The 288,358-nt window shown below is 44.4% G+C and overlaps 2 protein-coding genes across 2 annotated transcripts; one reads left to right on the top strand and one right to left on the bottom strand.

Moving 5' to 3' along the window:
- The first annotated feature begins 59,664 nt into the window (after positions 1-59,664).
- On the top strand, positions 59,665-202,155 carry drosha (drosha ribonuclease III). The gene is made up of 32 exons (XM_084152254.1): positions 59,665-59,843; positions 60,501-61,455; positions 61,783-61,851; positions 62,312-62,618; positions 62,950-63,091; positions 63,648-63,820; positions 64,602-64,682; positions 64,815-64,901; positions 65,142-65,228; positions 66,587-66,658; positions 67,538-67,619; positions 71,786-71,860; positions 72,215-72,384; positions 72,725-72,849; positions 76,711-76,810; positions 80,828-80,935; positions 82,358-82,465; positions 87,592-87,730; positions 87,850-87,910; positions 88,420-88,479; positions 102,513-102,612; positions 106,878-106,980; positions 125,415-125,485; positions 145,026-145,070; positions 153,150-153,307; positions 159,380-159,485; positions 160,701-160,842; positions 164,128-164,210; positions 167,562-167,665; positions 171,331-171,423; positions 172,683-172,729; positions 201,419-202,155. Exons 2-32 carry the CDS (start codon positions 60,503-60,505, stop codon positions 201,547-201,549), a joined length of 4,182 nt encoding a protein of 1,393 aa, XP_084008380.1. The 5' UTR covers positions 59,665-59,843; positions 60,501-60,502; the 3' UTR covers positions 201,550-202,155.
- Positions 202,156-205,552: 3,397 nt separating this feature from the next.
- On the bottom strand, positions 205,553-256,202 carry LOC311109396 (cadherin-6-like; the record flags this gene model as incomplete). Its single annotated transcript, XM_084152255.1, has 11 exons — positions 205,553-206,170; positions 206,714-206,965; positions 209,506-209,623; positions 209,887-210,008; positions 210,226-210,362; positions 211,845-212,098; positions 217,622-217,809; positions 219,644-219,811; positions 224,394-224,513; positions 229,473-229,767; positions 255,957-256,202. The coding sequence occupies 11 exons, from the start codon at positions 256,200-256,202 to the stop codon at positions 205,656-205,658; spliced, it is 2,415 nt and encodes an 804-aa protein (XP_084008381.1). The 3' UTR covers positions 205,553-205,655.
- Between the last annotated feature and the right edge of the window lie 32,156 nt (positions 256,203-288,358).

The following is a 288,358-nucleotide window of genomic DNA, read 5'->3' as shown; positions in this document are numbered from 1 at the left end:
ATATATATATATATATATATATATATATATATATATATATAGTGTATATGTATATATATATATATAGTGTATATGTATATATACACACGTGTATATATGTATGTGTGTATGTGTGTATGTATGTATGTATGTATGTATGTATGTATATATTTATATATACTGAACAAAAATATAATCGCAGCACGTAAAGTGTTGGTCCCATTTTTCATGAACTGAAATAAATGATCCCAGCTTATTTCTCTCAAATTCTGTGCAGAAATTTGTTTACATCCCTGTTATTGAGCTTTTCTCCTTTGCCAAGATAATCCATCCAATTGACAGGTGTGGCATATCAAGAAGCTGATTAAACAGCATGATCATTACACAGGTGCACCTTGTGCTGGGGACAATAAAAGGTCACTCTAAAATGTTTTTTGTCACACAACACAATGCCACAGATGTCTCAAGTTTTGAGTGAGTGCACAATTGGCATCAGAGATGTTGCCAGAGAATGTAATGTTCAGGAGTATTTCTGTCTGTAAAAGTGCCCTTTTGTGGGGAAAAACTATTCTGATTGGCTGGGCCTGGCTCCGCAGTGGGTGGACCAGGCCCACCCATGGCTGCGCCCCTGCCCAGTCATGTGAAATCCATAGATTACGACCTAATAAATGTATTTAAATTGACTGATTTCTTTCTATGAAGTGTAATTCAGTAAAATCTTTGAAATTGTTGCGTTTACATTTTTGTTCAGTATACATTATTTTAAACATACTATCTATATATATATATATATATATATATATATATATATATATATATATATTTTTTTTATATATATTTTCCTTTATTATTTTCCCCTAACCCTACACTAATTGGAGTAAACTAATGGACAACAACACTTAGGCTTCTACTTCCAGCTTATACATACTACATACATTTTACGGACACAGTATATTTTACATTAGTTATCTTTGTTTGTTTTTAGTCCTATCCTTCAGCTACCCTGTTTCTCTCCATCTCTATTCCACTGTGTAGCTAGCTGGCTGGATGGCTCTATTCCTCTCTAACCTTCCCTGAATGTGTATTTCCCACATCGTCAGTTCCAGCTGCAGACAGATCCACTGGGCTGTGCTAACACACTGATGGGATTAGGGCTACGTCCCAAATGGCGCTCTATTCCCAATGTAGTGCGCTACTTTAGACCAGGACCCTACATATGGAATAGGGCGCCATTTGGTTCAAAGACACTTAGGCGGTCTTCTCCCCCTCCCCCTCTCTAGACGTCTCGGTGGGGGAGTGGACACTCCCGGTGGGATAAATGCAGTCATTGAGGTCTGGAGCACGGAGGTTCCATTACAGCCTAACCTCCACGCTCCGTCTCGCTCATCTCTCCTATGTAAGACTCACCAGGCTGAGAGAACACACACTGGGTGCCTGTCCCAAATGACACCCTTTTCCCTATATAGTGCACTACTTTTGAGCAGGGCCCATATGAGAATAGGGTGCTATTTGGGACACACCCCGGCTCAATGAGGAGACAAGCTTTGGTGGTGATGATCACACCGTGTCTGGACTTCTGATGGGATAAATGGAGAAAATTAGTTAGAGAATGGACAGTCCACAGCGTACCACAGAGCACACTAATTCAATTTTTGTTCTAGCCCATGGATCATGAAACTGCTGCTAATGGTTTAAACAAATGGATTTAACCTCAGGTCTATTTCTAGCTCTAAATGTCAAATTTATAAACGCTATATTGATATTCTGAAACTGAATTCTTATGATTTCACAGAGACTGTTGGACGGATGGTGGTGGTGACGATAAGGCTGATGATGGTGATGATGATGTTGTTGATTATGATGATGGTGACTAGGGATTAATATTTTCCCGGAAATCTATGAAGTTTCAATACTGGGAATAATTCATATTTATCCAGAGCGTCCCATAAGTGCGCATTTAAAGCATTTAAAACAGAGATATGGTCACTATGCCAAGGTTCTCCCCAAATAAGAGAGGCACTGCTCCACTATGTAAAGATTTCATAGCAAATGAAACTGATATTTCGTAATGATAGAGTAACTACAGTATCTTTGATTGCCAATGATGTTGTGGGTTGCGAAAAAAGCCATTCATAAATTCAGAGTGTTATCATGCTCCTCAATTAATTCAGCACATCTCAACACAGAGCGTGCTCAACAGAGCCGGCTCTACGGGGTGGCAAAGCCGGGCTCCCCCAGTTTTTTGTTTCCCATTAAACATAACAAATGGTATATGAATTACAATGGCCGGTTTTGCCAATGTAGCATTGTCGGGCCTGCCAGTAGGGCAGACTGGGACTGAGGCTATGCACTCATGATCTGACGAGGGGGGAGGGATGGGGGCTGTAATAATGTAATATTTAGTAGTTAAAATCCAAAAATGCATTCGGATTGGGCACCTAGCCATGCAATGTATTAAGGTACCGCCTTCATTACCTTGTTTAGGAAGCTCAACAAGGGCGGGGTCAAATTGACAGTTTCTTTCTCACAGAGAGGGATAAGAGTTGTTCACTTTTCCAGACAACTACAACTAATAATAGGCTAGCTAGTATATGCTAGCTTCGTTAAGTTTTGGTAGTGGCTAAATAATTATAGCTGGCTAAAAATCATGGATATCCGAAAATGGCTGGGAACTGCCAAGTGGAAGAAAACTGAGGACCGCAGTGGAGGCTCCTCAGAGGAGGAAGGGGAGGAGCATCCTCCTCAGTGAATTTAATTTTTTTATATGTAAAACATTAAAGTTATCCTTTTTTGATGAAACTATACTACATCGATTCACATGTCACCAAATAATTGATTGAAACACACTATTTTGCAAAGTTCTACAGTAGCCTCAACAGCACTCTGTAGGGTAGCACCATGGTGTAGCCGGAGGACAGCTTCCGTCCTTCTCTGGGTACATTGACTTCAATACAAAACCTAGGAGGCTCATGGTTCTCCCCACCTTCCATAGACTTACACAGTAATTATGACAACTTCTGGAGGACGTCCTCCAACCTATCAGAGCTCTTGCAGCATGAACTGACATGTTGTCCACCCAATCAAAGGATCAGAGAATGAATCTAGTACTGAAAGCATAAGCTACAGCTAGCTAGCACTGCAGTGCATAACATGTGGTGAGTAGTTGACTCAAAGAGAGAGAAAGACAATAGTTGTTTACATATATTTTACAATACATTTTCGATCTTGTCTCATCACTGCAACTCCCCAACGGGCTCGGGAGAGGCCAGGGTCGAGTCATGCGTCCTCCGAAACATGACCCGCCAAACCACACTTCTTAACCCCCCCTCCCGCTTAACCCGGAAGCCAGCTGCGCCACTTGGGAGGCCAGTTGAACAGTTTTAAACAAATTAATTTGTCCATGTGTCACTGTCTGTCACCTCAAATTTGTCTCTTGACCTGTGTGCACCTACGTTGTAAACTTTCATTCATAGGCTAGGTTGTAGCAACTTAATGAGTATAGGGAAAATTCTAGTATCATGTAGTAGCCTAAACCTATCGCTGTTACATTGAACTGGGTGAATGGAATATTTATGACAGTCATATTTATGACAGTCATCCAATATGATGTAATAGAAATAAGGCCATGCTCATGAAAAAAATGTATCTTCCTCCCTCATCTTAAAAGGCACTGACTATCACTGGAGAACAGCCATGTCGAGTGCGATGCCGAGCTCACAGAGTAGCCTGCTGTCCCGACCACCGAGGTTGAGGAGTCTAACAGCAAATGTCATACCCGCCCATCTCTCACGGTGCCTGCTGACCAACAAGATCGAGAAGAGCCAGGGCCTTTTAGCAACAGCACGAGGGTAACATCACAACAATCACCTGCACCTCCGTTACCCCAGCCACTAGCACCTGACGACCTGTTGGATCCAACCAAAACTGAACCAGTAGAAGCAGTGTTGATTGATTCTTGCAAAGTGAAATCGCAACCACAGCAAGCAACAACAAATGAAGCCGACTCAGTGTTCTTCAAAGAACTGGCATTTGAGAGGGTCCTGACAAGTACATTTCGCCAGGAAGGAGAATGGAATCAGAAACATCTCATGAGGTTCAACACAGCATGTAAGAGGCTGCAACTACTCTAAATGGTAAACTACAACCTTTATGGCCCTGGCCGCCGTGCCAGAATTATGAATTCATTGGTTTTCCCTCATGTAAGCCTACTGGTTGTTTGGCCAATTTTTGTATGTAACGTATAGTTTAGGCCATTGCTTTTTACTTCAATGCATCTTTTAGATTTATCTGTGATTCTAAATGTCATTGCTTCCTTCTGCGGATCTAATTGCTATTGATTGATATACAGCTTTGTGTTATTTTAGGGACAATGACCAATGTAGCCTATTGGTTGTGCTCTGAGGTGACACTAAAATTGGCAGTGCATCTAACGTTATCCTTTCATCGCACTGACTGGCGGTAGGAAGCCTTCTCTCCATAGTTCTGAATCAGTGGTTACAGTGTGTGCTGTTTTAATGAGTGCATCTTGGGCTACCAGTCTTCGTGGGGCTTCTCTTCAACATCGCATGCTTTCTTGTGTGAAAAATGACATTTGTTGTGTATATGGCTGTATTTCAGATATGCCTACATTTTTCTAAATGTTGCTTATAGGACCAATACCGTCTTTAACCTACTAAAACAAGTAGGCAAACTTTCACTCTGTTATCATTAACTTGCATTACACAGTCATTGTGTGATAGGCTACTGTAAAAGTGATGTAAATACTATGAAAACGACACAGCCTACTTTTTCGCCCCCTCCCTGCTCTCTTGCTATAGTGTGTGTGTGTGTGTGTGTGTGTGTGTGTGTGTGTGTGTGTGTGTGAGAGTTGTTCTTGGAATTGGCATTTACTCTTATTCGCAGCAGACACAAATTAGATACTGCCATGTAGGAATCAGCTATGACTATAGAATATGCGCTTAGTTTGATTTAGTTTGCTTTTCTGAAACTCCCACACAGAAATATTGCGCACCTGGAGAAGTGGCGGCTTGGTGTTACGCTCATTGCGTAGTGTCACAAATTCAACAGAAATGTAGCCTGTAGTTCTAATTATTGAAGTTCATCTATGAAGCCTGCAAGAATCTTTGACAGCCTAGTGGTGCTCATCCTGTCGAGCTGATCTGTGCGTGTTGGTAGGTGCAAATGATGTGTAGGCCTACTGCAGCTACGGCTGCATTTCAGATACATGTCATAGTGGGTGCAAATCTTTCTTGTGTTATTATATAAAGTGACGGTTGCTGATGTGTATGGCTACAATCCCCCCCCATCGATTTAAAATGCCCCCTCAGGCGTGTTATCCTGGAGACATGATGTACTGTATGTTTATTTATACAGTAATTACCATGGGATTTGAACTCACGACCTCTTGGTTCATTCCGATGTTCCTGCTGCACCACCACATCTGTGTCATTAGGCAGGTTTCCATTGACCCAGGTTTATTCGGCACAAGCAATGTCTCCAAAAAATTATAATTGTAATGGAAACTGCAGATTTTCGAAAGAGCGACAACATTTTTTATCCGTTCGACAGGGGTGGCTTTTTTATTTTGTCTAACTTTCTCTAATGCGACAAATGATGATTGGCAAATTATTTTGAAGGTACACGGTAGGCTCCACCTAACTATAAAGCTCCACATTTAATTCTAAATGCCTACTGCTTGCAAAATTGATTTTTTCAACTGTAAAAATAATGTTTATTTGCAGGACAATGCTTCTCTTGACTTTGAAGAATGCCTGAATTGGTTCGCCTTGCTTTTCTGGTAAATGGGTAATGGAAACACATTTTTGGGGGGAGGGTGACGTCATTACGTCCAACTGTTTCTATCGACACAACATATTTAAATGGAAACGCATCCTAGCAGGCAATTGTCACATCTATTTTCTATGCAAACTTTCTAAATGTCTAAAATGTATCACTGGACAAGTTAATGGAATCATAGCTATTGACTAATTTCACCTGTATTCCTACACAAAATGTTATGTTTTAAACACAGCCGTGTGTCTAGTTAGGGACGACATATGTTGTTACTTTTAACCCAATCACCGTGTTGGCACAACATGATTTGTATAAATGTTTCAACACATTTTGTGTCAATACCTGCAATTAATCTGTTAAAAGCTGAAAACCATACAAAACGTCCTAGATGTGTTAGATTATTGACCAACCATATTGCTGATCTGAAGTCATCATGCGTCTACACTCTTAGAACAGATGTGTTAAAAACAACACATATGTGTGTCTAGTTAGGGATTGCACATGTTGTGTTACTTTTAACACAATCTCCGTGTTGGCACTTTCAACACAGTGATTATTTTAAAAGTAACATGTTTCATACCTAAGTAGACACATTGATGTGTTAAAAAATGTGTTGTTTTTTTTACACAAAATGTGTTGTGTTCCACTTAAAATTTGACAAGGGAATATGTGTAGGAAATGTTTGCCATTTAATTAATACAATGCAAAATATACAATATACATACACAAAATCTTACATGAAACAATTTCCGTACATGCTAAAAATCCTTATTCAAAGACTTCAAACGTATTAATGCTAGTTAGCAATTCAGTCCAGGGAAACCAACTCAGAAGACGTTGTGCCTGAAATACTGAAGAACAGACTGTTGTAGGATATGGTAGCCATTTTTTCCTTGTCAGAGCCACATAGACCAGTTAACTGGTAAAACACTCAGACAAAAATAACTGAAAGAATTGCCCCTACCAAGACACAACTACAATACAATTTCCCTCTACTATAGACCAGTTAAACTGGTACAACACTTCCACTCATAGGGCGCCAAAAATAACGAACCGAAAGCCATGCCCCCACTAAGCCGTGCAATGTCATTTCCCAGTGTGCCTTGACTTTGAGTGAATTGTAGAGTTAGTATTTGTTAATGACAGAGACATGTTTGTTGAATTTGTTCATGTCTGTGGTTCCTGTATTTATAACCAAGTGAGTTTATACAGTGGGGAGATCAAGTATTTGATACACTGCCGATTTTGCAGGTTTTCCTACTTACAAAGCATGTAGAGATCTGTAATTTTTATCATGGGTACACTTCAACTGTGAGAGACGGAATCTAAAACAAAAATCCAGGAAAATCACATTGTATGATTTTTAAGTAATTAATTTGCATTTTATTGCATGACATAAGTATTTGATCACCTACCAACCAGTAAGAATTCCGGCTCTCACAGACCTGTTAGTTTTTCTTTAAGAAGCCCTCATGTTCTCCACTCATTACCTGTATTAACTGCACCTGTTTGAACTCGTTACCTGTATAAAAGACATCTGTCCACACACTCAATCAAACAGACTCCAACCTCTCCACAATGGCCAAGACCAGAGAGCTGTGTAAGGACATCAGGGATAAAATTGTAGACCTGCACAAGGCTGGGATGGGCTACAGGACAATAGGCAAGCAGCTTGGTGAGAAGGCAACAACTGTTGGCGCAATTATTAGAAAATGGAAGAAGTTCAAGATGACGGTCAATCACCCTCGGTCTGGGGCTCCATGCAAGATCTCACCTCGTGGGGCATCAATGATAATGAGGAAGGTGAGGGATCAGCCCAGAACTACACGGCAGGACCTGGTCAATGACCTGAAGAGAGCTGGGACCACAGTCTCAAAGAAAACCATTAGTAACACACTACGCCGTCATGGATTAAAATCCTGCAGCGCATGCAAGATCCCCCTGCTCAAGCCAGCGCATGTCCAGGCCCGTCTGAAGTTTGCCAATGACCATCTGGATTATCCAGAGGAGGTATGGGAGAAGGTAATGTGGTCTGATGAGACAAAAATATAGCTTTTTGGTCTAAACTCCACTCGCCGTGTTTGGAGGAAGAAGAAGGATGAGTACAACCCCAAGAACACCATCCCAACCGTGAAGCATGGAGTTGGAAACATCATTCTTTGGGGATGCTTTTCTGCAAAGGGGACAGGACGACTGCACCGTATTGAGGAGAGGATGGATGGGACCATGTATCGCGAGATCTTGGCCAACAACCTCCTTCCCTCAGTAAGAGCATTGAAGATGGGTCGTGGCTGGGTCTTCCAGCATGACAACGACCCGAAACACACAGCCAGGGCAACTAAGGAGTGGCTCCGTAAGAAGCATCTCAAGGTCCTGGAGTGGCCTAGCCAGTCTCCAGACCTGAACCTAATAGAAAATCTTTGGAGGGAGCTGAAAGTCCGTATTGCCCAGCGACAGCCCCGAAACCTGAAGGATCTGGAGAAGGTCTGTATGGAGGAGTGGGCCAAAATCCCTGCTGCAGTGTGTGCAAACCTGGTCAAGACCTACAGGAAACGTATGATCTCTGTAATTGCAAACAAAGGTTTCTGTACCAAATATTAAGTTCTGCTTTTCTAATGTATGAAATACTTATGTCATGCAATAAAATGCAAATTAATTACTTAAAAATCATACAATGTGATTTTCTGGATTTTTGTTTTAGAATCCGTCTCTCACAGTTGAAGTGTACATATGATAACAATTATAGACCTCTACATGCTTTGTAAGTAGAAAATCCTGCAAAATTGGCAGTGTATCAAATACTTTTTCTCCCCACTGTAGGTGAATGTTAATGTTTGCAAGTGTTGTAAAGACACACTCCTCTGCAACCTGTGTGGGAAAGGGGGCCATTTCTTCAGGACCTGCACCAGTTCCTATGCCGGCAGGGCAATGGCCAATGCCACCATCCCAAACTCACCCACCCTCTCCACCGAAACCACCACTAGGGCTATTGCGGTGACCGTATTACCGCCACACCTGCGGTCAAATTCCACATGCTCTGATGCTGCTGCTGGTCATTAGTAGCCTACCAAACTTGCTAACTGCCTGGTACTCAGCACTCTATTGTCCCTCTAATCAATCTGACATCAATGCAAATGTATTCGAATATCTAATCAAACATTTCATGAGAGCCTATGAGCTCATGTTGCACAACATTTCTATAGGATATGCAATTGCGTGAGAAAACAGAGTGATGGGCGCTAATAAAAAGAGGAGGATCCCATCAGCTTTCTATAGGCTAGGCCTACAATATTTATTTCTCAACTTTCCTAATATTAAGCACATTGCTTATATTTACAACAGGAGTATAGCCTACCTGGCTGGCATGAAAATAAACCACGGGGAAAGTGTCCTCCATTCGCTATTTAATTGCATAGGATGACATGTATTTTTTCCCGCTGCCCCTGTTTCGATACAGGTGCATGATAATGGTCCATTCTAAATCAAAACAAAATGTCACACATATATTATTCAGTACATGTAAAGACAAGATTAAATCAAGAATAGTCTGGTGGGTGACAATATTAGCCTATTATATATTATCACTTGTGAATGATGCCCAGCATAAGAAACAAAGCTTTTTTTTGCGACTTTTTCTAATTATAGTCGCACACCTCATGTAGCCTAGCCCATAGGCCTATATGTTTTAATAAGGTTTGTGTCACAACTAAAGTGGCCAAATAGGTTCTTAAAATGAGGCACATTAATCCGCTTTACAAGGGGTGTAGAGCCTAACTGGCATACATAAGCAGCGCCTGAGTTTCAAGTTTGGGGAAGATAATTTTCACCATAACAATGCTCCTTTACAATAAAAGCATTACATGCATAATTGCATTTGTATAATTGCATTTGTATTAATTTGGAAAGACCCAATCACGTGACGGAGAGCCATGTGAGTGAGAGGCACTTCGGATTGTGTAGGATACTCAGGGAGAAGGGCACAACTCAGCATTCCGGGCCGCAAAAGGCATGGATTTTTTTGGGGTGAATTACGGCCACAAAGGGGAAATTTGGAATTATCAAGTGATTGTCAAATTGTGAATGAGAGACTATTGGAGTGTGTACAGCCTGCGCAAAAAACAAAGCAGAGCTCATGCCTTTCAAGCGACTTAAAAAAAAAATCATCATTAGAGTCTCATCATGCAGCCTTACAATGTATTAACAATCAAAACATATAGCCCAACGTTTGTAGAACAACTAAAGTTACATTAATAACTCTAAATTAAGCATATAGGAGTACCTATTTCTTTGTTAACCGTTCAACACAGAATAACCTCATGTGCGCACTCCCTCGAAAGTTTGAGAAAATATTTATATTTTATTCAGCTTTGTTCAGTTGTATTCTTCATACCTTAAAATATTATATAAAATAATGCCACGGATATATAAGCAAATCTTGTCTGCTAAATTAACTAGTGTAGCCCACAGCCATTTGGCATAGCCACATCAGCACCTAACATAAGGACAACTCAGAGTATGCTATTATTTTATTCTGAAATAGACTACATTTTCTTCATATCATGCTTCTTTAGACCTGTCTAAAATAAATAATGGATTTATTGTGAAGGTGTAGGCTATATTACATGGATTTATTAGACTTTTACAAATGGCTTGTAGGCTGTGTGTGGAAGCCAGGAGATGCTACATGTGTTTATGTTAATTAACGGTCAATTACCGTGAGACCGACAGTTATTTGCTTCACAATCACCGGCTACACGAAAGTTTGTGACCGCCACAGCCCTACCCACCACCCAAGATGTTTCAGAAACGGCCCCCATCCCTGTCACCACCCAAGAAGTCCCAGAAACAGCCCCCACCGTTGCAACCACAACAAATACCTTCCTTACCACCTCCACCACTAACCACACAACTCCAGTTTTTAGATGACAACCCAAACTGCACAAAACGGAAAAGACCAGACAAAAAACACACCAAAAGACCACCCCAGAACCTAAACCCAGACGCCAGCAAACACGACCCGCCAAACCCCCTATCCCCTCCGAGAAACCGTCTCCCCCCCAGACCCCTCATCATACCAGCACCTCCCCACCCCTTACATTCCATTACTTCCTCTGATTGCTCCTCCCTACCTCCACTTCACTGTCCCTGATTCGCCACTCCCACCACCAACGGCCCCTGACCATACCCCCTACTGCCCCCCCCTCATCCTTAGCGACCCAGATCCACACCCCTTAGCCCTCCCGGCCCCTGATCCCACACAGCAGCAAACCAGCCAGCCTCAGTCCAGGACCCTCGGACCCTCCGAACCGCCTTCACCCCTCCCTGCACCCCCCATTCCATCACCAAGACAGTACAGGGTTTCATTAGGCAGTCAGAGGGAAGGCATGTCAAGACCAGTGATCAGCCAAGAACCACCCAACACAAACGACCCGCTAGAGGCCCTCATCCAAATCTGCAATGACATGGCCAACACCAGACCTGGACCTCCCCCCAATAACCCATCATCATGACCATGACAACACACTCTGAACAGAAGGATTTTCCCCAGACGGCTGATCATGTTTGCCTCCCCACTAGGGAATCCATCTATAGATGGAACAAGGTACATACAGAGAGCTGCCCCCACGGAGGCACTCGCATGGAATACACCTACCAACTGTTTGTGATTGCTCCATGGCCAGGTGGGTCTGGGCCTTGTTTGCTCCATCTGTTTTCCAGCATCCAGCCTTGCCGCCGCATCGCCCCTGCTACAACACCAGCCCAAGCCAATGGACATACCCTCCACCACCTCAACCCCCACCCCCACCCCCCTGCTCCCTCTCCACTTATCCCTCTTACAGAACCAGACCAGAACCAGGAACCATTCATCACAACACCAGAAGAGGCGTGGAGAAAGGACCAAAGTTCTAGACCTACGCTTGGAGCGAGCAGGCCACAGGGGAGTACCATCACTGACCTCCGGGTCCTGGGCTTCCAGGTGTGTCTGCTCTCTCCTCAGGTTGTCCTTCCTCCCCTCTGCAGATCCAACACCAGTCCCGGATCCAGACCCAGTTCCAGTTCCAGTACAAGACCCAGGCCCAGTTACAGCACCAGAAAACCGGAAGTGGCGCGGAGGAGGGACCAAATACCATATCTTCACTCAGAGCGAGCTGACCACAGGGGAGTGCAACATTTGACTTCTGGGTCTAGGGCTCCCTTGTGTGTCTGCCTGTGCCTCAGATTGTCCTTCCTCCCCTCTGCAGATCCAGCACCAGTCCCAGCACCAATCCAGATCCCATTGGCCAGTCCCAGCACCAGATGAGGTGCAGAGGAGGGACCAAAGATCACACCTTCACCCGAAGCAAGCAGGCCACAGGGAAGTACCACCATTAACCTCTGGGTCTAGGTCTCCATTATGTGGCTACTTGCTCCTCAGGTTGTCCTTCCTCCGCTCTACAGACATAGATCCCGACCCACACCTGCAGCAGCCCAGGTTCTCTGTTTTCTTCCCGGTCCCCCAGCAGCCGGAGTTCCTGGTTTCTGGTTCCATGTTCCTGTTTTTTCCCCCGGTTCCCAGCACCAGACCCAGCACCAACCCTTGGCCTCCATTCCCGGTCCCAGCACAACTTCCAGTTCTGGCCCCAACACAAGTACCTACCTAGGTTTTCCCGGTCCAAGCCACAACACCAGCACCAACCCTGGACACAGCACCAACCAACCACATTCTGCCAATTCCTTTCAGCAACTGCCAGCCCCAACCCCTTCCACTCCCCCAACACAAAGACACAGACATATTGCGGACTGACTGACTGATAGACTGACTGAATGGACTGACAGATATTTCTGATATTTTTTTGATTAATTGATTGCTTTTGTTTTTGTTTGATTGGATGACCATTTGTTTTTGCCTAATTTGAATTGATTACTTATTGTTTGAATAGTTTATTATTTGGAATTTTAAATTAATGATGGATTGAATTTTAACTTGTTGAACATTTTAAATTGTGGAATATTTTGGAATAACCAAATAAAATTACTGTTATCATTAATACCCAACTCTGTTTTATCTTCAGTACGGACAACCCTGTGTGGTGGAGATTTTCGAGGGTTGGGTCCCTTTCTCTACTCTCTCTACCCTCTCTCTTCTATCCTTTTCGTTGGACAGACCAGGAGGCAGCAATGGTAACAGTGGCTTGACAGCGGCTGGTGGTGCTTTTCTGGTCCAGTGGAAATGGCTGGGAATGCCTGAAGGACTGGGGAAGACGGATGGGTAACAGTGGCTTGACTGCGGCCCGACCTGACTCACCAGTCCACGGACCACCCCAGACCAGCTGCCTGAGGAGGAAATGACAGACTGCAGGCCTTGAGGCGAGAAGAGTGCTGCCGAGGCAAGCCTTACTCCCTCGACCTTTGGCCTATAGCCCTCCTCCCCTGCCTTTCTTTTTTTTCCCCCATTTACCCTCCTCAGGCCACCACCGACCAGACCAGGACCAGCAGCCTGCCAACCACCTGGAGCAGACCAGACAGCATTACCACCAGAACCAGAGGCGCGGAGGAAAGACCAAAGAAACCAACCTACACCTGGAGTGAGCAGACCACAGGGGAATGCCTCTATTTACAGGCTTCCGGGTGTGTCTGCTCGCTCTGAGGTTTGTCCTTCCTCCAACTGCAGGACCGGAGCAGACCCAAAAACCACCACCACCCACCTGAACAAGATGAGAGATATATGGGCTTTGTGCCATCTGACCTGAACTGCCTAGTGAAACTCCCAAGGCCACAGGAATAATTTGAAGCCAGTTTCACATGGGAGTACCATAACTGACCTCCAGGTCTTGGGCTTCCAGGTGTGTCTGCTTGCTCCTCAGGTTGTCCTTTCTCCCCTCTGCAGGTCCAGCACCAGTCCCAGCATCAATCCAGATCCCGTTTTCCAGCACAAGACCACCAGACGAGGCGCAGAGGAGGGACCAGAGCAGTCCTTCACCCAGAGCAAGCAGGCCACAGGGGAGTACTACCACTGACCTCTGGGTCTGGGGCTCCCTTCTGTGTCAGCTTGCTCCTCAGGTTGTCCTTCCTCCCCTCTACAGACCCAGATACCGACCCAGCACCTACAGCCACCCCAGTTCCCGGTTCCTGTTTTCCCAGTCCCCAGCACAAACACCTGACCTCCAGTTTCAGTCCCAGCACGACTTCCAGTCCCAGCCCCAACACCAGTACCAACCCAGGTTTTCCCTGTCCCAGCCACAACACCAGTGACAACCCTGGACACTGCATCGACCAACCACAACTGACACCTCCTTTCAGCAACTGAAACACAAAGACACAGACACATTGTGGTCTAATTGACTGACTGACTGATGGACTGATTCACTGATGGACTGAATTGACTGACAGATGTTTCTGATTCTTTTTGATTGATTGATTGATTGCTTTTGTTTGATTGGATGCCCATTCGGCTTGCCTAATTTGAATTGATTACTTATTGTTTATTATTTGGAATTTTAAAATAATGATGAATTTTTACTTGTTGAACATTTTTAATTGTAATGAATTTTGGAAAAACGAAAAAATTGACAGTTATCATTCAAATCAAACGCTATATGACAATACATTACATGTCTCGTAAGGCCTTATTTTGAGGACTAGTTTTGGCCTTATACCACATCAGGCCTGCTAGTAGAGTTGCAAAATTCCAGTAACTTTCCCAAAATTCCCAGAAATCCTGGTTGAAGGATTCCAGATTTCCTACTTATTTCCACCCGTTTCCAGGAAGTTTCCAACTGGGATTCCTGGAAAATATGGAAAAGTTACCAGACTTCGATCTGCAATGTGATTGGTCAATAATCTAACACATCTAGGGTGTGTTTTATGGTTATCAGCTTTTAACATATTAATTGCAGAAATGTACACAAAATGTGTTGAAAACAAAACACAATGTGTGGTCCCTAACTTGACATACGGATGTGTTAAAAATAAATCTGTCCTAAAAGTGTACACAGGCAGAAATTTAAAACAGGAAGTGCTCGTGGTAAGGACTTTTCAACATTGGTCTGACCATTCGGAATCTATGCTTCAAGATTGTTTTGATCACGCGGACTGGGAAATGTTCTGGGTTGCCTCTGAGAATAGTATTGATGTATACACTGACTTGGTAACTGAGTTCATCAGGAAGTGCATAGAGGATGTTGTTCCCACTGTGACGATTAGAACTTATCCAAACCAAAAAACGTGGCTAGATGGCAGCATTCCTGCAAAACTAAAAGCGCGAACCACCGCATTTAACCACAGCAAGGTGACTGGGAACATGGCTGTGTACAAACAAACCAGCTATGCCCTCCGTAAGGCAATCAAAGAGGCAAAACGATAGTACAGGGACTAAGTGGAGTTGCAACTCAACGGCTCAGATACAAGACGTATATGGCAGGAACTCCTGACAATCCTGGATTATAAAGGGAAAGCCAGCCACGTCACGGACACCGACACCTCGCTCCCGGACATCTTAAAGCAAGTGGGGACAACAGACTGGGATAGGGAGAGAATGAATATGTCTGTAAACACTCCAGCCAGCTGGTCTGCACATCTTCTGAGGACGCCGTTTGGGATGCCGTCTGGAACAGCAAGGACTGTGAGCTCTCGTTCTCCATGGCTGACATTTAAGACATTTAAGTGTGTTAACCCTCGCAAGGCTGCTGGCCCAGACGGCATCCCAAGCCGCGTCCTCAGAAGATCTGCAGACCAGCTGGCTGGAGTGTTTACAGACATATTAATTCTCTTCCTATCCCAGTCTGTTGTCCCCACTTGCTTTAAGATGTCCACCATTGTTCCTGTGCCCAAGAAAGCTAAGGTAACTTAAGTAAATTACTATAGCCCCGTAGCACTCACGTCTGTCATCATGAAGTGCTTTGAGAGGTTAGTTAAGGATCATATCACCTCCACCTTACCCGACACCCTAGACCCACTGCAAAACTTCTACAGATGCACCATTGAGAACATCCTGTCGGGTTGTTCACCGCCTGGTATGGCAATTGCACCGTCCGCAACCGCAGGGCTCTCCAGAGGGTGGTGTGGCCATCCCAACGCATCACTGGGGCTACACTGCCTGCCCCCCCCATGACATCTACAGCACCCGGTGTCACAGGAAGGACAAGAAGATCTTCGAGAACCTCAGCCACCCTTGCCACGGCCTGTTTACTCCGCTACCATCTAGAAGGTGGAGACAGTACAAGTGCATCAAGGCTGGAACAAAGAGACTAAAAAACGGTTTCTATCTCCAGGCCATCATGGAATGTGAAGCTAACTGAAGCTGGCTAGCTTTATAAAAGCCTGAGTAATCCATCTTGCTTCGTAGTATACCACTCTGGTGACAGACACAGTGAGACACACAATAACCACCAGTTCCTTGTATCTCGCTATGTTATTCCAATTGCTGGGATGCCAGTGATGTCCAACTATGAGACATACGAAGTCAACTCCACCTATGGCTTCCTCTCCATGTACATGTGATTATCCTCCCCTCAGCACCTCAATGTCTCAATGACACCTCAATGTCTCAATGACTCCTCAATGTATTTTTAGGTTTAGTAATGCATTATTTGCCTCGACAAGCAACCCATTTCCAACCAGAATACCTATATTTATACTGGTATACCTTACTGATAAGACCATGTCCATTTTCTCTCCTTCCCATTTATCCCTCTCTCCCTCCTCAGTGTTCCTCTGGAGAGGCATGCCTCGGATAAATGAAACCGAGGGCAACACCCCAATACCACCACCTGGTCAGTTGCTCGCTAGCTAGCCAACTTGTGCTACAGCTTGACTGCTCGGATGAGACGTGAACCCGGGAGCCTGGCTAGCTAGCTAGCTAGCTAGCAACTAACGTTACAACATCAATGAACGAAACAGATACAATTTCAATATACAATTTCGCTTAATTTACATTTTGAATATGGCATAGATATGGCTGAGAAAAAAAAATATATTGAGTGTCAATGTTGTTGGGCTATAAAGTTAGCTAGCTAGCTAAAAACTGTTGCTAAGATACAAGAGAGTGGCTAGGTTTCAGTTTGGCGTGAGGTGAGGACATGCTGCATTTCTCACTTTGAATGAGACTGTATGATCTTTCTCTTTTTCTGTTTTTCCTTCAATAAAAATATTAGCCTGTTAGCCACCATTGTATTAGTTAGCTTTCCTTCATTGTTTGCTTTAAAAGATAGCAGAGAAAATATTGTTTTCAATTAAATCAATTAAACTGCACCTTTCTATAATATTCAAATGGAAGGAAGTGGTCATAATGAATCTTTCTCTGTGATTCAAGTGTCACTGTTGACAACTTTTTTATTTTTTTTCTCTGGGGGGTAGATCAGCTTAATATTGCAGATAGATTGTAACTTCCATCAATGTAATTGTCTGCATCACTTCCAATCTCCCATGTTTGTTTTATTTATATATATATATACACAGTGAGGGAAAAAAGTATTTGATCCCCTGCTGATTCTGTACATTTGCCCACTGACAAAGAAATGATCAGTCTAAAATTTTAATGGTAAGTTTATTTGAACAGTGAGAGACAGAATAACAACAAAAAAATCCAGAGAAACGCATGTCAAAAATGTTATAAATTGATTTGCATTTTAATGAGGGAAATAAGTATTTGACCCCCTCTCAATCAGAAAGATTTCTGGCTCCCAGGTGTCTTTTATACAGGTAACGAGCTGAGATTAGGAGCACACTCTTAAAGGGCAATCAGAAGCAATCAATCAATCAGATTCCAAACTCTCCACCATGACCAAGACCAAAGAGCTCTCCAAGGATGTCAGGGACAAGATTGTAGACCTACACAAGGCTGGAATGGGCTACAAGACCATCGCCAAGCAGCTTGGTGAGAAGGTGACAACAAGAAACACAAAATAACTGTCAATCTCCCTCGGCCTGAGGCTCCATGCAAGATCTCACCACGTGGAGTTGCAATGATCATGAGAATGGTGAGGAATCAGCCCAGAACTACACGGGAGGATCTTGTCAATGATCTCAAGGCAGCTGGGACCATAGTCACCAAGAAAACAATTGGTAACACACTACGCCGCGAAGGACTGAAATCCTGCTGCGGCCGCAAGGTCCCACTGCTCAAGAAAGCACATATACAGGCCCATCTGAAGTTTGCCAATTAACATCTGAATGATTCAGAGGAGAACTGGGTGAAAGTGTTGTGGTCAGACGAGACCAAAATTGAGCTCTTTGGCATCAACTCAACTCGCCGTGTTTGGAGGAGGAGGAATGCTGCCTATGACCCCAAGAACACCATCCCCACCGTCAAACATGGAGGTGGAAACATTATGCTTTGGGGGTGTTTTTCTGGAAAGGGGACAGGGCAGCTTCACTGCATCAAAGGGACATTGGACGGGGCCATGTACCGTCAAATCTTGGGTGAGAACCTCCTTCCCTCAGCCAGGGCATTGAAAATGGGTCGTGGATGGGTATTCCAGCATGACAATGATCCAAAACACACGGCCAAGGCAACAAAGGACTGGCTCAAGAAGAAGCACATTAAAGTCATGGAGTGGCCTAGCCAGTCTCCAGACCTTAATCCCATAGAGAATCTGTGGAGGGAGCTGAAGGTTCGAGTTGCCAAACGTCAGCCTTGAAACCTTAATGACTTCGAGAAGATCTGCAAAGAGGAGTGGGACAAAACGTCTGACCTCTGTGATTGCCAACAAGGGTTTTGCCACCAAGTACTAAGTCATGTTTTGCAGAGGGGTCAAATACTTATTTCCCTCATTAAAATGCAAATCAATTTATAACATTTTTGGTATGCGTTTTTCTGGATTTGTTTGTTGTTATTCTGTCTCTCACTGTTCAAATAAACCTACCATTAAAAATATAGACTGATCATGTCTTTGTCAGTGGGCAAATGTACAAAATCAGCAGGGGATCAAATATTTTTTTTCCCCTCACTGTATATATATATATATATATATATATATATATATATATATATATATATATATATATATATATATATATATATATATATATATATATATATACACACACAGTGGGGGAAAAAAGTATTTAGTCAGCCACCAATTGTGCAAGTTCTCCCACTTAAAAAGATGAGAGAGGCCTGTAATTTTCATCATAGGTACAGGTCAACTATGACAGACAAAATGAGATTTTCTTTCTCTCCAGAAAATCACATTGTAGGATTTTTTATGAATTTATTTTCAAATTATGGTGGAAAATAAGTATTTGGTCAATAACAAAAGTTTCTCAATACTTTGTTATATACCCTTTGTTGGCAATGAAACAGGTCAAACGTTTTCTGTAAGTCTTCACAAGGTTTTCACACACTGTTGCTGGTATTTTGGCCCATTCCTCCATGCAGATCTCCTCTAGAGCAGTGATGTTTTGGGGCTGTCGCTGGGCAACACGGACTTTCAACTCCCTCCAAAGATTTTCTATGGGGTTGAGATCTGGAGACTGGCTAGGCCACTCCAGGACCTTGAAATGCTTATTACGAAGCCACTCCTTCGTTGCCCGGGCGGTGTGTTTGGGATCATTGTCATGCTGAAAGACCCAGCCACGTTTCATCTTCAATGCCCTTGCTGATGGAATGAGGTTTTCACTCAAAATCTCACAATACATGGCCCCATTCATTCTTTCCTTTACACGGATCAGTCGTCCTGGTCCCTTTGCAGAAAAACAGCCCCAAAGCATGATGTTTCCACCCCCATGCTTCACAGTAGGTATGGTGTTCTTTGGATGCAACTCAGCATTCTTTGTCAACCAAACACGACAAGTTGAGTTTTTACCAAAATGTTATATTTTGGTTGCATCTGACCATAGGACATTCTCCCAATCTTCTTCTGGATCATCCAAATGCACTCTAGCAAACATCAGACGGGCCTGGACATGTACTGGCTTAAGCAGGGGGACACGTCTGGCACTGCAGGATTTGAGTCCCTGGCGGCGTAGTGTGTTACTGATGGTAGGCTTTGTTACTTTGGTCCCAGCTCTCTGCAGGTCATTCACTAGGTCCCCCCGTGTGGTTCTGGGATTTTTGCTCACCGTTCTTGTGATCATTTTGACCCCACGGGGTGAGATATTGCGTGGAGCCCCAGATCGAGGGAGATTATCAGTGGTCTTGTATGTCTTCCATTTCCTAATAATTGCTCCCACAGTTGATTTCTTCAAACCAAGCCGCTTACCTATTGCAGATTCAGTCTTCACAGCCTGGTGCAGGTCTACAATTTTGTTTCTGGTGTCCTTTGACAGCTCTTTGGTCTTGGCCATAGTGGAGTTTGGAGTGTGACTGTTTGAGGTTGTGGACAGGTGTCTTTCATACTGATAACAAGTTCAAACAGGTGCCATTAATACAGGTAACGAGTGGAGGACAGAGGAGCCTCTTAAAGAAGAAGTTACAGGTCAGTGAGAGCCAGAAATCTTGCTTGTTTGTAGGTGACCAAATACTTATTTTCCACCATAATTTGCAAATAAATTCATTAATAATCCTAAAATGTGATTTTCTAGATTTTTTTTTCTCATTTTGTCTGTCATAGTTTACGTGTACCTATAAATGGGAGAACGTCTTTTTAAGTGGGAGAACTTGCACAATTGGTGGCTGACTAAATACTTTTTTCCCCCACTGTATATGTAATATATGTACAGATATAGTACATTTGTCATAATTTGGTTTTAATCCAGAGGTTAGAAAATGTATCTAGATCCTCTATGAGGCTGTGGAGTGATTCTAGTTGTGGATTTAAAAGAAAACATGAATCATCAGCGTACAATGACACCTTTGTTTTTAAGCCCTGGATTTCTAATACCCTGATATTATTGTTGGATCTGATTTTAATAGCTAACATCTCAATTGCCACAATAAATAGATATGCCGATACTGGACAACCTTGTTTCACTCCTCTTGACAGTTTAAAACTTTCTGAGAAATAGCCATTACTTTCCATTTTACACCTAGGGTTATTATACATGATTTTGACCCATTTTATTAGAGATTCACCAAAGTTCAAATGCTCCAGGCATTTTATATAAACCCCAGTCATACTTTATCAAATGCCTTTTCGAAGTCTGCTATGAATAGCAGGCCTGGTTTCTCTGATTTTCCATAGTGTTCTATTGTTTCCAATACTTGCCTTATGTTATCTCCCATGTATCTTCCATGTAAAAAAACATGTCTGATTAGAATGAATAATATCCGACAATACCTTTTTAATTCTATGCGCTATACATTTTGCTAGAATTTTTGCATCACAACACTGAAGTATAAGGGGCCTCCAATTTTTTTAAATGGACTGGATCTTTATATTTTCCACTTGTATCCTGTTTCAGTAATAATGAGATCAGACCTTCTTGAGTGTCAGATAATCTACCATTTACATAGGAGTGGTTAAAACATGCTAATAACGGTCCTCTTAGTATATCAAAAAAGGTTTGGTATACTTCGACTGGTATGCCATCCAACCCTGGAGATTTCCTGGACTTAAAGTCTTTAATTGCATCCAGAAGTTCCTCCTCTGTAATTTCACCTTCACATGAGTCTTTCTGTTTGGCTGTTAATTTTACACTATCAACAGAAAAAAAAATCTCTACAATTAGCTTCAGTTAGAGGAGATGGAGGTATCTGAAATGAAAACATATGCTTAAATACCTTGTTTGCTCCTTCAAAGTATCATTTGGTGAATCATGGGTTATCCCGTCAATTGTAACCAGTTTCATTAAATTATTTTTGGTAGCATTCCTAGGTTGAAGATTAAAAAATAATTTTGTGCATTTTTCCCCATATTCCATCCAGTTTGCTTTATTTTTATAATATATTACACTTGATCTTTCTTGAATAAGTTTCTCCATTTCTTTTTACTCTAATTTATTCGGAGCCTCTATGTTACAGTTTTTATTGCCATCTATCTGTTCTGTTAGACTTTCTAAGTCCTTTGTTAGTATAAACTCTTTTGACCTAAATTGCTTTTGTTTTCGAGATGAGTACTGAATTGCATGGCCTCTAAAGGCACATTTAAAGGTGTCGCATACAATAAGTGGATTTGCTGTACCTATGTTATGTCGGAAAAAGTCAGTTATAAATTCCTTTGTCCTAGTTAAAAATAAATTATCACGTTTGGTGAGTCCAAACTTCTTCCATTTATGAATGATGGAGGCCACTGTGTTCTTGGGTACCTTCAATGCTGCAGACATTTTTTGGTACCCTTCTCCAGATCTGTGCCTTGACACTATCCTGTCTCTAAGGTCTACGGACAATTCCTTCATCCTCATGGCTTGGTTTTTGCTCTGACATGCACTGTGGGACCTTATATAGACAGGTGTGTGCCTTTCCAAATCATGTCCAATCAATTGAATTTACCACAGGTGGACTCCAATCACATTGTAGAAACATCTCAATGATGATCAATGGAAACAGGATGCATCTGAGCTTAATTTCGAGTCTCTTAGCAAAGGGTCTGAATACGAGACGTCCAGAGGAGAGGGAGGGTGAGAGAGAAGAGGCTATGACTGTCTCCCTCACCTCCGTGACAGGTGCAGGCTCTCAGTTGAGTTCCAGATGAAAGCAGTGGATATTATGACCATGTCGTAGCCATGGATATACAGTACTATTTGGTGATCTCAATGACACTGTATTGCAATACTATCATACTGCAAGATAAAAGTTGAGATGAAAGTTTTTCATTAATAACTGTTTTTCCACACACACACACACACACATCACAGCTGTTTGAGTGTTTCAAAGTGTATAACTAATAAGACAGCTTTGTGCTTGTCTTTACAGAATATTTGACTCAAGAAATAAAAGGGATTTGCAACCTATAGTTCCTGAGTACCTTCTGGAATACCTTGAATAACCAGCTAAATAGTACAACAAAAGAAACTGAAAAGAAAATAAGATTATCATTGTGAAGATTGGAGCAGTGATATAATTGTTTCTTCAGTATTCTTTTTCACAAAAATAAAGACAGAAAGAAAGAGCTGTGAATAAATGTTTTGATGCCTACTATGCCATTCCCAAAGTTTCTAAATAGACGGCCTCAGGCTGTAGGCAAGGAGTGAGGGAGTGATAAAGGAAAGCGAGGGTAGGTTGTATTTGAGAGATGGGGAGATGGAGAGGGGGAGGGAGGGAGAGAGAGAGAGGAGAGAGAGAGAAAGCACACACACTCGTGGGAGAGCGCTACAGTGACCTTGTAGCCACAATGAGAATAACTGGTTAGCAATGCAGTTTCTGGAGCGAGACATCATGCCTTGAAGGGACCAAACCTTGTACCATCCAGCCAGTGCTTCCACTTCATCATAAATTAGGAAAGATACATGGCCACAGGGTTAGATAAGTCCATTCTTAAGCATTACCCATGAGTTATTATAGTGTGGACATTTTCCTAAAAAACTCTTATATGGACATTGACGGAAAATTGGTAGAATTGGAAAAGTGTCAAATAACAGCAGTCTAGTAAAAAAAAAAAAAAGTATGTTCCCTCTCCTCATTTACCGGTATTATAGTAGCAAAGGTGGTGGTGAATTATACCTTTAAAGGGGTTGTACCAAAATCTCCTGTTGCTATGCAACAGGTCATAAGAGAAGCTTGGCAAGGAGTATCTGGGGAAGTTAATGGTGTTTGCTTGAACAGCTTTCACAAACTTGTGAATAATGAACACATTCACATTTGAATTATAACCAGAATAAATAGTTTGTTTACATGCAGAGAAATACATGTTGGTCTAAACAGGAACTAATGAGAAAAGAAACAGAGTGTAGCCCAGAGGTAGGAATAATGTGAAAAAGAAAAGGAGAGCTGCACACTCTAGGAGCTCAGATGCAATAATTGAATAACCAACGTTTCGATAGACAAGCTTTCTTCATCAGGGTATAGCATGTGCTCTTGTTCATGTGATTCACACCATTTTAAACATGAGCCAAAAATCTCTCTCTCACACACACACACACACACACACACGGACGGATGGATTTGTTTTGTCATTTGGCCACGGGATAAAGATGATAAAGTGGTTCATAAACACTGTTGCTGTTTCATCTTTTAGAACAAATTGTTTTCACATTTTCTTCCAGTCTTATTTTCCTTTAAGTCAGGGTTAATGCATTTCCTTTCAAGTCATCATTCATTTACTGTAAATCAAAACTATTGAATACCTCAACAGCTCTTTCAATAACATCCTCATGCACTTCAAACAAGGTTATTGTCTCATACTGCGAAAACACGTTAATGGCGAATATTAAGGACATAACAATAACTGCTGTGGAGAATTTATATATTTATATAATATATTGTTGTTGCCTTGGTGTTCAAGTCCATCGGTTATCCTCTAGAATTTCATAAGCACGCCTTATATTTCGTCGGGGATAGATAAAGAAAGAAGAGGAAAAGCATAAAAAAGTCTGACGTGCCGTCTATTACTGAATCCAGCGTGTAATTACTAGTGATGGGAAACCGAAGATTACTGAAGGCTTCGGCACTTTTACCAAATTGTGCTGACAAACGGTTCATTACTCAGCGCTTCATTATCTGTTCACAATACACATTAGTGGCATCTGCTGGTCAGCAATAAATAGCAGCGTATGATTATCAGAGACGTTTATTTTTCTGTTTTCGTCAAAACTCCGTGGCGCAGCAGTAAATCCTTGCCTTTAGTAGACTATAATCAGTAGGAATATCATGCTTCCTTTTTTTGCCATGAAGTTGACAATTTTTCAAAAACGTAATCTGTGGAATTTTTTTGGATGTTTAAGACAGAAGCTTGTACTATACTAAATACAACAATTATTTGAACAATAGTGCAGAAAGTGTGGTTTCACATAAAACCATTTTCTAATTTGTGGGCCTTTAACAGGACTGAAACTTTTACTCCAAAATCCTAACAATATTTGTAAGTAGGGTGTCCAGTAGACGTCGTTGTTTGAAAGCAGCTTGGAATTGAAGAAAGCACCGGAACCACGGCAAAAATCGATGGGATATCGCATTTTGCAACACACGGTTTGAAAAAGCACGTGATTAAACGAAACTTCGGACGTCATTGATGGCGTAGTTCTGATAAAGTGATACACGCGTCGGCACACTGCTTCAAAGTTAGCTGCTTAGCTATTTCGACACATACTTTGGAGCTCCGGTATCAAATGTAACATGATTAGTAATTACAGACATTTCAAAGGATTAGTTTGGTACATAGAGAAACGTACAGTGTTTATATAACTAATAATAAGTATGTGGATTTACGCAAAGTGGACCTCACAGTAGCCAATTACTGTACACGCTTAAACGTTTTTATATTAACATTGCTGATTACATATATTCATAAAGTGGTAACTATTCTAACTTTGGGGTAAGCCTAACTCTATAAGCCTAATTGAAGCTATAAAACTATTAGCGTATGATATGATATTTTTATAGTGTTATGGGAAACCGGGTTAGAATTAGTAGATCAGTGACTTGGTGCCACAGAGTCTGCATTCCTTATGTCAAAGGAGATTACTGATGTTGATCTTAGAGTAATTGATGGACAGGATATACTGGGGTAAAGGGTAATAACATCAAATAAGGGAGTGCCCATTGAGGGTTACCAGATGTTTGTGAAGAAACTTGTAACAGAGGGTATATAAGGGAGATTGGCTCTTTGTTCAAATCAGTTCGAAATAGCAAGAGTCAAAGCTCTGTCTTTGGTATATCGAACCCGGTACCGACTAATAAAACATTTGCATTAACTTTCTACAAAGTGTCTAAATAGATCCTTAATTACTTGATACCCAAGAAACTCATCATAACAGCGTACATGTCACGGTTTCGGCCGAGGCTGCCTCTCTTCCTTGCTCGGGCAGGCTTCGGCGGTCGTCGTCCCCGGAGTACTAGCTGCCACCGTTGTATGTTTCGATGTTTGTTTGGTTTTGTCTTTATGTTGTACACCTGTTATCGTTTAGCGTTCATTAGTGTGTCCTGTAAGTTCTCGTGTTGTTAGTCATGTGGCATGTGTGATTGCGCTTACTGTCTACTATACTGTGTTTCGTTCCTCCTCTGTGTTGGAGAGGTTTTCACACTTGTTGTGCGCGTTATAATTTTTTCATGTGTGTCTTACGCCTGTGTGCGTAATCGCTTGCCTTAAGGCTCTTTTGAATCGTTTGGAGTGTTGGATCACTAAAGTCTGTTGGACTGAGCTTCTGCGTCCTGCACTTGATTTCCTGCACCACATCTACACACAGCACCTTCTGACAGTACAACCTTAACATGTAATGACAACACAAAACAGATGAACAGGAATGACATTTACTCTAACGGGTGGCCAAAAAGGATCTGAAAGCCACGCCCCTACTAAGCCACACATTCAGTCTAGGGTTCCTCCAGGAACCCTTTGCTACATTGAAACCTTTGCTCCAAGAACCCCTCAACTAACCAATAGAGCAAATATTAACCATTGACTAGCAATGTTTCCTTGAGTAACCACTAATTCTAAGACTACAGGTCCACTCATAGAATTACATATAGAATCATAGGACATTTTTATAATAGGATATCTATGGGTCCACTGTTCTTATGCAGGAAAAAATGTATGTTGAATATGAGGTACGTGCTTCCCACTATGTTTATGTTCTCCTGCGTGAATGAAGATGTCAAATAAATCAGTAATTACAATTCCATTAAGTGTGGGCCTCACAGTAGCAAATTAGTCTATTCTACAGGTCCACTGTCCTCCTATAGTTCATTTACAGTAGGGAAAAAAAAGATAGGTCGAGGATGAAGTACATGTGTGTGCATCCCAATATGTTTCTTGTCTAGGCTTATGGTGGAAATGAAAAGATATCAGATGAATCAGTTGTATTCTTGCAAAGACAATGACATAATCGACCACTAGACTACCACATAAAATCCTATAATGGCACAGATCAAAGAAAGACAGTATTGACTAAAGTGTGGATTAACAAACTTATGACGTAACAGTAGCAAATTAGTCTAGGCCTATATGTCCCCATGTGGAATTAAATACGCCCCCCAAAAAAGGTGCCAGTTAGTACCAAAAAAAGGTTCATTTTGTCCCTGTAGGGGAACCCTTTTTTTAGGCGTTTTGTCCCTGTGGGGGAACCCTTTTTTGGGCCTTTTTATATTGGTTCTTTGAATAACCCTTTGTATATACATTTGTATGGTTCTTCATTACACTCAGGGCTCTAAAGTGGCGACCAAATACGTTTTATTTTGGGAGCACTGTGCAACTAGGAAGATAATCTCCCAGATAATAATTGTTTTAATGATAAACATAGCCGCGAGAAGTAGGGGTGCTGAGAGGGCTTACTGGGGTCTAGCCTACCATGTTGGCCCACAATGAAATTGTATGAATGCCCATCCGTTTGGTACGCCCACAGTTTGTAAAACAGGCCGTAGCATTGGCTTTATTTGTCCCTATTCCTGTGACTAATCAATTTGGCTATTTAATCTCTGAATATCAGCTACCCAAATTTATCAGGAGTTATCATGAGCCTATCTGCAACATGTTTACACAGTGGGAAATGCAGACGTATTTTCAGCTTGATACAAAATCGAAACCACTGATCATGACAATATGGTGAAACTGCTGGACAACAGTTGTGATTGTCCATTCCATATTGTCAATTTTATTTTGACCCGTCCTGTTTTTAGGATTTGTTAGTTAACATGACAGCACATTTTTTATTTGATTGAGCGACATTTAGGTTAGGCTATTTGCTCGGAGAAAACTGCATGATGTAAAAAGTGTCCTTCTCATTACATTGTCATACATTTTATCTCCAGCCTGTAGGCTACAGAAAAGGCCACATACTCTTTCTACCACATCCTATATCTGCTACATGATTTATTGTAGATAATTACTATTTTGTTGACGGAACGTTGGTGGAGCACCGCAGCGATGTGTCTCTCCAACATCACCCTGGAGAGGCGAGCTGGGAATGGACAAGAAAAATATTTTGCGTTCCTGCCTTTGACAAAGTAGGCACTGCTTATCACAGGGCGACGTCAGGTGGCTGTCTAATCCTGCCTAATGAGCAGGCCGGCCGTAGCGAAAATAATCCATATCAGGGGATATCTTTACAAGACACGTTTTTGATATTCTAGAGAATACAGACCATTTCCAATGCATATTTTGAATTTTTCCGGATGCCCCATACAATCGGAAAGGGGATTCATCAGAGAAAATGACTTTACCCCAGTCATCAGCAGTCCAATCCCTGTACCCTTTTCCAGAATATCAGTCTGTCCCTGATGTTTTTCCTGGAGAGAAGTGGCTTCCTCGCTGCCCTTCTTGACACCAGGCCATCCTCCAAAAGTCTTTGCCTCACTGTACGTGCACACCTGCCATTCCGGAGCAAGCTCTGCACTGGTGGTGCCCCGATTTCGCAGCTGAATCAACTTTAGGAGACGGTCCTGGTGCTTGCTGGACGTTCTTGGGCGCCCTGAAACCTTCTTCACAACAATTGAACCTCTCTCTTTGAAGTTCTTGATGATCCGATAAATGGTTGATTTAGGTGCAATCTTACTAGCAGCAATATCCTTGCCTGTGAAGCCCTTTTTGTGCAAAGCAATTATGATGGCACGTGTTTCCTTGCAGGTAACCATGGTTAACAGAGGAAGAACAATGATTTCAAGCACCACCCTCCTTTTAAAGCTTCCAGTCTGTTATTCTAACTCAGTCAGCATGACAGAGTGATCTCCAGCCTTGTCCTCGTCAACACTCTCACCTGTGTTAACGAGATAATCACTGACATGATGGCAGCTGGTCCTTTTGTGGCAGTTTTTTTTTTCTGGTCAAATTTTTTTTTTCAGTCACTGATTAATAACATTTGCCTAAATCCTTAAAACATACATATTTTTTTTCTATGCCAGTGGCTAACTACTGCCCTTGACCATTTTGTCTTTTATTGAGACAGTAGGAACTTCAAGTCATTTTACTTCACATGTTTTATTCACTTTGGGTGAGAACTATTTGCATACACCGAGTCAGACAACTTGTGATGTCTAATTTCTGATGGACTTTTAGCATGTGAACAGTATGGGTGCTCAGAGCCACTGTTCTGGCCTTTTGGTCGTCCAGTCAGGAGACGCTGTTTTGTACCAGCCTTAGCCTGACAGGGAATCATAGAGCATGGTCGTCTGGCAGCTCTTCAGAGTGCTGCTGCGCTGTTGGCCACTGGGCTGATGTGACACTTCCCAAAGCAATGGATGGCTGACACAAGCCTTGATGGATTACCTTTACATTTCTTCACCATTGCCACCAGTGCCTCACTTAAGTTGTCATCGATACTCAGCCTGTTGAGGTCATCCAGCATTCCAGCAACCAGGTCAGTTGGTAATAATTCAGAGGATACGTCTGTAAAATAAAATAAAATGTCGGTGCAAAGTAAAAATGTCTAGTACTTCATCCCATTTTTAGGGGACCCACAACTGAAATTACAGAAAATGTGTCACTGTCAAAATAATGTCAGTGCTGAATGTGAACTGCTTAGAAGTACAATTCACTTACCCTCATCATTGTCACAGGCTGTTGGTCAGTGGCACACTGTTTGTTCTTCCAAGCAGGCCGCCATGTCTGCAAGTGAACATAGAAACTACTAAGATATGACTACTAAGTTACAATGCACAATGAAGTTGTATATTTGGATGGTTGAACTGCACTCAGAAGGCAGGAATCATGGTCACAGGCAGGCAATAGACTGAACACTATAACTGGTTCTCACAAATGAGCTAGGAAAAGGCTTAATAGAGTCAAAACGAACAATAGCTCACAAGGCACAAACAGAATTAACTGAACTAAATAAGGAGCTGATGAGACCAGGTGAGTAACTAACACAGGTGAAATCAATGAACAAAAACGAAAGACAGGGCTACGTTCAAGAACACAAAGAAACAGGGCTACATTCAAGAACACAAGGTTGACTAAGAAAATAAATACAGAACCTTACAGATGTACTGAACATTGATGTTTTAAGCTTCATACCTTTTACTGGTGAGCTTGGATCCCCAAGTTGTTGATTGGAATGAGCTGTAGGTAATAGTTAGAATCATGTTGGTAAATTATATGACAATCTATTTTAGTGGTTGTAGTATGTCTGTGAAACAGTGTAAGTACTTGTAGAGTACAGGCATGTTATCTGTGTCTGACTTACCTCTTGGCTGATTTTGCTGACTTTTGTCCCTCAGGGGTTGCAGGAACTCCAGGGAAATGTTAGCTATAACAGGTATTCAAAGTACACACAATGAACACTGATGCATGCATTTATGTACATTAACAGTACATGAATTTCATGTTGGGTTTTATAATGTTTTGTTGGCACTGTATTACCTCTTGATGTTATTTTAAAGAGCTCAGCCCGCATCTCCGGTATTGTGGGAAGGGTAGCAGTGCGGTTGTGTATTCTGTAGTGTGCTCATGTAAATAGCCAGTTTTTTTAGTTTGTCTTTTTCGTATATATTTCTCAATCTCACTTTTCATCCTTTAACAAATATACTTTCCTGCAACCCGTCTCATCCAATGTGGAATGGATTATATTATTTCTTATACCTTTTTATCTAGAACCTGCTGAAACTAGCCAGCTAGCCAGCTACTTGCTAGCTACCGTTAGCGGTTTTCACCATTATCTGTGGCCTGCACTACCTACCAGCCAGCTCTAGCCTGGACAATTATCGGCCAGTCTACACAGAGCCCTATCGACCCAGAAGATATTGGATTTTCTGCCGGAATCATGAATCACTGGACCTTTAACACCGGATCATCGCAACTAGCTAGCTGCAACCGAATAGATGTTGTTGTTGGCTAATCACCACTGTCCTGAAGCTAGCACCAGTTAGCCATGAGCTAGCCTCGAGCCAGCGTCGACAAGGAGCCCCGCCGATCCATCACGACTGGTCTGTCGACATAATCATCTGATGTGGTTTCAACAGGCTTCCCGTTGCGTCGACCACGAAGATCCATCTCCTAGCCCCGGCCCGCTAGCACACACAATCAACAGCCGTGCCGTAGCAGCCATCAAACTACTCCCAGACTCACCTATTGTTGTTCACTGGACCTTATGATCACTCAGCTACACAGATGATGACTGCTGGACTGTTCCTTTACACGGTACCCCATCCTGTTTATCTGTTTAGCCTCAGCCCAAACTTTCGTCGCCATATTGACCTCATTCCGTCAGTAGAGGATGCCTGGTTGTTCTTTAAAAGTGCTTTCCTCTCAATCTTAAATAAGCATGCCCCATTCAAAAAAATCAGAACTAAGAACAGATATACCCCCTGGTTCTCCTCAGACTTGACTGCCATTGACCAGCACAAAAACATCCTGTGGCGTACTGCATTAGCATCAAACAGCCCCAGCAATATGCAACTTTTCAGGGAAGTCAGGAACAAATATACACAATCAGTTAGGAAAGCAAAGGCTAGCTTTTTCAAACAGAAATGTGCATCCTGTAGCACGAACTCCAAAAAGTTTTGGGACACTGTAAAGTCCATGGAGAATAAGAGCACCTCCTCCCAGCTGCCCCCTGCACAAAGGCTAGGAAACACTGTCACCACCGATAAATCTACGATAATCGAGAATTCCAATAAGCATTTTGCTACGGCTGACCATGCTTTCCACCTTGCTACCCCTACCCCGGCCACCAGCTATGCACCCTCCGCTGCAACTTGCCCATGCCCCCCCTGCTTCTTCTTCACCCAAATTCAGATAGCTGCAAAATCTGGACCCCTACAAATCAGCTGGGCTAAACAATATGGACCCTTTCTTTCTAAAATTAGCCACCAAAATTGTCGCAACCCCTATTACTAGCCTGTTCAACCTCTCTTTCGTAACGTCTGAGATCCCCAGAGATTGGAAAGCTGCCGCAGTCATCCCCCTCTTCAAAGGGGGTGACACTCTAGATCCAAACTGTTACAGACCTATATCCATCCTGCCCTGCCTTTCGAAAGTTTTTGAAAGCCAAGTTAACAAACAGATCACCGACCATTTCGAATCCCACCGTACCTTCTCCGTTATGCAATCTGGTTTCCGAGCTGGTCATGGTGCACCTCAGCCACGCTCAAGGCCCTAAATTATATTATAACCGCGATCGATAAAAGACAATACTGCGCAGCCGTCTTCATCGACCTGGCCAAGGCTTTCCACTCTGTCAACCACCGCATTCTTATTGGCAGACTAAATAGCCTTGGTTTCTCAAATGACTGCCTCGCCTGGCTCACCAAATACTTCTCAGATAGAGCTCAATTTGTCAAATCGGAGGGCCTATTGTCTGGACCTCTGGCAGTCTATGGGGGTGCCACAGGGTTAAATTCTCAGGCCGACTCTATTCTCTGTGTATAAAAATGATGTCACTCTTGCTGCTGGTGACTCTCAGATCCACCTCTACGCAGACGACACCATTTTGTATACATCTGGCCCTTCATTGGACACAGGGTTAACAAACCTCCAAACGAGCTTCAATGCCACATAACACTCCTTCCGTAGCCTCCAACTGCTCTCAAACACTAGTAAAACTAAATGCATGCTCTTCAATCGAACGCTGCTTGCACCCGCCCGCCCGACTAGAATCACTACTCTCGGCGGGTCCGACTTAGAATATGTGGACAACTACAAATACCTAGGTGTCTGGTTAGACAGTAAACGCACCTTCCAGACTCACATTAAGCATCTCCAATACAAAGTTAAATCTAGAATCAGCTTGCTATTTCACAACAAAGCCTCCTTCACTCATGCTGCCAAACATGCCCATCTTATCGATCCTTGACTTTTGCGATGTAATTTACAAAATAGCCTCCAACACTCTACTCAGCAAATTGGATGTAGTCTATCACAGTGCCATCCGTTTTGTCACCAAAGCCCCATATACTACCCACCATTGTGACCTGTACACTCTCGTTGGCTGGCCCTCACTACATATTCGTCGCCAATCCCACTGGCTCCAGGTCATCTATAAATCTCTGCTAGGCAAATCCCAACCTTATCTTAGGTCATTGGTCACCATAGCAACACCCACCCATAGTATGCGCTCCAGCAGGTACATATCACTGGTAATCCCCAAATCCAACACCTCCTTTGGCCACCATTCCTTCCAGTTCTCTGCTGCTAATGACTGGAACTAACTGCAAAAATCTCTGAAGCTGGAGACACTTATCTCCCTCACTAACTTTAAGCATCAGTTGTCAGAGCAGCTTACCGATCACTGCACCTGTACACAGCCCATCTGAAATTAGCCCACCGAACTACCTCATCCCCATATTGTTATTTATTTTGCTAATTTGCACCCCAGTATCTCTATTTGCACATCTATCACTCCAGTGTTAATACTAAATTGTAATTATTTTGCACTATGGCCTATTTATTGCCTTACCTCCATAACTTACTACATTTGCACACACTGTATATAGATTTTCTATTGTGTTATTGACTGTGTGTTTTGTTTATCCCATGTGTAACTCTGTGTTGTTGTTTTTAATCGCACTGCTTTGCTTTTGTCACAAATGTCAGTGGAATGCGGCAGGCCAGAGTCAAGCGCAGGACACAGAATGAGATGAAGAACCACTTTACTGAGTAGTAAAGAAAATACAAGCAAAACCCTCCAACAACAAAGGAGGAGCAAAACCCGCTCACAGAATGACACTCGTACAAACCAATAAACACGCACACCAAACAGTGGACGTCAACAGGTTAAATAGGCAGACAAACTAACATAATGGGGAACAGGTGCGCAACAACAGACAACAATCAAGTGAACATAGAAACATATTACATAGAGCGGCAGCAGCTTGTACTCAGGTGACGACGAACACCGAAGCCTGCCTCTCGGCAGAATCCGTGACAGCTTTATCTTGGCCAGGTCGCAGTTGCAAATGATAACTTGTTCTCAACTGGCCTAACTGGTTAAATAAAGGTGAAATAAAATTAAAAATTAAAAAAGTTGCTGGAGAAGCATCCAAAGTTCTGCAACACACTGCTTTCATGGTGCTGCTGTATGGCCTACCGGGCAGGTACACAGCTCCACCCCCATATCAACTGTGTAGACAGTGCCTGGAGTGGTGCCCTTCACACTAACCTTCTTCTCTTCAATCTAGGATATTATATCAAAATGTATATAAGAAGACATCAATCAAATTTGCTAAGATATGTATAAGGCCTGTGATAGTAATATACTTTTATTTACCTGGCAGATGTCTGACCGTTGAAGATTGCTGTCCTGTCACGCTCGTTGATTGAAGGATCGGACCAAGGTGCAGCGTGGTATGCGAACATATTAGTTTAATAACTGAACACACACAAAACAACAAAATACAAACAAACGTAAAGTTCTGCAGGCTACTAACCAGAAACAAGATCCCACAAACTAAGGTGTGAAAAGGCTGCCTAAGTATGATCCCCAATCAGAGACAACGATCGACAGCTGCCTCTGATTGGGAACCACACCTGGTCAACAAAGAAATAGAAAACATAGAATGGACACCCAAATCACACCCTGACCTAACCAACTAGAGAATAAAAGGGATCTCCAAGGTCAGGGCGTGACAGTACCCCCCCCCCCCAAAGGTGCGGACTCCGGCCGCAACAACCTGACTCATTAGGGTAGGGTCCGGGTGGGCATCTAGCCTCGGTGGTGGCTCCGGCTTCGGGCGCAACATAGGCATTAACCTCTTCTCCTTTTCTGCCTCCCTGTTGCACATCCGGTCCGGTCTAAACCCCGGCGCAATGCTTCCCCTCTCAGTCCTCCCACGACGCACAAAGCCCTGTCTGGACGCTGGTGTGGGAGCCCTCGACCCTGGAGAGGAGCTGACGTCTGGTCCCGGCTCGGTAGTCCTCCCGCGATGCACCAAGCCCTGTTTGGACCCTAGTGTGGGAGGCTCCGACCCTGGAGAGGGGTTGACGTCTGGTTCCGGCTCGGCAGTCTTCCCGCGATGCACCAAGCCCTGTCTTGACCCTGGTGTGGGAAGCCCCGACACTGGAGAGGGGTTGACATCTGGCTCGGACCCCGGTGGAGCGGATGGCGCCGGCATGGGGGAAGAGCAGATAACCGGAGCTGGACTCAACACCGGTGGAGCGGACTACTCCAGCACTGGAGTGGAGCAGCTAACCAGAGCTGGACTAGGCACCGGTGGAGCGGACTGCTCTGGCACCGGACTGGAGCAGCTGACCGGAGCTGGACTAGGCACCGGTGGAGCGGACTGCTCCAGCACTGGAGTGGAGCAGCTAACCATAGCTGGACTGGGCACCGGTTGAGCGGACTACTCTGGCACTGGAGTGGAGCCGCTGATCGGAGCTGAACTGGACCCCGGTGGAGCGGACTGCTCTGGCACAGGACTGGAGCAGAGGACCCTTGCTGGAGGTCGGGTGCGAGAAGCAGGCACGGGCCGTACAGGACTGGGGACACGCACCACTGGTCTGGTGCGAGGAGCAGGCACGGGACTTACCAGTCTGGAAACACGCACCACTGGTCTGATGCGAGGAGCAGGAACGGGCCGTACCGGGCTGGAGACACGCACCACTGGTCTGGTGCGAGGAGCAGGCATGGGCCATACCGGACAGGAAACACGCACCACTGGACTGGTGCGAGGAGCAGGCACAGGCCGTACCGGACTGGACGCTCACTTTAGCCCGGCAAGTGCGGGGCATGGGCACCAAGCGCACCCGGCTGTGAATGCTCACTGGAGACACAGTGCGTATCACTGCATAACAGGGTGCCTGAACGGTCCCACGCTCCTCAAAGCGAGTGCGGGGAGTTAGCTCTGCTCTGAAACCTGGCTCCGCCAGCCTCTGCTCTAAAGACTGAGCTCTCTGCTGTTGGAGGGTCAACTCCTCTCTCAGCTCCTCCTGTTGCCTGGCCAGCTCCTCTCTCTGTGCATCCACTGACTCCTTCTCCCTGTGGGCCTCCTGCAGCGCCTTCCTCTGAAGGGAGATCTCCTGCTCCCTCTTAGCTATCAGCCCCCGTAAGGTGGTGGTCTCCTCTCTCAGAGTGCTGAGCTGCAGGTCTTGGAGGGCCTCTATCATAGCGGCCTCCTCCTCCACAGTCAGCCCTTTCAGGGCCTCCTGCTGCTTCGCCAACCACCCCGTGTGCCCCCCCCAAAAAAAAATGTCTTGGGGCTGCCTCTCGGGCTTCCTTCGCGGTCTTGAACTACGATGTTGCCGTTGTTCCTTTCCTGCCTGGGCTTCTTCCTTCGCCCAGGGTCCCTTACCGGCCAATATCTCCTCCCATGTCCAGAATGTCTTCCCCACCTGTGTCCAGCATGTCTGCTCCTCCTGGCCACTCTGCTTGGTCCGTTTGTGGTGGGATCTTCTGTCACGCTTGTTGATTGAAGGATCGGACCAAGGTGCAGTGTGGTATACAAACATATTAGTTTAATAACCGAACACACACAAAACAACAAAATACAAATTAATGTAAAGTTCTGCAGGCTACACAGCTACCAAACCAGAAACAAGATCCCACAAACTAAGGTGGGAAAAGGCTGCCTAAGTATGATCCCCAATCAGAGACAACGATCGACAACTGCCTCTGATTGGGAACCACACCCGGCCAACAAAGAAATAGAAAACATAGAATGGACACCCAAATCACACCCTGACCTAACCAACTGGAGAATAAAAGGGATCTCCAAGGTCAGGGCGTGACATCTCCAAAGCAAGGAATCTAGACTTATGGAACGCCTCCCAACATTGAATTGCCACGTCTGTCACCTTGGCTTCATAGTAGGTCTCCAAGCGGGACGTGAGGAGATCAAACAGCTGCGGCAGGTTGAAGGCTTTGGTCCTCTGGAAGATTTTGTCTTTCAGGACTCTCATGGCAGCTTCCACGTAGTTGTTGGTGTCATTCCCACGGGTAAGCATGTCCTCTCTGAAACTCAGGGACCAACACTCCCTACCACCATAGATTTTTTCCAGGTATGCCAGGAATTTGCTGTACCTGCAATTGTTCAAAGAACACACGTAAAACAACTGACATGTATTGCCTCACTGTTAATATTTGTGCGGGTAAAACAATTATGTTCTGTGAATACCAGTATTGAAGAGTTTACTTTTGTTACATCATGTGAGGAGGACAATTAAGGTCTTATTCTTGTTATTCTACACTGAACAGTGACATACTGGGTTGACAAGGGCTAGATGATGGAGTTGTTTCACCTTGTCCATATCGCTAGCATAAAGCATGTCCTTGACAATGCTAAAGATGGCCTGCCTGTCCTTCATCTCAATGCCATGTTCTTTGCTCCATAGCCACCTCCAGACTGCTTGGAGCAGGTGAAAAACACAGAGGAGGAGGGTTGCCTCTGGGAAGGCCTAATGCTCCTCTCTCTGCCTCGCAGTCGTCGGATAGAAAAAGATGAGGCCCTGCCTGACCTCTCCCAGCAAATGCATCCAACGCCAATATCTCCTTCAGGAGCTGAATGCCCTCAAAAATGGTGGCCTCATATTCTGACTGGGTGAAGATGATCCCAAGAGGAAGACCGCCTGCACATGTGTGCATCAATAGTAAAAACACTCTGCAGTTTTCTCTGTCCATGTTTCCGGATGAATCAATGAAACATAGCTCCCCACTGTGTTTGAGCTGATGGACCCGCTTCATAAGGGGGGAGCATATGGCCACGAGAGGAGTTCCACCTGAAGATGTTGCTATCTTAGCACAGGTGTTGCTGCATTTTAGATTGTACTCCTCCATCTACCTCTCTAGTGCTGACATCATGGAAGGCCCACTCCGCTCTCCGTACTCTTTCCTAAAGACTTTCTGATACAATCTGTGCCAAATACATGGTGAAAATGTCAAATAAATATATTCTACAGAAGCGTTTTAATTTTAATTTTATTTTGGCTCTGTAGTCTCCCAGGATTTGCAATCTTACACTGTTATAGCCACTTTCCTAAACACAGATACTATATGAGATGTATGTGGGTGAGACCAATGTATCTGAAACGTGTGTATCTTGTATGGCTTTAAGATGATGTTGGTGCTGGGAATAAGGCATACATACCGGTAACAGAACTTCAGGTCTGGACAGAGGGCTCTATTTGCAGAGGCAAATATGTAATTCTCCCCATGTTCCATCTGCAGATCACTTTTTAGCACATCCAAGGCTGATGAAGGGGAGTGGCCAATCTCAAATAGCCTTGACAAGGTCTCTGTGGCTTTGGCCCCAACATCCCGGTGTTTAAGTGCATCAGCCACAAAGACCACAAAGACATCGGACACACGCACCATGGCTGGATACATAGGAAGATGTGGGTCCTTGCTCCTAGAACAAACATTTGATTGTCTTCAGCTAAATCAAAGTTAGAGAACGATTAACCACAATGGGCAGGCTTGTATATGTAAATAAACCATTCACACACCTATTCAGCCTCCCCTTTCCGGTGACACAGCGTATCAGAGTTATACTCATTTTGGATGGACAGCAAGTGTTTTTTGATGTTCCCTTGTTGTCCGCAGTGTGAGATCTACTGCAAATCTTGTGTTGGCACCTGTAACCAGCCTAAACAGAAGGTGTATTGTATTTATTATCTGACAGTCTGCATACCTTACATTTGCTCTATCCCACCGATGAAATATCATTTTACCCACTTCAATCATTACCTTGAAAATAATTGTATGTCCTTTCCTGGGTTTGATACGCAGACACTCCATGTCACTCCAGTGTCTCAAGTCTTTAGAAGCCACTCTTGTAACTCCTCAACAGAATTCACTCCTAGGCGTAGGCTCAATTCAAAAGTTGAGTGGTCTCTCTGGGTAGGTCTCTCCACAAGTGAACAAATATAATATTTGTACCCAGGGGGTAGCCAACTCTAAATAGGAAAACAATGTAACTTGATGTGTTGTGTGCTATAGTCAGAGCAACTTACACAATTTTATAGAAATGATTAGCTAATAAATATTTGAGAAATTATGAATAATAAGTATATGCTTTTACTTGAGAATAGGCTACTAATGATAATATAACAACTTTACGTGTGTATCTGGAGCATGTCTACTCCTTATATCTAATAAAATGTTAGATATCCGGAAATACATAGATAAAGATAACCCCTGATATTAACAATTTTCTCCCAATGCTGGTGTAAGATATTATTGCTGTAAAGGACAGAATGCTGCTCTATTCTGATTACTTGGGAGTCAACCTCACTTGGGATTTAAACTCACATCATCTCAGCTGACAGCGACCTGACTTTCCTGCTATGCCACCAGGTCTGTGAGTATGATGAAGAGTGTTAAAAGATTAGAACCAATAGACATTCTGTATTTTGTCCCCACACTCAAAAAAAGGCTGGATTAAAAACAATCCAGCGCTTGGTAAATAGTTGACAGAATACACATTGGGTTATTTTGACCCAGCCAGTTGGGTCACTCAAGGCTTGTTCATGCTGCCGCCCTTTATGCTCAAATCAGTTTTGTTTTTCAAATCCGTTTTGGAATACTGACTGTCCAAAGAGCAAGTTTTCCAAGTTACCAAATTTGATTTGTGTGTGTTCAGACAGTAGTCATATGATGACATGGCTATGCTAGTTGTCATAGTAACTAAAGACTGGTGTGTGCACAGTGGTGTAGGCTGATTGGGGGTGGTGCTTGTGCTAAGGTGACAGTTGCTTTAAATGTTAAAAATCATAGTGTAAGAATACTTTTAAAGCCTCAAAGGATAAGATTATCCAACTTTCTTTTTGACTAGCCTCAGCAGTCAATTAGCTAGCTAGGTAGCTGTTTAGCTTTCTAGCACATTCACTAATTTGTAAACAATTAACAAGCTAGTTAGCTACCACATCTTCTTGTCAAAACTGTCAACAGAGTAGCAAGCAAGCAATACGATATGCCAAATAACAGTCTAAAAACCACTTTAAAGACTAGAGGCGTGGCTTAGTTGGGGCGTGGCTTTGAGGTAGTTATTCTTAGCTACCCGTGAGAGTAAATGACATTTCTGGGACATCTTGGGTGGTGGGTTGGGTGGTGCCTGTGGAAAGGTTGGGGTCTGGGTCTTCATTGTTGTTGTCTGGTGGAGGGGTTGGTGAGTTTGGGATTTGAGTTAGTGGGTCCCCTTTCCCTCACAAGTTGCAGGGGCGTGTGGAGGTACAGTCTGAGGTGGGATGGTTGTCTTTACAGATCTTGCAGATGATGGCTGTGCAGGCTGTGGCCAGATGGCCCAGTTGGCTGGAGTTCCTGCACAGTTTGGGCATGCAGTAGTAGTGGACGGAGCCTCTGTTGTTTCCCAGCGTGATGGTGCTGGGGAGGTGTTAGACTCCGCCCACTCCGGTTGGGTCCAGTCTTAACAGGACCAGCCATTTTTGTGCACCAGTCCAGATGTTATCTTCATCCAGGACCCTCCTAGCCGCTGACTTGAGGGTGGCGAACCTGCTTAACCAAACTTGTATGTCATAGTCCTGGATGCTGTACTGTAACTACCTTGGATTCTTTGTCGGAAAGTGGGTATGCTCTGACTTTTTTTAACGGGGCTGAATCTTTGCCCTTTCTGAATTTTGACCAAAACTGTTCTAGTAACTGGGAGGTCTTGAAACTGGCTTCAAATGATTGCTGTGGCCCTGGGGTTTCACCAGGCAGTTCAGGTCAGACGGCACAAAGCCCATACCTCTCTGAAGAACTGCCCTGCAGAATTCCAGGTTGGTCATGGTTTCTGGTCTGGTGATTGTTGTTGCTGATCCCGGCGATTGGCGGCTCCGTCCTCGACAGCCTCCTCGTTGGGGATTAGCGTCAGCCTCACCGCGTTGTAGCGGCGCATCGCTCCTGGGTTCATCCCAGTGATGTTCAGGTGGGGGGGGGTGGTCCGTGGACTTGGGAGTCAGGTCGGGCCGCGGTCAAGCCACTGTTATCTTTCCTTCTTCCCCAGTCCTTCTGGTGTTGGCGTGGTCCGTGGACTGGGGGAACAGCACTCAATGGGTCTCACTTCACTGGGTCTGGATCTTGGGATTAATGCCCTGGTTTAAATATTGGTCCTGGCTCATGATCAGCTGACCAACTGTAATGAATTAAGGGTTACAGGTACAGTAGGTAATCTTCTAGCTTCTGGAAAGGTATTATTGTTAGGTAATAATAAAAACTTACATTTGTAGAGCTCTTTTGAATTACAGACACTAATCACAAAGTTATTTACATTGAGAGCAACTATTAAAATAAAAAAGCTTTAATAAAAGGGCAAACAAACTAATTTAAAAGATAGCTACCAGCATAGTACTATACAAGATACAGAAAAAAATAAAGGAGGCGACAAGGACAAAACAATAGAACTTGAAACTAACATATATGACCAACAACAGACACCACAACATAGATCACATTAAGCCAGTTTGAAGAAGTGTTTCTTGAGCTCAGACTTAAAGGCAGTGGTGGTCTGGGGCATGCGGAGTTGGGGGGGAGCTCGATTCAGAGCCGGGTGCCGAGACAGCAAAATGCTAATTTGTTTTTAGGCTGTCTTTGGGACTGCAAGGAGTCTTTGATTATTTAACCGGAGTGAATGTGAAGACTGTTTGGGGCTGAGGAGTTCATTGAGGTATTGGGGACCAGAGGCATTGAGGATTATAAAGTTGATTCACTCACACACACACACACGCACGTGCGTGCACACTCACACACACACACACACACACACACACACACACACCTCTGATAGGCTTACGTCTACTGCGCTAACACATACAGTATGTCTCTAAAGATTCTAATGGAATAGTAAATAATGAATTAATAGTCGAGCACAACATGATGTCAGTAGTCTCTCCCTTTTTTCTCTGGAACCTTCTGCAAAACTTGCATGTGCTGTACCTGTAGTCCTCTGCTTCACTCTAGTGGTGGAACTTCATAAATACATGCCACAGAGTATTAAATCAATTTTACATGCAGTGGTAGCCAAAAGGCCAGCAGATGGTAATATTGAGTCATTTCATCTTTCCGTCCAAGGGTAGTATTCAGCACCTTCCCTTTTCAACATTTTGTTACATTAAGGCCTTATTCTAAAATGGATTAAAAAAATATATAAAAAATACATCAAAATGCACATCAATACCCCAAAATGACAATGTGAAATTTGCATAAATTTTTCCAAACGTTTTAAAACATTAAAAAATATGAAAAACCTTATTTACATAAGTATTCAGACACTCTGCTATGAGGCTCGAAATTGAGCTCAGGTACATCCTGTTTCCATTGATCATCCTTGAGATGTTTTTACAACTTGATTGGTGTCCACATGTGGTAAATTCAATGGATTGGACATGATTTGGAAAGGCACACACCTGTCTATATAAGGTCCCACAGTTGACAGCACACGTCAGAGCAAAAACCAAGTTATAAGGTCGAAGGAATTGTCCGTAGAGCTCCGAGACAGGATTGTGTCGAGGCACAGTTCTGGGGAAGGGTACCAAAAGACGTCTGCAGTATTGAAGGTCCGCTTTCCAAGAACACAGTGGCTTCCATCATTCTTAAATGGAAGAAGTTTGGAACCACCCAAACTCTTCCTAGAGCTGGCCGCCCGGCCAAACTGAGCAATTGGGGGAGAAGGGCCTTGGTCAGGGAGGTGACCAAGAACCCGATGGTCACCCTGACAGAGCTTCAGAGTTCCTCTGCGATGGGAGAACCTTCCAGAAGCCCAACCATCTCTGCAGCACTCCACCAATCAGTCCTTTATGGTAGAGTGGCTAGAAGAAACTCCTCAGTAAAAGGCACATGACAGCCCAAATGGAGTTGGCCAAAAGGTACCTAAAGGACTCTCAGACCATGAGAAAGAAGATTCTTTCAAACCCAAGATTGAACTCTTTGCCCTGAATGCCAAGCATCACGTCTGGAGGAAACCTGGCACCATCCCTACGGTGAAACATGGTGGTGGCAGCATCATGCTGTGGGGATGTTTTTCAGCGCCAGGGACTGAGAGAATAGTCATCAAGGGAAAGATGAACGGAGCAAAGTACAGAGAGATCCATGATGAAAACCTGCTCCAGAGCGCACAGGACCTCAGACTGGGCGAAGGTTCAGCTTCCAACAGGACAATGACCCTAAGCACACAGCCAAGACAATGCAGGAGTGGCTTCGGGACAAGTCTCTGAATATCCTTGAGTGGCCCAGCCAGAGTCCGGACTTGAACCTGATCGAACATCTCTGGAGAGACCTGAAAATAGCTGTGCAGCGACGCTCCCCATCCAACCTGACAGAGCTTGAGAGGATCTGCAGAGAAGAATGGGAGAAACTCCCCAAATACAGGTGTGCCAAGCTTGTAGCGTCATAGACCAGAAGACTCGAGGCTGTAATTGCTGTCAAAGGTGCTTCAACAAAGTACTGAGTAAAGGGTCTGAATACTTATGTAAATGTGATATTTCAGTGTTTTATTTTTAATACATTGGGAAAAAAATCTAAAAACCTGTTTTAGCTTAGTCATTATGGGGTATTGTGTGTAGAATGATGAGGGAAAAAAACAATTTAATCAATTTTAGAATAAGGCTGTAACGTAACAAAATGTGGAAAAATCAAGGGGTCTGAATACTTTCCGAATGCACTGTGGACTGGTTCGTACATACAATAATCTCCATTCAGGCTGCAAAGGCATCAATTTCCTCATTAACGTGATTTAATGGCGAGAAGGCAGAAATAACGGGGAAAATATGTTTACTTTCTTTATGAAACACCATTTTCCACCATCATGCTAGAGTGGCCACATACTAGTCCCGGATGTTGCGCATTGCGTTCAGCCAATCAAGATGCAGCAGTCTGTTGTTCACCCTTGGTCTGATCGCTGTACTTAATGTCAGGAAGTAGCATTATCCACCATAGCAAGGTGGTGGAAAATGGTGTTTGATAAAGAAAGTATGCATTTTTTCCCAATCTTTCCCGCCTTCTCGCCATTAAATCGGGTTAAGGAGGAAATCGACGCCTTTGCAGCCTGAATGGAGAATGTGTTATGTACGAAACGGTCCATGGGGGATACCAGTTTATAGCCAGCTGTATAGATTCTCTTTGGACGGTAAGATGAAACAACTCAAAATTGCCATCTGCCAGCCTTTGGGCTAATTCAGTGGTGTAGTGGAGGGTAAACACACGTAAACGTCATTTACACACCTTTCGTGATAAAATCAGTTGAAATTGTAAAGTATACACAGCTAGCACATTTGGTTCCTTGGAAGTTGTGGGAACTAAGCCATATTGGTTGTGGGAAATAAGCCATATGTTTCCTGACCGGTAAAACTGAACGTTTTTTAAACATTCTGAGAACAGAAGTGAAAATGTTGCCTGCTCTGGGAATGTTTATTTTTAGGTTGCAGGGAGTTTCTAAGAACATTTTACTCTGGTTCCTTGAAAGTGGTCCTCTGTAGCTCAATTGGTAGAGCATGGCGGTTGTAATGCCAGGGTAGTGGGTTCGATCCCCAGGACCACCCATACGTAAAAATGTATGCACACATGACTGTAAGTCGCTTTGGATAAAAGTGTCTGCTAAATGGCAGATTATTATAAAGTTATCAGAGCATGAATAAAACCTCCCAGAAAAACATTCAAGGAACCACAGTAAAACATTCTCAGAACCTCCCTGCAACCTAAAAATGTACATTCCCAAAACATGTGACATTTTCACTTCCGTTCTCAGAACGTTTAAAAAAATGTTTTACTGGTCAGGAAACATATGGCTTCGTTCCCAGAGCCAATGGCAAACCAAAAACGTATGTTCCCATAACTTCCAAGAACCAAATGTGCTAGCTGGGTGCAGATTGCCTCATTAAGCATCATTGTGTTTTTCTCATGTGTAGAGCTCAGCCAAAATGTTCCATATTCTGACTTTAGATTAATGCTTTATCCGTTAAAACCCAGCTGCCTTGCTTATTTTCAGTGTCTGGAATAACTGAGGATACTAAATCATGCAATAATGAATATTTGTGAATCATGACATGAATGATCACCCTCTCTCTTCCAATCCTAGTTCCTTGCAATTACTCAAGCCTGTACTTCATATGAAAGTTGAAGGGGGATGCTGGCTGGTAATGGATTTATGCTGACAAAAGCACAATATGCCACAATAAGTCATATCACATAGTACAATTTTACTTTCCATTACATCATTTAAATATTTCTGTCACATACAGTTGAAGTCGGAAGTTTACATACACTTACAGTGGGGACAAAAAGTATTTAGTCAGCCACCAATTGTGCAAGTTCTCCCACTTAAAAAGATGAGAGAGGCCTGTAATTTCCATCATAGGTACACGTCAACTATGACAGACAAAATGAGAAACAATAATCCAGAAAATCACATTGTAGGATTTTTTATGAATTTATTTGCAAATAATGGTGGAAAATAAGTATTTGGTCAATAACAAAAGTTTCTCAATAGTTTGTGATATACCCTTTGTTGGCAATGACACAGGTCAAACATTTTCTGTAAGTCTTCACAAGGTTTTCACACACTGTTGCTGGTATTTTGGCCCATTCCTATATGCAGATCTCCTCTAGAGCAGTGATGTTTTGGGGCTGTCGCTGGGCAACACGGACTTTCAACTCCCTCCAAAGATTTTCTATGGGGTTGAGATCTGGAGACTGGCTAGGCCACTCCAGGACCTTGAAATGCTTCTTACGAAGCCACTCCTTCGTTGCCCGGGCGGTGTGTTTGGGATCATTGTCATGCTGAAAGACCCAGCCACGTTTCATCTTCAATGCCGACGACACAACAGTGGTAGGCCTGATCACCGACAACGATGAGACAGCCTATAGGGAGGAGGTCAGAGATCTGGCCGTGTGGTGCCAGGACAACAACCTCTCCCTCAACGTGACCAAGACAAAGGAGATGATTGTGGACTACAGGAAAAAAAAGAGGACTGAGCACGCCCCCATTCTCATCGACGGGGCTGTAGTGGAACAGGTTGAGAGCTTCAAGTTCCTTGGTGTCCACATCACCAACGAACTATCATGGTCCAAACACACCAAGACAGTCGTGAAGAGGGCACGACAAAGCCTATTCCCCCTCAGGAGACTAAAAAGATTTGGCATGGGTCCTCAGATCCTCAAAAAATTCTACAGCTGCACCATCGAGAGCATCCTGACTGGTTGCATCACCGCCTGGTATGGCAACTGCTTGGCCTCTGACCGCAAGGCACTACAGAGGGTAGTGCGTACGGCCCAGTAGATCACTGGGGCAAAGCTCCCTGCCATCCAGGACCTCTATACCAGGCGGTGTCAGAGGAAGGCCCTCAAAATTGTCAAAGACTCCAGCCACCCTAGTCATAGACTGTTCTCTCTGCTACCGCACGGCAAGCGGTACCGGAGTGCCAAGTCTAGGTCCAAAAGACTTCTCAACAGCTTCTACCCCCAAGCCATAAGACTCCTGAACAGCTAATCATGGCTACCCGGACTATTTGCACTGCCCCCCCACCCCATCCTTTTTACGCTGCTGCTACTCTGTTAAGTATTTATGCATAGTCACTTTAACTCTACCCACATGTACATATTAACTCAACTACCTCAACTAGCCGGTGCCCCCGCACATTGACTCTGCAACGGTACCCCCCTGTATATATAGCCTCCCTACTGTCACTTTATTTTACTGTATATATAGCCTCCCTACTGTCACTTTATTTTACTTCTGCTCTTTTTTTCTCAACACTTTTTTTGTTGTTGTTTTATTCTTACTTTTTTTGTTTAAAATAAATGCACTGTTGGTTAAGGGCTGTAAGTAAGCATTTCACTGTAATGTCTGCACCTGTTGTATTCGGCGCATGTGACCAATAAAATTTGATTTGATTTGATTTGATGGAAGGAGGTTTTCACTCAAAATCTCACGATACATGGCCCCATTCATTCTTTCCTTTACACGGATCAGTCGTCCTGGTCCCTTTGCAGAAAAACAGCCCCAAAGCATGATGTTTCCACCCCCATGCTTCACAGTAGGTATGGTGTTCTTTGGATGCAACTCAGCATTCTTTGTCCTCCAAACACGAGTTGAGTTTTTACCAAAAAGTTCTATTTTGGTTTCATCTGACATTCTCCCAATCCTCTTCTGGATCATCCAAATGCACTCTGGCAAACTTCAGACGGGACATGTACTGGCTTAGGCAGGGGGACACGTCTGGCACTGCAGGATTTGAGTCCCTGGCGGCGTAGTGTGTTACTGATGGTAGGCTTTGTTACTTTGGTCCCAGCTCTCTGCAGGTCATTCACTAGGTCCCCCCGTGTGGTTCTGGGATTTTTGCACACCGTTCTTGTGATCATTTTGACCCCACGGGGTGAGATCTTGCGTGGAGCCCCAGATCGAGGGAGATTATCAGTGGTCTTGTATGTCTTCCATTTCCTAATACTTGCTCCCACAGTTGATTTCTTCAAACCAAACTGCTTACCTATTGCAGATTCAGTCTTCCCAGCCTGGTGCATGTCTACAATTTTGTTTCTTGTGTCCTTTGACAGCTCTTTGGTCTTGGCCATAGTGTAGTTTGGAGTGTGACTGTTTGAGGTTGTGGACAGGTGTCTTTTATACTGATAACAAGTTCAAACAGGTGCCATTAATACAGGTAACGAGTGGAGGACAGAGGAGCCTCTTAAAGAACAAGTTACAGGTCTGGATTTTTGTTTCTCATTTTGTCTGTCATAGTTGACGTGTACCTATGATGAAAATTACAGGCCTCTCTCATCTTTTTAAGTGGGAGAACTTGCACAATTGGTGGCTGACTAAATACTTTTTTTCCCCACTGTAGGTTGGAGTCATTAAAACTTGTTTTTCAACCACTCCACAAATTTCTTGTTAACAAACTATAATTTTGGCAAGTCGGTTAGGACATCTACTTGCATGACACAAGTAATTTTTCCAACAATTATTTACAGACAGATTATTTCACTTATAATTCACTGTATCACAATTACAGTGGGTCAGAAGTTTACATACACTAAGTTGACTGTGCCTTTAAACAGCTTGGAAAATTCCAGAAAATGATGTCATGGCTTTAGAAGCTTCTGATAGGCTAATTGACATCATTTGAGTCAATTGGAGGTGTGCCTGTGGATCAGTGGCGGCTCCTGAAAAAATTCTCAGGGGGGGCAATTTTTCTGATGATTTAGGTGACCTACACACATTTAAAAAAAGATATGTCCAGCAACAACATGAAGACAGGGGCAGCATATAAGTCAATACTGATATACACATTACTTGCTTCAAAAAGGCCTCATGGTTGAATTGGAAATATGTGCACCTGAGCAAGCAGGAGCTTTTGATAGAGGCTACTGAAAACATTGATGCAAGTTATTGGTAATAAGAAATTTTTATAGACTTCCATATTCTGCCCTCTTGTATAGATTTGTGAAAATGAACAGTGATAGACATTTTGCCTGAAAACAGAATTTGAAAATAATTTCTAGAAAAGGTAAACACAGCTATCTGTATGGCTTTGTAAATATGAACAACCATATTCTGGCCAATTGTATAGATTTGTAAAAAAAATTGTTTACTTTTTTAAAAATGAAAAATAACTATTTTAAACAACATCAACTGTGAACTGATTTGGGCGTGTGTGTGTTAAAGAGACAGACAGGGAGGGACAAAGAGAGAGAGAGGCTACATTACTTGTACTGAAACTGTTCTCTTCTCTCTTTCAATGCAGCAAAGCGGTCAATGACTTTTTCATTGAAATCAGGCATGCTGAGGACTAGTTTACTAGTTACTTTTTAGCTTGCTGCATGATCAAATTCAGCTGATGCGCATAGCAATGCACGTAATGGCCTTTCTTGAAATGCTCACGCACCTTTTGCCTTCTCTCGCCTCATCACACTGGCTCCATCGTAAGCTTGCGCAATGAGTTTGACTTTCACGTCGTCGGCAAAAAGACCGTTCAGTCTCTCCAAAAGCACACTGGCGATTGAGACTGAGGTTGATTCCGAGATGGGAAGGAACTCAAAAAAGCGCTCCTGCACTTTGTGGTTGTCTCTTTGATGTGAACTTCTTTCAAAGAGACAATCGAGTTGCACTGAACGCTATAGCCATCTTGATAGTAGTACGTGAATTGATTGATGCTGCTACCCGCTCTTTTCTTAGTTACGTTCATGGTTACGTTACGTATGACGAAAGCGCGTAAGTGCAAGCCCTCAGAAACCCATAGAGATTGTATTGAAAGCTCTGAAATTTGAAAAAAATTGATTTTACATGGGAGTCTATGACAGACTTCTGGGCGATTTTCAACCTGACTGAAATCGCCCCAAAAGGGGGGGGGGGGGGGCATTTGAAGCACGACTTTAGCCTGATTGGACATTTAGTGGCAGTGTGGCACTGTGGCAGATCAGACGTCTAGATTACAACACTGATAACTACTGTTGCCGTGATATAATTGATTAGAAAAAAAATCCCTTCCTTTTCCCGTTTGGCAGTGCGTCGCCCATATCGCCCTATTGAACACACCGCCCCTGCTGTGGATGTATTTCAAGGCCTACCTTCAAACTCAGTGCCTCTTTGCTTGACATCATGGGAAAATCAAAATAAATCAGCCAAGACCTCAGAAAAAAAAATTGTAGACCTCCACATGTCTGGTTCATCCTTGGGAGCAATTTCCAAATGCCTGAAGGTACCACGTTCATCTGTATAAACAATAGTACGCAAGTATAAACACCATGGGACCACGCAGCCGTCATACCGCTCAGGAAGGAGACGCGTTCTGTCTCCTAGAGATGAACGTACTTTGGTGCGAAATGTGCAAATCATTCCCAGAACAACAGCAAAGGACCCTGTGAAGATGCTGAAGGAAACAGGTACAAAAGTATCTATATCCACAGTAAAACGAGTCCTATATCGACATAACCTGAAAGGTCGCTCAGCACGGAAGAAGCCACTGCTCCAAAACTGCCATAACAAAGCCAGACTACGGTTTGCAACTGCACATGGGGACAAAGATCGTACTTTTTGGAGAAATGTCCTCTGGTCTGATGAAACAAAAATATAACTGTTTGGCAATAATGACCATCGTTTTGTTTGGAGGAAAAGGGGGGCAGCTTGCAAGCCGGAGAACACCATACCGAACGTGAAGCACAGGGGTGGCAGCATCATGCTGTGGGGGTGCTTTGCTGCAGGTGGGACTGGTGCACTTCACAAAATAGATGGCATCATGAGGAAGGAAAATTCAAGACATCAGTCAGGAAGTTAAAGCTTGGTCACAAAATGGTCTTCCAAATGGACAATGACCCCAAGCATACTTCCAAAGTTGTGGCAAAATGGCTTAAGGACAACAAAGTCAAGGTATTGGAGTGGCCATCACAAAGCCCTGACCTCAATCTTATAGAACATTTGTGGGCAGAACTGAAAAAGCGTGTGCGAGCAAGGAGGCCTACAAACCTGACTCAGTTACACCAGCTCTGTCAGGAGGAATGGGCCAAAATTCACCCAACTTATTTTGGGAAGCTTGTGGAAGGCTACCCGAAACATTTGACCCAAGTTAAACAGTTTAAAGCCGATGCTACCAAATACTAATTGAGTGTATGTAAACTTCTGACCCACTGGGAATGTGATGAAAGAAATTAAAGCTTAAATAAATCATTCTCTCTACTATTATTCTGACGTTTCACATTCTTAAAATAAAGTGGTGATCCTAACTGACCTAAAATAGGGAATTTTTACTAGGATTAAATGTCAGGAATTGTGTTTAAATGTACTTGGCTAAGGTGTATGTAAACTTCCGACTTCAACTATATATCTGGATATATAGCTGTGACTACTTTTACATAAATGTGTACACGTGTGCATTATTTGCTCACCACCTGGGAAGGGTCTGTGCTTTTTAATTTTAAATTTTACCATTATTTTACCAGGTAAGTTGACTGAGAACACATTCTCATTTACAGCAATGACCTGTGGAATAGTTACAGTGGAGCGGAAGAGGGATGAAAGAGCCAATTGGAAGCTTGGGCTGATTAGGTGTTCATGATGGTATGAGGGACAGATTGGGAATTTAGCCAGGACACCAGGGGTTAACACCCCTACTCTTATGATAAGCGCCATGGGATATTTAGTGACAACAGAGAGTCAGGACACCCGTTTTAACGTCTCATCTGAAAGACGGCACACTACACAGGGCAATGTCCCCAATCACTGCCCTGGGATATTTTTTTAGACCAGAGGAAAGAGTGCCTCCTACTGGCCCTCCAACACTACTTCCAGCAGCATCTGTTCTCCAATCCAGGGACTGACCAGGACCAACCCTGCTTAGCCTGAGGCAAGGCAGCAGTGGGTTGCAGGGTAGTATGCTGCTGGGTGTAGGTGGTAGGGAGGATGAGAATGGTGATGACAGTGATGGAGGAAGGCAGAAGGATGGCCTGATTCATCTTCTCAACACGAGACACCAGCTCCTCCTGAGAGAAACATATATATATATATATATATATATATATATATATATATATATATATATATATATATATATATATATATATACTGAGTGTACAAAACATTAAGAACACCTTCCTAATATTGAGTTGCACTCCTTTCCTTTCTTTAACCTGTCTCCTCCCCGTCATCTACAGTGATTAAAGTGGATTTAACAAGTGACATCAATAAGGGATCATAGCTTTCACCTGGATTCACCTGGTAAGTCTATGTCATGGAAAGAACAGGTGTTCTTAATGTTTACCAAAAATGTTTATCCTTCTTTTTAATGAGACATCCTCATTTGTTTAAAAACACCCCAAAAAGCTACCCTCCATGAGAATTTTGGAGAGAATGTATCTTGCATTCTGGCTAATCCATATGTGATGTCAGGTTGGGTGTAGAAGAGTTTGGGGACTGTTGAATCGGTGAAAGTAACTTGAAGTGGATTCATGATGATTTTTTGTGTGTCACCACACGTCTCGGGACAAGAACTGTGACTTGCTTTGCTCTCCAAAGCAGGGAACCATTGGAAGGAGTGATAACTGGGGTGGCATAAAGTGTTGAGGAGGATCAACTGAAATGGAAGATTCCCAGTGTCTGTGACGCCAGCCGTTTGGTGTGACGCAGACCCGGTGGAGAGTGTGGTGAAACAGAGAAGACACTGTCTGTCCTGCAGAGTTTTGATGCAGTCTTTTCCCATCAAAATCAAGTTAGGATGTGTCAGTTATCCCGTGTGAGCTTTTGTCCCTAATACATTACAGTGTTTTAGGTGCCAAGCTTATAGTCATGTTGCAGTAGTGTGTAGGAGGGAGATTCCTAGATGTGAGAAGTGCGCAGGAGGGCATGAGACAAAGGAATGTGTAGTATTGGTGGAAAAAGCTTTGTGTGTTAGCTATAGGGGTACCCATGTTGCTGGAGATCAGAAGTGTCCGGTGAGAGAAAGGCAGGTTGAGGTTGTCAGGGTGAGAGTGGTATAGAAGGTGTCGTATGCTGAGGCAGTGAAGAGAGTAGTGCAGGAAAATGGGTCCAGGGTGAGGGATTGTAAGATGTTCTGTGTGAGTAGGCCGAGGCCAATAGAGAGTGATAGGAATAACATGTCCTTCAGTAAGGTTGGCTTCTTAGCGTTCATAGCTGTACCACAGAAATGGAACGTTAATCACAGAAAATAGATGTTGTGGTGGCAGCTGCAGAGAAGTACTTGGGTGTACAAGATTCTTCTGCAAAGGAGTTACAAGGTGTGTTGAACAATAGTGTCCCTTCCTCCCAGGCTGCCAGCAGGTTGTAGGATCAGATAGGATCAAGTAGTGGAACAGTGGTGAGGTTTTAATGGGTGTAGGGTTAGTTGGTATGGCAAATGTTCCCCATCCTTTTTCCTCTTCCCTTTTTGTGTTACAATGAATTCACTTCACACTACAGAACAGTAGACGTAAACACAGGGCTAGATAAGAGAAATATATGACTAGGGAGACTGGCCTCACACTCCAGTACAGTAGGTGGAGGTATATGCACATTTCAGTTGGTTGCGATCCACCAATACAAATTTAAAGAAGAAGAAGATCGGTCACAGACTATCCTTTATGTTGACCAGATACTCAAGTGTACCATTCTAGCCAACGAGAGGGCATATATGCGTGTGAACAACAGGGACAACTTCGATATAAAGTGTTTTTTCTCAAAGTTGCCGTGTCCTACTTATATCAGTACAACCTACCCATTACAAAACTTATATTGAGCAAATAAGCCATTCAATGTTTTCGCTGGCCAGATTCGACACTCTCTCATTGACCTCCATAGAAAAACTCCTCGCTTGGTGAGTGAAAAAAACACCACCTGCTGGAGAATCCAGCTTTTGTGCACAGTTATCCCTCTCGCTTAGGTCATGGTTGAAAGGGATCCAGCTTTTGTCAAATTAACGTCAGCTTTGACTTTTCGTAGCAGGTTAGGAGAATTTACACAGCAGATTAGGATAATTAACGTAGCAGGTTAGGAGAATTAGGTTAAGGTTAGTGAAAGGGTTGGGGTTAACTAAAATGCACAAAAAAAACTACTACTTTTGATGTTAATTTGACAAAAGCTGGATTATTTCTAGCCAGGCTATATGGACAAGCCTGATGTGAGACTTCGGAGAGTGTTCAGAGTAATTCACTTTTTATCAGAGCTAGACGTTAATGCAGTACTTGTACATTTTCTGTGGAAATCACTACAATAAATGTGCTTTAGCTGTCACTCTGGCCTGATTTTGGCTACATTAGCTAGCTACTTCCATCTCCTTAATGCGGCAAGCCAGTTGTGAAGCACACTGTGCACTGTGTTGTTGTGTTGCCGGCTTGCGACGAAATCTCTCCCCATTGAGCAGTAGACCGTATCACGGTGACATCCAGATGGTTACTACCAATATTACAAGTTATTTCTCGTGTAGGCTGCTATCCTACTCGAAATGAAAGCAAGTGGGATGGAACAAATTGCTAGCCTTGAAACACACATAGTATGTCTTTAGCTCGTCTGGTAGGATCGTGTCACTGGACACCTTGTGGCTGGGTTTCCCTTTGTAATCCGTGATAGTTTGCAAGCCCTGCTACATCCGATGAGCATCAAAGCTGGTGTACTAGGATTCGATCTTGGTCCTGTATTGACGCTTTGCCTGTTTGATGGTTCATTGGAGGGCGGTATTTCTTATAAGCATCCGGATCAGAAACATCCTGTGGCGTACTGCATTAGCATCGAACAGCCCCCGCGATATGCAACTTTTCAGGGAAGTCAGGAACCAATATACACAATCAGTTAGGAAAGCAAAGGCTAGCTTTTTCAAACAGAAATTTGCATCCTGTAGCACTAACTCCAAAAAGTTTTGGGACACTGTAAAGTCCATGGAGAATAAGAGCACCTCCTCCCAACTGCCCACTGCACTGAGGCTAGGAAACACTGTCACCACCGATAAATTTACAATAATCTAGAATTTCAACAAGCATTTTGCTACGGCTGGCCATGCTTTCCACCTGGCTACCCCTACCCCGGTAACCAGCTCTTCACCCTCCGCTGCAACTTGCCCATGCCCCCCCCCCCCCCCCCCCCCCCCCCCCCCGCTTCTCCTTTACACAAATTCAGACAGCTGATGTTCTGAAAGAGCTGAAAATCTGGACCCCTACAAATCAGCTGGGCTAGACAATCTGGACCCTTTCTTTATAAAATTAGCCGCCGAAATTGTCGCAACCCCTATTACTAGCCTGTTCAACCTCTCTTTCGTAACGTCTGAGATCCCCAGAGATTGGAAAGCTGCCGCGGTCATCCCCCTTTTCAAAGGGGGTGACACTCTAGATCCAAACTGTTACAGACCTATATCCATCCTGCCCTGCCTTTCGAACGTTTTTGAAAGCCAAGTTAACAAACAGATCACTGACCATTTCGAATCCCACCGTACCTTCACCGCTATGCAATCCGGTTTCCGAGCTGCTCAAGGTCCTAAACTATATTATAACCGCGATCGATAAAAGACAGTACTGCGCAGCCGTCTTCATCGACCTGGCCAAGGCTTTCGACTCTGTCAACCACCGCATTCTTATTGGCAGACTAAATAGCCTTGGTTTCTCAAATGACTGCCTCGCCTGGTTCACCAACTACTTCTCAGATAGAGTTCAATGTGTCAAATCGGAGGGCCTGTTGTCTGGACCTCTGGCAGTCTCTATGGGGTGCCACAGGGTTCAATTCTCGGGCCGACTCTATTCTCTGTGTATATCAATGATGTTGCTCTTGCTGCTGGTGACGCTCGGATCCACCTCTATGCGGACGACACCATTTTGTATACATCTGGCCCTTCATTGGACACTGTGTTAACAAACCTCCAAACGAGCTTCAACGCCATACAACACTCCTTCCGTAGCCTCCAACTGCTCTTAAACACTAGTAAAACTAAATGCATGCTCTTCAACCGAACGCTGTTTGCACCTGCCAACCTGACTAGAATCACTACTCTCGACGGGTCTGACCTAGAGTATGTGGACAACTACAAATACCTAGGTGTCTGGTTAGACTGTAAACTCTCCTTCCAGACTCACATTAAGCATCTCCAATCAAAAGTTAGATCTAGAATCGTCTTCCTATTTCGCAGACAAAGCCTCCTTCACTCATGCTGCCAAACATGCCCTCGTAAAAGTGACTATCCTACCGATCCTTGACTTTGGCGATGTAATTTACAAAATAGCCTCCAACACTCTACTCAGCAAATTGGATGCAGTATATCACAGTGCCATCCGTTTTGTCACCAAAGCCCCATATACTACCCACCATTGTGACCTGTACGCTCTTGTTGGCTGGCCCTCACTACATATTCGTCGCCAAACCCACTGGCTCCAGGTCATCTATAAATCACTGCTAGGCAAATCCCTGTCTTATCTTAGCTTACTGGTCACCATAGCAACACCCACCCATAGTGTGCGCTCCAGCAGGTATATCTCACTGGTCATCCCCAAAGCCAACACCTCCTTTACCGCCATTCCTTCCAGTTCTCTGCTGCCAATGACTGGAACGAACTGCAAAAATCTCTGAAGCTGGAGACTCTTATCTCCCTCACTAACTTTAGGCGTCAGTTGTCAGAACAGCTTACCGATCACTGCACCTGTACACAGCCCATCTGTAATTAGCCCATCCAACTACCTCATCCCCATATTGTTATTTATTTTGCTAATTTGCACCCCAGTATCTCTATTTGCACATCATCTTTTGCATATCTATCATTCCAGTGTTAATACGAAATTGTAACAATTTTGCACTATGGCCTATTTATTGCCTTACCTCCATAATTTCCTACATTCACACACACTGTATATATATTTTCTGTTGTATTTTGACTTTATGTTTTGTTTACCCCATATGTAACTCTGTGTTGTTGTTTTTATCGCACTGCTTTGCTTTATCTTGGCCAGGTCGCAGTTGTAAATGAGAACTTGTTCTCAACTGGCTTATCTGGTTAAATAAAGGTGAAATAAAAATAAAAATAAAAGTGTCCCGCTCCTTGAAAGCGGCAGCTCTAGCCTTTAGCTCAGTGCGGATGTTGCCTGTAATCTATGGCTTCTGGTTGGGATATGTACATACGGTCACTGTAGCGACAACATCATCGATGCACCTATCAATGAAGCTGGTGACTGATGTAGTAAACTCCTCAATGCCATCGGATGAATCCCAGAACATATTCCAGTCTGTACTAGCAAAACAGTCCTGTAGCTTAAACCTGCGGCTAGGGTAGGTTCTAGGCTAACCTGCGCTGGCTCCTCTGTTCCAAGATCGTCAGGAACAGTCAGGGATGGAGTGGAGGGGACTGTGGAGCCATCAACGCAGCTGGGCTTGGTGGCGGCCTCAGTGGTTTCATTTCTCATATGGCAGATTAGCTGGTTAGCGCTAAATAGGCTAATAACACTAACGCCTTTTACGGCTAGCTAAGAAGCTAACTAAACTCTGTAGTGATGGGGCATGAGGCAGAGTTGAGTAAAGCAGCTTCAACTGTAAACTTGACCCCATCCTTATAAATCAAAATAAAATATTACAGGCGGAGGGTTAACTAGTTATTCACGTAGCCTACCACAGATGTGCAGCGTTTTCCCCGCTTTTTATGGAAACCCAATGGAGTCATACCTAACCGCCCAGTTGCTTTCCATAGCCCCCCAACACACAAACCCTGCAGCACACTCTGTCCATGGTGCTGATATAGGGCAGTGGAGATACAGATTTTGTGCCAAACAGTCACTCAATCCTTGTAACTTTTTTTTCTATTTTTATATAGGGACATACAACTAAAACTGAGGTGGCACAAGTTTTAATTGAGGGGACTAAGCCCCCTTTTGCCCACTCAGTTTCAAACAGAACATCCTTTCCGCCCATGCTAGCTCAGCTGGTAGAGCACGGCGCTTGTAACGCCAAGGTAGTGGGTTCGATCCCCGGGACCACCCGTACACAAAAAAATGTATGCACGCATGACTGTAAGTCGCTTTGGATAAAAGCGTCTGCTAAAAGGCATATTATGCTGCTGTTGACTGTTGCCAGTTAGCCAGCATAATCTAGCTATCTGGGAACTAAAGGCTCATCAGGACCACTGACTGAACCGACTGCTTACGTCTCCACACTCGACTTTCAGCTCCGCGCCATTATGTCATCAATAGGCGATATGCACAGGCGAGCATGACGTATTTCCGGTTAAATCTCAGGATGGATGTAAACTTCCGGTTATCGTAGAATGCTGTGCTACCGTATGCTAGCATTGAATGCTTGTCGTCAAAAACATCCGAAATGGTTAATTTTCGTCGTTGTTGTTGTTTATCTTAATGTTTATGTTAATGTTTTTACTTGTAATACTTTGTCTTGACTTATAACACGATGACGTGTAAACGTACGAAAGTGTCCTTTCAAAATCGGGATAACAGCTCTTCCAGCCATCACTGCTGTGTGCCGCAATGTACAGTGTCTGCCAGATGCAATTCTTCTGTTCGTTTTTCTACTTTTCCCAAACATTTACATTTAAGTCATTTAGCAGACGCTCTTATCCAGAGCAACTTACAGTTAGTGAATACATATTTTTTTATACTGGCCCCCCGTGGGAATCGAACCCACAACCCTGGCATTGCAAACACCATGCTCTATCAACTGAGCTACATCCCTGCCGGCCATTCCCTCCCCTACCCTGGACAACGCTGGGCCAATTGTGCGCCGCCCATGAGTCTCCCGGTCGCGGCCGGCTGCGACAGAGCCTGGATTCGAACCAGGATCTCTAGTGGCACAGTTAGCACTGCGATGCAGTGCCTTAGACCACTGCGCCACTCAGGAGACAGTGAATTACATAAACGGTGGGTGATTAACATTCAACGAGTCAACTTTCTTACAACAAACACACAAGTCTGCAGCCGACACTTTCTAAGTGAAGATGTGATAGAGCCTCCGACTCCAGCTGGGCGCAGACGTCTGAAGAAGGGAGCTGTTCCAGTGCACAAAAGTACAGGAGGGACGACAGACATGCCACATTCAGAGTAATGGGCAGTCTGATATAGTAATGCAACCAAATGATTGCCTATCCCACACCCAGCCACACAGGAACAGTAGCTTTTAACAAGCACAACTGGCTGTGAATCACGCAATGTCATCTGAAATACACAGAAGCATAATTTAATGGGTTTTGAAAGACGAGGGTCTACAGCAGCAGGAGCAAAACTAGTTCTTTCTAATTTTTACTGGTGTAAGCAACTTATCTATTGTCTTGTGTCACTTTTGTGCTTTCTGCATCACTTCCCTACTGTCTTGCACCACTTGGCTATACTGTCTCCCACCACTTACCGGTTGTCTTGTGCCATTTACCTACCTTCAAACAGTATTGGCAGAGCAGTAGAGTGAAGGTTTTGCCCCTAATTCCTCTTGAAAAGTAGAAACAAAGTACAAAAGCAAGGAAGTTGGGCCATATCTTTATAAAGAAAGAAGTAAAGATGACAGGACAGTTTTGAGTGGAACATCAGCAGTTTGAAGAATAGCTGAGTGGAATATGTTACTGTCATTGCAGTCATCCAGTCAGGAAAAAGTAGTAATCTCATTATTGTTTACATTTCAAACCAACCTCCAATTTGTTTACAACAGACCCAACAACAAAGCATGGCAATTCCCACTCAGCTACCCTGGTCTGTATTAGGCTACCACTGTTCAGCTATTGTGAAAACCACTAAAGTGTTCTCTTAGCAATGGCAATCAAAGCTGTTGTAACATTAAACGAGTAAAACATGTGTTGAACGGAACCTTGAACAAGTTCAACAGAACTTTGAACGTGTCACTTAATCTAGTCCTACTCTCAGCTGGTGTGGTGGCTTTAGTTTCTTCATTGAGCGGTAGCAGTGGGCTCTCACAGAGATCTCATTTGTAGCCCTGTTTTTACCTGATACTTTCATAAAAAGTACAAACACATGAAGTGAGAGGTATATACACATGATTAAACTTTATTTAAAGCATGATTAACCTGAAGCAGGACGGAGTCATGACTTAAAACACCAAAGCAAGGCTTCTAGCTCAGGCTAGCTAGCGTTAGCATATTACCTTCAAAGTTGCAAAGAAAATAAGAAATGTAAAATTTGAAGCCTTTATCCAGTTTGCTACGTGGTGTCGTACTGGATGTCCGGACGACCCTCCGTATATCATTAACAGATACTTTAGGCAACTCCAGCAAACACCTTGTAAACTTCATCTCTGCCATCATAACGGTCTACTGTCACTGTGTAATGTTTTTTTTCCCGATAACCAGAAATCCCAAGCATCCTTACGCCAATGCGGAGTGATGCGTGCATAGAGCCTATTTAGGCACCAGGCGTGTCCTTGGTCATGGCTAGATAGTATCCAACTTTTGCAAAATTAACGTCAGATTTGTCTTTTCGTAGCATGTTTGGACAATTTACGCAGCAGGTTAGGAAAATTAACGTAGCAGGTTAGGATAATTAGGTTAAGGTTAGGAAAAGGGTTAGGTAAAATGCTAAAATTTTCAACATTGACGTTCATTTGACAAAAGCTGTATCCTTTCTAGCCATGACCGTGTGTCTTGGGTCATGCGTGTCCGTCTTCTTTAGCATTCCGACTGGAAACACAGATGCTCGCACGCACAGCACAGCAAAACCAACAAGATATTTGCAACAAGTGCATGCATTTTTTTGTCTCCCTGGACTAGCTACAGGTTATACGGTTCAAGAGCACTCCATGCCATTCAGTAATTGATGCGCTTCTGTTTGAAATCAGGCTCCGTGTAGCTAGCAAGCTACCAAATCTGAAGGTAATTGTAGCTAACGTAGCTAGCTTGTCTTGAATGCTGTCATTGGATTCAGCTAGCTAATTAGCAAACGTTAGCTAGCTTACTAGCTTATGTTTAATAAATACAACTAGCCTCCCATTTAGCTATTGTCATTATGAATTGCAATTTGTGTGCACTGTTAACTTAAATAGCTAGCTATCCTGTTTGCATATTTGTATAACTAGCTGTTAGCTTGCCATCGTTTGTTTTTAAACTCTAGCCGAAAGGACATGCTAGCTAACTTCTTAAACTAGTTACGTTACTCACCGTTACTGTAGCAAGCTAGGTACATTTTAGCTAACATTAGCCACAGTACAATGGTGTCAGTACAGACTGACTTGATTGCTAATTCATTACGGACATTACGGAAATACATAAATAACCACATACTTTCAGCTAATGGCGTCTATCCAATACAGTTACTTGTACATTTACTTGTTAGTAAAATTATATTTCACTGTGGTTTATGTCCACAGATAATTGAGTGTTGATTCAGATGGTCTGTGTTGTGTAATCAACTCTGATCCAGGGTGTTAGTGTGGCTTGCTAATGCTGAGGCACACTAACACTCTGGACCAGAGCTGGTGACACTGTGCACATTGGTGATGATTTAACCATGTTGTTCCTGTTGTCTTGTAGGTATGTCCTTCCATCAGGGTCGAGGAGGGGGAGGTTGCCCCAGAGGAAGAGCACCCCCAGGTCAACATGGGGGTCAACACGGCTCCCACCAAAATTACCAGCCCACCAACCTAGGACCCCCACCTCCCCAGCCGCCAATGCTCCCCTACCAGTACGACCCTCAGGCCCAGCACTGCACCTCTCACAGCTACGGTGGCCAAGGAAACAGTGGTGGGGGTGGTTACATCACTGCACATTCAGACTACATGTCTTACCCCCCTCCAGTGCCCACTCAGGGGGGTATGGCGGTCAGCCCCCTCAGCCAGTGCCCTGTACGCCCGCCCTTCCCCAACCCCCAGAGCCACCCCAACTTCCCCCCTCCTCCTCTTGCCGGCAACTCCATATCTGGGTCTCCAGCATCAGCTCAGAGTTCTTACCACTATATGATGCCTTCCGTACCCCCTCCACCCCTCCCTCACCCTCCCGGCATGCCTCCCACCATGCCTCCCCAGTCCATGAGCTACCATCAACCCCCCTACGCCATGAACTACTCCCATCCTCCATTCCCTCCTCTGCCCAACTTTAGCCCAGGGGACTACGGCTCCCACCAGGGTCCCAGCTCCTTCAAGCCAGACCACGGGGGCTTCAGGCACGGTCCTCACGGAGGAGGAGGGCAGCAGTACAAGGCTGAGAAACAACAGCAAATGGACGACAGAGGTCAGAGGTCGCCGGAGAGAGGCAGAGGGGGTCGCCATGACGACCACAGGCAGCAGAAGGGTGGCTATGCTTACGGCAGTCATGGTGGCAGTGGTGGTGGGGGCGACAGACACAAGATGGATTTCCCCATGAACCAGAGAGGGAAGGACCGAGGCAGGAGTCCGGACAGACGCAGGCCGGAGGGAGGGAGACACCGGTCAGAGTACGAGCAGCGTGGGAGGACTCCTCCTACTCGTCACCGGAGTAGAGAACGCAGCAGGTACGTGTCGGTCCCATACCCAACCTATAATGTCCTCATTTACATTTTGGTCATTTAGCACAGGGTTTCCCAAACTCGGTCCTGGGGCCCCCCTGGGTGCACATTTTGGATTTTGCTCTAGCACTGCAAAGGTTGGGGGGGGGGGGGGGGGGGGGGTTGGGAAACCCTGATTTAGCAGACACTCGTGTTCAGTGGACTTCATGTTATGCAATACTGTGTTTGCTTTGATGGAATGCTTTCAATACCAGATCTGTATCTGTATGTTGTACATTCTAAGAGAAGTGTGTGTCTGTCTGTCTGTGTGTGTGCGGGTGTATGTATTCTCAGGGAGAGGCATCGCCACAGAGACAGTCGGAGGTCTCAGTCACCTGACAGACACAGGAAGAGACCTAGAAGGTAATGGATGCTCACGTTGACTCTTAAAAAAATATTTATATTTTTTCCTCTAATCTGTGTCTGCGTGCATGTTATAGACCTAGGGCTATATTCAATCTGTATCGCTGAAGCGTTACGAATTGGCAATATACAATTTAAGATAATTTTGGATTGAGCCAACATATGCAGCAACAAATACAACTTTAAACTTGAATGCAGTCTCCGCTAACGTGGGAACATTGCCTTTAAATTTCCCTCATGCTGTAACGCTGAACTTTCATGATACATATTGAATAGATCCCCTAGTCATAATACTGAACCCTGAAAGTACATAGCTTGTTACCCACATCTTTGATTTAAATTATGTGCACACAATGCAACTATTTACACAGTTGGAGCCGAGATGGATGTGTGTCTCTCTCTCTCTCTACTCTCTCTCTTGCTTTGTTTCCCAATGTGACCATTTCCTCTCTCCCTGCAGTCGATCAGCCAGCAGAGAGAGGAAGCGTGGTCGCTGGGAGGAGGAGAGGGACCGGAGGTCCGACATTCCGGGGATGAGCAGAGACAGAGAGCGCAGCTATACCTCCGTTAGGAGCCGAGACACAGAGACTGAAGTCTCCATAGACAGGGACAGAGACCGGGAGAGAGAGATGGACAGGGAGAGGGAGAGAGGAGAGAGGGAGAAAGGGGAGGGAGATGAGAGAGAGGAGGATGAGTTGCTGAAACCTGCGTGGATCCGCTGTACCCATGCTGAGAACTACTACTCCAGCGATCCGATGGATCAAGTGGTAGGAGGCTAATCCTGGCTTTTCTCTGCTGACTTTGATAGTTTGACACAAACAGGTTAATTCTGTATGAAAATGTAACCAAACCGTGCCATATTTCAGATTTTCCTGATACAGTATGCACCAGAAATGTATTTGGAAAATGTCTGAGGATATAAGACCATATGAACAGTTACATCTCTGATAATCATTAGGGTGTTTACAAAAGCTCTGATCTGTCAGTGATTCTCTGTCTGATTTTTACCACTACAGCTTTATACTCTCTTTCAACCAATTGCTCAAACTTCTCATACTGCCGTTTGAAACTCTGTGTGACCCTGTTTTGTTGCTGTAGGGTGATTCTACGGTGGTGGGGACCAGTAAGCTGAGGGACCTGTATGAACGCTTCGAGGAAGAGCTGGTCAAGAGACAGGAGCGTGCTCAGTCAGCCCGGCCCAAATGGGACCCTCCCAAGACCAAGCTAGATGAGGAGCCCGGTACTGTATTGATATCAGATAGTATCCCCAAAGGTATTTCAACTCTAACACTGGTTATGTAACAGTGGAATGTGAGAATGACAGTCTTGTGTTGAAGTAAAGAAATACTGTCGAACCTGCCTTATAAACTGTGTAGAATTTGCCTTGCCATGTCTGAGATTGATGAATGTGATTAGGAATGACTTCACAGACGTGTCAGACAACTAGGAGAGTTAAAAAGAGAGATTGATTAGCTACAACATTTAGTGCACTAAGATTGACAGTGTTCAGTGTTGTCAACCTGTTTTCAGTTGCAATTACTGTCTTTGCTGTGAGTTCAGACCTCTCTGTGTGTGGACTAGCCACCGACAGTGCAAAAAAGAAAGTGAAACCCTGTGCACAGCAGTGCGTCTATGTATATCCAGGTGTTGGTTTTTGCAGGAACAACTAGTATTCAAAAACAAGTGTAAAAACCATACAGTAGAGAAGACAGGTGACCGAAAGTTAGTGTTGTGTTGAGACCCCTCTGTTTGCACTAGCCACTGACAGTGTCCTGGTTGATGTGTGTCTGTTCCAGAGGAGAGCCACAGCCACAGCAGCAGTGAGTCAGACTGTGAGTCTGACGGGGGAGGCAGTACCTGCTCCAGCAGCTCTGACTCTGACCTGTTTGACGTGATCGCTGAGATCAAGAGGAAGAAGGCCCATCCACACCGTCTGCATGACGAGCTGTGGTACAACGACCCAGGACAGGTCAGAACATCCTCCTCTTGATTTATTGATTTATTGATTTATTTGATTGATTGAGGAGCTGTGGTACATTGACCCTTGTTGTAAAAAAAACCCGAAAACGATCAGAAAATGTTCCTTCAGAAAATCAAGTTTCATAGTTCAGGATGCCTTTCAGATCATAATGAATAGGTTTACATAGAGGGAACAGATTGTAGATCACCACTCCTACTCTGAGCTTTATGAGTACAGGCCCTGCTCTAACATGGTCTAGCACAGCCTGTTTCTCCAACTCTGGTCCTGAAGAGCTAGGGTTGTGCAGGGTTTCATTCCAGCTCTGCAGTACCACACCTGGTTTAAATGCAAGGCTGTAATGAAAGCCTTTACACCCAGATGAAGAATCCAAGTCTAACACAGAACTAGTGTTGAAAGAGACAATATTCCTCCAAAATACTTGTAATGGCATTTTATTTGAAACCTTTTTAAACAATGCCCATGACAGGGTAACTATGATTAAAATTATGTGATGTTGGAAACACAGTGTCCGAATGCACGTCATTTAATCCTTTAACTGTTTATTGCAAACTTGTTTTTTATAATATGTGCATTTTAAGTGATTCATTCTGTTTTGGTGACACCATCTTTTACGTGCTGTCAAAATGTCACCTCTTGTGTTTATGCGTACCACACACATGCCACAACTCCCTTCAGCACTTTTTACAAATATATTTTAGATTTTTTTTTACTGTTACAGTTTGGCGTAGTGTTCATAGTGGTTATGGCTGTCCTCTGTGTGTGTGTGCAGATGAACGATGGGCCGTTGTGTAAGTGCAGTGCCAAGTCCAGACGCACAGGGATACGCCACAGCATCTACCCTGGAGAGGAGGTACACACACACACACAACCTACTCTACTCTCCCCTCTCTTCTGAAATGTCTTGCATTGATTCACATTAAAATACTATTGTATGGTTATGCTACAGACTATTGAACATAGTCTTTGTACTATCTCTCTCCAGTCGGTGAAGGAATGTCGTCCGATGAACAACAACTCTGGGAAGCTCTACCACTATAGAATCACTGTGTCTCCACCTACTAACTTCCTGGTATGAATACATCTGTCTCTCTCTCCCTCTTGATCCCTCTCACAGTTCTGATGAGTTTTCTTTCCTGAACCCATGACCTTACCTTGAGTTTGTAGTTTGTCCTGGTAAGGTGACATGGTCAGGAAAAGATGTTAGGCCCTAGATGGACCTAAAACCATGGCCATAGGAATTCTCTTAACGTTACATCAGACTTCATTCTGACATTTCCGGTATGTAAGTGTGTGTGTGTGTTGTTCGCAGACGGACAGGCCTACGGTGATTGAGTACGATGACCATGAGTACCTGTTCGAAGGCTTCTCCCTCTTCTCCCACATGCCTCTCACTAACGTAAGCAATTTGCAATGGATCCATCCTGTCGTTATACCCTCCACTCCCTCTGATCTCTCTCTCTCTATGCCTGTTGTTTGAAAGTATATGCATAGCTCAGCACATAGCTCTACTGTTCCCTCTCCATCCTCCCTCGTGTCCTCCAATGGGACAACCTGTGCCACGTCAGCTGCGTGCGTGTGCTCCGTCCCTACAGTCAGGTTTATAAAGCAAAGCACCCATTAATAATTCAGAGCCATCGACCAGTGTTTGGCTTTAAAAAAACAATAACTTAAAATCCGCCCTTTGCGTCGGTCCTTTCCTTTGTTCCAGAGTCAACCTCAGAAAAAGTTAGGTGTGTCCCAAATGGTACCCTATGGGCCCTGGTCAAAAGGAGTCCACTATATAGGGGATAGGGTGCCATCTGGGACACACACACTACGTTCCCTTCCAGCCACACTGCTGATGGCGACCTAGTGATTTAAGTCCTCTCCCTCCCTCTCTACTTTTAAAGGCCCGTCAGTAAATGTCAAATATTAGAGGTTGGGACTTGAAAGGCCTCATACGTATCGACAGAGGATCCCTCTTTAGCAGAGGTTTTCAAAATTGAGGCGTGCCACCCCAGGGCGGCGTCAGAGAGTTTCAGGGGAGGCTTGAAAGGCAAGCCCAGTCCAACTGTTTTAGGTCCTCTCATATACATTTTTGTCCCAAAATCGATGGCATGCAAAGCCTAGCTGAATAAGGCAGAGAAGGAGAGTTGTGTGTTTGTAAAATGAAGCGAAATGCACATATTTGGTCAGTTATTCCAATTTGAAAACAATTTGGCGAGAATTAAACCCAGATTACCGCGGGATAATTTAAACAACCCCTTGAAAAACCTTGCATTACAGAGGGTGCAGGGATTAGAGACTCCAGAACGCAGCGAGATTAGCCCCTGCTAGTTAGCTAGAGGGGTGGGCACCACTGCATGATGTACGGTGGGCCAGGTTAATCGTCCAAAATGGACTCTCGTTCCGACACAAAGAGCATGTAACTGGGAGGTTAAACACGGAAGAGCAGGCTTATCTCCTTAAAGAGATTGGAGTCACTTAATGTTGAAAAGCCCTGGGTAAAGAGATACCGCTTGTGTGTTTTTGGTGTGGGTTGTGTGTGTTCGGTATTTGTGGGTTGTGTTTTTTGCAGTGTGTTTGTGTTTGGTGTCCGGTGTGTGCACATTTATGTGTGTGTGTGGTTTTTTGGGCTGCAGCCACTGCTTATGGAGATGAGGTTTTAATGAGTTTCCTTGAAAAGCTGTAACCTCTGTCTAACACCATGGTAATGAGTGTTCCTCTACTCTCTTCTTCCCTCGCACCCCCCCACCTTCTCTTTCATCATCCCAGATTCCATTGTGCAGAGTGATTCGTTTCAACATAGATTACACCATTCACTTTATTGAAGAGATGACACCAGAGGTCAGTAAAGCCCCACTTTCTCTCTCCTCTCTCTCTCTCTCTGTGGTCCTCTGTAGCTCAGCTGGTAGAGCACGGCGCTTGTAACGCCAAGGTAGTGGGTTCGATCCCCGGGACCACCCATACACAAAAAAATAATAATTATGCACGCACAACTGTAAGTCGCTTTGGATAAATGCGTCTGCTAAATGGCATATTATTATTATTATCTCAATTCAAAGGGCTTTATTGGCATTGCCAAAGCAAGTGAAATAGATAATAAACATAAGTGAAATAAACAATACAAAAATTCACAGTTAACGTTACACACAAAAGTTCCAAAGGAATAGAGACATTTCAAATGTCATATGGCTATATGCAGTTTTGTAACGATGTGCAAATAGTTAAAGTACAAAAGGGAAAATAAATACATATAAATATGGTGTTTGTTCTTCGTTGTTTGCCCTTTTCTTGTTGCAACAGGTCACAAATCTTGCTGCTGTGATGGCACACTTTGTTATTTCACCCTATAGATATGGGAGTTTATCAAAATTTGATTTGTTTTCAAATTATTTGGGGTCTCTGTCTCGCTCTCTCCTCTGTAATTGGAGTTAAAAGGTTGTTGTTCTTCAGGTTATCTCCCCCCCCCAGTCTTTTGTTCTCCAAACGGTCATCTCTCTCTCTCTGTGAAAACACCCAAGGCTGTAAAGAAGTAGAGGTTGTTTTTAACCTACACCAGCTGAATGGGCTGATAAGGAAGTGTTGGAAGCCAAAGTTTAGGGAACTGGATTTGACTATCAGGTTACATATTTCAGCATTAAGATGCTTGTGTGAGTGAGAGAGAGAGAGAGAGAGAGAGAGAGAGTGTGTGTTAACCCTTTGTTTCCCTATGTCCTTGTTCAGAACTACTGTGTGAAAGGACTGGAGCTGTTCTCTTCCTACCTATTCCAGGATATACTGGAGCTCTATGACTGGAACCTCACAGGTGAACAATACACCATACAACCCACAAGTACAAGTGCATCAAAGCTGGGACTAAGAGACTGAAAAACAGCTTCTATCTCCAGGCCATCAGACTGTTAAATAGTCACCACAAGCCAGCCTCCGCCCAGTACCCTGGCCTGAACGTAGTCACTGTTATTAGCCGGCTACCACCTGGTACGCTACCCTTCACCTTAGAGACAGCTGCCCTATGTACATATAGTCATTGAACACTGGTCACTTTAAGCTTGGCACATCTAGCCACTGGGATCTTTGCCCATTCTTCAAGGCAAAACTGCTCCAGCTCCTTCAAGTTGGATGGGTTCCACAGGTGTACAGCAATCTTTAGGCCATTCCAAGACATTTATGTTTCCCCTTAAACCACTCGAGAGTTGCATTAGCAGTATGCTTAGGGTCATTGTCCTGCTGGAAGGTGAACATCCCAGTCTCAAATCTCTGGAAGACTGAAACAGGTTTCCCTCAAGAATTTCCATCCATCATTCCTTCAATTCTGACCAGTTTCCCAGTCCCTGCCGAAGGAAAAATATCCACACAGCCTGATGCTGCCACCACCATGCTTCACTGTGGGGATGGTGTTCTCGGGGTGATGAGAGGTGTTGGGTTTGCTCCAGACATTGTGTTTTCCTTGATGGCCAAAAAGCTCAATTTCAGTCTCATCTGACCAGAGTACCTTCTTCCATATGTTTGGGGAGTCTCCCACATGGCTTTTGGCGAACACCAAACGTGTTAGCTTATTTTTTTCTTTAAGCAATGGCTTTTTTTCTGGCCACTCTTCCGTAAAGCCCAGCTATGTGGAGTGTACGGCTTAAAGTGGTCCTATGGACAGATACTCCAATCTCCACTGTGGAGCTTTGCAGCTCCTTCAGGGTTATATTTGGTATCTTTATTGCCTCTCTGATTAATGCCCTCCTTGCCTGGTCTGTGAGTTTTGGTGGGCGGCCCACTCTTGGCAGGTTTGTTGTGGTGTCATATTCTTTCCATTTTTTAAAATGGATTTAATGGTGCTCCATGGGATGTTCAAAGTTTTGGATATGTTTTTTATAACCCAACTCTGATCTGTACTTCTCCACAACTTTGTCCCTGACCTGTTTGGAGAGTTCCTTGGTCTTCATGGTGCCGCTTGCTTGGTGGTGCCCCTTGCTTAGTGGTGTTGCAGACTCTGGGGCCTTTCAGAACAGGGAAACAAGTATTTGATCCCCTGCTGATTTTGTACGTTTGCCCGCTGACAAAGAAATGATCAGTCTATAATTATGATGGTAGGTTTATTTGAACAGTGAGAGACAGAATAACAACAAAAAAATCCAGAAATACGCATGTCAAAAATGTTATGAATTGATTTGCATTTTAATGAGGGAAATAAGTATGACCCCTCTGCAAAACATGACTTAGTACTTGGTGGCAAAACCCTTGTTGGCAATCAGAGGTCAGACATTTCTAGTAGTCGGCCACCAGGTTTGCACACATCTCAGGAGGGATTTTGTTCCACTCCTCTTTGCAGATCTTCTCCAAGTCATTAAGGTTTCGAGGCTGACGTTTGGCAACTCGAACCTTCAGCTCCCTCTACTGTATGTGTGTGTGTATATATATATATATATATATATATATATATACACACACACACACACAAACACAGTAACAGTCAAAAGTTTGGACACACCTACACATTCAAGGGTTTTTCTTTATTTGTACTCCTTTTTACATTGTAAAATAATAGTGAAGACATCACAACTATGAAATAACACACATGGAATCATGTAGTAACCAAAAAAGTGTTAAACATATTTTGATAAGAGCGTCTGCTAAATGACGTAAATGTAAATGTTAAATTTGAGATTCTTCAAAAAGCCTCCCTTTGCCTTGATGACAGCTGTGCAGACTCTTGGCATTCTCTCAGCCAGATTCATGAAGTAGTCACCTGGAATGCATTTCAATTAACAGGTGTGCCTTATTTTGTGGAATTTCTTTCCTTCTTAATGCGTTTGTGCTAATCTGTTGTGTTGAGACAAGGTAAGGGGGTATACAGAAGATGGCCCTATTTGGTAAAAGACTATGTCCATATTATGGCAAGACCAGCTCAAATAAGCAAAGACAAACAACAGTCCATCATTACTTTAAGACATGAAGGTCAGTCAATATGGAGCATTTCAAGTACTTTGAAAGTTTCTTCAAGTGCAGTCTCAAAAACCATCTAGCGCTATGATAAAACTGGCTCTCATGAGGACCACCACAGGAAAGGAAGACCCAGAGTTACCTCTGCTGCAGAGGATAAGTTAATTAGAGTTACCAGCCTCAGAAATTGTAGCCCAAATAAATGCTTCAGAGTTCAATTCACAGACACATCTCAACATCAACTGTTCAGAGGAGACTGCTTGAATCAAGCCTTAATGGTCGAATTGCTGCAAAGAAACCAATACTAAAGGACACCAATAAGAAGAGACCTGCTTGGGCCAAGAAACACGAGCAATGGACATTAGACCGGTGGAAATTTGTCCTTTGGTCTGGAGTCCAAATTCGAGATTTCATATTCCATATTGGAGATTTTGGGTTCCAACCGCAAGGTTTTTGTGAGACGCGGTGTGGGTGAACGGATAATCTCTTAATGTTTAGTTCCCACCGTAAAGCATGGAGGAGGAGGTGGTGTTATGGTGTGGGGGTGCTTTGCTGGTGACACTTTCTGTGATTTATTTAGAATTCAAGGCACACCACACGATTCTGCAGCGATACGCCAATCCATCTGGTTTGCACTTAGTGGGACTATCATTTGTTTTTCAACAGGACAATGACCTAACACACCTCCAACCCAATTTAGATGGTTTGGGATGAGTCGGATTGCAGAGTGAAGGAAATGCAGCCAACAAATGCTCAGCATATGTGGGAACTCCTTCAAGACTGTTGGAAAAGCATTCCAGGTGAAGCTGGTTGAGAGAATGCCAAGAGTGTGCAATGCTGTCATCAAGGCAAAGGGTGGCTATTTGAAGAATCTAAAATCTAAAATATATTTTGATTTTCTTTAACACTTTTTTTGGTTACTTCATGATTCCGTATGTGTTATAGTTTTAATGTCTTTACTATTTTCTACATTGTAGAATAATAGTGAAGGAAAACCCTTGAATGAGTAGGTGTGTCCAAACCTTTGACTGGTACTGTATATAAATAATGTGTGTATACATACATATCATGCTGAAACAGGAAAGGGCCTTCTCCAAACTGTTGCCACAAAGTTGGAAACACAGAATCGTCTAGAATGTCAGCGTATGCTGTAGCGTTAAGATTTCCCTTCACTGGAACTAAGGGGCCTAGCCAGAACCATGAAAAACAGCCACAGACCATTATTCCTCTTCCACTTAACGTGACCGTTGGCACTATGCATTCGGGCAGGTAGCATTATCCTGCCATCCACCAAACCCAGATTAGTTTGTCAGACTGCCAAATGTTGAGTCGTGATTTATCACTCCAGAGAACGTGTTTTCGCTGCTCCAGAGTCCAATGGTGGCTAGCTTTACACCACTCCAGCCGACACTTGGCATTGCGTATGGTGATCTTAGGCTTATGTGCAACTGCATGGCCATGGAAACCCATTGTATGACACTCCCAACAAGCAGTTATTGTGCTGATGTTACTTCCAGAGGCAGTTTGGAACTAGGTAGTGTCTTGCAACCGAGGACAGAAGATTTTTACTCGCTACACACTTCAGCACTCGGCGAACCCGTTCTGTGAGCTTGTGTGGCCTACCAATTCAAGGCTGAGCTGTTGTTGCTCCTAGACATTTCCTCTTCACATTAACAGCACTTACAGGTGACCGGGGCAGCTCTAGCAGGACATAAATATTTGTCTATGGAGATTGCATGGCTGTTTGCTCGATTTTTTTACACCTGTCAGCAAAGGTTGTGGCTGAATTAGCCAAAGGGGGGTGACAACATACTTTTGTGTATATATATTCCGGACTCTGACATTGCTCGTTCTGATATTTCTTTATAAAAAAAATTGGGAATTGTGTGTATTGTTAGGTATACTGTACTGTTGGAGCTAGAAACATAATAATTTTGCTGCACCTGCGATAACATCTTCAAACTATGTGTACATGACCAATCAAATTTGATTTTGAGACTAAAGGTGTATTTTCAGTATCTTTGTTGTTTCCCCACACAGCTCCCGAGTGGGACAACCAATCTCCTGGATGTCAGAAGTTCCACTTCATGCCTCGATTTGTTCGCTTCTTACCTGGTGAGACTGTCCCCTCTTCAGAAAACTGTCTCTCTGCTGGAGAATGTTGGTACTGCATGCTGTTTGTTTGTTGTATGTGCTTTGTGTTCATGAGTGTGTGTGCGCATATGAGTTGTCCTCTTAGTGCATTTCTAAGATTGGATTTTCCATCTATCTGTCCACGTGAACATTTGTAATTGGAGGTCAGTCAATTTTGCATGAGTGTCTAAACCTGAGTGTGTTCTCTGTGTGTCTGTTTCTTTGTCGGTCTCTGTCTGTCGGTCTTGTTTCTCTGTGTGTATGGGTTTCTGAATGTGTGTTTGTCTGTTTCTGTCTGTGTATCTCACGATCTCTGTGTTTGTCCCTCTCTGTCAGATGGTGGTAAGGAGGTGCTGTCCATGCACCAGGTGCTCCTCTACCTCCTGCGGAGCTCCAAGCCTCTGGTCCCTGAGGAGGAGATAGCTGACATGCTGCAGTGGGAGGAACTGAAGTGGCAGAAGTACGCAGAGGAGTGCAAGGGCATGATCGTCACCAACCCTGGCATGGTGAGAGAGGACAAGAGCACTGTCATGGACTGTATTCAAAATGGTACCCTATTCCATATAGTGCACCAAGGCCCATAGGGTGTGTGCCTGTGATTGACAGAGTGCTAGATTGGCAGGGGTTGCATGTATTCCATGAATTCAGATGCTATTTTTGTAACATAATAACACTGTACTTACCAAAGTCTGATAGGATCTGAGGCTGTATGTGTCAAGCGTCTCCGAGTAGGAGTGCTGATGTAGGATCATAATGAATAAAATTTCTATGGACAGATGCTAGATCTGAGACACTTGATCCATATGTTCCCTGGTCTCATAGTCTTTGTTGTTGTTGTTGTTTCAGAAGCCTAGCTCTGTGCGTATTGACCAGCTGGACAGAGAGCAGTTCAATCCAGAGGTCATTACCTTCCCCATCATCGTCCACTTCGGGATCCGGCCCGCCCAGCTCAGCTACGCCGGGGACCCCCAGTAAGATCCTCCCTGTAACCCTCAAACCCCAACCCCGTCACCTCTTTACCACCCAGGATCTGTACCCCCCCCCCCCCCCCCCCCCCCCTCTTCCCACCACCTACGCCGGAGACCCCCCATAAGACCCCTACCACACAGGACCTATACTATACTCCCCCCTGCCTCTCATCCTCCCCGCGTCCTCCCTCAAGACACACTCCTTTCTCTCCCTCCTCCGCCGTTCCCCACACTGCTTATTCAAAGCATCTCTCACAGGACGGCACTCTTCTGTGTTTGTTGAGAGGGAGAGAGAGGGGGGTATGTTGGAGAGCGAGTGGGAGGGAAAGAGTGGCGTGACATTTTCTCACAGGTCCTAAGGTCCCGCCGGGCACTGTCGCCGTAGGAACGGCACTGTCTGTCTCGTGAATAGTAATGACGCACACACAGAGGAGTAGAGGGAATACTGTACTGTGCCTGTGCATAATTACCAAAAGCATACTGTATATTAAATTAACCTCTGCTATCGTCTCTGAGGTGTAGAGAAAGCAACAATAACAAAAACAAAGCGCCAATCAAAAGTGAAACTCTTCGACTAGTTTTTCTTTGTTGTCTGTTATCTGTATCCTGTGACAGGATTCCTGTCAGATACTTTAAGGAGATTAGGGGCCCATCTGGAATGGCACCCTATTCCCTTTATAGTGCACTACTTTTGATCAGAGCCCTGGTCAAAAGTAGTGAACTTTGAAGGGAATAGATGCTGATGAGGGATAGAAGGCTTTATAGGTAAACATGAGAGATCTCGTTATGAATCCCCACCATTAGTTTGTTTCTGCTCAGGTCTTTGTCATGTGAGTGAGGTTAGTCGCCTTTCATATTGTTAGGGATGTCCGACCTTCCGTCTGTCTCCTTGCTCTCTCGCTGCGGTCACACACACTCACACGTACATACACACACTCCCTGCAAACCTGAGAGCTGCAGACGATAATTTATGGGCAGACGGGGACATCATTAACGACAGGCCACAGACGTGGAAATGCAATAAGAGGGAGAGCACCGGAACATTCCGCCGCCATAATGATGCGGGCAGAGAGGGCAGAGTTGGCTTTAATTGCATTGATGGGAATGCCACAGAGAGGGGAGGGAGTGGGGGAGAGCGGGAGAGAGAGGACACGGACACGGCTGCATACGATAAGCTGTCCCTTCCTGTTTCCTTGCCTTAGAAAATAATGTTTAGGGTTGTTCTAACCTCAGTATCTCTATAGAGGGCCATTGAGATGGAGGAATAGAGAGATGGAGGGAGAGAGAGGAAAGAAAGAAAAAGAGAGGAGTTAGAAGCAGAAGGTGGTGAACGAGTGTAAAAGAGAGCGACGGCAGGCATGCAGCATATGGTAATGAAAGAGTTTGTGGTAGACACACATACCAGCCTGTGGCACCCTGAGAGAACAGAGTGAATCTTCTGAAAGGTCATGTGAGCGTGTTGGGGAGGGAGGCCTCCCAGGCTGCAGCTTCACCCTGCTGTCATCTTCTCTGCCACGGCCCCCGGCTGCCGACCGTACAAATACACGCCGTTAGGCCAGCGGTGAGCCGTCTCTGCCTCAGTCTCTCTCCACACCGTTCACTAATGAAGTCCCCGTATTAAAACTCTCTAATTATAATTTCCTTAATCTCCAGTCCTCTCTCTCTCTCTACCGCATGTTTCTCTCTGTCTCTCCCCCTCTCCCTGTCCAGCCGGCCGCCACTCATATAATTGAATAACTTCGGCTATAAATGAGGAAAGAGTCTTAATGGAGAGAAGCGGTCAAAGACGGGCAGAGTCACAGAGACAGTCTCCCTCAGTCTATCATTACTAGAGTCAGGCCGTCTGAGGAGTTTTTCAATAGTCCATCATTATCACCTTGCCCACAACGATTTCCTTTTCAAAAGCAAATGAAGACCAAAACCTAATATAATAGATTGTTATTGGGGCATGTAGAGAGATTTCCCTTCTCTTGTCACACACATACAGTACCAGTCAAACGTTTTGATACACCTGCTCAATCAAGGGTTTTCTTTCTTTATTTTTTACTATTTTCTACATTGTAGAATAATAATGAAGACTTCACAACTATGAAATAACACATATGGAGTCATGTAGTAACCAAAAAAGTGTTAAACAAATCAAAATATATTTTATATTTGAGATTCTTGAAAGTAGCCACCCTTTGCCTTGATGACAGCTTTGTACACTCTTGGCATTCTCTCAACCAGCTTCATGAAGAATGCTTTTCCAACAGTCTTGAAGGAGTTCCCACATATGCTGAACACTTGTTGGCTGCTTTTCATTCCTAAACCATCTCAATTGGGTTGAGGTCGGGTGATTGTGGAGGCCAGGTCATCTGATGCAGCACTACATCACTCTCCTTGGTAAAATAGCCCTTACACAGCCTGGAGGTGTGTTGGGTCATTGTCCTGTTGAAAAATAAATTGTTGTCCCACTAAGCGCAAACCAGATGGAATGGCGTATCGCTGCAGATTGCTGTGGTAGCCATGTTGGTTAAGTGTGCCTTGAATTCTAAATAAATCACCTACAGTGTCACCAGCAAAGCACCATCACACCTCCTGCTCCATGCTTCACGGTGGAAACCACACATGCGGAGTTAATCCGTTCACCTACTCTGCGTCTCACAAAGACACACAGCGGTTGGAACCAAAAATCTCAAATTTGGACTCATCAGACCAAAGGACAGATTTCCACCAGTCTAATGTACATTGCTCGTGTTTCTTGGCCCAAGCAAGTCTATTCTTCTTATTGGTGTCCTTTAGTAGTGGTGTTTTGCAGCAATTCGACCATCAAGGCCTGATTCACACAGTCTCCTCTGAACAGTTGATGTTGAGATGTGTCTGTTAGTTGAACTCTGAAGCATTTATTTGGGCTGCAATCTGAGGTGCAGTTAACTCAAATGAACTTATCCTCTGCAGCAGAGGTAACTCTGGGTCTTACTTTCCTGTGGCGGTCCTCATGAGAGCCAGTTTTATCATAGCTCTAGATGGTTTTTGCGACAGCACTTGAAGAAACTTTCAAAGTTCTGCATTGACTGACCTTCATGTCTTAAAGTAATGATGGACTGTCGTTTCTCTTTGCTTATTTGAGCTGTTGCCATAATATGGACTTGGTCTTTTACCAAATAGGGCTATCTTCTGTATACCACCCCTACCTTGTCACAACACAACTGATTGGCTCAAACGCATTAAGAAGGAAAGAAATTCCACAAATTAACTTTTAAGAAGGCACACCTGTTAATTGAAATGCATTCCAGGTGACTACCTCATTAATCTGGTTGAGAGAATGCCAAGAGTGTGCAAAGCTGTCATCAAGGCAAAGGGAGGCTACTTTGAAGAATGTCAAATATAAAATACATTTTGAATTGTTTAACACTTATTTGGTTACTGTGTTATTTCATAGTTTTGATGTCTTCACTATTATTCTACATTGTAGAAAATAGTGAAAATAAAGAAAAAACATTGAATGAGTAGGTGTCCAAACTTTTGACTGGTAATGTATATAAATGTGGTATAACTGCAGCGCTTTACAGAAGAGTGAATAGTGAGTGAACTAGTGTTACAACAACCAACCAGCGCTTATAGACTATTTTATCTCTGCTGCCTGGGTGGGTGAAGGCGGCCTCACCGACCTCTATGGTCTGAAACAGCAGACGTACTGAAGAGCCATTCCAGTCCACAACACACACACACAGAGCAGACTCATGGAGTAATGCCTGGAAGCTACTGTTAAATTATGTTTAATAATGGTCAGTGCCATTTTAAATATTGATGTGCTGTTCTGAGAGCATCAGTTTGACTTCTGCTTTTCCCCCTCCCTCTCTCCTTCTCTCTCCCACCCAGGTACCAGAAGCTGTGGAAGAGCTATGTGAAACTACGCCACCTGCTGGCTAACAGCCCCAAGGTCAAGCAGATAGACAAGCAGAAACTAACACAGAGGGAGGTGGGTACCACACACTACTGTACATCTCCCTGGCCTCATTATAATTAAGTATGACACATGCCAGCTTCATACAATTGTAATTTCACAGGAGCGTGAAGCTGAACATGTACTAGTGTAATTACTAGAACCATCTAACATCAGATTGTAGCCGTGTGCTGCAGTGCTGATGCCCCATTCACTGTATGTGTCCCAAATGGCAAACCTATTCCCTAAATATTGCACTACTTTTGACCAGAACCATATGGGCCCTTGTGTAATGTAGTGCACTGTGTAGGGAATAGGTTGCCGTTAATGCTGCAACCACTGTCTATAGCTTCTTTTCATCTATAGTGGGGAAAAAAATATTTAGTCAGCCACCAATTGTGCAAGTTCTCCCACTTAAAAAGATGAGAGAGGCCTGTAATTTTCATCATAGGTACACGTCAACTATGACAGACAAATTGAGAAGAAAACATCCAGAAAATAACATTGTAGGATTTTTAATGAATTTATTTGCAAATTATGGTGGAAAATAAGTATTTGGTCACCTACAAACAAGCAAGATTTCTGGCTCTCACAGACCTGTAACTTCTTCTTTAAAAGGCTCCTCTGTCCTCCACTCGTTACCTGTATTAATGGCACCTGTTTGAACTTGTTATCAGTATGAAAGACACCTGTCCACAACCTCAAACAGTCACACTCCAAACTCCACTATGGCCAAGACCAAAGAGCTGTCAAAGGACACCAGAAACAAAATTGTAGACCTTCACCAGGCTGGGAAGACTGAATCTGCAATAGGTAAGCAGCTTGGTTTGAAGAAATCAACTGTGGGAGCAATTATTAGGAAATGGAAGACATACAAGACCACTGATAATCTCCCTCGATCTGGGGCTCCACGCAAGATCTCACCCCGTGGGGTCAAAATGATCACAAGAACGGTGAGCAAAAATCCCAGAACCACACAGGGGGACCTAGTGAATGACCTGCAGAGAGCTGGGACCAAAGTAACAAAGCCTACCATCAGTAACACACTCCCCCTGCTTAAGCCAGTACATGTCCAGGCCCGTCTGAAGTTTGCTAGAGTGCATTTGGATGATCCAGAAGAGGATTGTGAGAATGTCATATGGTCAGATGAAACCAAAATAGAACTCTCGTTGTGTTTGGAGGACAAAGAATGCTGAGTTGCATCCAAAGAACACCATACCTACTGTGAAGCATGGGGGTGGAAACATCATGCTTTGGGGCTGTTTTTCTGCAAAGGGACCAGGACGACTGATCCGTGTAAAGGAAAGAATGAATGGGGCAATGTATCTTGAGATTCTGAGTGAAAACCTCCTTCCATCAGCAAGGGCATTGAAGATGAAACGTGGCTGGGTCTTTCAGCATGACAATGATCCCAAACACACCGCCCAGGCAACGAAGGAGTGGGTTCGTAAGAAGCATTTCAAGGTCCTGGAGTGGCCTAGCCAGTCTCCAGATCTCAACCCCATAGAAAATATTTGGAGGGAGTTGAAAGTTCGTGTTGCCCAGCGACAGCCCCAAAACATCACTGCTCTAGAGGAGATCTGCATGGAGGAATGGGCCAAAATACCAGCAACAGTGTGTGCAAACCTTGTGAAGACTTACAGAAAACGTTTGACCTGTGTCATTGCCATCAAAGTGTATATAACAAAGTATTGAGAAACTTTTGTTATTGACCAAATACTTATTTTACACCATAATTTGCAAATAAATTCATTACAAATCCTACAATGTGATTTTCTGGATTTTCTTTTCTCATTTTGTCTGTCATAGTTGACGTGTACCTATAATGAAAATTACAGGCCTCTCATATTTTTAAGTGGGAGAACTTGCACAATTTGGTGGCTGACTAAATACTTTTTTTCTCCACTGTATATTTATTTTCTCTGCTTGCTCCTATTGCCTTTGTTGAGCTTATGTTTTGTTTTTGTTCTTTTCTGCAGTAGCTGCTGTCGAGGCTGTTGTAGCTCCAGCTCAGACTGTGTGTGTGCGTGTCTGTGTCTTAAGCGCACAGTCAATTAGCCTGTTTCCCAGGTAGCACTGGCTAGGGGCTCCGGCAGCGTCACATACAGTTACTGGTATTCCCACTGTCAACCTACACACACACACACACACACACACACGCCAGGTCATCACAGCTCCAAGGGTCTGCTATTTCAGCGAGTCTTCACCCAGCCATGACAATACAGCAACACTCCTATTTTCCCCAACCCCCTGGGAACGTCATTAGGAGTGTGAGTTTCTGTGTGCGTTCGCGTATCACTTGTTCATCCACAGGCCTGGTAAACGTTCATCTATTCTTTTGTGCTGAATAGTGTAAAATGAACGCTGCGACCAAACCAGTGCCGTTAAATTGGAGAAAGATGCTTTTCATCCCATCAGAGAAGAGAAGTTGGTTGGTGCTCTTGTTCGGTGACTGACTGTATGATAGCTGTTGATGGTTTTTGCGACCGCACTTGAAGAAACTTTCAAAGTTCTTGAAATGTTCCGTATTGACTGACCTTCTTGTCTTAAAGTAATGATGTACTGTAGTTTCTCTTTGCTTATTTGAGCTGTTCTTGCCACAATATGGACTTGGTCTTTTACCAACTAGGGCTGTCTTCTTTGACTGGTAGTGTAGTTTAAAAAGTAAGAGTTTTTGAGATTACTAATGTTACATTCCCCACTACAGTTCTTTTTAAATAATACTTTAATACATGTAATTTTGTCCTTGAAACATTTAAATGAAATACTGTAGAATTCCATTCATTCCTATGGAGGACTGCTCCTACTGGGGAGTGCCAATATGGACGACCGGGGGCTTCAAAGCCTCTCAATGGCCAATACATAGCATCAGCAATCCAGGGTTTAATGCATAGCTTTTATTTTTTCCCATACGAGTAGGAGTAAAATGTCTCTTATCAGCACTTACGACCAATGTTCTACACTGAGACACTGGATACTGGCCCAGGGCTGTGTCCTAAATGGCACCCTATTCCCTATATACTGGTTAAAAGTCATGCACTATGTAGGAAATAGGGACCATAGTGCTCTGGTCAAAAGTAGTGCACTATATAGGGAATAGGGTGCCATTTGGGAGTTGAATGTCTCTGGTGCAGACCTCACCTCTCCTCTGTGTTACCAGGTGTCTGCTCTGCTGCAGGGGTTGACACTGTGTACACTTTAGCCCTAGAACCAAAGATTTAGGGTTTTCTCGACAACCCAAATGTGTGTGCAGTGCATGTGTCTGCACTGTGTGTGTTGGAGCCAAAGCTAGCTGCAGGTCCTTATAGACAGCCTGATGCCTCTGGGCACGCCTCTCTCGCACACGCAACACACACACACAAAACGCACACACACACAACGTCAGCTGCCATGCTGCCCCATTGCAATGCCTCAATTAGCCAGGCCTAGTGGAGCTGTCTCTTGCTTCCACTTTTATTGTGTCTGTCATGAGATGCGGGGGGTTGGATCACTACCTGGAGAGAGGGGAGGAAGGAAGGAAAAGAAAGCTGTGTGTGCGTTCTGTATACCCGTTTGTGTGTGTGTGTGTCGGTGTTAGATTTGCGTCTCTCTCTCTCTCTCTGTTCTTGTATCTTTAACTATTTATGGTGTAATCTCCCATGGGCGTATTCTGCGAGTAGACCGGAGAATCTGCTGGGACTGAACAGGATGCGTGAGATAATGAGTAGCATTAGTTCTGATTTTCATGACTGGTTATTTGGATGTATCAGGATTGGGCGAAGGCAGTGCTTAAACTACTTTTTCTCTAGTGTTTTGCGCGTGTCCCCACACTGAGAGGAAGATAGTTTATTTTTGTGAGGGTGGAGACTTCATTTTTGCTCTCAAAGTATGAACTCAAGTTAATCACGCAGCTGACCAAATTACCCAATATTTGACTTCTGGGTTAACAGACATTGTGTGGTGGAAAGATGGTTGGATCAATAATGTATGTGTGTTTGTCAGGAGGCTCCTATCAGACACACACACACACACACACACACCAGGCTTAATAATGTGCGGGTGTTGTTTTATCAGGAAGCCCTTCAGAAGATCCGCCAGAAGAACACCATGCGCCGGGAGGTGACTGTGGAGCTCAGCAGCCAGGGCTTCTGGAAGACTGGCATCCGTTCTGACGTCTGTCAGGTAGGCAGGAGAGACGCTTTGCTGCCACACACACGCTATACACTCCGAGACGCAGCAAACCTATGCACAGATCCACGCTCAAATGCAATAAAATGCACACGCACAGATGCACGCACATAGATACACAAGTATGCACACACTCACAGATACACACCCTACCACCTGTGGTTTTTCTACCATCATACCATAACGTCAGCCACTCATAGCAAACAAAGACACATTGCCAGCAGTTTCTTGGCCGGTAGCTAGAGCCTACCACTGACGGCATATGAGCACTCGCTTTCTCACAAACACACACACACCTGCCCCCACACAGACACAATCCTACACCGCCCCCCCATCTCCTACTGAGGACTCAGTGAGTAATATGGTCTGGGAGTGGACCCATGCTAATGTTGTCTCAGCCACTCGGGCTGTAGCCTAATTTGAGCGAGTCTGATGGGTTGAGACACGGTCTTGCTTTGTTAATTGGCTGGTTAACAAGGCCTTAGAGTGGTGTGGACGTGCACTGTGGGCGGTGGGTCGGCAGTCGAGGGCCAGGGGTGGGCTGACTGATCAGCTCTGGGGCTGTGTGGGTTAGTGGTTAGCACAGAGAGAGCGAGATAAAGACACACGGGGAGAGAGAGAGAAAGGGATGGAGAGAGAGTGGAGAGAGAAAGATGGCGCAGAGGAAAGGGAAAAAGAGAGCAAGCAAGCGATGCAGCTCATTTGACTGACCTGTAGGAACCACGGGCTCCCGCGGTAACACTAATTAAAACATGTAGCGCCGCCTGTCTTACGTGGTGGCGCAGGGTTAATGGGTGTTCCACCCGCTACACAACGCTCCCCCCACTGTTCTCCTAGTACGGACTGATGAGACTCCCGCTAATGATGGCTCATATTGGTTACTCTCTTTCTCTCATTTACTCGCGCAGTCTCTCCCTCGCCTCTCTCCCTCTTCTCTCTTTCTCGCTCCCTCACTCCTTCCTGTCTTTTGTTCTTTCTTTCTTTCTTTTTTTAAACATTTCCTTTTATTTATTACAATTTAAAATGTATTTATTTTCTTTCATTTCTTTGACACTGGCTATGTTTCTGCAGAGGCAGGTTTCTTTCAGCTTGTTAAAATAGAGGTCCTGAATTTCCCCCACAACTCTAATTTCTTCTCATGGTGAAAAACAGTCACACTGATTTGGACTTTCTGATTATGTAATCTCCCTCTGTCGGAGCACCACTTAATAATGACTGGCTGATTTGATTTGACCATGTTCTCTCTCCCTTCTCTCTTACTGTCTCTCTATCTATTCCTCTTGCTCTGTGTCTGTCTGTCTCTCTCTATCTCTCTCCACCTCTCACTTCATCCACCTCTCCTCTCTCTCCCTTTCCCCTTATTTTTCCATCTCTCAATCTGTCTCACTCTCCCTCCCTCCATCTCTCTCTCTGCAGCATGCTATGATGTTGCCGGTGTTGACCCACCATATCCGCTACCACCAGTGTCTGAAGCACCTGGATGAGCTGATTGGCTACGTCTTCAAGGAGCGCTGCCTGTTACAGGTGAGACGCACGAACACACACACACACACACACACACACACACACACACACACACACACACACACACACACACACACACACAACCAGTGTAGTCCCATCAGGGCTGTAGCCTTCCAGAGCTCACAGCATTAGCCTCAGCGCCTCAGTGCTGCCTCCAGCACTATTGGAGAGCTGTCAAACAGAGACTGATACATTAGAAATGAATGTGTTGTAGTCATGCTTAAAGAGAGGGGATGGGCTGACGGTTGCCTCATGTTAGCCTGTTAGCCTCTGTGTGTGTCTGTTTCTGTGTGTGTTACCCTGTGGTTATAGCTGTCAACAGACTAGGCTTTTATCAACCACAGCTAGGCTACACACACACAGCGCCTACACTGCTCAAATTACACACAAACACAGCATCATGGCGGCCTACTAATGTCAATGGACACTGTGATCAAACTGTGGGTGTTTTATTATGAAGGAGGAGCTTTGCGTAGGAGGGCCACGGACACATGCTGTTGACTACCACGGGGACTGAGGGGTTCCAGATTTTACTGTGGCCAAACAACTTGCCCCTGCAACAGCTGGTTACAACAACACCACTGCTATGTGCCTGCCTTAGCAAGGACACACATACAGTGCATTCGGAAAGTATTCAGACCCCTTTACTTTTTTCACATTTTGTTATGTTAAAGCCTTATTCTAAAATTGATTAAATAAATAAAAATCCTCATGAAGCTACACACAATACCCCATAATGACAAAGCGAAAACAGCTTTTTAGACATTTTTGCACATTTATAAAAAATACAAAATATTCAGACCCTTTGGTATGAGACTCGAAATTGAGCTCAGGTGCATCCTGTTTCCATTGATCATCCTTGAGATGTTTCTACAACTTGATTGGAGTCCACCTGTAGAAAATTCAATTGATTGGACATGATTTGGAAAGGCACACCTGTCTATATAAGGTCCTACAGTTGACAGTACATGTCTGTGAAAAATCAAGCCATGAGGTCGAAGGAATTGTCTATAGAGCTCCGAGACAGGATTGTGTCGAGGAACAGATCTGGGGAAGGGTACCAAAAAATGTCTGCGGAATTGAAGGTCCCCAAGAACACAGTGGCCTCCATCATTTTTAAGTGGAAGAAGTTTGGAACCACCAAGACTCTTCCTAGAGCTGGCCGCCCGGCCAAACTGAGCAATTGGGTGAGAAGGACCTTGGTCAAGGAGGTGACCAAGAACCCAATGGTCACTCTGACCAAGCTCCAGAGTTCCTCTGTGGAGATGGGAGAACCTTCCAGAAGGACAACCATTTCTGCAGTACTACACCAATCAGGCCTTTATGGTGGAGTGGCCAGACGGAAGCCACTCCTCAGTGAAAGGCACATGACAGCCCTCTTGGAGTTTGCCAAAAGGCACGTAAAGGACTCTCCGACCATGAGAAAGAAGATTCTCTGGTCTGATAAAACCAAGATTTAGCTCTTTGGCCTGAATGCCAAGAGTCACGCCTGGAGGAAACCTGGCACCATCCTTACGGTGAAGCATGGTGGTGGCAGCATCATGCTGCGGGGATGTTTTTCAGCGGCAGGGATTGGGAGACCAGTCAGGAGCAAGGGAAAGATGAACGGAGCAAAGTACAGAGATCCTTGATGAAAACCTGCTCCAGAGCAGGGGGCGAAGGTTCACCTTCCAACAGGACAACGACCCTAAGCACACAGCCAAGACAACGCAGGAGTGGCTTCGGGACAAGTCTCTGAATGTCCTTGAGTGGCTCAGCCAGAGCCTGGACTTGAACCCGGTCGAACATCTCTGGAGAGACCTGAAAATAGCTGTGCAGCGACGCTCCCCATCCAACCTGACAGAGCTTGAGAGGATCTGCAGGTGTGCCAAGCTTGTCGCGTCATACCCAAGAAGACTTGAGGCTTTAATCGCTGCCAAAGGTGCTTCAACAAAGTACTGAGTAAAGGGTCTGAATACTTATGTAAATAATAAACAATTTAATACATTTTAGAATTAGGCTGTACCTTAACACAATGTGGAAAAAGTCAGTGTCTGAATATTTTCCAATACACTGTACACACACATACAGCCAGTGTAGTCCCATCAGGGCTGTAGCCTTCCAGAGCTCACAGCATTAGCCTCAGCGCCTCAGTGCTGCCTCCAGCACTATTGGAGAGCTGTCATACAGAGACTGATACATTAGAAATTAATGTGTTGTATGCATGCTTAAAGAGAGGGGATGGGCTGATGGTTGCCTCATGATCATACACTCAAGGCACTCTTACCCTTTCATAAACAGACAAAGATCCCACTAATTGACCATGCCTGCTTCGTTTTACCTGCTTTTTGGTGAAAAGGAGTAGGGGGTAACAAACATGGCTAATTAAAAGACACCTAAAGACCTAGTCATGATTCCTGCATTTTCACAGACCATGTAACACCTCCCTAATTTAGATGTGTGTTCTTGTGCACGCTTGCATTCATGTGTTAACCTGCGGTATTGTGCGTGTCTGTCTGTGATTATGTGTGTGTGATAGGCAGTGGCCGTGTCTTTGTGTGGTAGTGATGATGGCCTGTCATCATTATTGTTAATTAGAAAGCCCTGGCTGATGGTAGAGGCCTTACACTCACTCACTCACTCACTCACTCACTCACTCACTCACTCACTCACTCACTGACACACCACCAGTCCATGTCCTGTAGCTTCCTCTATCGTCCTGCAGGGGAGCTCTAGATTACAACATCCTTTTCGGTTATAGATGTAGTGACGGTTGGAGACATGCAAGCATCGTCGAGGATCTCCTGCCTGCCCCCTTCTCTTCTGTTCTTTAAACCACCTCCTCCACCCCTCAGTTTCCTCACCCACCTCCCCCGTGCTCCTCCTCCCCGTCCCTACTCACCCTTCTCCCCTGACCTGTGCTGACAGGAACAGAGACTGCCTGAAGGGCCTCAATTATTCAACTGTACAACTCTACCACAGCCCCATCTCAGATGTTATCTCACTCTGTGTGTGTTTGTGCCAAAGTGGATCATGTTTTCGTATCTCTAATTTCCAACATAATTAATGGTCTAAAGTAGTGCACTATATAGGGAATATGAGGGGATAGGGTGCCATTTGAGAAACACTCAGACTTTCCTCCTGAGTTATTAAATCAAATGTATTTTTAAAGCCCTTTTTCCATCAGCAGATGTCACAAAGTGCTTATACAGAAACCCAGCCTAAAACCCCAAACAGCAAGCAATGCAGATGTAGAAGCACGGTAGCTAGGAAAAACTCCCTAGAAAGGCAGGAACTGAGGAAGAAACCTAGAGAGGAACCAGACTCTGAGGGGTGGCCAGTCCTCTTCTGCCTGTGCCGGGTGGAGATTATAAGAGATCATGGCCATTAAGGCCAGGTCGTTCTTCAAGATGTTCAAATGTTCATAGAAGACTAGCAGGGTCATCTATCATGATTACTCATGTTTAGCCAAAGGCTGTTGAGGAGCCAATAGACAATGCAATGATCAGTATATCCAAAGCCCCATAACTTCATGCAATCATAATTTTGACAGACTAGCATCCTTTCCAGGGACCGGTTTTGCGATAGCGATGGAATGTAGGCTTACGACTGTTTCTAATAATGCGTCTTTCCTACAACGGCCGAAGATGTAACATGCGTTTCCCAAAACACCACGCAGTGGGAACGGTCGCTAAGTGCGTCGTTGGAGCATGAGTCGATACGGATAGGATCGAATGAAAGGGTACGCTGCTCTCGGATCAGCTTTCTCTATTCAAATCTATCCTTAACATTATAATTATTTCACAATACTGACGATGGATTAGCTCCTAAAGAGATATTACCACCTACGGCTGCAAATATTGAGGCATGCGTATTCTAATGCTTACCCAATACAAATGCTCTAAATTACCGATTTGGAACATAATTGCGCACGTTAGGCTACACAGCATGAAATATACTGAGACAAATTACAGACCGTAGCCTACAAATAGCATAATAGAACTCAATTGATTGAACATGAAATGTATTTCAATATGATTTGAAATAGGCCTATAGCTTACTGTTTATCTTAATGCAGTCATCTCGGTTTTCATTTGAAGCATATTTTTATACAGTGCTTGTTTGTATCAGTGGCAAAGGCAGTGCAACTTTGTATTTGTAGTCAACTTTGTTCTGAAGTTATGGTCACAGAGAGACTGATAACCCACGAAGGTTAGCAGAGATCTTCTGTGTATAAAGTGACGTGGGAGGGCAGAAAAAGCATCTAACACTTAGCTGTTCTGAGCGCTTTCAAGTGTAACGTTAATAACTCTGTGAAGGAGGACTAAGTGTATTGTCTTTGTCACTCTATGGCTGCATCCCAAAAGGCACAATTTTCTCTGTACAGTGCACTTCTTTTGACCAGGGCTCATAAGTGCCATTCGGGACACAGCCGATGTGTCTGACATTTCTCTGTTTGCACAACAGGGATAATTTAGAATTCCAAGTATTTTTGTGTCAACCTTTCAGACAAGAGGACAGAGTTGTGCTAGACTTCTACTTGTACAATGTCAAATAGTTCTGAAAACTGTTGAATGCAGTTCTGTTTCTTTTAGTTACAGCAAAAAATAATTTGTTTCTGTTCAAGGATACAACCCTGGTGGCGTCTGGAGTGATGATTTTGAAACCCCCTCTGTTAACTTTTTACATATATCTCATTGGAGCTTGAAATTGATTTTAAGTTGGAAACCCGAGCAGTCCGTTGAGAGGAGAGATGAGTTAGTGTTTTTGCTGATAGAAGCTACATTCTGATAATGTTAGATTGATAAATGCTCGGCACGTCTTACTGAGTACTACAGCCATATTCTCTTTTCCCTGTTTCTCCTCGGTTGATGATGTTCGGATCAGACAGACACCCTGCTTTCCAAACAAAGCACAGTGGTGGGGAATATGTGTAGATCTTCTACTGTGCTACTGGCTTTTTCTGTTCTAAAATGCTTGATTTTATTTATACTTCCTTCCATTTGATTCATATTTTTGGGATGCTAATTCACATATTACATACTGTAGCTCAATTTATCCATTCAGATGGTGATACATACGGTCCCAGAAGAGTCACTCATCAGTCACCATCAGCAGGTTCTGACTTCTTCTTCCTCTCTCTCCAGCTGGCCATGACTCACCCCAGCCACCACCTGAACTTCGGCATGAACCCGGACCACGCCCGTAACTCTCTGTCCAACTGTGGCATCCGCCAGCCCAAGTATGGAGACAGGAAGGTCCACCACATGTACATGAGGAAGAAGGGTGGGTACCTACAGTAGAATACATATCCGCGCGCACACACACACACACCATCATCAATATTGATCGATGGATGTTTCTGTTGCCTATGCTGACTAACCAACCTCTGTCTGATTGGTCAGGAATCAACACCTTGATCAACATCATGTCTCGTCTTGGACAAGACGACCCCTCCCCCTCCAGGTAGGCCCTACTTCCATAAGGAGGTCTAAGCAATGTCACCAACCACTGATGCAGGGGCCATTCTTATTCCAATCCATTATGTAATGTATACTTAGCGAATGCAATGTCCCTAAGCCAAGCAGTTGCTGTCTTGCTATGCCCTAGTGCGGGTTGGCCCTGCACATAGTTCCATGAGTGAGCCTAAGCATTGTCACCAACCACTGATGCAGGGGCCATTTCTATTCCAAACACCTTTGCATTGTGTGCTAATAAATGTGTTCTATAGATTTGTGAAAGTTTGAGGCTGAATAAATACACTTGAGTAGAATTAATCAACTTGATTCAAACGTGTAGGCCATATTTCAGGTCGCTATTGGATTTTCACCCCTGATATTTGTCAGATTGTGTTGATTTGGTCTCAGAGACCTGTGGTTCCTGTGTAAATGTCTGATATACGATAGACTGAGACCTCTCTCTCCTCTCTGCCTTCATGTCTCTTTCTTAATCTATTTTTCTCTCTCTCTCTTCAGAATCAATCACAACGAGCGGCTGGAGTTTCTCGGCGACGCTGTCGTGGAGTTTCTCACCAGGTGAGATTTACGTCCGTCAGCTCCCTCGCTCTTTTTCTCTTTGACGGACGCCTCCGCTAATCGAACATGGCGACAATTCCCCCTCTCCTTTACTCTAGCCTGTGATTTCCCCCTAATTGGGTATTCAGTTGTAATTTCACTGTAGCTCTTTTCATAGGGCCTGCTGAAATTCTCCATGACAACTAGCAATTAGCTATGAGAATGTTGCGTGTGCTATTGACTGAGTCACTCCCAGGTGAGAGGAGACCGCTGTGGTCCATGCACCACTCAGCTTGCACTGCCACACCACTAATTACATGGTTCTATTATTACTACGCTGACTTAGTCAGTCAGTCGCTACAACTCTACCTAGCTACCTCTGCTGCATCCCAAATGGCACCACTTATCATTATTATTATTATTATTATTATTATTTTATTTATTTATTTAACCTTTATTTAACTAGGCAAGTCAGCTAAGAACTCATTCTTATTTACAATGACGGCCTACCAAAAGGAAAAAAAGGTCTCCTGCGGGGACAGGGGCTGGTATTAAAAATATATAAATACAATAAATAAAATATAGGACAAAACACACATCACGACAAGACACCACAACACTACATAAAGAGAGACCTAAGACAACCACATAGTATTGCAGCAACACAACATGGTACAAACATGATTGGGCACAGACAACAGCACAACGGGCAAGAAGACACCAATACATCACGCGAAGCAGCCATAACTGTCAGTAAGAGTGTCCATGATTGAATCTTTGAATGAAGAGATGGAGATAAAACTGTCCAGTTTGGGTGTGTTTTGCAGCTCGTTCCAGTCGCTAGCTGCCGCAAACTGAAAAGAGGAGCGACCCATGGATGTGTGTGCTTTGGGGACCTTTAACAGAATGTGACTGGCAGAACTGGTGTTGTATGTGGAGGATGAGTGCTGCAGTAGGTATTTCAGATAGGGGGGGGTGATGCCTAAGGTTTGTTTTATAAATAAGCTTCAACCAGTGGGTATAGAGTGCAGTGATGTGTCCTATAAGGAGCGTTGGTGGCAAATCTGATGGCCGAATGGTAAAGAACATCTAGCCACTAGAGAGCACCCTTACCTGTCGATCTATAAATTACATTTCCGTAATCTAGCATGGGTAGGATGGTCATCTGAATCAGGGTTAGTTTGGTAGCTGGGGTGAAAGATGAGCGATTAAAATAGAGGAAGCCAAGTCTAGATTTAACCTTAGCCTGCAGCTTTGATATGTGCTGAGAGAAGGACAGTGTACCGTCTAGCCATACTCTCTAGTACTTGTATGAGGTGACTACCTCAAGCTCTAAACCCTCAGAGGTAGTAATCACACCGGTGGGGAGAGGGGCATTCTTCTTACCAAACCACATGACCTTTGTTTTGGAGGTGTTCAGAACAAGGTTAAGGGCAGAGTAAGCTTGTTGGACACTAAGAAAGCTTTGTTGTAGAGCGTTTAACACAAAATCCGGGGAGGGGCCCAGCTGAGTATAAGACTATCATCTGCATATAAATGGATGAGAGAGCTTCCTACTGCCTGAGCTATGTGGTTGATGTAAATTGAGAAGAGCGTTGGGCCTGGGATCGAGCCTTGGGGTACTCTCTTGGTGACAGGCAGTGGCTGAGACAGCAGATGTTCTGACTTTATACACTGCACTCTTTGATAGAGGTAGTTAGCAAACCAGGCCGAAGACCCCTCATAGACACCAATACTCCTTAGCCGGTCCACAAGAATGGAATGGTCTACTATCAAAGTCAATAAAAATAGCAGCACAACATTGCTTAGAATCAAGGGCAATGGTGACATCATTTAGGACCTCTAAGGTTCCAGTGACACATCCATAACCTGAGCGGAAACCAGATTGCATACCAGAGAAAATATTATAGACATCAAGAAAGCCAGTCAGTTGATTGACAAGTTTTACTAACACTTTTAATAAACAGGGCAAAATAGAAATTGGCCTGTAACAGTTAGGATCAGCTTGATCTCCCCCTTTAAATAAAGGACGCAGCCAAGCAGTGGGAACCTCCCCAGAGAGGAGAGAAGTTAAAAAATTCAGAGATAGACTTGGCGATGATAGGGGCTGCAACCTTAAAGAAGAAAGGATCTAAACCATCTGACCCAGATGGGGTCAAGTTTAAGGAGCTCCTTTAGCACCTCAGACTGTGACTGCCTGCAGGGAGAAACTTTGTAGCGGGGCAGGGGAAGAAGAGGGAGGAGCATCGGGGCTAGTCGCATTAGAATGGCTGGGAGATGAGGAAATGTTGGATGTGCAAGGAGGCATGGCTGAGTCAAATAGGAATCCTGACTTAATGAAGTGGTGATTAAAGAGCTCAGCCATGTGCTCCTTGTCAGGAACAACCACATCATCAACATTAAGGGACATGGGCAGCTGTGAGGAGGAACTACTTAGGGTTAGACCCACAGAGAGAGAACTGCTCCTTAAAGTAACTAACTTTGGCCTTCCGGATAGCCTGAGTGCACTTATTTCTCATTTGCCTGAACGAGAGCCACTCAGCCTGAGTATGCGTGTGCCGAGCCTTTCGCCAAATGGAGTTCTTGAGGTGGAGTAACTCTGCCAGATCACGGTCGAACCAGGGGCTGAACCTGTTTTTAATTCTCATTTTCTTTATGAGGGCGTTAACAATACCTCTAAAAATATAGTGTGCCTTGGTCAAAAGTAGTGCATTATATAGGGAATATACTACTATTTGGGGACTCAGCCTTCGTTTGGATAGAAAGGTAGAGGGAGAAATGCCTGGGCTAGCCCAGTAGAGGTCATAAGGTCGTTTTTGCACGTCACACCATATAAGCCTCACTGGGAGTCAGAGACGGGTGAGCTGAGGGATGCACCGTTCGTTTTCAAATGAAAACCTTCATAAGGATGAGTTATTTTTTACTCCTCCCCGTTTTACATTTTTAACTGTTTGTTGTTCGAGATGCGAGCAGGTAATTTATTTCACCCGTGCCAATATATGGCCTTGAAAATAACTAGTCTCGACTGCAAGAGTTTGACTGTAATAGGACATGACCATTTAGAAGTTTTGGCTGTGTTATGCGGAGGATGGGCTAGCTTCCAAATTGCACCCTATTCCCTTTATAGTGCAGTATTCAGACCCCTTGACCTTTTCCACATTTTGTGACGTTACAGCCTTATTCTGAAATTGATTATTGTTTTTTCCTCTCATCAATCTACACACAATGACAGAGCAAAAAAAAAGTGTTTTGACATTTTTGCTAATTTATTACAAAATAAAAGTATTCAGACTCTTTACTCAGTACTTTGTTGAAGCACCTTTCGTAGCGATTACAGCATCGAGTCTTCTTGGGTATGACGCTACAAGCTTGGCACACCTGTATTTGGGGAGTTTCTCCCATTCTTCTCTGCAGATCCTCTCAAGCTCTGTCAGGTAGGATGGGGAGCATTGCTGCACAGCTACTTTCAGGTCTCTCCAGAGATGTTCAATCGGGTTCGAGTCCGGGCTCTGGCTGGGCCACTCAAGGACATTCAGAGACTTGTCCCGAAGCCACTCCTGCATTGTCTTGGCTGTGTGCTTAGGGTTGTTGTCCTTTTGGAAGGTGAACCTTCACCCCAGTCTGAGGTCCTGAGTGCTCTGGAGCAGGTTTTCATCAAGGATCTCTCTGTACTTTGCTCCGTTAATCTTTTCCTCGATCCTGACTAGTATCCCAGTGCCTGCTGCTGAAAAACATCCCCACAGCATGATGCTGCCACCACCATGCTTCACCGTAGGGATGGTGCCAGGTTTCCTCCAGACGTGACTCTTGGCATTCAGGCCAAAGAGCTAAATCTTGGTTTTATCAGACCAGATAATTTAGGTGCCTTTTGGCAACTCTAAGCACGGACTGTCATGTGCCTTTTACTGAGGAGTGGCGTCCGTCTGGCCACTCTACCATAAAGGCCTGATTGGTGGAGTGTTGCAGAGATGGTTGTCCTTCTGGAAGGTTCTCCCATCTCCACAGAGGAACTCTAGAGCTCTGTAAGAGTAACCATTGGGTTCTTGGTCACCTCCCTGACCAAGGCCCTTTTCCCCCGATTGCTCAGTTTGGCCAGGTGGCCAGCTCTAGGAAGAGTCTTGGTGGTTCTAAACTTCTTCCATTTAAGAATGATGGAGGCCATTGTGTTCTCGGGGAGCTTCAATACTGCAGAAATGTTTTGGTACCCTTCCCCAGATCCGTGCCGAGACACAATCCTCTCTCGGAGCTCTACGGACAATTCCTTCGACCTCATGGCTTGGTTTTTTCTCAGACATGCACTGTCAACTGTGGGACCTTATATAGACAGGTGTGGGCCTTTCCAAATCATGTCCAATCAATTGAATTTACCACAGGTTGACTCCAATCCAGTTGTAGAAACATCTCAAGGATGATATATGAAAAATGTATGCACTCACTGTCAGTAGCTCTGGATAAGAGCATCTGCTAAATGACTAAAATCAAAAATGGTCAATGAAACAGGATGCACTTGAGCTCAATTTCGAGTCTCATAGCAAAGGGTCTGAATACTTATGTAAATAAGGTATTTCTGAAAACCTGTTTTCGCTTTGTCATTATGGGGTATTGTGTGTAGATTGCTGAGGAATTGTTGTCATTAAATCAATTTTAGCATAAGTCTGTAACGTAAGTGTGTAAAAAGTGAAGGGGTCTGAATACTTTCTGAAGGCACTGTGTGTATGTATATATATATATGTGTGTGTGTGTGTGTGTGTGTGTGTGTGTGTGTGTGTGTGTATGTATATATGTGTGTGTGTGTGTGTGTATATGTGTATATATACAGTGGGGGAAAAAAGTATTTAGTCAGCCACCAATTGTGCAAGTTCTCCCACTTAAAAAGATGAGAGAGGCCTGTAATTTTCATCATAGGTACACGTCAACTATGACAGACAAAATGAGAAGAAAAGAAATCCAGAACATCACATTGTAGGATTTTTAATGAATTTATTTGCAAATTATGGTGGAAAATAACTATTTGGTCAATAACAAAAGTTTCTCAATACTTTGTTATATAGCCTTTGTTGGCAATGACACAGGTCAAACGTTTTCTGTAAGTCTTCACAAGGTTTTCACACACTGTTGCTGGTATTTTGGCCCATTCCTCCATGCAGATCTCCTCTAGAGCAGTGATGTTTTGGGGCTGTCGCTGGGCAACACGGACTTTCAACTCCCTCCAAAGATTTTCTATGGGGTTGAGACTGGCTAGGCCACTCCAGGAACTTGAAATGCTTCTTACGAAGCCACTCCTTCGTTGCCCGGGCGGTGTGTTTGGGATCATTGTCATGCTGAAAGACCCAGCCACGTTTCATCTTCAATGCCCTTGCTGATGGAAGGAGGTTTTCACTCAAAATCGCACGATATATGGCCCCATTCATTCTTTCCTTTACACGGATCAGTCGTCCTGGACCCTTTGCAGAAAAACAGCCCCAAAGCATGATGTTTCCACCCCCATGCTTCACAGTAGGTATGGTGTTCTTTGGATGCAACTCAGCATTCTTTGTCCTCCAAACACGACGAGTTGTGTTTTTACCAAAAAGTTATATTTTGGTTTAATCTGACCATATGACATTCTCCCAATCCTCTTCTGGATCATCCAAATGCACTCTAGCAAACTTCAGACGGGCCTGGACATGTACTGGCTTAAGCAGGGGGACACGTCTGGCACTGCAGGATTTGAGTCCCTGGCGGCGTAGTGTGTTACTGATGGTAGGCTTTGTTACTTTGGTCCCAGCTCTCTGCAGGTCATTCACTAGGTCCCCCCGTGTGGTTCTGGGATTTTTGCTCACCGTTCTTGTGATCTTTTTGACCCCACGAGGTGAGATCTTGCGTGGAGCCCCAGATCGAGGGAGATTATCAGTGGTCTTGTATGTCTTCCATTTCCTAATAATTGCTCCCACAGTTGATTTCTTCAAACCAAGCTGCTTACCTATTGCAGATTCAGTCTTCCCAGCCTGGTGCAGGTCTACAATTTTGTTTCTGGTGTCCTTTGACAGTTCTTTGGTCTTGGCCATAGTGGAGTTTGGAGTGTGACTGTTTGAGGTTGTGGACAGGTGTCTTTTATACTGATAACAAGTTCAAACAGGTGCCATTAATACAGGTAACGAGTGGAGGACAGAGGAGCCTCTTAGAGAAGAAGTTACAGGTCTGTGAGAGCCAGAAATCTTGCTTGTTTGTAGGTGACCAAATGCTTATTTTCCACCATAATTTGCAAATAAATTCATTAAAAATCCTACAATGTGATTTTCTGGATTTTTTTCTCTCAATTTGTCTGTCATAGTTGACATGTGTGTATGATGAAAATTACAGGCCTCTCATCTTTTTAAGTGGGAGAACTTGCACAATTGGTGGCTGACTAAATACTTGTTCTCCCCACTGTGTGTGTGTGTGTGTGTGTGTGTGTGTGTGTGTGTGTGTGTGTGTGTGTGTGTGTGTGTGTGTGTGTGTGTGTGTGTGTGTGTGTGTGTGTGTGTGTGTGTGTGTGTGTGTGTGTGTGTGTGTGTGTGTGTGTGTGTGTGTGTGTGTGTGTGTGTGTGTGTGTGTGTGTGTGTGTGTATGTATGTACAGGTAATGAGTTCAAACAGGTGCAGTTAATACAGGTAATGAGTGGAGAACAGGAGGGCTTCTTAAAGAAAAACTAACAGGTCTGTGAGAGCCGGAATTCTTACTGGTTGGTAGGTGATCAAATACTTATGTCATGCAATAAAATGCAAAAAGAATTACTTAAAAATCATGCAATGTGATTTTCTGGATTTCTGTTTTAGATTCCGTCTCTCACAGTTGAAGTGTACCTATGATAAAAATTACAGACCTCTACATGCTTTGTAAGTAGGAAAACCTGCAAAATCGGCAGTGTATCAAATACTTGTTCTCCCCACTGTATGTGTATATGTGTATGTATATGTGTGTATATATATATATATATATATATATATATATATATATATATATATATATATATATATATATATATATATATATATATATATATATATATATACTGCTCAAAAAAATAAAGGGAACACTTAAACAACACAATGGAACTCCAAGTCAATCACACTTCTGTCAAATCAAACTGTCCACTTAGGAAGCAACACTGATTGACAATAAATTTCACATGTTGTTGTGCAAATGGAAAAGACAACAAGTGGAAATTATAGGCAATTAGCAAGACACCCCCAATAAAGGACTGGTTTTGCATGTGGTGACCACAGACCACTTCTCAGTTCCTATGCTAACCTGACCTGAATCCAATTGAGCACATCTGGGACATCATGTCTCGCTCCATGCACCAACGCCACGTTGCACCACAGACTGTCCAGGAGTTGGCGGATGCTTTAGTCCAGGTCTGGGAGGAGATCCCTCAGGAGACCATCCGCCACCTCATCAGGAGCATGCCCAGGCATTGTAGGGAGGTCATACAGGCACGTGGAGGCCACACACACTACTGAGTCTCATTTTGACTTGTTTTAAAGTTGGATCAGCCTGTAGTGTGGTTTTCCACTTTAATTTTGAGGGTGACTCCAAATCCAGACCTCCATGGGTTGATAAATTTGATTTCCATTGATCATTTTTGTGTGATTTTGTTGTCAGCACATTCAACTATGGAAAGAAAAAAGTATTTAATAATATTATTTCATTCATTTAGATCTAGGATGTGTTATTTTAGTGTTCCCTTTATTTATTTGAGCAATATATATATATTTTTTTGAGTTTCTTCAAAGTAGCCACCCTTTGCCTTGATGACAGCTTTGCACGCTCTTGGTATTCTCTCAACCAGCTTCATGAGGTAGTCACCTGGAGGCATTTCAATTAACAGGTGTGCCTTGTTCATTTGTGGAATTTCTTTCCTCAATGTATTTGAGCCAATCAGTTGTGTTGTGACAAGGTAGGGGTGGTATATAGAAGATAGCCCTAATTGGTAAAAGACCAAGTCCATATTATGATAAGAACAGCTCAAATAAGCAAAGAGAAACGACAGTCCATCATTACTTTAAGACATGAAGGTCAGTCATGTCCTTTTGCAGTCGCAAAAACCATCAAGCGCTATGATGAAACTGGCTCTCATGAGGACCACCACAGGAAACGAAGACCCAGAGTTACCTCTGCTGCAGAGGATAAGTTCATTAGAGTTACCAGCCTCAGAAATTGCAGCCCAGATAAATGCTTCAGAGTTCAAGCAACAGACACATCTCAACATCAACTGTTCAGAGGAGACTGCGTGAATCAGGCCTTCATGGTCGAATTGCTGCAAAGAAACCACTACTAAAGGGCACCAATAAGGAGAAGAGACTTGCTTGGGCCAAAAAATGTGAGCAATGGACATTAGACCGGTGGAAATCTGGCCTTTGGTCTGGAGTCCAAATTTGAGATTTTTGGTTCCAACCGCCGTGTCTTTGTGAGATGCAGTGTAGGTGAACGGATGATCTCCGCTTGTGTAGTTCCCACCATGAAGCATGGAGGAGGTGGTGTGGGGGTGCTTTGCTGGTGACATTGTCTTATTTATTTAGAGTTCAAGGCAGACTTAACCAGCATGGCTACCACAGCGTTCTGCAGCGATACGCCATCCCATCTGCTTTGGGCTTAGTTTACATTTACATTTACGTCATTTAGCAGACACTCTTATCCAGAGCGACATACAAATTGGTGCATTCAACTTATGATAGCCAGTGGGACAACGACCCTATTATTTATATATATTTATTATTATTATTATTATTATTATTATTATTATTATTATTATTATTTTTAAATATTTTTTATTAAACGGTGGGGGAGGGGGGGTTAGAATGATTACTTTTATACTATTTCAGGTATTCCTTAAAGAGGTAGGGTTTCAAGTGTCTCTGGAAGTTGGTCAGTGACTCCGCTGTCCTGGCATCGTGGGGGAGCTTGTTCCACCATTGGGATGCCAGAGCAGCGAATAGTTTTGACTGGGCTGAGCGGGAACTGTGCTTCCGCAGAGGTAGGGGGGCTAGCAGGCTAGAGGTGGATGAACGTAGTGCCCTCGTTTGGGTGTAGGGTCTGATCAGAGCCTGAAGGTAAGGAGGTGCCGTTCCCCTCACAGCTCCGTAGGCAAGCACCATGGTTTTGTAGTAGATGCAAGCTTCAACTGGAAGCCAGTGGAGTGTGCGGAGGAGCGGGGTGACATGAGAGAACTTGGGAAGGTTGTACACCAGACGGGCTGCAGTGTTCTGGATAAGTTGAAGGGGTTTAATGGCACAGGCAGGGAGCCCAGCCAACAGCGAGTTGCAGTAATCCAGACGGGAGATGACAAGTGCCTGGATTAGGACCTGTGCCACTTTCTGTGTAAGGTAGAGTCGTACTCTGCGGATGTTGTAGAGCATGAACCTGCAGGATCGGGTCACCGCTTTGATGTTAGCGGAGAACGACAGGGTGTTGTCCAGGGTCACGCCAAGGTTCTTTGCGCTCTGGGAGGAGGACACAATGGAGTTGTCAACCGTGATGGCGAGATCATGGAGCGGGCCGTCCTTCCCCGGGAGGAAGAGCAGCTCCGTCTTGCCGAGGTTCAGCTTGAGGTGGTGATCCGTCATCCACACTGATATGTCTGCCAGACATGCAGAGATGCGATTCGCCACATGGTTATCAGAAGGGGGAAAGGAGAAAATGAATTGTGTGTCGTCTGCGTAGAAATGATAGGAGAGACCATGTGAGGATATGACAAAGCCAAGTGACTTGGTGTATAGAGAGAATAGGAGAGGTCCTAGAACTGAGCCCTGTGGGACACCAGTGGTGAGAGCACGTGGTGCGGAGACAGATTCTCGCCACGCCACCTGGTAGGAGCGACCTGTCAGGTAGGACGCAATCCAAGAGTGAGCAGCGCCGGAGATGCCCAACTCGGAGAGGGTGGAGAGGAGGATCTGATGGTTCACAGTAGTGGGAGTATCATGGGACTATCATTTGTTTTTCATCAAGACAATGAGCCAACACACACCTCCAGCCTGTGTCAGGGCTATTTTACCAAGAAGGAGTGTGATGGAGTGCTGCATCAGAGGACCTGGCCTCCACAATCACCCGACCTCTGACCAATTTAGATGGTTTGGGATGAGTTGGACCGCAGAGTGAAGGAAAACCAGCCAACAAGTGCTCAGCATATGTGGGAACTCCTTCAAGACTGTTGGAAAAGCATTCCAGGTGAAGCTGGTTGAGAGAAAGCCAGGAGTGTGCAAAGCTGTCATCAAGGCAAAGGGTTGCGATTTGAAGAATCTCAAATATAAAATATATTTTGATTTGTTTAACACTTTTTTTGACCGTCTAGGCATAGTTGAAAGAAAAAGCCATATCTCAGACTGCCCATTTTAATATTCTCTTTTTATTGGCCTGTCTGAGATATGGCTTTTTCTTTGCAACTCCACCTAGAAGGTCAGCATCCCGGAGTCACCTCTTAACTGTTGACGTTGAGACTTGTTTTTTGCGGGTACTATTTAATGAAGCTGCTAGTTGAGGACCTGTGAGGCGTCTGTTTCTCAAACTAGACACTAATGTATTTGTCCTCTTGCTCAGTTGTGCACTGGGGCCTCCCACTCCTCTTTCTATACTGGTTAGAACAAGTTTGCGCTGTTCTGTGAAGGGTGTAGTACACAGCGTTGTACGAGATCTTCAGTTTCTTGGCAATTTCTCGCATGGAATAGCCTTCATTTCTCAGAACAAGAATAGACTTACGAGATTTAGAAGAAAGTTATTTGTTTCTTGCCATTTTGAGCCTTTAGTCGAACCCACAATTGCTGACGCTCCAGCAGAAGAGCCAGTTTTATAGCTTCTTTAATCAGCACAACAGTTTTCAGCTGTGCTAACATAATTGCAAATGAGTTTTCTAATGATCAATTAGCATTTTAAAATGATCAACTTGGATTAGCGAACACAACGTGCCATTGGAACACAGGACTGATGGTTGCTGATAATGGGCCTCTGTACGCCTATGTAGATATTCCATAAAAAATCTGCCGTTTCCAGCTACTATAGCCATTTACAACATTAACAATGTCTACACTGTATTTCTGATCAATTTGATATTATTTTAATGGACAAAAAATTGCTTTTCTTTCGAAAACAAGGACATTTCTAAGTGACCCCAAACTTTTGAACTGTAGTATATGTATATGTTTGGACACATCTAGTCATTCAAGGGTTTTTATTTTTAGTATTTTAATTTTTTTTACGTTTACTCTTTTTATTGTCCGGACTCATCACGAACAGTCACATACTGTACAGTCATGGTCAACATTTTTGAGAATGACACAAATACTAACTTTCACAAAGTCTGCTGCCTCAGTTTTGATGATGGCAATTTGCATATACTCCAGAATGTCATAAAGAGTGATCAGATGAATTGCGAAGTCCCTCTTTGCCATGAAAATGAACTTAATCCCCAAAAAACATTTCCACTGCATTTCAGCCCTGCCACAAAAGGACCAGCTGCCATCATGTCAGTGATTCTCTCGTTAACACAGGTGAGAGTGTTGACGAGGACAAGGCTGGAAATCACTCTGTCATGCTGATTTGAGTTAGAATAACAGACTGGAAGCTTTAAAAGGAGGGTTGTGCTTGAAATTATTGTTCTTCTTCTGTTAATAATGGTTACCTGCAAGAAAACACGTGCCGTCATCATTGCTTTGCACAAAAAGGGCTTCACAGGCAAGGATATTGCTGCTAGTAAGATTGCACCTAAATCAACCATTTATCGGATCATCAAGAACTTCAAGGAGAGAGGTTCAATTGTTGTGAAGAAGGCGTCAGGGCGCCCCAGAAAGTCCAGCAAGCGCCAGGACCTTCTCCTAAAGTTGATTCAGCTGCGGGATCGGGGCACCACCAGTGCAGATCTTGCTCAGGAATGGCAGCAGGCAGGTGTGAGGCAAAGACTTTTGGAGGATGGCCTGGTGTCAAGAAGGGCAGCAAAGAAGCCACTTCTCTCCAGGAAAAACATCAGGGACAGACTGATATTCTGCAAAAGGTACAGGGATTGGACTGCTGAGGACTGGGGTTAAGTCATTTTCTCTGATGAATCCCCTTTCCGATTGTTTGGGGCAAGGTGAGTGCTACCATCAGACAAGGTGAGCGCTACCATCAGTCCTGTGTTATGCCAACAGAAAAGCGTCCTGAGAACATTCATGTGGGGGGTTGCTTCTCAGCCAAGGGAGTGGGCTCATTCACAATTTTGCCTAAGAACACTGCCATGAATAAAGAATGGTACCAACACATCCTCCGAGAGCAACTTCTCCCAACCATCCAAGAACAGTTTGGTGACGACCAATGCCTTTTCAAGCATGATGGAGCACCTTGCCATAAGGTAAAAGTGATAACTAAGTCGCTCGGGGAACAAAACATCGAAATGTTGGGTCCATGGCCAGGAAACTCCCCAGACCTTAATCCCATTGAGAACTTGTGGTCGGTCCTCAAGAGGCGGGTGGACAAACAAAAACCCACAAACTCCAAGAATTGATTATGCAAGAATGGGCTGCCATCAGTCAGGATGTGGCCCAAAAGTTAATTGACATCATGCCAGGGCGGATTGCAGAGGTCTTGAAAAAGAAGGGTCAACACTGCAAATATTGACTCTTTGTATAAACTCAATGTAATTGTCAATAAAAGCCTTTGACACTAATGGAATGCTTGTAATTATACTTCAGTATACCATAGTAACATCTGACAAAAATATCTCATAACACTCATAACAAAGCAATGAACAATGCATTCTAGAAAAACGGTTGTATATAAATACACTGAAGCACGAAATAAAACAATCTCTCAGCATGTTGGTAGACTATCATTGTTGACTTAGATGCTGATTTATTAATACAAATGTTCATGTCTAGAAAACAAGATATTTAAAGTATAATCAAATCAAATATTTGTCACATGCTTCGTAAACAACAGGTGTAGACTAACAGTGAAATGCTTACTTACAACAATGCAATATTTTCTCTAGATATCTTTGTTGCACAATTAAAGATCAATACACTGCATTTCAAACAGTCAGGAATAATATAATAAATTCAGGGCCTGTGAAATTATAGCAAAGCTAAATATAAGCCTTCTACAACCGTACCCACTAATAATTGTATTATTTTATCGAACTAGTTTATTCACCTTTTTTTCCAATAATCACTGATCTGGCTTTCAAATCGGTGTATGAAAATGCCCTTTTTGTTAGAAATTTTACCAGAACCATTCACAATGCACACCCACTAATAATGACCAACTTCTTATAGCAGACTTTATAGAAACTGAATACCAGTCTTTTGAGCACAAGCCCAAGTTCTAGTGAGTAGCCAGTTAAACATTCTATTTGAAGTCTAGCCAACTTGGATCTATTTGCTTGTTAACAATTTAGAACACTTTAACTGTTATGAATACACCCTCCATTCCATCTCCAGCTATTTTTAACAACAACCTTTTCAGTTTGTTCAGATATTGAAATCAATTGGCCTACCTGATAAGAAAATGCTTATTTCTCAGAATGAGAACGACTTGCTAATTCTTTATATAAATGTGTCTCTTTATGCTCATTGTACATTTATAAAACACAAACTAGACAGCTGGCACATAAATCTGTGACTAAAATACTGCTAGGGGTTTGTGGTCCCGCAGTGCAGCGCGCGACAAACTGAGCATGAATTTTCCACAATCATGTTCATTGATACTCTCGTTTTAGTAGGGTCTTCTCTGTTCTACATTTTGGGAGTTGAAACATAAAAATGGTATCATTAGAAAGGTTATTTTCTCACCTATTACAGTAAAATAATGTCTAAGTGTTTCGGTGTCTATATGACCGATTCTGTTCTCCCCCCAAAAAATGATAACCTTGATTCTCGATACAGGCATTTGAAACATTGCGTTAATTAAATATACCGCCCAGCCCTAACTGTGCCCCATGGTCAGCCATTTTGGATATAACACGTTTTTGGTTGCCTGCACACAGCTGGTTACCTGTGAGATTGTGACCCATCGTCAGCCGTCTTGGATCTTACGGCTCTGTTTGTATGTGTTTCCTGTCTCCACAGTGTCCATCTGTACTACCTGTTCCCCAGTCTGGAGGAAGGAGGGCTGGCAACCTACAGAACAGCCATCGTACAGAACCAACACCTGGCCATGCTCGCCAAGGTGAGACTTGTACCCTTTTTATGGACAGTTTCCAGGACACCGATTTAACACTAATCCAGGACTAGGCTTAGTCTGTGTCTGGGAAACCGACTCATAGTGCAATACTTTTGAACAGGGCCAATGGGGATCTGGTCATGTAGTTCACTATGTAGGGCAAGATTCCCCAACTGGAAGCCCACGGTTAATTTTATTTGGCCTCCCAAGTTTTCTGAGACCCCCCTCAAAAAAAAAAAAAAGGGTTTTGAATTGTTTTATTGTTGGACATACAGTGAGGGGAAAAAAGTAATCAAAGAAATGATCAGTCAATAATTTTAATGGTAGGTTTATTTGAACAGTGAGAGACAGAATAACAACAAAAAAATCCAGAAAAACGCATGTCAAAAATGTTATGAATTGATTAGCATTTTAAGGAGGGAAATAAGTATTTGACCCCCTCTCAATCAGAAAGATATCTGGCTCCCAGGTGTCTTTTATACAGGTAACAAACTGAGATTAGGAGCACTCCCTTTGAGTGCTCCTAATCTCAGTTTGTTACCTGTATAAAAGACACCTGTCCACAGAAGCAATCAATCAATCAGATCCAAACTCTCCACCATGGCCTAGACCAAAGAGCTCTCCAAGGATGTCAGGGGCAAGATTGTAGACCTACACAAGGCTGGAATGGGCTACAAGACCATCGCCAAGCAGCTTGGTGAGAAGGTGACAACAGTTGGTGCAATTATTTGCAAATGGAAGAAACACAAAAGACCTGTCAATCTCCCTCGGCCTGGGGCTCCATGCAAGATCTCACCTCGTGGAGTTGCAATGATCATGAGAACGGTGAGGAATCAGCCCAGAACTACACGGGAGGATCTTGTCAATGATCTCAAGGCAGCTGGGACCATAGTAACCAAGAACACAATTGGTAACACACTACGCCGTGAAGGACTGAAATCCTGCAGCGCCCGCAAGGTCCCCCTGCTCAAGAAAGCACATATACAGGGCCGTCTGAAGTTTTCCAATGAACATCTGAATGATTCAGAGGAGAACTGGGTGAAAGTGTTGTGGTCAGATGAGACCAAAATCGAGCTCTTTGACATCAACTCAACTCGCCATGTTTGGAGGAGGAGGAATGCTGCCTATGACCCCAAGAAGACCATCCCCACCGTCAAACATGGAGGTGGAAACATTATGCTTTGGGGGTATTTTTCTGTTAAGGGGACAGGACAACTTCACCGCAACAAAGGGACGATGGACGGGGCCATGTACCGTCAAATCATCCAGGGCATTGACAATTGGTCGTGGATGTGTATTCCAGCATGACAATGACCCAAAACACACAGCCAAAGCAACAAAGGAGTGGCTCAAGAAGAAGCATATTAAGATCCTGGAGTGGCCTAGCCAGTCTCCAGACCTTAATCCCATAGAAAATCTGTGGAGGGAGCTGAAGGTTCGAGTTGCCAAACGTCAGCCTCAACCTTAATGACTTGGAGAAGATCTGCAAAGAGGAGTGGAACAAATTCCCTCCTGAAATGTGTGCAAACCTGGTGGCCAACTACAAGAAACGTCTGACCTCTGTGATTGCCAACAAGGGTTTTGCCACCAAGTACTAAGTCATTTTTACAGAGGGGTCAAATACTTATTTCCCTCATTTAAAATGCAAATCAATTTATAACATTTTTGACATGCGTTTTTCTGGATTTTTGTGTTGTTATTCTGTCTCTCACTGTTCAAATAAACCTACCATTAAAATTATAGACTCATCATGTCTTTGTCAGTGGGCAAACTTACAAAATCAGCAGGGGATCAAATACTTTTTCCCTCACTGTAAGACTGTAAAAATACCAGCAAATCAGCTCCATGTGATTTTAGTTATGGATATCTGTTCCAAAATATTGCCACGCCTAATAGAGAGCTCTATGTGGTCGTATACAAATATCAGCAAGGTTTGAAATTATTATGTTTTAGACAAATATATCTGTTTGATCTTGTTGCTGTCAATGTTTTGTCTTCAAATACTTTGTAATTGGCCGTGTTCGAGTGCATCAAAACCGTGATGTATCCTGCGTAAATTGTGACCGACTGAATGATCTACAAATAATATTGAGTAGTTATTTATGATGCAAGATGATTTGTAGATTCGACTTTAAAGTCGGCTGCAATGTCGAACGCGCCCATTATGTTCCGGCCCCCTGACCATCCGCTCAAGAAAAAATCGGCACCAAGCTGAATCTAGTTGATGATCCCTGATGTACGGAATAGGGTGCCATTTCAAACAAGACTATGCTACTCTAAAGGTCACAGAGTGTGGATATGAGCACCAATAAGAGAGTGTTCACTACAAAGATAGAAACCTGTTTCTTTTTGTTTTTGCCTCTCCTTTATAACTTTCTGGTAAAGGTACACAGGGGAGAAGAGTAATTTTGTCTCCATCTTGCCCCCTGCCACCCCGCTCTCCATCTCTCTTTTTGTCTCTTTCTCTCTTTCAATTCTCGCTTCTTTCTGTAATTAGAGTTAAAAGGTTGTTGTTCCTCAGGTCTAGTATTAGTGTTGCCGTTCCCTAGGGACCGTTCCCAACTTCCCCCTCTCCGTGAGGCCACTCTCCTATAGCAGCAGATTATTACCAAGCACGCACGCGCACACACACACACACACACACACACACACACACACACACACACACACCTACCTCTCGGCCCCTCTCCTGTGGCAACAACGTATTGCCAAAAACATGCCAAACACGCCTGCCTGTTGTTGGAGAAAGAACACTAATCATCCCATGATGTGGAGAAAAGCAATTAAATCTTTAATCTTTCATGTCGCTCCCCCCTGAATACCAAGATGCAGCTGCCTGGTTCGTATTAGCGCTAACTCTGGGTATATGCATCCCAAGTTGCACCCAATACCCCTATATAGTGCACTACTTTTGACCAGATCTCTATTGGTCCTGGTCAAATGTGGTGCACTACTTAGGGTAATAGGGTGCTATTTGGGACACAACCTCACTTTGGCTTGTTTCAATTTGCCGCTCACGGGAAAATGAGTGTGATACAAAATGCAACGGTTGCCAAGTTGTTTACCAGTTCTTCTTAAGCCGGCCACACATCTACTCCGTCTCTGCACAAGAACACTTGTAATTATCTCTTGAAAAAAAAATTCAGAAAGCGACAGGCGTAAGCCGACACTTCAGTTGTAAAACTTGAAAGTCGAACAGCAAGGTCCCTGTAAGTTAGTTAGGCCTAGCATTTAATTAAAAAAAATCCCTTCCAAATTCAAAATTAATTATCACATTAATGTTTCTAATTAATGAATGCTCTGAAGTTGTTAATTCATAGTCATGTATTTTAAATAAATCAATTTCGTAAAGTAGCTACATTGCTATTACTGCAAACAATACTTGATATCAACTGGAAAATAAGACTGGACAGATTGTTAATATAGAAACAAATGCACAGTTAATTTATTTTAGAAGATTTATAATATTTGAGATGAAAACAAACAAACATGACTCCCAGATGACACCCTATTCCCGATTTAATGCACTCGATTTGATCAAGGCTCTGGTTTAAAAGTAGTGCACTATATAGGGGATAGGGTTCCATTTGGGGCGCACACATTGTGTTTGAGATGTGCCAGGCTGGCAGCCAGTGACAGGCCTGTCTACCATGTCCCTCCCTACCCGATCCCTGTCCCGCCAGTAGAATGAAGGTCAGCCCTATGATTTATCTGTTTTTAGACATGATTATCTGTCCTGTGACTGTCCCCTCTCTTCCAAATGCTCCTGTCTGTTTGTGTTACGTCCCAAGTGGCACCTTATTCCCTATATAGTACACTACTTTTGACCAGGGACCACACACACTTCCTGCTGGGTACTCACTCCTCTCCTCTTGTCACATTGAGAGCTTACAGATCAGGGCACAGCGCAGGGCACATCTGGCCACATCGGTCTCTCTCTCCTACAGACTACAGACCTTTTACTGTAGTTGAATGCCATGCAGAACAGAACCTTTTCAACCCCAAAAAATCACCACCTGGCCCGTCGCTGTATCAGGTCAACATCAAAGTGGCCAGTGTGTAGTTATCAAAGACAAAATACCATCAGGTGAAACGGTTATCGTATAACAGCGATTGTGTTATATTAAGCTAGCCTGAAGCTAGTACTTTTCATACTGGGCTAGTAGAAAATGTGCCGAACTGGCCCACCAAGCCAGCGTATTGTTGTCTTTCCTAGTACTGCATGGCATGGATTGTGACTGTATGTGTTGGTATGTTTTGTGCTTTGCCAGAAACTGGAGCTGGATCGCTTCATGCTGTATGCCCACGGCCCAGACCTCTGTAGGGAGTCGGACCTGAGACATGCGATGGCCAACTGCTTTGAAGCACTCATAGGTGAGTGTATCTATGTGTGTGACTGTCTGTGTCTGTCTGTCTCTGTTAGCTATGTACCGTATCTACACTGAACAAAAATATAAACGCAACATGCAACAATTGCAAGGCTTTATTGAGTTACAGTTCATATAAGTAAATCGGTCAACTGAAATAAATAAATTAGGCCCTAATCTATGGATTTCACATGACTGGGAATATAGATATGCATCTGTTGGTCACAGATACCTTTAAAAAGAAGGTAGGGGCGTGGATCAGAAAACCAGTCAGTATCTGGTGTGACCATCATTTGACACATCTTCTTGGCATAGAGTTGATCAGGCTGTTGATTTGTACCTGTGGAATGTTGCCCCACTCCTCTTCAATGGCTATGTGAAGTTGCCGGATATTGGCGGGAACTCGAACACGCTGTTGTACACGTCGATCCAGAGCATCCCAAACCTGCTCAATGGGTGACATGTCTGGTGAGTATGCAGGCCATGGAAGAACTGGGACATTTTCAGCTTCCAGGAATTGTGTACAGATCCTTGTGACATGGGGCCATGCATTATCATGCTGAAACATGAGGTGATGGCGGCAGATGAATGGCACGATAATGGGCCTCAGGACCTCGTCATGGTATCTCTGTGCATTCAAATTGCCATCGATAAAATACAATTGTGTTCGTTGTCCGTAGCTTATGCCTGCCCATACCATAACCCCACCGCCACCATGGGGCACTCTGTTCACAACATTGACATCAGCAAACCGCTCGCCCACATGGCGCCATCTGCCATCTACCCGGTACAGTTGAAACCGGGATTCATCGGTGAAGAGCACACTTCTCCAGCGTGCCATTGGCCATCCAAGTTGAACATTTTCCCACTGAAGTCGGTTACGATGCCGTACTGCAGTCCGGTCAAGACCCTGGTGAGGACGACGAGCTTACAGATGAGCTTCCCTGAGACAATTTGTGTAGAAATTATTTGGTTGTGCAAACGCACAGTTTCATCAGCTGTCCGGGTTGCTGGTCTCTGCCGGTCCCTTAGGTGAAGAAGCTGGATGTGGAGGGCTGGCGTGGTTACATGTGGTCTGCGGTTGTGAGGCCGGTTGGAAGTACTGGCAAATTTTCTAAAATGATGTTGTGGTAGAGAAATTAACATTCAATTTTCTGGTAACTGCTCTGGTTGACATTCCTGCAGTCAGCATGCCAATATAAACACAACATGTAAAGTGTTAGGCCCATGTTTCATGAGCTGAAATAAAAGATCCCAGAAATGTTTCATACGCACAAAAAGCTTATTTCTCTCAAATGTGTGCACAAATTTGTTTACCTCACTGTTAGTGAGCATTTATCCTTTGCCAAGATAATCCATCCACTTGACAGGTGTGGCATATCAAGAAGCTGATTAAACAGCATGATCATTACACAGGTGCACCTTGTGCTGGGGACAATAAAAGGCCACACTAAAATGTGCAGTTTTGAGGGAGCATGCAATTGTCATGCTTACTGCAGGAATGTCCAACAGAGCTTTTGCCAGAGAATGGAATGTTAATTTCTCTACCATAAACCACCTCCAACGTCATTTTAGAGAATTTGGCCGTACATCCAACCGGCCTCACAACCGCAGACCACATGTAACCACGCCAGCCCAGGACCTCCACATCCAGCTTCTTCACCTGCTGATGAGGGGGAGGGGGGGTGCTGAGGAGTATTTCTGTCTGTAATAAAAACCTTTTATGGGAAAAACTAATTCTGATTGGCTGGGCCTGGCTCCCCAGTGGCTGGGCCTGGCTCCTCCCTTTTTTTTCACTATTTTGTGTCTCTTTTGCTGTCTGCAATCTCACTGTAATAAGTGGTGAATAAACATGCTTGATGCCACAGACAGAGGACCCATTAAGAGAGGGGCCTGGCTGTCAGAGGCTGAGAGGAGCCTCCCAGTGATGGTTTTGGATAGCTAACTCAAAATAGGCCCCTCATGCTGAGATGTACGCTGACAAGCGAGCGATCGCACATGAGCACTTGTGTTGAAATTGCTTGTCTTGATGTTCCTATTCTTTTGTGACACTTCTGTTTTTTTCAACAATTGTTTACAGACAGATTATTTCACTTATAATTAATTGTATCACAATTCCAGTGGGTCAGAAGTTTACATACACTAACTTGACTGTGCCTTTTAAACAGCTTGGGAAATTCCAGAAAATGATGTCATGGCTTTAGAAGCTTCTGATAGGCTAATTGACATCATTTGAGTCAATTGGAGGTGTGCCTGTGGATACATTTCAAGGCCTACCTTCAAACTCAGTGCCTCTTTGCTTGACATCATGGGCAAATCAAAAGAAATCAGCCAAGACCTCAGAAAAAGAATTGTGGTTCTCCACAAGTCTGGTTCATCCTTGGGAGCAATTTCCAAACGCCTGAAGGTACCACTTTCATCTGTACAAACAATAGTACGCAAGTATAAACACCATGGGACCACGCAGCTGTCATACCGCTCAGGAAGGAGATGCGTTCTGTCTCCTAGAGATGAACATACTTTGGTGCGAAAAGTGCAAATCAATCCCAGAACAACAGCAAAGGACCTTGTGAAGATGCTGCAGGAAACAGGTACAAAAGTATCTATATGCACAGTAAAACGAGTCCTATATCGACATAACCTGAAAGGCCGCTCAGCAAGGAAGAAGCCACTGCTCAAAAACAACCATAAAAAAAGCCAGACTACGGTTTGCAACTGCACATGGGGACAAAGATCGTACTTTTTGGAGAAATGTCCTCTGGTCTGATGAAACAAAAATAGAACTGTTGACCATCGTTGTCTCCTGAGTGGCGCAGTGGTCTAAGGCACTGCATCGCAGTGCTAACTGTGCCACTAGAGATCCTGGTTCGAATCCAGGCTCTGTCGCAGCCGGCCGCGACCGGGAGACTCATGGGCGGCGCACAATTGGTCCAGGGTAGGGGAGGGAATGGCCGGCAGGGATGTAGCTCAGTTGATAGAGCATGGCGTTTGCAACGCCAGGGTTGTGGGTTCGTTTCCCATGGGGGGCCAGTATAAAAAATATGTATTCACTAACTGTAAGTCGCTCTGGATAAGAGCGTCTGCTAAATGACTAAAATGTAAATGTAAATGTAAAATGTAAATGTTATGTTTGGAGGAAAAAGGGGGTTTGATCCCCGGGACCACCCATACACAAAAAAAAAAATGTATGCACGCACGACTGTAAGTCGCTTTGGATAAAAGCATCTGCTAAATGGCATATTATTATTATTATTATTATTATTATTATTATTATTATTATTATATAATAAAGTGGTGATCCTAACTGACCTAAGACAGGGAATTTTTACTAGGATTAAATGTCAGTTTTTAAATGTATTTGGCTAAGGTGTATGTAAACTTCCGACTTCAACTGTATCTGTTCCACAGGAAACGTGTATAACACACAGCAGCTCCCACTGTAACATACTCACACTTACTCACTCAAGCACACACACACACACGATCAAACATCCCAGAGAACAAGTTGCTTTTCTTTAGATGCGTCATCCATTTTGGAACGTACAATTTTTAGACATCACTGATCTTTCCCGTGCCCCCTCTTATTATCACACATAATTCAGATATGTTTCTCAAATCTGTAATGTGTCCTTTTGTAAGAAGAAATATGTAATCTGACATCTGTCTTTGAAGAGCGTAGCGAGGAGCGGATGGCTTTAAGGGGTTGTTGGATGTGTTTGGTGACCCTTGTTTTATTTGTTTATGCGCCGCGGCGACCCTTGAACCCTGGCTATGCAGCAAGTTGTCGGAAGCAGCAGATAACCTCCTACTTTGCATGGACAGACTGACTCTCCTGTCTTGCTGTGGCACACACACACACACACACACACACTGTCTATTTCGGCTAACCTTGAGGCAGGGCCACTTTGTGCCGGGGAGCGAGAGAGGGAGAGGAATGAAAGAATGGCGGGAGGGAGGGGTGGAAGTAGAGGGTGAGGGGTGGAAAGGCAAAGTGGAATCTGCAATGCAAATGGTAGCCTGCAACCCTACATTATTCAAAATGTTAAATGGAAAATTGAGCTTTTTTTTTTTATCTCTCATCATTAACTTCCGTTCTCATTGTTCGCCTTTACATTCTCCTTTCTCGTTCTCTCTTTACCTATCGTCATGGAAACAAAATACTTTATCCCTCAGCCTATACGGTGGGGCTGCGGCACGTCTTCCCTCCTCTCTTTCCCCCGCCCCCCTCCACCCCCTCTCTCGGAGGTTTTGACTGATTAGCCCCCTTGTCTTCCTTCCATCCTATAGAAATGTTTCAAAAGTGGAAAGAATTGAAAAGAAGAAAGGAGCGCCGTTCTGTTTTATGGTCCTAATTTCCTTGTACAGTTGATCTGTGGATTATAGTGTGCCAGCAGCCGCCAGGCAACGCCGCGATGCAGATGATGGATCATTGTGAGGCCCCCTCTTCTCTCTCTTTGCTCTAGTCTCTAAGCTCTTCCTATTAAAATAGAGGAGGGAAAAGGATTATCTTTCAGTGGTCTGAATATCAGACTTACACAATATAGAGACTGTATTCACTGAGTGAGAACAGCTCCATTGTTAATTGCTGCGGATGATAGTTCTCTGTGCTGCTCTTCTTTCTCTCTCTATCTTTCTCTCGCTTTCCCCCTCAACCCCTTTTAGTTTGGAATAGTTAAGATGTTTGATGACGAAATGTAATCAGCAGCGACGGCGGTGGCAAAGTTTAATAATTTTCTTTTGTTTGGTTTATTTTGTCGTTAATGTGCCTCCTCTTTTTGTGCCCGTTGGGTGGCCAGGCCGGAGCAAAATGGAGCGGAGGAGAGAGGGAAAAACTGCTTTATTTGTATTTGATGGATTAGAGCCAATGCTTATTTGAATAATTCATTTGAAGTTATTAATGTGGCTGTCAGGCACTGATATTTGGAGCCCTGGACCCTGTTTATTGGTCACTGAAAGGGCCTCTGGGTATTACATGTTTTCCCCCTAAAGATAACTGTAGCATACATCTGGAAAGGAAGTGGTCCTGTGTGGCTCAGTCGGTAGGGCATGTGCTTGCAATGCCAAGGGTTGTGGGTTTGATTCCCGCTGGGGCCACCTTAAGTAAAATGTATGCACATGTGACTGTAAGTCACATAATAGCATCTGCTAAATGGCATACAGTGCCTTGCAAAAGTATTCATCCCCCTTGGCGTTTTTCCTATTTTGCTGCATTACAACCTGTAATTTAAATGGATTTTTATTTGGATTTCATGTAATGGACATACGCAAAATAGTCCAAATTGGTGAAGGAAGTCTCGAGGTTTTGCTCGCCTGAGGTAGAGTATCTTATGATAAGCTATAGACCACACTATTTACCAAGAGAGTTTTCATCTATATTTTTCATAGCTGTCTATTTACCACCACAAACCAATGCTGGCATTAAGATTGCACTGAATGAGTTGTACAAGGCCATAAATCAACAGGAAAACGCTCATCCAGATGCAGCGCTCCTAGTGGCCGCGGACTTTAATGCAGGAAATCCGTTCTACCTAATTTCTACCAGCATGTTAAATGTGCAACCAGAGGAAAAAAAACTCCAGACAACCTTTACTCCACACACAGAGACGCATACAAAGCTCTACCTCGCCCTCCATTTGGCAAATCTGACCATAACTCTATCCTCCTGATTCCTGCTTATAAGCAAAAACTAAAGCAGGAAGCACCAGTGACTCGGTTAATAAAAAAGTGGTCAGATGACGCAGATGCTAAGCTACAGGACTGTTTTGCTAGCACAGACTGGAACATGTTCCAGGATTCTTCAGTCAGCATTGAGGAGTACACCACATCAGTCACTGGCTTCATCAATAAGTGCATCGATGATGTCGTCCCCACAGTGACCGTACGTACATACCCCAACCAGAAGCCATGGATTACAGGAAACATCCGCACTGAGCTAAAGGGTAGAGCTGCCGCTTTCAAGGAACGGGACTCTAACCCGGACGCTTATAAGAAATCCCGCTATGACCTCCGACGAACCATCAAACAGGCAAAGAGTCAATACAGGACTAAGATTGAATCGTACTACACTGGCTCTGACGCTCGTCGGATGTGGCAGACGAGCTAAACAGACGAGCTAAACCACTTCTATGCTCGCTTCGAGGCAAGCAACACTGAAGCATGCATGAGAGCACCAGCTGTTCCGGATGACTATGTGATCACGCTCTCCGTAGCCGATGTGAGTAAGACTTTTAAGCAGGTCAACATTCACAAGGCCGCAGGGCCAGACGGATTACCAGGACGTGTACTCCGAGCATGTGCTGACCAACTGGCAAGTGTCTTCACTGACATTTTCAACATGTCCCTGACTGAGTCTGTAATACCAATATGTTTCAAGCAGACCACCATAGTCCCCGTGCCCAAGGACTCTAAGATAACCTGCCTAAATGACTACCGACCCCGTAGCACTGACGTCTGTAGCCATGAAGTGCTTTAAAAGGCTGGTCATGGCTCACATCAACAGCAGTATCCCAGAAACCCTAGACCCACTCCAATTTGCATACCGCCCCAACAGATCCACAGATGATGCAATCTCTATTGCACTCCACACTGCCCTTTCCCACCTGGACAAGAGGAACACCTACGTGTGAATGCTATTCATTGACTACAGCTCAACATTCAACACCATAGTGCCCTCTAAGCTCATCACTAAGCTAAGGATCCTGGAACTAAACACCTCCCTCTGCAACTGGATCCTGGACTTCCTGACGGGCCGCCCCCAGGTGGTAAGGGTAGGTAACAACACATCTGCCACACTGATCCTCAACACGGGGGCCCATCAGGGGTGCGTGCTCAGTCCCCTCCTGTACTCTCTGTTCACCCATGACTGCATGGCCAGGCACGACTCCAACACCATCATTAAGTTTGCCGACGACACAACAGTGGTAGGCCTGATCACCGACAACGATGAGACAGCCTATAGGGAGGAGGTCAGAGACCTGGCCGTATGGTGCCAGGACAACAACCTCTCCCTCAACGTGACCAAGACAAAGGAGATGATTGTGGACTACAGGAAAAAAAAGAGGACTGAGCACGCCCCCATTCTCATCGACGGGGCTGAAGTGGAACAGGTTGAGAGCTTCAAGTTCCTTGGTGTCCACATCACCAACGAACTATCATGGTCCAAACACACCAAGACAGTCGTGAAGAGGGCACGACAAAGCCTATTCCCCCTCAGGAGACTGAAAAGATTTGGCATGGGTCCTCAGATCCTCAAAAAATTCTACAGCTGCACCATCGAGAGCATCCTGACTGGTTGCATCACCGCCTGGTATGGCAACTGCTTGGCCTCCGACCGCAAGGCACTACAGAGGGTAGTGCGTACGGCCCAGTACATCACTGGGGCCAAGCTTCCTGCCATCCAGGACCTCTATACCAGGCGGTGTCAGAGGAAGGCCCTCAAAATTGTCAAAGACTCCAGCCACCCTAGTCATAGACTGTTCTCTCTGCTACCGCACGGCAAGCGGTACCGGAGTGCCAAGTCTAGGTCCAAAAGACTTCTCAACAGCTTCTACCCCCAAGCCATAAGACTCCTGAACAGCTAATCATGGCTACCCGGACTATTTGCACTGCCCCCCCACCCCATCCTTTTTACGCTGCTGCTACTCTGTTAATTATTTATGCATAGTCACTTTAACTCTACCCACATGTACATATTACCTCAACTACCTCAACTAGCCGGTGCCCCCGCACATTGACTCTGCAACGGTACCCCCCTGTATATATAGCCTCCCTACTGTCACTTTATTTTACTTCTGCTCTTTTTTCTCTCAACACTTGTTTTGTTGTTGTTTTATTTTTACTTTTTTTGTTAAAAATAAATGCACTGTTGGTTAAGGGCTGTAAGCAAGCATTTCACTGTAATGTCTGCACCTGTTGTATTCGGCGCATGTGACCAATAAAATTTGATTTGATTTGAAGTGAAATGCAAAAAATCCTGGGCAGTAGGAAGGCTACATCACTGGTTTCACTATGGAGTACCAAATAGCCGTCTGGGCCTCAAATCAATTTTTATTTGGCACATGCTTCGTAAGCAACTGCTGTAAACTAACAGTGAAATGTTTACTTACGGGCTTTTCCCTACAATGCAGAGAGAAACAAATATAAATAATCAATAAATAATAACACAAGGAATACATTCTGGATCTCTTTTCCTGAGATCCACAAAGTGAAGTCAAGAATAACTATACTGACTGATCTCTAGCTCAATGGAGAGTGTTCTCCATAAGTCGTCTTGGAGTGAACCCTGGAAACCTGTCCTCCTGTAGAACAGAGGAGCGGGGTGGTTAGGGTTCCCCTGACGTGTACAGAGTAGCAGTGCCCTCTGGCAGGAAACCGGAGTGCCGCATACTCTAAAATCTAATAAAATGTTATTTGTCTCATGCTTCGTAAACAACAGGAGTAGACCAGGGCTCTCCAACCCTGTTCCTGGAGAGCTACCCTCATGTAGGTTCTCTCCAACCCCAGTTGTAACTAACCTGATTTCAACTGATCAACCAGCTAATTATTACAATCAGCTGGGATGGATTAGGGTTGGAGTGAAAACCTACAGGACAGTTACTCTCTAGGAACAGGGTTGGAGACCCCTGGTGTAGACTAACAGAGAAATGCTTACTTGCGGCTTATTTTCCAACAATGCAGAGTTAAATATAAATATTTTTTAAATATATATATTGTGACACAAGGTATAACAAATAACAATAAAGAGTAAAAAATAAAATGACTATATACAGGGAGTACCGAGTCAATGTGCAGGGGTGTCTGGTAATTGAGGTAGCAATGTACATACAGGAAGGGGTAAAGTGACTAGACAACAGGATAGATAATAGACTGAGCTGTAGCAGCAGCATATATGGAGCGGTTGCAGAAGCGTGTGTCGTCAGTATGCATGTGTTCGCATGTTATGTGTGGGCGTATGTAGTGTGTGTGTGTGTGTGTTGGTGTGTAAGTATGTGTGGGTAGAGTCCGTGCAAGAGAGTTAGTAAAAAAAAAAGGGTCTATGCAGGTAGTCCGGGTAGCCATTTAATTAACTATTTAGCAGTCTTGTTTAGCAGTCTTATGGCTTGAGGGTAGAAGCTGTTCAGGGTCCTGTTGGTTTCAGACTTGGTGCACTGGTGCCGCTTGCCATGCGGTAGCAGAGAACAGTCTATGGCTTGGGTGGCTGGAGTCAGACAATTTTTTGGGCCTTCCTCTGACACCACCTGGTATAGAGGTCCTGGATGGCAGGGAGCTTGGCCCCAGTGATGTACTGGGCCGTACTCACCACCCTCTGTAGCGCATTGTGGTTGGGTGCCTTGCAGTTACCATACCAAGCGCTGATGCAACCAGTCAAGATGCTCTCAATGATGCAGCTGTAGAACCTATTGAGGATTTGAGAGCCCCTGACAAATATTTTCAGCCTCCTGAGGGGAAGGAGGTGCCTTTGTGCCCTCTTCAAAACTGTGTGGGTGCGGACCATGTTAATTCCTTAGTGATGTGGACACAAGAAACTTGAAGCTCTCGACCCGCTTCACTACAGCCCCATCGACGTGGATAGGGGCGTGCTCACCCCTCAGTTTCCTCTAGTCCAAGATCAGCTCCTTTGTGTTGCTGACGTTGAGGGAGAGGTTGTTGTCCTCGTCACGCAGTGAGCTGCTGCACAGATTAGAAAAAAAAAAAAAAACACTTTTGCGTAACCTAGCACTGCTACGGAAATTCTGCGAAGGGAAGGAGTATCAACCGTTAAACCCAAAGAGAGAGGGGGTAGGGCAGAGAGCCGTAGGAGGGATAGAAAGGCGGATCCTTGCTGCAGCGTAAGACTGCGTCGCTACAGGTTTGGCCTGGTTCAAGGGCCTAGCCTGAGTCTTAGCAGACTGCTATGTCGCTGGGAACCTCAGTCTCCCAAAGCCAGCTTGTTGCCCCCTCCCAGCTGTGAGGCTGGGGCGAGATGCAGGAACCAACGGGCTGCCACGGGGCCTGGGTCTGCGGGGCAGGCAGAAGTTAAAGGCTTCACCTTCCTTTTTGCACGTCACACTTCTGCCGCATGGCGGTGAACATCTCCTTGGGTGTGACAGGGGCATCCAGGAGGTCCACTTTCTGTTTGTCTGTTAAGCTAGATAAGCTCTGCCAAAGTGCCCTTTCTCCCACCACCACTAGGCTCATGGTTCGACCACAGCTTTGGATGGCGCTACGGGAGGAACGGACGCACAGGTCTGTAAGCATACAGATTTCCCAAGCATCTGGGTCTTTGGTCTCTGAGTCCAGTTGCTTCCCCACCTCCTCCAGTAACTCAGCCTGATAAACCAACAATAGAGGTCACATTCAGGGCTCTAATCACTTTGGCTGAGGCTTTGTACATTTTCTGAAAAACAGAAGCGTTAAAGCGTTTCGCCTTTCCAGGGAGTGAAGTGCTGGTGTCGTTAGTGACACGGCGCAAGGGGCTGAGGTGGTGAGCCAGTGACGACTCCACCATGGGAGGGTTACAAACCCGGATTCCTCCATGTTGTGCATTGCCAGGCTCGGGGTACCCTTAGCAAGAATCCTGCTAGTAAGGGATTTATCCCACAAGCTCTTGGCTTCCCTTAGCGGGGCTGTGTGGGACTGGAGTCTCTTCCCGTCGTACAGCACTCTTGACAGGCACTGAGCCCCTGCAGAAGACGGCCATGTCGAGTCAGGCCGTTGCCAGCCTGTAGACATGGAGCCAATAATTTCACTGGAGGAGTGGAAGCTCCACTGCTCTCGGTGCCGTCAGGTCTGTGGGCGGGAGAACGGGGTCGTCAGTCTCCAACTCCTGTGCTATCTCAAGGATTTCTGTGAGATGTATCATTCCCAAACTCGCCATCCCCTGACACTACGTCGTCAGATAGTGATGGGAGGGAGTCGAAGCTATCAATTACCTCGCCCCAGCTGCACTTGGTTGTGGGGAGCTGAGCCTCAGCTGTTGCCTTTGGCTCGGAGGCAAGATGGGCTAATGAGAGAGAAGCACGTTTCAGCCTCCTCTTTACACCTGCTCTGTAAGCAGTCTGCAGTGCTCACAGGACTCCGGGTCCTCGAGCGCCTCCTGGGCATGTTCCCTACTCAAGCAATTAATGTATAGAGGGTGGGTATCTTTCCCCGCTATCATGGAGCCGCAAGCACAAGAACGTGGGGGATCGAGTGCCAGGTTCATCTTGGGACGGGATTGCAGTCGCCTGTTTTAAGAACAGCGTACAGACTGCGTAGGCTAGCTAGTTAGAAGCCTTGCGGCTTGTGACTAGCAAAAGAGTAGCCTGTGTTAACGGTCCACCAAGCTAACTAGTTAGGAGCCATGCGGCTAACATCAAGCAATATTGAGCACTGTATAACGCTATAGCCGTGGGTATGCATGTGAGGTTAGCTTGCCTTTCAGTAAGCAGAATCCTTGAAGCGTTGGCTAACTCAATAGCTAGCAGTGACACTACCTACCAACGGAGACAGAAGTAGAAATAGGAATTTCTACTCGAAAACAAAACCTTCCGCTTAGTACTCAACCTCTCAACATTGTCTGAAGACCTATGCTCAGCAGCGATATCCTTCACGGTTCGCTTGTGAGCAGGCAACAGGTATCCAGTTGATATGAGGAGAGCTAGAGTAGTGACAGTCTTTGAAGAAGAGAGCGAGAAAGACCACTCTGCCCGTCTGTCTCCAACAGACACTTTTGATTGGTACTTCTGAGAGAATATGCAGTCCAAGAACCCCACGTGAGAGAAATCAAGTCACATTTTATTTGTCACATGCTTCGAAAAACAACAGGTCTGGACTAACAGTGAAATGCTTACTTACAGGTCCTTCCCAACAAAGAAAATAGAGAAATAATAGAAAACTAAAACACGTAATAATAAAAATAATTATAGATATACAATGAGTAATGGTAACTTGCCTATTTACAAGGGGTACCAGTACAGAGTCGATATGCAGGGTCTGAGGTAATTGAGGTAGGTGTGTATATATTACTAGGAATAAAGTGACAGATCGTAAACAGTAGCAGCAGCGTATGTGATGAGTCAAAAAAGTTATTGCAAAAAGGGTCAATGCCGATAGTCCAGGTAGCTACACTACATTACCAAAAGTATGTGGACACCTGCTCGTCGAACATCTCATTCCAAAATCATGGGCATTAATATGGAGTTGGTCCCCCCTTTGCTGCTATAACAGCCTCCACTCTTCTGGGAAGGCTTTCCACTAGATGTTGGAACATTGCTGTGAGGACTACCTTCCATTCAGCCTCAAGCATTATTGAGGTCGGGCACTGATGTTGGGCGATTAGGCCTGACTCGCAGTCGGCCTTCCAATTCATCTCAAAGGTGTACGATGAGGTTGAGGTCAGTGCTCTTTGCAGGCCAGTCAAGCTCTTCCACGCCGATATCGACAGACCATTTCTGTATGGACCTTGCTTTGTGTACGGAGGCATTGTCATACTGAAACAGGAAAGGCCCTTCCCCAAACTGCTAAGCCATATGGAATTGTTTTAAGAAGGTCATACCAAGGATCATTTGGCTATTTGATTTAGAATAATAATAAATACAATATATATATATATATATATATATATATATATATATATATATATATATATATATATATATATATTTATTTAAAAAAAGATGGGTCTTACTGCTATTAGCCCATACAAACATATTGAATAACAGATTCAACACTTGGAACAACAGAGTCCCCAAGAAATATCAAAATGAAGTTTGTTCTGAGGTGTCTCCTATATCTGAGAGATATAAGAAAGATCAGGAAACAGTTTATTGTATTTTTATTTTATTTATTTAACCCCATATATTTGGCAATAAGCAGTCTCCATAGTTCTATTAATTTTTTCAACTTGTACCGGGGGACCTTCAGACGAGTCTTGTGAGGCCTGTGGGCGACCTAGAGCAACCAACATGTACATGTTTGTGAGAGTCTCACCTTTGCACTGAGGGGACATATTAGTTTGTAGCCCAAACGGTTTATACGCTACATACAGAAGTACCAACTTCAGACGAGTCTCCTGGTACTTGTGGAGGTCGGTGATTAAAACGGTGAACACCATCATGTCCGTGAGAGTTTTAAAGGCCAAACCGTTCGGAGGCTACAGACGATTTTATCAGAAGACCGATTTGGTGCATCGGTACTGCTTGACGTGTGGTAGCAGAGAGAACTGTATGACTTGGGTGGCTGGAGACTTTGCCAATTTTTAGGGCCTTTCTTTGACATCTTGATGTACTGAGCCACTACCCTCTGTAGCACCTTGCGGTCTGATGCCAAGCATACCATACCAAGCAGGTGATGCAGCCAGTCAAGATGCTCTCAGTGGTGCAGCTGCGTAACTTTTTGAGGATCTAATGGCCCATGCCAAATCTTTTCAGCCTCCTGAGGGGGAAGAGGCGTTGTCGTTCCCTCTTCATGACTGTGTTGGTGTGTTTGCACCATGATAGATCCTTAGTGATGTAGACACCGACGAACCTGAAGCTCTCGACCCGCTCCACTTCAGCCCTGTCGATGTAAATGGGAGCGTGCTTGGCCCTCCATTTCCTGTAGTCCAGGATCAGCTCCTTTGTCTTGCTGATGTTGAGGGAGAAGTTGTCCTGGCACCACACAGCCAGGTCTCTTACCTCCCCCCTATAGGCTGTCTCGTCGTCCGTGATCAGGCCTATCACCGTCGTGTTAATGATGGTGTTGGAGACGTACGTGGCCAAGCAGTCGGGACTGAAAAACAGGGGAGTACAGGAGGGGACCAAGCGCGGCACCCATGAGGGTATCGAAACAAATAATTTAAACAAATAATTGAAAGAGAACCTCTCTAGTCTTTGTGGTTGAATCTGTGCTTGAAATTCACTACTCAATTGAGGGAACTTACAGATAATTGAATGTGTGGGGTGCAGAGGTGGGGGAAGTCATACAATCACTGTTATTTAACACAGAATGAGTTTCGATTTGTTAAGCACATTTTTACTCCTGAATGTATATAGGCTTGCCATAACAAAGGGGTTGAATACTTGTTGACTCGCGTCATTTCAGCTTTTATTTTTTTATTAATTTGTTACAATTTCTAAACACAAAATTTGACTTGTGTGTAGATCAGTGACACAATCTCAATTGAATCTGTTTTAAATTCAGGCTGTAACACAACAATGTGGAAAATGTCAAGGGGAGTGAATAGTTTCTGAAGGCATTGTATGTGTTCTGGCTTCACTAACTGCCTGTGTAGGAATATGAAGCTGAACAGTGACTCTGTGGGTTGTTCTGGCCAGGGCTGCAGCTTAGCCGATTTGGCCAGGTCATGGTGTATGCCAAGTGCAATATGTTTTAGTAACATGTAATTGCTGACTGGGTTGGCTAGCTAGAGAGGCAGGCAGGTAGTAAGTGTTGGCTGGGTGTGTGGGCTGTTGAGCTGTGTCTGCTGCCTGGGTCTCGGACTGACTGGTTGCGTCCAAAATGGCACCCTATTCCCTACGTATGGCCATGGTCAAAAGTAGTGCGCTTTCCCACTTTCTTTCTCTCTGGTCAAATGTAGTGCACAATGTAGGGAATAGGGTGCTGTTTGGGACACAGGCTCTGTAAGTTGCAGAAGGCAGCAGCCAGGCTGGTTAGGCGGACGATGGATGGAGCTGAGTTGACTGACTCCGTCTAATGATCGCTGCATGTTGTGCGATTGATCGTACCGCTGCAGGGCATTCTATCCACACACAGGATTCTTGTCAAAATGGTCTCCCTCATCTCTTTCTCTCTCTCGTTCTCTCTCTCGCTCTCTTTTTTTCTTTCTTTCTTTCTCTCTCGCTTTCTCTCAATCCCTCACTCAAATTATCTTCCTTTGTCATGTACCCGCTCTTTGATTGACATCAAATGTTTTTTTTAACCTGTTTCCTTCCCTTTAGGTTCCCACCCCTCCACTCCCCTATTCTTGGGAAAGTTGGAGAAATGCAATAAGAGGCAAAACTCGTGAGATGTCAACTTTCCATCCGTAGCTCGTGCTTCCTGTAACCTCTTGCTTCCAGTGAGTCTGTATCAGTGATGGCTCATCAAAACCCCAGGAAAAGCCCATAGCTGTTGAAATATAGCAAATGTTGTACAATCGATATCAATATGAAAGATGGCTGTAGAGAAAGAAAGCTGCCATAGAATCTTCAGAGGAACTATCTGCTGTGTAGGAGCATCTCCAGAGCTGTGGTCGATTCAAGATCAAACCACAAATCTCAGCAGAGAGGGATGATGACCCCCAGACGTTTTCACAATTTTGTTGTAGCCCTGAACTACCGCACCTGATTCAACTAATCACGGGCGTAATGGTTAGTTGAATCCCATGTGCTATCTCTGAAATAGGCCTAGGTGAAGTCGATCAAATACATGGAATTGCCGTTAGTCCCCGTGGAGACGTTTGAGAACCATCTGTTGTGTAGGAGCATCTTGCGCCGTGGTCGACTCACAGGCAAACCACAAATCTCAGCACAAATCTAGGAGTGGGAAGATGTCCTTTAGACAAACAACTCCCCCTCTTTGGTTCACCTGCGGTGAAGATCAAGTGGACGCTTACACACACACAAACACAAGAATGCTCACACTGTGATGCCAAGATTAGAGGTCTCAACCTCAGGCAGCTGGAAGGGGTTTCATCACAGATAAGATGTGTTGCATTTTGTGTGTGTGTGTGAGAGCGTGTGTGTGTGTGTGAGCCTGGTTGTGTGTTAACCTGTGTGAACATTTGTGTGCGTGTTTCTTGTGTATACGTGTGCCTGTGTGTCTGTGCATGCATGCGTTCTCACGTGTGGGCACGTGTGTGTTTTTTGGTGGTTTGTGAGGCAATGGGCCTGTTGGCCATCTGAAAACTGTTTCCTCTCCAGATGATGAATGTTCCATATCTGTGTTTTATGTCATCTACAAAAGCACTTTGAGCTTTTAGACTCACAACTGCACATCACAACCATATCAAATGGGCTTATTTATGCAAAGAAAATAAGCAGTACACAATTTGCCAGGTGTTTATTGCTTTTGGAAATTGAATGAACCTTTTGTTAAGTTGCCTACAACTTCATCACACTTCATTCAGAGGAATATTGCACTACATCAATGTTAATAAAAGCCCAAATGAACAAGAATGACTTTTGTCAAGATTAAGTTATTGGTGTTCTCAAATACGGGTTGGTCTGCCGAAGTAGTTCCCTCAGTACACCAGAGCGAGAAAGAGATGGAGACAGAGGGAGAGATGGAAATACAGCAAGGGAGAGAGAGCGATAAAGAGAGAGGCGGGGAAAGAGTGAGAGATAAAGAGGGAGAGAACAAGAAAGAGGTGTATTAATACAACAACAGAGAAAGATACTGCAGATGCTCTCTCTTCGTGCTGTGACGGCAACCGTGTGCATCTGTGGAGTGATCCTTATCGATTTGTTTTTTTGCCTTGTGGGTTTTCTCTCATGTATCTTTTCTACATTTTAAAGCATTGTACATTTTCTCCCCTCATTTGTGTGTGTGCGCTGCGCTTATGAGAGTTGTGTGCACGTGTGTGTATACATGGGTCTCCTGAGTGGCGCAGTGGTCTAAGGCACTGCATTGCAGTGCTAGCTGTGCCACTAGAGATCCTGGTTCGAATCCAGGCTCTGTCGCAGCCGGCCGCGACCGGGAGACTCATGGGCAGCGCACAATTGGCCTAGCGTTGTCGAGGGTAGGGGAGGGAATGGCCGGCAGGGATGTAGCTCAGTTGATCGAGCATGGCGTTTGCAACGCCAGTGTTGTGGGTTCGATTCCCACGGGGGACCAGTATGAAAAAAATAAAATGTATAAAAATATGTATTCACTAACTGTAAGTCGCTCTGGATAAGAGCGTCTGCTAAATGACTTAAATGTAAATGTAATGTGGACATTCGTGTGTGTTCGGCGTACATTTGAGAGGTGTGTGTGTGTTTGCGCAGCACATCCTGTCACACAAAACACAGGGCCTGTTTTATTTTTATTTTTTTATGTGACCTTGGTTAGTTTAATCTCTTGTCACCATGGTGATAAAGCTATCCCATCTTTCTCTGCCACCTACTGCGCTCTGACAGAAGGGGGTGACACACAGACACAGACAGTGGGAGGTGGAACACACACAGAGCAGGAACCCTGGGGTCATTTTAACATAAAAAAGCTATAAAACACACTCTTTTAATGACAATTATAACTCATTCACCTAAGTTCCATTCATTTCAAGTTTTTTCAGGAAAGTGGTTGTCAGACCGATGGTGATTGCTCAAGTTGGAGCTAAGAAGGAAATGTCGTAATAAAAAGCACACTTGATTTGGCATCCCTCCCAAGGTGGAGGGTGGCTGTGAAGTATTGATCTACAGTTGAAGTCAGAAGTTTACATACACCTTAGCCAAATACATTTAAACTCCAGTTTTTCACAATTCCTGACATTTAATCCTAGTAAAGATTCCCTGATTTAGGTCAGTTAGGATCACCACTTTATTTTAAGAATGTGAAATGTTAGAATAATAGTAGAGAGAGATTTATTTCAGCTTTTTATTTCTTTCATCACATTCCCAGTGGGTCAGAAGTTTACATACACTCAATTAGTATTTGAGAGCATTGCCTTTAAATTTTTTAACTTGGGTCAAACGTTTCGGGTAGCCTTCCACAAGCTTCCCACAATAAGTTTGGTGAATTTTGGCCAATTCCTCCTGACAGAGCTGGTGTAACTGGGTTGGAAATTGCTCCCAATGATGAACCAGACTTATGAAGGTCCACACATTTTTTTCTGAGGTCTCGGCTGATTTCTTTTGATTTTCCCATGATGTCAAGCAAAGAGGCACTGAGTTTGAAGGTAGGCCTTGAAATACATCCACAGGCACACCTCCAATTGACTCAAAGATGTCAATTAGCCTATCAGAAGCTTCTAAAGCCATGACATCATTTTCTGGAATTTTCCAAGCTGTTTAAAGGCACAGTCATCTTAGTGTATGTAAACTTCTGACCCACTGGAATTGTGATACAGTGAATTATATGTGAAATAATCTGTCTGTAAACAATTGTTGGAAAAATTACTTGTCATGCACAAAGTAGATGTCCTAACCGACTTGCCGAAACTATAGTTTGTTAACAAGAAATGTGTGGAGTGGTTGAAAAACAAGTTTTAATGACTCCAACCTAAGTGTATGTAAACTTCCAACTTCAACTGTATGTTGAATGTAGCCTAGCCAACAGTGTTCCTATACACAACATATCTAGCCTCTTCATTGCTTGTACTTCGGGGTTTTAGGCTGGGTATCCGTAGAAGCACATTTTTGACAACTCCTGATGTAAAAAGGGCTTTATAAAATAAATGTGATTGAATGATTGTTTCCCATCAAAGACTGGTATCTTTGTCTTCTTTATCTCAGATTTTCTTTATCATTAAATCTCATCCCACCTTCCTCCCTCTTTCTCTTCCTTTCATTCTGTCTCTTTTAGGAGCGGTATATTTGGAGGGCGGTCTGGAGGAGTCTAAGCAGCTGTTTGGGAGGCTACTTTTCAACGGAGAGGTACAATCACTACATCACTAAATTACTAATTCACTTATACTGTCTGGAATGCAATGTTCCCATCTCCCCCATCGTGCGTGTGCACCTGTGATTTAGATTAGAGTTTAGTGTGTGTGTGTGTACGCCTGTGTGTGTGCACACTCGTTCTACTTTTGTTGTGTGGACAGATTAAACGTCCTTGGTTCTTTCTACTACTGCCCTCTGGCCATGACGCTCAACAACAGTCTATTGAGTTAGTGTGTGATGCGGGGTGAGTGTGTGTGTTTGCCTGCTGCTGTGGTGTAGAGTTCTGTGTGTGTTTTTGTGTGTGTGATGCCTGGATCTGTGATTCTACACAGAGAGACACACAGTGCATTCGGGAAGTATTCAGATGCCTTGACTTTTTCCACATTTTATTACGTTACAGCCTAATTCTAAAATGGATTAAATGTGTTTGTTTTTTCCCTCATCAATCTACATAATGACAAAGCAACAACAGGTTTGTAGAAATGTGTGCTACTTTATTAAAAAATAAAAACAGAAATACCACATTTACATAAGTATTCAGACCCTTTACTCAGTACTTTGTTGAAGCACCTTTGGCAGGGATTACAGCCTCGAGTCTTCTTGGGTATGACGCTACAAGCTTGGCACACCTGTATTTGGGGAGTTTCTCCCATTCTTCTCTGCAGATCCTCTCAAGCTCTGTCAGGTTGGATGGGGAGTGTCGCTGTACAGCTATTTTCAGGACTCTCCAGAGATGTTCGATCGGGTTCAAGTCCAGGCTCTGGCTGGGACACTCAAGGACATTCAGACACTTTTCCCGAAGCCAATCTTGCGTTTTCTTTGCTGTGTGCTTAGGGTCGTTGTCCTGTTGGAAGGTGAACCTTCGCCCCAGTCTGAGATACTAAGCGCTCTGGAGCAGGTTTTCATCTAGGATCTCTCCGTACTTTGCTCTGTTCATCTTTCCCTCGATCCTGACTAGTTTCCCAGTCCCTGCCGCTGAAAAACATCCCCACAGCATGATGCTGCCACCCCCACGTGATGCTTGGCATTCAGGCCAAAGAGTTCAATCTTGGTTTCATCAGACCAGAGAATCTTGTTTCTCATGGTCGGAGAGTCCTTTAGGTGCCTTTTGGCAAACTCCAAGCAGGCTGTCATGTGCCTTTTACTGAGGAATGGCTTCCGTCTGGCCACTCTACTATAAAAGCCTGATTGGTGGAGTGCTGTAGAGATTGTTGTCACTGTGTTATTGGGACCTTCAATGCTGCAGAAATGTTTTGGTACCCTTCCCCAGATCTGAGCCTAGACACAATCCTGTCTCGGAGCTCTGCGGACAATTTTTTGACCTCATGGCTTAGTTTTTGCTCTGACATGCACTGTCAACTGTGCGACCTTATATAGACAGGTGTGTGCCTTTCCAAATCATGTCCAGTCAATTGAATTTACCATGTGGACTCCAATCAAGTTGTAGAAACATCTCAAGGATGATCAATGGAAGCAGGATGCACCTGAGCTCAGTGTTGAGTCTCATTGCAAAGTGTCTGAATACTTATGTAAATAAGGTATTTCAGTTTTTTATTCGCAAACATTTCTAAAAACCTGTTTTCACTTAATCATTATGTGGTATTGTGTGTAGATTGATGAGAAAATGTTGAATAAGGCTGTAACGTAACGAAATGTGGAACAAGGGAAGGGGTCTGAATCCTTTTCGAATGCACTGTACGTGCTTCTGGTGTTAGCCCTCTTACTCAGACTAAGGAGGCGTATAGGATTGAGTATGCATCCCAAATGGCACCCTATTCCCTATATAGGCCTATGGGTCCTAGTGAAAAGTAGTGCACACACACACACACACTGCCATTTGGGACGCAGTCAGAGAGTGGGATCAGGGACCATGGGCTGTCTCTGTACACAGCCTATTGTGAGGGTTTCAGCTACAGTAAATAGATACAATCGATGCACCCGGATTTGCTGAACGGTTGTGGATTAAAGCAGTACCTCGGGGCGCTAAAAAATAAAAAGGTGCATTATCAAAAGTTTCCACTTAAAACAACATGTTACAGAACAATGAGCAAACAACTTCCTTCTGGCTAAGGAATGGAGAACGGCTCATCTGCTAAATCCACAGAAAGGCATTCTGAGTCAGAAATGCACAGAAAGCAGAAACCCACACACATGAACACTCAACCATGCGGTCACGCACACACACACACACACCTTCTCCTAGATGCGTAGAAAATAGAAACAATGCAGATCAGAGAAGAGCAGAGTGTTTAAACAAACCTTGGTTATAGCAACAAGACAATGCCTACAGCGCTCTATTTCTCTCATTTACAGCAATAGTCTAAATAGTACGCACACTCTTCTAGTCAGAGTCTAAATTATGATTGGACTGATAACACAGGTGTTGGTTTCACTGGTGTCAGGGGAGATGGGGCATGAGAGGAGGGAGAGATTTCTGGAAGGAGTGAGGGAGGAAGATGGTGTAGAAATAATTGAGGGAGTATGAGAAATGGGAGGGAGGAAGGAAGGAAAGGAAGGAGTGTAGGAGTACGTGTTGTAATGAGTGCATGATTGAGGGATTAAGGGAGTCAGGGAGTGAGTGTAGGAGTTGGTGTAGTAATCAGTTTGAGCAAGGGATTGACAGAGGAAGGGAGGGAGGAGGTGTAGAAGTGGGTGATGAGGGAGGGATAGAGTGAAGGATAATTTAAATGTGCATGAGTTTAAAATAGCTTTGTCATCCCCACCAGGAGCTGAATGTTCCACAGGGCGGAACAATAAGATTAAGATTTCCACTTTGTCTGCCATAACAGATACAGAAAACTCGGTCTATAACTTAACACTCCCAAATAATCTTTACACACCACATTACCAAAGTTATGAGATGAGGGTTACGTCCCAAATGGCACCCTATTGCCTATTTAGTGCGCTAGTTCTGACCAGGACCCATAGAGAAACCCATAGGGCTCTGGTCAAAAGTAGTGTGCTAGGTAGGGAATAGGGTGCTGTTTGGGATGAGTGTGAGGTGTCAAGCTGAAGGCCTCTCCATTTCCCTGCATGTGGTGTTCTTTTCCCTCTGAGGGGTGTGTCTCTGTTCAGAGTGGTGTTACATTCACACATGGATGCTCAGGGCCTATACTCTGTCATTCACTCACCATTCACTCTCGCTCTAGCGACTCCTATAGGCGTGCCGGGCGCATGCACGCTGACTCGTGTCACCAGTTGTACAGTGTTTCCTCTGACACATTGGTGCAGATGGCTTCCGGGTTAAGCGGGCAGGTGTTAAGGAGCGCGGTTTGGCGGGTCATGTTTCAGAGGACGCATGACTCGACCTTCGCCTCTCCCGAGCCCGTTGGGGAGTTGCAGCGACGAGACAAGATCGTAATTGGATATCATGAAATTGGGGAGAAAAAAGGGGTAAAAAAATAATTAACTGTAAACATTGCGCTCACGAAGGTTTCAAAATGATATACATTTCAAGTGTTATACAGTATTATCAGCTATGTACAGTGTTTTAGTAATGTGCAAATAGTTGTAGTATGAATAATAGGGGAAGATAAATAAACAAATACATATTGGCGGTATTTACAATGTTTTTGCTCCACTGTTTGCCGTTTTCTCATGGCAAAGCACTGCTGTGATTGCACACTGCAGTATTTTGCCTAACAGATATGGGAGTTTATCAATGTTTTGATTTGTCTTCAAATTATGTGTGGTTCTGTGGGAAATATGTGTCTCTGTGGTCATACATTTGGCAGGAAGTTAGGAAGTGCAGCTCAGTTTCCAACTCATTATGTGGGCAGTGTGCACATAGGCAGACCTGGCTCTCGAGAGAAGACAGGCTATGGTGGCCTCTTTCAATAGCAAGGCTATGCTCACTGAGTCTCTACATAGTAAAGGATTTTCTTAATTTTTGGTCAGTCACTGTACGTTGTGTACTCGTTGTTAGGGCCAGATAGCATTCCAATTTGCTCTGTTTTTTCGGTAGATTTTTTCAGTGGTTCAAATAGATATATTTTTGCTTTCTCATGATTTGGTTGGGTCTAATTGTGTTGCTGTCCTCGAGCTCTGTGGGGTATGTTTGTGAACAGAGCCCCAAAACCAGCTGGCTGAGGAGACTCTTCTCTAGGTTCATCTTTCTGTAGGTGAGGGCTTTGTTGTGGAATGTGTTGGCATCACTTCCTTTTAGGTGGTTTGAGAATTTAACAGCTCTTTTCTGGATTTTGATAACTAGCGGTTATTGTCCGGGGTTTTACGTTGTACACAAAGTGTATTGCATGCAGCCTCAATTGGCTGTTTGTCCCATTTTGTGAATTCTCGGTTGGTGAGTAGACCCCAGACCTCCCAACCATAGAGAGCAATGGGTTTTATAACTGCTTGAAGTATTTTTAGCCAGATCATTCTTTTAGCCAGATCCTTTTAATGGCATAGAAGGCCCTTTTTGCCTTGTCTCTTAGATCGTTCACAGCCTTGTGGAAGTACCTGTGGTGTTGATGTTTAGGCCAAGGTAGGTATGATTCTTTGTGTGCTCTAGGGCAATCAATGGTGGCTAGATATAATTTGTATTTGTTGTCCTGGCTACTGGACCTTTTTTGGAACGCCATTTTTTTCTTACTGAGATTCACTGTCATGGCCCAAGTCTGATATTATCTGTGCAGAATATCTAGGTTCTGCTGTAGGTCCTCCTTGGTTGGGGACAGAAGAACCAGATCATCTGCAAACGGTAGACATTTGATTTCCGAGTCCTGTAGTGTGAGGCTGGTTACTGCAGACTTCGCCAATTGATTTATATACAGTGAATGGAAAAAAGTATTTGATCCCCTGCTGATTTTGTACGTTTGCCCACTGACAAAGAAATGATCTGTCTATAATTTTAATGGTAGGTTTATTTGAAAAGTGAGAGACAGAATAACAACAACAAAATCCAGAAAACACATGTCAAAAATGTTATAAATTGATTTGCATTTTAATGAGGGAAATAAGTATTTGACCCCCTCTCAATCAGAAAGATTTCTGGCTCCCAGGTGTCTTTTATACAGGTAACGAGCTGAGATTAGGAGCACACTCTTAAAGGGAGTACTCCTAATCTCAGTTTGTTACCTGTATAAAAGACACCTGGGAGCCAGAAGCAATCAATCAATCAGATTCCAAACTCTCCACCATGGCCAAGACCAAAGAGCTCTCCAAGGATGTCAGGAACAAGATTGTAGACCTACACAAGGCTGTAATGGGCTACAAGACCATCGCCAAGCAGCTTGGTGAGAAAGTGACAACAGTTGGTGCGATTATTCGCAAATGGAAGAAACACAAAGTAACTGTCAATCTCCCTCGGCCTGGGGCTCCATGCAAGATCTCACCTCGTGGAGTTGCAATGATCATGAGAATGGTGAGGAATCAGCCCAGAACTACACGGGAGGATCTTGTCAATGATCTCAAGGCAGCTGGGACCATAGTCACCAAGAAAACAATTGGTAACACACTACGCCGTGAAGGACTGAAATCCTGCAGTGCCTGCAAGGTCCCCCTGCTCAAGAAAGCACATATACAGGCCCGTCTGAAGTTTGCCAATTAACATCTGAATGATTCAGAGGAGAACTAGGGTGAAAGTGTCGTGCTCAGATGAGACCAAAATCGAGCTCTTTGGCATCAAATCAACTCGCCGTGGTTGGAGGAGGAGGAATGCTGCCTATGACCCCAAGAACACCATCCCCACCGTCAAACATGGAGGTGGAAACATTATGCTTTGGGGGGGGGGGGGGGGGGGGGGTTTCTGCTAAGGGGACAGGACAACTTCACAGGGACGATGGACGGCGCCATGTACCGTCAAATCTTGGGTGAGAACCTCCTTCCCTCAACCAGGGCATTGAAAATGGGTCGTGGATGGGTATTCCAGCATGACAACGACCCAAAACACACGGCCAAGGCAACAAAGGAGTGGCTCAAGAAGAAGCACATTAAGGTCCTGGAGTGGCTAGCCAGTCTCCAGACCTTAATCCCATAGAAAATCTGTGGAGGGAGCTGAAGGTTCGAGTTGCCAAACGTCAGCCTCGAAACCTTAATGACTTGGAGAAGATCTGCAAAGAGGAGTGGGACAAAATCCCTCCTGAGATGTGTGCAAACCTGGTGGCCAACTACAAGAAACGTCTGACCTATGTGATTGCCAACAAGGGTTTTGCCACCAAGTACTAAGTCATGTTTTGCAGAGGGGTCAAATACTTATTTCCCTCATTAAAATGCAAATTAATTCATAACATTTTTGACATGCGTTCTTCTGGATTTTTTTGTTGTTATTCTGTCTCTCACTGTTCAAATAAACCTACCGTTAACTTTATAGACTGATCACTTCTTTGTCAGTGGGCAAACGTACAAAATCAGCAGGGGATCAAATACTTTTTCCCTACTGTATACAGTACCAATCAAATGTTTGGACACACCTACTCATTAAAGGGTTTTTCTTTATTTTTACTATTTTATACATTGTAGAATAATAGTGAACACATCAAAACTATGAAATAACACATGGAATCATGTTGTAACCAATAAAGTGTTCAATAAATCTAAATATATTTTTGATTCTTCAAAGTAACAACCCTTTGCCTTGATGACAGCTTTGTACACTCTTGGCATTCTCTCAACCAGCTTCATGAGGAATGCTTTTCCAACAGTCTTGAAGGAGTTCACACATATGGTGAGCACTTGTTGGCTGCTTTTCCTTCACTCTGCGGACCAACTCATCCCAAACCATCTCATTTGGGTTGAGGTCGGTTGATTGTGGAGGCCAGTTCATCTGATGCAGCACTCCATCACTCTCCTTGGTCAAATAGCCCTTACACAGCCTGGAGGTGTGCTTTGGGTCATTGTCCTGTTGAAAAACAATTGATAGTCCCACTAAGCACAAACCAGATGGGATGGCGTATCGCTGCAGAATGCTGTGGTAGCCATGCTGGTTAAGTGTGCCTTGAATTCTAAATAAATCACAGACAGTGTCACCAGCAAAGCACCATCACACCACCTCCTCCATGCTTCACGGTGGGAACCATACATACGGAGATAATCCGTTCACCTACTCTGCGTCTCACAAAGAGACTGGTTAGACCAAATTACATATTTCCACCGTTCTAATGTCCATTGCTCGTGTTTCTTGGCCCAAGCAAGTCTCTTCTTCTTATTGGTGTCCTTTAGTAGTGATTTTTTTTGCAGCAAAACCGACCATGAAGGCCTGATTCACAGTCTCCTCTGAACAGTTGATGTTGAGATGTGTCTGTCACTTGAACTCTGTGAAGCATTTATTTGGGCTGCAATCTGAGGCTGGTAACTCTAATGAACTTATCCTCTGCAGCAGAGGTAACTCTGGATCTTCCTTTCCTGTGGCGGTCCTCATGAGAGCCAGTTTCATCATAGCGCTTGATGTTTTTTGTGACTGCACTTGAAGAAGCTTTCAAAGTTCTTGACATTTTCCGCATTGACTGACCTTCATATCTTAAAGTTATGGTGGACTGTCGTTTCTCTTTGCTTATTTGAGCTGTTGTTGCCAAAATATGGACTTGGTCTTTTACCAAATAGGGATATCTTCTGTATACCACCCCTACCTTGTCACAACACAACTGATTGGCTGAAACGCTTGAAGAAAGAAAGAAAAATTCCACAAATTAACTTTTAACAAGGCACACCTGTTAATTGAAATGCATTCCAGTGAAGCTGGTTGAGAGAATGCCAAGAGTATGCAAAGCTGTCATCAAGGCAAAGTGTGGCTACTTTAAAGAATCTCAAATATAAAACACTTTTTTGGTTACTACATGATTCCATATTTGTTATTTGATAATTTTGATGTCTTCACTATTATTCCATAATGTAAAAAATAAAGAAAAACCCTGGAATGAGTAGGTGTGACCAAACTTTAGACTGGTACTGTATGTTGAAGAGGTTGGGACTCAAGCTGCATTCCTGTCTCACCCCACGGCCTTGAGGAAAGACATCTGTGTGTTCAGTGCATTCGTAAACATGTTATGTTACAGCCTTATTCTAAAATGGATGAAATTGTTTTTTTCCTTCTACACTCTACACACACAATATCCCACAATGACAAGGCAAAATCAGGCAAAGAAAAATAACAAATATCACATTTACATAAGTATTCAGACCCTTTAATCAGTACTTTTGTTGAATCACCTTTGGTAGCGATTACAGCCTCGAGTCTTCTTGAGTATGACACTACAAGTTTGGCAAACCTGTATTTGGGGAGTTTCTCCCATTCTTCTCTGCATATCCTCTCAAGCTCTGTCAGGTTGGATGGGGAGCGTCGCTGTGCAGCTATTTTCAGGTCTCTCCAGAGATGTTTGATCGGGTTCAAGTCCGGACTCTGGCTGGGCCACTCAAGGACATTCAGAGACTTGTCCCGAAGCCACTCCTGCATTGTCTTGGCTGTGTGCTTAGGGTCATTGTCCTGTTGGAAGGTGAACCTTCGCCCCTGTCTCGCCCCAGTCTGAGGTCCTGAGTGATTTGGAGCAGGTTTTCATCAAGCATTTCTCTGTACTTTGCTCCGTTCATCTTTCCCTCGATCCTGAGAAGTCTCCCAGTCCCTGCCACTGAAACGCATACCCACAGCATGATGCTGCCACCACCATGCTTCACTGTAGGGATGGTGCCAGGTTTCCTCCAGACGTGACGCTGGCATTCAGGCCAAAGAGTTCAATCTTGGTTACATCAGACCAGATAATCTTGTTTCTCATGATCTGAGTCCTTTAGGTGCCTTTTGGCAAACTCCAAGTGGTCTTTCATGCACCTTTTACTGAGGAGTGGCTTCCGTCTGGCCACTACCATAAATGCCTGATTGGTGGAGTGCTGCAGAGATGGTTGTCCTTCTGGAAGGTTCTCCCATCTCAACAGAGGAACTCTGGCGCTCTGTCAGTGACCATTGGGTTCTTGGTCACCTCCCTGACCAAGGCCCTTCCCCCCCCAACTCAGTTTGGCCTGGCGGCCAGCTCTAGGAAGAGTCTTGGTGGTTCCAAATTCCTCCATTTTAAGAATGATGGAGACCACTGTGTTGTAGGGGACCTTCAATGCTGCAGAAATGTTTTGGTACCCTTCCCCAGATCTGTGCCTCGACATAATCCTGTCTCGAAGCTCTACGGGCAATTCCTTCGACCTCATGGCTTGGTCTTTGCTGTGACGTGCATTGTCAACTGTGGGACCTTATATAGGGACCTTTCCAAATCATGTCCAATTAGTTTAATTTACCACAGGTGAACTCCAAGTTTTAGAAACATCTCAAGGATGATAAATGGAAACAGCATGCACCTGAGCTCAATTTCTAGAATAAGGCTGTAACGTAACAAAATGTGGAAAAGAGCAAGTGGTCTGAATACTTTCCGAATGCACTGCATATTGCCAATTTTAACTGCACACATGTTGTTTTTGTACATTGATTTTATAATGTCAAATGTTTTTCGCCCCCCCAACACCACACCCAACACTTTCCATTAATTTGTAGAGCAGACTGTCATGCCAAAAGCTTTTTAGAAATCAACAAACCTTGAGAAGACTTTGCTTTATTTTGGTTGGTTTGTCAGTAAGGGTGTGTAAGGTGTATATTTGGTCTGTCGTACGGTATTTTGGTAAGAAACCAATTTGACATTTGCTCAGGACGTTGTTTTTACTGAGGAAATGTTGGAGTCTGCTGTTGACAATACTGCATAGGATTCTTCAGAGATTGCCGTTGACTCAGATTCCACAGTAATTATTGGGGTCAAATTAGTCTCCACTTTTGTGGATTGGGGTGATCAGACCTTGGTTCCAGATATTGGGGAAGGTGCCAGAGCTGAGGAAAATGTTGAAGAGTTTAAGAATATAATATGTTGTCTGTATATTTTATAATTTAGTTTAGTTTACCATCAACACCACAGGCCTTTTTTAGTTGGAGGGTTTGTATTTTTTCCTGTAGCTCATCTAATGTAATTGGCGAATCCAGTGGATTCTGGTAGTAAATTATCATGTACAGTATATGTTTTTGCTCTTGGTTCTTTTGTTATATGGCCGAAAAGGTTGGGGAAGTGGTTTATCCATACATTTCTTTATTCGATTTTTTAATTCTTCATCAAACCATTTCTCATTGTTAGTTTTCTTAGGTTTTTTGTCTGAATTAAAATGTGATTTTGTTAGCTGATAGGTCAAATATACTGTTCAGGCTTCCTTCTGCTAAGTTTACAACTTCACTATTGCAGTGAAATATTTTGTCCAGGAAGTTGTCTAAGAGGGATTGGATTTTTGTTTTGTTTTACTCTACCCTCCTTCCATCTATAGCATTTCATAATATCATGCAGTTTGTTCAGCTTCGATACCTCATGGTTGAGTATTGCTCTGTTCAAGTAGATTGTGATTTTGCTGTGATCTGATAGAGGTTTCAGTGGGCTGACTGTAAATGCTCTGAGAGACTGGGTTGAGGTCGATGATAAAGTAGTCTACAGTGCTACTGCCAAGGGGTGAGCTATAGGTGTACCTACCGTAGGAGTCCCCTCGAAGCCTACCATTGACTATGTACAGACCCAGCGTGCGACGGAGCTGCAGGAGTTGTGACCTGTTTTTGTTGGTTGTTTTGTCATAGTTATGTCTAGGGGGGCATATTGGGGAAGAAATCTGTCACGTCCAGGTCGGTGTTTGTCTCTCTGTGTGCTGATAGTGTCAGGTTCTTGTCCAGTTTTGGAATTTAGGTCGCCACAGATTAGTACATGTCCCTGGGTCTGGAAATGGTTGATCTCCCCCTCTATGATGGGGATTCTAGTGGGGATATACAGTATACTGTTGGTAGCACACAGGGGGTCACTTTTCTCAGAGATAATTTCCTTATTTATTTCTAGCCAGATGTGCAATGCTCCTGTTTTCATTAATTTAATAGTGGGTTATGTCTGATCTATACCAAATTAGCATACCCCTTGTGTCCCTGTTTCACTCCTGATAGTTTGGTGGATGGGACTACCAGTGCTCTGTAACTTAAAGGGCAACCAGTGGGTCTGTCTCCTCTATACCATTTTTCCTGTAGGATGACAATGTCTATATTTCTGAAGTCCAGATTCCTGCTCTTTAGGCCAAAGACAGGTGACCTCAAACCTTGTATATTCCAGCATGAAACAGTAAAAGCTTTGTGTTCCATAGTTTCCAGTGTTGTTATTCGTGTGCTTTAGTTTCGGAATATTAGGTTTGTGCAGAGCATGCTGAGCATCTAGTGAATGCCTCTTAGGTCACAGGTTGGGTGTAGGAGTCTGGGTTGGGCCTCTTTGCCTGTTCGCAGCCTGGGTATATGTGTGGCTGTCATGTTGAGGTCCAGAACAAACTGTAATCCACTATAATAATTTCCTTCCTCCAGTCATGTAGACTAGAGTGCATAGTCTCATCACACTCTAGCCCGGTAGGTGGCGGTAATGCACCTAATAGTGGTATGCACACCTCGATAAAACCCCAACGATGTCTTTCAGGGGCCTGGCAAAGGTGGTGACCGTGGCCTTGTAGAGGTGTACCTGGCTGTAGAGGCTGTCCAAATCCAGGTTGTGGTGATGTGCCAGCTAAACATTGGGTTTCGAGGCACAGTCATGGGTAATGCTTGCATTCACCCACTGTATGTTGGCAGTATGGTTTTGTGGCAACCCTTTCCTGCTTGGGCCCTCATGTCGTTTGTGCCAGTGTGAATTATGTGGCTTAGGGATCCTAGTTGGTCCTCTGACAGCAGCTCCAGGGCCCACCGGGTGTTTGGACACCACAGTTTAGCCACCCTGTGTTTAGGAATGAGTTTTTCTGCACAAATTTCCAGTTTGAGTCTATTAGAAGCACAATCTCTAGCTTTTGTGGGTATGCAGGGTTGCCAGGATGGCTATCGGGGGGGTGACAGGGGGTGCTATTAGGGGGGCTCTGATGGGTCGGTTAATCCTGTCTTGTCTGTTCTGCCTGTGGTCGGGTTCTGAAGTGGGCTGTTCTTTTGGCTCTCTCATGAGTTGTTCATTGTCGCTCCTCAGCTTTCTCGCCTCCTTCACTGTCCCATCCTCCTCCAGCTGGGCTGTTTTTCCTCTCCCTCCTGTTGGAGTTTTGTCACCACAGTCCAGACGGCAGACACGTCTCTCTCCCTCTTCAGCTCTCCTGGTCTGGTTGGAGCTCAGCTCATTCTCCCTCATCAATGCAGGAGCAGTGCTGTTGTTGGATCTGAGTCTGTTCAGTGCTGAAGGGGCGACTCTCTTCTTGGGGCTACTCATCTGTTGGGCTGTTTGAGGAGGGGGTGTGACCTGACTTGCTCAGGATGGAGGGGTTGTCACCAGGGGTGAGCTTCTCCTGCTGTGCTCTCTTTGATCCTGTAAAAGTCATGCTGAAACGGTTTGAGGTTGCCCTGCACCATTACTGTTCCAGACTTGTACAGGTTGACACTGGCTGTCAGTGTCCTCAATGTCCAGTATTCTGAGTTTCATGCTGGGTTAATCCCCTCTCTCAGCAAATAGTGTCTCTGGATTTTCCTTGAGGAGCATATCTTTGTACTTTTTATGTGCAGCTTACATTTTTGTTCTGGGGGGAACTGTACTTTGATGGCCTCCGCATAGGGGTGTGAGGCCTCTTCATTTGGGTGGGGGAGATTGCAGCGCTCTGCTGCCATTGTTGTATTCAAGGCATTCACACTCCTCACTTCACATCTCAGTGCAATTTGAAGTTGGTGCCAGGACGTCTGTCCAGTCCTAACTAAGCATTTGAGTCTTCATATAGTAAGGTATCTTATAATAAGATATTTGGAGATTATTGTAATATCTTTATCGGCCTTGGAAGTAGCTACAGATTGAACATCTACTCAGTTGCAGGTTGGGTGGCTTTTTCTGCTGGTTGTTGTTTTGCTGGGTTGTCCTTGGCAGTCTTTGGCCGTAAGAATCCTTTCCAGGTAATTTTGTCCAAATTCAAGGTTGTACGCTTGACATTTTGATTTGGATTGAAGGTTCTGTTGTAGAGGATAGTTTTCTGAGTAAGACCTTGTGAAAAAATCCAGGTTTATCCCACTAATTCTAAAGTTTTTGGAAAAAATTCAGGAGCTTATCTCTCTCTCTCTCTCTCTCTCTCTCTCTCTCTCTCTCTCTCTCTCTCTCTCTCTCTCTCTCTCTCTCTCTTATTTATATTGTCTCTCGCTGTCTCTTTGTCGCTTGCGCTCTCGCCATCTCCCTCTCCCTCTGTTTCTCTGTTGTCAGTCCCACAATGTGTTATTATGGTCAGAGAACTTCACTCCCATACCAGTTATTTGACAGACCAAAACAAAAGATTTGTGTCCCAAATGGCTCCCTATACAGGCCATCCCTATGGGCCCTGATTGTGCCCAAAGGTTGTCCACTACATAGGGATTATAATACCGTTTGGAACTCAGACACCGTCCCTAGTGGGTTTGATATGAATCCCTAATTGGTTTGACATTCATGCCCGTTTCACAGAGTTTTTTTTTTTTACACAACACTTTGCCTTCCACTAGTTTCTAAATAGCAGTGCTATATTTCAATACAAGAAAACCAATAGGGAGCCTGTGAAATATCTAGATGTGAATGTGTTAATGAAGTTAGAGATAGGAGTAGCTCGAGGTTGTTATTATGCCATCTTACAGTTTCAGGAAGGAAGGGCCTCTCTAGACAGACATACCTGCTGTGTTCTCAGCCTACACACACACACACACAGAGAGAGAGAGAGGTTACTGTATTGGAGATTGTTGAGATGCATGCATTTCTGCTCCGTTCTTAGAGAAGTGGCCATCACGATCATGATGAACTAACTCACTGCCCATAGGCTAATTCACTGTTGCCTATTGTCACCAACGTCCTAGGATAACGTGCCTGGGGTTGCCGTGACAACGACCTGTTTGACTCTGTAGCTTTTGTTTGGTTTTGTAGAGCAGCAACAGTCAGCCTTCACGGCCATACTGAATGGAAAGCTGCTGTGTTTTGAGCAATTTGGAACAGAGTGGTATCTGAAAAAACTTAGCAGAATCTTACCCTCCAGTCACGTCTGCTGATTTAATGTCTGCTTTGGTACCCATCGGAAAGGCCTGAAAACCCTATGGGCAATCACATTGATTCCCCTAAAGTTAATACATGGGACATGAGAGTTGAGCACATTGATACATCCCAGTCAAATCAATGTATACAATATCACGTTTTATTTCGATTGTTTGTGTTGTTCTTGCTAGATTTGCTCCACCACTATTTGATCCTGTGGTACATGGTTACTGGGCATGGGCTACCAGTAGAGTGTGCTAGGCTTACACGCTGCAGACAGGGCTGAACACACACCGGGAGGAGCTGGCTGGCGCTCTGACAGTTCCACTCCACTACCTCAGCCAGCTAACAGCGCTGAGCTGAGCTAGGGGGAGAAAATAAATGGCTTCCTAACACTCACCGTCACCACAGCCTGCCTGTATCGCAGTTGATTTAGCCCCGTGCTACATAAGTGTGCTTTTTTCCTTTAGAATACCCAATGGGCAGGTCCCAAATGGCACCCTATTCCCTATATAGTGCACTACTTTTGATCACAAAAGAGTGCTTTATATAGGGAATATGATGCTATTTGGGACGCCGAAATGACTATCCACCCACGTCCAACTGTACTGGACCGCACTCTCTCCATCTCTCCCTCCATCCATGTCATAGTTTTTTTCTCGCTTCCTCTCTTTTCCTTTTCACCTCAGGTTGAAAAAAAAAAAGAAAAAAGAATATGTGAATTTTTGTTTGTTGAAAATGGTTTGGGTTTGTACGTTTCTAAAGAGACAATCAACATCTCTCTCCGGGGTTGCTGCTATTCTTATGTTCTATTTCAGGGAGTTGTGTGGGTTTTTTATTTTTCTCTGTCATTGGCTTTAGTACGCCACACTCTACAGATACAAACAGACTCACAAATATATAGAGAGATGGGGCCTATACACAATCATAAGTTGTATGAAAGATTTAACCAATTAAACACTTTATTGTCCAATTGTACGTAGGGTCTGATGGAAATGTGACCCTGTATGTTCTCCCATTAATTGTTATTGATCTGCAGTTGTGATTTGAACTGGCTCCAAACTGCATTTTAATGGATTGATTGACAGCCAGTCGCAGGAGACTGTGGGTCCTCTGGCCCACAGAGAGAGGGAGAGCTAGAAAGAGGGATAGAGCGATGGAGAGACAGAGCGAGAGCGTGAGAGGAGGGAGGGAGCGAGAAGTAAAGAAAGAGAGCGAGAGGGGGGTGAGCGAGAGAGCGCAGCAGAGAGAGATTGAGAAACAGAGATTGAGAGGGATGGAGAGCGAGAAGGACAATGAGACAGAGTGGGAGAAAGAGAGCGAAATCTCCATCCTCCTTCCAACTGCCGTGATTCACTCATCCGTAGCTACCCACCGATGATTTGTTCCCTGTAATTATACCTTGCGAGCTTGGTCAGGAAAACGTTATTCTTAAATCCCCACTCGATGCGGGCGTAATCATTTAAACCTGTTGTCTGGCTTGTCTTAGGGACGCCGCCTGTAATTGAAACATTAGTGCTTCTGGTCTATATGTGGCTGGTGGGCCTGTGTGCGCCCCACGTTCCCAGTTTATCACACGCCTTGATCAGAGACTACACACTCAGGAGTTTGTGTGTGTGGTGTGTGAGAGTAAGTGAAAGAGAGGGGGTGTGTGTGTGTATCTGTCTCATTTGTGTGGGTGTGTGTTTTGTGTGAGTCCAGCATCTCTAGTGTTATTGACTTGCCTCCTGAGTGATGCCAGGGCTCAAGAACCCATGCGTGGTTTCTTACTCAATACGATGTAGACTCAATACGTGATATGTACTTACAGCCTTGTTGCCTGTGAACAGATGTGAAAACGAATGGAAGCATTTGCTTGAAGATATTGAGCGCTTTCATTAATGTTTCAGTGATGAAGGCGGTAGGATTGGTGGGTAGCTGAGGTGTGTGTGCTCCATTAGGGTTGGGTGATATATTCTAATGTATGTTTTTTGCGCGATATTCCAAATGCCTGTATCGCAAGAATTGAGGTTTGTTTTATTTTTTGAGCGTTTATGTCCGCTTGTTCTCATGTTGTCTTTTTGGTCTCGTCTCCTTACGGCGGTGAGACGAGATGCTTATGTCGCCGCCCTAACAGTTGGAGTCGTTGCCCCAAATGCGGGAAGGCAGACTTCTCGCTTCGCCTCTTCATCTCTGTTTACACACACACCAAGCCCCTCCCCCTGCCACTTACAACAACAAAGATGAGCGATCACTTCTACCTCTCTGACAAGCTGTTTCAACTCGCTAATTGCATTTGAGGTTTGGTCCAACAGAATCGGTCAAATGGACACCGAAACACATTGAGACATTATTTTACTGTAATAGGGGAGACGTTAACCTTTCTAACGATACCCTTTTTATGTCTCAACTCTTCAAATTGCGAGCAGACACTACTAAAACGGGAGTATCAACACTGATTCTGGCAAATTAATGCTCATTTTATATTGCGCGGCATTGCTAGCAGCAATTTAGCCAAAGACTGTTATACTAGCTGTCTAGTCTGTGTTTTATAAATGTGCAATAAGCATAAAACACAATTAAATAAGGATTTGGCAACTCGTTCTCATTCTGAGAAATAAGGTAGGCCACTTGATTTTAACATCTGAACAAAGTGGACAGGCAGCTGTTCAAACAGTTGGAGACGGACAGGGGGGTGTGTTCATAACAATTCAACTGTTCTGCCTTGTTAACTAGCAAATAGATCCAAGTTTGCAAAACTTGAAGTCTATAGATTAGCTGGCTACTCACTAGCATGTGGGCTTGTGCTTGAGAGATTGTTTGGGAACTGTGTTAATTTTCTATAATTCCTGCTACAATAAGTTAGTCATTGTTAGTGAATGTGCATTATGCGTGGTTCTGATTTTAAATTTGTAACAAAAAGGGCATTTTAATAGACCGACTTGAAAGCCAGATCAGTGATTATTGTAAAAAAGCAGGTTAAACTATTTTTATAAAATAATTACATTATTATTTAATATTATGGTTGTGGGAGGCTTATATTTAGCCGAGGGATAATTTCGCAAGCCCTGAATTCATTAGATTATTTCGGACTGTTTTATGTGCAGGGTATTTTACCTTTAATTGTACAACACAGCTTATTAGAGAAAACATAAACAAATAAAAAAAAGTATATTGTGAATCGGCCGTAAGTGTGGCTAACCTCACTTGGAATGGATCCTATCTTTAAAGGTTGATCTGTTTTCCACTTCAGAAATCCCTTATGACAGACAACGTCACCGGCTGTCATTTCTCTGTCTCTGTCCTTCTCTCTCTCTCTCCCCCTGTCTCTCTACGGAATGACTCATCCAATATGACACCAATACCAATCTGGGTCCTGACGACCTGTCTCCCTAGCAACCAGCCCATCTCCCCGGCGTTAATGCAACGTTCTCCTTCACTGTCAGTCCTGTTGTTTGGAGCCCACAGCATGGCACACAGCGAGACTAAGTGACCGAAAGGGAGGAACACACAGCACAAATGCATATCTCTCTCCACAGGCCGAGGAAAAGGAGGGCACTGTCTGTCAGTGTGGGGCAATGGGAGCTTCCAAATGTGTGTTTTTCGTGAGTGTGCGTGTGTGCGTGCCTTCTCAAGACCCCTGGTGTTCTAATGGTCTTTGAGGAGACCTCTGTGCTCAGAACGACAAGCTGCTGACTCTTTCAGGCCGCATCTCAAATGGCAACCTATTCCCTACATAGTGCTTTGGTCAAAAGTAGTGCACTATGTAGGGAATAGGGTGCCATTTGGGATGCAACCACAGTCAGTCAGACACCAGGCAGCAGATGTTTCCGGCTGTGTCTGAAATGGCACCCTATTCCCTACATAGTGCACTATTGTAACAGGCACACTATTCCGAGTGCCTTTGTAAAGGATTCAGACCCTTTGACTTTTTCCACATTTTATTAGGTTACAGCCTTATTCTAAAATTGGTTAACTTGTTTTTTTCCCCTCATCAATATACACACAATACCCTTTAATGACAAAGCAACAACGGGTAATTAAAATAAATAAATAAATGGAAATATGATATTTACATAAGTATTCAGACCCTTTACTCAGTACTTTGTTGATTACAGTGATTACAGCCTTCATTATTCTTGGGTATGACGCTACAAGCTTGGCACACCTGTATTTGGTGAGTTTCTCCCATTCTTCTCTGCAGATCCTCTCAAGCTCTGTCAGGTTGGATGGGGAGCGTTGCTGCACAGCTATTTTCAGCTCTCTCCAGAGATGTTTGATTGAGTTCAAGTCTGGGGTCTGGCTGGGCCACTCAAGGACATTCAGAGACTTGTCCCGAAGGCACTCCTGCGTTGGCTTGGCTGTGTGCTTAGGGTCGTTGTCCTGTTGGAAGGTGAACCTTCGCACCGGTCTGAGGTATTGAGCACTCTGGAGCAGGTTTTCATCAAGGATCTCTCTGTACTGTGCTCTGTTCATCTTTGCGTCGAGGCTGACTATTCTCCCAGTCCCTGCCTCTGAAAAACATCTCCCCTGCATGATGCTGCCACCACCATGCTTCACCATAGGGATGGTGCCAGGTTTCCTCCAGACGGTGATGCTTGGCAATCAGGCCAAAGAGTTCAATCTTGGTTTCATCAGACGAGAGAAAATGGTCTGAGAGTATTTAGGTGCCTTTTGGCAAACAACAAGTGGGATGTCATGTGCCTTTTACTGAGGAGTTGCTTCTGTCTGGCCACTCTACCATAAATGCCTAATTGGTGGAGTACTGCAGAGAGGGTTGTCCTTCTGGAAGGTTCTTCCATGTCCACAGAGGAACTCAAGAGCTCTGTCAGAGTGACCATCGGGTTCTTGGTCACCTCCCTGACCAAGGTCCTTCTCCCCCGATTGCTCCTTTTGGACAGGCGGCCAATTGTAGGAAGAGTCTTTGTGGTTCTAAACTTCTTCCATTTAAGAATGATGGAGGCCACTGTGTTCTTGGGGACCTTCAATGCTGCAGAAATGTTTTGGTACCCTTCCCCAGATCTGTGCCTCGACACAATCCTGTCTTGGCGCTCTACGGACAATTCATTCGACCTCATGGCTTGGTTTTTGCTCTGACATGCACTGTCAACTGTGGGACCTTGTATAGACAGGTGGGTGCCTTTCCAAATTGTGTCCAATCAATTCAATTTACCACCGATGTACTCTAATCAAGTTGTAGAAACATCTCAAGGATGATCAATGGAAACAGGATGAGCTCAATTTCGAGTCTTTGTGTTTTTAGTACATTTGCAAATATTTCTAAAAAACCTGTTTTTGCTTTGTCATTAAGGGGTATTGTGTGTAGATTGGTGAGGAAATTGTTTTCTTTAATCTGTTTTAGAATAAGGCTGTAACGTAACCAAATGTGGAAAAAGTCAAGGTGTCTGAATACTTTCCGATGCACTGTAGTGCACTACTTCAATATGGTGCCATTTGGGACACAGCCTTACTGTTATTGTATCTCCATCCATGGAGGTATGAAGGCCTCTCAAAGTGCTTTCACCCAGTAACCTCTCTCCCCCCTCTTTGTCTCTCTTTCCATCTCTCCTCCCATTTTATAGGACCTACGAGAAGTGTGGCTCAACTACCCGCCCCATCCTCTGCAGGTTGGTTGGAAATGATCCATTTTGTCTGTTTGTCCCTACAATGTATAGCTCAGAATAGATATTGTATGTACACTGCATGACCAAAAGTATGTGACAACCTGCTCGTCAAACATCTCATTCCAAAATCATGGGCATTAATATGGAGTTGGTCCCCCCTGGAACTTGGTAGTGAGTGTTGCAACGGAGGACAGAAGATTTTTACATGCTAAGCACTTCAGAACTCGCAGGTCCCGTTCTGTGCGCTTGTGTGGCCTACCACTTCACAGCTGAGCCGTTGTTGCTCCTAGACGTTTCCTCTTCACAATAACAGCACTTACAGTAGCAGGGCAGAAATTTGACGAACTGACATGTTGGAAAGGTGGCATCCTATGACGGTACCACGTTGAAAGTCACTGATCTCTTCAGTAAGGCCATTCTACTACCAATGTTTCTCAATGGAGATTTCATGGCTGTGTGCTCGATTTCATACACCTGTCAGCAAAAGGGTGTGGCTGAAATAGCCAAATCCATTAATTTGAATGGGTGTCCACATACTTGTGTAAATGTTGCTAAGACTGTAGAAGACGTCTGTGTGTCTGTCGTGTGCCTACAGCAGACAGGGCTCGTTGTGTGTATAGGTGCAGCAGGCGGTGTGTGGTCCTCTCTATTCTCTAGCTGCTGTTTCTGCTCTTTCTCTTTCTTACTGTTACCCAGACACTCTCTTGCTCTTTCATGCTCCGTCTCTGTTTCTCGCTATATTTTATCTTTCTTTCTCTCCTCATACTGTCTCATTCTTTCTCTCTACTATTCTCTCTCTCCCTCTCTTCCCCCCTTGCTTTGCATGATCTGCCTAGAAACATTGGGTGTAGAGAGAAGAGCATGTTTATTTGAAATCAGGATTTGGGAGAAGAGATCAAAGATGGTGTAACAGGATTATTCTGCAGTCACAAATCACATGGGGCCTCCAGGGACCCAAATGCTGCTTATGTGTGGGTGTGCGCCATAGTGTGTTGTTGTGTGTCAGTACAACTTATTTTCTTTGTTTTACCAAAAGGTTCCTGCCGCTCATTCTTGACTTGTTACTAGCGTCTAACGACGGTAGCTGGTGGTAATTTCAGCCATGCCCTTCCCACCAGCAGCCTTGGAGGTCAGGGTCAGGGTAGAGCCTTGGAGTCAATCCCACAATACTCAGCGGTCCGGGAGGGACCACTGCTGGGTAATTACGAGGTTTAGAGCAAAAGGCCATCCTTCCATCTCTCCATATTTCCACCCTGATTCAGTCTGCTGTGGGTCTCCTCCTACTTACCTTACATGGCTGGCTTAGTTTATGGACGCTTGATTTCAATGACCTTTGACATGAGTTAATAATTTTACGATAAGAACATTATTTAAGTGAAGACATATGTTTTTGGTTATGTTGGTGAAGTTGGTTAGCAGAGGCACTCTCTCTGACCTTAAAGGGTTACTAGGTGCCTCTTTCGCTCTCTTAGCCTCAAGGGTTACCAGTTGTCTCGCAGCCTCAAGGGTAACCAGATGTCTTTCAGCCTAAAGGGTAACCAGGTGTCTCTTTCTCTCTCAGCTTAAAGGGTTACTAGGTGCCTCCCTCTCTCAGCCTACAGGGTTACAATATGCCCTTTGGCTCCAGGAAGGACATGAATGCTGATGAGTTAGTTAGCTGAAAGAGATTCACCAATAATGAGGTCCAGGCTTATGGTGATGCAAAGCCATCTCCAGGATCCTGTTCTGTAGTAATTGTGTGTTCGTGCTCCTCTGTTTCTGTTGGCCCATGTGCTACATTAGCATAAGCACCATGGCTAAGTGCTGCCTGCGCTGTGCTGCGCTCCGGGCTCAGTCAGTCTGTGGAGAGTGAACAGAGCAGAACGGTTCCTTGTTGACAACATGCACATCTTCATGTCCTCCCTCTTCCCTTCTGCTCTCTCTCTCTGCACCAGCCTCATCACCCCCCTCGGCTCTCTGAAATCATTTACCACTGTGTCATTCACGGCCACACGCAACGCAAACTTAACATCCCCTTTTGGTTCAGTGTGAATGAGTATGAATATGGAGACTGACTACTTTCCATGCTTTAGGTCAGGACTGTGAGACCCAGAGAGCTCAGAGAGTAGTGATGGGGGACAACATCTATAGTTGCTTATCGCAACGTTATTTTTGGACTATATTATATTGATATTTGACTCCGTTAGCTAGCGCAAGTCGGCTGTTTTTCAGCACTTTTATTCCCATGTCTGGTCAAAACCCGTTTTCTCATGTCTCTCTGCAGCAGCCATATAAGGAGCAGTATGTTTAGGACATCATATTGCAATAAAATCACAATATTGAATCGCAATACATATTGTATCAGTACCTAAATATTGGGACAATATCGTATCGTGAGGTCGCTGGCAATTCCCAGACCTATCAGAGAGGCAGCTGGGCCGGAGTGTGCTCAAATTTACACTTTGAATTGAAAGGGGATACCTAGTCAGTTGCACAACTGAATGCATTCAAACAAAATTTGTCTTGCGCATTTAACCCGGTCGGTTTTCCACATGTTTTTATTTTTCATGAATGATTTCGATTTTTCCTTTTGAAATGTTGCTAGCAGGCCAGTCATCATTCCCTTAGAAAAACTCCACAGAAAAAATGTGTCAAACTAAATGCCAGACTAAAAATATGTGTTTGTGTGCTACAGTGTTATGAATGCTGGACTCGTCAAATGCCGTTAGTGGTGACGCATGACATTTAAACAGTTGTCGTTAATTAAGAGGAAGGCAGATGTGAAAGTCTTCTTTGGGGCTAAAGTGGGAAGACGGAACCATGACATTTCCAGCAGCCGTCCAATTAAAATGTAGAGTTGGCAACCAACCACTCTGTCTGTTTGACACTTGGCGTCTAGCTATTCCACCACTGCTTAGTCTATATTTCTTAAATGAAAGCAGACACAAACTCAATGGAACAATCAGCAATGTTTACTGTTGTCCAGTGCTCATTGGAATATATACTGTGTGTACAAAACATTAGGAACCCCTGCTCTTTCCATGACATAGACTATCCAGGTAAAGGCTATGATCCCTTATTGATGTCACCTGTGAAATCCACTCCAATCAGTGTATATGAAGGGGAGGAGACATGTTAAATAAGGATTTTTAAGCCTTGAGACAATTGAGACATGGATTGTGTATTTGTGCCATTCAGAGGGTGAATGGGCAAGACAAAATATGTAAGTGCCTTTGAAAGAGGTATGGTAGTAGGTGCCAGGCGCACCGGTTTGAGTGTGTCAGGAACTGCAATGCTGCTGGGTTTTTCACGTTCAACAGTTTCCCGTGTGTATCAAGAATGATCCACCACCCAAAGGACATCCAGCCAACTTCACACAAGTGTGGTAAGCATTGGAGTCAACATGGGCCACCATCCCTGTGGAAAGCTTTAGATACCTTGTAGTCCATGCCCCGTCGAATTAAGGCTGTGCAACTCAATATTAGGAAGGTGCTCCTAATGTTTTTACACTCTGTGTATATACACACTCAGGATTGTGACTAACTGTACTGTACAGTATCATATCAGGCAGACATCTGGAGTTGAGAGAGACTCTTATAGAAAGTTTACATACATTTTGTACTAACCTACTTACAGTACAGTGTTTTATACATGTGAAGCCAACAAAGCTAACAAGGTCAATTGGGTGGTGTATATTTCGCATTAATGTCTACATTAAATGATGACTACATCCCAAATGGGACCCTATTCCCTATATAGTACACTATTTTGACCAGGGCCCATAGGGCTTTATGTTTCTCCTGTCAAAAGTAGTGCACTATATAGGGGATTAGGTGTCCTTTGGGATGCAGAAAATGTAACTGAATGGTTGTTTCCAGTTAGGGAATTGTATTGTCAAACCTCCATCAGCAGCAAGCCAGAGACCGCTTAGATACTGCTCTCTACTAGAGGCTGATGGATGCATCTATTAGGCCTAGGATCTCTGCTGATTTAACACACACACACAGCCCTCTCCTGATTTAACACATGCGTTCTAGCATATTCCTTCCCCTTATAAGTGAGATCATTATTATTATGCAGTGATCAAATCAAATGTTATTTGTCACATGCGCCGAATACAACAGATGTAGACCTTACAGTGAAATGCTTACAAGCCCTTAACCAACAGTGCAGTTATAAGAAAGAATACCAAAAAAAAATGCAATATAAAATAATACGTAATAAAAGTAACAAATAATGAAAGAGCAGCAGTCAAAATAACGATGGCGAGGCTATATACAGGGGGTACCGGTACCGAGTCAATGTGCAGGGGCACCGGTTAGTCGAGGTAATATGTACACTACCGTTCAAAAATGGGGGGTCACTTAGAAATGTCCTTGTTTTTGAAAGAAAAACAAAATATTTTGACCATTAAAATAACATCAAATTGATCAGAAATACAGTGTAAACATTGTATGCGTGGAGTATACATCCTGGTAATCCGCCTGGCCCTGCGGCCTTGTGAATGTTGACCTGTTTAAAGGTCTTACTCACATCGGCTACGGAGAGCGTGATCACACAGTCGTCCGGAACAGCTGATGCTCTCATGCATGTTTCAGTGTTACTTTCCTCGAAGCGAGCATAGAAGTAATTTAACTTGTCTGGTAGGCTCGTGTCACTGGGCAGCTCGCGGCTGTGCGTCCCTTTGTAGTCTGTAATAGTTTGCAAGCCCTGCCACATCTGATGAGCGTCGAAGCCGGTGTAGTACGATTCGATCTTAGTCCTGTATTGACACTTTGCCTGTTTAATGGTTTGTTGGAGGGAATAGTGGGATTTCTTATAAGCTTCAGGGTTAGAGTCCCACTCCTTGAAAGCGGCAGTTCTACCATTTAGCTCAGTGCGGATGTTGCCTGTAATCCATGGCTTCTGGTTGGGGTATGTACATACAGTCACTGTGGGGACGACGTCATCGATGCACTTATTGATGAATCCAGTGACTGATGTGGTGTACTCCTCAATGCCATCGGAAGAATCCCGGAACATATTCCAGTCTGTGCTAACAAAACAGTCCTGTAGCTTAGCATCTGCTTCATCTGACCACTTTTTTTATTGACCGAGTCACTGGTGCTTCCTGCTTTAGTTTTTGCTTGTAAGCCGGAATCAGGAGGATATAATTATTGTCAGATTTGCCAATTGGAGGGCGAGGGAGAGCTTTGTACGCATCTCTGTGTGTGGAGTAAAGGTGGTCTAGAGTTTTTTTTCCCCTGGTTGCACATTTAACATGCTGGTAGAAATGAGGTAAAACAGATTTAATTTTCCCTGCATTAAAGTCCCCGGCCACTAGGAGCGCCACCTCTGAATGAGCGTTTTCCTGTTTGCTTATTGCCGTATACAGTTAATTGAGTGCAGTCTTAGTGCCAGCATCGGTTGTGGTGGTAAATAGACAGCTACGAAGAATATACAGTGAGGGAAAAAAGTATTTGATCCCCTGCTGATTTTGTACGTTTGCCCACTGACAAAGAAATTATCAGTTTGTAATTTTAATGGTAGGTTTATATGAACAGTGAGAGACAGAATAACAACAAAAAAAACCTGAAAAACGCATTACAAAAATGTTATAAATTGATTAGCCTTTTAATGAGGGAAAAAAGTATTTGACCCCTCTGCAAAACATGACTTAGTACTTGGTGGCAAAACCCTTTTTGGCAATCAGAGGTCAGACCTTTCTTGTATTTGGCCACCAGGTTTGCACACATCTCAGGAGGGATTTTGTTCCACTCTTCTTTGCAGATCTTCTCCAAGTCATTAAGGTTTCGAGGCTGACGTTTGGCAACTCTAACCTTCAGCTCCCTCCACAGATTTTCTATGGGATTAAGGTCTGAAGACTGGCTAGGCCACTCCAGGACCTTAATGTGCTTCTTCTTGAGCCACTCCTTTGTTGCCTTGGCCGTGTGTTTTGGGTCATTGTCATGCTGGAATACCCATCCACGACCCATTTTCAATGCCCTGGTTGAGGGAAGGAGGTTCTCACCCAAGATTTGACGGTACATGGCCCCGTCCATCGTCCCTTTGATGCGGTGAAGTTGTCCTGTCCCCTTATCAGAAAAACACCCCCAAAATAATAATGTTTCCACCTCCATGTTTGACGGTGGGGATAGTGTTCTTGGGGTCATAGGCAGCATTCCTCCTCCTCCAAACACGGCGAGTTGAGTTGATACCAAAGAGCTCCATTTTGGTCTCATCTGACCACGACACTTTCACCCAGTTCTCCTCTGAATCATTCAGATGTTCATAGGCAAACTTCAGACGGGCATGTATATGTGCTTTCTTGAGCAGGGGGACCTTGCGGGCGCTGCAGGATTTCAGTCCTTCACGGCGTAGTGTGTTACCAATTTTTTTCTTGGTGACTATGGTCTCAGCTGCCTTGAGATCATTGACAAGATCCTCCCGTGTAGTTCTGGGCTAATTCCTCACCGTTCTCATGATCATTGCAACTCCACGAGGTGAGATCTTGCATGGAGCCCCAGGCCGAGGGAGATTGACAGTTATTTTGTGTTTCTTCCATTTGTGAATAATCACACCAACTGTTGTCACCTTCTCACCAAGCTGCTTGGCGATAGTCTTGTAGCCCATTCGAGCCTTGTGTAGGTCTACAATCGTGTCCCTGACATCCTTGGAGAGCTCTTTGGTCTTGGCCATGGTGGAGAGTTTGGAATCTGATTGATTGATTGCTTCTTTGGACAGGTTTCTTTTATACAGGTAACAAGCTGACATTAGGAGCACTCCCATTAAGAGTGTGCTCCTAATCTCAGCTCGATACCTGTATAAAAGTCACCTGGGAGCCAGAAATCTTTCTGATTGAGAGGGGGTCAAATACTTATTTCCCTCATTAAAATGCAAATCAATTCATAACATTTTTGACATGCGTTTTTCTGGATTTTTGTTGTTGTTATTATGTCTCTCACTGTTCAAATAAACCTACCATTAAAATTATAGACTGGTCATTTCTTTGTCAGTGGGCAAATGTACAAAATCAGCAGGGGATCAAAAACTTTTTTCCCTCACTGTAGATGAAACTCTCTTGGTAGATAGATAGTGTCTACAGCTTATCATGAGATGCTCTACCTCAGGCGAGCAAAACCTTGAGACTTTCTTAGATATTGTGCACCAGCTGTTGTTTACAAATATAAGACCATCACCCCTTGTCTTACCGAAGGCTACTGTTCTATCCTGCCGATACAGTGTATAACCTGCCAGCTGTATGTTATTCATCCACGACTCGGTGAAACATAAGATATTACAGTTTGTAATGTCCCGTTGGTAGGATATTCGTGCCTGTTGTTTGTCTACTTTATTATCAATCATTTGTAAGTTGGCCAATAGTATCGATGTCAAAAGCAGATTAGCCACTCGTTGCCGGTTCCTTTTCCAAGCACCCCGATCTCCTTCCGCGATATCTCCTTTTCTTTCTACTGCAAATGACGGGGATGAGGGCCCTGACGGGTGTCTGGAGCAAATCCCTCTCGTCTGACTCATAAAAGAAAAATGATTAGTCCAGTTCAAGGTGAGTAATCGCTGTTCTGATTTCTAGTAGCTCTTTTTGGTCATAAGTGACGGTAGCAGCAACATTATGTACAAAATAAGTTAAAACAATGCGAAAAAACAAACAAAATAGCACGGTTGGTTAAGAGTCCATAAAACGGCAGCCATCGCCTCCGGCGGCGCCATCTTCTTACATCTCTGTCTCTGTTAAAACCTGAACTGAACCATGATTATTGTGTTTTGGGGGGGTTAAGAAAACACGTCAGGAAAACATCTGACTAGATAGAAAGCATATAGAAAATATAATGGACTTATATATTTTCAAATAACTGCCCTATTTCTGGCCTGCAAATTTTGTTGGAAAAACGAATCAGTAAAAACTAATCTGAGCGGCCCTCCGTTGAATTCCGAAATCCCAATATGGCCCTCAAGCCAGAAAGTTTGCTCACCCCTAGTCTACTACCTCCCCTGCAGAACCAGATTTTCCTATCCCTGCTCTAATCTTAACCACAGCTGAATTTCATGGAGGTGCCGCTCTTTTCATGTCGTGTTTAGCTGTAAATGCTGTGTTGTGTTTACCAGGTGCAGGAGCCGCAGACGGACAGGCAGCTGATCGAGACGTCTCCGGTGCTTCAGAAGCTGACAGACTTTGAGGACACCATCGGTGTTATGTTCACACACTGTCGCCTGCTGGCCAGAGCTTTCACACTGAGGACCGTAGGCTTCAACCACCTCACACTGTGAGTATGGGAGGGGTGTGTGTGTGCATGTGTGCGTGGCTTCCCGGTCTATCCTCCATCCCAGTCCCGTAGTGATGGATGGACTGTGCAACTCTTAGTTGGCCCACAGCCTAATCCTGGGGCTTTTACAGCCTGTGTAGTCCTCCCAGGGGACACTAAAGCCCCTCTCCAGCCATTGCCAGCCGTTGCCTGACCCCACTAGTGAGGTCACAGCCCCACTCCCCCATGGGAAATGGAGGTTTTAAATGTTGATTATATTTACTTTGGTTCTTATTCGTTCTCTCTCTCTCCCTCTGTTCATTTGTCTCTCTTTGTTTCTCTCTTAGCTTAGTTTATTGCTAAAGGTTTTATTGACTTTAATTGACACTTATTGTGTTATGGATACACATTTTTCTACGAATAATGTCTGAGATATTGTTAGACTTAATTTCACCCCTGGTCTTTTCAGATGCAAACGTCAATATAATTGTCTCAAAAGGCATTTATATAAAATCAAATAATGGTGAAATCATTGATTTTATAAAGTTTCTGACATTTGGATTTTAATTGAGTGAAAAACCACTGTGTTTCTCTGCCTGCTTCTCACCTTTTTATAGATGGCTTTCATTGCTAGCAACTTACTGTAGAAAAAATAGTGTTAAGAATGGGTGTTTTTACTCAAGTGAATGTAAACAATGTGTTATTGAATAAGTCAGGTTTGAATCACACTTGTCTCGAGAGTAATCCAGTTACCTTTTGGTGTAATACTGTAGCATTGTTTTAAAAGCAAAGGAAAAGTTGCACACTCTAGTAGCTCCGATGCAATACTTCATTAATCAACGTTTCGACAGCAAGCTGTCTTTATCAGGTTTTCACCAACTGTACTGTAGCATTGTTCATTCATTGTGTTAAAAATGCTCATAAAATGACATGTAATGGAACGTAATTGCACGAGTAATGTAGTCTTTTAGGAGACGCGCTTCACTGTGTGTTGTACACTAGGTTTAAATGTTTGATACATTCACAATAGTGAAACGTTAGCAACTCAATAGTGAGCCTTGACAGCTAAACCAAATGAGCAACTAGGACGTTTAAGGGTGTGTGTGCGCGCTGGTGTGTGCATGGCGTGTGTGTGCGCGCTGGTGTGTGCATGCGCTCTGGTGTGTGCATGGCGTGTGTGTGCGCGCTGGTGTGTGCATGGCGTGTGTGTGTGCGCTGGTGTGTGCATGGCGTGTGTGTGCGCGCTGGTGTGTGCATGGCGTGTGTGTGCGCTGGTGTGTGCATGGCGTGTGTGTGTGCGCTGGTGTGTGCATGGCGTGTGTGTGTGCGCTGGTGTGTGCATGGCGTGTGTGTGTGTGCTGGTGTGTGCATGGCGTGTGTGTGCGCGCTGGTGTGTGCATGGCGTGTGTGTGTGCGCTGGTGTGCGTGTGTGCGCTGGTGTGTGTTTTAATCCATCACTTTAATGTCAGAGCCTCTCACCACTCACGGTCAGTGAAGTCGATTAGAGGGCTGGAAGTTGAGCTGTCAAGGTTACCTTTGAAATGTTTCTCCTTCTCAAGGTAGAGACAGACGCCTGCAATGCTAACCCATTGTTGATGCTCATTTATTATTAAATCAGTTTATTCTAAAGCTAATTCTTTAACATTACATTATGATAGCCACCTTTATTACTCAGTTTATTTTGAGGCAATTATTTACCATTAGATTGCGCATTAGTCAAGCCCAATGTAACGACTCCTGTGTCCATAACACTAGAACCGCTGGGCCTTTCAGCATATAAGTACCCGCTAGAAATTGTTGAGAACGTTGCCGGGAGACGCATCAGATGCATGTCAACCCACAAGCTGCACAAACATAAGGACCAACGCTTGATAAATAGTGCATAAACAATTGTTAAGGATGAATTGCATTAAGAAATATTTGTGGAAATATATCCATGACAAGATACTGTATCCCATGTTTCCTTTTCTGTGCGCATGAGCAACAGTATAATCTCTGATGTGCTGCAACATCTGCATGGCACATAAACAAAGAAATATGTGCTCTGGCAATTTCTCTTTACATGAGGTGTAGGGCCTGCTCTCTTTGTGAAGGTCGCCTTGTGCTCTCGTCACTCTTCTCTACCCAAACTGTGCCACTCCTTCCAGACTTCTGTCTCACCGTGGTAGTTGGGATCACCGTTTGTTGGCCCAGTTCTGGTTTTTCTGTGGCGACGCTCAGGCATCGGATGCAGAGGCTTGAAGTCAACATCGGAATCAGATGAAGACTCTTCCTCAGCAACGTCGATTTCGAGCTCAATATCCGATCCTTCATCCGACTCCAGCTCATCTAAATTCTGCAGCGTTTGTAATGCTGTCAGTGCGTCTGATTTGACTCACCGAGGGGAGATAATATAAAATGTCCGGCCTTTCGTAATAAAATAATTAGACCGCCCACAATTCTTCATCATTGATTAAAATGTGATGCTGATAGAACTGAGTTTGAAATTGAATCAAATCTAGCTTCAGATAGTGTGAATTGTGTCCATTGAGAACAAGAGGTCGGTAGCAATGGGAGTCTGATACCTCCAATGTAGGGCAACCTTAAGACAACGATCTCTTCACACTGGAAAGTGAAATGAAGGTTGTACAATTGGAAAGTACACTAGATAAAGGAGACGGGCGGGCACACACACACACACACACACACACACACACAGTAACCTCATAGTGGTGGAAGTAGATAGATAGAGGCTGACCTTAGAGGACGTGGAGCTGTGAGTTCACCCCTTTTAGAGATCCCAGAGACAGGAGACCTCAGACTCTACCCTCTAAATCCCTTCGGTTGCCTCCCAAATGGCACCCTATTCCATATGTAGTGTCATACCTTTGACGGAAAGTAGTCCACTATAAAGTGGGTTAGGGTGCCATTTGGGATGCAACCCTTTTCTCATAGGCCCCTAATGATTAGGTCACTCAATGGCTGCCAGGATCAATGATCCCAAACCACTAGAGGACGCACCACTACTCTCCTCCCACTTCGCTCCGCTCAGGTATATACAGTGCATTCGGAAAATATTCAGACACCTTGATTTTTCCACATTTTGGTACTTTACAGCCTTATTCTAAAATTGATTCAATAGTTTTTTTTTCTTCTTTCCCCCCTCATCAATCTACACACAATACCCCATAATGACGAAGCAAAAACAGGTTTTTCAAATTTTTTGCAAATGTATTCAACCCCCATTAACTGAAATACCACATTTACATAAGTATTCAGACCCTTTACTCAGTACTTTGTTGAAGCACCTTTGGCAGCGTTTACAGCCTCGAGTCTTCTTGGGTATGACACTACAAGCTTGGCACACCTGTATTTGGGAAGTTCCTCCCATTCTTCTCTGCAGATCCTCTCAAGCTCTGTCAGGTTGGAAGGGGATCGTTGCTGCACAGCAATTTTCAGGTGTCTCCAGAGATGTTCGATCGGGTTCATGTCCGGGCTCTGGCTGGGCCACTCAAGGACATTCAGAAACTTGTCCCGAAGCCACTCCTGCGTTGTCTTGGCTGTGTGCTAAGGGTCGTTGTACTGTTGGAAGATGAACCTTCACCCCAGTCTGAGGTCCTTAGCACTCTGGAACAGGTTTTCATCAAGGATCTCTCGGTGTCAACTGTGGGACTTTACATAAACAGGTGTGTGCCTTTCCAAATCATGTCCAATCAATTTAATTTACCACAGGTGGACTCAATCAAGTTGTAGAAACATATCAAGGATGATCAATGGAAACTGGATGCACCTGAGCTCAATTTCGAGTCTCATAGCAAAGGGTCTGAATACTTATGTAAATTAGGTAATTCTGTTTTTAGTTTTTATACATTTGCAAAAACTTCTAAACCTGTTCATGCTTTGTCATTATGGGGTATTGTGTGTAGATTACTGAGGAAAAACATTAATTTAATCAATTTTAGAATAAGGCTGTAACGTAACAAAATATGGAAAAGGGGAAGGGGTCTGAATACTTACCGAATGCACTGTATAGCCTCCCCGGCCGGATCAGGTCCAAAACCACCCCCCGGATCCCTGCTGAGGGGAACACTATTTCTCCAACTCCCAAGTTGCAGAAAAGCCACACACACAAGCACCCAGTCACGCGCGCATACACACAGGCATTACAAAATGGAGCAGTCGTCCCTGAAACGTGGTGCTCCTGAATCTGTTAAAGGTGTTTTAGTTGAAAGTCATGGCAGAATAAAGACCTGGGAGATTCACACTTTACTTCAATTTTTCCCCATCCTTTCCCCTCCCTTAACCTTCCCACTACTACCGCTGCATTGTGCCTCCTGTTGGTGGAAATAAGGGACGGCTCTTTGTGCCTTTCACACTGAAACGCTTTACTTCTTCCCCGACTCTCTCTCGTGCCTTCTCGCTTTTTTTCTCTCTCTAGTTTTCTCTCTTGCCCTTTTTCTTTCTCTCGTTCTCTCTCTCTCTCTCTCTCTCTCTCTCGTTCTCTCTCTCTCTCTCGTTCTCTCTCTCTCTCGTTCTCTCTCTCTCTCGTTCTCTCTCTCTCTCTCGTTCTCTCTCTCTCGTTCTCTCTCTCTTCCGCTCTCGCTCTCACCCTCCTAATGAAGCACATTCCAGAAGACTTTCCCAGTTCAGATAAGCAGTGTACCATAAAACCCGCCAGCCGGCGCCACAGAAAGGGGACAATAAACTCTGACTGATGTGATTCTCTCCCCCCTTCCTTTGCTCCTCTCCCCTCAGCTCTAACTGTACACTCCTGCTCTAACCTGCTGATCCTCATATCTCTGGTATCTTCCCAAATAACACCCTATTCCCTAAGCAGTGCACTACTTTTAACTAGTGCCCTATGGGCCCTGGTCAAAAGTAGTGCACTAAATAGGGAATAACATGCCATTAGGGATGTGACCCATGTCTATGTAAATCTCCCTCTCCACTCCACTCTTCTCACTGTGGTCTGTGATACCCGCCCTGGCTCCTTGGCACAGCATCAACCTACATCTGCAACACTGATCTATAATTATGTTTAATTAAAGAGCATTATTGCGCAGCGCCTCTCCTCCATCTCCTACTACACTGCAGTTAGAGTAAAGTGCACCCCCCCTGTCCAGCACGGTACTACTGCATAGAAAGTATGAAGCTCAGTCACTCACTGAAGATGATCAAACACATCCATAGATATCAGTGGGGTTGAGGGTTTAATGTTGGAAGGGGTGTGTGTGTGTGGTGTGTGTTTGCGCACGCCTGTGTTTGCGCACGTATTGTGCATAGTCCCGTGTAGCTCAGTGGGTAGAGCATGGCGTTTGCAACGCCAGGGTTGTGGGTTCGATTCCCACGGGGGGCCAGTATGAAACATTTATTTTCACTCACTAACTGTAAGTCGCTCTGGATAAGAGTGTCTGCTAAATGACTAAAATGTAAATGTAAAATGTCTGCTTGTCGTAGTGCAGTGGTATCATTGATTTGATCCAAGCTTGTAATTCTATTTAACATTTAACAGTATAGACGTTGTGCGTGCGCATTAGTGCTTTAGTGCATCACTTTCAGCACGCCACTCTTAAAAATGCTCTATGCAGAAATCCTTCCGCCATTTCCTGGTTGCTAAAATTCTAATAGTTCACCTAATTTCAGTTTATGTGACAAAATAAGCAAGCATCGTGTAGAGAATCATTGTACCATCTATTCCATAACCAAAAATATTGTTTTTTCAGCTGTTTGACGCTGGTGTACAAAACCGAAAGTAAAAGCTCATTGGAAGCATAGAAATAGCGCACATAGAACAGATCTATCTGTTCTTAGACTTGCTTTCAATGAGTGACAGATCTATGACTCTCATTTCTTTGTGAATTTTGTTGGGTTGCCCAAAAAGTTACATATTGCAGCTTTAACATACAGATGTATACGCTAATGCTAAGACCCTCATGGGTTTGAATGAGAGTTGAAGCCACATTTTGAGTTGAAGCCATGAGGATGTGTACCTGAATAAACCCCACTTTCCTCTCCCTCACCCCTCTTTACCCGTCTCTCCCGGCCTCCGCTTCTCTCTACCCATCTCTCCTCCCTCCCTTACCCCTCTCTACACCTTCTCCCCCTCTCTCCCAGGGGTCACAACCAGAGGATGGAGTTCCTTGGAGACTCCATCATGCAGCTAGTGGCTACAGAGTACCTCTTCATCCATTTCCCCGACCACCACGAAGGACACTTAACGGTAAGGACTTACAAGCAAACCCCTAATGTCTTTCATCTCTTCTTCCTCTTCATCTTGCACTCCTCTTTCTCTCTCTGTGCTCTCTGCTCTCGCTCTCTCAATCTTTCTCTGTGCTCTCCGTCTCTCTTCCTCCATCTTTGTCTCTCCGTCGGTTCCTCCCTCTACCATGAACATCTATAAGCAGTAGTATGTACGAATCTTTGTTTTCTCTGGCCCATCTGTGTTATTCACTGTGTCCTTTCCTCCTCCGCTGCACTTACTAGTGCACCTCTCTTTAGCTCTTCCTCCTCTCTTTGTATTCCTCCCTCTTTCTTTCCATGAGAGATGGGTAGCCAATTGTGTTATGGGAAAGTGGCTTTGTCTTTAATAGCAGGCTCTTTGTAATGTACTCCCCTGTGATGGCTGTATAGTACAGATGGAGAGAGATGGACTGTCTCCATATTGATGGTGCTGTATCAGTGTTTGGGGTTATAGGGGTGTTTCTGTGTGCCTCTTATATTAAAGTACCCGCCGGAACATTCCATTCATGAATTTTCCATCTTGTCAATCAATATTGAAACATCTGGTCTTTCTTTTTGGGTTATTTTTCCTTCCATTCTCTGCAGACAGAAAGAAAGGACATAGTGTTAGTTCTGGAACCAATTTGTCATCAGTCTTAACTAAAAGCTGCTAAGTAAAAACAGATCTCCAGTTAGATATTTATCAGTGGAAGAGAGTAGATGTGACATCAAAGGGATAAAAACCCTGCAGTGAAGCTTAGCTAAGAGACGGCGAGCTCTACGGATGATGTGATGGTCCCGGCCTGCCCAAGAGTAGAAACAGACTCGGACTCAAATGGATTACAAGTAGATAAGTGCTCATTCAAGCTGTGTGTAGCTTTTTATATGTGACTGTGTGTGTGTCGTTGAGACTGAGTTAGCTAAGACGTCCCACAGCGTTTGATCTACTCCATCTCTACTTCTCTACTTTGTTTTCCCCTCTGCTATTTTTATATTTATGTTTAGAGCAGGAAATACACTTGTCTTGTTTTGACATATCTTCATCTGCAGAGCTTTGAGTCACAATGTAATATTTATGTGAATGAAACATTGAATAGCCTGCACGGGAAAGCATCTGTGATGTATTAGTCCATATGTTGGGGGGGTTTTGGCATATGTGCAAAAGTGTGTTTGTGAGACTTGGATATGTCTGTGTGTGTGTGTGTGTGTTCCACAGCTGTTGCGTAGCTCCTTGGTCAACAACCGTACTCAGGCCAAAGTTGCAGAGGAGCTGGGCATGCAGGAGTTTGCGATCACTAACGACAAAACTAAACGGCCAGTGGCCCTCCGGACCAAGACCCTTGCTGATCTGCTGGAGTGTACGTATACAGTTCACAGCCCTTTTGAATATACATTTGCCGCCAAAATATATTGGCACCCTTGCACTTATCTTAAAAAAAATCCCTTTTTTCTTCTAAAATAAGTAGAAATTGAAAACTTTTGGTCTCTACAGTTTATTTGATTTTCAACATTGTAGAACAATTTTTCTTTATTAAGTTAGGTTAACAATTTGTATATAAAAAATAAAGGAAAATGGCAGGGACAAAATGATTGGCACCTCGGAGCTAGTACTTGGTTGCACAGCCTTTGGCCAAGATAAGTGCAGACAAATGCTTCTTGTAGCCTCATTGAGCTTGCTGCGCCTTTCTACTGCAAGATTGTCCCACTCTTCAGCAGCAAACTGCTCTAAGGGGTGTCCTCAACCAACTGCTGTTTTCAGATCTCGCCATAGGTTTTGGATGTGATTCAGATCTCGACTCTTTGATCGACAATTCAGAACAGTCCAGCGTTACTTCTTGAACCATACCTGTGTTCGGGGTCGTTGTCCTGCTGGAAGACCCAGAACCTTTATTTTCTAAATGAAAATTGTAAACTGAAGTTTACAAAAATAAAAGGTGTTCTGCAATCCCATAACATGGTGTGGAGACCCAAAGTTTGTTTAAATTATTATTATTATTATTATTATAAAACATTTGGAATTATTTAAGAAAAGTGCAAGGGTAACAATATATTTGACTGCATCTGTATATAATAATATATACCATTTAGCAGACACTTTAACCAAAGTATGGGTGGTCCCAGGAATCAAACCCACTATCCTGGCGTTGCAGCTGCCTACTGAGCTACAGAGGACCACAATCATTGTCGTTTCATGTGTACAGGTCTCACTTCTCTCTTAAAAACGGATCGATTGCCATCATGTCCGAGGCCTCTCCTCTGCTTTCTCTCTGTCTGAGATTTTTGAACACAAACCATTGTCATTTTTCGTGTACTGTACGAACAAGGCATAGATATCCTTTAAACAATGGAATATGTATGTAATTCTATGGTTTCCCTATATGGACAATGCTCTCTCCTTGAGGTTTTAAAAATTGTCGTTTGCATGTTCCTGTACGTAGGCTACATGACCTCTCATCTCTCCTTGACGTCTTTAAACTCTGAACTATTGGCATTTTGCATTTTCTCTTTCCTTTATCAAAGGCCAGTAATATATGTTTAATTATCCTGTGGGAGTACATGGACCTGGCCTTGTCCTTTGGCTCCTGAGCCCTTTGCTGCTTGCTTGGTGACCGGAGGGTTGATGAATGAGTCTGAGGGCTCCGTCTCATGGCTAGTGAAAAAGGCAGGTTACAGCCCTCCCTCCACTTACTTGGCCTTCCAGTCTTTAGACATCAAGGCTGAGTCGTGTCCTAAATGGCACCATATTCCCTACATAGTGCACTACTTTTGACCAGCGCTCATATGCATCTCATCAAAAGTAGTGCACTATGTAGGTACTAGGTTGCCATTTGGGACGCATCCTGAGACCAGGCCTGAGCATTAGGGGGTTGGGGGGGTGGAGGGCGGGCTCAAGTGGCAGCAGCATGACGAGGTGTACCATACTGGATGCTCTTCAAAAACCAAGCCACAAGAGGATGACATGCGCCGTGCACACACGCTCAGATGTACACACATGAAGTGAACACGAAACACTCAAATTATATAGGGAGACCTTTGTACTTGGTGCCACATACACAGACGTACACACACTAGATTATTTGCGTCCTCAAATATTATTCAAAGGCCAGAGCAGAGATGATGACAACAGGGTTGAGGGGTTTGGGCTGAAATTAGTGCTGCTCTTGAGCATATGAACAGTCATGCCCTCTAGCTACACTGAACAAAAATATAAACGCAATCAGTCATTTGAAATAAATTCATGGGTGCCGTGCATTATCATGTTGAAACATGAGGTGATGGCGGCGGATGAATGGCACTGTGGAATTGTTTTGTGACAAAACTGCACATTTGAGTGGCCTTTTATTGTCCCCAGCACAAGGTGCCCCTGTGTAATGAGAACAGTCCCGTGTAGCTCAGTTGGTAGAGCATGGCGCTTTCAACGCCAGGGTTGTGAGTTCGATTCCCATGGGGGACCAGTATGGGGAAAAAAAGTGAATGTACGCACTCACTACTGTAAGTCGCTCAATATGAGAGTCTGCTAAATGACAAAAATGTAGAAGTAATGATCATGCTTTTCAATCAGCGTCTTGATATGCCACACCTGTCAGGTGGATGGATTATCTTGACAAAGGAGAAATGCTCACTAACACGGATGCAAACAAATTAGTGATTTTTTTTTTGTTGTTGTTGAGAAATATGCTTTTTGTGAGTTTGAAACATTTCTGGAATCTTTTATTTCAGCTCATGAAACATTGGACCAACACTTTACATGTTGTGTTTATATTTTTGTTCAGTGTAGCTACGTACATAAGTACTTATAGCCCAGACTCTGTCTGCATCCCAAATGGCACCTTTTCCCTATGTAGTGCACTTCTTTTGATCAGAGCCCATAGGGCTCTACTTTTGACTAAAACCAATGGGGCCTGGTCAAAAGTAGTGCACTACATAAGGAACAGCGTGCCCTTTGGAACAGAGCCTCTCTCTCTACAGGGCCATTGAAATATGACCTATTACACCTCCTCTCTTCCCTTTGACTCCAGCCTGCCTTCTCTTGTGTATGGGAGTAAGGTGAGAATAAAACAATATGTGGTAGAATGTGGTGACGTGTGCCAACAAGGGAGATGACCGGTGTGCATTCTGAAGGGACTGGGAGGAGTCCCAAAAATGGTTTAGACAACCTGAAGAAGGGCCTGCAGCGGTAGACTTGTTATTATGTTCCATTTCCTTTTGATGTCTGTGCAATTTTTATGGTTGCCTTTATTATTGAGTCCAGGGCTCGTAATAACAAAGCATCTCGGAGTAGGAGTGCCGATCTAGGATCTGTCCATATAATCTTATTCGTTATGATCTAAACAGCGAAACTGATCCTAGATCAGCACTCCTACTCTGAGAAGCTTTGTGGATACGGGCCCAGATCGGCAGCAGCAGACAGCCATCATGGTCTATCCGGTTCCATTCAGTCGATTTAAAACCACTTCCATAACCTCCCCCTCTCCTCTCGTGTTAATGTTGTTGTTAACCACAAAGCAGCTTTTATATTTGTCCGACGTTACCTTCTTAAACATCGGCTCTCCCTTTCATCCCCTCCGTTATGTAGCCTCTCCTCTCTTCCTCTCTCTTTCATCACTCGTTCATTGTTCTTTCCTCTCTTCTGTCATCGGCAGCTTTCATCGCGGCGCTCTACATCGATAAGGATTTGGAGTACGTTCACACCTTCATGAACGTCTGCTTCTTCCCTCGACTGAAGGTGAGTGTGCGTGCGCCGCGCGCAATCTCCCATGTGTGTCTGAACGCGTGCATGTCTGAAGGTGAGGACTCACGCTCTCTCCTCTGATCCCATCGACAGCCAGCCTCCCCACAACCGCGATAGGGCACTCACTCACCAATCAATGAGCACTCTTCTCTTCTCTTTTCTATGTACTACCGGTAGAGAGGAGAGGAGAGGCCAGGGCAGCTAATGGCTAAACTAATAGCACTAGCTTTGATGAGCGGCGCTCAAGTGGTGCTTGACTCCTCAACGGTCTTCGCATGGATGTACGGTCCTATTGTAGTCATCTTTAATGGGTGCTGGTTGCGGTCGGGTCTATGCTAGCTACTGTTATTGGGTTGTTAGTGAATGTTTAGATATTGATCCCCCACCACCACTGATGTAGCCAGCGCTGTTCTGTTCTAAGGTGTTGTTGCTGTTGTTTCTCAAGTGTTTCAGATGGTGGGTGTGGTGTTCATTCAGAAAGACCTCTCTTAAGCCTCCTTTCGTATTAGATGGCAGGAGATGTGACGTATCAGTAAATTGGTGAGATTTAGAGAAGTGAATCTCTGTAAGATGAATAGGTTGGTGGACCTGCCACCCTCCTCCTCTCCCTCCCTTAAAAGAAGACATTCTGTCTGTAGGATGAACAGGTTGGTGGAACTGTTCTTCCTGTTAGAAAGGTCGAGAAAAAGACTGCTGCTTACACACACACACTAGGGCTACCTCCTTTTCACACTCACACACACTGTGTGAAGGTGATGGCTCAGCCTACAGTGGTGTGCTAATTGTGTCTGTGGGTCTTCTGGGAGGCTGGTTGGCCATTGAGGAGCTGAGAGAGAGAGAGAGAGCGAGAGAGAGATTTCCACCAGAAAGTTGTGAAAAAGACCCAACACATCTCTTCACATAGCCTTTCAGACTTTGTCCCAAAGGGCTCCCTATATTATAATATATTGGTGGGTGCTTATATTTGTCCAGGCCCCATAGGGGCCACTATTTCCTAAAGTTATGCACTATGTAGGGAATAGGGAGCAATTTGGGACACAGACTTTCTAAGAGGCTATATACACTGCTCAAAAAAATAAAGGGAACACTTAAAAAACACAATGTAACTCCAAGTCAATCACACTTCTGTGAAATCAAACTGTCCACTTAGGAAGCAACAATGATTGACAATAAATGTCACATGCTGTTCTGCAAATGGAATAGACAACAGGTGGAAATTTATAGGCAATTAGCAAGACATCCCCAATAAAGGACTGGTTTTGCAGGTGGTGACCACAGACCACTTCTCAGTTCCTATGCTTCCTGGCTGATGTTTTGGTCACTTTTGAATGCTGGCGGTGCTTTCACTCTAGTGGTAGCATGAGACGGAGTCTACAACCCACACAAGTGGCTCAGGTAGTGCAGCTCATCCAGGATGGCACATCAATGAGAGCTGTGGCAAGAAGGTTTGCTGTGTCTGTCAGCGTAGTGTCCAGAGCATGGAGGCGCTATCAAGAGACAGGCCAGTACATCAGGAGACGTGGAGGAGGCCGTAGGAGGGCAAAAACCCAGCAGCAGGACTGCTACCTCCGCCTTTGTGCAAAGAGGAGCAGGAGGAGCACTGCCAGAGCCCTGCAAAATGACCTCCAGCAGGCCACAGATGGGCATGTGTCTGCTCAAACGGTCAGAAACAGACTCCATGAGGGTGGTATGAGGGCCCGACGTCCACAGGTGGGGGTTGTGCTTACAGCCCAACACCATGCAGGACGTTTGGCATTTGCCAGAGAACTCCCAAGATTGGCAAATTCGCCACTGGCGCCCTGTGCTCTTCACAGATGAAAGCAGGTTCACACTGAGCACGTGACAGACGTGACAGAGTCTGGAGACGCCGTGGAGAACGTTCTGCTGCCTGCAACATCCTCCAGCATGACCGGTTTGGCGGTGGGTCAGTCATGGTGTGGGGTGGCATTTCTTTGGGGGGCCTTACAGCCCTCCATGTGCTCGCCAGAGGTAGCCTGACTGCCATTAGGTAATGAGATGAGATCCTCAGACCCCTTGTGAGACCATATGCTGGTGCGGTTGGCCCTGGGTTCCTCCTAATGCAAGACAATGCTAGACCTCATGTGGCTGGAGTGTGTCAGCAGTTCCTGCAAGAGGAAGGCATTGATGCTATGGACTGGCCCGCCCGTTCCCCAGACCTGAATCCAATTGAGCACATCTGGGACATCATGTCTCGCTCCATCCACCAACGCCACGTTGCACCACAGACTGTCCAGGAGTTGGCGGATGCTTTAGTCCAGGTCTGGGAGGAGATCCCTCAGGAGACCATCCGCCACCTCATCAGGAGCATGCCCAGGCGTTGTAGGGAGGTCATACAAGCACGTGGAGGCCACACACACTACTGAGCCTCATTTTGACTTGTTTTAAGGACATCAGATCAAGGTTGGATCAGCCTGTAGTGTGGTTTTCCACTTTAATTTTGAGGGTGACTCCAAATCCAGACCTCCATGGGTTGATACATTTGATTTCCATTGATAATTTTTGTGTGATTTTGTTGTCAGCACATTCAACTATGTAAAGAAAAAAGTATTTAATAAGATTATTTCATTCATTCAGATCTAGGATGTGTTATTTTAGTGTTCCCTTTATTTATTTGAGCAGTGTATTATTGCTTCATAGAATCTTCTGGAAGAAAGTAAAAGGACATATATGGTACCATTATGTCCTTGTAATCTTTGCCTTTGAGTACACGTGTGTGTGTGTACGTAGTTGTGCGATGTATGTGCATGTGTTTTGGGATCAAAACAAAATAGTACAAATCTTTTATTGCTGAAGGCAAGAAGGAGGGGTAGGGATGCCCCCCAGAGAGGGAGAGGGAACGAAAAAGAGGGAGTCGAGAGAGAGCATCGGCTACAAGGGCATGCGGAACCCCTCTTTGTAGAAAATGAATAGGAACAGACAGTTATAGATTCAAAGTGTCCCTTTTATATCATGGCTGCTTTCCTGTTAATGGAAGTGCTTTTAGAAGTCCCTTTGGATTGGAGAATGTATCAGGCCTGCACACCTGGGAGACTCCCAGAGAGAGAGAGAGCTCTGTATTTCTGGCTCTGCTAGGAGCAGGCAGGAGACACTTTTGTCTTAAGTAGCCTGTGATTTGTGCCCACTGCAGAGAGAGAAAAGTCAGGGAGATGGAGAGAGCCAAAGAAGAACAAAAAGTGAGAGTAGGATAAGAGGTGGAAAGCGGGAAAGAGAGTCAGGGAAGCAATGAAAGCAGGGGAAAGGGAGGGGAAGAGAGGTAGAGAGTTTGTAATTGTTGCTCGACAGTATTTGTGAAGTGTTAAATGTGTGTGTGTGTGTGTGTTGCAGGAGTTTATCCTGAACCAGGATTGGAACGATCCTAAATCCCAGCTCCAGCAGTGCTGCCTGACCCTGCGCACGGAGGGCAAGGAGCCCGACATCCCCCTCTACAAGTAAGCTACTGCTCCCTCCATACAACCTGTTCTCTCCCGCTCTTGCTTTCTCTCTCGCTCCCTTTCTCTCTCGCTCTCTCTCTCTCATTCTCTCAACATCAGCTATTTAATTTTTCCTACTTTCACGTGCTTATCTCAAATGGAGTAATGAAAAGCCACTGGAGGAGTGTGTGAAATGAATAATCCCCCCCCCACACACACACACACACACATTTATTTATCCCCCCCCCCCCCCCCCCATTCACCACACACAGGCAACCTTGACAGGCTCCCCTAACAGAACATAGTGAATGGGTGTGATGTGTTGTGTAAAGGTCTTTGTTGTTGGGATAAATAAACACTACTTTCAAAGAAACCTCTTATTTGACAAAAGGTCAAGGGGCAAGTGTCGTTTGACGGACAGCTTTCCAAATTCCAAGGCGAAATGAACTAGGCTAAGTGTCTCCCTGATAACTGACAACCGTGTGTATGTGGGTTACAGGACCAGCCTGTTTTGAATTCACCACAGTGTATTAAGAACTTGAGAGATTTGATTCGGATTAAGGTCTGAATATTTAATGAGAAGCAACACAGGGGTTCTGATAGCAGGGTTTCGGATGTGTCTGAAATGGCACCCTATTCCCAATATAGTGCACTACTTTTGACCAGGTCAAAGATAAAGCATTATATAGGGGAATAGGGTGCCATTTGGGACGCACTTTGGTGGTCGGCTCTTTCTCTAATAGGGTATTATCATAATTGTCATATTTTCACAGTATTATTCCAACCTCATAGTGTGGATATATATATATACACACACACACTACCGTTCAAAAGTTTGGGGTCACTTAGAAATGTCCTTGTTTTTGAAAGAAAAGCAATGTTTTTGTCCATTTAAAATAACATCAAATTGATCAGAAATACAGTGTAGACATTGTTAATGTTGTAAATGGCTATTGTAGCTGGAACGGCAGATTTTTTTGGGGGGTGGAATATCTACTACATAGGCCCATTATCAGCAACCATCAGTCCTGTATTCCAATGGCACGTTGTGTTTGCTAATCCAAGTTTATCATTTTAAAAGGCTAATTGATCATTAAAAAACCCTTTTTGCAATTATGTTAGCACAGCTGAAAACTGTTGTGCTGATTAAAGAAGCAATAAACTGGCCTTCTTGAGACTAGTTGAGTATCTGGAGCATCAGCAATTGTGGGTTCGATTGCAGGCTCAAAATGGCCAGAAACAAATAACTTTCTTCTGAAACTCGTCGGTCTATTCTTGTTCTGAGAAATGAAGGCTATTCCATGCGAGGAAATTGCCAAGAAACTGAATATCTCGTACAACGCTGTTTACTACTCCCTTCACAGAACAGCACAAATTTGCTCTAACCAGAATATAAAGAGGAGTGGGAGGCCCCAGTGCACAACTGAGCAAGAGGACAAATACATTAGTGTCTAGTTTGAGAAACAGACGCCTCACAGGTCCCCAACTGGTAGCTTCATTAAATAGTACCCCCAAAACACCAGCCTCAACGTCAACAGTGAAGAGGCGACTCTAGGTGGAGTTGCAAAGAAAAAGCCATATCTCAGACTGGCCAATAGAAATAAAAGATTAAGATGGGTAGAATAACACAGACACTGGACAGAGGAAGATTGGAAAAAAGTGTTATGGACAGACAAATCGAAGTTTGAGGTGTTCGGATCACAAAGAAGAACATTTGTGAGACGCAGACCAAATGAAAAGATGCTGGAGGAGTGCTTGATGCCATCTGTCAAGCATGGTGTAGGCAATGTGATGGTCTGGGGGTGCTTTGGTGGTGGTAAAGTGAGAGATTTGTATAGGGTAAAAAGGATCTTGAAGAAGGTAGGCTATCGCTCCATTTTGCTACGCCATGCCATACCCTGTGGACGGCACTTGATTGGAGCCAATTTCCACCTACAACAGGACAATGACCCAAAGCACAGCTCCAAACTATGCAAGAACTGTTTAGCGAAGAAGCATTCAGCTGATAATCTGTCTATAATGGAGTGGCCAGCACAGTCACCGGATCTCAACCGTTGTGGGAGCAGCTTGACCGTGTGGTACGTCAGAAGTGCCCATCAAGCCAATCCAACTTGTGGGAGGTGCTTCAGGAAGCATGGGGTCAAATCTCTTCAGATTACCTCAACAAATTGACAACTAGAATGCCAAAGGTCTGCAAGGCTGTAATTGCTGCAAATGGAGGATTATTTGACGAAAGCAAAGTTTGAAGGACACAATTATTATTTCAATTAAAAATCATTATTTCTAACCTTATCAATAAAAAAATAGTTCAACTGACATTGTTACTAGGTAACATGTTCGCCACAAACAGAACCCTTGTTGAACTCACCTAGACATTGATGACCCCTCACCCTGAACCACCACTCTATATGAGTCTTGGTGTAGGAGGGTTTAAAGTGCATTACACACAGGGTTACTCAAGCGCTTTTAGCATGAAGTTAATTGGCGAGTCACACAGTGTTATAGGCCCCCTTCAGAGAGCGACTACTCTCCCCCTCACTAGCTGTACGAAGAACTAGACTGAGTCTGTGGCCATTATTACAGAATCTAAGAGCCTGAGAGAAAGTCACAAACTGCCTGTACTGTACTTTTTCTATCTGTCGGCACTTTCATTCATTCATTGTATTTATTTATGCAGGACAATCCACTCGGTAACAATTGCCTGTTTTCCAGGGTAGCCTGTGATCCATAAAATCAATACAAACATACATATTATGTCTGTCTGTACTCTACTGTATGTGTGATCTGCTTGGAAGTGATAGTTCACTAATGCTACCGAATATCCCCATACTCTAACATTTTCTCTGGTTTCTGCTGCTTTCAGAGATTCTAATTCCAAGTGACAGTTTTCCCTGTCGAGGTTTGTTTCAGAATTCAGCAGGGCTGAGGAACCGTTAGTATTTGTTCAGAACATGCCACAGGCCTCTTCATTTGTAAGTGAGAAATATGATTGAATTATTGATGAAATGCCGTAAGTGACCACATTGCATAAAACATTTATAGCACCCCTGAAATAAATAAATTGTCTGTTAATAATTTAGGGTGTCGGTGTGTGGTTTATGCTAATGTTAACATTTTAGACATCTACAAGTGTTGTTTGTTTACTTGTCCTCTGTTCTCCCTGCTGGAATCTAACTGAAAATGGTGATGTCAAATGTATTTTTAAATGTTTCATATGATATGATTGTGATATCTTTTTCCATGTCTTTCTCCCTGAGTTTGCTGGTTGCTCATGTATTTCTACATAACACCAAAGCCTGATGGTCTGTCAGAGAGCATTGTCATTATTTTACTTCTTTGTTTTTGTCTTCTGTGTAGCAGAAGAACACACATCTTTTATACCATCCAGTGATGATGAGGGGCCTTTTATTGCCTTTATTGTATCTGTCCCTCAGATGGCTTCTGTACACTGTCAAGCCACGCCCAGACGAATGAAAGTGTTCTCATGTATTTTCCTCTCTTTTTCATCTCTCTCTCAACCCAGGCCAGACTTTAGCACGCAGGCAGGCAGTTTTTTTGTTCAGAAGAACAATACCAACGTCAAGTGTCCTTGAGCTTTCTCACGTCTGTCATTATTTCTCTCCTCCTGTTTTCCTCTCTTTCTCTGTCGCTCATCCCATCTCCTTTTCATCCGTTTGTTGCAGGACCCTGCAGACAGTGGGGCCGTCTCACGCACGGACCTACACTGTGGCTGTGTACTTCAAAGGAGAGAGGATAGGTTGTGGCAAGGGCCCAAGGTACGTACAGTAGACCCACCGCAGCCACCCGTTAGGCCGAGTTAGCATGTCTCAAATGGCACCTTAGTCCCTATATAGTGCACTACTTTAGTAGTGTACTACACAGGGAATAGGGTGGCATTTAGGATGCAGTCTTTAGTGTGCTCCGCTCTGCTCAATGCACGGCTAATGGGCTCTAGAAATAATGGCCATGTTTTATTGATGGTGTTTATTATAGCAATTAAGCTCTGTGGCGGTTCTATTGGGAGGGACTTTATGCGGAATGAAAATGAATCGATTCATTATTGAATTGACATAAATGGTATTATAGAAACATCATATTTAGGAGGGGAAATGCCCTGTGACAAAGGGCGAGAGACCACACACAGTGAGTCTCTCTCCGGAGCTAGGTCTGGTCCAGGACATTAGTGCGGTTTGCTAACGCTGAGCCTTCCTTCACTAATGCCCTGGACTAGAGCTAGGGCTAGCTGGGATGGCTGGGGAAATGCTCTGTGACAAAGAGAGAGAGTCAGGTTGTGGCACAATAGGCACCCTATTTCCTTCATAGTGCACCCAGAGGGCTTTGGTCAAAAGTAGTGCACTATAAAGTGAATAGGGTGCCATTTGAGACGGACTTTCTCCAGGGCTAGCTAGGGTTTGGTTTGGTTCTACCTGTGATGTTTCTCTTCAGAGGGTTGGGGAGGCTTTTACAAAGAACCGTAGGGTAAAGAAAATGTGAATCGCTGCGTGAAGGAAGGCCCTTTCAGAGAGGAGATAAAACCATTCTGCTCAGCTTAGGAATAATACAAAATCCATCAAACATCTCTCACCCCTCTGCGTTGAAAATCCCTTTCCATGGCCCTCTTGAAAGAGCGCTCTCTGCCTCTAAGCTGGCGATAACTTTGTCCCCTCCATAGTATCTCTACCCAGCTTACTGTTTTATATTTACTAAACGTAAGCCCCACTACCCCCCCCCGCCACTTGCCTATGATCACATAATATAATATTTACAGAGAGCAGTACGGTAAACAGTACACATGCTGAGAGAGCGCCTGGCCCAAAGGCTTAGATACCTCTGTGAGATGTATGCATGGTGCTAGCTACTTGCGATTGTTGGGAGGAACAAAAAACATTTTTATATAATCCTGTGTCTTTGGCCTGCTCTCAGACTACAGCATTTGAAAAGGATGTTTTGAATATGCTAAAGACCTTTTATTTATTGTCTGTCTTTCCCTCTTTTTGAAATGTGTTGATTTTTTATTTTTTCCTTTTCAATCCAGTATCCAACAGGCAGAGATGGGAGCTGCTATGGACGCACTCGAGAAATGTGAGTAGTTTGAAGAAGTTGGAACCACCACTAAGTGGTATATGTTTTAAGCCCTTCATATGCAGTAGTACCCTGCTTTGGTGCTTTTGTTCAATATTCGCTTTGTCTGTAACATTGTTTTATCAAAATGACTGCCAAAGTGCGGTGGCCTGTCCAGTCATTTGAAGAGGTTGGAACCACCTCCACATGTTTAAGCCCTTCACAAATTGCCTATACCCTGTTTTGGTGTCTTTTCAAATATGAAATGGCTGCCAAAGAGCTTTGAAGAGTGGTGGCCACTGCTCTGTCCAGTCGGTTGGCTGGTGGATACGGAGCATTAGCCTGTTTGAAGAGATAGTCCAGAACACAGCTAGCATGTGGCCTGCCTGCATCATGGGCCAAGGATGCTAAGTTAACACCAGCTAAGGGCCCTTTACAATGCTAATAGCCTTGGAGGACCTTGTTGAAGTCTGTTTGTTTAATGTATTTAAAACAAAAGGAAAAAGGGACAAAATGAGAATAGGCCTTGGTCTGTGTGTGAGACTGTTGTGTCTAGTATGATCCCGGTCCTTGAGCTGTGTAGTGAAAGACATGTTGACTCACCCCTTAGGGCATAGGGTGACATTTGGTAAGCAGACTATTTAGAGCACTATTTTTAACCTGAGGGTAGTGCACTATATAGTAGGGATGTAACAATTCACCGATATGCATCGGTCGCCGGTTTAAATGTTTAAGATATGAGTGCATCGGTCTGCGGGATACCACACCGATCCAAATGTAGCATGCATCTGTCAGAAAATCCATTCAAATGTTCCGAATCGCCGGTTCGCTGAAATGTTTTGCTGAAATTACTTTCTACCTTCCGAAAATACATAATCTTTTGTGACTACTATGCAGTTTGACCACTCTCCTTCAGTGTCGAACTAAGCATGTAATTATGTTGACAGTCATTGATCTACAAGTCATTTTGCATGCCGATCAACCCCAGGTAATATCAGTAGCCTAGTCAAATTGTGCGCTGTGCGTATCTTCACTCACTGACCAACGAGAGGTAGGCCTATTCCTAATCTGGCACATCTGCATGTGGTTTTCAGCTTTCAAATGATTGTAAAATGACTTGTAAAATATTAGGCTTTATTAGTTGAGTGACAGCCAATGTAATTTGCAAGGTTATTTTTACCAAATGTGCTGTTTACAATTGTGTTTTACTGGATCAGGGCTTACATTAGATTTTATTTAGATTGTTCAGGTTCACCATCACTGATAGTTTTGGTAGTTTTGCTTGAAACAATCAGAATATATGGTCATTTTTAGATATACAGGAAAATATCATTTCAATCACTTTTGCTACCCACACTGCATGGTTGAAGCAGGAGAAGACGAGAACAGAGAAGCTCACTCCAAGTCCATCAAAACTTCCAAATGGTCTAAACCAGTGGTCACCAACCAGTCAATTGCAATCGACTGGTCGATCTTCAAGGCATTACTAGTCGATCACCAAACATTTTTGTAGGAAAGCTTGCACTCCTTTTATTTTTTTATTTGTGTTGCGCTGTTGGCGGTAGATGCACTTGATTCAGAAGTACTGCACACCGGGTAAGCAACGTGTTTCCATTTTGAACCATATAATTTGTCTGAAAAGATAAACTCCGGACTGGGAGATCTGTGGCTAAATCGATTGTGCCCACTGCGCTGGCCAAACAGATGGCTCAAATCACTGTGCCTACAGAGCTTCCATGACCCCGGCCACAGCAAAGTTTGATACTAGCCTAGGTAAGATTGAATACATTTTAAAACCAGGACCACAGAGAGACTGTCAAAGAATATAGCAAAGAGCTGCTGTTTTTATGAGTGAGTTCATGTTTAAGTTTTTATTCAGCACTGTCTACACTGTTTTTATTAAACACTATTACAAAACAAAATGTGCTTCTACCTAATTCCACTCGCTCTGCAGCTGCAATGAATGAGTAGCCAAGTTTATTGATGGCTCAGCATTTTTATTGTTATTAGCGTTGTCTATTTTAATATCAAAGAATATTTAACTTGCTCTGGTCATTGGAACAACATGATTTTGTGCATGAAGCAGATGTGGTGCGACTTGAGTTTCACCATCAGGTGGAAGACGGTGTACTCTCTCTGGTCAGTCTCACCAGAGGAAAGGAAGGAGAGAGCAGGGACCGTGAGAGGCAGACCCTCTGCTGCTTTCTCACTCCCTCCTCTGAGACGTGTTTTCATAACAACTGGGAACTCGGAAATCTCTGACTTCAGACTTTAATTAGTGGGTTATGGTGATTTCAGATCAAAAGTGTGTGTGTGGGGGGGCTCATTAGCGCCGTCTCATTCACTGCCAGGTAAAACACAATTATAGGCTCTCAGAACCTGATTTGAAAGTAATCCCATCGTCATCATCCCCTATACACCAATCACCTCCTCCGAAACTCTGCATATGTATGTGCATGTGTAATGCATTACTGTGAATACATTGAGAGGTACAGTTGAAGTCGGAAGTTTACATACACTTAGGTTGGAGTCATTAAAACTTGTTTTTCAACCACTCCACAACTTTCTTGTTAACAAACTATAGTTTTGGCAAGTCGGTTAGGACATCTACTTTGTGCATGACACACAACATTTTTCCAACAATTGTTTACAGACAGATTATTTCACTTATAATTCACTGTATCACAATTCAAAATGGATCAGAAGTTGACATACACTAAGTTGACTGTGCCTTTAAACAGCTTGGAAAATGACAGAAAATGATGTCATGGCTTTAGAAGCTTCTGATAGGCTAATTTACATACTTTGAGTCAATTGGAGGTGTACCTGTGGATGTATTTCAAGGCTTACCTTCAAACTCAGTGCCTCTTTGCTTGACATCATGGGAAAATGAAAAGAAATCAGCCAAGACCTCAGAAAAAAATGTGTAGACCTCCACAAGTCTGTTTCATCCTTGGGAGCAATTTCCAAACGCCTGAAAGTACCACGTTTATCTGTACAAACAATAGTACGCAAGTATAAAGACCATGGGACCATGCAGCCGTCATACCGCTCAGGAAGGAGACGCGTTCATCCTAGAGATGAACGTACTTTGGTGCGAAAAGTGCAAATCAATCCCAGAACAGCAAAGGACCTTGTGAAGATGCTGGAGGAAACAGGTACAAAAGTATCTATATCCACAGTAAAACGAGTCCTATATCGACATAACCTGAAAGGCCTCTCAGCAAGGAAGAAGCCACTGCTCCAAAACCGCCATAAGAAAGCCAGACTACGGTTTGCAACTGCACATGGGGACAAAGATGGTACTTTTTGGAGAAATGTCCTCTGGTCTGATGAAACAAAAACAGAACTGTTTGGCCATAATGACCATCGTTATGTTTGGAGGAAAAAGGGGGTCGATTGCAAGCCGAAGAACACCATCCCAACCGTGAAGCACGGGGTGGCAGCATCATGCTGTGGGGGTGCTTTGCTGCAGGAGGGACTGGTGCACTTCACAAAATAGATGGCATCATGAGGAAGGAAGATTATGTGGAGATATTGAAGCAACATCTCAAGACATCAGTCAGGAAGTTAAAGCTTGGTCGCAAATGGGTCTTCCAAATGGACAATGACCCCAAGCATACTTCCAAATTGTGGCAAAATGACTTAAGGACAACAAAGTCAAGGTATTGGAGTGGCCATCACATTTCTACATTTTAGTCATTTAGCAGACACTCTTATCCAGAGCGACTTGCATTATTTTTTATACTGTCCCCCCATGGCAATCGAACCAACAACCCTGGCGACCCTACCAACTGAGCTACGCCACTCGGGAGTCACAAAGCCCTGACCTCAATCCTATAGAAAATGTATGGGCAGAACTACAGAACCTACAATCCTGACTGTTACACCAGCTCTGTCAGGAGGAATGGGCCAAAATTCACCCAACTTATTGTGGGAAGCTTGTGGAAGGCTACCCGAAACGTTTGACCAAAGTTAAACAATTTAAAGGCAATGCTACCAAATACTAATTAAGTGTGGCTCAGTGGTCTAAGGCACTGCATTGAAGTGCTAGCTGTGCCACTAGAGATCCTGGTTCGAATCCAGGCTCTGTCATAGCCGGCCGCGACCGGGAGACCCATGGGGCGGCGCACAATTGGCCCAGCGTCGTCCAGGGTAGGGGAGGGAATGGCCGGCAGGGATGTAGTTCATTTGGTAAAGCATGACGTTTGCAACGCCAGGGTTGTGGGTTCGTTTCCCACGGGGGGCCAGTATAAAAAATTATGTATGCACTCACCAACTGTAAGTCGCTCTGGATAAGAGCGTCTACTAAATGACTAAAATGTAAACTTCTGACCCACTGGGAATGTGATGAAAGAAATAAAAGCTGAAAGAAATAATTCTCTCTACTATTATTCTGACATTTCACATTCTTAAAATAAAGTGATGATCCTAACTGACCTAAAACCCGGAATTTTTACTAGGATTAAATGTCAGGAATTGTGAAAAACTGAGTTGAAATGTATTTGGCTAAGGTGTATGTAAACTTCCTACTTCAACTGTAGGTGTGTGTGTGGTGAGTTAGTAAGTGCGGACCAGCAACACATTAATCAACAGTACAATTTGTTCCTCTTCGCCTGAACTAATTAGCGGGTAGCTGGGAGAAGCCAGCCTTGCTGTAGTACGGAGAAAGCAGGCCTGTAGGAAGTTGGGAAGGTCACCAAGGTCAAAGATTTTATTTCGTTTCGGCCTGCAAATGAGGCCCCTAGCGTCCTGTGATTGATACTGTTTGGGCATTCAAACCCTCGCTTTTATGAAACATTAGTGTATTAGGGTGTTGTTTTCTTTAACACCCCCCCCCCCCCCTTTATGGAGGCGTAGAGAAGAGACGCGCTCTCTCTCTCTCTCTCTCCCTCTCTCAATCCCCCCCTCGCTCCTCCAATTCTTAATTCTCTCCATTCTCTCTCCTCTGTGTAATCCCCCTGTCATAGTGATTGATAGATGCTCATTACTAGTAAATGAACATTTCCCTCCTCATAAATTGCCGTTTCATGTGACTAGATTAGCGATACCTCCTGAAAAGGTCAGTTCATTTAAAATCATCTCTCCCTGCAAAGCCTCTTCCTCTCCCTCCATCAGACAGTACAAACTGTCCAGGCTGCATCCCAAATGGCACCCTATGCCATTCAGTGCAGAAAGTAAAGTATTCACACCCTTAATTTAAAATGGATTAAATTGAGACATTTTGTCACTGGCTTACACACAATATCCCATAATGTCAAAGTGGAGTTATGTTTTTAGAAATTCTTACACATTCATTAAAAATTAGAAGCTGAAATGTCTTGAGTCAATAAGTATTCAACTCCTTTGTTATGGCAAGCCTAAATAAGTCCAGGAGTAGAAATGTGCTTAACTAGTCACATAAATTGCATGGACTCACTCTGTGTGCAATAATAGTGTTTAAAATGATACCCCAAACATACAATTATCTGTAAGGTCCCTCAGTCAAGCAGTGAATTTCAAACACAGATTCAACCACAAAGACCAGTGAGGTTTTCCTATGCCTTGTAAAGAAGGGCACCTATTGATGGATGGGTAACAATAAAATAAAAAGCAGACATTGAATATCCCTTTGAGCATGGTGCAGTTATTAATTACATTGGATGGTGTATCAATACACCCAGTCACTACAAAGATAAGGAAGGAATCCGCTCAAGGATTTTACCTTGAGGCCAATAGTGACTTTAAAACAGTTTCAGAATTTAATGGCTGTGATGGGAGAAAACTGGGTATGGATCAACAACATTTTACTAACCACAATACTAACCTAATTGACAGAGTGTAAAGAAGGAAGCCTGTACAGAATAAAAATATTCAAACACATGCACGTTTGCAATAAGGCACTAAAGTAAAACTGCAAAAAATGTGGCAAAGAAATTAACTTTTTGTCCTGAATACAAAACGTTATGTTTGGAGCAAATCCAACACATCACTGAGTACCACTCATCATATTGTCAAGCATGGTGGTGGCTACATCATGTTATGGGTATGCTTGTCATCGGCAAGGACTAGGGTTTTCTTTATGATAAAAATAAACGGAATAGAGCTAAGCACAGGCAAAATTCTAGAGCAAAACCTGGTTGTCTGCTTTCCAACAGACACTGGGAGACAAATTCACCTTTCAGCAGGACAATATCCTAAAACACAAGGCCAAATATACACTGGAGTTGCTTACAAAGACAACGTTGAATGTTCCTGAGTGGCCTAGTTACAGTTTCGACTTAAATTGGCTTGATAATCTATGGGAAGACTTGAAAAAGGCTGTCTAGCAATGATCAAAAACCGACTTGACAGAGCTTGAAGATTTTTAAAAAGAATAATGTGCAAATTTGTACAATGCAGTTGTGCAAAGCTCTTAGAGACTTACCCAAAAAGACTGACTGCCAAAGGTGATTGTAACATGTATTGACTCAAGGGGTTAAATACGTACAGTGGGGGAAAAAAGTATTTAGTCAGCCACCAATTGTGCAAGTTCTCCCACTTAAAATGATGAGAGAGGCCTGTAATTTTCATCATAGGTACACGTCAACTATGACAGACAAAATGAGAAAAAAATATCCAGCAAATCACATTGTAGGATTTTTTTATGAATTTATTTGCAAATTATGGTGGAAAATAAGTATTTGATCACCTACAAACAAGCAAGATTTCTGGCTCTCACAGACCTGAAACTTCTTCTTTAAGAGGTTCCTCTGTCCTCCACTCGTTACCTGTATTAATGGCACCTGTTTGAACTTGTTATCAGTATAAAAGACACCTGTCCACAACCTCAAACAGTCACACTCCAAACTCCACTATGGCCAAGACCAAAGAGCTGTCAAAGGACACCAGAAACAAAATTGTAGACCTGCACCAGGCTGGGAAGACTGAATCCGCAATAGGTAAGCAGCTTGATTTGAATAAATCAACTGTGGGAGCAATTATTAGGAAATGGAAGACATACAAGACCACTGATAATCTCCCTCGATATGGAGCTCCACGCAAGATCTCACCCCGTGGGGTCAAAATGATCACAAGAACGGTGAGCAAAAATCCCAGAACCACACGGGGGGACCTAGTGAATGACCTGCAGAGAGCTGGGACCAAAGTAACAAAGCCTTCCATCAGAAACACACTACGCCGCCAAGGACTCAAATCCTGCTGTGCCAGACGTGTCCCCCTGCTTAAGCCAGTACATGTCCAGGCCCGTCTGAAGTTTGCTAGAGTGCATTTGTATGATCTAGAAGAGGATTGGGAGAATGTCATATGGTCAGATGAAACCAAAATATAATTTTTTGGTAAAAACTCAACTCGTCGTGTTTGGAGGACAAAGAATGCTGAGTTGCATCCAAAGAACACCATACCTACTGTGAAGCATGGGGGTGGAAACATCATGCTTTGGGGCTGTTTTTCTGCAAATGGACCAGGACGACTGATCCGTGTAAAGGAAAGAATGAATGGGGCCATGTATCGTGAGATTTTGAGTGAAAACCTCCTTCCATCAGCAAGGGCATTGAAGATGAAACGTGGCTGGGTCTTTCAGCATGACAATGATCCCAAACATTTCAAGGTCCTGGAGTGGCCTAGCCAGTCTCCAGATCTCAACCCCATAGAAAATCTTTGGAGGGAGTTGAAAGTCTATGTTGCCCAGCGACAGCCCCAAAACATCACTGCTCTAGAGGAGATCTGAATGGATTAATGGGCCAAAATACCAGCAACAGTGTGTAAAAACCTTGTGAAGACTTACAGAAAACGTTTGACTTGTGTCATTGCCAACAAAGGGTATATAACAAATCTTGCTTGTTTGTAGGTGATCAAATACTTATTTTCCACCATAATTTGCAAATAAATTCATTAAAAATCCTACAATGTGATTTGCTGGATATTTGTTTCTCATTTTGTCTGTCATAGTTGACGTGTACCTATGATGAAAATTACAGGCCTCTCATCTTTTTAAGTGGGAGAACTTGCACAATTGGTGGCTGACTAAATACTTTTTTTCCCCACTGTATCTAATCAAGATATTTTATTTTTCATAAATGTTTTACAAATGTTACAATATATATTATATTATTTAACCAGGTCAGCCAGTTGAGAACAAGGTCTCATTTACAACTGCGACCTGGCCAAGATAAAGCAAAGCAGTGCGATAAAAACAACAACAGAGTTACATATGGGGTAAAACGAAACATAAAGTCAAAAATACAACAGAAAATATATATACAGGGTGTGCAAATGTAGCAAGTTATGGAGGTAAGGCAGTACATAGGCCATAGTGCAAAATAATTACAATTAGTATTAACACTGGAATGATAGATGTGCAAGAGATGATGTGCAAATAGAGATACTGGGGTGCAAATTAGCAAAATAAATAATAATATGGGGATGAGGTAGTTCAGTGGGCTAATTTCAGAAGGGCTGTGTACAGGTGCAGTGATCGGTAAGGTGCTCTGACAACTGATGCTTAAAGTTAGTGAGGGAGATAAGAGTCTCCAGCTTCAGAGATTTTTGCAGTTCGTTCCAGTCATTGGCAGCAGAGAACTGGAAGGAATGGCGGCCAAAGGAGGTGTTGGCTTTTGGGATGACCAGTGAGATATACCTGCTGGAGCTCATACTATGGGTGGGTGTTGCTATGGTGACCAATGAGCTAAGATAAGGCGGGGATTTGCCTAGCAGTGATTTATAGATGACCTGGAGCCAGTGGGTTTGGCGACGAATATGTAGTGAGGACCAGCCAACAAGACCGTACAGGTCACAGTGGTGGGTAGTATATGGGGCTTTGGTGACAAAACGGATGGCACTGTGATAGACTACATCCAATTTGCTGAGTTGAGCGTTGGAGGCTATTTTGTAAATGACATCGCCGAAGTCTAGGATCAGTAGGATAAGTCAGTTTTATGAGGGCATGTTTGGCAGCATGAGTGAAGGAGGCTTTGTAGTTGTCCACATACTCTAGGTCAGACCCGTCGAGAGTAGTGATTCTAGTCGGGTGGGCGGGTGCCAGCAGCGTTCGATTGAAGAGCATGCATTTAGTTTTACTTGTGTTTAAGAGCAGTTAGAGGCTACAGATGGATTGTTGTATGGCATTGAAGCTCGTTTGGAGGTTTGTTAACACAGTGTCCAATGAAGGGCCAGATGTATACAAAATGGTGTCGTCTGCGTAGAGGTGGATCTGAGAATCACCAGCAGCAAGAGTGACATCATTGATATACACCGAGAAAAGAGTCGGCCCAAGAATTGAACCCTGTGGCACCCCCATAGAGACTGCCATAGGTCCAGACAACAGGCCCTCCGATTTGACACATTGAACTCTATCTGAGAAGTAGTTGGTGAGGCAGTCATTTGAGAAACCAAGGCTATTTAGTCTGCCAATAAGAATGCGGTGGTTGACAGAGTCGAAAGCCTTGCCCAGGTCGATGAAGACGGCTGCACAGTACTGTCTATTATCGATCACGGTTATAATATCGTTTAGGACCTTGAGCGTGGCTGAGGTGCACCCATGACCAGCTCGGAAACCGGATTGCATAGTGGAGAAGGTGCTGTGTGATTCGAAATGGTCGGTGATCTGTTTGTTAACTTGGCTTTCAAAAACTTTCGAAAGGCAGGGCAGGATGGATATAGGTCTGTAACAGTTTGGATCTAGAGTGTCACCACCTTTGAATAGGGGGATGACCGCTGCAGTTTTCCGATCTCTGGGGATCTCAGACGTTACGAAAGAGAGGTTGAACAGGCTAGTAATAGGGGTTGCGACAATTTCGGCGGCTAATTTGAGAAAGAAAGGGTCCAGATTGTCTAGCCCAGATGATTTGTAGTGGTCCAGATTTTGCAGCTCTTTCCGAACATCAGCTGTCTGAATTTGTGTGAAGGAGAAGCGGGGGGGGGGGGGGGGGGGGGCATGGGCAAGTTGCAGCGGAGGTTGCAGAGCTGGTGATCGAGGTAGTGGTAGCCAGGTGGAAAGCATGGCCAACCATAGCAAAATGCTTGTTGAAATTCTCGATTATTGTAGATTTATCGGTGGTGATAGTGTTTCCTAGCCTCAGTGCAGTGGGCAGCTGGGAGGAGGTGCTCTTATTCTCCATGGACTTTACAGTGTCCCAAAACTTTTTGGAGTTAGTGCTACAGGATGCAAATTTCTGTTTGAAAAAGCTAGCCTTTGCTTTCCTAACTGCTTGTGTATATTGGTTCCTGACTTCCCTGAAAAGTGCATATCGCGGGGGCTATTCGATGCTAATGCAGTACGCCACAGGATGTTTTTGTGCTGGTCAAGGGCAGTCAAGTCTGAGGAGAACCAGGGGCTATATCTGTTCTTAGTTCTGAATTTTTTGAATGGGGCATGCTTATTTAAGATTGAGAGGAAAGCACTTTTAAAGAACAACCAGGCATCCTCTACTGACGGAATGAGATCGATATCCATCCAGTATACCTGGGCCAGGTCAATTAGGAAGGCCTGCTCGCTAAAGTGTTTTAGGGAGCGTTTGACAGTGATGAGGGGTGGTCGTTTGACCGCAGACCCGTTACGGACGCAGGCAATAAGGCAGTGATCGCTGAGATCCTGGTTGAAGACAGCGGAGGTGTATTTAGAGGGTAAGTTAGTCAGGATGATACCTATAAGGGTGCCCATGTTTACGGATTTAGGGTTGTACCTGGTAGGTTCCTTGATAATTTGTGTGAGATTGAGGGCATCTAGTTTGGACTGTAGGATGGCCGGGGTGTTAAGCATATCCCAGTTTAGGTCACCAAGCAGTATAAACTCTGAGGATAGATGGGGGGGCAATCAATTCACATATGGTGTCCAGGGCACAGCTGGGGGCTGAGGGGGGTCTGTAGCAAGCGGCAACAGTGAGAGACTTATTTCTGGAAAGGTGGATGGGCACAGACCTGGATAGTATGATAGAGCTCTGCAGGCTATCTCTACAGTAGATTGCAACTCCACCCCCTTTGGCAGTTCTATCTAGACGGAAAATGTTGTAGTTGGGGATGGACATTTCTGAATTTTTGGTGGCCTTCCTAAGCCAGGATTCAGACATTGCTAGAACATCAGGGTTGGCGGAGTGTGCTAACGCAGTGAATAACTCAAAATTAGGGAGGAGGCTTCTGATGTTAACATGCAAAAATCCAATGCTTTTACGGTTACAGAAGTCAACAAATGATAGCTCCTGGGGAGTATGAGTGATACTGGGGGCTGCAGGGCCTGGGTTAACCTCTACATCACCAGAGGAACAGAGGAGGACTAGAATAAGTATACGGCTAAAGGCTTTAAGAACTGGTCTTCTAGTGCGTTGGGTACAGAGAGTAAAGGGGGCAGATTTCTGGGCGTTGTAGAATAGATTCAGGGCATTATGTACAGACAAGGATATGGAAGGATATGAGTACAGTGGAGGTAAACCTAAGCGTTGGGTAACAATGAAATAGAGAGCATTACTGGAGGCACCGATTGAGCCGGTCTCTGCGTGTATGGGGGGTGGAACAAAGGAGCTATTTGAGGCAGTTTGAGAGGGACTTGGGGTTCTATATTGAAATTGTATAATAAGAACTAACTGGAACAGCAATAGGCAAGGCATATTGACATGGGAGAGAGGCATAAAGCAATCACAGGTGTTATTAGAGAGAGCTAAGACAACAACTGGTAAAGTTTGGGCTGAGGCTAAACAGATAAACAGGACAGGGTACTGTGTAAAGGAACAGTCCAGCAGGTATCAGCTGTGCAGCTGAGTGATCATAAGGTCCAGTGAACAGCAATATGTGAGTCCGAGAGCAGTTCGAATTGGTGCTACAGCACAGGCTAGCAGGAAGCACAGCTGTTGTTTGCGTGTGCTAGTGGGCCGGGGCTAGCAGATGGATCTTCGTGGTCGTCACAACGGGAAGCATGTTGAAACCACAGACGATTACGTCGGCAGACCAGTCGTGATGGATTGGCGGCGCTCCGTGTCGACTCTAGGAGGTCCCGTCCGGTTGACAGAGAGCTAGATAGCCGGGAGATTGGCCTGACTCGAGGCTAGCTCAAGGCTGATTAGCCAACAACAACATCCATTTGGTTGCAGCTAGCTAGTTGCGATGATCCGGAGTTAAAGGTCCAGTGATTCAGTGATTCCGATAATGCGCTGTGCAAACTGGCCGATAATAGTCCAGGCTAGAGCTGGCTGGTAGGTAGTGCAGGCCACGGACAATGGTGAAAAACCGGTAACGGTGGCTAATAGCAAGTAGCTAGTTAGCTGGCTACTCCCGTCCGGTAGACAGAGAGGTAGATAGCCGGGATATGGGCATGGCTCGAGTCTAGCTCAAGGCTAACTGGTGCTTGCTTCGGGGGCAGTAGTGATTAGCCAACAGCAACATCCATTCGGTTGCGGCTAGCTAGTTGCAATCCGGTGTTAATGTCCAGTGATTCAGTTATTCCGGCAGAAAATCTGATGTTCTGGGTGAAAACCGATAACGGTGGCTAATAGCAAGTAGCTAGTTAGCTGGCTAGCTACTTTCAACTGGAGATTCTAGATAAAAGGTAAGTCAATAATATAATCCGTTCCACATTGAGTGAGGTGGGTTGCAGGAAAGTATATTTAGTAGAAGGATGAAATGTGTGATAGGGAAATATGTACGAAAAATACAAAAAACAGGCTATTTACACGGACACACACAGAGTACACAACCGCACTGCTACGCGAGCTTGGATTATTATTTTGATGTTAAAGTATTTTGTGTAGATCCTTGAGAAATTACAAGAAATCCATTTTAATCCCATTTTAATCCCTTTTTGTAACTATTTTTGGGGGAAAATGTCTAGGGATGTAAATATTTTCTGAAGGCACTGTAGTACACTACTTTTGACCAGAGCCAAAAGTAGTTCAGGAAATAGGGAATAGTAGGGTGCCATTTGGGATGCAACCCAGGGCTGCGTTGGACTGTTGTTTCCCCTTCTTAATAAAACTTGCTACTTGCTGACAGAGAGAGTGAGGCCCACGACACCTCACTACAGTACGGCTGACATATTAAAAAACTTCTCAGACTTCTCAAGACGTTTGAACATCGCCAACTTTTTTCCAGGTTATGACTGAAGTCTCCCAAATGGTTTACTCCCTACCATCAATCATTGTTCTGTGTTAGGGGCCCAATTATAGATGTACATTGATCAAACAGTGTCTCTGTATTAAAGGGGGGACATGCAGGTGGGGAGTGGACACTGTATTTGCATCCCAAATGGCAACCTATTCCCTATATCTTGTACTACCTTTGACAAAGGCCTGCATATGGCTCTGGTCAAAAGTAGTGCACTATATAGGGCATATAGTGCCATTTGGGATGAAACCAGTGTCTGTAGGTGGGAATGAACTGTCTTTGGTTCTGTCTGTTTACACCCAGGGATCGCAGGAAGGATTTTTTCACTGATAATGAGCCGAGAATATGTGTGTACTCATAACCCGTTCCTCGGCTGCAGTGAGGATCCAACCTTCATTGGAGGACAAGTTTGTTTCATTTATTTACCATTTGTAAGTACTAGTACATACAGTATGTTGGAATGAATGCATCTTAGACGAGAGCTCAATAGTGGGATCAGTCTATCCATACCAACCCATCAGCCCGACTGTGTGTATCGTCTGATTCGTCATCGGTAGTCAATCAATCAAATGTATTTAAAAAGTCCTTTTTACATCAGCAAATGTTACAAAGTGCAATATAGAAACCCAGCCTAAAACTGCAAACCGCAAGCAATGCAGATGTAGAAGCACAGTGGCTAGGAAAAACTCCCTAGAAAGGCAGGAACCTAGGAAGAAACCTAGAGAGGAACCATGCTCTAAGGGGTGGCCAGTCCTCTTCTGACTGTGTCGGGTGGAGATTAGTCTTATTGTATTGATCATGGAATGTGTTTAATGGCCCAGTGCAGTCAAAATGCAGTTTTTCCTGTGTTTTGTATCATATTGTACAGCAGCTGATGAAACTAACATTGGAAAGGTGTGAAGACGTTTGATCAGTGTTATTTCCTGATAGTGGCTGGTAGGGCTGGGCGATTTGGCCGAAATGTCGTATCACAATGTTTCTTATTTGTGATGGTATGTTTCTGAATAAAAAAAAGTATGTTTTAAAAGAAGTGCATGACAGTAGAAGTGCAACAAATGAATTTAAGTGATTTAAATTGGCATTCTCCATTCTCTTGGTTTAATGCTCAACAAAACTGGGACAAAACTGACAGTAAAGTAGTGTAATTTGTTGAACTTTTCATTTATTTAGTAATTTATCAAAATATCGTTATAAACGATATTGTACAAATCTACAGTGCCTTCAGAAAATGTTCATACCCCTTGACTTATTCCACATTTTGTTGTTACAGCCTGAATTCAAAATGGATTAAATATATTTTTTCTTACCCATCCCCATTACATGAAATATCTCATTTACATAATAATTCACACCCCTGAGTCAATACTTTGTAGAAGCACCAATGGAGTGATTGCTGCTGCGAGTCTTTCTGTGTCCATCTCCAAGAGCTTTCCACACCAGGATTGTGCAATATTTGCCCATTATTCTTTTCAAAATCATTTTCAGGTCTTACCATAGATTTTCAGGTAGATTTAAGTCAAAACTGTAGCTCGGACGCTCAGGAACATTCACTGTCTTCTTGGTAAGCGACTCCAGTGTAGATTTGGCCTTGTGTTTTAGGTTATTGTCCTGCTGAAACGTGAATTCATCGCCCAGTGTCTGGTGGAAAGCAGACTGAACCAGGTTTTCCTCTAAGATTTTGCCTGTGCTTAGCTCTATTTCATTTTATTTTTTATCCTGGAAAAACTGCCCAGTCCTTAACGATTACAAGCATACCCATAACATGATGCAGCTACCACTATGCTTGAAAATATGGAGAGTGGTACTCAGTAATATGTTGTATTGGATTTGCCCCAAACATAACACTTTGTATTCAGGACAAAAAGTTTATTGCTTTGACACATTTTCTGCAGTATTATTTTAGTCCCTTGTTGCAAACAGGATGCATACGTTTAAATATTTGTGTTCTGTACAGGCTTCCTTCTTTTCACTCTGTCAATTAGGTTAGTATTGTGGAGTAACTACAATGTTGCTGATCCATCCTCAGTTTTCTCCTATCACAACCATTAAACTCTGTAACTGTTTTAAAGTCACCATTGGCCTCATGGTGAAATCCCTGAGCGGTTTCCTTCCTCTCCGGCGACTGAGTTAGGAAGGACGCCTGTGTCTTTGTAGTGACTGGGTGTATTGATACACCATCCAAAGTGTACTTAATAACTTCACCATGCTCAAAGGGATATTCAATGTATTTTTTTGTTTTGTCTACCCATCTACCAATAGGTGCCCTTCTTTGCAAGGCATTGGAAAACCTCCCTGGTCTTTGTGGTTGAATCTGTGTTTGAAATTCACTGCTCAACTGATGGACCATACAGATAATTGTATTTGTGGGGTACATGGATGAGGTAGTCATTAAAAAATTATGTTAAACACTATTATTGCACACAGAGCAAATCCTATTATGTGACTTGTTAAGCAAATTAACTTATTTAGGCTTGCCATAACAAAGGGGTTGAATACTTATTGACCCAAGACATTTCAGCTTTTCGTTTTTAATTAATTTGTAAAAATTTGAAAAACATATTTCCACTTTGACATTATGGTGTATTGTGTGTAGGCCAGTGACAAAATATTTAAACAATTTTAAATTCAGGCTGTAACACAACAAAATGTGGAAAACGCCAAGGGGTGTGAATACTGTCTTTAGGCACTGGTATGTGGATTGATAACGGTATAGCGGTATTCAATTATATATCGGCCAGCCCTAGTTGCTGGTTGAAAATACAATATACACAGCACCTTCTTATCAGCAGGTTCTGCATGAGATCACCAGGTGGTATAATATAGGCCAGTAACAGAGTTCCATACCTCTCTGCCAATAACTGCTAGTTTTCAGATTACAAATCCCTCCCCCTCCCCTCTCAGACCACTCCCAGACAGTCCTAGCAAAATATATATTTTTATTTTTTGCTACAAATGTTTGTTTCTTTTTGACCTTTTAATGGAAAACTATTACAGTAAGGTGCTTAATTGTTACCCAGAAATTATTTTATATTGAATAGAAAACCGCAGCGTTATGTATTTTAACATTTTTATTGAAAGGGATAGACAGAAATGAGCTAGGAGACAGATAATTAAAAAGAACGTAGTATGAAGACCATTGAGGCTGGGATTCAAACCCACGCAGCCACGGGATTGCATAATGTGCCGAGGGTGAGTGGCCTAAACTGCTCGACCAAAATGCACACATTTTCTCCCCTTACACTAACAATATGTTACAGTAGCTACCAACAGTATGTCTGACTGTCCAATGACTTCCACCATTGCTGTAGGATTCTGTCTGTCAGGATTCATTTTTTATTTAAGGCCTTTGATATCGGACCACTTTAGAGTGAAATTTAACTTTTTGTTCAAACTGCAACACCGCCACCCCCTCCTCCCTCTCATTCCCTCCCTGACAAGCAGCGTAACCGCAGCAGAAGAGAAGTAAAGAGGTAAGAGAGACAGAGCTGTGCTCAGCCCTCGCACAGACAGCTCATTAAAGAGAAATGGGTCCCAATATTTGGTGTTTGTTTCGCTGTAGAGATCCGCTGGTGGCTCCAGGGATTCTAATTTTATTATTTGATGGCCCCTCGTTTTGACAATCTCCTGCCTGTATCTGTCAAGGCAGAATTAAATGTTAACCAAGGCGTGAACTGGATGGGGGGGAGCGCAAACAGATTGAGCTAAGGCTGAGCCTGCCAGGTAGGAGGGGGAGAGAGCGGAGGGAGAGAGGCAGCCCAGCGGCCCCACTCACCTCGGCCCTGAAAGGTCGGAGAACATGAAATATACATGGGGAGACGAGTTAACCATTCATCAACACATCGCTCATCCTTTTTTGGAGCAGCCGGAGATAGTTTTGTTCTCTCTTTATCTCTTTCGCTCATCTGATATCACACACTTCTCTCTCTCTCTCTCTCTCTCTCTCTCTCTCTCTCTCTCTCTCTCTCTCTCTCTCTCTCTCTCTCTCTCTCTCTCTCTCTCTCTCTCTCTCTCTCTCGCTCTCTCTCTCTCGCTCTTTTTCTCTCTCTCTCTCATGGTCTTTCAATCTCTCTTCTTTGTCACCACCACCTCATTTCATACTCTGTGCCCCCTGCAGCTGCATGTTTCCTAAACAATGCTGTTTCTTCTCCTGAATACGGCAGGAAATAGTCTCTGGTTGTGTCCCAGATGGCTTCCTATTCCATATATAGTGCATTACTAAGTAGGCTTTGGCTGGTAGCAAGCAGGGAGGGGACTAAATTCTCTCTCCTCAGCTGTCACTAAACCCTTAATCTCTGGGTAAAGGCTTGTGTGAATGCACAACAAGTACAATACAGGATGGATGGATGGAGGGTCTCAATGTACTGCTTCTGTGTGTGTGTTTATTTATTTGCTCCCCTCGGCAAGACACAAAGGTACTTACAGTGAGGGAAAAAAGTATTTGATCCCCTGCTTATTTTCTAAGTTTGCCCACTGACCAAGAAATTATCAGTCTATAATTTTAATGGTAGGTTTATTTGAACAGTGAAAAATCCAGAAAAACACATGTCAAAAATGTTATAAATTGATTTACATTTTAATGAGGGAAATAAGTATTTGACCCCCTCTCAGTCAGAAAGATTTCTGGCTCCCAGGTGTCTTTTATACAGGTAACAAGCTGAGATTAGGAGCACTGAGTGCTCCTAATCTCAGTTTGTTACCTGTATAAAAGACACCTGTCCACAGAAGCAATCAATCAATCAGATTCCAAACTCTCCACCATGGCCAAGACCAAAGAGCTCTCCAAGGATGTCAGGAACAAGGTTGTAGACCTACACAAGGCTGGAATGGGCTACAAGACCATCGCCAACAGCTTGGTGAGAAGGTGACAACAGTTTGTGCGATTATTCGCAAATGGAAGAAACACAAAATAACTGTTAATCTCCCTCGGCCTGGGGCTCCATGCAAGATCTCACCTCGTGGAGTTTTAATGATCATGAGAACGGTGAGGAATCAACCCAGAACTACACGGGAGGATCTTGTCAATGATCTCAAGGCAGCTGGGACCATAGTCACCAAGAAAACAATTGGTAACACACTACGCCGTGAAGGACTGAAATCCTGCAGCGCCCGCAAGGTCCCCCTGCTCAAGAAAGCACATATACAGGCCCGTCTGAAGTTTGCCAATGAACATCTGAATGATTCAGAGGAGAACTGGGTCAAAGTGTTGTGGTCAGATGAGACCAAAATGTAGCTCTTTGGCATCAACTCAACTCGCTGTGTTTGGAGGAGGAGGAATGCTGCCGATGACCCCAAGAACACCATCCCCACCGTCAAACATGGAGGTGGAAACATTATGCTTTGGGGGTGTTTTTCTGCTAAGGGGACAGGACAACTTCACCGCATCAAAGGGATGATGGACGGGGCCATGTACCGTCAAATCTTGGGTGAGAACCTCCTTCTCTCAGCCAGGGCATTGAAAATGGGTCGTGGATGGGTATTCCAGCATGACAATGACCCAAATCATAAGGCCAAGGCAACAAAGGAGTGGCTCAAGAAGAAGCACATTAAGGTCCTGGAGTGGCCTAGCCAGTCTCCAGACCTTAATCCCATATGAAATCTGTGGAGGGAGCTGAAAGTTCGAGTTGCCAAACGTCAGCCTCAAAACCTTAATGACTTAGAGAAGATCTGCAAAGAGGAGTGGGACAAAATCCCTCCTTAGATGTGTGCAAACCTGGTGGCCAACTACAAGAAACGTCTGACCTCTGTGATTGCCAACAAGGCTTTTGCCACCAAGTACTAAGTCATGTTTTGCAGAGGGGTCAAATACATATTTCCCTCATTAAAATACAAATCCATTTATAACATTTTTGACATGCGTTTTTCTGGATTTTTTTGTTGTTATTCTGTCTCACTGTTCAAATAAACCATTACAATTTAAAATTAAAATGATAGACTGATCATTTCTTTGTCAGTGGGCAAACGTACAAAATCAGCAGGGGATCAAATACTTTTTTCCCTCACTGTACAAATTACCTCGACTAACCTGTGCCCCCGCACATTGACTCTGTACCGGTACCCCCTGTATATATCCTTGCTACTGTTATTTTACTGCTGCTCTTTCATTTACTTGTATTTTTATTTTTTATTTTTTACTTAACCAACAATGCAGTTGTAAGAAAAATAAGTGTTAAGTGCTTGTAAGTAAGCATTTCACTGTAATGTCTACACCTGTTGTATTCGGCGCTTGTGACAAATAAAATTTGATATGATATGAAAATGGGGTCGCGGGAGAATTTCCCCCCCAAAATTAAATATTATACATAGATACAAAAATTATATATTATAATATTGTCTTTGTATCTCAAAATCATTGTAATGTGGTTAACCTTAATCTAAATGAAAAATATATATAATCTAATAGAGTGCCCTTAGATCATGGGGAAAGGCGGTACTTGACCGTTACACAGTGAATGGCTATACATGCTATGCTATGAAACCACACACTATTTGATATTACCGGACGCAATTTATATGGTGAAAACAATGTGTGGGGAGGCAGAGGCACAGAAACTCACATCAGATAACAATGTTAAATAAATAATGTATGCTATTGCCAGCAATCAAGAGGAAACTGACTGAATTACTCAAACTCCCCAAATTATGCTCTCCAAATGGACGTTAGCTGTGAGGGCCAAGATGCCCATGCATTTACTTTTGTTCACTATACAGTGATCCCTCGCCACTTCGCGGTTCACTTATCGCGGATTCGCTATTTCGCGGATTTTCATAATGCATTTTTTATTTTTTTTTGGTGCATTGTGCTCTGCATTCTGATTCGCTAAAAACTCACTCCCGCTTCTTGTATCAAAACATGCTACGAATTGTGCTATCATTTTGTCGTCTCGTGCAGTTATGTGTACGTACATAAAACAGCTTGGCAAATTTACATTAAGTTGGCCAAATTATCTTGTAATTTCGAACATCTTCTAAACCCATAATGTCGACGAAACGGCCTACACGTGAGTCACTGTATTTGTATACATGTAATAGTTGCTAATTGTAAAAAAAAAAAAGTTTTCTATTTCGCGGATTTCACTTATCGCGGGTCATTTTCGGAACGTAACCCCCGCGATAAACGAGGGATTACTGTACATGTTGGGGGTTGCTATTCACGAAGACAGTGTTCTGTCTCACGATTTCCGAGCATGAAACGACATATGGGACGTTCAGTGTGCTGCGTGGCTATATTGACTCCATGTCATTCCATATGGGATCGAATGGTGGGCTTTTGCACAGATTGGGCTCCATCTATCACGGGACGGCAGGCAGGCCAAAAGGACTAAAGGGAATAAATACCCTGCTGTCTCTCTCTGAGCATTAATGCCGAGTTCAAAACAACTCGTAACTTTGAACTCGGAAATCTCTGACTTCCGACTTCAGTGCGTTCAAGACAACTGGGAACTATGCAAAAAACAAGCTCCGTCTGGGGAAAAATAGTTTTGAACAGTCATCCAACTAGGAATTCCAACTCGGCCTCTTTCTAGTGCTCTGCCTCTGACTTTCCAACCTAAAGACCACTGACGTCATGATTTTTCCTCTTATTTTTCCAAGTTCCCAGTTGTCTTAAAAGCACTGTAAAACCCCCATGGTAGGCTACCCTTAGCCAGCTCATATGTGTGAAGCTGGATGCAGTGCTCTCTTCTGCATTAAAACCAGATATCGATCCAGGTTGGATGTGACAGCAGAGATGAGGTGCGCACTGTCGACCACACACCCTGACTTTGAGAAGCTCTGACGCGAGCGACATGCATCAAGCAAACCCATCTCATTAGTGGTGGTGCGATAAGAGACGACATGTCAGACTAATTTGCCATTGACTGCCACACATTAAAAGTATGTAATGGTGAGTTAAGACAATCAGAAATAATGTTGGAATGTTTTAATGACAGAATTCTTCACATGGGTGGGGTCGTGAGAATTTTCAGTTATCAAAATGGGGTCATGGGCCAAAAGAGTTTGGGAAGCCCTGCCTTAGTCACTGTTCTAGCCGGCTACCACCCGGACTCTACCCTGCACCTTAGCGACTGCTGCCCTATGTACGTGGTCATTGAACACCGGTCATTTTAATAATGTTTACATACTGTTTTACCCACTTTATATGTAAATTACTGTATTCTAGTCATGGCGCATCCTACATAACTACTGCTTTTCTATTCATTTACTGTCCGTACTGTCGTTACACACCGTTATGTGTATATACACTACATTAATAAAACTAATTCCAAAATCATGGGCATTAAACCCCTTAAGGTTGATGTCCACGCCCCCGTGGAAATCTAATTAGTATAATAAAGAAATCCCCATAAAAATCTGTCAGTCTAAGCTAGAGATATCCACCGCATCCGCCTATATTGCACTTCCGCATCTACGGTGAAAGGTGACAGAGCTAGAGCAGTGTTTGTCAGACCATGAGACATCCCGAAAATCGGGCTTCTCACAAAATTGTCTGTACAGTTTGGCCTACACGGCAGAAATTTGACGAACTGACTTGTTGGAAAGGTGGCACCCTATTACAGTGCCACGTTGAAAGTCACAGCTCTTCAGTAAGGTCATTCTTCTGCCTATGTTTGTCTAAGGAAATTGCATGGCTGTGTGCTCGGTTTTATACACCTGTCAGCAATGGGTGTGGCTGAAATAGCCGATTCCACTAATTTGAAGGGGTGTCCACATACTTTTGTATATACAGTGGGGGAAAAAAGTATTTAGTAAGCCACCAATTGTGCAAGTTCTCCCACTTAAAAAGATGAGAGAGGCCTGTAATTTTCATCATAGGTACACATCAACTATGACAGACAAAATGAGGGGAACAAATCCAGAAAATCACATTGTAGGATTTTTTATGAATTTATTTGCAAATTATGGTGGAAAATAAGTATTTGGTCACCTACAAACAAGCAAGATTTCTGGCTCTCACAGACCTGTAACTTCTTCTTTAAGAGTCTCCTTTGTCCTCCACTCGTTACCTGTATTAATGGCACCTGTTTGAACTTGTTATCAGTATAAAAGACACCTGTCCACAACCTCAAACAGTCACACTCCAAACTCCACTATGGCCAAGACCAAAGAGCTGTCAAAGGACACAAGAAACAAAATTGTAGACCTGCACCAAGCTGGGAAGACTGAATCTGCAATAGGTAAACAGCTTGGTTTGAAGAAATCAACTGTGGGAGCAATTATTAGGAAATGGAAGACATACAAGACCACTGATAATCTCCCTCGATCTGTGGCTCCACGCAAGATCTCACCCCGTGGGTTCAAAATGATCACAAGAACAGTGAGCAAAAATCCCAGAACCACACGGGGGGACCTAGTGAATGACCTGCAGAGAGCTGGAACCAAAGTAACAAAGCCTACCATCAGTAACACACTACGCCGCCAGGGACTCAAATCCTGCAGTGCCAGACGTGTCCCCCTGCTTAAGCCAGTACATATCCAGGCCCGTCTGAAGTTTGCTAGAGTGCATTTGGATGATCCAGAAGAGGATTGGGAGAAGGTCATATGGTCAGATGAAACCAAAATAGAACTTTTTGGTAAAAACTCAACTCGTCGTGTTTGGAGGACAAAGAATGCTGAGTTGCATCCAAAGAACACCATACCTACTGTGAAGCATGGGGGTGGAAACATCATGCTTTGGGGCTGTTTTTCTGCAAAGGGACCAGGACGACTGATCCGTGTAAAGCAGGGGTGTCAAACTCATTTTAGCTCAGGGGCCACATGGAGGAAAATCTATTCCCAAGTGGGCCGGACCAGAAAAATCATGGTATATATAACTTAAAAACAACAACTTCAGATTGTTTTCTTTGTTTTAATACGATCAACATACAACATAAAGCTGGAGCCTGAGGACAGTGTGTCCAAAATAATACAAGCACAACATCACTATTAATCATAAAACACGTCAAGTTTATTTGAAAATTCTAAAGAAAAAGAACACAAACACACAATGCCTCAGTGATTAACAGAACTGTTTCACAGATTACATAACTATATCAGGGGGTCATTTCTCAGGCAGAAATGTAGATAAAAAGAATGAAATCCTGTTCCCCAAACAAGTGCAAGAACCACAGAGTCAAGAATAGGTTAAATATACAAATAAAATAAAATCAATTAAAAACAATAGCACATCAACATAAAAACATATAAACATAAAGCTGGAGCCTGAGGACAGTGTGTCCAAAAGCACAACATCACTATTAATCATAAAACGCCTCAAGTTATTTGAAAGTTCTGAGGACAAAGAACACACAAACACACAATGCCTCAGTGATTCACAGAAGTATATCACAGATCACAGAACTATATCAGGGTGTCTCATGTAGCACTTTAAGTGGGGTTGCATAGTTTATTTGACTCCTGATACCTGGCATCTTTTAGCTTTCACCAGCGCATCAATATCAGGCGTCACATCCTGAGTGGCAGCCAACTTCAGGATGTGATTCAAGTGCTTGTGCGTGAGCCTTGAGCGCAGCTTTGTTTTATTTATGCTCATTACAGAGAGAACTTGCTCACAAAGATATGTGGTTCCAAACATGCACAACAGTTTTGCAGCGAGGGCTGTCAAGTTGGGGTAACCTGGCAAGAGATTCTGATTAAATGTGTCCAAGCCAGCTGCAGCAAATTTGCCCTTCAAATCCGAGTCACACTGCAAGTATTATTTCAAGTTGGATGCTGACGGGCAGATCAGAGAGATTCACGGTGATTGGCGAGCAAAAAACGTTGAAGTCTTTCTCCAGTTCACCAAAAATCTGAAAGCGTTGCTCAAACTCCCGTAACAGTCCCGTTATTTTATCTTTGAACCGCTTCATGTCTGCCACATGTTGGGTCGCGCACACATTTTTCAGACAGGGGAAGTGAGCTGCATCACCACCAGCAAGTTGCGTCTCCCACAATGACAGCTTCAACTTGAAAGAACGTATGCTGTCATAATACTGTGTGGCAACTTTGTTGCGCCCTTGCAGCTGTTTGTTCAAGTTATTCAGTTATTCATGCTCTGTAACATCCACCATAAATGCAAGGTCCTGCATCCATTCTGCGGAATAGAATTCTAACACTGGTTTGCCCTTTTCTTCCATGAACTGTTCAATTTCTTCTCGTAAATCAAAGAAACGCCTCAGCACCTCGGCTTAACCATCTTACCTCAGTGTGGTATGGCAGGCCATAGATGTGGTCTTTCTCTCTGAGAAGGCTGTCAAACTGACGGTGATTCAGGCTTCTGGATCGGATGAAATTAACAGTTTGGATGACCACCTTCATGACGTTATCCATCTTTAATGACTTGCAACACAAAGCCTCCTGGTGCAAAATACAGTGAAAAGTCAAAAAATCACGTCCTCCATTTGCAGATTGCACTTTCTCTCTGAACTTTGTCACAACGCCTGCTTTTTTCCTGATCATTGAGGGCGCACCATCTGTAGCCAGGCTGACAGCGCGGGACCAGTCCACTCCGACCCTGTCCAGCGCGCCGACGAGTGCGGTAAACATATCAGCTGCTGTCGTTGTATTTGTCATCGGCACCAACTCCACGAACTCCTCGGTGACGGTCAATGTGTCATCAACTCCGCGGATGAAAATGGCCAGTTGTGCAACATCTGTAATAAACGCAATAAATGACTTTACTTTTTGCTTCAACTGGCTGTCCAAATCCACTGAAAGATCGGAAATCCTGTCTGCAACTGTGTTTCTTGTCAGGCTGATATTTACAAAAGCCTGACGCTTTTCAGGGCACACAATCTCTGCTGCCTTCATCATGCATGTTTTTACAAATTCACCCTCACTAAATGGTTTTGAAGCCACTGCGATTTCATTAGCAATGAGGTAGCTAGCTTTCACTGCAGCGTCACTGATGTCTCGGCTGTGAGTAAACACAGACTTGACCTACTTGCTCTGCCCCGGTATGAACAGTTTGCTTGCTTAACACAATTGCTATTGCGCCATCCAGTGGACGCAATTGGAACAGCAGTTTATTTTATTGAAAAATTGCAGCGCATTTTTATACTTTACAAAATCATCTCGCAGGCCGGATTAAACCCGTTTGCGGGCCTGATCCGGCCCGCGGGCCGGACGTTTGACACCCCTGCGCTACCAGGAGACAGGCCAGTACATCAGGAGACGTGGAGGAGGCCGTAGGAGGGCAACAACCCAGCAGCAGGACCGCTACCTCCGCCTTTGTGCAAGGAGGAGCAGGAGGAGCACTGTCAGAGCCCTGCAAAATGACCTCCAGCAGGCCACAAATGTGCATGTGTCTGCTCAAACGGTCAGAAACAGACTCCATGAGGGTGGTATGAGGGCCCGACGTCCACAGGTGGGGGTTGTACTTACAGCCCAACACCGTGCAGGACGTTTGGCATTTGCCAGAGAACACCAAGACTGGCAAATTCGCCTCTGGCGTCCTGTGCTTTTCACAGATGAAAGCAGGTTCACACTGAGCACATGTGACAGACGTGACAGAGTCTGGAGACGCCGTGGAGAACGTTCTGCTGCCTGCAACATCCTCCAGCATGCCCGGTTTGGCGGTGGGTCAGTCATAGTGTGGGGTGGCATTTCTTTGGGGGGCCGCACAGCCCTCCATGTGCTCCCAGAGGTAGCCTGACTGCCATTAGGTACTGAGATGAGATCCTCAGACCCCTTGTGAGACCATATGCTGGTGCGGTTGGCCCTGGGTTCCTCCTAATGCAAGACAATGCTAGACCTCATGTGGCTGGAGTGTGTCAGCAGTTCCTGCAAGAGGAAGGCATTGATGCTATGGACTGGCCCGCCCGTTCCCCAGACCTGAATCCAATTGAGCACATCTGGGACATCATGTCTCGCTCCATCCACCAACGCCACGTTGCACCACAGACTGTCCAGGAGTTGGCGGATGCTTTAGTCCAGGTCTGGAAGGAGATGCCTCAGGAGACCATCCGCCACCTCATCAGGAGCATGCCCAGGCGTTGTAGGGAGGTCATACAGGCACGTGGAGGCCACACATACTACTGAGCCTAATTTTGACTTGTTTTAAGGACATTACATCAAAGTTGGATCAGCCTGTAGTGTGGTTTTCCACTTTAATATTGAGGGTGACTCCAAATCCAGACCTCCATGGGTTGATCAATTTGATTTCCATTGATAATTTTTGTGTGATTTTGTTGTCGGCACATTCAACTATGTAAAGGAAAAAGTATTTAATAAGATTATTTAATTCATTCAGATCTAGGATGTGTTGTTTAAGTGTTCCCTTTATTTTTTTGAGCAGTATATATATATATATATATATATATATATATATATATATATATATATATATATATATATATATATATATATATATGTATCGGTCTCTGACATGGCTTGTTCTTTTTATTTATCTGGATTGTGTATTTTTTTTTTTGCTAGGTATTACTGCACTGTTGGAGCTAAAAACACAAGCATTTTGCTGCACCTGCGATAACATCTGCAAATCTGTGTATGCGACCAATAAACTTTGATTAGATTTGATATATGCTACTGTAAATGTGTTGGTTTGTTCTTGAATGGGGCTTTAAATGTGTTGGTTCATTAGTGAATGAGGCTTTAAATGTGTTGGATGCCCATAAAACCAATAAGCATGCTGTTCTTTAATCGGTGTGCGCGCGCTCGTGTGTTTGTGTGTGTATATTCTGCGGCACCCTGTAAATGAGACTAGTGTTGCTTGCTGCATTCCAGCGTGGCGGTCGTTGTGTGGCACAACAAGCCTGGATGTTGACAGGGTCCCAAACTCCAACCCGCTCCCCTCTCACTCTCCCAAAAAACTGCATTCATTATCTCCAAACCGCAAGCCCAACCCTGTCCTTGAAAGGAATTACTGCATTGTCGATAAACAAAAGACTCTAGTCAAGCTAAGTGTGCCAACGCCTAACGCCGAGGTGATCAGTATGCATGAGCACATCGCCTCAAAGGTGATTTTCTCTACACAACCCTTGACTGCAGAGAATTCTCAATGTGTTTTCACTCAATGCAAATCCTAAAATGTTAAATGGAAGACCTATTTCGGTTGAATGCTTTCAGTTGTGCAACTGACTAGGTATCCCCTTTCCAACACAGATACCCTGTTGTCTTTTCTGTCTCCTCAGCTGCCAGACGGGAGCTTTGGAATAAATGAGAAACCTTGTAATATTCTTTAGGAGCCTCAATTTCGGTTACCTCCACACGCTTTATGCTACTGCATGTTAAACAATGCAAATGACCAAAGAAGCATTTTCCTCTCTCTCGAGTGGTGTAATTCTCATATCTCATAAGTCCTCTCCAGGCTGAAATGCCGCCAGTGATTTCCATATTTTAACTGCATGTAGTTTTCGTTTCTCTCTGAGGCTCATCAAGTGTTGCATAGTCATCTAAGGCCAATCGCACTACAGTGTATTCCTCACTGTTTCTTTGAGTGAATATGTTTGCCTACTAGATGTTGGCCTCGTCGCTGTAGGAGACATTGGGGTCTTTGGCTGTACATTTTGCATTCACAGTTGTCATTTAGCAGATTTATCCAGCTTGACTTACTCTCTGTAGACTACATGATATGGTGGAGTGACCAAAGAATAGACCTGTGTTCAAATAATGTTTGTTTTCTTTCAAATAGCTCTAGCTTCACTTTGAGCTTGAAGTTAAGAGAAAATTCAGCAACTCCTGAAGGACAGTGGAAGTTGATTAAAATGCCATAGATATTGTTAAAACCAACGCCTTTCCACCCGTGGCCTTCATCAGGGTTTTTCTTGATTGAGCTTGACCCATAGACAGTTAGTCAAAATGCTAAGTCTTAGAGCCAGTGTGAGATCTTCAACGGGATAACATACCGTATGGAACAAACGCGGTCTACAACTAAACTGTCTGTTGTTCTTTCATGATATCCTAATCTACACATCTAAATTTGTGACTTAAATTGTTTGACACAGAAGAGTGGGCGTCCCTTCATGTGTACGATTTTAAATTGAGACGTATGCGGTCCTAAGCAGTGATACGCCTTATCAGCATTTATACATTCATTTTCTGTTGTCCTTATTACAGATCTCATTAAGAGATGTTCTGTACTAATTAACTTATCAGATCTCATTCTCATCACAATGACATCAAATGAGCCCTGTCTAAGTCCGTTATTTTCCTTAGTTAAGGAAGTTATTTTCCTTAGTTAAGGACAATGAGGTATTGTGCTAATAATGTTTGCGGTGTTTCACATCAAATGACAAAATGAAGGAGTATGTATGTATACATTGCAATGTCAACAGGTAGCATAGTGGTTAGAGCATTGGGCCAGTAACTGCAAGGTTGCTAGTTCGAAACCCTGAGCCTACTAGGTGAAAAATCTGTCGATCTGACCTTGAGCAAGGTACCTTAACCCTAATTGCTCCAGGGTCACCGTCAACATTTCCATTTCACACCACACACTTGTACAGGTTACGCACTTGTACATATGTGAAACAGGACAGATATAAGCAGCCCCTATTTGACCTTGCCATTCTAAACACTACTAATCCCTGTCCTTTAGATCTGCCGTAAACTGACCTTGTCTCTTCCCTTTTTCCCGCTCATTATCTCCTTTCTTTGGTCCACCTTTCTCTTTTCTTCTCCTCTGTCTCACTCTACCGCTCCCTGCTGCAGATAACTTCCCTCAGATGGCTCATCAGAAGCGCTTCATCGAGCGGAAATACAGACAGGAGCTGAAAGAGATGAGACGAGATAGGGATCGCCAGGAGAAGGAGGGAGACGAGCCAGAGGACAGCAGGAAGTAACAGAGCCCCTCTCCGACCAATCGATATGGACAGAGCATTTTTTCGACCAGTCAAGATGGACGATATTGAAGAGTTTAGGGAAGGTGCAGGAGGTGGAGGGATAAACAACTTCCAAACACTCTGAATTGCAAAATAAAAATATGTCCTCTCCTCGACTACTCCCCTTCATCTGCATCTGATTGGAGAAGATTTGACAGGTAAAAACAATATGGTGGAAGCTCATCATAAGGCTGGCTTTCACCTGGTCAGTTCATTCAGATCAATGGAAGGAGAGGATGTGAGGAGAGGACATCTTTTTTGGGCAATTGAGAAAGCACTAGTCTACAGTACACACCCTCTACTGTCTCGTCCCATTGGTTTGAGGATTGCCTTGCATTTTTAGGGTTTGTTTAGGTTTGTTTTGAGCTGCTTTTATGTGTAGGTCTTAATCAATTGAATGTTGATTATGTAGTCAGGTTTTAAACTAAATCTAGAACATTGCTGGTTGTCGATCATGATTATAATGAATGGCAATGACAGAAATGCTTTGTTTTAAATGTCTTTTTTATTTGTACTGCAAGTGACATTGATAATAATTGATATGAATAAAGGTATTTGAAATGTTAATTGATTTGTCATTTCATGAAATCTGTCCTCTTGCCATACTCCTCATAATCAGTGTCTGACACCAAATCGCTCAATGGGAAAACTAGTAGTGGCATATCACGTGCACGTTATGAAGAGGAAAGCGTTAATATAATTCAAAGACATTAAATATGATGTAAAATGCCACCATCTGTCTTGCATCTGCTGCCTCTAACAATTTAAAATGTTTTCCACCGATTTGACAGTTTTTAAAGATCTTAATTATAGATAGTGTGTATTTAATGATTGCTTCAGTTCAGTAGCCACAGGTTCCATGCTATTAACCACTTTACTGTCTTGAATTTCAACATTCATCATAAGAACTTAAACTACCATAAAGCCAGGCTGACGTCATCCTAGGCAAAAACTAAGGGAACATGGCTAATGTGCAGACAGATGTTTTTATTTACAAATTAGTTTAAATGTTATTAGGGTTAAGGTAATGGTCCGTCCGTTTTAGATTTTGTCTAGTCGGGCTGTCAAGTGGATGCTGTTCATAATAGTCCCTACGTTCTTCCTGCTGTATGTCTGTCAAAATGCCCAATGTTGGGACAACAAATATTTTCTGAATTCGAAACACTGATGTTTACACGCAGAAACAAAATAAGGATGAATGCATGATTTAAAGATATTTAATCGTGTTGAGTCATATAAATATCGAGTACAAAAATCACATTGTACAAAGCAGATTAATGAATGGGCATTGAATCATGACGGGGCCCCTTTAAACTACTGCACATAATGTAACCTATCATAGTATTAATCCACATAGACAAAACTTAGGCTGCATTCCTATTCTCCACCCTTCTCCTGAAGTGTGCACTTGCACACTTTCTCACATAGTAAGTAAGCCATGGACAAGCCAGAACGGCCCATATGGGCAGGAGCCTATCTCCTCTTTCTGTAGCGTGAGGCAGCTTGACCCCCTGGAGAGGACGCTACTTGGATGGATTTAACAATGGTGGAAACTCCCACTAGCCAATGCTTTCACAATTCCTATGCTTTTAAATCCATGATTGGAAGTGTAAATGTGCTTTAGTGATGGAAGGAGAATCAGGATGCAGCCATACACTGCTCAATCACATAGTCAACAACATAATATGGAGGCAACCTTAAGGCTAACCAACCGTGTCTACATTAACGCCCAACAGACCGGTCATATCTTTAGAAAGAGGACATCAGTACTATCTCTGGTCCAGAGTGTGAACAGGAAGCCTCAGCATAAGCAAACCACACTAACACCCTGGACCAGAGCTTACTATAGGTTAACCATATCTGGCAGCTAACATTTCGCTACAAACCCCCAATAGCATTAACTTGTGTTGTGACACTGCATGCTTGATGTACTGTTTTTTTAAATGTATGTCCTTAGTTGAGCATGTTGTAAATGCTGAAAGGCAAGAACAGTCTCAATAAAGAAGCACAAACATGTATTTATAGTGACATGCTGCTGAAACCCTGAATTAAATAGAGAAAATGGATGTACCAATCCCAGATTGCCCATTTAAATAAATAAATTATGAGGGGAAAATAATAATGCACTCTTCTGTTGTCATTTTCTCTTGTAATTTAAACTAGACGTCTACCGTTCAGAGCAGAAGAGGAACGATTGTTTTTCAGTTCAGAGGGTTTAGGAACCCAAATGAATGCTTATCAAAGCAATGTTTGCCACAATCTCAAATAGTCACTTACACAGTGTGCACTCAATGGTCAAAGAATTGAAATGCAAAAAGAAAATAACTTGCTGATTACAATTATTTAGCATATAATATAGTATACATTTTTAACAAGTGTGTTCTTGACTTAGAGGATTGTCTAAACTACCTCACCATTTTCATTGTTTACAGCCATTTATTTCTTTGAAAAACAATATATAATGTACAATTTGTGTGAATTGTGAATGCTGCGGACAGAGACAGGAAAATAATAACACCGTTGTTGTGGTGTTATTAGTTTGAAATGTCTGCTAAATGTCATCCTTCTGCAGTGATACTATTGTTCAATTTGTATGTTTTGGCCTTGGGCAAGTTGCTTAATTTGAATTGCTCAATTTTCTTACTACGTATATGTCAAACCATTTCATGATGGCAAACCAATCTAATGACCATTTCATATGTATATGTCAAAACATTTTATGATCCCAATATTGTGTTGACCTGTACCTCTTATGTCAATCCCAACGAAATGTCAACACTCTTTCTTACAACTGAAAATGTAATCTTTCCCTTAATATCTAGCCTTTCTCCCCACATAGTCCCAATATGTCAGGCCTGTGAAACTTTGTCAAATGGATGGTCAACCATCAATTAATTACTCAGTTTAATTAACCAAGAAAAGCATAGAGTAAAACACTGAGTAAAGAATCATATTTAATTTGAACTGCATGTTTAGTTCATTAGGGTAACACTTTACAATAACCCTTTATAAAGAGTACCTTATTGCAAAGTGTTATTGACATTAGCTTTTCAGAGAGTCAGCGCTCTGAGGAGCTTTTTGGTCCAGGTGTTTCAGCTCCCCCCACAGAGAATGATGTCCCAAATGGCACCCTACTGTACCCTGGTACAAATGTAGTGCACTATATAGGGAATAGTGTGCCATTTGGGATGCAGAATATGTAAAGCTATGTGGAGATGTGGATCAGGTGTTGTTATTGACGGTCAGAAAGGTGACGGTCAGAAATGTGACGTCCAACCCATAGAAATAGAATGAGTAGAGTGGATGTCCCCATTCAAGTCAATGATGCCACAGTGGGTGGACTGGCGGCCATTTTGACTGTACCCATAGAATTAGAGCATTATATTTCTATGGTCCAACCCCTCAGTCTCTTAGCATGGCTTTATGTGACTTCAAAAGAAGATTGTGACATACATAGCCAATGCTGTAAGGGAATGGGACGCTAGAAACCTGATAACAGAACTGTACAGCGTATTGTATCAATTTACAGATACACACAAGATAAGATATATCTCACAATATGCAGCTATTCATTCCAGAAACTCTGAACAATTCATAGGTGTTGTCTGTCAAGTTCACCAGAAAACCGCTTGCTGTTCGTCCCTCTGTTGCAGGCAGCTTTTGGAAAAACAGAAGAGAAGAAGTATGTTTGTATATAGAGATATATGTGGGGCCTGGTGCACAGAGTACAGTACCCCCATATAAAACGAAGCGTCTTCTTGACAAGTATTTTCCTCAGAAGTCCCCAGCTGCCTTGCAGAGAGAGAGACCACTAATACAGGCAGGGTGCACCAAGCGTCGTCCTCCTGGTCCTCCAGAGAGGTCAAAGATCAACGGTGATCAACAACAGTAAAAGAACACTTTGACAAATACTGCCTTGTCTGTTTGTGTCTTTCTTGTTGTGTTCTATTGTTTGCCACTTTCACAAAGTACCAGGAGTTAAGTTCACTTTAGCTAGTGTGTGAGTGTTTGCTTGTTTGTTGTACACTTTCCTTTAGCTCCCCTCTTACGAGCTCCCTTCTCTCTGGTTAGGAATCCCTGCAGCCGTCACTGTCCTCTACCCCGTACATATCAGCTAGTTTTCTAAACCTGGGTCCCCACTCGCTCAGGTAGTTATAGTCCTGGTCTCCCTCCGTGGTCACGGAGCCCAGGGAGCTCAGGGACTCGGCCACCGAGCCGCTTCCCTCGTAGGCGTAGGTGGCCAGGGAGTCATAGGGCGGCGCTGTGGGGTCCTGGTCGTTGTCCTGGAGCCTTTGGTTTATGAATTCCCTGACGTCCGAGTTGTCCCTGTGGGCAGGGGGGAGGACCACGGTCCGACGGACAGGAGGATGCAGGGTCTCCGGCTTAATGTCCCTGCGCTGTTTGGTCTCCTCGATAGCCTCTGGGTTGCGCAGCGTGCCGATATCAAAGGCCTGGGTGTCCTCCTCTCCGCCCCCCTCATCGTTGTAGCTGACGACGTTGTCTCTCACATCCTCTTTGGAGATGATCAGAGGCTCCTTCTTCCTCTGTTGCCTCCTCAGGGCAGCGAACAGCACCACGATTACTACAGACACAAAGAAAGAGAGAGAGAAGAACTTGAGTATGAGATGGGAGAGGAAAAGAAATGAGGTGAGGAATGTGCTTCGATCCTCAATAATGCATTGATAATGATTATTTCAGAAACAAGACAAAGAAATGCTTTTGAACTTTTGTTATTTTTCCCACCTGTGTTCCTTCTATTTTCTGAAGGATAGTTGGTGTCTGTTGGGAACCATTGGTGGTGTGCATACAGTATGTGGATACACTCACTGATAAACAGGGCTTTGGTGGGCTGAGACAGGCTTGAGCTGCCACAAAATACTTGGTATGGATTTGTATCACCTATCTAGCTCTGTGCAGTTGCAGTGAAGATAAGTAAACTGCAAGGAAAGGTTTGGCTAACAGAGATCAGAATATGACATGGCGTAAGTCAATGTCTTCTGAATGTGTTGCTTATCATCTGTGTGTGTTGATGTGATTGATGTTTTAATGTGCTGTATGTAGGACACATGCAAGATAAAATGTTCAATAAAGCGTTTTTAATTTAACTGAATTGTACAGTACTCACTGAGCAGTATGAGGACACAGATGATGATGGCCATGAGGGCTCCAGTGCTGAGCCCTGCGGTGAGGACCAGAGCTTCCTGGTTACACAGCTGCATGTTCCCCTCACGGTCGCAGGTACAAACACGCACAGTCAGGGTGTTGGTGCTGCTCTGCATGGGAAAGTCCCCGTCCGATATCACCACAGGAACCAGGTAGGTGCTCCTCTGTAGCCGGCTGTAGCTGTTCCTTCTGGTCAGGATCCAAGCCGTGTTGTCTGTTGGAGATAGACGTCTTAGAGTTGGATACTATACAAGTCAGCAGTGTTGTCTGTGGAGATAGACGTCTTTGAGTTGGATACTATATAAGTCAGCAGTGTTGTCTGTGGAGATAGATGTCTTAGAGTTGGATACTATACAAGTCAGCAGTGTTGTCTGTGGAGATAGACGTCTTAGAGTTGGATACTATATAAGTCAGCAGTGTTGTCTATAAAGATAGACGTCTTTGAATTGGATACTATACAAGTCAGCAGTGTTGTCTGTGGAGATAGACGTCTTAGAGTTGGATACTATATAAGTCAGCAGTGTTGTCTGTGGAGATAGACGTCTTTGAATTGGATACTATACAAGTCAGCAGTGTTGTCTGTGGAGATAGACGTCTTAGAGTTGGATACTATATAAGTCAGCAGTGTTGGCTGTGGAGATAGACGTCTTAGAGTTGGATACTATATAAGTCAGCAGTGTTGTCTGTGGAGATAGACGTCTTTGAGTTGGATACTATATAAGTCAGCAGTGTTGTCTGTGGAGATAGACGTCTTTGAATTGGATACTATACAAGTCAGCAGTGTTGGCTGTGGAGATAGACGTCTTTGAGTTGGATACTATATAAGTCAGCAGTGTTGTCTGTGGAGATAGACGTCTTTGAATTGGATACTATACAAGTCAGCAGTGTTGGCTGTGGAGATAGACGTCTTAGAGTTGGATACTATATGTCAGCAGTGTTGGCTGTGGAGATAGACGTCTTAGAGTTGGATACTATATAAGTCAGCAGTGTTGTCTGTGGAGATAGACGTCTTTGAGTTGGATACTATATAAGTCAGCAGTGTTGTCTGTGGAGATAGACATCTTTGAATTGGATACTATACAAGTCAGCAGTGTTGGCTGTGGAGATAGACGTCTTAGAGTTGGATACTATATAAGTCAGCAGTGTTGTCTGTGGAGATAGACGTCTTTGAGTTGGATACTATATAAGTCAGCAGTGTTGTCTATGGAGATAGACGTCTTCGAGTTGGATACTATATAAGTCAGCAGTGTTGTCTGTGGAGATAGACGTCTTCGAGTTGGATACTATATAAGTCAGCAGTGTTGTCTGTGGAGATAGACGTCTTCGAGTTGGATACTGTATAAGTCAGCAGTGTTGTCTGTGGAGAGGCACTGAGGAGTAAGCAGCTATAGGCTATGTTGTCTGTTAGACACTTTAGAGTTAGCTACTATACAAGTTAGATATAGGAATGTTCCCCAGTTTCAAAGAAGTTTGTTTCTTTCAATAAAGTTTATTGTCTCCAATTAATAGCCTTAAATATTATATTAGAGTGTGCTTAAATATATATGAATAGGTGAGGTTGACAAATTGCTGTGTTGGGGAAGCTACTCCGAAAATATAGATTATTAAGGTACCAATTATCTCACACTTGAAGAAGTTAAACTACCATTAAGTGTTTACTTAAAGTAACTATCCAATGTTTCCAGATTTCTATGAAATATGACCTATAATTAATTACTGAGTGAAATATTGTTTTCTAAAAAAAAATATTAAGTATGGTAAAAAGCAGTTTTCTGTGTTGGAATGGTGTGGGCGTATACCGGTCATAAAAAATATTCACAGAGTAGACTGCTGATTGGCCAGCTCAGCCAAATAGCCAACATGACATATTCAATGAGGAAATAGCAAGTATTTTTTTAAACGGTCTGTTTGAGATACAAGTTGGAGGTGTTCTTTATGTGTTTTTTCTCCAATTTATCCTTTGGCCACAAATATGAGTATAAGACGTGTCAACAACATTATTTGGGTATGAGTTAACAGAATATGAACGTATAAAAATATTCACGGGCGGCAGGTAGCTTAGTGGTTAAGAGCGTTGTGCCAGTAACCGAAAGGTCGCTGGTTCTAATCCCCGAGCCGACTAGGTGAAAAATCTGTCGATGTGCCCTTGAGCAAGGCACTTAACCCTAATTGCTCATGTAAGTCGCTCTGGACAAAAAAAAATAATAATAATACAAAAAAAAAAAAAAAAAAAAAAGGTTAAAAAATGGACAAAAATAAATAAAAAAAAATAAAAGGTACTTTAACTAAAGTTGCTATGAAAAAGTAGTTCACTACTTCTTGGTAAATTATCATATCTAAATCTGAAACGTTATAGACTACAAATTGCAAGAACAGATTTAGCCTATTAAACACAAAAACTATGTTTCAATGTGAGAATTAGGCAGGTCTGATGCTGAAAATGTAAGGAAATGCTTGCCTCCTTCACCCATATTTAATTAGAATTTTGCCCAAAAAAGTAATATGTAGTTCCAGTAGTTAGCTCACCGCTACATGGTAAAAAAAAAAAAAATATATTAACTACTAGTTGAACTACTGAATGTAGTTCAACTACCACCAAACTACTGCAAAATGTTGTTACAAGTTGAACTACTTGTAGTTCACTACTGTGATCACGGCTGCTGTGGAAAACATTTGTTTTGAAAAAACTAAATAAAAAAAACTGGTTATTAATTAACTTGTGTGTCAGCTGTTGTTCTCCAAGAAGAAGTGTACCTTTGTTGTCTCGGACGGTGAAGTTGGCTTTCCCTGAGACCTCGTGTGCTAGACTGAAGAAGAATCTGTGTCCACTGATAGGCTCGTCAGCATCTGTAGCGCTCACTGTCTGAATCCTCTGAGAAAGGTAAGAAAAATATGATCAAACACAGATGACATACTTCTTCTTCTTTTGTCATGTCTTTATCCAGATGAACAAGACAAAAGGGTTAAGGAGAGAAGGGAGCTCTAATGTTAAACCTGAAAACCCTCCGGTATAAGGTCATTTTCTGTGACCGAGGCAAGGTTTAACTGATGAAGGTACGATCACTTGGGGGATCTTAGGTGGGAAAGAAGACATACTGTAGTGGTTTAAAATAATAATACATTGTTTTCCATTACCTGGTTAGCCTTGGCGTTTTCACAGACGAATGTTTCGTAGTAAGTGGCGAATGTAGGAGCGTTGTCATTAATGTCCAGTACTCTGATGTACACTGGTACGCGGCTCATCAGCCGTGGATTGTCTTTGAAACACAGAAACATTACATTTAATAACCACACCAAGGAAACACAATAACTGCCTTTGATATGATTACTGCTCATAGTACTGTACATGTAACTACTAGAAGTAATTGTAGTAGTTCACTGACACACATATACACACACCCAATTTCCACTTGTACCGATGGAGTGGATCATATGTATGTATGTGTGTGTGTCAATGATCAACATGCTACTTACTGAACTCAGTGGCGATGACAGAGATGTTGTGCCAAAGGTTCGCCTCTCTGTCCAGAGTCGTTAGCATGAACACTGAGCCGTTACCCGGGTGCACGTTGAACACCCTGTCCATGTCTGTATGCCGGTCAATTGAGTACCTGCACATAGCAAACAACAACTATAAGCATCCTCTTCACTTTCTCACAACACAAACAATTATAAGCTGCCTCATTTTCTTTCACACAAACCCAATGCACCGTGACCTTGGCTGTGAGGCAGTGTATTAAGAGTACCTGCACAACACAAACAACAAATATAAGCTTCCTCACAGCCAATATTCACAAGAATATTATACACCCTGTCTTAGTCTGCGCGCTGTTCTATCGAGTACTTGTATCTGCACAAAACAAACAAGTATAAATGTCCTCACTTTCTTTCACAGAAACCCACAACAATACATCATACTGCTACATACAGTATATCATCCAATTTGAAAGCAATTTGGATGACTGACATTTGTAGTCTGGTTGTTCCGCTAAAAATAGAACGACTCCAAAAATGTTTATCTGTGCTATCATGGTGGAGGGGTCCTAATGGCTGTTTGGAGATACACTCGCACACGAATGCATGCACACACAAACATAAATGCATAAACACACACACAAACAGGTTATCTAGTGTTGTTTTTCTTCACTTCCTGAGGACGAGTGTGATACATCAGTTTGATTAATGGAGTAGCGGATGTAGGTTACATCCCAAATGCACCCTATTCCCTATATAGTGCACTACTATTGTCCAGGTCTCATAGTGCTATATAGGGAATAGGGTGCCATTTGGGACACAAACATAGACATTGAAGAGAGCAGGGGAGTAGATGGGGGAAGCAGACCCCCGGAGGGGGTGTGCGTGAACCAGGTCTCTCAGGGACCATGCACCACCGCACCCCTACCCTCATCTCCTTTCTCCCTATCTCCCCTCTCCGTCTACTCTCTAATCCTCTACCCTTCCACAGCCAGTATTTTTAGTTGTTTACCAGCACAAACCGTTTTAGCATTTTTATCTAAACACACACAGGCTCTCTTTGCCCCTCTTGCTTCCGACAGCAAGTCTAAACTCGTTATATCTGTCCTGTTGGGGTGCCAATTGCCTTTCTAATATTCTCAATAATTCAGTTGGCTGGGCCTGGACCCTCCCCTGATTAATTACACCAGATAAAAGTGTGTGTGTGTGCTACTCTCATCCCCTCCTCTCTCCTTTCTTCTCATTCCCTCTCCTTGCTTCTCACCCCCTCTCCTTTCCTCACTTCTCATCTCCTCCCCTCCCCTCCCCTCCCCTCGTCACCCTACTCTCTAAATGCCACAAAGCACATCCTTTTTGATGAGCGCTGATAAAAGTGAATGATACCATATTTGACACCAGTAATAGTGCTCTAACTTCTAGCCTCGGCAGGCACTCCAGGATAACACTCTCTCTCTGATCACCACACTGTGATTGAGGAATGCGCTGCTACTGGCAGGAGTTGTTTAGACTGTATTTGTAACTCAAGTACAGTAAAATATTTGAAAGTAAACAGATAATATGTTGACCCAGGCCTGCTGACCACTAGTAGATGTCTCAGGAGCTGTGTGCATATGTAGTACCTGACAGGGCTGCGGCTACTGTCTGGGTCTGTGGCACTGACCGATCCGATGATGGTGCCTAAGGCCGAGTCCTCTTTGACCTCCATGACGTAGCTGACCCGGTCGAACACCGGCGGCTCGTCCACATCCTCCACGATCAACTTGACCGTCGCCTCGTCCGTAGTCGCCGCGTAGCGCAGGAACCGTGGGTCAGGGTTGGAGTTCTCAACCTGGATCCTTAGAGTGTACAACCGCTTCCTCTCAAAGTCCAGAGGCTGAGGAGAGAGAGAGAAGAGGGTTAACAACTCACACTCACTCACACGCCAGTTAACACATTTTTGTTTAACTTTCTTTCCCTCTCACACACACAAATCCTTTGACATGCAACACTTTTGTTGTCTAAGCAATACACACACAGACACACACAGCGAGATACACACAGACACACATCATCAAGAATTGAATTAATTCAGTGTGACTCAACCTCTCCCTCTTTTCATGTGTCTGGGTGCTATCCTTTCTTTAGTAAATGAACTTGGGTATGCAGTGTAAAAAGGGCTTAAAGGATGAAAAAAAGAAAAAATACATATTCTCTGGTTGAAAACGGCCTATGTGGCATCGATATTGGTCATCAACACGTGTTCTGTTGCCAAAATGGTAAATATAATAATTTGGGTCATAATGTCAGTATTTTCCAAAACAGAGGTTTGCGGGATTTAAGAAATCCAGTGTCCTTGTATATTTGAGAGTTTGGATTTCAGTCATGTCCACAATTATGCCCAGTAACACGAACAGCTGGCAGCACCCATCTAAATGATCGGAGCATGCAATAAGGGTGAATGGGAAAACAGCTGCGCGCTAAACAGTCATAGCAGCAGAACCAACCTAAATAAAGTCTGCCCATTTCTTTATTGGCAGCAGAACTACCCATTAGCACACAGTGCCTCACACTTGTTTACATGAGACAACAATAGGTACAAGACAATGTTATGTTGAAAGAACGATAAATGGTTTGGGTCTTTCCAACTCAAACTTCCTCACATTTGTGAACTAACATTAGCATCACAAACACAATTTATTCCTTTAGCCAAAGTCCTGGTACGGTGGCGGTTTGGGGATATCTCAACTACAGTGAGTGAAGAGGAACAAGCTAAAAGTACGATATAGCGAACATAACACACCCATATCAAACCACACCCCCAAGACGCAATTCGTGTTTCAGAAATTGTATTTCTTAATGAGGCGGAAAAGCCAGGCGAAATCAGTGAGTTCAGACCCCCTTTAAACCGCTATTCTCTTCTCTCCTCTCTCGGTGTGAGTCCCAATAATCTCTCCTTTCTTGAAAGAAAATGACTGGTATATGGTAACTCCATCTAGCTAATGCATACACCAATTCAACTCTTTTAAATTTGTAGGGAGTAGTTTACGAGTGCACACTTCAGGAGGAAGGAGAGATGATTGGGTTGAAACCTCTGGCTCTGTTCTTCACCTTTAAGGTCACACTAATGCTGTCTGGAGAGAACACATCTGACGTGTGATTTTAGTTGTGAGGGAGCTACTAACAAATTCAGGCCTCCAGTCATTGAACAAAAGGTGTGTGTGTGTGTGTGTGTGTACGTGCAGCTGTGCAGGTTTTTCCAATGAGCTTTCAACTGAGTATTGTCTGTACAGCACTTTATATTAATCAAATACAGTAATTTGATATGACCCCTCATACTCAATAAGTCATTGATTGATTTTCTCCTGCTCTGCTCTCTAGACAGGGGTTTGATGATGTCAACATGAACATGTGTTGTTTGGGGACAGCGGTGCAGGAAATGCCCTTTAACTAGACAAGCCATTTAATTAGAGTAGGTTCAGATGTAGACCAGACCCTGTGTACACACACACACACACACACACACACACATAGCTTAGATCCCTCCAAGATCATTACAACAGTAACATCAGCAGAAGGCAATTACATCTTCCTCCACTCAATAATGACCTGATGGAAGTGAAGTGATCAATTTAAAGCTACACCGGAGGAGGGAGCGCTTGAAAAAGCAACAATCTGATTATTTTTAATACATCAAAACCTACAATAGCTCAGCTCCACTGGCTGGTACTGGTGAAAGCCATACCTAGTATCAATAGTCTATCTGACATGACTGGATAAATGTAAGCAATATGGCAAAAATTCCAACCATCCAAAAGGCAAGGTGAAGCAGTTAAAGGGATACTTCGGGATTTTATCACTTCCCCAGAGTCAGATGAACTTGTCGATACCATTTTTATGTCTCTGCGTGCGGTTTGAATGGGGTTGCTAACTAGCGCTAGCGCAATTACTAACTAGGGGCTAGGGCTCTAGGGAGTCAGCCTGGCCTCAGAGCCATACGAAACATACTTTAAGTATTTCTGAGCACCTCCAAGAAGTATTATACTTACATAACTGTCTAGTTACTTTAGACAGGAACTAAAGTAGGGACGTTGGTCGGGGAGGATGGGTGGGTGTAATCTGCGACCAATCCAAAGGGTGCGTGTCCAAGTCGCGTCTGGGACAACTGTAGCATTTTAGCTTCCCCTTCCCCTAACCCTTATTCTAAACTTAACCCAATTCACCTAACCTGTTATGTAAATTCACCTAACCTTTTACGTAAATTATCCTAATCTTTGTCATTAGTTCCCCTAACCGCCAACGTACATTTTCTCCTAATTCTCCTTTGTTGTTACATCATATCAAGCAACCTGATCTCAGATAAAGAATTATAATACTATACGTCCTCCAAGATGTGTGATAAGTTACATCATCCAATTTGTATGCTATTGTACAACTAGGAAATACATACTACACTATATGTCGTATAACTCGTATGATACTGTACAACCGCTATTCCATTCATAATTGAGGGGCTAGGTGTGGATTTGGAATCCAGCCTTAATGAATGAATGTAAAATGTTAATGAACAAGTGCCCAAAGTGGTAGGGTCTAGCGGCTAGGGGCTATGGTTCAATTTGGAATCCAGCCATACTGACCTTCCTGAGGGTGATAACACCTAGGGAGTAGGGTCGAGTGCCTCGTGAACCAGGGACTAGGGGCTCTATTTTCGGCCGGTGTTAATGCTAGTGTCAAATGCACGTTCATTGGCAATTTCGACCTGTTACAGCCAGCCCTCTGCTATTTTCAAATTTTTACGCAAGGATTGGTAATTGTATCTGTCTTATATCAGCTCGCTTGCGCTCAGATGGGAGGGATGTAAATATTTGATGTGTGTCCTTAAAAATGTGATCCAAAGTGCTAATTTCAGGCAGCGCTGGTAGGGATATTTAAGACAAACCAAAAGTTGGTTTAAGCGGTAACGCAGTTGGTTATGGCATGAATTTTGACAGCGGAAACTATTCAGCCTATCCAGCCTAGCTTATCATTTTTTGACATTAGCAACAAAGTTATGCTACATGTGTCCATGCCCATCATGAAACGAAAGATGAGTACCTTGGTGAATACCGGTGAACCTCGTATTTAGAAGTTATTTTCATATAACAATAGCTTGTTTTCCGTTTCATATGTTCAAAACCCTCCGTAGGCTACCCATACTACCCTAGGCCTACTATAACAAAGGCTGGTTCAACAGCAATTCGTTGTCTTTTTTTATCCTGGCAATTTTAAACAATGACATTTTACATTGATTTATTTTTGTTGTTGTTAAAAAAAACACAAAAAAAACGGATAGCTTGTTTTTCGTTACATTTTATTAAAACCAAACTTATTAGAACAATTCACCATCCTGGTTTTATGTTGACAACGTCCGTCGTTCGCATGCAATGTAACTTTTGGAGAAGTGTGAATGCGATATGTAAGATGGTTCCAATATGTTTATAAAACATTATATTTGGGAGCAGTATAACGGTGAGTGGACATTCCCCCTTTCTCTTTATATAGGGTCTTTATCCAGCTCCTGTGAAAAGTTTGGATGTGCCTAAAACCCTCCATAGTCTAAGTTGCCTTGTTTGTATCATACGCCATATCATATCATAGGAGAACAATTATGGTGCCTGTAACTGTATTTAGACATAGCCTATTTAAATCAAGTTGTTGTTTTTATTAGAATTTGATTAGAATTATACACTGTATTTTAGACCTTATCGTAGCCTAGTGAATTTAATCTTGCTTATTGAGTACGTTTGGCATGTCCACAGGCTGCAATTTACAGTAGGCCTAGCCCCTGTATCAGTATGAATGCTATAGCCTATGTTTAACAATGTACACTATATATACAAAAGTATGTGGAAACCCCTTCAAATTAGTGGATTTGGCTATTTAAGCCACACCTGTTGCTGACAGGTGTATAAAATCGAACACACAGCCATGCAATCTCCATAGACAAACATTAGCAGTAGAATGGACTTACTGAAGAGCTCAGTGACTTTCAAAGTGGCACAGTCATAGGATGCCACCTTTCCAACAAGTCAGTTCGTCAAATTTCTGCCCTGCTAGAACTGCCCCGGTCAACTGTAAGTGCTGTTATTGTGAAGTGGAAACGTCTAGGAGCAACAACGGCTGAGCCGCAAAGTGGTAGGCCACACAAGCTCACAGAACGGGACCACAGAGTGCTGAAGAGCTTAGAAATTGTCTGTCCTCAGTTGTAACACACACTACCGAGTTCCAAACTGCCTCTGGAAGCAATTTCAGCACAATAACTGTTCGTTGGGAGCTTCATGAAATGGGTTTCCATGGCCGAGCAGCCCCACACAAGCCTAAAATCACCATGCGCAATGTCAAACGTTGGCTGGAGTGGTGTAAAGCTCACCACCATTGGAATCTGGAGCAGTGGAAACGCGTTCTCTGGAGTGATGAATCACGCATCACCATCTGGAAGTCCGACGGACGAATCTGGGTTTGGCGGATGCCAGGAGAACGCTACCTGCTCCAATGCATAGTGCCAACTCTAAAGTTTGATGGAGGAGGAATAATGGTCTGGGGCTGTTTTTCATGGTTCTGGCTAGGCCCCTTATTTCCAGTGAAGGGAAATGTTAACGCTACAGCATACAATGACATTCTAGACGATTCTCTGCTTCCAACTTTGTGGCAACAGTTTGGGGAAGGACCTTTCCTGTTTCAGCATGACAATTACATTTAACATTTTAGTCATTTTGCAGACGCTCTTATCCAGAGCGACTTACAGTTAGTGAGTGCATACATTTTCATACTGGCCCCCCGTGGGAATCGAAAGCCTTCCCAGAAGAGTGGAGGCTGTTATAGCAGCAAAGTGGAGACCAACTCCATACTAATGTCCATGATTTTGGAATGAGATGTTCGACAAGCAGGTGTCCACATACTTTTGGTCATGTAGTGTATTTCCATATTGAAGCAATGCAATTAGAACAATGTGGACTGCAAACATGTTCTAGGCTATAGCGGACTAACATTCAAATTGGAGTTGATGACAATGCAATACATGAAAGTAAATAAATAACTTGAAGCAACCACATATTTAGCAATGGAGCATGTTCTGATTGGCCAGTGAGGGGCCAAGCCTCTACACACCCACAACTTGTTTAATCATCAAAACCCAGCACTTTCGCGCCACCGCCAGGAACTGTGGCCATAATTATGGTTGTGAAAACAGAAGAAAAAAAATCTGACACACCCCGGAACCTATAGCGCTACCACCAGCCCTTAGATTTACTATTGCGTTAGGTTTGTTGAAATAGACCGCTAGGAGTGATTTGGAATCCAGCCATACTGAAGGAGTGTCCTAGGAATTAGGGGAATAGGGATATGGGCTAGTGGTAGATTAGGAATGCAGCCATTCACTGACCTTCCTGAGGGTGATGACACCCTCCTGTGTGCTCCTATTGGTTGAAATGTCAAACATGGCTGGGCCGTCACTGCTGGTGATTCGGTAGTTCATCTCAGCGTTCCTGCCGATGTCAGCGTCTGTAGCTCGCAGCACGGCCACCGTCGAGCCGGGCTCTGTCGACTCTGGAGCTTTGAACTCATACAGACCTGGAGGAAAGACACGGACACACACACACACACACATTAGTTGTTGTTGTTCCATCTGTAACACCTGGACCACCCCCTTAATTCAAACATTTTAATCCATCTTAAAAGCCAACATTAATCAATCACGTATCATTTGTTCAACGTGAATACATTGGCACATACATAGTTATTTTTAACGGGTGATTTCCTGATTTGTGCCAGATAAATTAATGCTTTCCTGACTGCCAGCTAGAGCATCTCACTGTATCTCATATGATTAAATAAATAGCTGGCTTGGTCTGCAGGGGGATGGAAATGATATACACACAGGCTGCAGAGACAAACACTACTGACACCCTCATAAAACACGCTGACAGCGTTCTGGCAACGCCCGAGTCGGCAGGACTCTGTCTCACGCGCACACGCACACACAGACAGGCAGGTACACACGCATACGCACACACACAGGCATAGACACACACACACACACACACAGGCATAGACACACACACACACACACACCACTATGGAGAGGTTTCCCAGGCTAACAGGTATTTAGCATTGGGTCGAGAGGAGGAAGCATCAGTCTTGCAGACAACAATGATATCGCTGCCTGACACTCTGCCTCCTCCGGGTGTCCCATTACAATATCCACTTGCTCTCACTCTGTCTTTCTCTTTCTCTCTTCATCCCTCCTTCCCTCCCTCTATTTATTCCTCCCGTCTCACCTTCATTTCCTTTCTATCCATCTCTACCCCCCTACCTCTCTCTCTCTCTCCCTCCCCTCCTCTGTCCCTCCCTCACTCCCTGTCCTGTCCATTGAGGTGAGGTGCAGTGACAGTGTTTTTCTCCCTGTTGGAGAGGGTGATAAATGGAGGTAGGGTTTCTACGGTTGTATGCGTTTTGTCATGTGAAGAGCTGTTTGGCTTGTATGTGTTGATTCAATCCAAGTGTAACACACACACACACACACACACAGACACACACACACACACACACACAGTGCTGTTATTGAGAGGAAACAAAATGACACCAGTAATCTGTCAATCTGATATATTTGCAATTCGCCAGATGCACCAGAGATGGAAAGAGCAAGGGAGAGAGAGGGGGACAAGACACAGCGTGTGAGAGGAGATAGAGGGAAAGTGGGATAGATGGTGAAGGTGAGATGGTTGGCAAAATAAGCACTTTGAAAAGAAACGAGAAAAGAAAACTAGAAACAAAGGACATTAGCGGAGCCACACACAGTGACATTGAGAGTATTGGAAAGAGAAAGACTGAGAGAGAGGGATCAGGAATGACAGCAAGGGAGGGACGAAAAGTGATAGTTAGAAGGAGATAAAAAGAGAGCGAGAAAGAGAGCGAGAAAGAGAACAATCCTACAGAGTACTATTTTCATTGAATAGGGATTACCAGGCTGATACCAGATTGATCTGATGCACTGTGCAGGACCCTTCCCTCTGTCACATGGCTTTACATTTAATTATACCCAGCCTTCCAGAGAGCGCTGCAGTCACACACATACATACACACACACAGACACCTCAGCCGCAGCTACAGCAGCACAGTACCACTCGCTGCAACAATCCACATTAATTTCGAAATTGACACCAGATGGAGGCTGCCTTCTTGGCACGAGCCTTCTGTATTGTGAACTGAGTTTTAATTTCAGGGGGCTGGTGTGTGTGTGTGTGTGTGTGTGTGTGTGTGTGTGTGTGTGTGTGTGTGTGTGTGTGTGGGGGGGGGGGGCTTATGGTGTGTGTGTGTGTGTGTGTGTGTGTGTGTGTGTGTGTGCATGCCTGTGTGTGTGTGTGTGTGAGTGCACCCTCTGTCTTTGTGTGTGCACTATACTCACTCTTGGGGAAGCGTGGTGGGTTGTCATTGACATCAGAGAGGGTGATGCTGACTGTGGTGGTCCCTGACAGCCCACCCATCTGGCCAGCCATGTCTTTAGCCTGGATCACAACGACATAGTTCTCCTTCGTCTCCCTGTCCATGTTTGGCAGGGCTGTCTTGATCACACCTGAAAGAAAAAGACAGACAGAGAGATGTAAGATTAGATACTTCTGATGCATATATTTCTTCATATAGCGGTGTTCCGTAAGAATATATTTAAAATAATAATAACCAAATAACACTCATGCCTTTCTTGCACTAACACTTACACTTCTCTTTTCTTAATAGCACTGACTTTGCTGATAGCTGCTTTATTGAGGAAAGGTTTTACTTACTATGACTGTGATATATGGTTGTCTTACCTAGCTATCTTAAGATGAATAACTAACTGTAATTCGCTCTGGATAAGAGTGTCTGCTAAATGACTAAATATAATGTATATATCAGTCGTGTAATGGAGGGTAAACGCAATTTACGCACCTTTGTTATTTTGTGCAAACTTTTTACCCACCTTTTGCGAGGAAATGCATCGAAAGCATAGGGAGAGTTACTTAACTCACCTCGAATGGCGGTCAGCGCTTACACACTTTTTTTTTATCACTACATCACTGTTATATACAGTGGCAAGAAAAGGTATGTGAACCCTTTGGAATTACCTGGATTTCTGCATAAATTGGTCATAAACTTTGATCTGATCTTCATCTAAGTCACAACAATAGACAAACACAGTCTGCTTAAACTAATAACACACAAATTATTGTATTTTCTTGTCTATATTGAATACATCATTTAAACATTCACAGTGTAGGTTGGAAAAAGTATGTGAACCCCTAGGCTAATGAGTTCTCCAAAAGCTCATTGGAGTCAGGAGTCTGCTAACCTGGAGTCCAATCAATGAGACGAGATTGGAGATGTTGGTTAGATCTGCCCTGCCCTATAAAAAACACTCACAAAATGTTACTTTCCTATTCACAAGAAGCATTGCCTGATGTGAACAATGCCTCGAACAAAAGAGATCTCAGAAGACCTAAGATTAAGAATTGTTGACTTTCATAAAGCTGGAAAGGGTTACAAACGTACATTTGAAGTCGTAAGTTTACATACACTTAGGTTGGAGTCATTAAAACTAGTTTTTCAACAACTCCACAAAATTCTTGTTAACAAACTATAGTTTTGGCAAGTCGGTTAGGACATCTACTTTGTGCGTGACACAAGTAATTTTTCCAACAATTGTTTACAGACAGATTATTTCACTTATAATTCACTGTATCACAATTCCAGTGGGTCAGAAGTTTACATACACTAAGTTGACTGTGCCTTTAAACAGCTTGGAAAATTCCAGAAAATGATGTCATGGCTTTAGAAGCTTCTGATAGGCTAATTTACATAATTTGAGTCAATTGGAGGTGTACCTGTGGATGTATTTCAAGGTCTACCTTCAAACGCAGTGCCTCTTCGCTTGACATCATGGAAAAATCAAAAGAAATCAGCCAAGACCTCAGAAAAGAATATGTAGACCCCCACAAGTCTGGTTCATCCTTGGGAGAAATTTCCAAACACCTGAAGGTACCACGTTCATCTGTACAAACAATAGTATGCAAGTATAAACACCATGGGACCACGCAGCCGTCATACCGCTCAGGAAGGAGACGCGTTCTGTCTCCTAGAGATTAACGTACTTAGGTGTGAAAAGTGCAAATAAATCCCAGAACAACAGCAAAGGACCTTGTGAAGATGCTGGAGGAAACAGGTACAAAAGTATCTATATCCACAGTAAAACGAGTCCTATATCGACATAACCTGAAAGGCCGCTCAGCAAGGAAGAAGCCACTGCTCCAAAACCGCCATAAAAAAGCCAGACTACGGTTTGCAACTGCACATGGGGACAAAGATCGTACTTTTTGGAGAAATGTCCTCTGGTCTGATGAAACAAAGGGGGATGCTTGCAAGCCAAAGAACATCATCCCAACCGTGAAGCACGGGGGTGGCAGCTTCTTGCTGTGGGGGTGCTTTGCTGCAGGAGGGACTGGTGCACTTCACAAAATAGATGGCATCATGAGGAAGGAAAATTATGTGGATATATTGAAGCAACATCTAAAGACATCAGTCAGGAAGTTAAAGCTTGGTCTCAAATGGGTCTTCCAAATGGACAATGACCCCAATCATACTTCCAAAGTTGTGGCAAAATGGCTTAAGGACAGCAAAGTCAAGGTATTGGAGTGGCCATCACAAAGCTCTGACCTCAATCCTATAGAAAATGTGTGGGCAGAACTGAAAAAGCGTGTGTGAGCAAGGAGGCCTACAAACCTGATTCAGTTACACCACCTCTGTCAGGAGGAATGGGCCAAAATTCACCCAACTTATTGTGGGAAGCTTGTGTAAGGCTACCCGAAACGTTTGACCCAAGTTAAACAATTTAAAGGCAATGCTACCAAATACTAATTGTGTATATGTAAACATCTGACCCACTGGGAATGTGATGAAATAAATAAAAGCTGAAATAAAAAATTCTCTACTATTATTCTGACATTTCACATTCTTAAAATAAAGTGGTGATGCTAACTGACCTAAGACAGGGAATATTTACTAGGATTAAATGTCAGGAATTGTGAATAACTGAGTTTAAATGTATTTGGCTAAGGTGTATGTAAACTTCCAAATTCAACTGTATCTCTAAAAGCCTTAATGTTCATCAGTCCAGGCTAAGAAAATTTGTCTATAAATGGAGAAAGTTCTGCACTGTTGCTACTCTCCCTAGGAGTGGCCGTCCTGCAAAGATGACTGCAAGAGCACAGTGCAGAATGCTCAATGAGGTTAAGAAGAATCCTAGAGTGTCAGCTAAAGACTTACAGAAATCTCTGGAACATGCTAACGTCTCTGTTGACGAGTCTACGATACGTAAAACACTGAACAAGAATGGTGTTCATGGGAGGACACCACAGAAGAAGCCACTGCTGTCCCAAAAAAAGCAGTGCTGCACGTCTGAAGTTCGCAAAAGAGCACCTGGATGTTCCACAGCGCTACTGGCAAAATATTCTGTGGAAAGATTAAACTAAAGTTGAGTTGTTTCGCAGGAACACACAACACTATGGGTGGAGAAAAAAAGGCACAGCACAGCACACCAACATCAAAACCTCATCCCAACTGTAAAGTATGGTGGAGCTAGCATCATGGTTTGGGGCTGGTTTGCTGCCTCAGGGCCTGGATATAGACGCTCTGTCTCTCTGTGGTATACAGTACAGTTGCGTTCCATATATACATACAACAAAAACAAAAAATCTAGTTTTTCAGTCAGGACAGAGGTTCAGTGAAGCTCTAATTGACTACATATTAAAAGCAGCGCTCTGCTTCCTTCTCCTCCTGTCTGTCAGATATTGAGCTGCCGTGGCTTTTGTCATCCATTTGAAGCATCAAAACTACAGAGACTGTTACAGTAAAATACAGAAATAGAAGGAAAAAACACTAAATCAATTGCATCGACAGAGTTCACGGGTTCAAATCTCTTTTTCCAAAAAGGAAATTCATTGAATATCAAACAATAGGCGATCTAAGGGCTGATGCAGCACGTCACTCAAACCTAGATCTAAGTAGCGTCGGTGAAAGGCACAGTGAATGCAGGGCTATACAACTCTCATCCTGCTTTTTTATCACATAGGATGTGGCAGCAGGAGAGGAGCAAGGCACAGAGGCGCGCGCGCGTGTGTGTGTGTGTGTGTGTGTGTGTGTGTGTGTGTGTGTGTGTGTGTGTGCGTGTGTGTGTGTGCGTGTGTGTGTGTGTGAAGCGCTGAGGGAAGATGCAGCAGAATTCGTTTTTCCTAACAAAGCACAATCTTACTCGCTGAAGGACAGCTAGCAACTCTCTCCTGAAAAACATGCTAGTCCATTCAAGTAGTGCTGAGGGGGGAAAATACACATAGATGTACACAAAGATCTCTCTATGTGCATGTATACACCAATACACAGTCTCTGAATGCATCTCTCTGCCCTTTCTATCTCTCTTTATCTTTCTTCTGTCTCTCGTTCTCCCTCTCTCTCTAGTCGTTATTTCTCTCACTCTGTCTATTCTCTCTCTTTCTCTCACTCCACACAAACAAACACGGGAAGACACACAGAGAGAGAGAGAGAGAATCATGCTGATGTCCAAGCCTGCCTTTGTGTAGGGGGGATGTCAGCTTACATGGCACATCTGGGATAAACCATATTACTGTTAAGCCCTGCACTAATCTGCAAATTGATTTTTTTGTTGCAATTTCCCTTTTGTTTAAGCAAACAACACACCCGGGTCCATTCCAAAGCACACATTACAAATGATTAAATCTAGCAGTGATGACTGAGCCATGGGCTTGAAAGGCGGCGGTTGGCAGAGGTTCTGCCCTTCTTTTCTGTCATGTCTCTTCAGTCTGACATGGGAGTTAATAGCCGTGTTGTTCACACACACACACACACACACACACACACACACACACACACACACACACACACAGACTTTGGGTTTCATTCAGGTGCTAGATGAAACTTCAGTAAGGCAGGGAAGTGGCACCTTGTGTGTGCTGTTCCCTGTTGACTCTCTGTGATCATTACCCCCTCGAGCCACCGATAGACTATAGAGGGTAATTATTATAGAACTCTGTATTTGCATTGTAACTGACCCTACCTCTCCTTTCTGTCTACAGAAGAAGAAGAAAGATGGGGTGCCTGTTGACACTGACCTGTGTTGGGCTCCACAGAGAAATATGGCTGTCCCTGTAGGATGCTGTAGACCACCCTGGCACTGTTACCATACGTAGCGTCGTCAGCGTCTGTAGCGGTCACCTGCATCACCACTGTGCCTGGGGAAGGAAGGAGGAAGGAGAAGAAGAGAGTGACTTGGTGAGCAAAGTTATACACATGGAATGGAGTCAGGTGGTGTTGGTGAACAATCTCAATAGCACAACTTCCTGAATAAGGCCAATAAAATGAACTGGGCTGAACTGAAGTATACGTATGTCTGCGTCACAAATTTCACCATATTCCCTTTATAGTGCATTACTTTTGACCATATGGCTCTGGTCAAAAGAAGTGCACTATATAGGGAATATGCCCTTACGGAAAAACCTAATGAATTTCATGAGATCTTATGTGAAGTTAATGTGATAACATGTGACATGTAAAAGCAACATGTGATAACATGAAGCTACACATGTGAAAACATGATCTCATGTGAAATGAATGTGACAACATGAGGATGCAAAATGTCAATGTGATACCATGAATCTACACGCGAAAACATTTGAAAATGTTTCACATGTGAAAATACAATTCCACATGTGAGAGTTAGATTTTCACATGTGAAAGTGAAATTCCACATTAGGATTGAATGGTGGGAACCCGGTTACCGAGATTTACCGCCCAACACCACTCCCTTTTCCCGGGCTAAATAACTGTGAGAAAGCGGTTAATTATAATACATTATTTATATGAACAGCATGGCGTGAAATGGAACTGTTAAATGATATGCCATGTCTAAATCTGGCTTCTCTACAGCATCTGAATGATGAATCATCAACGCTCAGGGTGGGGACAGACAGCCCATCTCAGTATGGAGTGCAGTTCACAATGCATGCAGACCTATCATCTCATCATGGTAACTTTTTTCTTGTGACAGGTAGGCCTACATTTGCTGCAGCATAGCCTATGCTACAGTACTATAAAGACTGAATGCACGTCTAATTTACCCATCTCCATCTGGCTTTCGGGGGTCACCTTCTTTTTTTATTGTATAGATGTATTTTATTTTATTGCAGCTGCAGAGCCTATCGCTCAAAAATCAATGCTTTAATCAGTGCACGTGCAAGCACTCTCTCGCAGTCTTTCTCTCTCTCCATCAACTCCATTCAAATTCCATCCAAAATAGATAATCCTGTTCCAGATTATTCATTCGGAAAGACCCGTTGACTTTTTCCAACTTTTGTTACGTTACAGCCATATTCTAAAATGGATTAAAATGTTTTCTGTCCTCATCAATCTACACACAATACCCCATAATGACAAAGCAAAAACAGATTTTTAGAAATGTTTGCAAATGTATAAAAACGGAAATATCACATTTACGTAAGTATTCAGACCCTTTACTCAGTACTTTGTTGAAGCACCTTTGACAGCGATTACAGCCTCAAGTCTTCTTGGGTTTGACGCTAAAGCTTGGCACACCTGTATTTGGGGAGTTTCTCCCATTCTTCTCTGCAGATCCTCTCAAGCTCTGTCAGGTAAGATGGGGAGCGTTGCTGCACAGCTACTTTCAGGTCTCTCCAGAGATGTTCGATCGGGTTCAAGTCCGGGCTTTGGCTGGGCCACTCAAGGACATTCAGAGACTTGTCCCGAAGCCACTCCTGTGTTGCCTTGGCTGTGTTCATAGGGTCGTTGTCCTGTTGGATGTTGAACCTACGTCCCAGTCTGAGGTCCTGAGCGCTCTGGAGCAGGTTTTCATCAAGGATTTCTCTGTGCTTTTCTCCGTTCATCTTTCCCTCGATCCTGACAAGTCTCCCAGTCCCTGCCGCTGAAAACATCCCCACAACATGATGCTGCCACCACCATGCTTCACCGTAGAGATGGTGCCAGGTTTCCTCCAGACGTGACGCTTGGCATTCAGGCCAAAGAGTTCAATCTTGGTTTCATCAGACCAGAGAATCTTGTTTCTCATGGTCTGACAGTCTTTAGGTGCCTTTTGGCAAACTCCAAGTGGGCTGTCATGTGCCTTTGACTGAGGAGTGGCCTGATTGGTGGAGTGCTGCAGAGATGGTTGTCCTTATGGAAGGTTCTCCCATCTCCACAGAGGAACTCTGGAGCTCTGTATTATGAAAGGTATATATGCGTCAGCCTACTAATTATACAAATAGGCCCTATTATATTTCTATAAATCAAATTAGCTAGCCTATACTTGTAACTTTGTAGGTCGCATATGCTGCATCAGAATCGCATGTAATCTCCCTTTATCATGGTTTGAACGATGTGTGTAATTCCAGTCCATATAATACAGTATAATACAATACAGTACAGTAATACAGTTCACACTTAAAAACAAATGCCAACTGGAGCTAGTTTAATTTATTTACCCAAGAGAGCAAATAGCTAGCTACATCTATGGGCTTTTATGTTTTTCTGTCGTGCATAATGTGCAGTAGCCTATATCGTATAGCCTATGTATTGGATAACGGCACAATAATTTGATCATTTTTGGGCTTGGGCTCATTAAATGTCTTTAATGTATGGCTCATCAGGCTCAGGTAGCATCAGGCTTGAATTTTCGATCAAAGCTCTAATCAAATCCAGACATAGGCTTATTTATATGCTTTATGAAGCTTTTGAATGACACTTTCGGTTTTGGCGGGAAATACCGGGTTACCCGAGAGAAAAGTGATTTATTCTCGGGATGGAACATTTGTAAAATACAGGGAAAATATTCAACCCTATTCCACATGTGAAAGTTAAGGTTTTCATACATGAACGTTTTTCACATGTGAAAATGCTAATTCCACATGTGAATCTGCAATTCAGAAAACATATTATTCTCCTCATGTGAAAAGGTGGTGTTAACATGTTAACTCTATATTGAGTACACGTGAACACATGGTTTCACATGTCTCTTTTGTTATCATGTGAATATTTCAGCTCAACATGTGAAAACAGTTATTTCACATGTGAAAATGCAATTTCAAATATGAAAATCTGATTTTCACAGGTGAAACTGCAAATGTCTTGTTTTTGTTGTAAGGGAGGTAATGAAATGTTATCGGGATTTTAAGGTAAATGGTATGCTGTTCAGCTAAAATAGTGTAAAAATCTTTCATCAATGGCAATATGATTACATTTGGCATGATCACTTAGGCAACGGCTGTGATCCATTTTCCTTATCAGAGGTAGATAATTATATTCCAAGGGAACAAAGGAGAGAAGTGTTAGTCACATGGTACATTCCAACGATGCCTAGCGGGGCCCAGTGTTGCCTCATTAAATGCATAATAATAATTAATTGAGTCGAAATATTTAATGGAAATTAACATAAATATAGAATTGTGCGATACAATTGGAATCGTAACCAACTGAAACGTGTTCTAATTCAGTAGCAATGTGAGGTCTGCAAGGGTGAAAATAGTGGGCACGTTACATTACCGCCACAAACATCTGAAGTTACTTTTCTCTTTAACCTCTTACTTTATAAATAAACTAAGGTTTGAGATTATTTCCTTGATGATATCACCTCTCTGAAGAGGGAATTGTCAGGATTTCACAAGACAAATGATGTCCAGTGGAAGGCAGGTTCAGAACAGGTCCACTTTCAGGCTGTGATATCACACCTCGCTTGTTACAATGGGCAACTGCTTTTCTTACTTAGATGTGGTGAACAGAGTGACAGGGTTTGTCACCTGTCTGTGTTATGTCACCACTGTCACTCACACTTACAGCACCAGGACAGAACAAAGTTATTGAACTCTGTAAAGTTCGAAGTTATAAGTTATAATTGCCATCAGTTGCGTTTTTTGACATGTGCGATGATGAAAGCTAATGTACTGATGAAAAGTGTGTTGTGTGTTCCTTACGCAGGTGTTATAGAGTGTGTTAGAGGTGTTATGTTAAGCGTAAACGTCATATGTCTTCAGCCATCTACCCACTGAACTGGAAAAATTATACAGATTCCAACTATTGGCATACACCAGACAGAAATATAGACCGTTTCATCCATTGTTTAATGTGTTGTAATTGAACACTGAACAGTGTATTCAAAAGATTAGCTTAAGTATCTGATATAATCAGCATTGTTGGACCGCTTTACCTTGTTTGTTTTGCTGTAATAAACCAGTGCATGGCCTGTAATCATTCTCATTTAATGACTCAATAGCTATGTCCCAAATGGCACCCTATTCCCTATGTGATGCACTACTTTTGACCAAGGCCCAGAGCCATATGGGACCTGGTAAAAGGGGTGCATTATGTACGCAGGGAATAAAATGCAATTTGGGACACAGTCAATCTCTCCTCTCATTATTATGATTGATAAAGCCGTCATTGATCCAATAAGTTGTTTGTAACAACTCTATCGTGTCTCACACATCATAAGCCTTCTAATCCTGCTACCCATTGCAGATACAAGACTGAAATATATTATTACCACTGACTGCATGGAATCCCCCTCTTTCATAATGATTTCCAGTTTAACTGTGCTGTTTAAAAACGTTTGGTCAAGCTATGAGTTACAGTTACACCCAAGGCAAAAGTGGTTGAAATGATTATTTAGATAGTTTTGGGATGTACTCTGTAGCCTACGTCTATCATAAGTACCCAGTGGTGACATCTCTGGTACATGTGTGAAGTAGGGGCTAATACAGGTGTAGGATCTTAATTTGATCACTCTTTCGTTGCTGAGAATTTTCTGAAATGCAAACTTCTGGTGTATTGAAAAAGGCTTTTCAGGTTTGTAATTTTCACTTTGAAATTTCAGACAGATTTGCCCGAAAGAAAAATGCATCAACCCCTACAAAAATGTCCATTAATTATAATCCCTATAATAATTCACAAACTGGCTAAAATTAAGATCCTACATCTGTACCAATTGGTGACATCTCTGGTACATGCGTGAAGTAAGAGTTAGGGTTAGGGTGTAGGTGTTCATCTCATCTCTTAGGGTATAGGTGTTCATAAGTACCAAGTGGGGACATCTCAGGTACATGTGTGAAGTTGGGGCTCATACGTACCCAATGGGGACATCTTTATATGTGTGAAGTAGGGGTTATGGTGTAGGTGTTCATACGTACCCAGTGGGGACATCTCAGGTACGTGTGTGAAGTAGGGGTCCTTGGTAAACTTCGGTTCGTTGTCGTTGATGTCATGGATCTTGATAATAAACTCTGACTCTCCCTCTAGAGAGGTGTTAGTGATTCTGTTGACGGCCTTGGCCCGGAGCGTATAGTAGGCCTTCTCCTCCCGGTCCAGCCTCTTAGTGGCGTGGATATCTCCTGAGTTCTCATCAATGATGAACAGAGTACCGGCTCCGTCGCCAGTCAGGACGTACCGTATGCTACCGTCACCCCGGTCCCCATCTGAGTGGAGCTGTGGAGCGATGAGAAGCATTGGGGAGGAAGTCAGTTCTCAGTAGCACTAGATCACATTAAAAACGATTTGTAATTAAACGGTTGCTAAAATTCTATCACCTCGCCAAATGTCAGTTTGCGACAAAACAAGCAATCATTGTCCAGAATCATTGTACAATCTAAACCGCTGTGAAATATATTTTCAACAACCCCAAATGTTGTATTTTCAGCTGTTTGAAGCTGGTGTACAAAACCAAAAGTAAAAAGATTCAAAAGTGATGTGTGTTCGTACAACCTGCCATTTACTAAGATCAGATGTCTCTAACATGCTGTAGAAACATGACATGACAGTTCCACTTCTGACTGGGTCTCCTCTCCTCTCCTCTCCTCTCCTCTCCTCTCCTCTCCTCTCCTCTCCTCTCCTCTCCTCTCCTCTCCTCTCCTCTCCTCTCCTCTCCTCTCCTCTCCTCTCCTCTCCTCTCCTCTCCTCTCCTCTCCTCTCCTCTCCTCTCCTTCTCCTCTCCTCACCTTCTCCTCTCCACTCCTCTCCTCACCTTCTCCTCTCCACTCCTCTCTTCTCTACTATTTGCTCTCTCTCCTGATGCGGCCTGTTTCTTAACATAACAGCTTAGCTTGCTCTGACATTTTAATTCAGCAACCAAATCCCCTCAACATATTTATCTCCGGGAACTCATCAAAAAGCTGGGCTGCGTCCTGAATGGCACCCTATTCCCTATATAGTGTACTACTTAGGAAATGCAATATATAGGGAATAGGGTGCCATTTGGGACACAACTCTTGTCTTTCCTTTTTTTTTCCTCCTGCTGTCTCCCTCCTTTTTATTTATTTTTAACCACCAAGGACATGTGATACAGTGGGGGAAAAAAGTATTTAGTCAGCCACCAATTGTGCAAGTTCTCCCACTTAAAAAGATGAGAGAGGCCTGTAATTTTCATCATAGGTACACGTCAACTATGACAGACAAATTGAAGAAAAAAAATCCAGAAAATCACATTGTAGGATTTTTTATGAATTTATTTGCAAATTATGGTGGAAAATAAGTATTTGGTCACCTACAAACAAGCAAGATTTCTGGCTCTCACAGACCTGTAACTTCTTCTTTAAGAGGCTCCTCTGTCCTCCACTCGTTACCTGTATTAATGGCACCTGTTTGAACTTGTTATCAGTATAAAAGACACCTGTCCACAACCTCAAACAGTCACACTCCAAACTCCACTATGGCCAAGACCAAAGAGCTGTCAAAGGACACCAGAAACAAAATTGTAGACCTGCACCAGGCTGGGAAGACTGAATCTGCAATAGGTAAGCAGCTTGGTTTGAAGAAATCAACTGTGGGAGCAATTATTAGGAAATACAAGACCACTGATAATCTCCCTCGATCTGGGGCTCCACGCAAGATCTCACCCCGTGGGGTCAAAATGATCACAAAAATCCCAGAACCACACGGGGGGACCTAGTGAATGACCTGCAGACAGCTGGGACCAAAGTAACAAAGCCTACCATCAGTAACACACTACGCCGCCAGGGACTCAAATCCTGCAGTGCAAGACGTGTCCCCCTGCTTAAGCCAGTACATGTCCAGGCCCGTCTGAAGTTTGCTAGAGTGCATTTGGATGATCCAGAAGAGGATTGGACTTTTGGTAAAAACTCATCTTGTCTTGATTGGAGGACAAAGAATGCTGAGTTGCATCCAAAGAACACCATACCTACTGTGAAGCATGGGGGTGGAAACATCATGCTTTGGGGCTGTTTTTCTGCAAAGGGACCAGGACGACTGATCCGTGTAAAGGAAAGAATGAATGGGGCCATGTATCGTGAGATTTTGAGTGAAAACCTCCTTCCATCAGCAAGGGAATTGAAGATGAAACGTGGCTGGGTCTTTCTGCATGACAATGATCACAAACACACCGCCCGGGCAACGAAGGAGTGGCTTCGTAAGAAGCATTTCAAGGTCCTGGAGTGGCCTAGCCAGTCTCCAGATCTCAACCCCATAGAAAATATTTGGAGGGAGTTGAAAGTTCATGTTGCCCAGCGACAGCCCCAAAACATCACTGCTCTAGAGGAGATCTGCATGGAGGAATGGGCCAAAATACCAGCAACAGTGTGTGAAAACCTTGTGAAGACTTACAGAAAACGTTTGACCTGTGTCATTGCCAACAAAGGGTATATAACAAAGTATTGAGAAACTTTTGTTATTGACCAAATACTTATTTTCCACCATAATTTGCAAATAAATTCATAAAAAATCCTACAATGTGATTTTCTGGAGAAAAAAAATCTAATTTTGTCTGTCATAGTTGACGTGTACCTATGATGAAAATTACAGGCCTCTCTCATCTTTTTAAGTGGGAGAACTTGCACAATTGGTGGCTGACTAAATACTTTTTTTCCCCACTGTAATTGCAGATGAAAGTAAAGGGCAGAGGCAGACACGTTTGCATGTACACAAGAACACAGTGCACATACAGTATATGCAAATACACATACAAATGACCAAATACATCTTTCCATATATTCAGACATACTGAAACTGTCTGTGTGTGTGATGCGTACAGTATGTGTGTCAGCTGAGGAGCTATACCCCGGGTGGGGTGTGTGTGTGTGTGTGTGTGTGTGTGTGTGTGTGTGTGTGTGTGTGTGTGTGTGTGTGTGTGTGTGATCTCTGAGTGTGTGTGTGACCATATGTGGTGTGTGACTTGCTAGCTTCTGGTTCTGGACAGACGGAGTATGTTAGATTGTGCAGTCAGTGGAGTCAGTCACATGGAAGAGCACTGCAACAGTATGGCACCCTATTCCCTAAATGTACTACATACAGTAGGAAATAGGGAGACATTTGGGATGAAGATAGTATGCAACCTCCTCCTCCTCCTCCTCCTCCTCTCTCTCTTCCTTTCTTTCTCTCGCTCTTTCTTTCTCTCGTTATGACATATGAATGGCTTTTTATTCCAGATGCTGGAAGGTTTTATATGACTATTTCATTGTGTTATGTGTGAGAACAAAGCTGTGGAAGCAAAATGGCTGCCTTTTAAGATTAGTATCTTTAACATTGTTGCATTTGTTTGTTGTAAACACTGAAAGATACAGTAAGTGAAAGATATGATAACCAAGTTGGGAGAAGCCAGCTACTGACTGTCTATGTTTGTGGTTCTGTTGTGCCGAACCATCTGAAAAGTCAGAAAGTCAGCTGAGTGAAAATAATGTTCTTCAACATCATTATCTTCCAAACTGCTTCAGCTTGCAATGCCTCATTACAGCCCTGCGTGCGTCTTACTTTGTCTACCACTACAGCTAATAACCATCGAGTGCTTTACTCTTCTCTCCTATCCTCTCCTGATGTGATGGGAGGTGGAGAGACATTGTGACATATGCTGTCCAATGTTGTTTCTATGGACACAGAGAGAGCGCTCGTGGTCTGCTCATTTGATTTTGAGGGGTTCAAAGTCATTCCCTCATTCCCCTGAAGGATGGTGGTATACAGAAGATAGCCCTATTTGGTAAAAGACCAAGTCCATATTATGGCAAGAACAGCTCAAATAAACAAGGAAAAATGACAGTCCATCATTACTTTGAGACATGAAGGTCAGTCAATACGGAAAATGTCAAGAACTTATTAGGTTTCTTCAAGTGAAGTCGCAAAAACCATCAAGCACTATGATGAAACTGGCTCTCATGAGTACCGCCACATGAAAGGAAGACCCAGAGTTACCTCTGCTGCAGAGGGTAAGTTCATTAGAGTTACCAGCCTCAGATATTGCAGCCCAAATAAATTATATACAGGGTTCAAGTAACAAACACATCTCAACATTAACTGGTCAGAGGAGACTGCTTAAATCAGGCCTTCATGGTCGAATTGCTGCAAAGAAACCACTACTAAAGGACAGCAATAAGAGGAAGAGACTTGCTTGGGCCAAGAAATACGAGCAATGGACATTAGACCGGTGGAAATCTGTCATTTGGTCTGATGAGTCCAAATTGGAGATTTCTGGTTCCAACTGCCGTGTCTTTGTAAGATGCAGAGTAGGTGAACGGATGATCTCCGCATGTGTGGTTCCCACCGTAAAGCACGGAGGAGGAGATGTGATGGTGTGGGGGTGCTTTGCTGGTGACACTGTCTGTGATTTATTTAGAATTCAAGGCACACTTAACCAGCATGGCTACACAGCATTCTGCAGTGATACGCCATACCATCTGGTTTGCACTTAGTGGGACTATCATTTGTTTTTCAACATGACAATGACCCAACACACCTCAAGGCTGTGTAAGGGCTATTTGACCAAGAAGGAGAGTGATGGAGTGCTGCATCAGATGACCTGGCCTCCACAATCCCCCCGAGCTCAACCCAATTGAGATGGTTTGTGATGAGTCGGACGGCAGAGTGAAGAAAAAGCAGCCAACAAGTGCTCAGCATATGTGGGAACTCCTTCAAGACTGTTGGAAAAGCATTCCAGGTGAAGCTGGTTGAAAGAATGCCAAGAGTGTGCAAAGCTGTCATCAAGGCAAAGGGTGGCTACTTTGAAGAATATAAAATATAACATATATTTTGATTTGTTTAACACTTTTTTGGTTACTACATGATTCCATATGTGTTATTTCATAGTTTTGATGTGTTCACGATTATTCTACAATGTAGAAAATAGTAAAAAGAAAGAAAAACACTTGAATGAGTAGGTATGTCCAAACTTTTGACTGGTACTGTAGATATTTTTTAAATAACTAGATGCAGTACAACTGAGGCGAGGGCGTTTGAAATGATGTTGGCTGCGGATCTAGTTCTGTACTGTAAGTGGCACCATGTGCTCTTTTTAAAGGATGGGCCCCCATCTCTTAAAGGCCCTACGATCCATGTGTACTGGGATGGTTAGCTAGTCACTGGGACAACAACCCAACTTGGGATGAGGGGAGGTTTTAGCGGGTGGAATATTGGAGGACAGTTAGAGGTTTACTTAGTCGCAGCTACAGAATCCTTAACAGAGCAAATATAATGGTACAGCTATATGGACATTAAATTATCATGGTACTTCTTAATAGTAAGTTTACAAACATATACTGCATGACCAAAAGTATGTGGACACCTGCTCGTCGAACATCTCATTCCAAAATCATGGGCATTAGTATGGAGTTGGTCCCCCCTTTGCTGCTATAATAGCCTCCACTCTTCTGGGAAGGCTTTCTACTAGATATTGGAAAATTCCATTCAGTCACAAGAGCATTAGTGAGGTCGGGCACTGATGTTGGGCGACTAGTCCTGGCACTAGTCGGCGTTCCAATTCATCCAAAAGGAATTTGATGTGGTTGAGGTCAGGGCTCTGTGCAGGCCAGTCAAGTTCTTCCACACCGATCTCAACAAACCATTTCTGTATGGACTTTGCTTTGTGCACGGGGGCATTGTCATGCTGAAACAGGAATGGGCCTTCCCCAAGCTGTTGCCACAAAGTTGGAAGCATAGAACCATCTAGAATGTAATTGTATGCTGTAGCGTTGAGATTTCCCTTCACTGGAACTAAGGGGCCTAGTCCGAACCATGAAAAACAGCCCCAAACCATTATTCCTCCTCCACCAAGCTTTACAGTTGGCATTATGCATTGGGGCAGGTAGCGTTCTTCTGGCATCCGCCATACCCAGATCTGTCCGTTTGACTGCCAGATGGTGAAGCATGATTAATCACGTCTGCTAAATGGCATATTATTATTATTATTATCACTCCAGAAAATGTGTTTCCACTGCTCCAGAGTCCAATGGATTTTTATGCGCTACACGCTTCCACACTCTGCGGACCCATTCTGTGAGCTTGTGTGGCCTACCACTTCGTGGCTGAGCCGTTGTTGCTCCTAGATGTTTCCACTTCATAATAACAGCACTTACAGTTGACCGGACAGCTCTAGCAGTGCAGAAATTTGACGAACTGACTAAAACAAGCAATAGAAAGTTGGTTACAATTTCAGTTTAATCTACCAGAAAAGGCAGAACAAATATTATAACAAATATTATGGTTAAACTCAAATATACTAATTGATAAAAGAACATTATGTTTTGAGAAATAAAATCAAAAATGGTATGATCTTTGTAAATTATATCATAAATAGGACTGGTGGAGTTATGTCACACATGCAGTTAAGAAAAATATCTGGAAATGTCTGTTCTATCCAAAATTACAACCAACTGATTGCAGCATTACCGCAAAAATGGAGGAGGCAAGTGGAAAGGGGAGACGGTAAAGAACTTATCTGTCAGCTCTGCATTAAAGACCAAAATTAGCTAAAGAAAATTCTGATAAATAAAAAAGTGTAGCAGTTTCATTTAAGGACCAAAAAATTGACAGCTGCGCCATACAGGTTGCAAAATAGTTGGGAAGAGATTTTCGATGTACCGATTCCATGGCACATGGTTTATGAACTGATACAAAATGACACCGGATTCAAAACTTAGAGTTTTACAATTTCAATTATTTGACAAAATTCCTGCAACCAATATAATGTTTTATTTATATATATATATATATATATATATATATATATATATATATATATATATATATATATATATATGGGATATAACCATCCCAGCACTACAGATTTTGCTGCGAAGAGACAGAATCATTAGATCACTTGTTTTGTTACTGCTTGTTTTTGGTCGCATGTTCAGGAATGTCTGAAAAATTGCAACATTTACTTGGAGCTAACTCTGCAAATAGCACTGCTGGGTGATTTGAAAATTCATAGTCAATGTATCAATAATATAACAATACTCTTAGCAAAGATGTTTATCTTTAATTTACAATCTGTAGAAACTATGAGAATAGAAAGGTTCAGAACTTTTGTCAAACATCACAGCACAGTACAAAAATATACAGCAGCTCGAAATCAAAGAGATACAGATGGGAGGGGTTGAAGACTGGGACTAAAAACAAACAAAAGATAACTAATGTAAGATATACTGTCCGTGAAATGTATGTAGTATGTATAAGCTGGAAGTGGAAGCCTAAGTATTGTTGTCCATTAGTTTACTCCAATTAGGGGAGGGGTGGCAGGGTTAGGGAAAAATAATAATAGCATATAATATATTAATATATTTACAAAAAATGTATATGGGGGATTCGAAATGATGCAGACAATTACACTGATAGAAGCCACAATCAATCTGCAATATTAAAAGTATATATATATATATATATAAAGCTGATTTACCCCCCCAAAAATTGTATATATATATATATATATATATATATATATATATATATATATATATATATATATGTATATATATATTTATACTGTATATAAATAAATAAACTCTGCAAGATCCATTAATCATAACATTTTATGAATGATAATAATCTATCCATTAATACATTCAATATTATTTTTTACATTTTTAACACTAATTCTGCAAATTAGGAGGAGGATAATTGTATAGTTTTTTTTTCTGTCAGATTAATGTATATCATTAGCACAGCAAATGTCATGGTCAAAACACATTTGGCTGCCATTTGAGTATCACATCATTATTGGGCATGCTTATGGTTTTAGATAAGACCCTTAGGCCAACCAGCCAGTTACCCTTTTAGCCCTGTGGTCTACCGCCAATAGTCTGAGTACGTCCCAAATGGCACCCTATCCCCTATGTAGTGCACTACTTTTGACTAGGGCCCATAGGGACTTAGTTGACTCATTTAGACACAACTAGTCTTCCTGGCTACAATTGAAATACAATGTCATGTTTATTGTAACTTCAAAATAAACTCATAGATTTTAATAATAATAATAATAATAATCAATACTTGAATGTTAAACATACAATTCAGAAAACATGTTGGGAATGAGTCAAGTAAACATGTGTATTTTGTCTTTAGTATATTTCATAGATTTGTCTTTCAAACTTTTTCAAAGTTTGGACTAACGTTGCAGCTGAATTTATTTTCTCCTCTAATTTGAATATTACTTTTCTGACAGAATTCAGAACAAAGAAAGTAACTACAGCAACGGGATGATAAAAATATGATTCCACAGCTGACGATTCTGAGTTTCAGCAGTTAGGGGAGAGGAAAGAGGAGAGAGAGTGAGAGAAAGGAAAAAGATAGTATTGGTGTGTAGGAGTATTGGCCTAATCTGTGTCCCAAATAGCACCCTATGCCCTATCCAGTGCACTACTTTGACCAGAGCACTTTAGTATTCCACTATATAGGGAATAGGATGCCATTTGGGATGGGCCACTAGTATCTTATTCAGACATCTCATCCTGGTCCCTGTCACACTGTCAGACAGCTGTTCAACAGCCTTGTCACTGCCTGACCTCATCACACCCCATAACGCAGAGGGACGCACAAGAGACACACACCACACACATGCATGCACACACAGAGGAGACACACATTACCAAAGTCCCCTAATCTCTCTCTCTCTCTCTCTCTCTCTCTCTCTCTCTCTCTCTCTCTCTCTCTCTCTCTCTCTCTCTCTCTCTCTCTCTCTCTCTCTCTCTCTCTCAATTCAATTCAATTCAAGGGGCTTTATTGGCATGGGAAACATATGTTTACATTGCCAAAGCAAGTGAAATGGATAAACAAAAGTGAAATAAACAATAAAAAGTGAACAGTAAATATTACACTCACACAAGTTCCAAAAGAATAGAGACAATTCAAATGTCATATTATGTCTACAATGTATACAGTGTTGTAACGTTGTTAAAGTACAAAAGAGAAAATAAATAAACATAAATATGGGTTGTATTTACAATGGTGTTTGTTCTTTACCAGTTGCCCTTTTCTTGTGGCAACATGTCACAAATCTTGCTGCTGTGATTGCACACTGCGTTATTTCACCCAATAGATATGGGAGTTTATCAAAATTGAATTTGTTTTTGAATTCTTTGTGGGTCTGTGTAATCTGAGGGAAATATCTGTCTCTAATATGGTCATACATTTGGTAGCTCAGTTTCCACCTCCTTTTGTGGGCAGTGTGCACATGGCCTGTCTTCTCTTGAGAGCCAGGTCTGCCTACGGCGACCTTTCTCAATAGCAAGGCTATGCTCACTGAGTCTGTACATAGTCAAAGCTCTCCTTAATTTTGGGTCTGTCACAGTGGTCAGGTATTTTGCCACTGTGTACTCTCTGTTTAGGGCCAAATAGCATTGTAGTTTGCTCTGTTTTAAAAAAAATATTATTTCCAAAGTGTCAAGTAATTATGTTTTTGTTTTCTCATGATTTGGTTGGGTCTACTTGTGTCGCTGTCCTGGGGGTCTGTTGGGTCTGTCTGTGTTTGTGAACAGAGCTCTAGGACCAGCTTGCTTAGGGGACTCTTCTCCAGGTTAATCTCTCTGTAGGTGATGGCTTTGTTATGGAAAGTTAGGGAATAACTTTCTTTTAGGTGGCTTTTTAATGGCTATTTTCTGGATTGTGATAATTTGCGGGTTTCGGTCTAATTCTGCTCTGCATGCATTATTTGGTGTTTTACGTTGTACACTGAGGATATTTTTGCAGAATTCTGCATGCCGAGTCTCAATTTGGTGTTTGTTCCATTTGGTGAATTCTTGGTTGGTGAGCGGACCCTAGACTTCACAACCATAAAGGGCAATGGGTTCTATAACTGATTCAAGTATTTTTAGCCAGATCCTAAATGGTATGTCAAATTTTATGTTCCTTTTGATGGCATAGAAGGCCCTTCTTGCCTTGTCTCTCAGATCGTTCACAGCTTTGTGTAAGTTACCTGTGGCGCTGATGTTTAGGCCGAGGTATGTATCATTTTTTGTGTGCTCTAGGGCAACTGTGTCTAGATGGAATTCGTATTTGTGGTCCTGGCAAATTGACCTTTTTTGGAACACCATTATTTTTTGTCTTACTGAGATTTACTGTCAAGGCCCAGGTCTGACAGAATATGTGCTGAAGATCTTGGTGCTGCTGTAGGCCCTCCTTGGTTGGGGACAGAAGCATCAGATCAATTTTAACTGCACACTTGTTGTTTGTGTACATGGATTTTATAATGTCATATGGTTTTCCCCCAACACCAGTTTCCATCAATTTGTATAGCAGACCCTCATGCCAAATTGAGTCAAAAGCTTTTTTGAAGTCAACAAAGCATGAGAAGAGGCCTTTGTTTTGTTTTGGTTGTTTGTCAATTAGGTGGTGCAGGGTGAATATGTGGTCTGTCATACGGTAATTTGGTAAAAAGCCAATTTGACATTTGCTCAGTACATTGTTTTCACAGAGGAGATATACAAGTCTGCTGTTAATGATAATGCAGAGGATTTTCCCAAGGTTGCTGTTGACGTACATCCCACAGTAGTTATTGGGGTCAAATTTGTCTCCACTTTTGTGGATTGGGGTTATCAGTCCTTGGTTCCAAATATTGGGGAAGATGCCAGAGCTGAGGATAATATTAAAGAGTTGAAGTATAGCCAATTGGAATTTGTGGTCTGTATATTTTATCATTTCATTTAGGATACCATCAACACCACAGGCCTTTTGGGGTTGGAGGGTTTGTATTTTGTCCTGTAGTTCATTCAATGTAATTGGATAATCCAGTGGGTTCTGGAAGTATTTAATAGCTGATTCTAAGATTTGTAATTGATCATGTATATGTTTTTGCTGTTTGCTCTTTGTTTTAGAGCCAAAAAGATTAGAGAAGTGGTTTATCCACACATCTCCGTTTTGGATAGATAACTCTTTGTGTTGTTGTTTGTTTAGTGGGTTCCAATTTTCCCAGAAGTGGTTAGATTCTATGGATTCTTCAATTACATTGAGCTGATTTCTGATGTGCTGTTCCTTCTTTATCCGTAATGTATTTCTGTATTGTTTTAGTGATTCACCATAGTGAAGGCGTAGACTCAGGTTTTCTGGGTCTCTGTGTTTTTGGTTGGATAGGTTTCTCAATATCTCTCTTAGGTTTTTGCGTTCTTCATCAAACCATTTGTCACTGTTGTTAATTTTATTAGGTCATCTGCTTTAAATTTTTTGATTTGTTAGGGAAGCTGAAAGGTCAAATATACTGTTTAGGCTTTCTACTGCTGTCACGGATTCAGCCGAGGCTGCTCCTCCTCCTTGCTCGGGCAGGCTTCGGCGTTCATCGTCCCCGGAGTACTAGCTGCTGCCGATCGATGTTTCAGTGTTTGTCTTGTTTGGTCTTTATTGTTTACACCTGTTTCCCATTATGTTTTATTGTGTTCCCTTTATAACCCTCTGTTTCTCATTGTGTATTGTGCGTAATTGTTTTGGTCTTTGCGGCAGTTGCCCATGTGTGCGGGTCTTATTATTTCCTCGCTGTTTGAGGTTGCCTGTGTACTTTGTATTTTGCACTGCATCCAGTAAAGTTTCTGCCAGTAGCTCGGTGTCCTGCTCTTGACTTCGCCTACCGCATACACCTCGCTGTGACAGAATTACGCACCATTAGACATGGAGTCAGCAGGAGCGGCGGTGCCAGCTGGATCAATAGAAGAGCGCGTAGAACAACAAGTGGCTATGATCCAGCCTCTCGGCACCGCCATGGAACAGGTGGTGAAAACCGTGGAGCGATGGGAAAGAAGAAGTTGGTCTACACCTCCTCCGACGATACCACCACCATCAGCTATGCCCATCGCTTCATCTCCGGGGTCCAGTGGGATTCGACTCTCGCTCCTGAGGGCTTATGATGGCACAGCTGCCGGGTGTCAGGGTTTCCTGCTTCAGGTGGAACTCTACCTGGCAACCATCCACCCGGCGCCCTCGGGATCCGAGAGCGTGTCCGCCCTCATCTCCTGTCTGTCCGGCAAGGCGCTGGAGTGGGCCAACGCCGAGTGGGGGGGAATAGACGCCGCTACAGTCAACTATGCGGAGTTCACCCGCCGCTTCAGGGCAGTATTTGATCATCCACCAGAGGGTAAGGCGGCGGGTGAACGTGTATTCCACCTTTGACAGGGAAGGAGGAGCGCGCAGGAGTTCGCACTGGACTTCCGGACACTGGCTGCCAACGCGGGATGGAATGAGAGGGCCCTCATCGACCACTACAGATGTAGCCTGAGGGAGGACGTGCGTCGGGAATTGGCCTGCAGGGACACCAACCTAAACTTCGATCAACTGGTGGACATGTCGATTCGCCTGGACACCCTGTTGGCTACCCGCGGACATCAGGACTTGGGGCCGTCCATTCCATCCCCCAGCACTTCCGAGCCGACCCCGATGGAGCTCGGGGGTGCTGGTACAATGTGAGAGACCAGGAGAGAGGCCGTCCCCTGCACCAACTGTGGCCGCAGAGGACACACTGCTGGTCGGTGCTGGGGATGGTCTCCTCGGAATCGAGGCAGTAGGCTGCGCACTGATAAGTCATTCCAGGTGAGTAGGCGCCCAACTCACCCAGAGCTCCCTGTTGCGCATATGTGTATTAAAGTTGTGTTTCCCGAGGTTTCTCCTCATTCCCAGCATAAGGCGCTAGTCGATTCAGGCGCAGCTGGGAATTTTATCGATCGCCATTTCACCCATAAGTTAGGGATTCCTATAGTTCCAGTGGATGTGCCCTTCCCTATCCATGCCCTAGATAGTCGCCCTTTGGGGTCTGGGTTGATTAGGGTGGTCACGGCGCCACTCAGGATGAAAACGCAGGAGGGCCATGAGGAGATAATTTGGTTGTATTTGATTGACTCTCCTGCGTTTCCCGTGGTGTTGGGGCTTCCCTGGTTGACGTCTCATGACCCCAACATTTCATGGCAACAGAGGGCTCTCAAGGGATGGTCTGATCAGTGTGTCCGGAGGTGTGTGGGTGTTTCCGTAGGGGCCACGACGGTGGAAAGTCCGAACCAAGTTCCCACCATGCACATTCCACCTGAATATGCCGATTTGGCTCTCGCCTTCTGTAAAAAGAAGGCGACTCAATTACCACCCCATCGACAGGGGTATTGTGCGATAAACCTCCAAGTAGGCGCTGCGCTTCCACGTAGCCATGTGTATCCTCTGTCTCAGGCGGAAACATATGTCGCCGAATCGCTGAGACAGGGATACATACGGCCGTCCACTTCCCCTGGGTCCTCGAGTTTCTTTTTTGTGAAGAAGAAAGATGGGGGTTTATGCCCGTGTATTGACTACCGTGGTCTCAATCAGATCACCATCAAATATAGCTATCCTCTCCCTCTGATTGCTAGTGTGACGGAGTCATTACACGGGGCGCGATTATTCACAAAATTGGATCTCAGGAGCGCGTACAACCTGGTGCGCATTAGGGAGGGAGATGAGTGGAAGACAGCATTCAGTACCACCTCGGGTCACTATGAGTACCTCGTCATGCCATACGGGTTAATGAATGCTCCTTCAGTCTTCCAATCATTTGTGGATTAGATTTTCCGGGACTTACATGGACAGGGTGTAGTGGTGTATATTGATGACATTCTAATATACTCCGCTACCCGCGCAGAGCATGTGTCCCTGGTTCGTCGGGTGCTTGGTAGACTGTTGAAGCATGACCTGTATACAAAGGCGGAGAAATGTCTGTTCTTCCAGGAGTCCATCTCCTTCCTGGGACACCGGTTGTCCGCGTCAGGGGTGGAAATGGAGATTGACCATGTTTCAGCCGTGCGCAATTGGCCGACTCCCTCCATGGTGAAGGAGGTGCAGCGGTTCTTGGGTTTTGCCAATTACTACCGGAGGTTTTTCCGGGGCTTTGGGCAGGTAGCAGCTCCCATTACCTCCCTGCTAAAGGGGGTCCGGTGCGTCTGCAGTGGTTGGCTGAGGCGGACAGGGCTTTTAGGCATCTGAAAGATCTGTTTACCTCGGCTCCGGTGCTGGCACATCCGGATCCCTCTTTGGCGTTCCAAGTTGAGGTGGATGCGTCCGAGGCTGGGATTGGTGCTGTACTGTCTCAGCGCTTGGGTACGCCACCTAAACTCCGCCCCTGTGCTTTCTTTTCTAACAAGCTCAGTCCGGCGGAGCGCAATTATGATGTGGGGGACAGGGAGCTGTTAGCTGTGGTGCAAGCCCTGAAGGTGTGGAGGCATTGGCTTGAGGGGGCTAAACACCCTTTTCTCATTTTGACTGACCATCGTAACCTGGAGTACATCCATGAGGCATGGAGGCTGAACCCTCGCCAGGCTAGGTGGGCTATGTTTTTCACCCGATTTGTATTTACGCTCACATATAGACCAGGGTCACAGAACGCTAAGGCAGACACCCTGTCCCGACTATATGACACAGAGGAGAGGTCCATTGAGCCTACTCCCATACTTCCGGAGTCTTGTCTGGTGGCACCGGTGGTATGGGAGGTTGATGCGGACATCGAGCGGGCGTTACATACCGATCCTACTCCCCCACAGTGTCCAGAGGGTCGGAAGTACGTGCCGCTCGAGGTTCGTGATCGATTCATATATTGGGCTCACATGTCACCTTCCTCTGGCCATCCTGGTATTGGACGGACAGTGCACTGCCTTAGTGGAAAGTACTGGTGACCCACTTTGGCTAAGGACGTGAGGGTTTATGTTTCCTCCTGCTCGGTGTGCGCTCAGTGTAAGGCACCTAGACACCTACCCAGAGGGAAATTATAACCCCTACCCGTTCCACAACGACCGTGGTCTCACCTCTTGGTGGATTTCGTCACGGACCTTCTCCCCTCCCAGGGGAATACAACGATCTTGGTCGTTGTGGATTGGTTTTCAAAGGCCTGCCGTCTCATTCCTATGCCAGGTCTCCCTACAGCCCTACAAACTGTTGAAGCCCTGTTTACACACGTCTTCCGGCACTACGGGGTACCTGAGGATATAGTGTCTGATCGGGGTCCCCAGTTCCTCTAGAGTCTGGAGGGTGTTTATGGAACGTCTGGGGGTCTCGATTAGCCTTACCTCAGGGGTTCACCCCGAGAGTAATGGGCAGGTGGAGAGAGTGAACCAGGATGTGGGTAGGTTTCTGAGGTCCTATTGCCAGGACCGGCAGGGGGAGTGGTCGGAATATATCCCCTGGGCAGAAATAGCCCAAAACTCACTTCGCCACTCCTCAACTAACCTTACGCCTTTTCAGCGTGTGCTAGGTTATCAGCCGGTCCTGGCACCTTGGCATCAGAGCCAGATCGAAGCCCCTGCGGTGGACAAGTGGTTTCGGCGCTCGGAGGAAACCTGGAACGCTGCGCATGTCCATCTACAGCGAGCGATCAGGCGGCAAAAGGTGAGCGCCGATCGCCACCGCAGTGAGGCTCCGGTGTATGCACCGGGAGATCGGGTCTGGCTCTCGACACGAAACCTGCCCCTTCGCCTGCCCTGCCGGAAGCTGGGTCGGCGGTTTGTGGGGCCATTTAAAGTCCTGAGGAGATTGAACGAGGTATGTTATTGGTTACAACTGCCCATTAATTACCGCATTAACCCCTCGTTCCATGTGTCTCTCCTCAGGCCGGTAGTAGCTGGTCCACTCCAGGAGAGTGAGGTACGAGAGGCTCCTCCGCCCCCGCTGGACATCGAGGGGGCTCCGGCGTACTCAGTCCGATCTTGGATTCGAGGCGTCGGATGGGGGGCCTGCAGTATCTCGTGGAGTGGGAGGGGTACGGTCCGGAGGAACAGTGCTGGGTCCCTAGGAGGGACATCCTAGATCCCTCCATGTTGAGGGATTTCCACCGGAGTCATCCGACTCGCCCTGCTCCGCGTCCTCCTGGCCGTCCCCGAGGCCGGGGTCGGCGCACGGCTGGAGCCACGCGTCAAGGGGGGGTACTGTCACGGATTCAGCCGAGGCTGCTCCTCCTCCTTGCTCGGGCAGGCTTCGGCGTTCGTCGTCCCCGGAGTACTAGCTGCTGCCGATCTATGTTTTGGTGTTTGTCTTGTTTGGTCTTTATTGTTTACACCTGTTTCCCATTATGTTTTATTGTGTTCCCTTTATAACCCTCTGTTTCTCATTGTGTATTGTGCGTAATTGTTTTGGTCTTTGCGGCAGTTGCCCATGTGTGCGGGTCTTATTATTTCCTCGCTATTTGAGGTTGCCTGTGTACTTTGTATTTTGCACTGCATCCAGTAAAGTTTCTGCCAGTAGCTCGGTGTCCTGCTATTGACTTCGCCTACCGCATACACGTCGCTGTGACAACTGCCAAGTTTACACCTTCACTATTACAGTGAAATGTTTTGTCCACGAAGTTGTCTAAAAGGGATTGAATTTGTTGTTGCCTAATAGTTTTTTGGTAGGTTTCTACACTACTTTCCATCCATCTGTAGCATTTCTTAATATTGTGCAGTTCCTTTGGCTTTGATGCCTCATGATCATGGGCGGTGTGTTCAATAGGGCGATATGGGCGACGCACTGCCAAACGGGAAAAGGAAGGGATTTTTTTTCTAATCAATTATATCATGGCAACAGTAGTTCAGTGTTCACGTCTGATCTGCCAGCCACTAAATGTCCAATCAGGCTAAAGTCGTGCTTCAAATGTCCCCGCCCGTTTTGGGGCGATTTCAGTCAGGTTGAAAATCGCCCAGAAGTCTCTCATAGCCTCTAATGTAAAATATTTTTTTTTCAAATTTCTGAGCTTTCAATACATTCTCTATGGGTGTCTGAGGGCTTGCACTTACGCGCTTTCGTCATACGTAACGTAACGTAACCATGAACGGCAGACAGCAACGCTTGGACAGCGACTGGTGTAACCGACATGCACCATCTTTCAGAAAAGATTAAGAAAAATGAGCTGTCAAAGACCCACATTGATAGCTGTTTGAGATTGTCTGCTTTGGTGAGAGTGAATATTGCCACTCAACTGGATGAGGGATACAGGCTAGCTGTCCGCCGCCACAACGATGAGGTTAGCAACAGCAGAGTCGTGAACACTGTCTACGAGAATCGAGACGACCTCATAGAATGTTTTGAAGCCATCCGGACGGGTTCATTGGGTTCATTTGACCAGCCCACCGTACCAGAAGCTACAGAATAAGGACATCGATGCTGTCTTTATCAAACGTGCCCTCGACAGCTTCGCAAGCAGTGTGCAGGCCATAAGGTAAGATAAAGATTAAACAATATCATTCGATCTTTCTCAAAGCAGAGCTTTATTTGAAAATGTATGCATGAAAGGAGACTGCATTTGTGTTTGAAATTACATTATTGTCATTATATATGGCCAGTGGTGTAATCTATCTTATTTTATATACTATGTGTACTGTACAGTGGTGCTCATAAGTGTATGAACACATTCTAAAGCTGACTAAAAAGAGGAATAAAAAAATAAAAAAATCATCTTTTGGAAATTGATCTTAATGACTTAATTAAAAAAGTTGGAAAATCCAACCTTTAAGGACACCAATTTTCTTTTCTTTTTTATTCCTCTTTTTAGTCAACTTTAGCATGGGATCATAAGCTTATGAGCACCACTGTATACTGTGCTGAACATCCAGGCTATGTGAGACACAAAGGCTAACTTAAACACTAAAGACTTTATGCATCCCTGCCCATTTTAAGTGGAACTGAAGTATTTGTACTATACATGGATACATTGCATATACCTGTGCATCACATAGACAACAATACTGTACAAAGCCAACAAACACATTGGTCTGTTTGCCTTCAGGGACTCCTCTCAACAGCAGCTGCAAGAAGCAACAGGAGCCAAAAGACCCAGAACAGCTTTGAGAGAAGAGGAGAAGCAGAGGCTGTCTGAAGAGGTCTGCAACACCATCCTGGATCACACCAAAGAAAGGTTCTCTTTCTCTGGCCACCTTGTGAGTGCTACCTTACTGCAAGCAGACATGTTTGAAAGGTACTGCCATTCAAAAAAATAAAAAACCTGTTCATGTTCATTTTTACAAATCTATACAATTGGCCAGAATATGGTTGTTCATATTTACAAATCTATACAATTGGCCAGAATATGGTTGTTCATTTTTACAAAGCCATACATATTGTTTATGCAGTGTTGAGGAATGTGAAAGAACACCCTTGATTATTTTTACTGTGATAACTTATTTTGCTTTTGTAAGCCAACACTTTTGAGATCAGTCAATAAATGCTTCTGGTATTGACTTATATGCTGCCCCTGTCTTCATGTTGTTGCTGGACATATCTTTTTAAAAATGTGTGTAGGTCACCTAAATCATCAGAAAAATTGCCCCTCCTGAGAATTTTTTCAGGAGCCGCCACTGCTCATGATTGAGTATTGCTCTGTTCAGGTAGACTGTGATTTTGCTGTGATCTGATAGGGGTGTTAGTGGGCTGACTGTGAACTCTCTGAGAGACTCAGTGATAAAGTAATCTACAGTACTACTGCCAAGGGATGAGCTGTAGGTGTACCTACCATAGGAGTCTCCTCGAAGCGTACCATTGACAGCTGCAGGAGTTGTTACCCTTTTTTTTTTGTCATAGTTGTGTCTAGGGGGGCATATTTGGGAGGGAATACTGTCACCTCCAGGTAGGTGTTTGTCCCCCTGTGTGCTGAGAGTGTCAGGTTCTTGTCCAGTTCTGGTATTTAGGTCGCCAAAGACTAGTACATGTCCCTGGGCCTGGAAATGGTTGATCTCCCCCTCTAGAATGGAGAAGTTGTCATCGTTAAAGTATGGGGATTCTATTGGGGGGATATAGGTAGCACACATGAGGACATTTTTCTCTTTTGAGATAATTTCCTTATTAATTTCTAGCCAGATGTAAAATGTTCCTGTTTTGACTAATTTAATAGAGTGGGTTAGGTCTGCTCTATACCAAATTAGCATACCCCCTGAGTCTCTTCCCTCTTTCACCCCTGGTAGTTTGGTGGATGGGACTACCAGCTCTCTGTAACCTAGAGGGCAACCAGTGGGTCCGTCTCCTCTATACCATGTTTCTTGTAGGATGACAATGTCTGTATTGCTCTTTAGGCCAAAGGCAGATGACCTCAGACCTTGTATCTTCCAGGATGAGATAGTAAAAGCTTTGTGTTCCATAGTGTCTAGTGTTTTTGTGCGGTTTAGGCCCGGATCATTACGGTAGGTGTGAGCAGAGCATGTTGAGCAACTGATACATACCTCTTAGGTCGCAGGATGGGGCTTTAGGGGGGTGCATTAGTGGGGGTTGGGCCTGTTGCTCTGCTCACGGCCTGGGCATATGTGAGTCTCTCTCTCACTCACATACATACACACTAGGCAGACAGGGGCTCTGCTCACGGCCTGGGCATATGTGAGTCTCTCTCTCTCTCTCTCTCTCTCTCTCTCTCTCTCTCTCTCTCTCTCTCTCTCTCTCTCTCTCTCTCTCTCTCTCTCTCTCTCTCTCACACACACACATACACACATACACACATACACACATACACACATACATACATACATACATACATACATACATACATACATACATACATACATACATACATACATACACACACACACACACTAGGCAGACATGGGCTTATCGCCCTAATCAACAAACACAGCAAATGTGTGCTCCAGGTTGCCGCCAGAGACAGAGGCATTGCCAAGGCGCAGATACAGAAAGAGCTTCTGTGTGTGCCATATTACAAACTCCTACCCCTCTATTGCCAAGGTGAGCAGCTGGGGATTGGGGAGCCTGAAAAAATAAGCCGAGAACAGAGAAGAGCCTGGGCTGCTCCCCACAGATCCCCATGTAGCCTACGCGTTTGTCCCAAATGACACCCTAATCCCTATGTAGTGCAGTACTTTTGACCAGGGTACATAGGGCTCTGGTCAAACGTATTGCACAATGTAGTGAATAAGGTGCCATTTGGGACGCAGACTATGTACGTTTCAGGCAGACACTGACTCACACACAGCTAGTGGGGTGACAGCCTAGCCCTGTGCATTATTATGTCTCTGTTCATTTGCTTTTTTCCTTTCATTTCCAGCCCATTACTGTGGGGTAAGCAGGGCCGGGCGGTGAGGGGAGAGGAGCAGAGGGGAGCTGGGGGGGGGAGAATATAGATAGAATATAACTGCTTGCTTGGGATGCGCGGAGAGACCATACCCACCGGGCCTAGCGAACCACTGGGGCCTATCAGGGTCTGTAAATACTTTATGAGATATGATCGTACAGCACAAATACTCCTCAACCACAGGCCATTAACCATTTTCACTAGGAATGTGCCCTTTGGTAAAGCAGGAAAATAATGAAATAAGCAAACAAACTCTCCCCCAGTGACAGCCCAGGCTCTCTGAGGCACGATATGCGGCTCGACTGCTAATGAGACTCAGTGTACGATGATTCTCTTTCCTTCCTCCAGTAAAACCAACCACCCGGCCCGTACACACCAGATAACAGCAGACATCTGCGTCCCAAATGGCACCCTATTCCCTATTTAGTGCACTACTTTTGAGAAGTGCCCATAGTGCACTATAGGGAATAGGGTGCCATTTGGGAAACATCAAACCAGTAACACTGACTGCGCTATGGTCTACTTCTCTAGTCGTTTCTTTTTCTCCTTTTCCATCCTTTCATGCCTCTCCTTCGTTCATCTGCCTTTGTTTTATTCCCCCTATTGTTCGGGAGAGATTTCATGTGATTTCATTTGTTAGCATTTCAGAACCCGATAAAGATGGAGTTTATAGAATAACTGTTTTAAAGGAGTGATAGGGGGGAAGCTGGGGGAAGAGGAGGACCTAATTAAACTGCAGTAGTTTCATCATTTTATATTTTACTGTGTGTCTAGAGCAGGAGAAGCAAACCCCTTGGTCGCATCCCCAATTGCACCCTAGTCCCTATATAGTACACTACTTTTGACGAGGGCCCTTAGGGTGCCATTTGGGACTTAACCCTTGTTTATAACCTGCCATTGTATTATTTCCAATTCATTCTCTCCTTCTCTAACAGAAGTTGTATTGTTCTGTGCTGTGTTCCCTCATTCAGATAGAATCAACTTCAATGACAAAAGGTTTCCCTTTCGTGTTGCTCCGTTTTGGAGCCTGTGATGTGACGTGTGTGTGTGTGTGTGTGTGTGTGTGTACGTGTGCATGTGCATGTGAACGTGTATAACTATTCTTGTGGGGACCGGAAGTCCCCACAAGAATAGTAAACAAACTTTTTGTTGGTCCCCACAAGGTAAAATGCTATTTCTAATGGGTTTAGGGTTAGGAGCTAGGGTTAGTTTTAGGGTTAGGGTTAAGTTTAGGTTTTTGGGTTAAGGTTAGGGTTAGGGTAAGAGTATGGGTTAGGGTTAGGTTTAGGGTTAGGGGTTAGGGAAAATAGGATTTTGAATGGGACTGAATTGTGCATCCCCACAAGGTTAGCTGTACAAGACTGTGTGTGTGTTGATACTAACCATTTGGCCACAACTAGATAACTATAGTTAGCAACATTATAATTAATTCACAATGGATTCATTTTTGAATGAAGCAGCTGCCCTTTTAGCTGTTGAGAGTTGGTGGAGTAGCTAGCTAGCTATGTTGTGCTAAATGATGATACTAACCGTTTAGCTAACATTAGCTAGCAAGCAAACTGGCAGTGGCAGTATGGGATAATGGAGAGTGAATGAAAATATGTTTTCACTGTCTTGCTAGATAGCTAGCTTGGTAAAGCATTTATTGTTGTGTGCGTTGTGCTGCTCTTACCACCCCATTCGTTTCATAGCTAGACTTAAAATATGTATTATATGCTTTATTGTCTGACACTGGGAAAAGTGCCATCTTTTTCCTTTTTCTTGTCACTTCTGTCGGCTCCCCCATGTGGAGATTAGTGGTCTCTGATTGGCTCAAAGTCAAGTTCTCGGTCACTGATGAACATTAGATTCTACAAGTAGAAACCGTGAGGTTCGTCGGTACCAGGTCAGTACACAGCAGAGATGTATTTTGTTCTAACAAGAGAATAACAACCTCCAACTGTGGCAATCAGATTTCTCAGTGTTTCTGTACCAGGGGTTGGATCCGGTTCAGGAAACAGAACTGAAAACCGGAAAATAACAAACATTTTCAAGGAACAGAAATGGAACCTGGAATGAAAGTGATCCATACTGTTCCAGAACAGAATAGTTATTTGAAAAGCATGGGAACCGGTTAATAACATTATTTTACGTTCCAGGCATTTTTTTCTAGTCCCACAAAAAAAAAAACGCAAAAAAGAACCTATACAAAGCCTTCACTCTGTCACTCAGAAACTTATTCCAGTGTCTGCCTGCAAGCTGAAAATCTTTGCAAGTGTGTGTGTGTGTTTAGGCTACCTGCCTCTCCCCCACGAAGCATAGGCTACTGTACTGACGTTACAAGCGTGATTCAGAAGATAGGAAGAGAGATTTTCAATTCGCTAGAGAAGAATGGATTAATTTTTCCAATGCTAGTTAAGGATACTTTAGGCCTAGTTATCACGTTTCACGTTGGATTTATTAATTACAAAAAGGTAAGACTTGTTTTTAAATCTGGTGCCGCTCTGCACACACAAGCTTGTTAACTAGCTGCATCACAGTGCTGAGGCGCCACTACAGCCTGGGGTTTGATGCGGCCGTGACCGGGAGCCCCATAGGATGGCACACAATTGGCCCAGCGCCATCCAGGGTAGGGAAGGGTTTGGCCGGGGGGCTTTCCTTAGCTCATTGCGCTCTAGTGTCTCACTGACTTTGGTCATCTGTCGAACAGTGTTTCCTCCGACACACTGGTGTGGCTGAGCAAGCATATCCCAACCAGAAGCCATGGATTACAGGCAACATACGCACCGAGCTAAAGGCTAGAGCTGCCGCTTTCAAGGGGCGGGACACTAAACCGGACGCTTGTAAGAAATCCCACTATGCCCTCAGACGAACCATCAAACAGGCAAAGTGTCAATACATGACTAAGGTTGAATCCTAGTACACCGGATCTGACGCTCGTCGGATGTGGCAGGGCTTGCAAACTATTAAGGACTACAAAGGGAAACCCAGCCGCGAGCTGCCCAGTGACGCGAGCCTACCAGACAAGCTAAATGCCTTTTATGCTCGCTTCCAAGCAAGCACCACTGAAGCATGCTTGAGAGCACCAGCTGTTCCGGACGACTGTGTGATCACGCTCTCCATAGCCGATGTGAGCAAGACCTTTAAACAGGTCAACATTCACAAGGCCGCGGGGCCAGATTAGCAGTGCGTGTACTCAGAGCATGCGCGGACCAACTTTTTTCTCTTTCTTTGGGGTGGGGTAAGGGGGGGTAGAAGGATTACTTTATCCTATCGCAGGTATTCCTTAAAGAGGTGGGGTTTCAAGTGTCTCCGGAAGGTGGTGAGTGACTCCGCTGTCCTGGCGTCGTGAGGGAACTTGTTCCACCATTGGGGTGCCAGAGCAGCGAACAGTTTTGACTGGGCTGAGTGGGAACTGTGCTTCCGCAGAGGTAGTGGGGCCAGCAGGCCAGAGGTGGATGAACGCAATGCCCTCGTTTGGGTGTAGGGACTGATGAGAGCCTGAAGGTACGGAGGTGCCGTTCCCCTCACAGCTCCGTAGGCAAGCACCATGGTCTTGTAGCAGATGCGAGCTTCAACTGGAAGACTAAATGACTACCGCCCCATAGCACTCATGTCGGTAGCCATGAAGTACTTCGAAAGGCTGGTCATGACTCACATCAACACCTTCATCTCGGAAACCATATATCCACTCCAATTCGCATACCGCCCCAACAGATCCACAGATGATGCAATCTCTATTGCACTCCACACTGCCCTTCCCGACCTGGACAAAAGGAACACCTATGTGAGAATGCTGTTCATTGACTACAGCTCAGCGTTCAACACCATAGTGCCCACACAGCTTATCACTAAGCTAAGGACCCTGGGACTAAACACCTCCCTCTGCAACTGGATCCTAGACTTCCTGACGGGCTACCCCCAGGTGGTAAGTGTAGGCAACAACACATCTGCCACACTGATCCTCAACACTGGGGCCCCTCAGGGGTGCATGCTTAGTCCCCTCCTGTACTCCCTGTTCAACCACGACTGCATGGCCAAGCACGACTCTAACACCATCATTACGTTTGCTGACGACACAACAGTGGTAGGCCTGATCACCGATAACGATGAGACAGCCTATAGGGAGGAGGTCAGAGACCTGGCATTGTGGTGCCAGGACAACAACATCTCCCTCAATGTGAGCAAGACAAAGGAGATGATCGTGGACTACAGGAAAAGGAGGGCCGAACAGGCCCCCATTAACATCAAAGTGGCTGTAGTGGAGCGTGTAGAAAGTTTCAAGTTCCTTGTTGTCCACATCACCAACAAACTATCATGGTCCAAACACACCAAGACAGTCGTGAAGAGGGCACGACAACACCTTTTCCCCCTCAGGAGACTGAACATATTTGGCATGGGTTTCCAGATCCTCAAAAAGTTCTACAGCTGCACCATCGAGAGCATTCTGACCGGTTGCATCACCGGAGCGCCAAGTCTAGGTCCAAAAGGCTCCTTAACAGCTTCTACCCCCAAACTATAAGACTGCTGAACAATTAATCAAACGGCCACCCGGACTATTTACATTGAAACCCCCCTTTGTTTTTTACACTGCTGCTAATCGCTATTTATTATCTATGCATTGTCACTTTACCCCAAACTGCATGTACAAACTACCTTGTCTAACCTGTACCCCCGCACATTGACTCAGTACCGGTACCCCCTGTATATAGCCTCGTTATTGTTATGTAATTTTATTGTGTTACTTTTTATTTTTTTTACTTTAGTTTATTTAGTAAATATTTTCTTAACTCTATTTCTTGAACTGCAATGTTGGTTAAGTGCTTGTAAGTAAGCATTTCACGGTATACAATTTGATTAGATTTTGAAGCAGTGTAAGCAGTGTGATAAGAAGTAGCGCGGCCACACATTACTCGACCTTCGCCTCTCCCGAGCCCATTGGGGAGTTGCAGCAATGAGTCAAGGTCGTAATTGGGGGAGAAAATGGGGTAAAATAAATGCTTGTGGCCATTCCACCCTGACCACCCTGACCACGTCTGATCTCGGTAGATAAGCAAGGTCGGGCCTGGTTAGTACTTGATGGGAGACCGTCTGGGAATACCAGGTGCTGTAAGCAAAAAAATAAAAAAACTCCTTGGTGAAGTAATTTAATGAGCTAAATATAAAAAACATTAATTTCATGTTAAAAAAGGAACAGAAAGGAACGATATAAATCATTAGTTTTTTTGAGGGTTCGAACCGGTTCAGAACTTTATTTTGCTGGTCGGAACAGTGGAATGGAATGGAAAAAAAGGGTTTCTGTTCAGAACGAAACGATTGGAGAAAATGTTTTTGTTCCAACCCCTGGTCTTTACCGTGGCTGTGAGTGTGAGTGCTGTCTATTACACGCTAAAGGATGAGCCTTTAACATCTTACATGTTTCGATTATCCTCCAGTAGTTGACTTTTGATGTTGACCGTTTTATACGTTCTTTTATTTTTTTATTGTCTTTTTTTCTATTTTCTCATTTTTGTTCTTCTCCTCCGCCTCTGCTTCGTTCGTTCACGAGCTGTGTCATTCTTCTAGAAGCAAGGCTGAAAGTCTCGCTTGGGGCCGACGTTATGTTGTGGAATCTCATTTGGGTTGGATGACTCTATCCTCTGGACGGACGGAGGGAGGGCCTGACGGCACAGCACGAATGCAAAGCAACCAGCCCCTATTCATCCATTTTTGTGTCCCAAATGGCACCCTATTCTCTATATAGTGCACTACTTTATATGCACTATACAGGGAATAGGGTGCCAATTCGGACGAATCCCAATCCTTACAAAAAATCCTCACTTTCTTCCTCCTCACTCACTTGTCCTAACCTTGGCTGGGATGCTTTACTGTCACAATCTCCTCAATTACAGTACGTTGTACGACAGAATGATATCTTGACTTCCTTGACTCTCTTGTCTAGCATGTAAAGCATGGGCTTATTTGATATTCTTCCTTGTAGGCCTCCGCAATGTTATCTAGGTCGAAGTTGTGTTTTCATTTTGTTGGACAAATAATGGCTGTACGATGCCTGTGTGTTTGGCTGTAGGGCTCCGCTAGTCCGCGACCTCCTTAGGATACTTTGATGCTATGATTGGAGTGGACATCGGCCGAGCTACCACATACAGTAGCTGACAGTCAGCACTAAACACATCAGACAACACTACATCTGACTCAGCCTAGGAGGGAGTGCTATGGGGTGAAGTTTCCCCTCCCCCAATCTTAACCTAGGCCATTAGTGGGGAAAATGCAAAATTGACGAACAGAATTCACTTTGGGACATGATCACATGTGAAGTGTATGAATTATATTGCAAAAAAAGTGTTATTATTGACAAATTCAACAACATCACATTTTGACATCACATTTTTCATAATAATGAAAAAAGAACGAAAAGAGTGAAAGAGATAGAGTTAACATCATGCTGTACCTTTCCAACATACTGGTTATCCAACCCTGTGTACTCCTCCAGCAGGAAGAACTGATTCCACATCCATCCTCGTTTGGAGCGTCTCAAAGGCACTCCGTTGGCATCCTGCCCCGTCAGCGTCAACCCCGCCCCCGCCGCCCCCCTCCGCCCCCCTGTAGTCCTCTTCAGGGCCCGCAGCCCGTCCCCATGGGAACACAGGTACGCCCAGAGGACCAGCAGGAGAAGGACAGTTCTGCCTCTCAACATGACTGCCAGGCCAGTAGTTACAAAGCTTCAGCAACAGCTTGATTGTAGTTTATGGTCTCTTCCCTCTGGGTGTTAGTGTGAAATGATCAGTGGTCTTTAGTCAGACGTTTAGTCATTGGGTCACTCCACCTGGTCTGGGTGTGGGTCTGCAGCAGCAGCATGGGCCGTCAGTCTGCCTTTAGGGCCCAGGTCCAGCCAGTATCTGAAACATAGAACACATAGTCAGGATGTTAGTACTGTGAGTACAGTTTACTACTATGATAATGTAGCATTCTGTAGCATCTCTCTTAGAAATTACACTTCCAATTGCCCCTTTAGTAATATCAGTCAATATAATGAGTCTAATTCTCCATTCACACGTTGACACAGCTATAAAGGGCATCATTGGAATCCTACACATCTATTATATACACTGAGTATACAAAACATTAAGGACACCTGTTCTTTCCATGACATAGAATGACCAGGTGAAAGCTATGATCCCTTATTGATGTCACTTGCTAAATCCACTTCAATCAGTGTAGATGAAGGGGAGGAGACAGGTTAAAGAAGGATTTTTAAGCCTTGAGACAATTGAGACATGGATTGTGTATGTGTGCCATTCAGAGGGTGAATGTGCAAAACAAAAAATCTAAGTGCCTTTGAACGGGGTATGGTAGTAGGTGACAGGCGCACCGGTTTGTGTCAGGAACTGCAACTCTGCTGGAGTTTTCACGCTCAACAGTTTCCTGTGTGTATCAAGAATGGTCCACCACCCAAAGGACATCCAGCCAACTTGACACAACTGTGGGAAGCATTGGAATCGACATGGGCCAGCATCCCTGTGGAACGCTTTCGACACCTTGTAGAGTTCATGACCCGACAAATTTAAGCTGTTCTGAGGACAAAAGTTGGGGGGGGGGGTGGGGGGTGCAATTCAATATTAGGAAGGTGTTCCTAATGTTTGGTATACTCAGTGTATGTTTACTGTGCATACTGCCACACATCATATCTCAATTAAGAAACTAAACTGAATCAACATTTAATAGACTGCCAGGTCTGCATGTTTAGCTTGTTGTATCTCTTTAAACAATCTATGTGGGAACACGTTGTTATCAGAGCCAGCAGGCTGTCAATGGAGATCCTGAGCAATGTCAACCTGAGTTTATTACTTTGAGATCAATGTAAAGATACTGTGTAAAAAGGCTGTTTGCAAACCACACAATGGGGGCCCTGTTATGAAAGCACAGATCACACAGTGCCACACACACACACACATACTCTCTCTCTCTCTCTCTCTTCTCTCTCTCTCTCTCTCTCTCTCTCTCTCTCTCTCACTCTCTCTCTCTGTCTCTCTCTCTCTACCCCCATCTCTCTCACCCTCACACAATCTCTCTCTCTCTCTCTCTCTCTCTCTCTCTCACACACACACTCTCTCTCTCTACCCCCATCTCTCTCACCCTCTCTCTCTCGTCTCTCTCTCTCTCTCTCTCTCTCTCTCTCTCTCTCTCTCTCTCTCTCTCTCTCTCCTCCTCTCTCTCTCCTCTCTCTCTCTCTCTCTCTCTCTCTCTCTCTCTCTCTCTCTGTCTCTCTCTCTCTCTCTCTCTCTCTCACACACACACACACACACACAAACACACTCTCTCTCTCTCTACCCCCTCTCTCTCTCACCCTCACACAATCTCTCTCTCTCTCTCTCTCTCTCTCTCTCTCTCTCTCTCTCTCTCTCACACACACACTCTCTCTCTCTCTACCCCCATCTCTCTCACCCTCTCTCTCTCTCTCTCTCTCTCTCTCTCTCTCTCTCTCTCTCTCTCTCTCTCTCTCTCTCTCTCACACACACACACACACACACACAAACACACTCTCTCTCTCTCTACCCCATCTCTCTCTCTCTCTCTCTCTCTCTCTCACACACACACACACACTCTCTCTCTCTCTCTCTCTACCCCATCTCATTCTCTCTCTCTCTCTCTCTCTCTCTCTCTCTGTGGCACTGCTGGGGTCCAGGCGCTGGGTTATCAGTGGGCACACTGGGAACTAGCAGCATCACTATCACTATCACTGTCACGGTTTCGGCCGAGACTGCTCCTCCTCCTGGTTCGGGCAGGCTTCGGCGTTCACCGTCCCCGGAGTACTAATGTTTCTGCATTTGATTGCTTTTGTCTGTCTGTATCACCTGTGTCCATTTGTGTCTTGATTACGTGTCCTATAAGTTCCTTGTTTTGTTCTAGTTATTTTGTGTGTTGTTGTTTCCTGCCACAGTATCGGAGCTACGTGTTTGCTCCCGTTTTGTTTTGTATCTTAGTGTTTACGAGTATGCGTAATTGTTCCCTCGCCTCGTTGTTTGTTTTTGAGGTCGGAGGTTTTTCTCTTACTTGTGACTATTAAAGTCTGTTGGACTTTACCTCTGTGTCCTGCGCCTGACTCCTCCACCACATCCACATCGGTATTGTGACAGAACAACACACCACCATGGAGTCAGCAGGAACAGCGGCGGCACCCGGATCCCTGGAAGACCGGATCAACTACCAGGACACCATGATCCGGCAACTCGGGGCCGCCATGGACGAGGTGTCCAACACGCTGCGCCAATTGGTGAATCGAGAGGTGCCCACGCCTTCTCACACCATCCCATCACCAACGGCCAGTCCTCCTCTCTCAGCACCGGAACCCAGTGGCATTCGGCTCTCGCTCCCGAGGGCATATGACGGTTCTGCAGCCGGGTGTCAGGGCTTCCTCCTGCAGGTGGAACTTTACCTTGCCACCATACACCCGGCGCCCTCGGGATACGAGAGCGTCTCCGCCCTCATCTCCTGTCTATCCGGCAAGGCGTTGGAGTGGGCCAACGCCGAATGGAGGGGAATAGACGCCGCAACCATCACCTACGCGGAGTTCTCCCGCTGCTTCAGGGCTGTCTTCGATCATCCACCTGAGGGGAAAGCGGCGGGAGAGCGTCTATTCCACCTCCGACAGGGGAAGAGGAGCGCACAGGAGTTCGCACTGGAGTTCCGGACACTAGCGGCGGATGCGGGGTGGAATGAGAGGGCCCTCATCGACCACTACCGGTGTAGCCTACGAGAGGACGTTCGTCGTGAGCTGGCCTGCAGGGACACCAACCTGTCGTTCGACCAGTTGGTGGACATCTCCATCGGTCTAGACACCCTGCTGGCTACCCGCGGACGTCCCGAGTGGGGGTCGTCCATTCCACCCTCCAGCACCTCCGAGCCGATTCCCATGGAGCTCGGGGGTGCTGGCGCTAGAGAGAGGAGGAGAGGGAACCCGAGGGAGGCCATCCCCTGCACCACCTGTGGTCGTGGAGGACACACCGCGGCCAGGTGCTGGGGAGGGTCTCCTGGGAGAGGTGACAACAGGCCACGCACTGGGGAGTCATTTCAGGTGAGTAGGCGCCCCACTTACCCAGAGCTTTCTGTTGGTCACATGAGTATTCCTGTGAGATTTCCACAGGTGGCACCTCATTCCCAGCATAAGGCGCTAGTCGATTCAGGCGCAGCTGGGAACTTTATTGATCGGGCATTTTGTTGTAGGTTAGGAATTCCCCTTCGGCCGGTAGAAGCTCCATTCCCTGTCCACGCATTAGACAGCCGGCCGTTGGGGTCGGGTCTGATCAGGGATGTCACAGCACCGCTGACGATGACGACGCAGGGGGGTCATGAGGAGATTATTCAGTTTTATCTGATTGACTCTCCTGCGTGCCCAGTGGTGTTGGGCCTTCCCTGGTTAAGCACTCATGATCCTACCATAGCGTGGCAACAGAGGGCTCTTATGGAGTGGTCTGCCCAGTGTGTAGGGAGATGTCTAGGTGTTTCCGTAGGGGCGACCTCGGTAGAGAGTCCGAACCAAGTGCCCGCACTGCGCATTCCCCCTGAGTATGAGGATTTAGCACTCGTGTTTAGCAAATCGAGGGCAACACGGCTACCTCCTCATAGACAAGGGGACTGTGCGATAAATCTCCAGACAGGAGCAGCTCTTCCCCGGAGTCATGTGTATCCCCTGTCTCAAGAGGAAACAGCGGCTATGGAGACTTACATAGCCGAGTCCTTGGCACAGGGATACATACGGTCCTCCACTTCCCCGGTCTCCTCGAGTTTCTTCTTTGTGAAGAAGAAGGACGGGGGATTGCGCCCGTGTATTGATTACCGTAGTCTCAATCAGATCAAAGTGAAATACAGTTACCCACTTCCACTGATTGCGACGATGATGGAGTCATTACGCGGAGCGCGGTTCTTCACAAAGTTGGATCTCAGGAGCGCGTACAATCTGGTGCGCATTAGGGAGGGGGATGAATGGAAAACAGCATTTAGCACCACCTCGGGTCATTACGAGTATCTCGTCATGCCATACGGGTTAATGAATGCTCCTTTAGTCTTCCAATCCTTTGTTGACGAGATTTTCCGGGACATGCATGGGCAGGGTGTAGTAGTGTACATCGACGACATCCTAGTGTATTCTTCTACACGAGCCGAGCATGTAGCCCAGGTGCGCCGAGTGTTGAGAAGACTGTTGGAGCATGACTTGTATGTCAAGGCAGAGAAATGCCTGTTCTTCCAGGAGTCCGTCTCCTTTTTGGGTTATCGGTTGTCCGCGTCTGGCGTGGAGATAGAGGTAGACCGGGTATCGGCCGTGCGTCATTGGCAAACTCCAACCACTGTAAAAGAGGTGCAGCAGTTCTTGGGTTTTGCTAATTACTACCGGAGGTTTATTCGGGGTTTTGGACAGGTTGCAGCTCCCATTACGTCCCTGCTAAAGGGGGGTCCGGTTCGTTTGCAGTGGTCGGCTGAGGCGGACAGGGCATTTGTCAAACTAAAGAACCTGTTCACCTCGGCTCCTGTGCTGGCGCATCCGGATCCCTCTTTACCATTCCAAGTAGAGGTAGACGCGTCCGAGACCGGTATTGGGGCAGTTCTATCACAACGGTCCGGCACGCCACCTAAACTCCGCCCCTGTGCGTTCTACTCCAAGAAGCTCAGCTCGGCGGAGCGTAACTATGATGTTGGGGACAGGGAGCTGTTAGCCGTAGTCCAGGCCCTAAAGGTGTGGAGGCATTGGCTTGAGGGGGCTCAACACCCTTTCCTCATTCTGACTGATCACCGTAACCTGGAGTACATCCGGGCAGCTAGGAGATTGAACCCTCGTCAGGCTAGGTGGAACATGTTCCTAACCCGGTTCGTTTTTAAGATCACATACATCCCTGGGTCCCAGAATGGTAAGGCAGATGCCCTGTCCCGGCGGTATGACACAGAGGAGAGGTCCAACGAGCCTACTTCCATACTGCCGGAGTCTTGTTTGGTGGCTCCGGTGGTATGGGAGGTCGATGCGGAAATCGAGCGGGCACTGCGTACCGACCCTACTCCCCCCGAGTGTCCTGTGGGGCGGACGTACGTTCCGCTCGAGATTCATGATCGACTTATTTATTGGGCTCATACATCACCCTCCTCTGGACATCCAGGTATTGGCCGGACCATGCACTGTCTTAGCATGAAATACTGGTGGCCAACGTTAGCTAGGGATGTGAGGGTTTATGTCTCCTCCTGCTCGGTGTGTGCCCAGTGTAAGGCGCCTAGACATTTGCCCAGGGGTAAGCTACGTCCCCTGCCCGTTCCACAACGACCATGGTCCCACCTATCGGTGGATTTCGTAACCGACCTTCCCCCCTCCCAGGGGAATACCACCATTTTGGTCGTTGTGGATCGGTTTTCCAAGGCCTGTCGTCTCCTTCCCATGCCGGGTCTCCCTACTGCCCTACAAACCGCTGAGGCCCTATTTACCCATGTTTTCCGGCACTATGGGGTCCCCGAGGATATAGTGTCTGACCGAGGTCCCCAGTCCAGAGTTTGGGGGGGCGTTCATGGAACGGTTGGGGGTCTCGGTAAGCCTTACCTCGGGGTACCACCCAGAGAGCAATGGGCAGGTGGAACGTGTCAACCAGGATGTGGGTAGGTTTTTGAGGTCCTATTGCCGGGACCGGCCGGAGGAGAGGTCTAGGTTCATCCCCTGGGCAGAGATGGCCCAGAACTCTCTCCGCCACTCCTCCACCAATTTAACACCTTTCCAGTGTGTTTTAGGTTATCAGCCGGTCCTGGCACCATGGCACGAGAGCCAGATCGAGGCCCCTGCAGTGGACGAGTGGATTCGGCGCTCGGAGGAGACGTGGGACGCTGCCCATGTCCATCTGCAGCGTGCCATCCGTCAACAAAAGGCGAGCGCCGACCGCCACCGCAGTGAGGGACCGGTGTACGCACCGGGAGATCGACTCTGGCTCTCGACTCGAAACCTGCCCCTCCGCCTGCCCTGCCGGAAGCTGGGTCGGCGGTTTGTGGGGCCCTTCAAAGTCCTGAGAAGATTGAACGAGGTGTGTTACAGGTTACAACTGCCTATAGAGTATAAAAATATTAACCCCTCGTTCCATGTGTCTCTTCTCAGGCCGGTGGTAGCTGGCCCACTCCAAGAAGATGAGATAGGAGAGACCCCTCCGCCCCCTTTGGACATCGAGGGGGCCCCGGCGTACAGGGTCCGGACCATCTTGGACTCGAGGCGCCGGATGAGTGGTCTCCAGTATCTCGTGGAGTGGGAGGGGTACGGTCCGGAGGAACGGTGCTGGGTGCCCAGGAGGGACATACTCGATCCATCCAGTCCTCACCATGGGCATCCCACGCGCCCGGGTCCGCGTCCTCCTGGCCGTCCCCGAGGCCGGGGTCGGCGCACGGCTGGAGCCGCGCGTCAAGGGGGGGGTACTGTCACGGTTTCGGCCAAGACTGCTCCTCCTCCTGGTTCGGGCAGGCTTCGGCGTTCGCCGTCCCCGGAGTACTAGCTGCCACCGCTCTATGTTTCTGCATTTGATTGCTTTTGTCTGTCTGTATCACCTGTGTCCATTTGTGTCTTGATTACGTGTCCTATAAGTTCCTTGTTTTGTTCTAGTTATTTTGTGTGTTGTTGTTTCCTGCCACAGTATCGGAGCTACGTGTTTGCTCCCGTTTTGTTTTGTATCTTAGTGTTTACGCGTATGCGTAATTGTTCCCTCGCCTCGTTGTTTGTTTTTGAGGTCGGAGGTTTTTCTCTTACTTGTGACTATTAAAGTCTGTTGGACTTTACCTCTGTGTCCTGCGCCTGACTCCTCCACCACATCCACATCGGTATTGTGACAATCACATACAGATGTTTGTCCCAAATGGCACCTTATTCTCTTTATAGTGCACTACTTTTGACCAGGACCCATAATATTACTGGTCAAAAGTAGTGCACTATATAGGGAATAGGGTGCCATTTGGGACACACTACACAGATAGAGAGATGCAGACCGCTATACGGCAGCTCTGCTTTTCATAGGACGAAAAGGAAAAAGTATTTGGACCTGCATGCAGAAAGTGGAGGGAGATTGAGCTAGAAAGAGAGAAGGAAAGACAGACCAGTCGAGACACATTGAGAGGGAGGGAGGGAGGGAGGGACGAGCTGAGATTGAGATGAAGGGAGAGGAAGGGTCAGGGTAGGGTGGGCCGAGAGAGAGATGGAGGGCGAGATGGAGAAAGAGGATGGAGAGAGAGAGGGAGGGTCAGACTAGGCAGAGAGAGAGAGAGAGGATAGAGAGAAAGGGAGAGATGGAGGGAGTGAAGGAAAGGTAGAAATATCCTGTCAGAGCAGCGTCAGCAGGACAGTCAGGAGAGGAGCTGTGTGGGTTTGTGTTTGTGTGTGAGCATATGAGCGTGTGTGTGTGTGTGTGTGTGTGTGTGTCTAGCCCATCCATTAACCTACCTGTCTTCTCTCTCTCCTTCTAGCCATTCAAGCCAAGGCCTCCCTCCCTGCTTTCAAGCCTCCTTTCCCCTTATAAGGCAAAACTTAAATGGTAAGAGTTGATGGGTTAGGTACCTGTTTCTCTTTTCCCCCATGCCTTGAAGTTTATTATTATTATGCCAAAGCTCCTCTCCTCTAATTTGCCTGCTGTATGCGCGTCAGCTGATATTCATTATCGTGAGGATTTTCGGACGCTTGCGATGCGGGAGTCACTTTGCTGTCCTTTGCCTGCCTCAGCAGGGGAATAAGAACCCATTGGTCACAACAGACTCTCTCTGGGCCAACAGCGCAGGTGAGATTGACGTTCTGTCATCCGTTTAATAATGTCCAGGGCGGGAATATAGGACACATCCCAAATGGAACCCTATTTCCTATATGGTGCACTACTTTTGACCATGGCCCATAGTCAAGCAATAGGGCTCTGGTCAAAAGTAGTGCACTATGTAGGAAATAGGGTGCCATTTGGGACAGATCGATTTTGTACCCGAACCCATAGCCCACTCACAATCTCTCTCTAAGTAACTCTCACGTGGAAAGCTCTGGTTCAAATCTAAATGTTGCTATGAGTGTGTTCTCTTTCCCTCCTTCTCTTTCCCTCCTTCTCTTTCCCTCCTTCTCTTTCCCAAGTCCCCACACACTTGACTTTATGAATTTCCTTAATTGACGATGGTGAGGGAGGATGGGGGACTGGGAGCTATTGATTTGCTGTAGGACTCAGCAGTGTAGTTGGAAATACAATGTGGTCCAGTCTTCAGCTCCTCAACACGAACGCACGCACGCTCACACACACACAAACAGACACACACACACATACACACACACACACACACACACATACATACACACACATACACACACACTGTTCTGCTCTGGTGGGAGGCAGACAGTCTGTCCTTTCAATAGATTTCTTCATAATGTCACCATGGAAGGCTGGAAGCCTGACTAACTGTATAGAAAGGCCCTGCCTGCTGTCCCAAATGGTATCCTATTCCCTATGTAGTGCACTACTTTTAACTGAGATGATACAAAAGTAGTATGTTGTAGGAAATAGTGTGCCATTTGAGACACTGCCCCAGCTCTCTGACCCCATAATTCTCCAGACAACAGTGGACCAGTAGCAGGTCAGTTACATCCAGAGCTTAGTTTTCTCTACTTCTGTGTGCGCCTGTCCCTGTGCCTCTGCCCGTGCCCGTGCCCGTGCCTGTGCCCGTGCCCGTGCTTGTGCGTGTTTGTGTGTGTGTTGAGTATTTCTCCACCCTTTTCTTGGTTCCCAGCCCCAGTGAGTGTCAGCATCATAATGAACCTGTGTAATGGAACATGACACCACAATTATATCCTCCCTGTTAAGAGAATGTGTTTACAACAACCCCAACACTGCTTGATTTTCTCCCTCCCCCTTTTACTCCCTCTCTCTCCTTGCATCCAGTTCTGTGCCATTTAATTGCAACTGTTTGAAAAAAAAGATTGCTTGAAATTGCCTGTCACAGATTGTCTGGAGTCACTACATACGGCAATAATACTTGTGCATTGTGTTCCATGCAGGGTGAGCAAGATGAATGTGTCTGCTGGCAATTCGGATGAGTCTACGCTCATACAATTGCATGAAATATCATTTCAACTCATAACAATTAGCTATTAAGTATATATTGCTCTTATCGAACACAGGGACACAGAGATAGAGATGGGGACATATTGGATGGAGCAGAATAATAGCTTTTCCAGTGTGTATGTGCAACCACACCAAATACCTTTGGTGGCATTTCATGCATACAGTCTGGAGCCAGGCAGAACAGAACTGACCTACGAGCAGCAGTCCTACTCATCCTCCTCTTGTTCCTCACACACTCTATCTTACTCTCTCTCTCTCTCTCTCTCTCTCTCTCTCTCTCTCTCTCGCGCGCGCTCTAGCTCTTCCCTCCCTCTTCTTCCTCACTCTTTCACTCTCTGTTTCCCTCTCTCTCGTTCCCTCTCTCTCCTTCCTTCCTCTCTCTCGCCTTCCTTCCTCCCTCTCCCTCCCTCTCTCTTATTTCTCTCTCTCACTCTCTCCCTTTGTCTTTTATTCTCCTAATGAGAGAGGATGAGCGACACTGCGAGGCAGCACCCTATCGCGCCCGTTGAGCCACGGCAACCCAGAAAGAGCCCCCGGGGGGGCAATTAAAAGTGAAAGAGGAGAATGTCAGCCAGGGGTGAGCAAGGGTGGGGTGGGGGGGGGGGGGGTGTAGTTGGGGGGTAGAGGGGGGTTGGCAGGTACATAGCCCTGTTACAAACCACAGAGGAGGTCGTAAAAGGCTGCTAATGTGTGACACTGTCAGCGACAGGTTGTTTCACAGTTTCCGTTCCCTTTGCCTTGACTCATCGTAGACTCCCTCCGACTTCACTTTATTAAGAGGACACGAGTCATGTCCTAAATGGCACACTCTTCCCTATGTAGTGCACTAATTTTCACCAGGTCCCTGGTTAAAAGTAGTGCACAACATAAGGAATAGGGTGCCATTTGGGATGCATACACGGACAAAGACAGAGTTACTCTTCTTGGCTAAATTTATCACTAAATCCCACTTGGTGCATTGGGAATAGAGCAGCTGACCCAAATACAACGCTTTGCTTTTTTAGTGTCTTTCTTTCAGTTATTGTTCATTTGTGGGTTGAGAGTTTACTAATCAGTTAGCTGTCGGTGGGAGCATGCGAACCAAACAGATGGGATACTGGGGCAGGGTTAAGTTTCCTTGTCCTCGGATCACAAGGATGTAAAGTAAGTGACCTAGTCCGAGTCAGAACGGCCCATAGGGCAAGAGCCTATCTCCTGTTTCTGTAGTGTGAGCCAGCTTGATGTACAAGTACACCCTTTGGACAGGATGCTAGTTACTAAGGTTTTTAGTAATGAGCCAAACCATTGGGCAGTTAGTGTTTGGCTGGCTGGCCTTCTTTTGCCAATCTCCTCATCTCCTCTCAGCAGAATAGCCTTAGGACTTTCTAGATTCACATTCTGAAACCTGTCAATATATACTGATCTTTGGTTTCACTGGGGGTGTATGTCTAGACGCAGTTGTGTCTTAAAAAGTATTTTCATGTCGCCTTACTTTAATAATGACTCTGACTCTGAGACTGAGGCGAGGACACTAACTACTGAAAGAGGATTCAGCAGAGAAACTGGAGGATGTTGAGAAGTATGTGGCAGCATGTAGTAAACTGAGTAATTCACCTTTACAGAGCAGTAGTGTGTGAGAGGCCTATGTTCACCCATGTACACCCTTTCTCTCGACAGAAAGTCTGAGACATTCAAGGTTCCTCCTCTTGTTTGTACTCATTGTTGGCTTTGCTCAGGCTGTTTGGGGGTAATTAGTAGGACCTGCTTATTCTCTTAGGGTCCCCTTAAGGCTGAACCATAATCACACCTTAGTCACATCTCCTAACTGTACTCAGGGGAGGAGAAACAACCCTCGGCTCTATCTGAACCAGGTTAGTACAGACTGTTACATCCCCGTTTAAAGGGAGTGGGTTCAAGCTCAGGATCATGACAGTATGCAGAAGTGCATCTGGATTATGATGGTTTATTGTAATGGTTTGCTAACATCTCTCCATCTGCGCCCGCTCTCAGAGTAGCAGAGGTAATACCCAGGCCATCAACCAATGAGTGCCTATCAATTAAGAAGGTTAAAACCAATAAGGAGGATGCATACTTCGATCATCCCCTGAACAAGTGCGCATAATCATGCCCTGAATCAGTGTGCATAATAACACTGAGGTATATTCTCATACACAAGACAAACAAATGAGCCTGTACCATCTTTGTCAGGGGACGGAGCTGTGTTAGTCTGTCGCATATCTGTCAGAGGGCGGGGATTTATTAGCCCGAACCATCTCTGTCAATGTTCCGGGGGTGTTCCCTCAGCATTACATCCACATGTAACGCTCCAGAGCTCATTGCAAACACATTACATTGCCTGGCTGCCCAAATGCTTACCAAATAAATCATAAGTTCTGGGCCAAGTCAATGAGACCGGTCCATTTCTCTGAGTGCATCCCAAATGGCACCCTATTCTCTATGTAGTGCACTACTTTTGACCAGAGCCCTATGTTCTTTGATCCCAAGTCCATTTATTCTCTCTAGTCTAGTGGATGGCTCGGTGATGTTACTATTTACTGTCCTGGAGTGACATGGTGGTTAGGGAAAAGGCTCCTCTCTCTCTCTCTCTCTCTCTCTCTCTCTCTCTCTCTCTCTCTCTCTCTCTCTCTCTCTCTCTCTCTCTCTCTCTCTCTCTCTCTCTCTCTCTCTCTCTCTCTCTCTCTCTCTCTCTCTCTCTCTCTCTCTCTCTCTCTCTCTCACACACAAACAAACACACTCTCTCTCTCTCTACCCCATCTCATTCTCTCTCTCTCTCTCTCTCTCTCTCTCTCTCTCTCTCTCTCTCTCTCTCTCTCTCTCTCTCTCTCTCTCTCTCTCTCTCTCTCTCTCTCTCACACACACACACACACACACACACACACACACACAAACAAACACACTCTCTCTCTCTCTACCCCATCTCATTCTCTCTCTCTCTCTCTCTCTCTCTCTCTCTCTCTCTCTCTCTCTCTCTCTCTTCTCTGTAAGTCATTATTTCCTAGTTTGTTTGTTGTCTCCCTAGCTAGCAGGCTCTGAGGAGCTGGAGTCCTCACAGTGACTGAGGGCTAATAGATAGCTGGCGGTTTGATTCCCCTCAATGAGGCACCACCAGTCATGGAGCTCCTCCTAGATTAATGACATCTAGGACCCTGGTGGCAGACAGATGGGTCTGCTTTGTTGCAATTGGGGTCTTATTTGCAACAGAAGCTTACAAATAATAGTTAAAAGAAGGGGGTAGCCTAAAAAGATGAGTATTCAGCTCGGTCTGTATGTGACACCTATGGGACACACTGGTGGTTTTGTGGTTTCTCTATACAGTGTTAGATCAGAGCTCTATGGGCTGTGTCAGAGTCAGTACAGACCAGTCCTGGGGTCAGATAGTATTAGTTTTTTTTATTTCAAATCAAACCCAGCTGAAGTTTTTGAATGAGAACAAATACTACTTGAACTGGAAGTCTGGTGTCAGTGTGGTCTGGGCTGTCTGTCTACTGAGGACCAGTGTTTAAGTTTGTCCCAAATGACACCCTATTCCCTATATAGTGCACTACATTTTACCAGGGCCAATATGACTCCAGTTAAAAGTAGTGCACTATGGGGAATAGGGTGCCATTTAGGACGCAGCCTTTGAGTCGTTTATAACAGAGAAGGAGGAGAGATCTCAGCGGGGGTTCCCCTGGTTCCCCTGCCTTTCTCATTTCCTGTCTCGCCCATTGTGCCACGGTATGGAAGCCTCTATTCCTATGCAAATGGTCCAGGTGTGTGTGCATGTGTGTTAGTGTGTGTGTGTTCCAAGTGTATGTGCCTGCCAAGTGTTGAAAGCCTATTTTCTCAACAGTTAACCCAATACACAGTCCACAGGAAAAATAAAAGCCCCCAAATATATCAATACAGAAATAAACACACTCAAATGTAATTAAAAATGTGTTTTTATTATCCATTATTCATTGTTTGGTTGTTCTGATTTAATAATGTACCTGGAGATTAGATCGACTGCTACCAAATCGTTACTTTTTCAAATGAATGGTGCAATTTTGAGGCGGACACATTGATTCAGCAACACAAAGGTCAAGCTGCGTGCTATGAATTGAAAATCAGAGCAGCTGTTGCATTCCCACCTTTAGTTTGTTTCATTTCCCTCTATCCCTCTTTCTAGCATGGTGGTAATTACAAACATTACAAATCTAAAGTAGTATGACTCTAACAAAATAATCTGCGTGGAGGAGAAAATATGTTTCTTATTCTTCCTTGATGGAGAAAAATAATGTATTTTCCTGTAAGCTCACAGTAAACCAGCACATTTTACATTATGGATGGTTCAATCACCCATGCAGTCTACATGCAGAGGGTTGACTCATACTTGCACTTTGTAAAGGCGTTTTGTATACACCTAGGCTTTGGACTTCTTTTTCAATTAGACATATACAGTGGGGGAAAAACGTATTAAGTCAGCCAGCAATTGTGCAAGTTCACCCACTTAAAAAGATGAGAGAGGCCTGTAATGTTCATCATAGGTACACGTCAACTATAACAGACAAATTGAGAAAAAAAATTCCAAAAAATCACATTGTAGGATTTTTAATGAATTTATTTGCAAATTAAGGTGGAAAATAAGTATTTGGTCACTTACAAACAAGCAAGATTTCTGGCTCTCACAGAACTGTAACTTCTTCTTTAAGAGGATCCTCTGTCCTCCACTTGTTACCTGTATTAATGGCACCTGTTTGAACTTGTTATCAGTATAAAAGACACCTGTCCACAACCTCAAACAGTCACACTCCAAACTCCACTATGGCCAAGACCAAAGAGCTGTCAAAGGACACCAGAAACAAAATTGTAGACCTGCACCAGGCTGGGAAGACTGAATCTGCAATAGGTAAGCAGCTTGGTTTGAAGAAATCAACTGTGGGAGCAATTATTAGGAAATGGAAGTCATACTGATAATCTCCCTCGATCTGGGGCTCCACGCAAGATCTCACCCTGTGGGGTCAAAATGATCACAAGAACGGTGAGCAAAAATCCCAGAACCACACGGGGGGACCTAGTGAATGACCTGCAGAGAGCTGGGACCAAAGTAACAAAGCCTACCATCAGTAACACACTACGCCGCCAGGGACTCAAATCCTGCAGTGCAAGACGTGTCCCCCTGCTTAAGCCAGTACATGTCCAGGCCCGTCTGAAGTTTGCTAGAGTGCATTTGGATGATCCAGAAGAGGATTGGGAGGATGTCATAAAGAATGTCATGGTAAAAACTCAACTCGTCGTGTTTGGAGGACAAAGAATGCTGAGTTGCATCCAAACAACACCATACCTACTGTGAAGCATGGGGGTGGAAACATCATGCTTTGGGGCTGTTTTTCTGCAAAGGGACCAGGACGACTGATCCGTGTAAAGGAAAGAATGAATGGGGCCATGTATCGTGAGATTTTGAGTGAAAACCTCCTTCCATCAGCAAGGGCATTGAAGATGAAACGTGGCTGGGGTTTCAGCATGACAATGATCCCAAAAACACCGCCCAGGCAACGAAGGAGTGGCTTCGTAAGAAGCATTTCAAGGTCCTGGAGTGGCCTAGCCAGTCTCCAGATCTCAACCCCATAGTAAATCTTTGGAGGGAGTTGAAAGTCCGTGTTGCCCAGCGACAGTCCCAAAACATCACTGCTCTAGAGGAGATCTGCATGGAGGAATGGGCCAAAATACCAGCAACAGTGTGTGAAAACCTTGTGAAGACTTACAGAAAACTTTTGCCCTGTGTCATTGCCAACAAAGGGTATATAACAAAGTATTGAGAAACTTTTGTTATTGACCAAATACTTATTTTCCACCATAATTTGCAAATAAATTCATTAAAAATCCTACAATGTGATTTTCTGGATTTTTTTTTCTCATTTTCTCTGTCATAGTTGACGTGTATCTATGATGAAAATTACAGGCCTCTCTCATATTTTTAAGTGGTAGAACTTGCACAATTGCTGGCTGACTAAATACTTTTTTTCCCCACTGTAGTTCTCTCATGATGTATCTGGCTAAAAGCACCACTAAAGCATCTTGATATAAAAAAAAAACATTACTCATTTTCACGCCCTGGCTCTGGGGACTCTTATATGTTGAGCCAGGGTGTTAGTTTCTATGTTTAGTGTTCTATGTTCATGTTCTAGTTCATGTGTTTCTATGTTGGCCGGGGTGGTTCCCAATCAGAGGCAGCTGTGGCTTGTTGTCTCTGATTGGGAACCATACTTAGGCAGCCTGTTTTGCACTTGTCATTTGCTACCGGAGGGCGATGAGGGAGGATGACCAGGCAGGAGAGGAGAAGCGGCGCCAACCGGGCCGTCGTCGGACAGGTGAGAGGCAACCCCAATACATTTTTTGGGGGGGGCACACGGCATGGACGACGGGGCTGCTGGAGGCAGCTACAGGGCGAGTTTGTGGACTAGGAGAGGAGGCCACCAGGTTACGGGGGCCATTGGTCAGGAGGGAGAAGGAGAGTGTGGAGGCACGGCGAGAGGAACTGAGTAGGCAGCAGAGAGAGCGGAGGTTTATGAGGAAACCCAGTCCCGCTTCTCGCACCAAGCAAGTGGTGTGTGTCACCAGTCCGGTCCGGCCCGTTCCTGATTCCCGCACAAGGCCAGTGGTGTGTGTTCCCAGTACGGTCAGGCCCGTTCCTGCTCCCCGCACTAAGTTAGTGGTGCGTGTTCCCAGTACGGCCCAACCCGTTCCTGCTCCCCGCACTAAGTTAGTGGTGCGTGTTCCCAGTACGGCCCAACCCGTTCCCGCTCCCCGCACTAAGTTAGTGGTGCGTGTTCCCAGTACGGCCCGACCCGTTCCTGCTCCCCGCACTAAGTTAGTGGTGCGTGTTCCCAGTACGGCCCGACCCATTCCTGCTCCCCGCACTAAGTTAGTGGTGCGTGTTCCCAGTCCGGCCCGACCCGTTCCTGCCCCTCGCACCAAGCCAGTGGTGTGCGTCGCCAGCCCGGCCCGGCCTGTTCCTGCCCCTCGCACCAAGCCAGTGGTGCACGTCGCCAGCCCGGCTCGGGCTGTTCCTGTCCCTCGCACCAAGCCTGTGGTGCGCGTCGCCAGCCCGGCCCGGCCTGTTCCTGCCCCTCGCACCAAGCCTGTGGTGCACGTCGCCAGCGCCGCCTGTTCCTGCTCCCCGCACCAAGCCAGTGGTGCGCATCGCCAGCCCGGCCCGGCCTGTTCCTGCTCCCCGCACCAAGCCAGTGGTGCGCGTCGTCAGCCCGGTCCGGCCTGTTCCTGCTCCCCGCACCAAGCCAGTGGTGCGCGTCGTCAGCCCGGTCCGGCCTGTTCCTGCTCCCCGCACCAAGCCAGGGGTGCTCGTCGTCAGCCCGGTCCGGCCCGTACCCGCTCCCCGCACTAAGTTAGTGGTGCGTGTTCCCAGTACGTCCCGACCCGTTCCTGCTCCCCGCACTAAGTTAGTGGTGCGTGTTCCCAGTACGGCCCGACCCGTTCCTGCTCCCTGCACTAAGTTAGTGGTGCGTGTTCCCAGTCCGGCCCGACCCTTTCCTGCCCCTCGCACCAAGCCAGTAGTGCGCGTCGCCAGCCCGGCCCGGCCTGTTCCTGCCCCTCGCACCAAGCCAGTGGTACGCGTCGCCAGCCCGGCTCGGGCTGTTCCTGTTCCTGTCCCTCGCACCAAGCCTGTGGTGCACGTCACCAGCCCGGCCCGGCCTGTTCCTGCCCCTCGCACCAAGCCTGTGGTGCACGTTTGCCAGCCCGGCCTGTTCCTGCTCCCCGCACCAAGCCAGTGGTGCGCGTCGCCAGCCCGGTCCGGCCTGTTCCTGCTCCCCGCACCAAGCCAGTGGTGCGTGTCGCCAGCCCGGTCCGGCCTGTTCCTGCTCCCCGCACCAAGCCAGTGGTGCACGTCGCCAGCCCGGTCCAGCCTGTTCCTGCTCCCCGCACCAAGCCAGTGGTGCGCGTCACCAGCCCGGCCCGGCCTGGCCTGTTCCTGCTCCCCGCACCAAGCCAGTGGTGCGCGTCCCCAGCCCGGTCCGGCCTGTTCCTGCTCCCCGCACCAAGCCAGTGGTGCGCGTCGTCAGCCCGGTCCGGCCTGTTCCTGCTCCCCGCACCAAGCCAGGGATGCGCGTCGTCAGCCCGGTCTGGCCCGTTCCTGCTCCCCGCACCAAGCCAGTGGTGCGCGTCGTCAGTCCGGCACAGCCCGTGCCTGTTCCACCGGAGCCTGTGCAATCCGCTCCACCGGTATCCAGTCCAGCTCCGGCCAGCGGGACCAGACCAGGGGCGCTACGGGGGGGTAGCGAGAGAGTGGTGGTCACGCCCGGAGCCGGATCCGCCTCCGAGGCGGAATGCCCACCCAGCCCCTACCCTCTTGAGTTTGTGTGGCGCGGTCGCAGTCCGCGCCTTTGGGGGGGGGGGGGTACTGTCACGCCCTGGCTCTGGGGACTCTTATATGTTGAGCCAGGGTGTTAGTTTCTATGTTTAGTGCTCTATGTTCATGTTCTAGTTCATGTGTTTCTATGTTGGCCGGGGTGGTTCCCAATCAGAGGCAGCTGTGGCTTGTTTTCTCTGATTGGGGACCATACTTAGGCAGCCTGTTTTGCACTTGTCATTTGTGGGATCTTGTTCCGGAGAGGTTTGTGTTTTGTCAACCTTAGGACTTCACGTATCGTTTTGTTGTTTCGTTATTGTTGAAAAGTACTCATTAAAAGATGTACGCATATCACGCTGCGCCTTGGTCCGGTTCTTACGACGATCGTGACACTCATACAGTGGAATAGCCTTTTTACCCACCGAATCATGAGGAGCATATACTGTACATATATAGCATGTGCAACTTTATAATAATTTATTGGGATATAGCCTTCGAAAATGAATTTAAATAGTACATCCATAAAACTAGACCATTGTAAGGATATAGACAGATGTCCTTGTCCTAACGAAATGTGTGTTCCATTCAGAAATATTGGTTATCCAACAGCACTCAATTTCTCTGTGTTTCATTGTTTTCCAATGAATGGGTTGGTGGAACTAGCTTATCTCACCCTCTGTTGACCATAGCAGTGACTGCCCGCGCACACATGCACGCTCACACACACACACACACACACACACACACACACACACACACACACACACACACACACACACACACACACACGCTCACACACACACACACACACACACACACACACACACACACACACACACACACACACACACACACACACACACACACACACACACACACACACACATACGCACACACATACAGTGTACAGGACCCCCCACCACCCTACAAAAACACACATTTAATCATGCTCACCTCTCCTAGTGACCATGGTGACTTTCAGTGCATGTTTAATTACGAGGCACCTCAGGGGTCTGGCTGAACAACAACCCCAGCCACAGGTCACTGTGATACACTGTATCTGACCATATGGGCCCATGGGCAGAGAGGAGAGGGGGAAGAGAGGGGTGGACACAAGCCCTTGGCACCAGGCAAAGCTACCAGGCAGCCATGACCAGCTCACTAGGTCATACGATTTAATTTGAATTTGAGGATGCCTTATCGTACACGAGCCACATCGCTAACATTTCAACCTCAGTTTCTATTCCATTTAACACCTGGGCTGTTACTGTACTGTACTGATAGGTAGAGGAAAATGAGGTTCCATCCTAAGATACAGGGTCACAACCAGCCTAGTCAAAGGAGACAGTCTGTTAAGCGGGTCTGTATATCCATCACAACCTTACCACCCAGCCTTGCTCCCCACCGCCCCTCTCCACCCTCTACCCGACCCCCATTGCCACCAACACGGCTCAACCATGGTGGTATTTCAGATAAACAATCAATACCACATTAAAGAGGCAGAGGAGGCTACCTGGTCTTAAACAGCTAGACTAAGAAAATCATTCAGCCTAATGTCATGGGTGGACAACATGCAACCAATCTCCCTCATGAATATCGAAAATGTAGGCCAATTTCTTTAACTCAGTATAAAAAAATAAAAATAAAATAATGTATGCTCTGGATAAGAGCGTCTGCTAAATGACTAAAATGTAAATGTAATTATCCCCCGCCATCATTTCTTTGTGTTTGAGGTCAACAGATACACAGACACACACACACACACACACACACAAACATTCTTTATCTTTTCTCCCTGCCTATAGTCCCTGAATTAAAGACACAACTGCATTAAAAAAGTAATACCCTGTTTAAAAAAAGGTGACCATGGATATTGGAGAGCCAGGCCTTTTTGCTTTGCGATCGATGTTGCAGAGCGAGGAATGACATTTGAACACAACACCCAGGCCAAGCATTTCCACTCCAAAGTATCTGACCCTTTTCTTTTTGATGATTGCTTCTAATACACATATCTGACCAATCCATTTCCACATTGTGGCAACGATGACTCTATCTAGAAAAAGGCAGAGCGAAGCGGGTCATGCTGATGTTAGCTCTAAGGCCCTGTGTTGCCCTTTACAATGCCTTTGTGTAATCAATACATTCCCTGATAAAGTCCGTGCACAGCCATCGAAATAAGCACTTTTTTAGAACTTCTGTGAATAGCTGACAACAAAGCTGTACTTATCAAGAGTCCCACCAAATACCCCCTCCTCCAAACTGGGATTGAAATATGTAAATGTGTCCGCATATAAACCCCCAACTGCTACTGTACAGCTCTAGTTTTCTTGGATATGGCACCTTGAAGTCACACACGCATGCACACACACAAACAAACAGTGAGGCAGAGCTTGGACCAGGCTGAGCCAATACAGGTTCTGTTTACTAACACAGCAGCTGACTCTCAGCTTATTAGGGAGCACCAGGCTTTCCATTACAGAGGGAGGAGGGTGAGCTGTTCGGGAGGGGGAAGGCGAGGAGTGGGGAGGCAGGCTGGGAGGGCCGCGAACACCAGATAAAAAATAAAAAACGGCTCAGTTGATTTACACCTTCATTACTCTCCCTAACTCTGCTTATTGCAAATCATGATGCTGCTTTATGAGCTGAATCCTCCATTAGGACAAGGCTGGGGAGACAGTGCTTTAGTCCATAAACCAGCTATAGCAGAACAACCGTACAGTACAGTATACCCTGCCTGCCTCCCAAATGGCACCCTATTCCCTATATACTGCACTACTTTGACCAGAGCACTATACGCCCTGGTCAAAAGTAGTGAGCTAATATATATAGGGAATAAGATGCCATTTGGGACACAGGCCCTGCCACCACTATTTCTACTCAGCACCTGAAAACAGAGATTCAAAATGTCGTGAGACATCTTTAACTGCCTCTTTTAGAGTCATGTCAGTGAGCTTAGAGGCACGTTGGTTCCATCGACCTGAGCTGCCTAGTTAAGTCAGTTCTGGGATCTATCACTAGATTCAGAAGTAACTCACACGAACAGGTACAGTACTGTATGCCTGCAGAAATAGAATGTGAGATCACTCACAGATTGTTCTTTAAAGATGTGTGGGGAAATAAAAAAAACTCTTAAAAATTATCTTTGGGAGTGCTGTCCATTTCATTATTTATTACATTTTAGTAATTTAGCGGACGCTCTTATCCAGAGCAACTTACAGTTTTAGTGAGTGCATACATTTTTCATACTGGCCCCCCGTGGGAATCGAACTCACAACTCTGGCGTTGCAACCGCCATGCTCTACCAACTGAGCTACAGGAGGCTACTTTATGAAAAGTACGAGTGCCCTCCATAAGTTTACAGACACAGAGGCATAGCCGCGGGAAGTAGGGGTGCCGAGGATGCTGCAGCACCCCCTGAAAAATCATTAAAATAAAATAAAAATAAAATAAAAATAAAATAAAAATAAAATATATATATATATATATATATATATATATATATATATATATATACACTTGTATACAGAAGTATGTGGACACCCCTTCAAATTAGTGGATTCGGTTATTTCAGCCACAGGTGTATAAAATTGAGCACACAGCCATGCAATCTCCATAAACAAACATTGGCAGTAGAATAGCCTTACTGAAGAGCTCAGTGACTTTCAATGTGGCACTGTCATAGGATGCCACCTTTCCAACAAGTCAGTTCGTCAAATTTCTGCCCTGATAGGGCTACCCCGGTCAACTGTAAGTTCTGTTATTGTGAAGTGGAAACGTCTAGGAGCAACAACGCCTCAGCCGCAAAGTGGTTGGCCACACAAGCTCACAAAATGGGACCGCCAAATGCTGAAGTGCGTAACGTGTAAAAATGGTCTGTCCTCGGTTGCAACTTCACTACCGAGTTCCAAACTGCCTCTGGAAGCAACGTCAGCACAAGAATGTCGGGAGCTTCATGAAATGGGTTTCCATGGCTGAGCAGCCGCACACAAGCCTAAGATCACCATGAGCAATGCCAAGCGTCGGCTGGAGTGGTGTAAAGCTTGACGCCATTGGATTCAGGAGCAGTGGAAACGCATTTTCTGGAGTGATTAATCAAGCTTCACCATCTGGCAGTCTGACGGACGAATCTGGGTTTGGCGGCAGCCAGGAGAACGCTACCTGCCCCAATGCATAGTGCCAACTGTAAAGTTTGGTGGAGGAGGAATAATGGTCTGGGGCTGTTTCTCATGGTTCGGGCTAGGCAGCATACAATGACATTCTCGATGATTCTGTCCTTCCAACTTTGTGGCAACAGTTTGGGGAAGGCCCTTTCCTATTTCAGCATGACAAGGCCCCAGTGCACAAAGCGAGGTCCATACTGAAATGGTTTGTCGAGATCGGTGTGGAAGAACTTGACTGGCCTGCACAGAGCCCTGACCTCAACCCCATCGAACACCTTTGGGATGAATTGGAACGTCGACCGTGAGCCAGGCTTAATCGCCCAACATCAGTGCCCGACCTCACTAATGCTCTTGTGGCTGAATGGATGCAAGTCCCCGCAGCAATATTCCAACATCTGGTGGAAAGCCTTCCCAGAAGAGTGGAGGCTGTTATAGCAGCAAAGGGGGATCCAACTCCATATTAATGACCATGATTTTGGAATGAGATGTTCGGCGAACAAGTGTTCACATCCGTTTGGTCCTGTAGTGTATAATTTTTTTTAAATATATATTTTTCCCAAAAGTAGTGCACTCGCCCTTTATTAGTGGATCGATATAGCGATCTGTAGCACGGGCAAAAAAATATCTATGCACATAGGGCATCGGAAGCATTTGTTTATTCTACGGTCATACACTCTTGACAGTTCTTTCCCCCTGCCGCCCGTGACCTGAAGACGTGTTACTGACACGTTTTCTCTAAGAGAGGCAGTGGTGGTTACCGGGTGGAGTTGGTGGTGGGGGAGGGGAGTGTAGATGTAGAAGAGACCAAGGCCCTCATAAATTCAGCAGATAGGATCAAGCGTGTAGGTGAGCGTGGATGTCAGCGTGTTGATGTAAACAGGCCAGTGGTGCAAGAGAGAGACACACGGTGGGAACGGACAACCGTTTGTTATGTGTGTAGGCTGCTTCCCAAATGGCACCCTATTCACTACACTTTTGACCATAGCCCATAGGGTAGTGCACAATTTTATTTTATTTTTTTAATGTTTTATTTCACCTTTATTTAACCAGGTAAGCCAGTTGAGAACAAGTTCTCATTTACAACTGCGACCTAGCCAAGATAAAGCAAAGCAGTGTGATAAAAACCATAACACAGAGTTTCATATGGGGTAAAAAAACAAAGTCAAAAAAATACAACAGAAAATATATATACAGTGTGTTCAAATGTAGCAAGTTATGGAGGTAAGGCAAAATAAATAGGCTATAGTGCAAAATAATTACAATTAGTATTAACACTGGAATGCTAGATGTGCAAGAAATTATGTGCAAATAGAGATACTGGGGTGCAAAAGAGCAAAATAAATAACAATATAGGGATGAGGTAGTTGGGTGGGCTAATTTCAGATGGGCTGTGTACAGGTGCAGTGATCGGTAAGGTGCTCTGACAACTGATGCTTAAAGTTAGTGAGGGAGGTAAGAGTCTCCAGCTTCAGAGATTTTTGCAATTCGTTCCAGTCATTGGCAGCAGAGAACTGGAAGGAATGGCGGCCAAAGGAGGTGTTGGCTTTGGGGATGACCAGTGAGATATACCTGCTGGAGCGCAGACTATGGGTGGGTGCTGCTATGGTGACCAATGAGCTAAGATAAGGCAGGGATTTGCCTAGCAGTGATTTATAGATGGCCTGGAGCCAGTGGGTTTGACGACGAACATGTAGTGAGGATCAGCCAACAAGAGCGTACAGGTCACAGTGGTGGGTAGTATATGGGGCTTTGGTGACAAAACGGATGGCACTGTGATAGACTACATCCAATTTGCTGAATAGAGTGTTGGAGGCTATTTTGTAAATGACATCGCCGAAGTCAAGGATCGGTAGGATAGTCAGTTTTACGAGGGCATGTTTGGCAGCATGAGTGAAGGAGGCTTTGTTGCGAAATAGGAAGCCGATTCTATATTTAACTTTGGATTGGAGATTCTTAATGTGAGTCTGGAAGGAGAGTTTACAGTGTACCCAGACACCTAGGTATTTGTAGTTGTCCACATACTCTAGGTCAGACCCGTCGAGAGTAGTGATTCTAGTCGGGTGGGCGGGTGCCAGCAGCGTTCGATTGAAGAGCATGCATTTAGTTTTACTAGTGTTTAAGAGCAGTTGGAGGCTACTGAAGGAGTGTTGTATGGCATTGAAGCTCGTTTGGAGGTTTGTTAACACAGTGTCCAATGAAGGGCCAGATGTATACAAAATGGTGTCGTCTGCGTAGAGGTGGTTCTGAGAGTCACCAGCAGCAATAGCGACATCATTGATATACACGGAGAAAAGAGTCGGCCCAAGATTGAACCCTGTGGCACCCCCATTGAGACTGCCATAGGTCCAGACAACAGGCCCTCAGATTTGACACATTGAACTCTATCTGAGAAGTAGTTGGTGAACCAGGCGAGGCAGTCATTTGAGAAACCAAGGCTATTTAGTCTGCCAATAAGAATGTGGTGGTTGACAGAGTCGAAAGCCTTGGCCAGGTCGATGAAGATGGCTGCACAGTACTGTCTATTATCGATCGCGGTTATAATATTGTTTAGGACCTTGAGCGTGGCTGAAGTGCACCCATGACCAGCTCGGAAACCGGATTGCATAGCGGAGAAGGTACGGTGGGATTCGAAATGGTCGGTGATCTGTTTGTTAACTTGGCTTTCAAATACTTTCGAAAGGCAGGGCAGGATGGATATAGGTCTGTAACAGTTTGGATCTAGAGTGTCACCCCCTTTGAAGAGGGGGATGACCACGGCAGCTTTCCAATCTCTGGGGATCTCAGACATTACGAAAGAGAGGTTGAACAGGCTAGTAATAGGGGTTGCGACAATTTCGGCGGCTAGTTTTAGAAAGAAAGGGTCCAGATTATCTAGCCCATGGGCAAGTTGCAGCGGAGGGTGCAGAGTTGGTGGCCGGGGTAGTGGTAGCCAGGTGGAAAGCATGGCCAGCCGTAGCAAAATACTTGTTGAAATTCTCGATTATTGTAGATTTATCGGTGGTGATAGTGTTTCCTAGCCTCAGTGCAGTGGGCAGCTGGGAGGAAGTGCTCTTATTCTCCATGGACTTTACAGTGTCCCAAAACTTTTTGGAGTTAGTGCTACAGGATGCACATTTCTGTTTGAAAAAGTTAGCCTTTGCTTTCCTGACTGCTTGTGTATATTGGTTCCTAACTTCCCTGAAAAGTTGCATATCGCGGGGGCTATTTGATGCTAATGCAGTACGCCACAGGATGTTTTTGTGCTGGTCAAGGGCAGTCAAGTCTGAGGAGAACCAGGGGCTATATCTGTTCTTAGTTCTGTATTTTTTGAATGGGGCATGTTTATTTAAGATTGAGAGGAAATTACTTTTAAAGAACAACCAGGCATCCTCTACTGACGGAATGAGATCTATATCCATCCAGAATACCTGGGCCAGGTCAATTAGGAAGGCCTGCTCGCTAGTGTTTTAGGGAGCATTTGACAGTGATGAGGGGTGGTCGTTTGACCGCGGACCCGTTACGGACGCAGGCAATAAGGCAGTGATCGCTGAGATCCTGGTTGAATACAGCGGAGGTGTATTTAGAGGGTAAGTTAGTCAGGATGATATCTATGAGGGTACCCATGTTTACGGATTTAGGGTTGTACCTGGTAGGTTCGTTGATCATTTGTGTGAGATTGAGGGCATCTAGTTTGGATTGTAGGATGGCCGGGGTGTTAAGCATATCCCAATTTAGGTCACCAAGCAGTACGAACTCTGAGGATAAATGGGGGGCAATCAATTCACATATGGTGTCCAGGGCACAGCTGGGGGCTGAGGGGGGTCTGTAGCAAGCGGCAACAGTGAGAGACTTATTTCTGGAAAGGTGGATTTTTAGAGCAGGCTATCTCTACAGTAGATTGCAACTCCACCCCCTTTGGCAGTTCTATCTAGACGGAAAATGTTATAGTTGGGGATGGAAATTTCAGAATTTTTGGTGGCCTTCCTAAGCCAGGATTCAGACACTGCTAGAACATCAGGGTTGGCGGAGTGTGCTAACGCAGTGAATAACTCAAACTTAGGAAGTAGACTTCTGATATTAACATGCAAGAAACCAAGGCTTTTGCGATTACAGAAGTCAACAAGTGATAGCGCCTGGGGAGTAGGAGTGATACTGAGGGCTGCAGGGCCTGGGTTAGCCTCTACATCACCAGAGGAACAGAGGAGGACTAGAATAAGGATACGGCTAAAGGCTTTAAGAACTGGTCTTCTAGTGCGTTGGGTACATAGAATAAAGGGGGCAGATTTCCGGGCGTTGTAGAAAAGATTCAGGGCATTATGTACAGACAAGGATATGGATGGATATGAGTAAAGTGGAGGTAAACCTAAGCGTTGGGTAACAATGAAAGAGATAGCATCACTGGAGGCACCAATTAAGTCGGTCTCCGCGTGTATGGGGGGTGGGACAAAGGAGCTATCTAAGGCAGGTTTAGCTGGGCTGGGGGATCTACAGTGAAATAGTACAATTGGAAATAACCGAAACAACAATAAGCTAACCATATTGACATGGGAGAGAGGCATAAAGCAATCACAGGTGTAATTTGAGAGAGCTAAGACAACAGCTGGTAATGATGACACAGTTTGAGCTGAGGCTAAACATAAACAGGATGTGGTACCGTAAAAAGGAACAGTCCAGCAGGCATCAGCTGTATAGCTGAGTATTCATAAGGTCCGGTGAACAGCAATAGGGTAGTTCGGGGGCTGCTAAAGCACTAGCGAGCAAGAGGCCACGGCTAGTGTGTGCTAGCGGGCCGGGGCTATCAGATGGAATCTTCGTGGTCGACGTCGTAACGGGAAGCCTGTTGTAACCACATCAGACGATTTCGTCGGCAGACCAGTCGTGTAGGATCGGCGGGGCTCCGTGTCAACACTAGGTGGTCCTGTCCGGTTGACAGAGAGGTAGATAGCCGGGAGATGGGCCTAGCTCAGGATGATTAGCCAAACCACAACGTCCATTTTGTTGCAGCTAGCTGGTAGCGATGAATCCGGAGTTAAAGGTCCAGTGATTCAGTGATTCCGGCAGAAAAACTGATATGTTCTGGGTCGATAACTTGCTGTGCAGACAGTGCAGACTGGCCAAATAATAGTCTAGGCTAGAGCTGGCTGGTAGGTGGTGCAGGCCATGGACAATTGTGAAAAACCGCTAACGGTAGCTGATAGCAAGTAGCTAGTTAGCTGGCTACTCTCATCCGGTAGACCGAGAGGTAGATAGCCGGGATATGGGCCTGGCTCTAGGCTAGCTCGAGGCTAACTGGTGCTTGCATCGGGGGCAGTGGTGATTAGCCAAACAGCAACATCCATTCGGTTGCGGCTAGCTAGTTGCGATCCGGTGATTAATGTCCAGTGATTCAATTATTCCGGCAGAAAAATCCAATGTTCTGGGTGAAATACCGCTAACTGTGGCTAATAGCAAGTAGCTAGTTAGCTGGCTAGCTAGTTTCAACTGGAGATTCTAGATAAAAGGTAAGTCAATAATAGAATCTGTTCCACATTGAGTGAGGCGGGTTGCAGGAAAGTATATTTTGTAGAAGGATGAAAAGTCTGATAGGGAAAAAACTGGGTATTTACAGGCTATTTACAGACACACAACAAAAACAGGACTGCACTACTATGCCATCTTGGATGTGTAGGGAATAGGGAATAGGGTGCCATTTAGAACGCAGTCCGTTTGTGTGTACCACCACGTCGCTCCGTCCTGCCCTGACTCTCATCTGGAACAGGTTGACAGAATACGTTGACAGATGCTTCGACTGCGTCCATTATTTATGAGGTTGAAAAGGGGGTATACTGGATACAGATGGACTGCATTGCATTTTCACAAGTGGTCCGACTGCAAGTTTCCTGTATCTGTTAACTTAGCTAGGCTTCGAGTAGTGTAGTCTTAGCAAGCCTATGAATAACGTTTAGCTTCTGTTAAGCCAGGTTTGAAGTTGTGTGTTTGTAGTGTAGACTAAGCGAGTCATGAATAATCACTCCACCTGACTCTTTGAGTCTAACCCTTAACCCTTTGGAGTAGCTCTCATGCTCTGCAGTCAGAGAGAGGCCTAGTTCTCTAGCTCCAGTGTGAAGGGCCATACACACACACACCAGCACACGCAGTCTCTGCCTGCATCCCAAATGGCACCAGATCCCATGGAAAGTAGTGCACTACAAAGGGAAAATAGTGCTATTTGGGACATATCCTCAGTCTCCAGCTCTCTTAAAGCCACTTAGAGAGGCTGAGCTGGGAGCATCGGCCATTTGATTGAATTAAGAGAATGATTAATAGAATCTGCCGGTGAACAGCTTGAATGACTGATAAAAATCGTCCAGCGAGGACGTCCCACGAGAACAGAGGTCTAGACATAATAATTCACAATATACTGACTGCTGGATTCACTTAAGGCTCTGTCCCAAATGGCTGAAAGTGCACTACTTTTGACTACGGCCTCCATAGGGCTCTGGTCAAAGGTAGTGCATTATATTGCCATTTGGGACACACTCTTAATTCAATGACACCATTGGCTACTTACAATGAGCCTATGGTTCTTCTGATACCTCTACAGTTATCAATTTCCATTGCTTTCATGTGTCCCAAATGGCACCATATTCCCTATATAGTACACTACTTTTTACCAGAGCCCTATGGGCCCTGGTCAAAAGCAGTGCACTAAATAGGGAATAGGGTGCACTATATACAGTCTTTTTAATGTAACCTTAATTTTGAAAAGGAGTCAATGCTGAGACCAAGGTCTCTTTTCCAAATGAGCCCTGAATAGCACAACAACACACATCAAAATACAATAAACACATAAAATCAAATCACATTTAATTGGTCGCATACACATATTTAGCATATGTTATTGTGGGTGTAGCAAAATGCTTGTGTTCCTAGCTCCAACAGTGCAGTAGTATCTAATAATACACAACAATCTAAAAGTGTATATACACTACCGGTCAAAAGTTTTAGAACACCTACTCATTCAAGGGTTTTTATTTATTTTTACTATTTTCTACAGTTTAGTCATTTAGCAGACGCTCTTATCCAGAGCAACTTAGTGAGTGCATACATTTTCATACTGGCCCCCCGTGGGAATCTAACCCACAACCCTGGCGTTGCAAACGCCATGCTCTACGGGGATCAGGAAGGACCGGACCGGACTGGCAACACACCTCAGTACCTCTCGCCGTGCCTCTACATTCTCCTTCCCTCTACTCGCCAATGGCTCCCGTAACCCGGTGGCCTTCTCTCCTCGTCCACTAACTCGCCCCTTATCTGCCTCCAGCAGTCCCGTCGTCCACGGTGTGAGCCCCCCCTAAACATTTCTTGGGTTTGTCTCTCCCCCGTGGCTATGGCCTCCATGGCTCTCGCCAGACTCTCCAGCCTCTGCTCCCAAGTCCAACCTCTCTCCTCCTCACGCGGCTTGACCCAGTCGAGGTGGATATCCGCTAGAGTTACCTCTGGCTTTGGCTCCTGGACACGCTGCTTGACCCAGTCGAAGTGGATATCCGCTAGAGTTACCTCTGGCGTTGGCTCCTGGACACGCTGCTTGGTCCAGTTTTGGTGGGATCTTCTGTCACGATCGTCGATAGAAGTGGACCAATGCGCAGCGTGATAAGTGAACATACTTTATTTAATTCACCACACGAAACAAAACAACAAAACGATACGTGAAGTCCTAGGTAACAGACACTAACCATACACGGAACAAGATCCCACAACACACTGTGGAAAACAGGCTGCCTAAGTATGGTTCCCAATCAGAGACAACAAGCAACAGCTGATACTCGTTGCCTCTGATTGAGAACCACCCCGGCCAACACAGAAACACATGAGCTAGATAATCAGCCTAGAACCCAAAACACATAGAAACAACACACCCTGGCTCAACATAACGGAGTCCCAGAGCCAGGGCGTGACAAAAGTGACCAGTGTTCCATTATTAAAGTGACCAGTGTTCCATGTCTATGTACATAGGGCAGTAGCCTCTAAGGAGCAGGGATGAGTAACCCGGTGGTAGCCGGCTAGTGACAGTGAATAAGTTCAGGGCAGGGTACTGGGTGGAGGCCGGCTAGTGATGGCTATTTAACAGTCTGGTGGCCTTGAGATAGAAGCTGTTTTTCAAACTCTTAGTCCCAGCTTTGATGCACTTGTACTGACCTCGCCTTCTGGATGATAGCGGGGTGAACAGGCCGTGGCTCGGGTGGCGGAGGTCCGTGATGATCTTCTTGGCCTTCCTGTGAAACCGGGTGCTGTAGATGTCCTGAAGGGCAGGCAGTGTGCTCCCGGTGATGCATTGGGCTGACCGCAACACACTCTGGAGAGCCCTGCGGTTCGGGTCAGTGCAGTTACCGTACCAGGCGGTGATACAGCCCAACATGATGCTCTCAATGGTGCATCTGTAAAAGTTTGTGAGGGTCTTAGGGGCCAAGCCAAATTTCTTCAGCCTCCTGAGGTTGAAGAACCACTGTTGAGCCTTCTTCACAACACGGTCTGTGTGGGTGGACCATTTCAGATTGTCAGTGATGAGTACGCAGAGGAACTTGAAGCTTTTCACTCCGACCAGGGCCCTCACCTCCTCCCTGTAGGCTGTCTCGTACCTGTTGGTAATCAGGCCTACCGCTGTTGTGTCGTCTGCAAACTTGATGTTTGAGTTGGAGCCGTGCGTGGACACACAGTCATTGGTAAACAGGGAGTACAGGAGGGGGCTGAGCACGCACCCTTGTGGGGCCCCTGTGTTGAGGATCATGGTAGTGGAGGCGTTGTTGCCTACCTTCACCACCTGGGGGGCGGCCCGTCAGGAAGTCCAGGACCCAGTTGAACAGGTTGGGGTTCAGACCCAGGGCCCCGAGCTTAATGATGAGCTTGGAGGGTACTATGGTGTTGAAGGCTGAGCTGTAGTCAATGAACAGCATTCTTACATAGGCATTCCTCTTGTCCAGATGGGATCGGGCAGTGTGCAGTGTGATGGCGATTGCATAATCTGTGTGTCTATTGGGGCGGTAAGCAAATTACAGTGGGTCTAGGGTGTCGGGTAAGGTAGAGGTGATATGATCCTTAACTAGCCTCTCAAAGCACTTCATGATGACAGAAGTGAGTGCTACAGGGCGATAGTAATTTAGTTCAGTTACCTTCACTTTCTTGGGTATAGGTACAATGGTGGACATCTTGAAGCAAGGGGGGACAGCAGACTGGGATAGGGAGAGATTGAATATGTCCATAAACACTCCAGCCAGCTGGTCTGCGCATGCTCGGATGACACGGCTAGGGATGCTGTCTGGCCCGGCAGCCTTGTGAGGGCTAACACGCTTACATGTCTTATTCACGTCGGCCACGGATAACGAGAAATCAAAGTCGTTGGGAGCAGCACTGTGTTATCCTCAAAGTGGGCGAAGAAAGTGTTTAGCTTATCCCGGGAGCAAGACATCAGTGTCCACGACGTGTCTGGTTTCCCTTTGCAATCCGTGATTGTCTGGAGTCCCTGCCACATATGTCTAGTGTCTGAGCCGTTGAATTGCGACTCCACTTTGTCTCTGTAATGATGTTTTGCCTGTTTGATTGCCTTACGGAGGGCATAACTGGACTGTTTGTATTCAATCATATTCACAGTCACCTTGCCGTGGTTAAATGCAGTGGTTTGCGCTTTCAGTTTCACGTTCATATACACATTTAAATACACGTTATTATACACAACAATACATGAAAAGCAAAACACAATCATAGAAAACAGACACATTCTTCAGTAAAAAGGTCCCCTAACAGCCGTCTGAAATGCCCTAGAGCAGGGATCATCAACTAGTTTCAGCCGCAGGCCGATTTCTTTCTTGAGCAGATGGTCTGGAGGCCGGAAACATAATTACAAATAATTTGTAGACTGGAAATTGACCGCAAGAAGACCAAACAGATATAATATTTGACTAAAACATAATAATTTTAAACCTTCGATCACATACATTATATATCTCTATTATGCGTGGGAATACTTTGGAACAGATTTCCAAAATTAAAATCACTTGGAGCTGATTTGCTGGTGTTTTACGTTCTTTTATGTCCCACAATATATATATATATATATTTTTTTAAAATCTGAAAACTTGGGGGAACAAATAAAATCACTGCGGGCCGGCAGTTGTGCAACCCCTGCCCTAGAAGCACCAATTCCTCCTATTTTAAAGTGCATTGGAGATTACTATAAAAGCAGATCTACCCACCTCAGTGGAGATCGAAGGGATCTCCAGAGTTAGCCATCCCTGAGACCGGGTCTGGTATCTCG

The sequence above is a fragment of the Coregonus lavaretus genome (genome assembly GCF_964263955.1).
Source record: "Coregonus lavaretus genome assembly, chromosome: 34".
Lineage (NCBI taxonomy): Eukaryota > Metazoa > Chordata > Actinopteri > Salmoniformes > Salmonidae > Coregonus > Coregonus lavaretus.
Note: the sequence above shows the minus strand (reverse complement) of the source record. Positions and strands in the feature narration are given on the sequence as shown.

Excerpts from the sequence above, each read along its gene's own strand:
- drosha (XM_084152254.1), top strand. The coding sequence starts at position 60,503 with ATGTCCTTCCATCAGGGTCGAGGAGGGGGAGGTTGCCCCAGAGGAAGA. Across the intron at positions 63,092-63,647 it reads CAAGCTAGATGAGGAGCCCG|AGGAGAGCCACAGCCACAGC; the intron begins GTACTGTATTGA and ends TGTCTGTTCCAG. Across the intron at positions 71,861-72,214 it reads ATTTGTTCGCTTCTTACCTG|ATGGTGGTAAGGAGGTGCTG; the intron begins GTGAGACTGTCC and ends CCTCTCTGTCAG.